This window comes from Rosa chinensis, chromosome 3 (assembly GCF_002994745.2).
Source record: "Rosa chinensis cultivar Old Blush chromosome 3, RchiOBHm-V2, whole genome shotgun sequence".
Classification (NCBI taxonomy): domain Eukaryota; kingdom Viridiplantae; phylum Streptophyta; class Magnoliopsida; order Rosales; family Rosaceae; genus Rosa; species Rosa chinensis.
In genome coordinates, this window is record NC_037090.1 from 14,059,049 (window position 1) to 14,331,851 (window position 272,803).

Consider the following 272,803-nt stretch of genomic DNA (forward strand, 5'->3'; position numbering starts at 1 on the left):
GTAATTGTCTACTTGTTCGGCCCGTCCAAGTATCACTTTCTAGTTCCACCAATGAAAGTACACCAAAAATGTAGCTAGCTCTCTTACAAAATTCTTCGTGTAGAATTGATAGAGATTAAAAAAAAAAACAACAACAAATTCTTGAAAATGCAATTTTAATTGTTCAAGGATATTTTGATAAAATTAAGGAGGTGTACTTAGTTTTTTTTTAGATTTAGAAAAGTGAATTAGAGATTTAATAAGTAGAAGAGGTCCAAATATCAAATTTAGAGGTCTAACTAGAATCACCCCATAACCCTTTTCAGTATATCTAATCACTCAAGTATTTTACACTTTGTACTTACAAACCTACATGGGTTCTTACCTAGAGTGTAAATACATAACATTGCATCTTTAACCAGACATGGTATGATTTTCGCGATGTCTGTCTTTTTGGTGGGAATCATTCAACCTTGTTCTAAAATCAAAAGGTACCAGTATGCATCATCCATTATATGCATTTGGTCTATTTTTCTTGCTGGTCAGCAGTGGTGTTTTCTTTGGCAGAAGCAGCAGTGGTGTTTTCCTTAGCAGGAGCAGCAGTGGTGCTTTCTTTGGCAGGAGCAGTGGTGATTTCTTGGGAAGGAGTAGTGGTGTTCTCTTTGGTAGGAGTAGCGGTGCTTTCTTTGGAAGGAGCAGTGGTGCTTTCTTGTGCTGGAGCAGCAGTGGCGTTATCCTTGGCAGGAGCAGCAATGGTGTTATCCTTGGCAGGAGCAGCAGTGGTGTTTTCTTTGGCAGGAGCAATGGTGACTTCTTGGGAATGAGTAGTGGTGTTCTCTTTGGAAGGAGTAGTGGTGCTTTCTTTGGAAGGAGCAGTGGTGTTTTCTTGTGCCGGAGCAGCAATGGCGTTTTCCTTGGCAGGAGCAGCAGTGGTGTTATCCTTGGCAGGAGCAGCAGTGGTGTTTTCCTTGGTAGGAGCGACAGTGGTGTTTTCTTTGGCAGGAGCAGTGGTGATTTTTTGGGAAGGGGTAGTAGTGTTTTCTTTGGAAGCAGTAGTGGTGCTTTCTTTGGAAGGAGCAGTGGTGTTTTCTTGTGCCGGAGTAGCAGTGGCGTTTTCCTTAGCAGGAGCAGCAGTGGTGTTTTCTTTGGTGGGAGCAGTAGTACCGGTGCTTTCTTTGGAAGGAGCAGTGGTGTTTTCTTGTACCTGAGTAGCAGTGGTGTTTTCCTTGGCAGGAGCAGCAGTGGTGTTTTCTTTGGCAGGAGTAGTGGTGATTTCTTTAAAAGGAGGAGCAGTGGTGATGTTTTTGGAAGGAGGAACAGTGGTGATGTCTTTGGAATGAGCAGTGGTGATTTCTTGGGCTGCATCAGCGGTGTTTTCTTTAGTAGAAGTAGTGGTGATTTCTTTGGCAGGAGCAAAGGTGTTTACTGACTTTTCAACTTCATCAAACACCCAATCAGTAATCTCTTCTGTTGAGCCTTCTCTGCTATCGGAATCAAATCCTGGATGTAACTTGGCCAATTCTTCCTTTGGGTTTGATTTCTTCTCCTCCTTATTCAAGGAAGACTTGGATACTGCATCTTGTTTGGAATTTGGAGAACTAGTTGCCAATGGTGGATCTTGGTTCACCGATTCTTCTTTTTGGTCTAGTTTCCTCTTCTTAATCAAGGAAAATTTGGTTGTATCGTCTCGTTTGAAAAATGAAGTCTTGATTGCCAATGGTGAGATAGAGGTTGGAGTTATACTTGCAAAAGGCCTATCACTAGATGGCGTGTCTGGTTTCCGTGGTGAAGCTTCAATTACCAATACAGGTCTTTCAATGGATTCAAATTCATCTTTAATGTTCTTCAGGTCATCAAAGAGCTCTTTGACCTTCTGGCCATCTTTCCTGCATGTGTGCATGTTAAGGCAGTTATGCTTGTGTTATAGACTAATGGCAGATAGAAAAATGAAAGCACAAATGAGTACCTGTAAATGCCTTCATTTTGAACATAAAATTGCTTTTTTATGGTTTCCACTACACTCAAGGTGGTCAATAACTGACAAAGACAAGAATCACAAGATTAAGAAGTTAAGGATTATTTTCTTATTCACCAAAAAAAGAAAAAGAAAAAGGACAAAAGACCTGATTTCCTTAAGAGTAGACAAGCACTTATACGGAAAAAGAAAAAAAAAACATTTATTATTGTCATATTTTGAATGACAATACTGCTCAGTAGAAAGCTTTAAAGCACAAACACCGAAGACAAAGCCATGCAGACTCGTAAGTGAGAAAACTATCAAATATAGCTCAACACTAAGACTACTAAAGACAAAAATAAATAAAAACCATATAAATGCAAAACAAGGGTAAGAAGACTTAAGCACACCTTGGCTTCCACATCCAAATATTCCTCTTCAATATTTTTCCTTGGGTTTGAACTTTCATCATCTTTAACGAGTGTTATATTTGAACTGGTGTAAATAAAATATTAGCGGCTTCATATAACTGTGTAACAAAAATTAAAAAAATTAAAAAACTGAGAAAATTACCCTTGACTTGAACTCAATCTCTCCACAAGATTCCTAATACAAGTGATGGATGAACGCAAGCTTTCCTAATTGTAACAGGCACACCAATAGGAAAGTCAAAAGGAGATCATAGTAATTGTTACACCAAGTGGATAAGATGATACTACAGAGAAACTCTCCAACTATAAGAAGAAAACTCAAAACTATTACCTTATAAGTAGAGAGAAGATGGATTACCAAATTCACAAAATAGCCTCCATATTTCTCCAGTTCCTCACTAGAACATGTACATAACCAAGTATCATTTGATAAGAATAACTTATCGTATTGTATATACAATATGGCTAGACACAAAAAACAAAATACAGTAAATTTATATGATATTAATTGAACTCCAAATTTTGAGAAGACATTTATCCAACATAAAACATTAGCATCATAGTAATTTGCTGATCAGTGTAAATCAGATAGAACTACATACTTGACCAGCTTCTCCTTTCTCTCTGTGTACGATGCCTGGAGAACCCAGGTATCTTCCAGAAAACAAATCCAAGTATTGACAACATCAACCTCTGCTCTACATGAATCAATGGATCGTGACAGCTCATCTTCCTGTGATTAAAAAACAGAAAACTGAAGAGTCAGTAGCAAGCAATAACAGCAGTAGAAAACTTTTCTTCACCAATGTTTCAAAATGTGACCAAGACAACTTAAAAATCGAGTAGTACCTTTGATTTTAAGTGTACAATAATCTGATTACTTGCTTCATCAAATTGTTCTCTTTCTTCTCTCGCATTGTGAAGGCGTCCACGAAGAGCATTCAATGAGATAATGACCTATAAAATGTTCAGCAGTTCCAGCGAAAGAAAATGAAAAAACAAAACGGAACTCATTATTCAGACTACAGAATTGACTTGAGTAACATTTGCAACTCACCTCTACTGATGTTCACAAAACACCCAAAAAACAACAACATGTGCATACACACATCAATGGACTTGTAGTTGTTTAAAGAGGTTCCCGCAAGGGGATCCTCCAATGATCAAAATTGACTTCTACACAAATAATAGAAAAACATAAAGAATATGCACTTCAGGCAATCATCAATGTGGATTTCACATATTACAGTTATTAGAAGCCTAGAAGTTAAGCTAAACTCAATTAATTAAATTAATCAGAAGTTACAGTGACCCCTATGTATATATAGTACTATAGCATGCAAGGACATTAAGGAATCGAGAGGGAACCTTCTTCAGTGCTTCTTGGAGTTCTTCTCTTTGCCTCTCCTGTTGTGCAATCTCTGCCACCAAATCCTGAAAAATGTTGACGTTCTATAATTTGTGTACCTCAACAGCAAAATGGATCATAACCACACAATAGCACCAAGTGGTAAAGAAAATGGGATTCAGTCATATTCAAAGTAACAGGCACCAAATAAAAAAACCACACACACACACACACACACATATATATATATATATATATATATATATATATATCAAGTGTGTAAAGTATTATCGCAGAAGATAGTAGAGCTTTTAACTTAAATTGTGTGCACTAGCAATATTTACTGCACATTAGCAATGGGGAGGAAAATTTCCCAGATATCATGAGATGGAACTGCACTGTGCAGTATTTACTTATGCATCAACAGATTGACACATGCCACCAACAATAAGATTAATTATCAAAAGTATGATGAAAATTTGAAATGTAAGGTGCAAAACTATCATGATTAAATTTAAAAAGAACATATTTCAACTGAATACACCAAATACTAAAGCAAGTATATATCATCTTATTAAATTTTGATTTACAGATATAACTATATAAGGGTACTCATGCGGTGCAACTTTTTATTTAAGATTTCCTTTAACTCATATAGCTTATCCATGACTTACAATGTATCTGTAAAAGAAAGAGTTCCTTAATTGGACAAATATCTTTAATTATAGGCATACCTTCTCAAGTTGGCTTACTTCATTAGCTTTAGCTACACGAAAGTTAAGTGCTTCTTCTTTCTGAAATCTGCTTGAAGTATTGAAGAAAAGAATAAAACCATATTTATCAAAGTCAAACAAAATCCAGACTCGGTGTTTTAGTATGGCCAAAATTTTCACATTACCCATACCAGAGAGCAACTAATCAAATATCTTATTGAAGATGCACATCCTCGCATGCACCAAAAAGTAATAAAAATTATGCTGACTCATTTGAACTTAATGCTCTTGGCAGACCAAAAACAAAAAAAACAAAAGAAAACCTAATACTCTTGGACACACATTTATCTTCTCAAAGACATGGAAACCTATACACATAAACTAGAGTCGATAGATATTGTCCCAAAAAAACAGAAAAAAGATCTAGACCAAATAGATACGGGCAATATGTTTTAAAAGGCTGTTTCAAACCTGTGGTCCAAAATGCGCTTTTCTGCTTGTGAGGTGGAATTAGCAAGAGATTCTGATAATACTTTCAATTTTTCGACCTGCAATTTAAAAGAGGAGAGTTCAATAGTAATATGGAAAAAGAAGATTGTTCATTATTAACTATGCACATGCAGTGCCCCTCAGAGGAATCACTCAGTTTCCAGATAAATGAATAAAGAACGGCGTTTAGATTAACTTTTATAGTATAATTCAAATTTTGTGTCTTAATATTTGCCTATTTGGTACTATTTTTATCCATTGCAACCAAGAAATGCTTGTTCTAGTGCCCTTTTACTGGATAGCTGAAATGACATCAAATTGGGACCTTTTCAGTGTGCAGCTCAGGTGAGTCCCCATTGTTCAAGGATTTCTTCTTTAGTAACAGAGACTCCAACCTGGAACATAGTTGAATTTCTACGAGTGCTGCTTTTAAATTCTGCAAGGAAATTAGAGCTTTCAGTTTTGATGAGTCACAACTTCTTTAGTTAAATAAGAAATAAATTTATATCAACACAACTGTATCAGGTACAAGTATCACTAATGGTCAGGTTCAACTGCCTGAACCGTACAGGTAGTTTAGCACAACTGAAACATACTGAAGCCAAAGACTCCATTAACTTTTTTTCCTTCCTTGAAAATTTAACTGAGACCATGTTTGAGAAAACTGATTGAACATGGTCCACTGTTCAAACAAAAGGACCAACAGAAGTGCTTAGTTGTGAATAAAGAGATAAAATACACCAAGCGAAAATGTATGTTGTGCCTTTTGATGTGATAAATGGGAGCACCTAATATTAAATGGTTATTACAGAGGCATAGAAAAATCGGAAGACAAATTAGAACAAGCATGCACACAGAAATCGGGTGCCTTACTAAAATGGAAATTCAGTTGGATCATGTATAAAAATTATCTTAAACAACATTTGTGCAGTACAGATCTGTTTATATGGATTTTATGCTCATTTGCCTATGCAGGAAAATCAAGTATACCTCTACCGTTGCATCTTTTGCTGTCTCCGATGAATTGTTACAACTTCCACTTAAAGGCTGCTGCAGTGTCATCAGTTTATCAAGTTCCTCCCTTATGCTGCAGGCTTCAGCATCTATTCTGAGGGCATAAGGTCATAAAACCACGAGCAAAAGATTAGGTGAAAGGTTGACCAGAGCATATACCGCACTCAAATATCAATGCAGACCGTTTAAGAATCAAAACATGTAGCTGGAAATGTCAAGCATTCATTAAAATGAGGTCAAATAGAGTATATCCAAACAAATTTATTGATATACAATATATTCCATACTGAAGAACATAATAGCTAAACAGAGAAAAAGGTAAACCAAGAAATTAGAGGTCTGGAAAGAGAATTGTGACTTATTATACTAAGAATTGATAATCTAAAACACGAATCAGTTACGTTCCTACACACAGTGCTGGGAGTTTCATTAATAGATTCCAAGTTGTTGTGAAAATCCTACTAAACTAGTTTGGACTTTCATATTCATAAGCCTGAATTCCCACATTCACCCACCAACACTACTTGGAGTTTCATCAATAAAACTTGGAGTTTCATTAATCAAGTCCAGAAAATTATGAAACCATACTTAACATCTTCAGAGTTTCCATCAGTCCAAAGCATGAACTCCCATGCATACCCATACAGAGAGCAGCATATATACATACTCATGAAAGTATAATGCTGGTTCATTAGAATCCAAACATATTTTAGTCACTTCAATATGTAAAAACTACCACTGCATATAGAGAAACAAATTTGACTTCTCTAGCCATAAACAAGATAACAGAGCAGTTATTTTCATTCAGAATATCATTTAGTGCACTAAACATTTAGCTACAAAAAGACGAAACAAATATCCTGGACAACCTTGTAAGATCAGCATTTAGTTTAAGCCCTGAAATTGCACTTTGAGCCAATTGGAGCAATTCTTCTCGCTTTATCTGAAAAGAAAAGTTCAAAAAAGGAGGAAAGAAAAGAGGAAGGATGCATGTGTTAGAAACTCAGAAATCTTAACTCGCAGCAACATTGCAAAAAAGTAGTACTGCTGTCTTAACTGATGGAGAAATGATGAAATATTTTCATCTGCTATAATGTAAAACTGAAAAATATAACAGTAATGCAGCAAAAGAAAGTTTTATGCCATATGGAAGATGGCAATTCAATCTACTGAGAAGGAAACAGAGTTTTTTTCTGGGGCCTGGGAACTTAAGCCTTCAAATGATGATATGAATACGTAACTCATGATCCTTGAATATATAGAATATAACTTCTGGATCGAGACTTGAAAATCTCAAGAACAAAATAGCCTGTAGCTCCATTACTAAAAGAACCAGACAATTGCATCACACTAGCAAACTTATTAGTCCCAACAGCTCGAGTACATGTCAGGTCTTGAGCTTTATAGAGCCCTGACTCAAAACTGAAAATATAGGGCACGCCCTCTTTAATATTGTTATGTATAGAGGCATAGTCTTTAATTGTCCTCATGTAAATGCATGCTGAACTGATCCAACCCTATCCTTACCAGTACTTCATCTTGGTAGAATGAAAGTGCTTTCGCCAAATTCTGTACACTGCTCATCACTACACCATGTACTTCCCTTCCTCCTGTAAGACAGAGCCTGTGTATAACCATACCATAAGGAAGTACACAAGATATTTAATACTCGAAATAGAAAAGCAATTTTATGCATGTATAGTCCTTTCTTTCTTAAGTAGTTGTGTGGGCAATCGAACACAATTATTTTTGTTCTTTTATGACCTAACTTATCCCAAAGAAGGTGTAATGAACCAATATGAGAAAATTAAAAGATTGAGGAAAATCACCCATATATCTCCAAAAGTAGCGAAACTTCTTCCTCAGTTGGTTCTTCAAGAATCTGAGTCATACAAAAGAGTTAACCTGCGGTTAAACTCCATGGATCAGCAAATTCAAAGCTTACCCAATGTATGCAGAATGAAAGTAAAACTGAATGGTAAGCTGAAAGGAATGTGTATGTCACATTCTAGAACTTTACTGATAACTTAAATCAATAAGAACCATTTCATTTTAATTTTAAGTCTACAGTTCAAGACTTCTCGCTACGCAACTTCAAATGCAACTATTATGCATGCCTTGGCGACAACTGAGTTCGTTCATTTATTAATACATGATCATGTTCCTATTCACTCGATCATCATATATGTGCTACGCATCAGCCTTGCATTTTATTGCTAAAGAAGCTAAACACATCCCTCTATGTGTCAACCATGGGTAAATACTAAATGTGATACAGACAATGATCCATCATCGGCATTCATCTATTGCAAACCATAGTATCATGAACACCAACACTTATTCTAAACTTTATTACCATGGACAATGTCATGCCTTCAAGAGCTTGGCTATGGAGAAAGACATCACGAAAAGTTTTCGGTTCATCTCCCATATCAGAGTCAACGTAATAAACCTGTCTCTCAACCAGTAACACACAAATGTTACAAACAGAGCTGTGCACTAACTACAAAAATACCAAAACAAAAAAATGCTGATTATCAGGGTCTAGAGTGCAAGGGGTTTACCCACCAGGGTAGGTCTTTTCGGGGAATCGGAGTTTTCATCGGAAATAAGATGATCTTCAGAATTCCTGTCCTCATTGTAAACGGCAGTCAATCTCTCAATTTCTTTAAGCGCAACCAACCACCTTCTCAATAGCTGAACTCTCTCTATCCCTCTACATGAAACAGACACTTCCTCCAATCTTTTCACAGTATGCCTAAAGCTCTGTAAATTCCTCGCACCCTGTTAAAATTCCAAAATGCAAAACAATGAAATTCAAGCAGCACATATATATATATATATATATATATATATATATATATAATCTACAAAATCTCAGACAAAGTGGTGAGAGTAAAGGTTACAATGCGGTCGGGGAGGAGGAACTTGGCTCCGCCGGCGACGGCATTGCCTGCGTGAAGGACGACGGAGTCGGCGTAGTTACGAACGGTCCGGGTGAGGGTTCTGCTAGCGCTTGCTTCCACGGCCAAGTTCACCGCATTTCTTATCCACGACATGTCATCCGCTGCGGAGTATGAATGAAGTTGCACAACTTTAACAGTTTCAATTTTCGAAGAAGCGGTGGTGTTTGCTACAGATGAGACATTGGAGGGAGAAGATGAAACACTTTTTTTTCTTGGGGTTTTCTTAAGTTTGTTCGGGCATTAGTGGGGTGAGCGCTTTACGGGCTTTTGTTTCGCGTCCCCTTCAGTTTTGTTTGCCTCCAAATTTTTACCAAACTGGGCGCGCAGGATTTCTCGGCGGATTAGGCGCTTACTTATTGGCACGATGTCGTTTCGGGAGGAATATTTAAACAAATCATTGTTTACTGATCACTTCATGGGGAAATTGAGACTGATTAATTAGGGTTTGAAGTCTACTCTTGGTTTTTTTTTTTTTTAACTAGTTTTGTATCTAGATTTTATAATTTTTTGTCTGGGCGAATTAATTGGATATTTATCTTTGATGGCTCGGAAAAATGGAGCTTATGAGAGCGGGTATTATGCGAGTCAAATCTAAAATCGTCTAACTCACCGCGTTTGAATTTGATTAGTTTGGGATATAGAAAATATGGGCTATATTCCTTATTTGTTATTTCATAACTAAAAAAAAGGGCCCTATTAGATCACAACTCTCAGGCTTTTCTGAGTCTAACCTAGGCCTATGACCCCAACTCATTGATTCCAAAAAACTTATTTGTTAAAAAGAGACATCTTATCGTTACTCATCGGTCGAAGCCTTCCATAAATAAAATGACACATTTATCGTAAAAGCCTCATCAAAAGAGTTCCTAAAGGCTAAAATCATACATATTTGTGCAACATGCATCATTTTGTCTGTAACTGATAACAAAAAATAAAAAGCGGATATCTTTTCCAACCAATTCTATTTGAGAAATTTTAAATACACACTCCTAATCACTTAATACGCATCTCTATTATTTTATATTTGAAATTATATTTTATAGGTAAATTAAATGGCCAAAACAAACAACTATGCATTAGAAGAAGAAAAAAATAGTCATTTTTTCCTTATATTATTCTATTTATGTATAAATAGTTGGATAAACACAACAAATTTCTATACATGGCCTTAGAATTTCAAAATCAATGGCATTAAATATTTTAAAAACATATCCCTTTACTCCCATTTTTTAGTTAATTTCCTTTTTTTTCTAAAATTTATGATTAATCAATTTTTTTTCTAATATAAAACATCACAGGTGATAAAAATTTGTAATTGTTAATTTATTTGACCCCTCTAATGACAACTTTTTAGTTCCGCCACTATGGAGAAACTACTGGTATAGTTTTGGTTGAATATTCAACTCATAATTGTATAATTGATTAACATGGTGTTTGGTGGATGAGCTAGAGTTCAAATAACACAAACCTATTTATATGCATCTATTTAAAGAGAACAATAATAAATCTTTATGGATTTCTCAATAACTAACACAAGTAATCAATATGGTCATTTACAAAACGTCAATATACTAGCATATACTAATCATATTAAATAGTAACCTTAATGTAGTCAAAAAGTAGGATATTTCATTATTTTTTAGATTAAGGGTATTTTAGGTACTTTGGGTTGTGTATTTAGTAAAATATTAGAATGAAAAATTAAATTGGTGGTGTATTAAGTAATTAGCAATGTGTATTTAAAACTTCTCAATCTATGTTTAAAAAAAAAAAAAACAAACAAACAAACAAACAAAATATGAGCAGATATATATACCTTTGCCCACAAACATTTCGAAGGCATACATCAACCATAAAAGATTTAAGGGAAAACGTCACAAACAGTAACTCAACTTAAAGTCATTCTACACTTTGGTACCTCATCTTCTAAATATATCACTTTGATACCTCAACTTATTGTTTATGCATAAGATTCATACACGCCGTTAATAACACCGTTAACTCCAGTGACATGTAGCTTTCTATCATGGGTGTTTTCATCAATTTATATTTTCCCACCAAAAATCTCATGTTATTTGCCATCTAATAAAAACTCACTCCATTAATTCATATTTATTTTTATTAAAAAACAAATACACAACAAAAACAATTGCTACATCTTTCTTCATTGCCAATGAAACCAAATAATCCTGGATCTATATTTAAAGAGTAAGCAAATAACTACAACAACCATAAATACTAAAAGTTTCAAGCAATTTCTACAACTCTACTGGAGACAATCTGCTATGATTGGTATTGAAATTGATTATGTATAATGAATTGAACAAGCATTTTTCCTTCTTTGTCTGAAGAGTTCTTCAATTAAAAGGGGAAAGACTCAAACCCTAAACTTGAAAGAAAACTAGTATCTACCCAACAAATTACATTTGAAGAGCTAAAATAAGATGACATAGAATCAACAATTAATAAAGCTAGTAGACAATTTGCTCTTATCCAAATCACTCTCTCTATTTGTGAATTAGCAGGCTGAAAACGATAAATCTCTCACCTCTTCTCATTTTAATTATTATGTTTCTTGGGATCATAACAATAAGTCAAAATTTCCAGTACAATAACCTAAATTGATCTTCCATAAACCCAAATATAATATTTTCCTTGATGACAAATTTATTTTCAGCAAAAAGAAAGGAGTTTTAGATCATCTCCCATGAAATTTTTGGTGGAAAAACATAAATTAACGAAATACTCATAGCAAAAAGCTACATAACACTTTTCTACCAAAAAAAGCTACATAACACTTGAGTTAACGGTGTTATTAACGGCGTGTATGAATCTTATGCATAAATAATAAGTTGAGGTATCAAAGTGATATATTTAGAAGATGAGGTACCAAAGTGTAGAATGACTTTAAATTGAGGTACTGTTTGTGACTTTTTCCCAAGATTTAAAAAGTGGACACACCTTTGCTAACACATTATTCGTCGTCAAAAGCATGCATCTCATAACAAGATAAAAGACAGCTTTACTGACAAGTTATTTGGCCACGAAGGGTGTCATATACGCATTACCTTCACTATTTCACTTTAGTTTTATGATTATGCGCTGGCTATTCTTGTACAGGGCATTGACCTGTACCTACATTGTGTTGTAATTCAGTTTTCGCATTCCATTATGGATTCTAGGGTTGCACTTTGGTGGGCAGTCGTTCTTGCAATCCTTGTTAAAAGAGAAATCCATGTTATCCGCTATTGCAATCTCACTAGAATCAAAAATTTTAAATTCAGGGGGTATCTAGACTAGGTACACCTACCAAATTGTCGCATTCCATTATTGATTATAAAGTTGCACTTTGGAGGGCAGGCGTTCTTGCAATCCTTGTTAAAAGAGCAACCCATGTTATCCGCTATTGCAATCTCACTGGAATCAAAATTAGTAGTATATTCAGGGAGTATCTGGACTACACCTGCCAAATTTGCACCTCAATGGATTGTGAAGGTAAACCGTTAACTTGCTTTGACCACATGTTATCCATCACAAACAAAACGTCAAAATTTTCTCCTCCTTAGCCATTTCGCAATGGAGATGAACCTAGACCTAGAAACTGATTGTATGTGTAAGCAAATACTCAAGGAAAAATGTATCTCTACGATTACAGCGATTCTTGCTCTGATTGCCTCAAAAGCTTCTGATCTATGAAGCACCACAATATCATTCTCTCTCTACTTGAAAATTGCAAAACCATGATTGAATTGAAACAATTACATGGGTTGGTGATCAATACCTCAGTCTTCAACGTACAATGTCATCCCATTGAGTATGCTCATTTATTTCTATGCAAACTACGAAGCTGGAGACCTTAACCATGCCAAGTTGGTTTTTCACCAAATCCATCACACGGCGACAAAGATGGTGTTGGTATGTGAAGTACGTTCTAATGTGGTGGAGCAGTTTTAAACTATACCACTCTATTGATATTCTCTAACCCAACACTGTCAACGAAAAAGTCTAATGCATCAACCTGTTTGAACCCAAAATTAATATTTGGGTTTTTGTCCATTTACCCCATTTTTAGAGATTTTTTTTCCACTTACTCCATTAAGTTTTTTTAATTCTTTCTTACCCAAAACACTCTAAGGAGGTCTTCCCTAATACCCCATTAAGATTTTTTTTTTTTTAATTTTTTTTTTAATACCATTTTACCCTCACCCCTTTATTACTTAGAGAGAGAGAGAGAGAGAGAGAGAAACCATAGGAGACTTCGCCGGAATATTCCGGTCACCGGCCGTCGCCCACCGAAATTTGCTGAAAATCTCACCAGAAATGTTTTGTTTACCCCCAATAGACACCTATTGCCCCCTAATAGAGGGGCAATAGACCTTTATTGCCCCCCAATAGACGTCTATTGCCCCAATAGTCTATTGTCCCCCAATAGACGTCTATTGCACCCCAATAGTCTATTGTCAGCCATGTATTGCCTCCCAATAGACACCTATTGCCCCCAATAGAACTTTCGGTCACCGGAATGAGAACTAATCTTCTTAAAATTAGACAAATAAAACTTTGATTAAAGAAAAAAAATGAAGAAATTATATCAATTCAAAACATCTATTATCCCCCAATAGACACCTATTGCCCCCCAATAGACCTTTAACAAACCTCCAATAAACTTTTGAAGTCTACGGAACAAGTTCACAAAAGAGTAGAAAAAGCTAGTAGCAATTAAATCACTAATGCTCCAAAATAAGAAACCTTCATAATATTATAGGAATAAAATTTTGCATTTTCCAACTTCTAGTTCACACATGTCAATGTGATAGCCTTCTTCTGTGTTATATATCAACAAGAGCACGTGATGGCCTTCCTTTCTATTTTATATATCAACAAGTGCATAAGGGTTTATCTCACCAAATAGTAAACTCACATTGGCCAGGCTGCTGGCTTGCTTCGTCTCTATTTCCATGGATGCTTTGTTCAGCTAATTAACCTCTTCAGAGCTACAGAGCATAGCTAATCTTTGATTTAATTTTGTATGAGGACTTCGTTATGGAGAGAAGAGAACCAAGTGAACTTCCAGTTCAAGACCCACAACCAAGGTAACGAAAACTCATAACCAATTGAACCTCCACGACAACGATGCAGAAGGGAACCAAGTGAACTAACCCGTGCTGGTTGCCAGAATTGAACCCTTTGACCCTGACGTCCTCAATTATGATTCCTGGATACCGCTCCGACTCGCCAAACGGTCTTCTACCTCTGGTACGACGACATCCGACGGTGAACTAGTTTGCTAGGTACGGAACCAGCTCCAATGTGGCAGGGTCGAACTTTACCCGGTACATCCCTCAATTATGATTCCTGGATACCGCTCCGACTCGCCAAACTGTCTTCTACCTCTAGTACGATGACATCCAACCGCGAACTCGTTCTCCAGCTACGGAACCAGCTCCAATGTGGTCGGGTCGAACTTTACCCGATACATCAAATCTGGTGAAGCAGCAAACGACTCAAATTGCCGAGATCCTTCACAGGGGGGGAAGAGAGAGAGAGAGAGAGAGGATAAGCTTATCGGAGATTTTCGACGACCGGCGACGAGCTGAGTGAGTCAGTGTGGGATAAGAGAGATTGATGTTGAGTGGCAATGGTTGTCATTTTTTAATTGGGTCGAGGGTAAAATAGTCATTTGACATTAAACTGTGTATGTGGGAACAAAAATCTATTGCTGGGGTAAGTGGGATAATTTTTGCTTATTTTGGTGCTTTGGGTAAAGGACCCTTAATATTTTTCCTAACAAGATGTAACTCGAAGAAAACCAGGCCAATATCCGTGGCCCAATCTATAAATTTTCAACAAATTCGAAATATATTGTTCAGAGGCTAATTAAGGCCTACGTGGAGGTATAGCAAACTTAAAACAAATCTTGATATTCATTAATCCACTATTAATTATCAAATATTTGATAATTAATACTGGTTGGTTTGCTTATGACTTATGAGTACTATGCAAGCTGGCGTAAGATTGCATATATCTATCTATACTATTATTAAGAGAAGAGAATATGCTCTCCAAAATTGAAATTTTTTTACCAATTTAACCTTTATATATTAAAAAACTCTGATATATAAATAATCAATAGAGATAATACAGTAAATTGCAAAATAGAAAATAAATGAATAAAATAAAATAAAACGGGTTAGTTATATGAAAATTTTTTCCACTACCTTTAACTTCTCTCCACACACATAGTGAGTGGGCCCTGCTAGTATTCTTATAATTGATTACAATGGACCAATTAAGGAAGGAATATTGGACGTGGGCTGCTGGTCTCCCATACAATTAATTAAGGAGTATATTGAACGTGCAACATATGGAAGGATATAATTATCCTTAATTGCAATAAACCAGGGATATATACGGTAGGTCAATCAAGTGTGCCGCAAAGCTACAGATTGCTCTCGAAGATATATATGCAATTAAGACGTGCATATCCAACACTTCGCATCCAAGAGACAATTAACCTTGCCTATATTCTAGCTACGTCAAGAGGCAGATAATTATTAATTATTGCCTACGTGATAGTTATCAAAACTAATACATGTTTTGATTGGATTCAAGGCCAATAACTATGGCCTAAAAAATAGTATATCCTTTGAAAGTATTTCACTCTTTTTAGGAAGGTGAATCTGCAGCAAGTAGCCTATACATATATATATATATATATACAGCGCTTCTCCGGTGCGGACGTCCGCACTTTTTGCTTAGGTGCGGATTTCCTGTTTTGACCCACTTTCCGATCACATTTTCACATCTTAGCCGTTCAGTTTTTAGGTCATAATGTATAGATCACCTCTACAAAATTTCAGCAAATTTGGTGATCGTTAAGGCATCTAAAACTGCAATTTACCATTATAAATACGAACGGTTCCGGTTCGACAGATTCTGTCCGTTCGTGTAAATTGCAATTTTGGATGCCTTAACGATCATCAAATTGGCTGAAATTTTGTAGAGGTGATCTATACATTATGACCTAAAAACTGAACGGCTAAGATGTGAAAATGTGATCGGAAAGTGGGTCAAAACCGGAAATCCGCACATTTTTCTTCGGTGCGGATAACCGCACCTGAGCAAACTTATATATATATATAAATTAAAAACGAAATACGTACAACACACAACTCTTTTTTTTTAGAAGATACAACACACAACTCTTTAATCAACTAATCTCTTGGATTATCCAAAGTATCTCCGGAGCAAACCTACCTTCAACCTAGTTGAAACCAGCGAAGTTAAAGTCATGCTTTAGCAAAACTTGTGCTTTCTCCTACTTCCCGATGATTACTCTGCTCAACCTACAACATTGAGTATCGACTCGGTGACCTAAGAGATCACACCCCAAGTCCTTATCCGTAAGGTGAAAGTCCTTATCCATAAGGCAAAGAAAAGAACCTTGTGATGAGTTTGGTGCTCTCCTCGTCCACAACGTTTGAGAAGAAGTCAGGTTTAGGGACGCCCCGACAACTACACCGCACGGTGTTGGCACACTCGAGCATTCAGAAGAGACTGTTTGCTAGCCAGACTGATTTTGGAGCCAAACACAACCCATAAAATTGATTTTTTGGATCAACTTTCACTATCTCAAAATATTAAATCAAGTTCAGCAAGAAAAAAAAATGTCTCTAATAATTTGATTATTCCAACTTTCATTGTAATTTTTAGCGGAGATAATAATTGTCATAAAGGTCATTGAGCTTGCTTGGGTTCGGGATTGAAAACATATTTGGTTGGAGGTTGATTCATCTCTAGTACTTGATTATATCAGTACATCTTCTCTTGTCCGTTCGTCTCTTGGAGTTCATTGGTTGAATTGCTCATACCAAATTTCTCATATGAACTTTAGAGCTGCTCATATTTTTCGAGAAGGAAATAAAATAGATGATGCTCTGGCAAATCATGATACATCTTGTTCTAATTTGATGTGGTGGGATGATCCTCCACCTTTTATAGTGTCGTATTGTAATAGCGACATTAGAGGTCTACCTCAATTTGTTTTAGTTAGTCTGTTGTTTTTTTTTTAAGAGGTATTGGTTTTGGTCCCCCTCCTTCCTATCCACAATCTTTTAGCAAAAAAAAAAAACTACAAAACAACATTTAAACATTTGATCCACAAATAATTGAGCTTCCGTCGTATTCAACCAACCGCTAATAGTCAATCAGTTCCCTAAACATTGCTAAAAGTCCAACCAACAGATTTTTGTAATGAGATATTTAACTCCAGGAATGAAAATGTTTAACAGATTGATGTAAGTTGAGGTATTCAAACAAAAGTATTTCGTACTTGGGAATGAAACTGAAAATGCCCCTATAGTTCGGGCGTAAAATGTAATTAATCCTGATTTTAGAGGCCAAAAACTTTATAATTGCTATAACATTCGACCAACATCTTTATGGGCTGCGGAGTATCATAGGATAAGGAGCAGGATAACGAGGAATTTTGGGAATTTCTTCATCAGCAAGTATAATGAGAGGACGGAGGGGTGCAAAATTGGAACTAGCTAGGCTGTAAGGACGCATTTTGATAACTGATCGATATTGTGTTAATTTATTAGTACTTCGAATGCTAGCTAAGTTATGAACTAGCTAGTCTAATTTGATTTCCAGGAGAACCAAGTAAGAGCATCTCCAATAGACTAGCTAAATTCAATTTTTAGCTATATATAACTATTTTTAAAGCAAAAATCAACTCCAACAAACTAGCTATACCCAAGTTAAATTTAGCTTTAGCAAAAATGGCTAGCTATATTTAGCTAGAGAATCTTGCATAGCTAGAGCAAAAGTTATATTTCTCTCTCCTCTTTTGTCCACATGTCAGTTTACGATTCGATAAAATTTATTATATTATTTACAAATACGTACTAATGCTGGAGCAACATTGTTAAATCAATAACTATATTTCATATCTCTAGCTAAATTTAACTAAAAAGTAATTCCTACAGTTAGAGATGCTCTAAAGTAGGAATCCACGAGTGGGGGACAATTTGTTTTTGGCTTGAAATTGAATACATATGTTTTTGGCTTGAATACAATTTGTTTATGGTTCCGACCTCTAGTTTACTAGTGTCACGATTGGCCATATGGTGAAAAAGTCGTTTTCTTATTAAAAGAAATTTTTTTTTTCTACTATCGAATTAGGGTTTCAGCTGAAAAGTCATGTCCATAGCAATGAAATACCTCCCTCAAGTTTCCAGATTGCCCCTCAAATCTCTAATCCGATTGAGTTGCGTTTCCAAACAGTGGCGTACCATCGTCCTTGAGCCACAATTTGCAACCCACCATTTGAGAGTCGCTTCCCAGCAGCACAGGCTCCTCATTTCCACCTCCTCTGAAATCAACTCCTTGGACTTTGGAGACGCCTTTTTTAGGTGCCAGTTCCCCGGTGAGAAACCTCGATTTCCGTTTCAAGAAACCGGGCCAAAACGTCTTTCTACTGGGCTCATGCAAAGGGCTGGTATGTGTAGCTCTTGATTTTCATGCAAACTTTTACATCTGGAACCCCTCCACTGGTTACGTCAAGCCATTACCTGACCGGGTTTCGAGCCACGAAGGATCGCAAGTCTTCGTTCTGGATTCGGTCATGTTTCGGCCACTGACGATTACAAACTCTTTGTAGCCGCTCGTTTTGATAACGACGATGACAGAAGCAAGGCCAAGATTTTCTCATTGAGAGCCAACATTTGGAGACCGCTTGAAGCAGCCCCCATAATCCCATATTCGACTCATTGGCTCCACGGCCCAAAATCGATCATTACTTTTGATTTGGAAAAGGAGGTTTTCCGGGACGTGCCGTTTGCTGTTTTGAACGACGTCGTCGCAGTGAGACGAGTTGGGGTTTTTTCAGGTGGATGCATGCCTGTTTGTCACGCTTCGTAGGAGGCCTGATTGGAAAAGCCATATTGAATTTTGAGTCATGAGAGAATATAACGTGCGTGAATGTTGGACTATGCTCTTTAAGTACAAACTACAAAGTGGTAGCTGGTTGCCCCGAACGACCTTGCCGATCATTGGCTGTGTGTTTTATCTACTTTACGGCGGAGAGTGGTACAATTGCCCAGACTCAATCTGGTATCAGGGAGGTGGCGTTAATAAGGTTTGATGAAGACAAGTTTGATATGGTTTGAGGTGGCCAATGTATGATTGAGTGGTCTGATGATGTCATTGAATATGTGGAGAGTCTACTTTCACTTGATGGTTTTTGAAGATGAGGAGACGTGATTGATCTGTGATGCCTTTCTTTTCAAGTTTTCCAGTAAGCATTAATAGTTGACTTCAGTTTGTTCTTATGCATGTTTATTGGGTTATTATGTCTAAATCCGATGAATTTGTTATTGATTACTCTTTTTGGAGGGTCGTTGAACCAGTGGCGGATCCAGGATCCGAGAGTTGTCTAGGCTAATTAGAATTACACTAATTTATTTATTTTTATTGAGGTTTGGAACCTAGTGGGAGGCTCATCCTCACCATTTATTATTTTCAATCAAAACATACAACGGAGGGGACATAAAACCAAACTCCGTAAATTAAAAACTACAAGCTAAAGAATATATATAAAGTTAGTTGAGTCCGAAAACGCTCAATAAGTCAACAGCAGTCAATTGAGTCCGAAAACGCTGCATTAGTTAGCCTCATAATATCAAATAGCTCCCCTTCTTTCTACAGTTAAGCCTCATATTATCTACAAAAGCAAGACAGATTTAAAAGAGATAGCCGAGTAGTCGACTAAGCCGAGTGAAACAAACCCAAAAGGCCAAAACCGACATCCCCTAATTCCTAAACAAATCCAACAATCCCAATCATTAACTTATACCCAAAACTCAAAATCCCAACTCACAATTCATGGAGCCATGGAGGGCCAGAAGTCCAAAATTCTTCCAGAAACCCAGGCATTAAGCAATCACTTGGTCATTCCAGTCTGCAACTCTGCAAGAAGCCAAGAATCTCCTCAAATATGCAAATCGAACAAGATACCCAGTGAAATGGAATATACCCAGTGAACCCACATTAAGAAAATTGAACAAGATACGAAATTGGCGTAAAGGAGACTAGGAGAGTGAGAGAAACCTTGGGCAGTTGGGCATTAGATCGAGCAATGGAAGGGAGAGGTGGAGATTGATGAAGAAAAGGCGGAGCCGCCGGCCGCGGAGGTTCTGATACTCTGATATTTCCGATGAGTGAAAAATAGGCGAGGACTGAGGAGGCGACTCTCTCGAAGCAGTCAACGTCTCGAAGCTGTGGCTGGGGGAGAACGCGGTTTTACCTCCCTATTCTTTTTTTTTTTCTTTTTTTCTTTGGGTATGGACTAAAATTATATATATATACACACACACACACACATACTTGGTCATTTTTTGCCCAAAAAACTGTCGAGGCTTGAGCCCATATAGCCCACCATGTAGATCCGGCCCTGCGTTGAACCCATGTATAGTTGATATCTGGTCTCTTCACACCTGACTATCGTGATTTTCCACTCGGTGAATTAAATTACAATTAATCACTTGTTCTTAATAAAATATACACTAATTTATACACCAAAAGTTCAAAGATGAAAAAGTAATCTATGTGCCATGCACAACCAAAATCAATACGCAATGGTTGGATATGCCTAAACAGATATAAACACATTTGCAATGTGTCCATATTTTTTAATGTGAGAGAAACACGCCACATTCTCACAAAGGACACCAACTTTTTTGAAAGGAGGACACCAACTTTACTTGATGAAGTTTGCAAAAACTTGTGAATTGTGATCGAATAATATAGGCCATTTTAGTTCCAAAATAGAATGTGTTGAAAAAATTTGATGAGAATAACGAGGCCAAAGTCTTGAGTACACTAGTGTGCTTCCTTCCCAAAAAGTACAAGAGAAATCCAATAATAAAGATGGAAAAATCTTTACAAAACTCTGTAGGGAATATTATTCCCGGATACAAAGGGAAAGGTCATACGAAAGCTAACCAATAAAAAAATATTTTTTTTAAAAAAAAAAAAGAGATTTTGGGCCTGTAAGTTATTATTAATTTGTGTGATTTTCCCTACTTGACAAGGAAAATGACATTTGTCGTTCAATCTGATTGGTCTAATTTCCTTTCCAGGAGACTCAAGGAAACTAGGAAAGTTACCTTGCTCGGTTACTTATAAATCATACCGGACTCACTTCCTTCACTCACATTATCACTCAGGTGATGATGACGATGAAACATGAAGAAGCTTGGAACCACAATGCCCAAATTGGAACCACAATGAAACCGAAACTGAAACTGAAACTGAAACTGAAACTGAAACAAAGATTGCAGACCGGCCAAGACGCCCACTTCATCTGCGCACAACAAGGCACCGAGAAAATCGAAGTGAGGTCGTCGCCAAAAGGTGATGGGGGTACCTCAGCCGGAGTTGGGGACCAGATTAAGAGGCAAGCTGATGCACCAGCTTCTGAAACTCCGATCAAGAACTTTGATCAGCTTCCACCTCTGCTCCTAACTCAATCGATGTTCAACGATTCTGGTGATGAAGAATGGTTCTTTGAGAAGCAGAATCAGCAAACTGGACATGAATCTGCATCTTCTAAAAGATTTAAAACTAACCTTTATGAGGCCATGCCCGGTTCTGCAAGTCGGACTTTGTGGCCACCAAAAGCACACTGGTTGCCTCAGGCTGGTATATATGCGTCACCCTTCACTGTTCCACTTTAGTTTGATTTTGCTGGTTATTCTTGCACAAGGCATTGATCTGTTGTAATTCAATTACTGCATTCCGTCATGGATTCTAAGACGTTATGAATAATGGTTTTTGCCTACCTTGAAGTATTTCCATCAAATCCTATAGTATATCATATACGGCTGGTTTGAAGGTTGAAACATGAAAAAGACTAAAATGAGGCTAAAATCTTGTTAAAAACGATATTGTACATTAAAGATAACATTACTTCTTACTAATCGATCATGTCATAGCATGAAAGAGAGAAATCTGTCTCCTTCAAAGCATTATGCCCACTTTGACCTCCTATCAAAGTATTTGGTGTCGTTTAGGTATTGAGCTTTCATTTACCGAGTTATTGCCTTCAAATTCTACGGATCCTTAGTGACTTCTTTGAGGAACTCATCTTGATAGTTTTCGGCTAAAACAGAGGATAGGACTAATGGAAGTAGTTGAGAATAACAATCCCAAGCCTCTATATATACTGTCGTTTCATTCCAAATTCAAGAGGAATTATAATGGAAGTAGCACTGTAACTATTGTTTCGAAACTCTTTTCTTAACATAAATAGATAAAGTGAAGGGGAAAGGTCAAAACAGAGCTTTGGTCTCAAAGATGTGGTGACACACATAACTCGGGGCGAGCCTTCAGGCAAAAACCCTAGTAATGGAATAGATTCGATCATATACATCTTCCATAACTAGAACCCTAACAACCTTGAGAGAAATGGAAAACTAAGAATATAGACAGCAAAAAGGAAATTCAATTCAATTCTCAGACCATTTTTACAATGTGGCTGGAATCCAATCCAGCTATATAATGCAGCATCGAGTTCTCAGGTTAAGCAGCTGATTGCGTATGACCAACTGCGTGTCAACATGACATAGGACAGACCAGCGGAATAAACGACATCGTTTACATATTTGGACCTAATATGGGCTTACACAGCCAAAAGAGCTATTATGGGCCTGGAGATACACTTAGACTTGATTGCTCACAGAATTGGGTCCTAACAATTACTAATTTGCAGATTGTTCTTGTACAACTCCGAGAGGCATCAGCTTGCTGCTATTGAATTATTCCATTCCCCTGGAGGTTTTCCATCAAAAGAGACTTTTTTGGATGACTAGTTGATAAAGGAAAGAACACACACACCCGCTCAATGCATCATGCTCATTCAATTTGCCTTGCACCTAAGATAAATCACTTGTTCATTCTTTAAGAGAGCTTTCTGATTATCAAAAATTCCATATTTCTATTACAAGTACAGCGTCAATGGACTGCAAATCTCGCTAATAAGTACAACTGACCAATTCTGTGCATAGATTTGAAGATCAGGAAGAATGCCAAGTGTGTGATTCTCTTATATTGTATACGCTCCTCGAAGCCACTAATGTTGGCCAAAAGGGAAATGTATGTTTTCTCTTGGTCAAAAACATTACTATAGGTCAACTTCTGGCAACGGCAGTCTCCAATAGTTCCATGAGTTAAAATCTTCCTGCAAATGTTTTGGAAACCAGGTTTGTATCAAACATGAAACATGGTAATGCTCGCCTCAAGACAGGAAAGAAGCATGTTACTGAGTCACTCATGTGGGCAAACTCAGAGCAAAGGAAGCATAGGGCAGAGTTGCACATCTCTCTACCCATTTTTTATAAGTTCATGTTGCGAGGAAAGGATGCGAAGGACTTTTAAGTTACCTGCTCAACCAATGACGTTGGAGGAAACATGTCATTGACAAGAGTATGTAAAGATGTATACGACTTCACATCACCAGCACGATGATGGCTGATGGCCACCTCACCCTGCCAATTAATGAGAAAGTTTAGCAACAGAAAATTTGTTTATTGCTCTCTTTAATTGTGGAAGACAACAGTGAAAGATAAAAACCTTGGGATTGATTATAAAAATCTTGCCCTTTGGAATCCCAATTTTTCTGTAGCTGAGCTCATCTGTGTCTCTATTTCCAAAACCTGCATAAAATGGATTGTAATCCTGGGGGAAGAGTTTTTTTATGTCCTGCAGTATATGATTAACACACGCAATAAGAAAATGATCCAATGCCAATTAACGGTGTGAATTTGAGCTTAAGTTGAACTTTCTTGTCATTTACCTCTAAACAGGCAATTTTGAACTCATGCGGTGCTCTTCTTACAACTGCCATCAGAAAATGGATGAATATAAACTAATCAACAACAGCAAACTTGACATTAATTTTTTTTTTTAATATATATGTATATATATTAAAGTAGGTAGCATTCCAATATTCAGGCAAATTGCAAGCCAGCTGATATCTGCTGATAGTGCTACGATGTATATATAACCTAGATACCACATGCTCTTTATTCAGGGATCAATGACACAACAAATGGTCAAGTTAGTACCGTAAAAACCAAAGGAAAAATCATCAAGAAAAGGTTTTCATATAGTTGAACCAGAGACCGAATAGAGAATGTTATAGGCTCATAATATCAACAGTGCCCCCCCCCCCCCCCCCCTCCCCCTCCCCTCCTCCTCCTCCTCCACTCTCCTACAGTTGCTCATTCAGCCTGGGCACCCCATTATGAAGGCCAGAATTTACTGATTTGACCGAAAGTAACCTACCAGCTCTAAATTATTCTTTTTTTTTTTTTGGTAAACTTCACACACTTAAAGAAACACATACCAGCAATATACTTGCTAAGTTGCTAATTTTATCTTTCTCCATTATTAGTTTCCCTTTTGGCTTTAATTTTCACACACTCATTGGAAAACAGAAAGAGCGATGACGGTACAATTACAATGTGGTTACCAAAAAGGCAAAAACACTATAGTACAGTTAGTGGCAAGCTGAAATAGTTCCGAACATGTTAGAGAGACAACCTCACCTTCACGAAATAATGACGGAAATAATCCATCAGGTGAGATAACGACAGGTCCACTGGGTAATGCTTTTCCATCCTGCAAGTGCAGAACTAACAATCTCAACACGCAACTAACAATCTCAACACTACAAGCCTGATATATCCCTTTGATCATAAAAGAAAGCAACCAAACTTGATGTATCAGACCAGGTTTTTAGGTTACCTGTTTTAGATTATTCAAAAAGCTTCTCGTTAGGTATGCCTGTATAATTGCACGTGCACTCAAAAACAGTAGCTGATATCCATTTTCCTGTAGTTAAAGCAGGCCTCAGTATTAGATATCAATTTACAAAAGAATACCAGATCATTTAATAATGATCTACAAAACTCTTAGTTGCAAGGGTCCAATGAATAAAACATGAAAGCTTTATTAAAAATCAAATTTATAGCCTTAAATTGCCAAAATGTTATGCAGTCCCACTAAATTCAGTTGGATCACTGGGATTTCCGAGTCTTTATTCAACAAAACATTAACATCATCAGTCTTAGAGATAAGCAAGAAATGTACCTTAATTGCTGAAAAAAGTCTAGCCACCCCAGATTGTGTCCAATCCTTTCCAACTAATGGCATAAACTGACCTAAAACATCAGACCTGGAAAAATGTATCCAGGTTAAAGTTGTTACCATTAAACTAAGAAATAATATCAGTGTAAAGTATTAAGTATTTTCTCCTTTATGGATTTTTGAAGTTTTTTTTTCCTTTTATTTTCAACAGGCATTGCTCACGTAATTCTACATTAACAAATAAAAACATATTACACAGACAGTAGCCTTACTTGGTAATAGTTCCATCAACATCAGAAATTACAATGCGTGCATTCCATTTCCACAAGTAAATATGTGCATCAACCTGGTAAACATAAGCATGGGTTATTAGGAATATCCAACCATGCATGCCATTGCTCGGATTTAAAAGAGCACCAGATATTGACCAACCTGTTGTGTTCCTAAAACTCTGGTAGAGAAACTGAAAGTTATCACATTTTGGCCTTCTTTGAGATTTAGAGATGCTATCTGCTCGGTGGTGGGAACATTTGTCCTTACAAGTTGCTTTTGAGGGGACTCAGGAGTTGCTTCAACTTGAGAGTTATGCAAACTGGATTCAGAATCAACAAATTCCTCCTCATTTGATGAATTACTGCTGGTGTGCTCAAGTGTTTTGACCCTTCGGAATGGAATAGGCCACAGCCTCCATATACGTCCAGGAGTCGACGGTTTTTCTGTGTCATCTTGTTCTACAGGAATTGCATCCTTGCTCTCAAGGGGTAAATCTAGACCAAATGCAGCCATTCCAAGAACAACAGGAGCTGCTTTCTCCCATGAAAAGTATCTATCTTTAAATCTGATGATCAGATTTTCATTTTTTATAATTGCTGTAGCAGAAGTTTTGAAATCCTCTGCAGAAACGCGACGGGCATCAAAGGCTTCAGCAGCAGCAGTCACGCCCATACCCGCCCGAAGTTCATTCCTACACAGTGAGATCTCAAACCCTGAAAATTGCATAATGGATAAACAAAAATAAGAGTCTAGAATCGAGCAGAAATAGGGAGATTCAAAAATGTTAGATAACAATGGAAACCAGTAAAAGGTACTTACTAATGCTTGAATTAACTTGTGTTACTTCACTGGGAGATGCTGTTCCAGGTTCTATTGACTCACTTTTACTGCATTCATCTCCGGTTGCAGGTCTTTCCTGACTAGTCTCTGTCCCATCAACTTCTGCCACTGCATTGCTGACAGAATGTACAGACACGCTGTCAATACTGATTTGTTCTTCCTTCCTTTCTAAACCATTGCTGACAGAATGTGCAGAAATGATATCAATACCGATTTGCTCATGCTTCCTTTCAAAATCAATGTTGATGGAATGAACATAACTGCTGTCAACACCCATTTGTTCATCCTTCCTTTCTAAATCATTGCTGACAGAATGCATTGAAATGCTATCAATACTAGCATAAGATGCAAGTCCTGATTCATTTCCAACTTGTAAATCTGGAGACATATTGTTGCCAGGTAAAACAGAACCACAGGAAGCAGACAACTCATCGTTCTCTTTTAATTCAACAATACCAGTATCTAGAGTCTGTTGAGACTTCTCTGTTGAAATTTGAGTCTCCAATGAGGAACCCTCATCTTCAACATTATTTTTACCAGCACGTTTGGCCAGCTCTGTTAGCTCCAAGCAGCTCCCGAAAACCTCTGCCTTCTTAGCAGATGCATCTTCTGAATCGCCATGCATCTGAAGATCTCTTTCCTGGTTTGAAGTCTTTTGAGTTTCTTGAGCTTGACAGGCCTGTTCTTCTTTTCCTTCAAAAACTTCAACCTGGAGTCCGGTATCCTTGTTATCATTCTGAATGCTGCGAACATTACCGGCTGCAACACTAGTTCTAGGCGCATCCAGCTTACTAATATAATCTGCCCAAGCATTCTCTCCCGAACACTCCTCACTTCCTTCACAAAAGTCAGTCTCTTCACCTGGGCCCAGATTAAACCTAGGCGTGTCTAATTGCAAATTCTCTGCATTATGTTCTGATGCTGAGATGGGGGCAGTCAATACATGACCATCCACACTCACCAATATAACTTCTGGGTTTAAATTCTGTGATTCCCCAAGAAGCTCAGTATCAAAATTATCATATCGAGACGACCCATACTCTGATAACTCAGCTGAACCTTCTAGAGAAGATTGATCATCTTGAAATTCATAAAACTTCCGATCAACATCAGATTCTGCTCTCTCTAACCGGTTTGCACGAAAGGAACCACATTCATCCAATTGGATTACTGCCGAATCAGAGACACTATGCTCAAGTCTATGAAGGTCAAGATTACTATTTTGGCCATCACCATCCTCTCGTTTTAAATTATCCAAATCAGCCCCATTCGCCTCACTTCCTTTTCCTTTACTAGCATCAACCTCCTTTATAAAGTAAGCCTCACCTGAGTTATCAAGATACATGTGGAAATTGGCATCGATCCCATTTACATTTATCCGGACAAACTTCTCTTGACCTTTCAGAACACCCTGGAATTTTCCAAACCGAACGTACCAAGGTGTGCTTCGGAACGTCCCATCTTGCTGCTGAACAACAATGACATCAACTGCCCCACCAAAAGGATGAAAGGGGGTGGCAACAGAGTAAACACCTTGGGAAATTAGGCTCCCAACTTTGCCAACCACATTCATCTGGTCAGGCTACTATCCCACCTCTCCAAATTTAGTGAAACCCCAACTAACATCTAAACTCAAATCCTCGACTACACGATTATGATTCCTCTTTCTGATCTGCATAACATAAAATGGAACCCAAAATCACACAAAATAAATTACCAATTGGAGGAAACTACATACAGAAGTGCAAGCAAGACCCATTTTGAAGTGTTATTCAAACCCTAACTCCCCTGTTTGATTGCCCAAGTGGGTAAACGACTTTTTTCTATTTCCCATCAGTCATTACCAAACCTTGAAATCACCGACAAATTTGAGCTGTGAGATTGCTCAAATTTTCAAACTTTACGAGTTCTCGGTAGCAAGAACCATGATTCTCCAATACAAAAATCGAAGAACAGAGCATATTCAATAATTAAGCCCAGAAATTGATAAAGAAAATGCATCCAAAGTTTCAATCTTTATGCAAAAAAAAATTAAACAAGGTAAAGAATTTGATGATTTGTGATGTTAAAACTTACGAGCTTGACTAGGCTGAGCAATCAAACTAGCTCAAAGACTCGAACTTTCTTCGAATTTTGATCTTGTTGGGTTTCTGCGAAATCGGGAATGCTCCTTCTTCCGTTGAACTCAGTGAAGGCTTTGAAGGCTTTGGAATTTTCCTTTGGGCCGATTATTTGGATAATAGGAAAAAACCAGGCACGGAAAACACCATGGCTAAACCATTAAATAGGTACTCCTGGAATGGAAGTACGGAACTGGGCCTACAGATCAGTGAAATTACGGGGATGCGCTTCCAGTGGGGACGTGTAATTGTGGCGGTTTGGGTAAGGGTATTATGGTAAATTTTTTGTTACGTTAGTTAATGTCGTGTCGCCATGTTTGAACGGGTTGAGTCGGACTCTTCCACCTCGACACCTCTCGTGGTGCTGCTCAAGCGTTTGTCTCGAAGAGAACAGAATATTAATACGGTCCAAATTTAAGTTTCCTATAATACCCTTACTAAACTACAAATCTGGTCATGATGAACTCATACCATAGGATTCGAGCCAAACCAAAGTTGGTGCCAAACCATTGTGAGCTTGTATAATGGAAGCCAAGCATAAGACCTTGTCATTGCCATCACGCGTTCTCAAATATTGGCTTCAAACAAACTGAAGGGTGAAGAGAAGGAAGGAGAGAGCCTCAATATACATCTAAAAGCTCATTTCTGTTGTTTTTATTTTTTTTCCTCTTAACCTTCTTTGAGTGACGATAAAATAAAATGTTTTGAGGAGTTATCTTTATTAGATGTGTAAGCAACAAACATCTTCGTAAAATTAGTGATAGTATAATGTTTAACCTTGTTTATATCACTGGCAATGATATTTCTACAATTTTTTACTTTTGTAACAAATTGTTTACTTTTTTTTGTTTGCTGATTGAATGAGGAGGGGGAGAGTTCGAATTTTATATACCAGCATGTTGTTGGAAAAAATCACCTAAAAGGCTTAAACCAAATGCTAGTTGACTAATATGGTCATATGAATGGCAAGAAGTGAAATTATGAAAATTCAACTAGTCGCACCCAAAAAACAAAGAGGATGTGGTTGTTTAGTTGTTTCCATCCATTATGTATCACAGCTATATTTGAATAAACTTTTGTCATATTCTATAGCAAAAAAGAAATATAAAATAGAATCTAAAAACTCACTATCACATAGCTAATAGCTTGGACTCTAGACCAGTTGCCAAAAAAGAAAAAAACTCAGAAAGTGACATCAAAGTTTACAAAACTTGTATTCATACAAGGCTTCATACAATCATGTTGGTTTCATTTTAGTATTTGACAAAAGAATTTTTGTAAAAACAAAAAGAACATTAATGTTGACATATGCAGTGCTGAATAAAGGGCATTTGTGAAATTTTGAGACAAAAGAATTAATGGAAAATGGGACTTCTGAGATATAAGAATATATCTTTGGGGTCCTCAATAATTTTTGCCAAGATTTGCAAGAAAGAAGCAAGATCAGCATCGTATTTATGATGATCAGCTGAAACATTCACTTGCATTTAGTTCTGCCTTTATCTGCCTAGTGCATTGGTTTTTTCTTTTTCATAGAATTGGCAAGAGAGTTTCTATTAGAACCTCCAAATTTACTCACTTGACCTCACTCTATTATGAATTATTAAATGACATATATAACCTACTATAAAATGACTATTAAGGACAATAATTATACCAAAAAAATTGTTATATTTATTTTTCTAGACTTTCCAATTCAATAATATTAGATTGCATTCTTTATTATTTTCCCTATCTATTTTCATTTTCCAATTTTACTTCATACTCATTAAAGCATTCATATATATATATATATATATATATATAAAATAAGAAATAAAACTATGATTAAGATAAAAATGTATGATATGCATATTGAACGCATATTGGTCAGGGAGAACAAATAAAATTGTATTATGACCTAAATCTAAATCTATCCATTATATTTGCAAAAAGAAGAAGAAAAAAAACAGAGCTAGCAAATAAAATTAAATAAAAAAATATTTAAATAATTAATCATGAGGTACAGAAAATAGAGAAACATTAAGAAAAAATGATTTTTTTTTTGTTGCACAGCTGAAAAAGAAAAAGTAAATTAAAAAAATCACATAATAGTTCATGTTCTTTTATTTTTATTAATTTTTAAAACTCAATACCTTGTGTTTGATTTTTTTTTATTGGATAAGAGATTTATGTTATTTGATTAAGGAATGGAGATGTAATTAATATTTATAGAGTAATTAAATCATTAAAATGACTAAGTTTTTTTTTATTATAAAGATCTTAGTTTGTTTGTAAATTATATGAATGAGGTTATTTGAGGAACTTTAGTGAGGTTTAATGAGTAAATTTAATATTTGAAAATTTGATAGGAGGTGTAAAAAATATAGAGGTCAAGTGAGTAAATTTGGAGGTTCCAATAGAAAAACTCAATTGGCAATTGACATCTATATAATATAAGTGCATTTGTTTTTACATTACTTACAAGTTACAAACCAGGTTACACACCAACAAATGTTATCCGAGCTTCCCCAGCTCTATGCTGTTGGGAAACTCGGCAAGGGTCTTACCACCTTCTTGATTATAATATTTGAGTCTTTAGAGTACTTTGGGATTATATTCCGCACCAAGAATGTTGAACCATGACGAACTCACATAATAAAATTTGAGCCAAATGAACATAGGTGCCAAACCCATTGAGCTGCTACAATGGAAGCCAAACACAAGACCTTGTCATCACCATCATGACTCGAGTTCAACTTGTTTTCAAAGATTGGTTTCAAACGAACGGAGAGGTGAAGAGAAAGAAGGAGAGAGCCTTGATATACATCTAAGAGCTTACTTTATTGTTTTCTTTCTTTCCTCTTAACGTTCGATGAGTGACGGTAAAATGAGATGGTTTGAGGAGTTATCTTTATTTGATGTGTAAACATCAAACATCTTCATAAAATTGGTGAAAGTATAATGCTTAACGTTGTTTATATTACGAGCGACGAAATTTGCACGACTTTTTATTTTTGAAGCAAATGATTTATTTTTTGTTTGTTGTTGATCAAATAGGGACGGGAGAGTTCGAATTTGATATACTAACATTTTGTTGGAAAAAAAATCACCTTAAAGGCTCAACCCAAATGCTTGTTGACTAAAATAGTGATATTTGGAACCCAAGAAAGTGAAATTATGAAAATTCAATTAATCGCTCTCAAAAAACAAAGAGTTTGTGGCGGTTTAAATGTTTCCACTCATTGTGTATCACACCTATTTTTGAATAAATTTTGTCATTTTCAATAACGGGAAAGAAATACATAATAGAATCTGAAAATTCACTTCATACCTTATACTCTAAACCAGTTGCCAAAAAGAGAAAAATATTCTGAAAGTGACATCGACGGTTTACAAAACTTGTATCGATATAATCATATCAGTTTCACTTTAGTGTTATTTATTTTTATCCATTTTTTGTAAAAATAAAAACAAAAACAAAAACAAAAAGAACATTGATGTAGACACCTACGGTGCTGAATAAAGGGCATTTGTGACTTTGTGAGACAAAAGAATTAATGGAAAATTGGACTTCTGAGATTATTCCGATTCCTCTACGGCTCTACCTACAATCAATTAGAGAACGATAGAGACCAGACTATGGGCTTTCCGGCCTTCTTAGTCCAAAGACAGTTAATTGGGCCTGAGGCATCAACCACGTCCAATTCAAGATATGTAAGCCCACTTTTCCTTGATTTTGCTTGCAGTAGTAGATCAGTGACTTCGAAATTTCCAACATTGGCACATGCAATGGCGGAGCTAGGATTTCAGAATGGAGTGGGCTAAAAAAAATTTAATAAAAGTTTACTAATTCTTTTAATTTTTTTTAATTTTTTTTTTTAAGTTTTACAAACCACATCTTAAACACATATCAAACAATCAAATAGTTAACTGATTAAAAGAAATCAACATTATAACATTTGATAGAAGTTTGATAACAAAAGTCTAAGACAAAATAATATACCTACTCAAATTGCACCCTACGCTCTTGAATAGAAGCAAAATTTTTAATTATTGAATCTGTATCATAATTCACGACCAACTCTCTTTCAATGTGGACAATTAAGTTATCAGCCAAAAAGTCATTCTCCATCTAGTTGCGCAATATTGTTTTGATACGTTTCATAGGTGAAAATGCTCTTTCTACTCATGATGTACCTCATCATGATTTGCTAAAGAATGTGCAAAAGATCATATAACCAAGAGGAATAGAAGATGAGCTTGTACCTGAAGGGTGAAGAGGTTAAGAGGGAGAACAGTGGTCGACAGATGGGACATAATACCACAAGTTTTTCGTCTAACATCTGGGAGACTGGGACTTACTGATTTTGGAGAAACCGAGAAACAGTGAAAGAAAAAAGATTAAAAAAATTGACCTAATTTACTTAAATAAAAGAGCTTTTTATGGGACTATATAGGCCCCGTTTGGGATTGCTTCGCTTTTAAAAAAAAAAATCAACTTTTGTTCAAAATTTTAGATTTTATTGTGTTTGGTAAATAAATAAAAAGCAGCTTTAACTGAAAGTTAGAGGTCACTGGCAGCAGATTTTAGAAGCAGTCTAGAGGTTGCTTTTAGAAGCTGTTGTGGATCAAAACGCACTCTGCAGTTATTTTATGTACTGAGAGCACTTTTAAAAATATTATTTACCAAACACGAAACTGTTTTAATTCACAGTTGATTATTCTCACAACACAGCATCAGCAGTTTTTTTTTTTTAAAAAAGTCACAACAATCCCAAACTAGCCCTATGTCTTTTAAAGCATAATAGAAAATAAAATCAAATCAAATACTTCAAGAAAAGAAATAATATATAATTTCTTAAAGATTATATTATATAATCTTAATATTGTTGTAGAGAAACTGAATTTGGGAGAAATTTGCTGTGTATTCTCATTGATAATAGGGGCCTCTTTATATAGAGGATTACAATGTATAGAATCTCAATCATACAAGGAAAGTAATTCTACATTGATTAGGATTCTAGATTCTTCTAATTAAATCTTATTACCACTAGGTCAAGTAACCTAGAGTTTGGGCTAAACACAAATTAAGTTTTCCTTCAACACTCCCCCTTGTGTTGCCCAAACGCGGTGCTTCTCTCGTTACCTCGTTAAAAACATTGCCGAGTAACAAAAACCCAGTGGGACAAAAATAACCTCGGTCGAAGGGGAAAAAGAGCACAACACACCCTTCACGATTCGAGACGAACATGTAGACATCTCCCCCTGATGTCTGCACCTCCCCCTGATGACTACGATCATGGGAGTTCAGATAATTTTCGCAAGTCAATTTTTGCCACATGTTTCTCGAACGTGGATTTGGGCAATGACTTAGTAAACAAGTCTGCCACATTGTCCTCAGATCGAACCTAGTTCACTTTGATCTCGAGGAGTGTCTGTTGTTGCTGATTATGCTTGGTGTTGTCGCTTTTGATGTAGCATTGCCTCATTTGTTCAAAACAAGTAGCATTATCCTAAATGCTCGTAGGCTCATCTGTGGTAGACTTCAAACCACAATTGTTCGAACATGCGTAATTATGGATCCAATCCATATACATTCACGAACCACTTCGTGAAGAGCAATGATCTCTGCATTGTTCGAAGATATAGCGACTACGGTCTGTTCTGTAGACCTCCAAGATATCACGGTCTTTTCCCATGGTGAACACTTAACCAGTTTGGGAGCGACCTTTATGTGGGTCAGAGAGATACCCAACATCAGCAAAACCTTCCAAAACACATGTCGTTTTGGGATGGGGATAGAGAACGCAGGCCAGCGTTGGCGGCGTACCTGGTGTGTGATGGGTCCGAATCCATCATCTCTTTGTAGGGATAGAACAAGCCTATATCATTCATACATCTCAAGTATCGAAAGATATCTTTTGCACCAATCCAATGGCGTCGCGTTGGCGCAGAGCTATATCTAGCTAGCAAGTTCATGGTAAATGAGATGTCCGGTCTTGTGCATTGAGCTAAGTACAATAATGCGCCTATTGTACTTAACTAGGGCATTTCTGCCCCTAGAGCATCTTCGTCGTCATCCTTCGAACGAAGATGATCCTTTTCAGGATCAAGACTACAGACGATCATGGGGGTGCTTGGAGGCTTGACCTTGTCAAAATGCCTAAGCATCTATCGACACGATGCTCAAGTTCCAAACCGAGACATAATCATGTTCTCCCAAAATCCTTCATCTCAAACTACAGATTTCAAGTGTTCAGCGGTTTCCCTTAACTCTTTAAAGGCTTCTAATCAAGATCATGTCCAACATGAACCGCGATAGAATCTGAAACTTATCATAGAAACGCGTGGGCATATCCCTTCCCAATCAAGTAGTCACTTTGGTGAGCGTTTCAACCTAATTGTAAACGCGCTCCGTGGTCTAGAACCTCTTGACTTGGGTAAATGAAGTTCGCCATGAACCTTCATGTATGTTCCGTATCTAGATCCCTATGGAGATACGTAGTGACCACATTTGTAAGCTGCATATTCAGTTATTCGGAAACTACCAAACTGACAGGGTAGTAGAGTGCAATGGCATCCATTACGAGAGAATATGTCTTATCGTAGTCGATTCCAGGGCGTTTTGTGAGAAGCCTTGCGCCATAAGGCGAGATTACCATCTCTTTTTCTCATCACGCTTTCTAACGAAGACCCATTAGTCAACAGGTTTTATATTAGGAGGTGTTGGCATCTCTAGCTCGAAAACCTTCCTCTTCGTTAGAGAATCCATCTTAACCTGGATTGCATCTTTCCATTTAGGCCAAATTTCTCTACGTTGGCATTCATTCATCAACGGAGCGTGGTTCGATATCATCTAACTCAAAAACTCATGTGCAACAAAATACGCAACTACATCATCAATTCTGATGGAGTTTCTATCCCACGTCTCATGTACACTAGTATAATTTTCATAGAGCTCTATATTCTCAGGAATAGGTTCTGACGTTGAGGCGTCCCCCAACAATAACCATAACCCGAAAGATACTCATGAGACGGATTTTGAGTCTTGATGATCAAAGGATTGGAATGTGCCAAAGTATCCTTCGAACCCACAGGCTTCTCCACGCATCCTAGCTGGGGCCATGGCCTGTAACGCCAAAGTGCCACTTTCTTTGGCATTGGCGCCATGCCTACCTCCGTGTAGGGTGGCGCTACATCCTCTCGTAGGGACGTCCTTCCTTGCAGGCATGTTTGCAGCATATTTGTGTGATCTCGTCACTTTAATAGGGATCAAGATGAGACATAGTGGGGACAGACTACGACAATTCATGTCGTTCCTGTTGAACATTCGTGTTCTTATCTCCCTCTAACGACGGGAAGACTGTCTCATCAAAGTGACATCCGCAAATCTAGCAGTAAGAAGATCGCCTAGCAAGGGCATTTAAGTGGCGGACGATTGTTGGAAGCTCAAATCCAACGTAGTTGCCCATTCGTCTGTAAGGACCCATCATAGAGCGCTGTGGCGGCGCAATTCGCACATAAATGGCTCACTCAAATGTGCGTAAGTACAAAAGACGTGCACCCAGTCACTAGTTGTAACGCATAGGTACATTGAGTGGCGGTAGGTCGTAGACGAATTAGCATGACTGCATGAGATATCGCATCACCCCAAGCGGATGTAAGAAGATTGGTGCGCATTACCAATGTTCGGACTACCATCGTAGTCGTTTCCGCGAGACCAATTGGGTGTGTACATGGGAATGTGATGTCCAACATCAAACCCATTGCAATATCCATCGAAAGTCTTCGATGTAAACTCACTAGCATAGTCAAATCCAATTGACTGAATAGGATGATTTGGGGAGTGAGCCCATTGTCATGTGATATGTGCTAGGAGTGTAGCGTAGGCAGCAGTTATATGTGGACAATGGCACAACACGTGACCAGCGTGTTTGCGTGTCAACCAACATCATAAAATATTTAAGCGTCCGCAAGTTGGTTGAATCAATCCACAAAATCCCTACGGATTCTTTGTAAGAACAGAATGAGTATTGTCATATCCTTTGCATAGGACGGTCTCAGTCCTAATTTCCCTAAGGAACGGGCTTAGTAAAACGAGCGAGAGGCTTTAGAAGCAACCAATTAGAATTTTGGTTAGGCCTGAGCGTCTGAAACGCTATTGTGAAGCAAGTTGGTGATTGCAGCATCACCTAGGGCGCCATCACCATGATGGACGCCATCCATAGAGTCATGGATATGGACTACGCCAGCCTTAGGCTGGTGGTGGACGGAGGCGGTGCCCTAGGCAGCAACGTCGGTCACAGTTAGTCTAAGAATCAACTTTTGATTCATGCTTCATTTCGCTCGAGAGAAAAGATGTCCGTGTGAAGTCTTTTGTAGACGGATCATCATATCATGACTAGGATGATCTATCCTGTCGTGACAAAGCCAATATGTGTCTAAATCCAAGAGATCTTCTCTCAAAACTTTATTGGATTTAATAGCTCGAATAGTGACATAAAGTCCACTAGAGAGACACATAAACATCTCTAAGATGCGTCTTTGTTCGCAATCATTAGAGGTAATGCAAAGAAACTCATTTCCGTTCTCTACATGCATTTTCGCATGGAATTCGTTGGCTATTCATAGGGTACTATTTGCCCTAAGAGCGTAGAGAGTTTCTGTGACAACTGTAATCAAGGTGCCATTTGGCAAGTGGAACTTGGGCTATTCCATGTCCTTGAATTAATATTGATGGCCCAGCCATCGTAGTCACAAAGTAATATGCTCAGAATCAAAATTGAGTCATAATGAAAAGCACTCGAAATTTTATTCATAAGCCAACGGAGTACATCATTGTTTCTATGATCAAAGAAAATCTAATCCAATAAAAAGTAATATGGCAATCGCCTACATCTCTTGGAAAATAAAGACTTAAACAGAATTGGCGATCTATTGATCCCAGCCAGATTTGTAGTCTTCAACCCTTCACTCTAGATCATCTTCTTGATCTTCTTGTTCCACATAGTGAGCTTCTCTTGCTTCACAATATGCTTTGTAGGCGGTGACAAGTTTTTTACGAGCTCTACAAATGTGTGCCCAATGATTGGATACTCCATATCGAGAACGTACATCTCTTTGCTCAGACTCCATTGATTGAGGCGCTTTGAAAGCGTCATTTAGATGGCTCTAAGTGTTGGTGGCGCCACCAACATGGCCAGAGGCGTTGCCTCCCTCTCTCTTTCCACGTTGACCTCTTCGGTTCCGTGTTCGCCTATTTTGGCGGTCACCTTCCCAAGTAGAGCGATTATATAGACCAGAACGTCCAGAAGTATCCCTAAGATTAGGGTTTCGCTCTTGGCGCCCTCTCTTAGAGGTGCGACTATAATTGGATTCCGGAATATGTTCTGTTTCCACGTATCGCGAATTATAGTTCTTCACAAGGATATTGTCATGCTTTTCAGCAACATTCATAGCTCCAATGAGCTCATGAAACCTTGTGATCCGTCTTGCATTTACATCCATTCGATAGTTCTTAGCAACCATCAATGCATAGACGGGGAAGGTAGAGAGAGTCTTCTCAATCAACATCGCATCTGTGATCTTTTTACCACAGAATTCTATTAAGGATTTAATGCGAAGTGCTTCCGAGTTATAATCAAGAACTGTCTTGAAATCACAGAAGCGGAGGCTATGCCATCTCACTTCTAGGTCAAGAAGCAAGGAGTCACGGACGTTGCCAAATCTTTCTTCGAGTGAGACCCACAACCTTCTGGGGTATTCTTCATTCATATACTCGTACTGGAGCGAATCATCCATATGACGAGTCATTAGGATGATGGCTTTAGCCTTATTTGCCTATAAGGCTGCTCTATTTGCTTCCAAAGCTCAACAGTTAGCACGTCCTGGTTAGGCTCGAGAATCGTATCCAAGATTTCATCGGCCTTGAGATGCTGGCAGACATCATGAACCCACCTGTGATATTCAGAGCCAGTTGTACCCAATGGAGCAAAGTCCAATTTGTTCAGGTTACTCATCCTGAAAGAGAACAAGAAATTAGGGTTAGTTTCGGAGCGAAAATAGCTACCATGAAAACAAATAAAATTTCTGAGCGTAGTCGCTTATAAGAAATTAGGAATTTCCAAGCGTAGTCGCTTCCAAGAAATTCGATTCCAAGAGGGGTTGGATTAGATCGAAACAATGATGTTTGTGGTCGATCGTTTCTTCTCAACAAACTCTAAGTTTGGAGGACTCTACAAGCTCCAAGCTTGGAGTGAGCACGAACCCCCACAGTTCGGCTTAATGAGGTCTCCCCTATGATGAAGAAAGGGGGAGTAGAAGAAGGGAGGTTGCAAGTCCCTGAGAAAAAGAAGCGAAAAAGAATAAAAAAACTTCAAAAACGGGAACTTTTAGTAAACCATACCTCTTAGGATTGCAAAGCGTATTTTCTCCTCGTTGTAGGATTGCAGAGCATATTCGATCCTCGTTGTAGGATTGCAGACGAGCTTCAGTCCTAGGCGAATCAAACTTGTTGAAATTCGGAGCAGATTCACTTCTGAACAGCTCCCACTCCGATTGGTGTACAGGTCACAAAACCACTCCGATTGGGCTTAAATTTGAAGGTCAGATAGAAGAGACATAGGTGAACAACTTTGATGAAGGAAGAATTTTTATCTGAAGTCCTGAACTAGACGTTTCGGGGCTTGCAAACTGACTGATATGCACAGGAACCAGCATGCTGAGCAGCTCCCACCTAGAATGGTGTACAGGTCTCAAAAAGACTCAAATATGTCTGAAATTTGGAGGTCAGATAGAAGAGACATAGATGAACAACTTTGATGAAGAAAGGATTTTGATCAGAGGTCCCGAACAAGATGTTTCGGAGTGTGCAAGCAGCCCGATCTGCACAGAAACGAGCGTGCTGCTGCGCTGCAGGGGGCAGCAGGCGTGCGGCAATGCTGCAGGGGCAGTAGGGGGCACACGGGTGCGCAAGGGCTGCAGGGGCAGCGTACGGCATGGCTAGCAAGGGCTAGGAGCTTGCGATAGTTTTGGTGAGAAGAGTTTTGGTTTTTAGGGCTAGGGTTAGGGCTCGTGCTGATAACGTGTTGTAGAGAAACTGAATTTGGGAGAAATTTGCTGTGTATTCTCATTGATAATAGGGGTCTCTTTATATAGAGGATTACAATGTATAGAATCTCAATCATACAAGGAAAGTAATTCTACATTGATTAGGATTCTAGATTCTTCTAATTAAATCCTATTACCACTAGGTCAAGTAACCTAGAGTTTGGGCTAAACACAAATTAAGTTTTCCTTCAACAAATATAATAAAATCGATATTATTTCTTTTCAAACTACCCCGTTATTTTAAAGATTACCCCGTTAATTTTAAAGACTACCCCGTTTCTTTTCTTATCGATTTAATATTATTTCTTAAAGATTATATTAAGATTATATTTTATTTTCTTATAAAATCGATTTGATAAGATTCTCGGCTTATGCATGCATTTATCCAACACTACCCCGTTATTTTAAGTATTTGGCTCATTTGATAGTTACTTTCAAACTAATGCCCGAGACATTGATCATTTCGATTGCTGACGCTCCAATGCAATATATGCAAATAGATAAAAGTATAACACTGTGAAAACAAAAAACCGCCCTAAACCGTATTGTTAATTTCCATTCGTTTCAATTAACTGTTAAGACTTCTTACGATATATACGAGAAAGAGATTCCGTCTCCCCCATCTCTTTACCGAAATCTAGTGGGTTATGCTGATCAGTCATTTAGTATATACTAAAGATGAGTTCACTGTTCCTAAGGCAACAGTATGGAACAGTAAAGTGACCATTTTGCCCCTGGCTTTTAACTGAAATTACAGTTCTGCCTTTTTTTTTTTTTTTTTTTTTTACAATTCAGCCATATATGATATATCTTTTAAATTTTTTTTTAAGGGAAATCGATTCTATTTTGTATTTGTAAATTTCTACAAATCATGGAAAAAGTTTGTTGTTTGCTGTATCCCATTTGTTGCTAATCTATTATTAACAAAAAAAACAAATTATATTCTAAGTAGCGCCGATGTTTTTTAGATTTCAAGTATTCATCTATTTATATTCATATATGAAATTTGGAAAAAAACAAACCAGCAGCATCGCGCGGCTCAATTTGCTAGTATGTTCTGTAATTCATATTATCATATATACAGTAGGGTTTATCATCGTATCTGTTAACCGATGTTGGCGGTTGGCCAAACCTACAGTTCCGAATTATAAGATTCACGTTTTGCAAATACATGAATATGATCTACCTAGATTCTCAATAAAGTGTGAAAAAGACCTTTTAGGCCTGCCGTCAGTCTGAGCCCACAAACAATGAATTGGACCTGAGGTACATCCATCCAGGCCCAGCTCAAACAAAGCCTAGCGGAGAGAAGGTCATTATCGTCAAACCGAAAGAAATCTTAAAATCCAAGCTAAAAGGACTTCGCTTCCTTCGTCCCCCAAAATCCCAATTCTTCTCTTCCGATCTCTCCTCCTTTTCTCCCCATTGACCCAGTGGGTTGCCCTCGGCTTCCGCGTCGTCGATGAAGAACAAAATGACGAAACTACCCCTCCTCGTCTTCGTCGCCGTCCTGGTGGCCCTGGTTTCCCCGGCCGCGGCGGAGATCAAGTCCCTGACCATCTCCTCCGACACCCGCCCCATGATCCTCTTCGAGAAATTCGGCTTCACCCACACGGGCCACGTCGCCATCCGCGTCTCCGCCGTCTCCGTCACCTCCAAGCTCCCCGACACCGACTCCTCCCGCCTCGGCTTCTTCCTCCTCTCCGAGGAGTCCCTCCTCCAGGTCCTCATCGAGATCCAGCAGAACCCTCAGCTCTGCGTCCTGGACTCCCGCTTCATCACCCCCCTCTTCAACTTCCGCTCCCTCTCTCCGCCGCCGAGCTCCACCTTCAACCACTCCTACCCCGTCTCCTCCCCTAACGAGTACAGCCTCTTCTTCGCCAATTGCGCGCCCGAGTCCACCGTCACCATGGACGTCCGCACCGAGGTCTACAATCTCGACCCCGACGACTCGCGCGACTACCTCTCCGCCGGCCTCACCCACCTCCCTTCTCTCTTCTCCGTCTTCTCCGTCGCCTATCTCGCCTTCCTAGGGTTCTGGATCTACATCTGCTACACCAACAAGCGCTCCACCCACCGGATCCACATCCTCATGGCCGGCCTCCTCCTCGTGAAGGCCTTGAATCTGATCTCCGCCGCCGAGGACAAGCACTACGTCAAGGTCACCGGCACCGCGCACGGCTGGGATGTGCTCTTCTACATTTTCCAGTTCCTGCGTGTGGTTCTCTTGTTCACGGTGATCGTTTTGATCGGGACCGGGTGGTCGTTCTTGAAGCCCTTTCTGCAAGAGAAGGAGAAGAAGGTGTTGATGATTGTGATCCCTCTCCAGGTTTTGGCCAATTTGGCTTCGGTTGTGATCGGCGAGACCGGGCCGTTTATCAAAGATTGGGTCACCTGGAACCAGGTGTTCTTGTTGGTTGATATCATTTGCTGCTGTGCTATCATTTTCCCCATTGTGTGGTCAATTAGGTCTCTGAGGGAGACATCCAAGACCGACGGCAAGGCGGCCAGGAACTTGGCCAAGTTGACTCTTTTCAGGCAATTCTACATTGTGGTTATTGGGTACTTGTACTTCACAAGGATTGTGGTCTTTGCCCTTAGGACAATCGCGGCTTATAAGTACCAGTGGGTGAGCAATGCCGCCGAGGAGACTGCTAGTCTAGCATTTTACATGGTCATGTTCTATATGTTCAGGCCGGTGGAGAGGAACGAGTACTTTGTTCTCGATGACGAGGAAGAAGAGGCTGCGGAGATGGCTCTAAGGGACGAAGAGTTTGAGCTTTGAGTTGGGAAGAATTGATTTTGTGCTCCCCCTTTATATTGACTATGATGCTGCCGATGTTTTGAGTTCCGCGAATCGGATATTTGGATAGAGTTGCTGGGTCAGGTCTGCTGCTACTACTGTTGCCTCTTCTGTTTACCTTTCAAATTGTAATATTTTTCAAATTACTTGTATAAGAAGTTTGATGCTTTAAGATACCATGCCTTGTAGTATTTGTTTGTTAGGATTTTTCATCTTTAAATGCTGCTAATGATTTCAATTCATAATTCTGATAATGATTTGTGCACAATAATGTCATGTCATTTACATTCTTATTTGTGCACAATAATGTGATCTGTAACACTATGCCAGTTGTAATTTATTTCATTCATATAGGTCTGCTAATAGAAAAGTAAATTATAATGCTGATGGTTTTGCACAACAGTATCAGAATTAAGCTTTTAATTAGAAGGTGTGATAAATTCACTCATACATTGCAAGATTGTTTATTATTTTGTCAAGATGGTGATAAACTTAATGCTATGTTCTTTGTGCAAATCTCCTCTGAAATATGGTAATCACTACAAGGTATGAGATAATTGCTCATACATTGCAAGATTGATTATGATTTTGTCATGATGGTGAACTTAGTGCTATGTTCTTTGAGCTAATCTCCTCTGAACTATGGTAATTAGAAATATGGTAATTATACCCTTGAAGATGCTTAAAATATTTTGGAGCTTCTATTTTATGTCAGAACAGTTTACAGGCTTGTATTCTTTTTTGGCCTGAACAGGCTTTGATTTCTGATATAGTCCAATAGCAACCTTTTTCATTAGCCTGATTAGGAAAATGAATAAGAAAGTAGCTAAGATTGTTAATAGTAAGCTTAGTTGAACACGCAAGATAAGATCATAAGGCACTGAGAAAATTAATAAGAGAGTATTTAAGACCGGTAATGGTAAGCTTAGTTGGAACTACCAAACACACAAAATAAGATCGCAAGGCACTAGGAAAGTTAATGAAAGAGAAGTTTAAACTGTTAATAACAAGCTTAGTTGGAAACTACCAGAGGCAAAAGATAAGTTCATAAGATTACCACTACCATATGTTTTAGAAGATTGAGAAAGTAGCAAATTCTGTTGACCTCTAAGACTTGCCTCAAGCTCAACCGGAACTAATCTGGAAGCATGCCATTTCAGAGAAGATAACTTACGACAGGCAGCAACTGGTCATTTAGGACATTTTTAATCTTTTTTTTTTTTTGCGACCTCTGAGTCATAATTCAGAGTCAGGAACCAGCTTCTGTTGTGTTCATCTTTATGCAACTTTGTACTCTATTCAGATAGAGTTGTTCAACAGATCTTACTATGTTCAAGTGTAGAGGTTCTGCTCTCTGGGCCTTTCTCTTCAATGGCTTCTGTTCACAGGCTATCTATATGTATTTTGCCAGGGTTTCCTTTTATATAATTTTTCTTTTTGTTAGAAAACTGCTTATATATATATATATATATATATATATATATTTTTTTTTTTTTTTTCAGAAAGGTTGATATGCTTGTACATTATTACTGTTTCTGTGCATCTTATTGCTCTGTCCTCTCCTTGAAAAGACTTACTGTTCTCAATCATGAGCAAAGAAATTTTAGAACAGATGCTAGAAAATATTTTTTGTTTAAGCTCCTGCTTTTCACCCTGCATACCTCAATTTCAAACTCAATGATTTGGTGTGTACGGTATTTTTTTTTTTTTTTTGGTGTTTACGGTCTATTGAGCTGCTGGCAGTTGTAACTTTTTATTGAATGCATTTGATGATCCTTTATAGTGAGTGAAAATTGGTACACACACAGGTGGTTGATTTGTTTTGTATGATAATGGTAGCATTGATATTTGACCTTTACACTAGCAGTAACTTCATTGTTCATTTTCTATTTGTGCTCATACAAATGCAAGCTAATATGAGTGAGTTCAGCTGGTGCATTAAAAGGTACATTCTATAATGGCTTTGTATTGAACCATGCCGTGAATATGAGACCTTTAAGAAAAGTTGTGCTTTGTATTGAACGGTCTATCTTGGTTAGCTTTGTCCCCCAAGTCTGTGGCACTCTGCGCCATAATTGGTAACCGCCTCCTACAATTCAAGCAAAGATTTTGATTCTCATTCATTTTGCATCTTTCTCTGGTTTTTATTTATTTCTGTTCAAATCAAGGAGAAGCAATGCAACCAAACAACCCACCAGGGCATGCAATCTATATGAAAGTAAGCTCCAAAGTGCCAGATCCTCCTAAGAACAAAGAGGAAACCTAATATTGCAATATTATGTGACAGATATGCGGCGTGGTACAACAATCAAATTTGTTTGGTGTGTTTCTCGATAATGGGTAGTCTAGGACAATGCCAAGCTAAACACTACTCGTCTACTCGAGTACTGTAGGAGGTGGAATACAGTTACCATATGTAAATGTGGTACTGGCATTGCTTAGTGAACTTTGTGCAATGTTACTGTGGAAGATTAATCAGTAAATGTAGTACAATAACATTACTCGCCGTGGTGGGTCAAACAAACATAAAACAGTTAGATCTGGAGCCTTGTGGGTACTGGGTAGGTTACTAAGCTTTTATGAAGCTTCAAGGTTGGGCTTCCTGGTCGTTGAACATAAACTAAAAGAAGGTACTTGTTTTTCCAGAGGGCCAGGGTTCTGAAAGGAAGCAAAAGGAAGAACAAGGCCCCAAGCCAACATGTGGCTCTAGGACGTTGTGCACTTGTATATAACTGAAATTCTAAAAGAAGGTGCTTGTTTTTCCAGAGGGTCAGGGTTCTTTCAAAGCTAGCAAAAGGAGGAACAAGGCCCCAAGCAAACTATGGCTTTCGTATATCTCTCAATAAACCCTAGCTTTTGCTAATGATTACAAGTTTCAGATGATACTGATGAGCCCTATTGGATTAATCAAGTTTTAGCAGCAGGCGTATTCATTAACTTCCTGGAAACTTAGAGTGCAAGTCTCCATTGCCAAAAGCCAATGCGTTTGGTGGCTATTATCATTACATTTTTCATTTCTTTGTCCCAGGGCCCGGAGTTGTCACTCTTAGCTATCATATGAAGCTGGGTTTCATCATATAATAAACCCTATTTGTTACAATTTCAGAATTATTCTTATAGATAGTCTGACACATTATCAATCACGTACACGAAGAAAACTCTATATTTTTGTTGCAAGTTGATGGTTGTTAATGTGCGGCTCTTCCTATTATTTGAAACGCAAAATTCCAATATTTGCAGCAGGAGGATGAGAATGAGAACAGTCATCAAGCCAAGATTGAATATTCTTGATACCAACCCAATTATTTTATTCACCAATGTCCATTGTTCATTTTAGTAACTTTGTTTTTTCTTCTATCTTGTAGTTGGCACCGAATCATTGGAGTTTTCACCCGTAACTACAGGCTTTTCCTATAAGACAGAACTATTCTACTATTTTTTGACCCAAAAGTGCTAGCAGTCCCTTTCAATTTTTCATATCTTCCCCTCCCAACAGAATCCAAAGCCAGAATTAGCAAATACTTTCTGCCTAAAATCTGTTTTACTGTATAGTTTTCAGGCGCAACAATTGGAGGCTTTCATATAAACCAATAAGCAATTTCTGTAAATGAGAATAACCCTCCAAAACTAGTCCTACTCTGCTATGAAAATGAAGGTTTGAAACATTCTGTGTTGACTGAAACTTTTAACCCTGTGCAGTTTAGCTATTTTCTACCAAAAATCAACAACCCTGCTAGTTAAGCTTTCATGGGTCAACTAGAAATTAGTTAAGCGCTACCTATATATGCTAAAACTAGTTTTTATTATTAGTCTATATCATGAACTAAACTATCAATTCAGATAAACCAAAAGCCAAAAGACAAATCACTATAATCAAATGCAAAGTACTCAAAAGCTAATATGAAGTAATAAAGAATACGTAGGTAAAACCCAACAACCAAATTACTGTTCTTTTGGCATCTGGGTACTTTTTCTTTTCTGCATCTACAAAGCATAGAAACAGAGGAAAATGGAAATTTTCTAAACTAAGAACATTCAAGTACAGAGATATTGCAGAACCAAATTTGACACATATTAGAGAAATTTAAAGCACAAACCAACCATCATCTCTGGCTTATAAATTAACAAAAGCACCACAAAAGAAAAAGAAAAAAATCTAGTTTATGACTTAATCTTGATCATGATTCACAACATCTACACTAGCAGAACAAGACAAAAGCCTCTGAAAGATTCTAAACAGAGCAGCAGTTGAAAACTCCTTCACTTTCCTCAGAACCAAACACTTACTCTTCTTACCCTTCTTCTTCTTCTTCCTCTTCCTCTCATCGTTGTTAGTTACCATTTTCTCCTTGACTCTGCCAAAGCACTTCTGGGTCTTCTCCGGCACGGTCTCTTTCCTCGTGAACGTGTAGCTCCTCAGGTACATTTGCCTGCATGATATGCTGTCCACCACTCTAGGGTGTTGGTGGTGCCAATGCGGCATCCCCGCCGCACTGGATCGCCGCCCTTTGGAGCTCACCGACCGCACGAACTCCGCGTCCGACTCAGGCCACTTGTACAGGTTGACGTAGGTGGCCCGGACCGGCACGCGGGGATCACGCGTGTCGTTGACACAGTTTGATATACAAACTGAGGTCATTTTCTGTGTTCTGCAGTAAAGGCTGAGAGAGACAGAGAGTGGTTGTGTGAGGAAGGTTTTAGGGTGGTGTTATAAACTGGGGGGATGATGAGTTGGACCAACAACAGAAGAGGAAAATAAAGTACAGTAAGACTTAGATTGCAAGAAAAGATAGATGATAGGCAAAAGAGTAAGAGAAGAGAGGGCCAGATGGGTTTTATGTGTGTGATTTTGGGGTTGGATGATTAGTTTTAATTTGTAGTGGGGGAATTAGGCATGAATGGGAGTGCGTATAGAATGATTTGGCATAATTGGTAATGACTGCTTCTTTTGATTGGTGGCATTGGTGTGTCATTGTGATATGGTGTTGTGGTGTTGGGCGTGAGAGGTAGATGGCCTAAAGAACCTCTACCTGCTTGACACCAGTGTGGACTAATTATGGGCTTCGATGTTTATCTAGAAAACCTTAATCTTTGTCAGCCACCACTTATTTCTCATACATTCTACAGATATTATAGCAAGGAAAGAACAGAAAGAAAAGTTCTCATCTTCCTAAGAATTTGCTCGTACATCCAACACTACCAAAAGAAAAATCCGGAGTTTCCGATTTTGCTCGTCAACATACACCGAATGAGAACCCATTTGGATTGAAGTTATTCCATTATTGGGAGATGTGTCATAGAGTTTTGAAGGAGGATGGGGAGCGTTTCATTTCTAGAAGCACAATAGACTCCCCACATTAAGTTGCTTGTCAAAAAAAGTCTCTTATCAAACTACAATTACATCGCAACAAGTAATCACACGAGTAAACTAATGAGAAACTAGTCAAAATATACATGGAAGCTAGAAATAAACTTCTCAAAAGCAATGATCCTAAAGAAGTACCGAAAAGGGGAAAATGTAGGATCCATAGGCGGCTGTGAATCCCAAAAGCCATTCGAAACCCGTAAACATATCCAAAAAGGCCTATCACACAAATAAATGCCAAAGATGTTCTTCATCGCAATTCTAGCCCACATTGACACATGTCAGCTCCAAGGCCCATTGCAACCAAAATAACCTAAGCCTCCAAAGCCATTTTGTCAACAAGAACAATATTAATGTAGCCCATTGCAACCGAATTTTCTCACTAACGGATGCTCCATCATAAGTGTTTTTTTTTTCTTTCTTTGTTTCTATTTTCCAATACTCAAGGGCCTTATATCGACTTCATTGAAAACTTTGCCTTGAAACAAGAATTCGACACTTAACTAGGACCGAAACAAGCCAAAGAGGCTCCATCTCTAACAAATAAATCAAAAATTACAAAGACAAAACAATTCATGATATGCTATGAACTACTTACAGATTTTAAAAAAATGTTTCTTTCTATGGAAAACAATCATAAGAATATGGATGTGAAAGACCAATGAGTAATGAGTTTCATTTTGACTAGTGCTTTGTTAGGGTTTTGAGAGATTATCTCTTTTGGGTTACTTTCTCTTGTACCTTCTCCGTTGATTTGTCAATGGTGGCCATAGCAAGCTTAGGCCTGTTTATCTTGTGTGCTTATGGAGCGATCGGTGGTTGTGATGATCTGGGCCATTTGGTCTCGAATGAAGGCATGGCCTATCTAGTGACTATGGGCGAGGGGAGTGCTTTTGGGGCTCAGGACGAGATGAGTGGTTTGGAGTGGTCGTTTCTAGATCCGTTTCCACTGGATCAGAAACCTGAAAGCACGGTTGGCGAGGGCTATCGGAGGACTAAGGGTGCGGCTATAGAACTCGGCGGCGCCATGGACAAGTCACGTCGACGATAAGAGGATTTCAGTTGGGGTTCTCCTCTCACTGTTGTTGGTGGCGTTGATCATGGATTCAGCTTCTTGATATGGATTCGTGTTCAGGGTGTTTGGGAGGGGACCGACGTTGCTCGTGGTAGGGGTGACACGTATTGTGGTGGTGGTCTGAAGCTGGTGTTGGAGGGATCGAGGAAGACCTAGTTCTTTGGTGGCGGCGGCAGTAGTCGACCACTCCAGCGGTCTGCTGTCATGTGGTTGCAGTGGGGTGCCCTTAGTAATCTTTGGGGTGCCTTACCTAATTGCTATGTAGGCTAGAGTTTGGTGGGCCGGTGTTCACTGGTGGCCCTACTGGGCTTGCATAATTTTGGAGGGGATGGAAAGTGACCTGTCATCTTCCATTCCTAGTTTTTAGTTTTTTATCAGGTCACAAAGATCATATCCTCTGAGGATTTATTTTACTATTTGCTTCGGAGGATTTTGATATTTGTTTGAAATAGAGATGCATTAATTTCCTAAAAGGTGGGTGTACTGGAGGTGTCTTGAGTCTTATTTTTGTTATAGAATAGGTGTTTAGGGTTCCCTGAGGAACGATTCTTTCTGTCGACCCTATAGGAGTGTTTCGTTTTTGTACTACTTGCTGAATATATATAATGGGCTTATCTCTTTTCATAAAAAAATAAAATTAAAATAAAAACTATTACAAATTCTAAAAGCATATTAGACTATATAAGGTTTCATGAACTGTAACTTTTATTTTAGGGAAAATGATCATTTACACAATTTTGAGGTGAATTAACCCCCACTTACCCAAATATTATAAGAGATTGCTCACTTACACAATATTTTATATATATTTTACCCTAATACCCAATTAAGTTTTTTTTTATTATTACTTTTTATTTATTTTTAGGACAGTTTTGCCCTCTCCTTCGTTGTCACTTAGAAAGAGAAGTCATAGGAGACCTTACCAGACTCCGGTAATGGAAATCCGGCAACTGGTGACCGGAATCCGGTCATCGGACCGGTGGCCGGATTCCAGCATCCGGCATCAGATTTTATTGCCCCTAGTAATACCCAATAATCATATTATTGCTTTCCCATAAATATATTATTGCCTCTAATAAACATATTATTGTCTCCCAATAATCATATTATTGTCTTCCAATAATCATATTATTACCTCATAATAATCATATTATTGTCTCAATAATCATGTTATTACCCTCCAGTGAATTTCATACTCTGAAAACCAAAATGAATACACTATAGACACAATTGATCAATTTATATGTTCAATTATACATGTTCATTTTTTTTTTCCTTCCCCATTCTCGGAGCTCACAGTATACAAAAAAAAAATGGTCACCCATAGTTTTCTCTGGGCACCAGATCAAAGACACCGGTGATTGGCGCGACTAGGATCGGTGATCAATGGAGGTCATGGTTTGATGAGGAACAATCGAACAAATTTCAGAAGCTTTGATCGTTTGTTCATAAGCTTTGACAGTGGGCTCGAGGACGACGAAGATGACGCGTGGGATGTGCTTGCCAACGCCGGTCTTGGAGTTGGAGAAGAAGGTGTTGAAGGCGTCGTCGCCGCTACCGACTGTCTTGTAGCTCGGCATCTAGCAGTCCGGCTGGAGAGAGAGAGAGAGAGAGAGAGAGAGAGAGAGAGAGAGAGAGAGAGAGAGAGAGAGAGAGAGAGAGAGAGAGAGAGAGAGAGAGAGCATAAACAGTATAGATTGGAGAGAGAATTCTGATTCTTCGCCGTGCCGAACTCGAGAATGACGTTAAGCAGGGGTTGAAGGTGGAGATTGATAGCAGGATTGATCGATGTTTGCGTCGGTGTCGAGCATTTGTTGGATCTTGTCGGAGTGGAGCAGAAACAGGGTTTCCGGCCGGCTGGGTTGTAGTCCGGTGAGCTAGCAACGTCGAGTTTTGGTCTGGAGTCTAATTTCCGTCGTAAGTCCAGCGACGGTGAGGGGAGAGAGAGAGAGAGAGAGAGAGAGTAGTAGTAGTTATTAATTAAAATGAATGCAATATTATCAATAGATATTAGATAGATCGGGTAAATGAAAGTAAAAAACTTTTAATGAAGTAAGTGGGTAATTTTTATGCTGAAATTAGATAAGTGGTCACGGCCCTTTTATTTTATGAAAACCATATCTTGTCAACTTTTATAAACAACGTTAAACTTATTTATTAAACAGCTCTTTAACTAATTAAGCCAACCAACTAATTTTCTTTGTTTGATTCCTTGAAAACTTGACTGCAGAAAGGATACGTGGCTGACCATCACTACTATTTTTGGTCTGAGACCATCACTACTATTTTTGGTCTGAGACCATCACTACTAAGCACCAACCAATCCTTATTCAAGTAAATCTAATATCCTAGTTCCTATTGTTTCCCAGTGACCAGAAACCAGGCTAAAAGCCAAAGCCCAATGGTTCTACCGTACTGCTAAAGTTTTGTGTTAACAGTTGGAATTTGTGCTGCATTGTTCGGCCCAGATTTGTTACCCAGTCTTTCCTTAAAATCCGATCCATGATTCTACACCTGAATTATTCAGCTATGTCTTCAGCATTTTTGCAGAAGAGGCCGAGCCTGCAAAAATGACGATCATAAATACACTTCTGAAATCAATCATCAACGTATGTATCTGAACCGAATTGAAAGAAGCAGAGGCAGATCGAAGCAGCATACGTGCTACTTTTTAGAGACAGCATCTATCATATGGCATATGTCAAATCCATGATCTATTATTTGACTCGATGCCATGTTAGGACACATGTTGGGGAGGACAAAAGGGCTTCCAGTGTCCCCCAGTAGACCCCCACATATATAGAATCGTCCAAGGTGAGATTTAATGGCTCCCGGCCTCTCCCACACTACTCTCATCCAAAGTAGAGTCTCCGGTTTACTGGTTTGACTGAACCATGACCATCCAAAGGTGACACAGAGTTTTAATTATTCTCAGTGGCCCTCCATTTCTGAGGTCCACTCATGGTGCTCCCTCCACTAGGACTAGTCAAACCCAGAATCAGATTCCATCTCTTTTAACTGCTACACAGTTTGTGTTTCAAGTCTTGTCTTCTGATTGAAGATTGTTGTTACAGTAAAAAATATTAACGGTTAATTTCATTTAACATCTCTGATCTTTATATCTTAAATTAGTTGTGTCATACACTTCTAATTTGATCAAACGTCTCATATACTCTCTATATTAATCAATCTTATCTAATTATTAGTTTTTTCATCAATTATTTTGTAAATTCAATGCATGACTCTAATGGCTTCTTTGTAGGATGATGATTCATTGAAGTGAGATGCAAAATTATATCATAAATGAAGAGATTCTAAAATATATTACAAAATAGGGAAAATCATAACATGGTCTCATACCGTAATACACGTGGTGGTTTTAGGTAATAACTGCTCATATGAATTGTAGTTATTTCTTATTAGTCTCTTAATCAATTTTTTTCTTCACCTCCCCACCAAATTCGAGTAATATTGTTGGTTGGAACCACCACGGTAGTGCCACATGGTACTCCGAGACCACAAAATTGGAAACAATTTATTGAAATTGGTAAGTATGGACATCCGTGATAAAAATTAGAAATATAGGGGCACAATTGATTTATGGTATAAAAATCAGGAAGGTAAAATGAAATTTTCCCTTAAAGTAAACTAACTTTTTATTACTAGACAAGCTCCTTATAGTTATAGACTAAATCAAAATTAGGCTAAACTAATCAACCGATGCATGAAGCTACTCTACATTTATCTCAAACTAATATACTTCATGTATATATACACAATGTACCGTAGACAAACTCTAGTTAGTATATGCAACTCCCACAACTTTTGAAGTTTGTTTTGAAATATGTGTGTATGGATGACTGAGTATATGCTTATATACATCAATAACTGGCAATCATCAGCGCTCGTTTTTCGTTTATATATGTTATAAAGAAATAAAGTTGAAAACCTAATACTCAATTTGATAAATACTTACTTACAAAATACCCATTAATTATGAGATTTTTTTTTTCACCATTCAAGAGGAGACTATCGACCTTTCAAGAGTAAGAAGCAAGCACCAACCTCTTATGACAATATCTACTTGTCTATATGGGTTTCATTTCTTTGCCAAAAAAGAGAGAGAAAAAAAAGGGTCTTTATTGGCTTTCAGCTTCAAGTCACCACCAACAACTCCACTACCAACAACCCTTAAGCTCTTCTTCCTTCCAAGTTCCAAGTCACTACTTTTGTTCTTTTCCTGGGTATTCCCCATCCTCAACTCCGATCCCTCAGTTGCAACCATTTCTAAATTCAACTTGTTTATTATAAGCCATTCCAATTGATTCTCATCTCATTCCTGTATATAAAAACAGAAACCCTAATTAATGTGTCATATGTTCCACCCAACAGTGATTTCTTGGGTCTCATCCTAACCTTTAAAGTATATGCTTGGAACTTTGGAATATATCTCAGTCTCCAAAACAACAACCGACAGCGACACGAGCATCCCTATATTAATCTATCTTATTTCGTTTAGCTTTGTTCCTACTCCATCCCAAATCCAGTATATATTTGCTTCCTGGTTACTTCCAGTACTCGATCACAGTTCTAATTTCTACTTATAAAGATTAAACAAAGAAAGGGAAAGCAGTACAAGGAAGGTACCTTCTCATCGAGCTGTGAGACTACTACTGATATGAAATGATTTTATATATTAGGGCTTGCATGGATCCAATCAGATTATCAGAACGAGTAGTAATTATAATTAATCTCTGCATGTATTTGATTAGTGTTTTTAGCGAAGGAATCACGTTTTGAATAGTATGAAAGAACGAACATGTGAAGAAGGGCGGGGAGTACTACATAACCTGCCAAATCTGTCATATATAATTGTAGCTGTTTCTGTGATCGATCTTGTTTTCTCAATCGGCATCATCATCGAAACCAAGAACGACATGCACAGCTGTGAAAACTGGGAAGCCAGCTTGTTGGAGATTCACGAGTGCTTTTTTTTTTGGTTGTTGACGATCTACGAGTGCTCGGTCTACTAATTTGTACATCAAGTATGTACAAATTGTTTTTTTTTTTTACTCTAGCTCTATCTCTTTTGAGCACACTACCTAATTTGTACATCAAATATGTACAAATTGTTTTTTACTCTGGCTCTATCTGTTTTGCATGTATGCATAGGAACGAAGATGCTTAGATTATCCCATCATCACACCTTGATATTATATTTATAATCAAAATAACCTCTTATTTAAAAATTTAAACTGACAGAGAATGAATCAACAATGTATATCAAACTAACAATATTTTTTTGCGCATAAATTTAACTTATACAATGTTGGTGTCGAAAAATTCCGTTGAGGAGTTTGACTCACCAATTAATGCGGACTGGAGCGGGAGCTGACCGGGAACAATCGAGAGGCTTCCTTCGAGCGTTGACCTGGAGTTTGACCGTCGGCCTAAGGAGAAGGGGGGGGTACCTGCAGAAAACCCTCCGATGCCTAAGTTAGTACATTTGTTAGTAGTGGAGTATTGAGAATCGAAATTCGATGGATTACCTGGACGTCGAGCCTCCGGAAACAAGCCTCCATTATTTCTGCTTTGATGGCTGCATTTATTTACACACTTATAATGACAATTATTACTGCACTAATAACAGTTAATCATTGCGTACTTAGTCATTCATTGCGTATTTATGATAGTCATTCATTGTGCACTTATAATCATAATCATTGTGCGTAGTTATTGTCGTAATAATCGCCGCATTCATGACAAAAATTTAACGTCATACTAACTACGCAATTAATCGTCTTAATTGCAGGCCCAGCGGAATTTTTCCACTCCCACAATGCCCCCAAATTTTCTTTTTGGACACTCATCCTAAGAGGAAATTTCCATTCTCTGGCTGATTCAAATATTGCTTTGAATATTTCCTCGAGCCCTGGCCGTCCCGATTCTTTCCTCGAGCCCTGGCCGCCCCGATTCTTTCCTCGAGCCCTGGCCGTCCCGATTCTTTCCTCGAGCCCTGGCCGCCCCGATTCTTTCCTCAGGCCCTGGCCTCCCCGAATCTTTCCTCGGTCCCTGGCCGCACTGAATCTTTCCTCAGGCCCTAGCCGCCTCAATTCTTTCCTCAGGCCCTAGCCTCCTCGATTCTTTCCTCAAGGCGAAGATTCATTTTCAGCATGAGACATGGAATTGCCCCCATTTCCCTTTGAATCTGATCAACAACATTTTATTCTCCTTGGCCACCGGCCTTGGGTATTTACTCTGACCACCAGCCTTACACATACATTTCAACAACACTGACCACAAATATATTTCAAATATAAAAGGAAAAAGTCAGAATGTGATTATTAAAGGAAAGAACACTAGCCTACGTTACCCAGACTTTTGTCACTTCGGGCTTGTATTCCATCACTCCCAGTCCTTAGTGACATAAATAGAATCCCGTCAGGGGTAGCTCCCGCCATCACTTTTTAAGGATAAGTGTTTCCCACAGACGGGCACTTGTTGGTGACGAAAAATTCCGTAGAAGAGTTTGACCCAACAATTAATGCGGACTGGAGCGGGAGCTGACCGGGAACAATCGAGAAGCTTCCCTCAAGCGTTGACCTGGAGTTTGACCGTCAGCTCGAGGAGAAGGGGGGTACCTGCAGAAAACCCTCCGATGCCTAAGTCAGTACGTTTCTTAGTAGTGGAGTTGAGATAATTGGAATTCGATGGATTACCTGGACGTCGAGCCTCCTTTCTATAGGTGATGACTTACTTCGGGAACAAGCTGCCATTATTTCTGCTTTGATGGCTGCATTTATTTAATTATTGTTGCACTAATAACAGTTAATCATTGCGTACTTACCGTTCATTGCGTATTTATGATAGTCATTCATTGCACATTTATAATCATAATCATTGTGCGTAGTTATTGTCGTAATAAATGCCGCATTCATGACTGAAATTTAATGTCATACTAACTACGGAGTTAATCGCCTTAATTGCAGACCCAGCAGAATTTGACCACTCCCACATACAATGATAGGTTGACAAATATAAACAAGAAAATTGAGAATGTGATTGGCGAAGTGCATAACTTTCTATAGATGGTCATACTAGATAGCATCATTTCAGAAACCCTAATTAGATACTTTACAACGCAAATATTGATGATTTTTTTGCTATGATAAAGATAAGGTCTTATTATGATGTTATTGATGAATTATGCACGGTCAGTAAATGATAGATAACACGCTTGTTTTAATTGCCAACTTTAATAACGTAACCTTCAATACAAGGATTGAATTGTACGAATTCTACTTGACTATATTTTCATTGTATGAGATGCTGGTAAAGATTACACAGGAAAAAATCTAAAAAAATGTTAAAAGTGCATGGCTGTTAACAAAATGGTTTTCTTTCTTTATGACTCATCTATATTTTCAACAAAAAATTAAAGTATGGCTCATCCTTAATGCTAGAATATGAAATTGGCCGCCTATGTGCAAGTACGTCTTGGCCCCTGCAATAGAACAAGGAGGCGTTTTGGTCCACCCTGTTAAATTCACGATTTGTGATGCATTGGGGAGCACGCATCGTCATTCAACTAACCACCTCAATTGGATAGACCGATAGTCACATTCAACCTAACGTGCACTGGAAAAAAAAATTAAAACCCTCTTTTCTTCTTTCCCTTTCACTTTGGTGATCTTCCTGGAAGTTTCCAGTTCAGAGTCCGATGTCAGCCTTTCGATTAAGTTTTCCAATTCCACTTACTTTATACCTTTAAAGGAAAGATCTGCCGCCATTGGAGTCAAGGTCTCAAGGTCTCAAGTCTAAAGTTAGTCATGGTCACCAGTCACGACTCTGTACGTCTTGATCAATGACTCGGAAAAAAGCTAGTTTGCGTGAACGATTCCTCCCCCACTAACATTATTGAAGATTTGAGATGGGGATGTTCAAAGAAAATTACAAGCTTGACGATGAGAAGTTTACTTGTTTGCAAAGCCAGAGTCAACTATAGAATTATGGCTTTTAAGCGCTGAGAATGATTATCAACAATTTTTTAATTTGATATCTATTCATGTAAAGCATATATCGAGTTTGAAGAATATTCATACGAGGTGGTATTTCTTTTGAAATATTACATCAAGTTTGATTGGGGTTCGAATGGGGTGGCATCTTTTTTGTCAACCTCCTAACTGGCCAACCTCTTGCAATTCTATGAATTGCAAGTGATTGCACGTATTTGAACATTATCTGTTTTTGAGTAATTTGCAAGTGACTGCATGCGTATTTGAACTTTATCTGTTTTTGAATGATTCTCACGTGATTGTGCGTATTTGATATTTACCTACTTCAAAATGTTTCTTAAATGATTGCATATATCTGAATCATAATTATACTTTAGTAATTGATGATAGAATACGCCCTTGTGCTGCTATTGTACTTAGAGTTATTCATGATCTCAATCTCTCTGAATACCATGTGACAAGTTAAATAGTGGTCTGGTCCAATAACATCTCACCATGTAGACAGAGTGAACATTTACATTAGGGTTTTTGTCCATTTACACCATTTTTAGAGATTTTTTTCCCACTTACCCCACTAAGTTTTTTTAATTCCCTCTTACCCAAAACACTCTAAGGAGATCTTCCCTAATACCCCATTAAGATTTTTTTTTTGTTTTTATTATTTTTTTAATACCATTTTACCCTCACCTTTGTTACTTAGAGAGAGAGAGAGAGAGAATGGAAGAGAGAGAAACCATAGGGGACTTCGCCGGAGTCCGATCACCGGCAGCCGGATTCCGGTCACCGGCAACCGGATTCCGGCCAAATTCACCGGAATCCGGCCAATTTTCGCCGGAATCCGATCACCGGCTACCACCCACCTGAAAGTTTTTTTGCCCCCTAATAGACGTCTATTGCCCCCCAATAGACGACTATCAGCCATGTATTGCCCCCCAATAGACGTCTATTGCCCCCCAATAAAGGGGTAATAGACGTCTATCAACCATGTATTGCCCCTCAATAGACGTCTATTAACCATGTATTGCCCTCCCAATAGACGACTATCAGCCATGTATTGCCCCCCAATAGACGTCTATTGCCCCCTAATAGACGTTTAAATTACCGAAATGGTAATTAATCTTCCTAAAACTACACAAATAAAACTTTGATTAAAGAAAAAAACTAGCAGATTACATCAATTCAAAACTTCTATTGCCCCCTAATAGATGTCTATTACCCCCCAATAGACGCTTTAACAAATGTCTATTGCCCCAATAGAGCTTTTTTTTCTTCATTTTTTCTTTCTATCCGGGCATTCTGCACCATTTTACCCAAAAAAAAAAAAAAACAGAGAAATTGATTGAGTCATCCAATGAAAAGCTCTGGGCTCCCATGTCCTCTTTTCCATTCCTCTTCTACTTTTTGCTTGCATAATTTTTCATTTGAGGAGACACTGCCAGAAATTGAAGCAAGATTCTGTGACAACAATGTCCTGATAAGAGTTCACTGTGAGAAAAGAAAAGGAGTTGTTGAAAAAACAATTGCTGAGGTTGAGAAGCTGCAACTAAAATTGATCAATAGCAGTGTCATGACCTTTGGTAGTTCTGTTCTTGATGAAACCTACAAGAAGTCGTCTTCAGGCGAGTGGCGTTAAGCCAAAATCCAACGGAAATTATGAAACCGAAGCGACAGAAGCGAGCAACACCGGGTTCACTTACCTTGCGGCTTCACGGCCATCATCGGCTCTAGCTGAGCCAACCACGAGGACGAAGAAGACGACGGAGCCAAGGGAGGAGAGAGGCGAAGGAGCCTGGTCAACATTCCCAATCTCCGATTCACTTCTTTTAGGTTCAGCATTCTTCCGATCTGGATTAGGACCAGCCAGTCGTCGAGGTCGACTCCGATCTGGACCGAGTCGTCGAGGTTGATTCCTCTGGTGACGACGCTGTGGTGGGCGGCCCGAGTCTGGAGGAGAGAGGTAGACTGCCTGGGTCGAGCGCCGGAGCTCGTGCGCCGGAGCTGGAGACGGCCTGGCTGGTGCGCCGGAGCCGGAGGTCAGTAGGAAGGGAGGGAGGGAGGGAGGGAGGGAGAGAGATATCGGCACTAGCTAGAGAGAGATTGATATTGAGTGGTAGTGGTTGTAATTATTTAATTGACCTGAGGGTAAAATGGTCATTTTGTGTGAAATTGTGTATGTGGGAAAAAAAATATGTTGCTGGGGTAAGTGGGAAAAGTTTGGCTCATTTTAGTGCTTTTGGGCAAGAACCCTTTACATTACAGATTAATAACAAATACTTCTACGCCTCGTTTGGTTCACGGAAAGGAAAGTAATTCCTTTGTCTTTCCCGTGGGAAGGGAAATGAAACTTCTCAACAACTTTCCATTCCAATGTTTTGTAACGTAAGGAAAATTATTAGGAAAGTTGTTAAAAAGTTTGTAAATAATGTAATAAAATAATATGTTGTGAGTAATAAATGCAAAGAAAGAATAAGGGAAAGTGATTCCTTTAGGGTTTGGAATGAACCACTTTCCCCCTTATTTTCCATTCTTTCAGGAAATGATTTCATTTCCTTTTGCATCATAAACGCAGGAAAGGAACAAGTTTTCTTTCCTGATGCTTACTTTCCCCGAACTAAATGTGGCCCTAATGCAAATACTGCATGTCTCTCTTCCTTCCCCATTCAAACCCAGAAACATAGCAAAGAGGAGATCTCAGTTTTGGGTTTCTATTTTGAGTAATGCAAATTCTTATAGCTGAGAGGAGATCTCAAATTTAATCCCTATCTAATTACCCATTTAATTGTTATAATAGTCATCGTCAACTATAGAATTATACCTTCCCTGAAATTCAACTAATCTCAAATTTAATCCCTAGCTAATTACCCATTTAATTCTTATAATAGTCATAGTTAACTATAAAATTATGGCTTTAAAGGGTTGAGAATGATTATCAACAATTTTCAATTTGATTTCTAATCTTATAAAGCATATATCGAGTTTGAAGAATATTTGAGAAATTTTAAATACACACCTCTAATCACTTAATACACATCCCTATTATTTTATATTTCAAATTAGATTTTGTAGGTAGGTTGAATGACCAAAACAGACATCTATGCATTAGAAAGAAAAAAAAAAGTCATATTTTCCTTATATAGAATAATTTAGGTATAAATAGTTAGATAAACACAACAAATTTCTATTCATGGCCTCCTAATTTAGTACAAGAATAAAGTTAGAAACTATCTAATTTAATTTTTTTCTCAAATAAATTATAATTAAATGAGGTTTTTTTTTTTAAAGGATGTAATTAAATGAGGTTAGAAGCCATAATATTTAGAATTGCAAAATCAATGGTATTAAATGTTTTTAAAACAGATCGTTTTACTCCCATTTTTTAGTTAATTTCTTTTTCTTCCTTTTTTCGAAGAGATACGATTAATCCATTTATTTTCTAATATAAAACATCAAGGGTGAAAAAACTTTGTAATTGTTAATTTGTTTGGCCCCTCTAATGAGAACTTTGTAGTTCCATCATTGGAGAGAAACTAGTGATATAGTTTTGGTTAAATGTTCAACCCATAATTTTATACTTGATCAACATGGTGTTTGGTGGATGAGAACTCAAATAATATATAACCTATTTATATGCATCTATTTAAAGAGAACAATAATAATTCTTTATGGATTTCTGACTAAGTAACACAAGTAATCAATATGGTCATTTAAAAATATCAATATAGATATTTCATGATTTTTTAGATTAAGGATATTTTAGGTACTTTGGGTTGTGTATTTAGTAGAATATTAGAATAAGAAATTAAATAGGTGGTGTATAAAGTATGGAGTGTGTATTAAGTAATTAGGGGTGTGTATTTAAAACTTCTCAGAATATTTATATGAGGTGGTACTTCTTTTGAAATATTATATTGAGTCTAAATGGTATTCATATGGGGTGGCGTCTTTCTTGTCAACACTCCCAACTGGCCAACCTCTTGCTCTTGTATGATTTGCAAGTGATTGCACGTATTTGAACATTATATGTTTTTGAGTAATTTACAAGTGGTTGCACCCGTATTTGAATTTTTTTTTTTAAAATGATTCTCACACGATTGTGCGTATTTAAAATTTACCTACTTCAAAATGTTTCTCAAGTAATTGCATGTATTTGAATCATAATTATACTTTAGTAGTTGATGATAGAATTCGCCCTTGTGCTATGGAGTATGGATCTTATGCTTTTGTACTTATTATTCATGACACATAGAAGTGCGGAAAAAAGAAAAAAAACAGAGCTGTTAAAGTAAGAGTAGAGTTGTTATTCATGATCTCAGTCTCTTTGAATACCATGTGACAAGTTAAGTAGTGGTCTTGTCCAATAACATCTCACCATGTAGGCAGAGTGAACATTTACATTACAGATTAATAACAAATACTTCTACTTTGGACAATTTATAATATCTCAAACTATAATTCAAGTATATCGTGACACAACGATTTTCCAAATGAAATTGAGAATTTGTTAGAATAGATGAGACAAAATTCTCATGATAAATATTTTCTTACAAAATAAGTAAAAGGTTAATTTTGTACACAAAAGTAAAAAATAAGTATTCCGCGATACAACGATTTTCCAAATAAAATTGAGAATTTACTAAAATAAACGAGGCAAAATTCCCGTGATACATATTTCTTAAAAAAAAAAAGTAATAGGTTTTTGAGAGGAAATAAGTAAAAGGTTAATTTGTACACAAAAGTAAAAAAAGGATGCGTGTGATCAATAGGGTCAACCCGAAAAAATCCACCTACTCGACGCCGCCTGATCAGCCGTACACAAAATGACAACTTATAATGATCCAGAGGATCTAAAATACCCCCAAACTTTAATTAATATAAAAAACTGCACCGCGCCCGCGAGAATAGGACACCCAGCCAATAGAAACCAGCCAGAACTTCACGGAGTCCAATAGAATCACGCCACGTACCGTTCCCCCGTCACATCCCACCTACGTCAAACCTCAAGCACAATCAAATATTTTAACTACCCAAACCCAGCTTCCCCGAAATTCAACTAATCTCAAATTTAATCCCCAGCTAATTACCCATTTAATTCTTATAATAGTCGCAGAGAAAGAGAGAGAGAGAGAGAGAGAGAGTGTGGAAGCGCAGTGATAGTGGGAGTTGGAGAGACGGCACAGCAGCCGATGCGGGCGAGAAGAACCGGCCGTTGAAAATTGAAAGCTTCCGCTTTCTCTGGTCTTATCTCTGCAAAATTGGACTAACAGCTACTTGGAAATTTCTTTTGTTTCCGGAGAGGAATTAGTTTTTGACTGGAGGTACTTTGAACTTTGAAGAGTCACAAAAACCCTTCATATTTGTTAGAATTTTACCTATTGTTCTCTACTGTTTGCTTTTTGTTCGCTTGGAGTTTCGGTTAATTCTTCCGAATTTGATTCCGATTCTCCGTTATTTCGGCTTGCGTCCGAATCCAGTTTCTTTTGGATGCCTTTGATCTATTGAGAGATTTGAAGTTTCGCTGAGAGGTTTCGTTTTTTTCTCTTTTGTCTTTCGGTGTGCTAGATCTGAATGGGGAAAGGAGGTGAGGATTTCGGTAAGCGAGAGAAGGCGGCGGGGCCTACGACGTCTGCCGATCGCGATGCGTTTCCGGCGTGGAGTAAGGAGATTCATGAGTGCGAGAAGCACTTCGGCGTGAGCCGGCAGTTAGGGCTGACGTCGGCGGAGGTGGCGAAGCGGCGGGAGGAGTACGGGTGGAACGAGTTGGAGAAGCACGAGGGGCAGTCGATTTGGAGTCTGGTGCTCGACCAGTTCAACGATACTCTGGTGCGGATCCTGCTCGTCGCGGCGGTCGTCTCGTTTGTGCTGGCGTGGTTGGACGGGGAGGAAGGCGGTGAGAAGGAGATCACGGCGTTTGTGGAGCCGTTGGTGATCTTTTTGATTCTGATTGTGAACGCGATTGTTGGGGTTTGGCAGGAGAGCAATGCCGAGAAGGCGCTGGAGGCGCTTAAGGAGATTCAGTCGGAGCAGGCGACTGTGATTCGGAATGGGATTAAGGTTCCGAATTTGCCGGCGAAGGAGCTTGTTCCCGGAGATATTGTGGAGCTTAAGGTTGGGGATAAGGTTCCGGCTGATATGCGTGTAGTGCAGTTGATTAGCTCGACCTTGAGGGTTGAGCAGGGTTCATTGACTGGAGAGAGTGAGGCTGTGAATAAGACTAACAAGCCGGTTCCGGAGGATGCTGATATTCAGGGGAAGTGGTCTATGGTGTTTGCCGGGACGACTATTGTGAATGGGAATTGCATTTGCTTGGTTGCCCAGACCGGAATGGCCACCGAGATTGGGAAGGTGCATATGCAAATTCATGTGGCTTCACAGAGTGAGGAAGACACTCCGTTGAAGAAGAAGCTTAATGAGTTTGGGGAGATGCTCACTATGATAATTGGAGTGATTTGTGCATTGGTGTGGCTCATCAATGTCAAGTACTTCCTCACTTGGGATTATGTTGATGGGATGCCGAGGAACTTCAAGTTTTCATTTGAGAAGTGCACTTATTACTTCGAGATTGCAGTGGCACTGGCTGTGGCTGCTATTCCTGAAGGTTTGCCGGCAGTCATCACTACCTGCTTGGCACTTGGTACCCGCAAAATGGCACAGAAGAATGCCTTGGTTAGAAAGCTTCCCAGTGTTGAAACTCTGGGTTGTACCACAGTCATTTGTTCTGACAAAACAGGGACCTTGACTACGAACCAAATGGCAGTTTCCAGGCTTGTAGCTTTGGGTCCTAGTCCAACTATAATACGGAAGTTTAAGGTGGATGGGACTACTTACAATCCAGCAGATGGCAAAATTTATGACTGGCCAAGTGGACGTATGGATACTAATCTTCAAACGATTGCAAAGGTAGCTGCTGTCTGTAATGATGCTGGTATTACCCAATCAGAACAGAAGTATGTTGCCCATGGAATGCCTACCGAGGCAGCTCTTAAGGTTAGTTTATATCCATATGCTGTATGTTTATGCTGATGGTTAAATGTGTTTGTTTCCGTGAATAAACATCATATGTTGGAAACCTAGCAAACGAGATTCTTGGTGAATGAAGTGTAGGAGGATCTGTTTGTCAAGTATTTCCATCCTGCGAAAGCAAGTCATTTTGTTAACTCTGGCTCACTGTCATTTCAGGTTTTAGTTGAGAAGATGGGGCTTCCTGAAGCATCTCGAGGTGTGGGATCAAGTAAAACTGATTTACTAGGTAAGCCATACTCTGGACTTGAAATGGTTCGTTTTATCTATGTGGTTACAACTTTTGAACATTTAGAATTGACTGCTGCCTCTTTGGTTACTTCTGCTCTTAAGGTTGTTGCAAGCACTGGAATGAATCTGAGCGCCGAGTTGCAACTCTTGAGTTTGATCGTGATAGGAAATCTATGGGTGTCATTGCCACCTCCCGTTCGGGGAAAAATTCTTTGCTAGTGAAGGTATGTACAAAAGTTATGATAACAAGTTTAGTAATTTATTATAAGTGTATGGATCAACCTATGGCATTTGATAATTTTTAGGAGTCTTTTTGTGTAATGATGAAATCTGAGATTTCGAGGAATATGTGAATTTATTTGTCAAGGAAATCAATTTTGTTCTGATATTACTTTTTCAATAAAATCGTGCTCCTATTGCAGTTTGCAATCTGCAACGTTATGTGCAATGGTTTCTGTTTGGTGGTATCTGGAATGGCATATTACCTTTGATATGTTAACCCCTGCTTGGAGATGAATTTTTTGTAGTTTCATTTTTGAAAATTTTTGGTTGTGCCTTTTTGGGAAAAAAATTGAAATTGGCAGAAGTCTGTTATCTCTCTGCCACTTTTTTTTTTACCTGATATCCCCTGGCCATTAGGAAAATGTATTTATGGTAAAAATTGTTTGTTTGATTTTAACTGAACCCATCTTTTTTGCTGCTTATTTGACTGGTGCTTCTCTTAGAGGTAGAAAGCATGAGACAGTAGTGCCTTAGTTGTTTTTGTTTCCTCATAATATATACTTGTTTGATTTTTTTTTTTGTTGAGAAGAATATACTTGTTTGATTGGTGGCAATTGTAAGACACATTATCCTGAGCGGTCATATTTTCTTGCCCTCTCCATTTTTCTTTTTCAATTTCCACAGAATGTTTAAGATTTCACTTCTGAAATGAGGTGCTACATTATGGCAGGGTGCTGTAGAAAATGTGTTGGAGAGAAGCACTCAGGTTCAGTTGCTTGATGGAACTGTTGTACCACTAGACAATAACTCAAAGAACTACATCTTACAAGCTCTTAATGAGATGTCATCTGATGCACTACGTTGTCTGGGATTTGCATATAAAGATGACTTGGCTGACTTTGAGTCCTATGATGGTGATGAGCATCCAGCTCACAAGCAATTACTTGATCCATCCAATTATTCATCAATAGAGAGCGAACTTGTTTTTGTTGGCTTGGTTGGACTGAGGGTGAGTAGTAACATGTTGATCTCTGTATCTTTTTGCTTATTATTCATCATAGAATTTTCACTTATTAAATAACTGTGTATTTTGTATCACAAGGATCCACCAAGAGAGGAGGTTTTTGATGCAATTGAAGATTGCCGTGCGGCAGGAATTCGTGTTATGGTAATTACTGGAGATAATAAGAACACAGCAGAAGCTATATGTCGTGAAATAGGTGTTTTTGGTACTCATGAAGACATAAGTGCAAGAAGCATAACAGGAAGAGAGTTTATGAATCTACCTGATCAGAAAGCCTTTCTGAGACAAGGTGGTGGGCTGCTCTTTTCAAGGGCTGAACCAAGGCACAAACAAGAGATTGTGAGGTTGCTGAAAGATGAAGGTGAGGTGGTTGCCATGACTGGTGATGGAGTAAATGATGCACCTGCGTTGAAACTTGCTGATATTGGAATTGCAATGGGCATTGCTGGAACCGAGGTAATTATTTTATAATTTATACTTGTTCAGTAATTTTCTGATGTCTGCTCTTAGGGCAACTGTTATGTACTGTTTTGTTGGCACACTGGAAATATAGTTTCTAGTCTTTTTAGTGTCATATGCAATAAGTAAATAGGTTTTACAGGGATTAGCTTGGTAATTGTGTGAATTGAATCCTTCAATATTACAGTGAGGAAGGCAAATTATCACTACAATATACATGTATATAGGCAGTTCATAGGTAGCAGTTTATACTCTTATGAGGTTTCATTTTATATATTTAAGTGGCATGCCTTGTTTCACCAATCAATGAGTATTAAGTATGGTAAATCATATTGATAGTGATGTCTTGTAACAAAAACGTCTTATAGATGTCTATTGCTCGGTATGTTTTCATATTATCGCCAACTCTTGTTTCCTGTCTTGTTCTACCAATTTTATATCATAAACCTCCCAATTCTCATCTTTTGCAGGTTGCAAAGGAAGCTTCCGACATGGTTTTGGCAGATGATAATTTCAGCACAATTGTTGCTGCTGTTGGTGAGGGCAGATCTATCTACAACAACATGAAGGCCTTTATCAGGTTTGTATTATATCTTCAATTTTTAACTTTGGAGAGTAGTGTCCCAATAATTAATAAAATCAATCTCGAGTGATATAAGAAGGTTATGGTTAGTGATATTGCTGCCATCTTATTAATCTCATGATACACACTTCTAGGAAAGAATTTATAACGCCTGGTGGTGTTTACTGTTGGTGGCTGTTGACTTCACCCTAATCTTGATTTCTCTGGAGTTTGGAAGCTGCTACATTGTTAAATCACCTAGTAATTTTGCAATTTTTTTTTATTGTCTAAACCCTGTTTCAGGTACATGATCTCCTCCAATATTGGTGAGGTTGCATCTATATTCCTTACAGCAGCATTGGGCATTCCTGAAGGGCTCATCCCTGTCCAGCTTTTGTGGGTCAATCTTGTCACTGATGGGCCACCTGCAACAGCATTAGGATTTAATCCTCCGGACCAGGACATAATGAAGAAACCCCCACGCAGAAGTGATGATTCACTGATCAGCGCGTGGATATTGTTCCGATATTTGGTAGATCACTTCATCTCTCAATTCTCTCTTCTTACTTTATATTTATATTAGACTCTGCATGATTTGACCTGCGATCATTGTCACTGATATTCACTTGATTGTGCTAAACAGGTAATTGGGTTGTATGTTGGAGTAGCAACAGTCGGCGTATTCATAATTTGGTATACTCATAGTTCCTTCATGGGTATCGACCTCAGTGGGGATGGCCACTCCCTTGTTACTTACTCCCAACTTGCCAACTGGGGACAGTGCACAACTTGGCAGAACTTTACTGCTTCACCTTTCACAGCTGGAAATGAGGTTATCTCGTTTGACAAAAACCCATGCGATTATTTCCATGGCGGCAAAGTTAAGGCTATGACCCTCTCCCTCTCTGTGTTGGTTGCCATAGAAATGTTCAACTCGCTCAATGCCCTTTCTGAGGATGGAAGCCTGTTGACAATGCCTCCATGGGTCAACCCTTGGCTCCTTGTGGCCATGTCTGTTTCATTTGGCCTTCATTTCTTGATCCTGTATGTGCCTTTCCTAGCTCAAATATTCGGCATTGTACCCCTGAGTCTAAACGAATGGCTGTTGGTTTTGGCCGTTTCGTTGCCGGTGATTCTCATTGATGAGATCCTCAAGTTAGTCGGCAGATGGACAAGCAAGTCTCATATATCCAGGAGGAGAAAACCATCAAAGCCCAAGGCAGAGTGAGGTGTGGATTTATTGTTTGTATACTTTGACAATGGGCTTCACTCGAACACAGCTAGTTTTTAGCATGGGGTCTCAACTTGACCCTCCTGATTTATTGAGGGATAAACAGTACTTTTCTTTGCCTGCTGTGTCCTCACTTAAATATCTTCTTTTTCTAGGTTTTTGTAAAGACTTGGATAACAACTTTCTCATAATTGTTAGGAAATGAAGCAAAAGAAGTATGCGAGTTATATTCTGGTGCCTTATGTTGATACTATGTTTATGATCAAACCGACGTAGCACCAAAAGCCTAATGCTGCGACGTTGATGAGATCGTTTTTGATCCTCAACTGTCTATTTAACGGAAAGCGATTGAAAACCTTCCTCCAAGAGACACAGAAGTAGACGTGATGAAAATGATTTTAGATTAACAACTAATGATTGGGTCTTTTTAAATGTATCCAACAGAAATCTAAATACACTTAATAAATTTTTTACACCCTATAAAATTATAAAATCTTTAATTACACCCAACAAGTTTTCTAATAATACCCTTATTATAGATTAAACCCAGTAAAACTTTATCAAGATGAAGAATAACAAACACCCAGCAAACTCCTTCATACTTCTTTTAGATGAAAATACCAAACCAATATCAACCTTCTTAATAATCTCGTAACACATATTTAATTTAATTAATGGGATCGATAAGTGCTTTCTTTCTCGATCAAGTTACAATACAGAGAATAGAGATAGACTGTTGGAGAGGAAAGATCCCACATTGGAAAAGTGACAAATAAAATATAACTTATAAGTGGGTGGATCTCACCCAATTGTACCGAGGCCTTTTGTGATTAAAACCCAACACCTATCGGGTGGTTAAGTTGGGACAATATCGGTACAATGGTGGGCCACGGGCCACGCTTGTCGCTGTTTAACATGGTATCAGAGCGGGTCTCTCTCCAATTGCGTCTCCAATTGTCATGAGCCCGAATTTGGGTTCCTTATATTGCCATCGGAAAATTCTGATTGGATTGTTACCAAGTGTCCGGTGTGGGCCTCGGATTGTTATATTGGCCAAGTCTCCAATATGAGACTTGTGTCCCAATTTCCAATGTGGGAATTGGATTGTTAATTAATTCCACGTGCTAACCTAGAGTTAGGTTGCACGTGAGGGGGCGTGTTGGAGAGGAAAGATCCCACATTGGAAAAGTGACAAATAAAATATAACTTATAAGTGGGTGGATCTCACCCAATTGTACCGAGGCCTTTTGTGATTAAAACCCAACACCTATCGGGTGGTTAAGTTGGGACAATATCGGTACAATGGTGGGCCACGGGCCACGCTTGTCGCTGTTTAACATAGACGATGATGGAGAATACTGCTTGAATGGTAATCCCATTCTCATTCACTTGGCTATCGTCGATCTATCCAACACTCAATTTGCTCGGATTACTTCACTTCCCCAACTCTCAGAGATTCCTTTCTCTGCCCTAAGTCTCAATTCAGAGGTTGATACTTTTTGGTTGATTGAGGAGGAGTGAGTGCGTGATGTAATTTTATATTGGTGTACGCTCATTACTTCATTCGAGTTTAGACGACGAGAAATATAGCTTGATAAAATACTGATGGTCCTTACTCGTTGTTGGGATTGAAAACTAATTTGAAATAATAGGAATTGGGGGATTGATGGAGGTGACCAGTTATAAAGAGTAGGGTAGGTTTTGTCAGTCAAATGAATTTCTTATTGCTGGGTATATCGTTTTCAAGGATGGGGATAATTTGGAGAAATCAATTAGATTAAATTAGAAGTATTTAAAAATAAATATATCATTGAGTTTACTTAAATTTTTACTGGGTACATTTAGAAAGACCCCTAACGAATTCATGTTGATCAACAATTCTCCAACTGCTCCGCATCACAATGTTGACTATGGGTAGAAGCTTTTTCTTGTAATGTTATTAGCTTTTTTTTTTTTTTTTTTGAAGTAATGGTATTAGCTTCTTAGCCGCGCAAGGGTTTTCGCGGTTTTACTGAGCTGGATCAACCAATTTCGGGTTTAGACAAGTCAACAGCCTTATGATTCCTTACATCAGCTTATGGAGATTGGAGGGTCATCATTGATCTCAACTTACAAGCTTTTAGAACGATTCAAGATTTCTTCTGACAACAAAAGATTTAACAGTCCATCGCCAGCATTTAGCAAGTGTTTGATGCTTCTCCTTCTCATTTCCAAATCTTCGGCATCGGGAACAATTTGTCCGTCTCGAGTTTAGGTTGTACAAATTGCATGTGATGAGTGAACTAGACATCAAATGCTTATCCTCTTGCTATAGTGTTTTTGCTTCGGCTTCTTTTTTCCTTTTGCATTAGGGAATATTCGGGGTGGAAAGACAACGGAACTCCAAGACACGAGAGGTGTCCCACATTGGGACTCAAGTGAGAGACTTATCGTTGCGAATAGGAGGGAACCAAACAAAATACGAACCAAACTGATAAGGGATCCCTAAATTGGCAAGACCAACTGCTACAAGCTTTTGCTCCCTTACACATGTGCTTGCCAGAACATCTATCATCCTCTTGCAACAAGGCATTATCCAAGGACGAAAGAGTTGGATACTGCACCAAAAAACTATAGATGTTCCTGTCAATTTATTGCTTACCTATATTCCTAATCTTAGCTTTAGAAGTATAAATGTTGATGAAGGCAAGAAGCAAGTTTGCAACAAAGATTCATAACGTACATAATTAGGGTTAGAATTTTTTTTTGGGGCTTGTGTTTTAGACTGAACTTTTGGTCTACTTGTTATTCATTCGGATTTCTTGTTTATTGAGTCTTCAATTATTTTCAAGTTTGTCGAGTCATGCCAAATTCACTTACAGTCATGCATGCAAGAGTTATATCTATTCAAGCCGGACATGCTATTGTGCTAAACGAAAAAGAATCAAAAGATGGGAAAACCTTTGCATGTGTGATTTTTATCGACAACTTAATAAAATTAGCATCATTGACTGAAATTGACAACGGCACAAAATTAAAATACGATCAAAACAGAAGTCAAAAATGATTTTAACCCACATTTTATGGAGGTCTCTCTAAGCCAAATCGATATTCCACTCTTTTTCAACTAGAAACAGTCTCAGCTCACAGTAGATGAACACTAGTCCATAGCAGATATAACATCCATACCTAATGTAGAGAGATCTATTACTAAATACTTGTAAAGAAAATGTTAGAGATAAATCAACTAGTTAGATAGGAAAAGGCGAAAAGTTACATACAATACATCACGCCATGTGTAGAAATGGGGGTTTCGTGGAAAAATGAAGGCGTGTAAAGAGTAGATTGACTAACAAGTCACCTTGCCTAGATGACAAACCAAACCGTAATCTAATAATACGGATTGCAAAGTCGAGTTAATAACTTAATATACAAAGAGGATTATTAATCCTTTTCACGTCACACATTTTGGTCTAATTACCATCGTTTGAATTGTTGTACCCAACTAGGACTATACATTTGTATATATCTCTTTCAGAGACCCTCTTTCAAAGACCACGTTTAGATAGGTTCATGAATTGCCCCTTTGAGTTAAACTTTTTGATAGAAAGTTAATCAAATAAATTAATAAACAAACCCTAAATTATCCAAGAAACGATTTGGTGATAGTTAGAAGAAACCATTGGATGAAGAATGAGGTTTTGTTCGATTTTGACAACCTACCAAGTTTGTCGAGCTGGGGACGGAGGGAAATGGGTGTCTTCTAGCTAGTAAATATCCAAACAAAACGTTAACCAATGTTTTCCATAGGGTTTCTGTAAGTTGTGTTCACTTCTTTCCTTGCAAAACACTTCAAACACTCACAACTGAGTGTTTGAACAAGGGTGTCTGAACAACACATATCATGGATGAATCTTGCATTAGAAAATTCTCACTGTATAGTTAACTGTTTTAATAAAATTGATATAATGCTAGTTAAACTTGTACACTAATCTAAATATAATATGCATGTATGTATCAAGAATGATAAATACGTAATTGTAAATAATAGTTAAGTGTTTTAATAAAATTGATATAATGCTAATTATAAACTCGTACACTGATCTAAATATAACATGCATGCATGCATATATCAAGAAGAACAATTCTTAGGTTCATTCCTTTTGGGTGAATGAGCATATTCACAATTTATTGCAATTAATGCATAATAACTTTATAATTTTCTAATCCAATCATTTTTGTTGTATAACGTAATACAAAGATTAGTTCTGTAAAAAATCAATCAAATTGAAGACCTTTTAGTTATTCATTTCTATGAAATACATTATAATAGTAGTAAACAAATGGATGGTTCTAACAACACTTACTACTATTATAATACATCTTTGTATTATAATAGTAGTAAGTGTTGTTAGAACCATCCATTTGTTTAATTCAATTGAATAGCTAAACGATTTGCGATTCGGTTGATTTTTTACAGAGATGATTTTTAAAGGCTAATTTAAAATATGGATCGTTGAATTATAAATTTATTAAATAAAAGTATGTTAATGGACAACGGGGTGAATATGCTTTTTCCTAAGAATTATCCTATCAAGAATGATAAACACATAATTGTAAACAGCCAATCGTTAATGAATTAAGAATCAAAACTCATCGAATACGTACTATTAACTCTTTTATGCTGCGTGAAAGCCTTCCGTGAATTAATAATTCTTAATTTACTACATAAGTGAAACCTTCTAATTGTCCCCTCAGACCTTTAGACTTGGTGAAGAGGAATAACCAGAAAGCTGCACAATTTCACGCAATGACGCAACCCTTGGAGTCACACTTAAGCTCACCAAACACAACCATCACCGCCTGCTACTACTACCTTTCTATAAATCATGCACCCAAACACGTAACTTCTCCTACTAAACCCCGATAAAACGACGCCACACTTCTCGTGTTGCACCTCCTCCAAAAACCACCACATGTCGTCGGTGGCGCCACCCACTCTGGAGCTCCGAGAATTCAACCCCACACGACCCCGCGTCAACCCTACTCTCGCCGAGCTTCTCCAGTGGGTCGAACAGTCCCAAACCCCCGACCGGAAAACAACGTCGTCAAACCACAACAATGTCCACCACGTCCTCGACCTCGGGTTTCCTTCCACCTCTTTATCTCAGTCGACCTACCCTTTCGTCCTCTCCTTCAACAATCTCACTTACAGCGTCAAGGTCCGGCGCAAAATGACATTACTGCCCTCATTCAGATCAGCAGAGGCTAAACTTGGGGGTAGCCCAGGCAGCAGCAGCACCAAGGTTTTGCTGAACGGCGTCTCCGGCGAGGCCAGAGAAGGCCAGATCATGGCGGTTCTCGGAGCGAGTGGCTCCGGCAAGTCGACGCTGATAGACGCATTGGCTGATCGGATCGCCAAGGACAGCTTGAAAGGGACGGTCACATTAAACAATGAGATTCTCAACTCGAGGATGCTGAAGGTGATATCGGCTTATGTCATGCAGGACGATCTCTTGTTTCCGATGCTGACGGTGGAGGAGACTCTCATGTTCTCCGCCGAGTTCCGGCTCCCCCGGACTCTGTCGAAATCCAAGAAGAAGTCTCGTGTTCAGGCCCTTATTGATCAATTAGGTCTCCGGAACGCCTCGAAGACGGTGATCGGAGATGAGGGCCACCGTGGCGTCTCCGGCGGAGAGAGGAGGAGAGTTTCTATTGGTATTGACATCATTCACGACCCGATAGTTTTGTTTCTGGACGAGCCGACCTCCGGGCTTGACTCGACAAGCGCTTTCATGGTGGTGAAGGTTTTGCAGAGAATAGCTCAGAGTGGTAGTATTGTGGTGATGTCCGTACATCAACCTAGTTACAGGATTTTGGGGTTGTTGGACCGGTTGGTACTTCTGTCACATGGACAGACTGTGTACAGTGGCTCGCCGGCGAATCTTCCAATCTTTTTCGGCGAATTCGGACACCCTATACCCGAAACGGAGAACAGGACCGAGTTCGCTCTGGACCTCATTCGAGAATTGGAGGAAACTCCAGGTACTATTTCAGGCCAACCTGACTGATTTAGGTTTAGTTTACATAAAATTAATTGTGTATTTGAATTTTGTATATATAGGTGGAACCAAGAGCTTGGTGGAGTTCAACAAGTCATGGCAAGTCACCAAGAGGCAAAAGCAGAAAGACGCAAATGGTTGCGACAACGGTTACTGCAGTATGCCGAAGCTCTCGCTCAAAGATGCCATAAGTGCAAGCATTTCAAAAGGAAAGCTAGTCTCGGGTGCTCCCACTGACACTAACCTCGCCTCTTCAGTCCCTACATTTGCCAACCCGATGTGGATCGAAATGTTGGTGATCTCGAAACGCTCGGTCACAAACTCGAGACGGATGCCGGAACTCTTCGGCATTCGATTGGGGGCGGTACTCGTCACCGGAATAATATTAGCCACTATGTTTTGGCACCTCGACGACTCCCCCATGGGTATTGAAGAGCGGCTTGGATTTTTTGCCTTTGCAATGTCTACGACCTTTTACACTTGCGCTGAAGCAATCCCTATTTTCCTCCAAGAACGATACATATTCATGAGAGAAACAGCCTACAATGCATACCGTCGGTCATCTTATGTTTTAGCTCACTCGATACTCTCCATTCCCTCCTTGCTCATCCTCTCTTTGGCCTTTGCCGCCACGACCTTTTGGGCCGTGGGGTTGGCCGGTGGTCTTCATGGGTTTCTCTTTTTCTTCTTGACAATATGCTCAGCATTTTGGGCAGGATCTTCGTTCGTAACGTTTTTATCTGGTGTTGTGACCCATGTCATGGTGGGGTTCACGGTTGTGGTGGCCATTTTAGCATACTTTCTCCTCTTCAGTGGGTTTTTCATTAGCAGAGATCGAATTCCGGCTTACTGGATTTGGTTCCATTACATTTCTCTGGTGAAATATCCATATGAAGCTGTTTTGCAGAACGAGTTTGATGACCCGTTGAAGTGTTTAGTGACCGGAATTCAAATGTTCGACAATACGCCATTGGGTGAGGTCCCCGTTGCATTGAAGATGAAGTTGTTAAAGAACATGAGCAACATTTTAGGGTTGAATATAACTGGGTCTAGTTGTGTGACCACTGGATCAGACATATTGAAGCAGCAGGGTATAACTGATATTAGTAAATGGAATTGCTTATGGGTAACAATTGCTTGGGGCTTTTTTTTTAGAATTTTGTTCTATTTTACTCTGTTGTTTGGGAGCAAAAACAAAAGGAGGTAGAAGAAATAGGGAGAATAGTTGGCAATGTTGTTTGTTGGTCTTTTGGCAATTCAGTGTATAATTGTAAGTTATCCTTTATGTATTTCATGTACTTAATTTGGTTGTTAATTATAAACCCATGGTTTATGAGAAATTGAAAGATTACATTGTGGATTTTATGTACTTTTGCTTGTTTAGCATTTTGATCTCAAGTTCTCAACATTATATATCTAGTCATATGTAATTCTAGAAAATATACGAATGGTAAAATAGAAGATGGAATTGCAAAAGGAGGCTAAACTAAACTTGTGATATCTGAAATTGACGCTTTTTCAAAATTATTGTTTCTATTTATTCTTCTTTTCTGGAAGGAATTTTTTTCTTTTTTGCTTTTCATCATGTGTTTCTAGCATAATGGAGGTTTAATTAAGGCTATCTTTTTGTTCCATGGTACAATTGGAGAGACCAACTAGACACCAAATAAACAAAACTACTTGAATTCAATTTTCTTCAAATCCTAATTATAATTCACTTATGTAAAGAGTTCCAAATTCATAAAGAGAAGTAAGATTATGAATGAGATAGATAATTGCTCTTAAAAGTTGAATGGCTAATAAATACGTATTTTGCTTGTACAAAATATGATTTTGACTTTTTGAGAGCTATTTTTCTCATGAAGGGAGGATTACTATAGAAATAGCCAACTATTGGACTCTACTTTACAAATCAGAATTCTTTTTGTAAATCTTGGTGTGATTAAATATACCAAAAAACGCTAGGTTCTAAGGACAGGCGGTGAGGCTAGACTTAGCGCCTATTCACTGGTACTACCATTTCTCCACACATGCTCTGCATGTGCAATTTTTTTTATTTTTTGCAGAAAATAATAAAGAAAACGGTTATTGCAGACATAAGATCATGGGAGAGAAAAGTGGATTGTGGCTTTTTTTTTGTTTATTTTTTAAATAAAAATATATTTTGTAAATGTCATAATTGTCTTTGTAATTTAACTCTAAAAAAATTTTAATATTTCAGAGTCATTTTGGTACATTTTTTTTATTTTAGCTAACAAAATCTTTTTTTTTAATAATAGTATAGATATACCGTAGAGGTTTATTTTATTTTATTATACAACATATGAATTAGTGCAATTAAAAGCAAAAAGAGTATAAACGCCACCCAAACTAATCGAAACGGCTGAGCACCATTTCGCTTGAGCTGTAGCCCAGAAATCCAGAATGTTCAGAATAGTGGATTGACTTAGCAAAACTTGTCGCGAAGTATACTGGTTTTTGGGCCAGGAGGCTTTTTAAGTTGAAGCCCATTTCACGGGGCCATTACCCAATATGGCGAGAGTACTCTCTTAATCTCTTATCACGTGCATGAGGCCTAATAGCCAATCAGGTGAAGTAACATGCCAACTCAGCCAATCTCCGAATCGTTGGATTAAACGAATCCTGGCCGTTCAACCTGTCGGCGCGCTCTATAAAATCAGAGAGAGAGAGAGAGATGGAGGGACCGAAATCATTCTTCTATTCTGTTCCGATTGAGTTTTAGGGCTAAATCGAATTGGGGATTTTTGTATTTCACCTGCCAAAGGTACGAACTTTCACCAATTATCTCGTCTATTACTACCTCGCATCAATAACCCTGTTACGAATTTTGATTTTTGTAACCTGCTGTTTGACTTAAATCGATTTCAATTCAATTAGATTTATCTATGTTCGAAGAGATTCAAAGATCTTTGTTTCATTAATTGTTGATTACAGAACGTAATTAGTGTTTTCTGGCCGTGATTCTTGAAAGAACAAGCAAGTTTATGTGCCCAAATTTTAATTGAGTTGGTTTTTGGATGCCAACGTTCAAGTCGAGTATATAGGAATTGGGTCTGAAATTTTTGCATTGGAATTTGATTAGAATTTGATTAGTGGGTATAAAGCCTGAAAGTGATAAGGTTCTTGTGTATGTTGGATGACTGAATTTTAAAAAGTTGTAAGGCTTCGTATCAATGTGTTTATATGTGCTTATTGCTTATTGATTTACTGCAGACTGAAGATGCCTCGCTACGATGATCGATATGGCAATTCGCGTCTGTATGTTGGTCGCCTGGCCTCACGCACCCGGACGCGTGATCTGGACCGGATTTTCAGCAGATATGGGAGGTAAGTTTATTTACTTTTTCAGTGTTTTGAGCGTAATCATCATCTATGCAATAATTGAGTTGGAATGTGAATAATTTTATGAATGTGCGTGTTTTGAATTTAGTGTAAAAGGATGAAACATTAAGTAGTTAATGAGGGCTGTTAGAAATTTCCACCAAAAATGTTGGGAGCGGTTTAGTTCCTTACCAAGCTTAATAATGTGCTTGGTTTAATATGACTTTTCATCATCTTGTGTGTGGGAGCACTTTGCCCCAAGATCTGGTGTTTTCTTAACTTGAATGATCTTGTTGAAGGTTTCCTGGGGTTTGGCCTTACTTGGAGGTCTATGACTCTATGGTGGGAGGGTGATGGCCTTGGTGGAATTGGTGGATATTCTTGCTGAGTATATAGGAGACTTTTGGCGATTCTTTCTGTAGTCTTATTGCGTGTTTTAATGCAAATGGCAACAAACTCAATCTGGTGTTTTGTTCGTCTGTGACGGGCGAAGTACCATACACTTGAAGTTCTTAAGTAATGATAGCCTTACTGTTTCTGGTTTCTGGCAACCGTTTACGCAGAGTACGAGATGTGGACATGAAGCGAGAGTTTGCATTTGTTGTAAGTTTTTCTTACCTTAAATTTTGTATCTTTTTTTCTGTTTACACTGTTTTGAGAACTTTTTGAGAACCTTGCTGGTTATCGATTCACATCCATATTGCCCTTCTTTCAAGGGTACATTGTTGGTTTGCGCTCTCACCTTTTGTTAACAGGAATTTTATGATCCGCGAGATGCTGATGATGCAAGATATAGCTTAGATGGTAGGGAAGTTGATGGTAGTCGTCTGATTGTGGAGTTCGCAAAGGGGGTGAGTTTCTAGATTTCTCAGCTCGTGTATAAGTTTATGTTACTTTTGTTGGAAACTGATATATTCCTGCTTCTGTTACTTTGAGTAGGCTCCACGTGGTTCCCGGGAATACATGGGCAGAGGTCCTCCACCTGGATCTGGGCGCTGCTTTAATTGTGGCATTGATGGCCACTGGGCTCGTGATTGTAAGGCTGGGGATTGGAAGAATAAATGCTATCGCTGTGGAGAAAGAGGCCATATAGAAAGGCAGTGCAAAAATAGCCCAAAAGAACTAAGGTGGCTGCTTACTTCCAAGACTTGTTTGCTTCTTTATTGTTCTTTGCCCCTCCTAGGTCAATCAATTTCTAACTTTTCCATGTAACATTGTATGAATTGCAGGCGTGAGCGGAGTCGTTCACGTTCTCCTCGCCGCAGAAGTCGTAGCCCAAGTTACAGCCGAAGCTACAGGTTTGTACACACATCCCTGATCCCTTTAATGATGTTACTTGATATATATTCAGATTCATATGCTTGATGTTTCTTATTGAATATAACTGGATCACTTTGTGTTTCTAGCCGATCAAGGTCCCCGGTCAGGAGAGGACGGAGCTTGGAAAGGGATGATAGATCTCGGAGCCCTTCTTACAGAAGCCGTGATGTGAGCATGAGTCCATTGCCCAGGAAGCGAAGCCTTACACCTGAGGATTATAGCCCCCGTGGAAGGGGTAGCCCTTCTCCCAGAAATGGTAGCAAAAGCCCGAGCCCTAAGAGCAGAAGTCCGATTAGCCCTGACCGTGAGATTGATAGCCCTGTTCGCCCTTCTGAAGCTAATGGTCGTAGCCCCAGTCCAAGGGAGGATAGGAGCCCTGTCGATGAGGATGATTATGACAACCGCCGCTCTCCTTGATGTTGATGGTATTAGTGTTATAAAGAATGTGGGCTGTTGGACAAACTTGGAGTCTGCTAGACATTGCAGTGGTTGTACTATGTTGTGCTTTGTTTTGAATGGATTTGACTAGCTTGTTCTGTGACGTATTTTAGAACTTCCAAAGTTTATTATTGTTATTGATTATCTCATGGCACCAATTTTTATTCCAGAACATTGTTCGAGGTCGGGGATTCGTTTTCAAAATTGTGATCATATATCGGAATTGGATAATGTTGATGTTATTGGTGTTCCTGAGACGCCTACCATGATTCAGCTACACTAAAATAGAACTTGAGCAACTATTATACGTATTGAGAACGTTATCCCCAGATTAGGGTTTGCTTTTGGTCGCTGAAACTTTACACTTGCCTAGGGCTTGCCGTTGGTTGGTTTCGGTTGGTTACCTGGGGGGATCAGGTACGGGCCCTTACCGGGGGGATCAGTTGCCCTTCCCTCCCAGAGCCGAGCGTAGACAAAATGAAAAAGGTGAACTCTTAATTTTATAAAATTAAGAGTTTATGATAGTAAAATTTTTATGAAATTTCAATTTTCTGTAAAATTTACTATCAAGTCTGCAAGTCTGCAACATGGTTGCAGCTTGATAATGTGGAAAGGTACAGGAATATATGGAAATTAAACATCCCACCCAAGGCCAAGATTTTTGGCTGGCTCTTACTTTGGGGCAGGTTGAAAATCAGAGACAGATTATCTCAACTGGGTTACATAGATGATAATTCCCGTCCTCTTTGTGATAATGATAATGATGTTGTAGTATATATGAAACATGTTGTATTGTTCATAGTATAAAATGTCTATGTCATGTATAAGATAGGTATTTTAGGTATAGTGACTTATGAGTCAAGCTTTATGCCAATGGGGAACAAGTGTGGCAATCATCATCATCACAACCACAATGTGAAGCTGCAAATGAAGAAGCCACAAGGTGAGGCTACAATTGAAGATGCCATCAAGTTGTATCATTAATTACTTCAAAATGTATCCCTATAAATACCTCCTTTGAATGAAATGAAAGACACACTTGAATCTCTGTTCTCTCTCTCTCTCTCTCTCTCTCTCTCTGTGTTAAATTTTGCTTGTCCTTAAACACGTTATCAGCACGAGCTCCTAGCCCTTGCTAGCCATACCGTGCGCTGCCCCTGCGCTCGTTCCTGTGCAGATCAGTCCGTTTGCACACCCCGAAACATCTTGATCGGGACCTCAGATCAAAATCCTTCCTTCATCAAAGTTGTTCGTCTCTGTCTTTTCTATTGGACCTCCAAATTTCAGCCTTATTGGAGTGTTTTTGAGACCTGTACATCATTTGAAGTGGGAGTTGTTCAGCCTGCTGGTTCCTGTGCAGATCAGCCTGCTTGCACGCCCCGAAACATCTTGATAGGGATCTCAGATCAAAATCTTTCCTTCATCAAAGTTGTTCATCTCTGTCTCTTCTATCTGACCTCCAAATTTCAGCCTCATCGAAGTTGTTTTGGGACCTGAGCTATTCCGTCAAAAAGCAAGCAGCACCTCCTGCCGAGTCCTTGCGCAGCAGCTGCCGAGCCACCTGCCATTCCGGCAACTTTCCGGACACTTTTCCGGCTACTTTTCCGGCGACTTTCCGACACTTTTCCGGTGACTTTTCCGGCAACTTTTCAGACACTTTTCCGGCGCTTTTTCCGGCGACTTTTGGGCAACTTTTTCGGTCATTTCCGACAACACTATTTCAAGGTATTATTTACTAAAAGTTCCCACTTTTGAGATTTTATTTATTTTTCTCCTCCTTTTTCTTTTGGGAACTTACAATTAAAAAGCGGAATTATAGAAATTCACGCTAAACGAACTAAGAGCGTTCGTAGTCAATGAACTAAGAGTGTTCATAATATTCGGACTAAGAGCGTCCGCAAGCATCGATTTATGACCCTATTAAACATCATTGTTTCGGTCTAATCCAAATATTCTTGGAAATTGATTTCTTAGTAGCATAGCTCGGAAATCTTATTATTTTAGTTTTTCGTGGAAGTTTTAAACTCCGAAACTAATACATCTTTTTCTTCTTATATTTCAAGGATGTCGAATGAACCTAGACTCGATTTTCAAATCCTTGACTCAACTGGTTCGGATTACCATAGTTGGAAAACCGACGTTGAAAACCATCTCACATCAAAAGGGATATTGCCCATAATCCAGGCACCAAATGCAGGCCTTGTGTTCCAACGAACACCCATAAAACATGCACAAGCAATTATCTTGATGCGACGCCATATGGACAAAGCACTCAGATTGGAGTATATGTCCATCAAAGATGCAAGGGACCTATGGGTAGCGCTAGAAGAGCGCTTTGATAATATCCAAGATTCCCTCCTCCCTGACTTGAAGGTTCAATGGAACAATTTACGCTTCTCCGACTTCAAGTCTGTTGCTGAATACAATTCAGAAGCTCTTCGGCTAAGTGCCATGCTGAAGTTCTGTGAAAAACCTCTCACAGAAGAAGAGCTAATTGAGAAGACTCTCTCCACCTTCCCCGTCGCAGCAATTATACTATCAAAGCAATATCGCACTGAATATAATGTTGGACGACTTACGAAGTTCAATGAGCTTATCAATATTTTGTCGGTAGATGAGAAGCACGACAATATCCTTGTAAAGAATTATAATTCAAGGCCCGTAGGAACCAAAAGCGTTCGTGAGGCGAATTATAATGCACCCAAGAAAGGGCGCAAGGAGCGGTACCCTACTAATAAGGGGCATGTATACCCTAACAAGGGACATGACGGACGCATGGGTCCATACAACCGCCCCAATAAGGAAGGAAACCGCAACTTTGGAGCGGGCACACGTGGTGGCAAATCCACACGTGGGAGAAGAGAATATAACAACACCATGGGCCGTAACACTGTGGGCCGTGGAGGTCGCATAATACGCCGTGGAAGTAGCAGCAACAACCCGCCTAGGGAATATCCACAACGTGCACCTCAAATAAAGAAAGTCAACCACAATGACGTGTGTCATAGGTGTGGATCAATCGAGCATTGGTTTAAGCAATGCTAAGCAAGTACACAACTAGCTGCACGCTACAAGGAGTACAGGGAAATGAGGGAGCAAGAAGCTCACCTTGCTGAAGAAGATGATGGTGAAGATGTTATTCTCACCATAAAAGACTTCAAAGCTGAAAATGAAGAGCACGAGGATGCCGCAGACTTTGATTAAAATAGTCTTTTCTATTTTCCAATAAAACAGCAAATGTGCCTTAGTCAAATAACAATTGTATTGACTCTTTCTTATGTGGCGTACTCAATGAAGTATGATGTCTAGGCAAGTATTTGAGATCGTGGTACTTAAGCGAGCCTCGCTCCACCAACATCTCTATACTTACCTGGTCATATTTTATTGAAATTACCAAACGGATTGAGCAATTACAATTTGTATAAAGTTTGATTTTATATTGGAATAAACTTTGGAAACTTTGATGTAATCATTGACTATTTTCCCTATTAATAAAGTATCGCATTATCAATGTCATTGACATGTGTTAATATTCCGAACTTTATTTTTCAGTATGTCTTCGGGAGAATTGGAATGCCTTCTTGATAGTGGCACCACACATACTATATTAAGACATAGGCAATTATTCTTATGGATGACACCTAGTCAATCTTCAATGACCACGATGGCAGGACCATCTAAATTGATTCATGGTCGTGGACCAGCTCAATTTCTATTGCCGAATGGCACAAATATTAATGTCGCCGAAGCTTTATATGCTCCAAGGGCTGGAAGAACCCTATTAAGTTTTAAAGATATAAGAGCCAATGATTTTCATGTGAAAACACATTGTGAGAATGGACAAGAGTTCATTTACATCACCTCTAATAACTACGGAAATACACGAGTATTAGAGAAACTCATGTGTCGCTCTAGTGGATTGTACGCAACCACTATTAGAGTCATTGAATCCAACCATGTCATGAATGAAAATTTATGGGATTCCGACACATACAGGCTTTGGCACGACCGTTTGGGACACCCAGGTCGTGATATGATGATCCGTATATTAAAAACTTCACACGGACATCCATTCTTTAAAACGAAAAGGAATACGAACCAAAAAGTGGTTCAAAGAATTACTTCTAAAGCATATCATTCGTTTTGCAAAGCTTGCTCTTTAGCAAAAGTAGGATCAAGACCATCCTATGCAAAAGACATTAAAGAAAATATACCATTCTTGTAAAGAATACAAGGTGATATCTGTGGACCTATCCATCCAACTTGCGGACCATTTAGATATTTTATGGTGTTGGTTGATGCATCGACACGTTGGTCACATGTCGTGCTCTTATCCACAAGAAATGCTGCATTTGCTAAACTCCTAGCACAAATCATTAAGTTAAGGGCTCACCACCCTGATCATCCTATTAAGTCAATTCGTCTTGACAATGCTGGGGAGTTTACATCAAAAACTTTTGATGATTATTGCATGTCCATTGGGATCGAGGTTGAACACCCTGTCCCTCATGTACATACCCAAAATGGTCTCGCAGAAGCTGCCATTAAAAGACTTCAAATGGTTGCTAGAGCATTGGTTATGCGCACCAATCTCCCTATTTCTGCTTGGGGCTATGCAATATTACATGCAGCTGTGCTTATTCGTCTAAGGCCCACTGCCACCCAACCTTTTTCTGCATCCCAGATGGTGACTGGGTATGAGCCTAATGTCTCACATTTACGCATATTTGGGTATGCAGTCTATGTGCCAATTGCGCCACCACAGCGCACTAAAATGGGTCCTCAAAGACGATTAGGCCTTTATGTTGGCTATGACTCTCCAACCATAATCCGCTACATAGAACCCTTGACAGGTGATCTATTTACCGCTAGATTTGCGGATTGTCACTTTGATGAGACAGTCTTCCCGTCTTTAGGGGGAGACATGAACATAACTAATGTTCAACAAAAAGGACAGGAATTGTCGTGGTTTGTCCCCACTTTGTCTCATCTTGATCCCCGAACCGCACAATCTGAAAAAGAAGTGCAAAGAATTCTCAATCTTCAGAACGTAGCAGAATCGATGCCTGATGCATTTTCTGATATCGCTAAAGTGACAAGATCACACATACCTGCTGCAAATATACCTGCAAGGATTGATGTCCCTAAAAGACATAATTCCATCTCAAGAATACATGAGAATGGCGCCAACGTTCCCTCTATGGGTAACACATTGGCTAGGCCCACGGCTCCTGCCAGGAAGCGCGGGAGACCTATAGGTTCGATGGATTCTCGCCCAAGAAAGAAGGCGAGTTTGGCACAAAATAATCCATTAATCATAGATATGAATAATCCATCCCACGAGAATATTCCGGATTATGGTTATGTCCAAGAGACACCATTGGGGGACGCTCCAATGTCAGAACCAACTCCAGAGAATAGAGAAATCTCCATAAATTACAATAGTGTACATGAGATGATGGATAGAAATTCTATGGCAATTGATGATGCGTTTGCATATCATGTTGCAAAAGGAATCATAGAATATGATGATATCGAACCTCGCTCTGTTGAAGAATGTCAACGAAGAGCGGATTGGCCTAAATGGAAAAATGTGATCCAGGCTGAATTGGATTCACTAACAAAGAGACAGGTATTTGGATCTATAATGCTGACACCACCAAATATAAAGCATGTTGGCCATAAATGGGTCTTTGTTAGAAAACGTAATGAGAAAAATGAGGTGATGAGATATAAAGCCCGCCTCGTGGCACAAGGTTTCTCACAACGCCCTGGAATCGACTACGAGGAGACATACTCTCCCGTAATGGACATTATAACGTTCCGCTACCTTGTCAGTTTGGTAGTTTCCGAAAAACTTGACATGCAGCTGATGGATGTAATTACAGCATATCTCTATGGGGATCTAGATTCAGAGATATATATGAAGGTTCCTGATGGACTTCAATTACCAAAATCAAGTGGCTCTAAACCACGGAGCGCGTTTTCAATAAAATTAAGACGCTCAATATATGGATTGAAACAATCCGGACGGATGTGGTATAACCGTCTAAGTGACTACTTGATTGGAAAGGGATATATTAACAATGAAATATGCCCTTGCGTGTTCATTAAAAGAACAAGTTCCGGATTTGCAATTGTAGCAGTTTATGTCGATGACATGAACCTAATTGGAACTCTAGATGAGTTAAAGGAAACTGCTAAATATTTGGAATCCGAGTTTGAGATGAAAGATCTTGGGAAAACACGGTTTTGCCTCGGAATAGAACTCGAGCACCGTAGTGATGGGATTATGATCCATCAGTCAGCATATACTCAAAAATTACTAAGGCGCTTTAATGAAGATAAAGCAAAGCCTGTAAGTACTCCCATGATCGGTCGAAGTCTTGAGCCCACAAAAGATCCGTTTCGTCCAAAGGATGAGGACGAAGAACTATTAGAGGCTGAAGTACCCTATCTAAGTGCGATAGGCGCATTATTGTATTTAGCACAATGCACAAGACCAGATATCTCATTCGCAGTGAACTTGTTAGCTCGACATAGTTCTGCCCCAACACGCCGCCATTGGATTGGCATAAAGACAATCTTTCGATACTTAAAAGGTACGATTGATATGGGCTTGTTTTATCCCTACAGAGAGAAAATGAAAGACGGAAGATTGGGATCAGACCCTATGAGGCAAAAAGCCACCTTCCGTAATACAGACGCCGGCAACACCATCCATGGTGACCGACGTTCTCCTCCTCCCCTCCATCAAAATAAAAATAATGTTTTGATGGGCTTTGCTGATGCAGGGTATCTCTCTGACCCTCATAAAGGTCGCTCCCAAACAGGTTATGTCTTTACCATGGGAAGCACGGCGATATCTTGGAGATCTACAAAACAGACACTTGTCGCTACTTCCTCAAATCATGCAGAGATTATTGCTCTACATGAAGCTGTGCGTGAATGCATATGGCTAAGGTCTATAAATAGACACATTCGAGGAACTTGTGGTTTGAAGTTTACCACAGATAAACCTACATGCATTTACGAAGATAATGCAGCTTGTATTGAGCAAATGAAATTAGGTTTTATCAAGGGTGACAATACTAAACATATATCACCGAAATTCTTCTACAATCAGCAACAGCAAACACTTCTAAACATTGAAGTAAATCAAATCCGATCAGAGGATAATGTAGCGGACTTATTTACTAAGTCGTTACCAAAAACCCCTTTCGAGAAACATGTGAAGAGTATCGGATTAAGAAGATTATCCGAACTCTCATGATCTTCAGGGGGAGTCTAAATCAGGGGGAGTATCTGGAAACAGACTCCACACTCAAAGCGCGTTGCACTCTTTTTCTCCTTCGACCAAGGTTGTTTTTTCCCACAGGGTTTTATTACTTGGCAAGGTTTTTAATGAGGCAATTTCGAAGCGCACGACTTAGACAAATACTATCAACATGAAATATCCAAGGGGGAGTGTTGTAGTATATATGAAACATGTTGTATTGTTCATAGTATAAAATGTCTATGTCATGTATAAGATAGGTATTTTAGGTATAGTGACTTATGAGTCAAGCTTTATGCCAATGGGGAACAAGTGTGGCAATCATCATCATCACAACCACAATGTGAAGCTGCAAATGAAGAAGCCACAAGGTGAGGCTACAATTGAAGATGTCATCAAGTTGTATCATTAATTACTTCAAAATGTATCCCTATAAATACCTCCTTTGAATGAAATGAAAGACACACTTGAATCTCTGTTCTCTCTCTCTCTCTCTCTCTCTGTTAAATTTTGCTTGTCCTTAAACAAATGAAACTGCAGCTCATCTGTTTGGCTACTGTGAACTTTGGAGATTGACAAACTTTCACAACCCCATAACCCCATTGATTGGCAGCATGGTTATTTCAAGGTCTTTGAAGAAATGTTCATTAATAGACCATACTGCAGCAATACTTTTGCAAAAGCTATTATCACTTGCTGGCAAATATGGAAGGCCAGGAATGAAACTATTTTTTGAGGGAAAGTTAGCTTTCCAAATGAAGTGGTGGCAGCATACTGAGTAAGACATGCTCTACTGTTGGTGGGGCTAGGATCAACCCAAACCATCCAGCCACCATTCCGTGGGATCCTCCTCCAAATTATGTCAAAATCAATTTTGATGATTCAAGATTGCAATGTTCTGCAGCAGGTGACAGCATCATCAGAGATCAAAGAGGAACCCCGCTTGTTGCAGCAACCAGAAGCTTTGGGACTACCAGTGTACCATTAGCTAGAAGCAATGGCTCTAAGGAACAGTCTTGTTCTTGCCAAATAACATGGATTCGCCAATATACAAGCAGAAGGAGACTCCTAGTCATCGACGCTGTGAAAGGAAGAATACAACCTCCTTGGAGAATCCGCAAAATTGTTCAGGATATTTGGTTTTTATCCTTTAGTTTCAATTCCATTTCGTTTAATCATGTATTGAAAGAGGTCAACTTTGCAGCCGATGCTGTAGCAAATTTAGGTCATAATTCTGTCGATGGTCTGCAATGGACCTCCTTTTTACCAAGGAGTGTTTCAGATGCACTCTGCGTCTCTGCTTGTAAATTCTGAATGCACTAGAAACTTCTACCTATAATCATAGTCTTTTCGCATAAAACATAAAACAAAAAACTCTTAATTTCACAAACAATAGTAAACTCGTAAAAATGAATGTAAGCATAGACAAAAAAAAAAAAAAAGTAAATTGCCTTCGGTTAGAAAATTAATTGATGTGTTATGTGGGATAAAATTAGAATGATATAGAGAAGATAACAGACTTATATACAAGGATGATGTGCATAAATCGAGAAATGGTCGCTTGCTTAAAACTAATCGAGTGGCAAAGCAAAAAACAAACCGAGTGGCAAAGCAACCCAAATAGTACAGTAGTTCAACTCTTATCCACAAATGTCTAACGCAGTGACTCTGCCGTGTCTCGGCATCGTCAGCATGGCGCGCCGCCCAAAACGGACGGCAAAGACTAACCAAATCCCACCGCCGACTAGCGTCGGCTTTGGAATGAGCAAGAGGAAGGAGCCGCTGTGGCAATGCGTGGAGGGTTGCGGAGCTTGCTGCAAACTCGAAAAGGGTCCCTCTTTCGCTACCCCTGAAGAAATCTTCACCGACCCTGCTGACGTTGAGGTTAGTGCCACTCCCGTAAGGTGTTCGACGAAATACCTCAATGAATTATCGTTGCTTTCGGAATTGATTTTGTTTCATGTTTCAGCTTTACAGAAGTATGGTGGGTTCGGATGGGTGGTGCGTGCACTTGGAGAAAAGCACACGCAAGTGCTCCGTTTACAATGGTGAGGCATTTCCTTGGTAGCGTTGCTGTGTTACTCTTGAAGACTTGAAGTCTTAGTTTAACACCGTTCGAGTTGTTTTTACAGAGCGTCCATATTTTTGTCGCGTGGAGGCAGACGTGTTTGACAAACTGTATGGGATTAGCAAGAAGAAATTCAATGTGGAAGCTTGCAGGTCTTCTTCTCCTCTTTCTTTTCGGTTAAACATTGTTCAAGTGAGGTGCATGATGGGTTTCTTGGTGTATTTTTCATGTACTAATCAGCTCATTGTGTTCCAACTTGGTTTAGGAGTTGCACGGACACCATCAAGTCTGTTTATGGTCCCTATTCCAAGGAACTGGGTAACTACAATAGCACAGTAATGAGCTCCAGTTCTAGTTAAACCATTGTAATTTCCACTGCTCGATCAGATAAGGTGAAGGTGCGAAGGTTTTCAAACGATCAGTAACCCCTTCAGCATCATCATAGTCGGTAACCTCTTGGGTCGTGCATTTCACTCCGGGAGGAAGCCTTTAGCGCCAGACATTTTCAGCAGCTGCAGGCTTAAATTTGGGACGAGCAATAGGCTGATGATGTTGGAGGTGACAAGCTAATGTATTTCACAAAGTGCTTCATTAATTCTTCAACATCTCTGTTATATAATGTTGAAGGCTTGAAGCCTCCATGGCTGTTTTGTTCTCTGCCATGCTAACTTGTAAGACATTCTACTAAAATCATATTGAAATTTGGTTATAGAAGGAACTTAACTTTCTTAAACTACTGCTCTGTTCATAAAATTTTCAATGGTTCAGTTGAGCCAGTTTAAACTTTACGGTCTTTACCTGCAAAATTAGTGTTCGATCCAGTTTCTTTGGTCGTAGGTCAAAAATCAAGACGCTAAACTATGGTAAAGAATGAACAACTAATGGTGGGATGTCCAGATGCATCAGGTGTGTGCTTGTTTACCCTCTTGTCCTAATGTTTTCTTTTGACACTCCCCCACAAATCATTGTTTTAGCATAAGCAAAAAAGATTTAGGCTTCTCGGAATTCCCCATCGAGTCTTCTGCTTAGTTACCCCAGGCATTTTATCAAATAAGAATCAAGCACTAAATAAGGAAGGAACCAAATCAAGTTACAAGGGGTTATTGATTGACCTAAATTGGCCCTGTAAGCCAGCAGTACTCTTATTATGTTATTAACAGAAGATTCAGTGTTTGTTACATACTCAGGGATTGTGGTTAAGACCCCCATAAACAAATATTACTGCCTCATATGATTCAAATTTTTTCTTTGGTCTGATCTCATATGACATAAGTTTCCCACTGAATGAAACCCCAAAATCTCACCACGACCAGATCTTGGGTGGCTGTTCGTTGAAGACCGGTCAAGAACCACTTGTGTTGAGGTTCACCAACCTGGAAATGAAAGAAAGAGCACCTTCTCATGCATTCGGAAGAGGCGATTGGTGAAGACAGTGAGCTGCATGCTTGAACATTAGCTTAGCCTGCATTGAAAAACCAATTTAACAACGGCCTGATTTAGTTTTTATACAAAAGGATAGGGAAGATGGAAGTAGTATCTTTTTTCTATCTGGCAAAGAGAGCAGTACCTTTAGGCTGGCAAGCCCAAAATTTTTTCATGCAACACCTCAGACTGCTTTGGAGGACACGCCGGAGGAACAAACAGAAAGCTTCTTTTGCTGAAGTAGAACATATGACATCTGAACTAGCTGATCAGGTTGGCTGACTCAATTACATGTGATCTGGTGTACAGAGGATGTGAAAATAATACCCGTCAATCTGAATGAAGCTGTAGTAATGTGGGAATAAAAAAAAAAAAAAAAACAAAACAAAGCAATATACTCCAAAAGACTTTCGAATTAGAATATTAATTTATTATATGAACTTTGTTATACATGTATGTATTTTCCTATCCTTTGAATCCTTGATATCCTCTTAACAGAGTTACAGAATCACTTTACTGTAGTATAGAGTTCACTCTTATAATAAGATGCACCACATTACATGAACTTTCTGTTTCGAACTCAATTCTCCACCACCTTTCCTTTTTCATCTTCTAAAGAACAAGTGAAAAAGTACAGGGAACTCCAATTAAAAGTCACAATGCAATCATTATTTCTTATCTTCATAGCAGAGTATAAACATAGAGGAAATCATACCTGTGCTAATTGAAGTTCCTTCTTTCGTACCTTCAGCCATAAACACCTTTACTTTTCTGTTAGAAGTTGAGAACTAGTCTTACAAAGCTGTGCAGCGGCAAGGGATTGGCTGAAGTTCCAGGAGTCAAATTACACTGGCAAAATATGCAGAAACAGCATAGCGTGTAAATTGACAAGGAAAAGATAGTACAGAGGAACAAAATAATTCAATGCAAAGGCTGGTTGATTCTAATCAAAGAGGAACAACAAAGGAGAAGATAAGGTGGTTGCAAAAAGCTTACCTTGCCTCAATAAAGATCTTGATGAAATTAAGAATTTCTGGTACACTATAACTGGATACTCCCATCAGCTAGTAAAAAAGAAAGTTTAATTAGTAAATGGACCTGGTCACAAATATAACTTGAATATATAGAAGGCTACACAACATTTGGTATCCTCCAACCATGAACTTTCATTTAAGATATTAAAGAAGATATCGGTCATCACATCAGTGTATCTGCATGTATAAATAAAAAGTTTAAAAATTATATTTTCAATTTGGTTATTCCAAATTTCCAACTAGTATTACAGAATGTAATGCAGTATTAAGTACAATGAGCCTAGAAGAGAAGGAAGTACAAAGAGTCAAAGAGCCACCAAAAATGTTGGGAACGGTCTAGTTCCTTACCAAGCTTAATAATGTGCTCTTGGTTTAATATGACTCTTCATCATCTTGTGTGTGGGAGCACTTTTTATTGTGCTTTACACTCCCACAACCTCTCCGCCGCCACAGCCACCCTACCCACCTGCTTCGTCTTCCCCGACTCCGCCTTCTTGGGCCGGCCTGTCTTCCCCAACACAGTCCGGGCTCACATCCTACCCTCCTTAGCCTTGCCTCTCGAATCCCTCCTCCTACTCCGACCCAACACCGCCCTCCCAACTCTCCGCCGCAACACCACATTGATTTCCGGCACCGACGGCAAAACGGTCTCGTTGAATAATGTTCTGATCACCGCCCCGAATCTCCACGTCGACGATTCTTTCGTCGTGCATGGCGTCGAAGGCCCGTTAATAGATGATGATGATGATGTGCTCAGAACAAAGATTAATGTGACATCTCCACGGCGTCGTTTTGCAGTGGTTGTCCGGTTCATTCGCCGAATGCGCCCTCCGGTTCTTGGTGATAAGAATCAAGATACCAAAAATCCTTGAGATATTGTCAAACAATTCTTTGAAATGTTGTATTGCGGTTTCTCGGTAGTAATTGTTAAAGATTTTTAGGGTGGATTTTTATTTCTTGAAATGTGACTCAATTCTATGTTAGAAATTTCCATTACTGGTTGAATTAGATACCCCAGTAGCACTGTAAATGTGAAAATGATGAATGAAGTGCCACGTTCTTTGTTTCTCAGCAAGTGGAAAAGTGCATGCATGTGTGACCTTTTTTCTCTGTGAACGAGGGATGGATAGAGATGCTGAGGCCACCAATTGTATAATGTCATCTTCAGTGCTTGTTTTTTCATGCAAAAAGAGATTCGATTAAGGATTTGTAGGCGACCAAATCCATGGCTTTTATCGAGAGAAATCAGAGACTGAAATCGAATATACAGTGTTGGCCTGCCTCTGATATGATCTTTTTTCTTTTTTCTTTATCAGCCTTTTTCTCACAGAATATAATATGCTTTAGCCTCCCTTGATTAATATTCCAACTCTAAAATGCTTCCTTCCCAGACCAGAATTGCAGAGAGAAGTAGAGAAAATTGAAGTCATGCACAACCAACTCAGTCTATATGATGTTGCTGGCGGTGATGAAAATCTTTCATCAGATGGGAGATGGCACCCTTGTCTTTTCTTCAGCCCCAATTACTCCCAGGAGGAATTTCTTCAGGGTTTATTATCTTCATCATGTGGGATGAATGAGGCAGATTTCTCGAGCATTCACTGGAATGAGGATGAACTTGTTGAGGAGACTTATGAGGGAGAAGAACAGTTGCCATATTATGGCTGTGGAAATTGGTTCAGCGAATACAAGCACTCTTTTTGTGACTCTTGGGGAGAAGGATACTTCTCCCTTGGGAATGGAATTCAGAAAAATGAAGAAGGCAGTGAGTTGAAGGAGGTAGAAGAAGACTCCAGGCAATGTGAGCAACAGTATGAATGTAATTCTGGGCAAGATGTCACACAAGAAGACTACCCTACTTCTGATTCGACTACTTGGTCTTGTGATTCTTGGTTTGCCCATGGAGGGGAAACTAATTCTGGCTACAATGATCAAGAGTCCAGAACTTCACATTCCTACCATCCGCTGGACATTGGGGTTTATGAAAGTATTTTTGGCTATTGGCCTTGCTTGTATCGATACTGAAGTTCTTTGAATCTTCAAGAACGTAGCAGACAATGCAGAGCACCCAACATCTCCACTTTAGTAAGAAGCTGGCTTATGGCTAGCTTATGGTTTTAACATTCCCAATGTACAAGCTACTTCTAATAGCTCCATGTATGGTTTCTACTATATGAACTTTGCTAATCTCTCACTTGTATCTGTCAATACCAATACAACTGCTAGTGCATCACATTTCTCGAAAAATATTCACAATATGTATGTAACTTTTTATTTGTTCCTTTTTCTTTCTTTCTTCACAAGAGCAAAAATTTGTGTAAGATCAACTTACTGTAAGGTAAACAAGTTAATGTAACTAGTCATTATCATATAACATGATCAAGCCCTAATTCATCCTCAATCTCATCACCATCTTCAAACAGCTTTAAGAACCGAGCCTGTTCTTGCTGTCGCTTCTTCTTTTGCCAGTGCTTGTATCCAGCTACTCCTCCAGCGATACACAGTGCTAACACGACAGCAACGATTAATAGAACTAGAGCAATATGCAATCCCTTTCCCTTTGCTTCTTCATGCGACTTGCTATTGGATTTGGATCCTACAAACAGTGGCAAAGAAAATACAAGTACAAGTTGGACATCAGAAATAAAGTAGCTTGAATTCAATTACATGTGCATGTTTTCAACTCTTTATTTGTACTGTTTTGATTTCATTCAACTGCTAGCGCAATTAGTAATTAAGTAATATCAAATCGTGGTAACAGCATCTAGAGAAAATGGAAATTCCCAAATTACAGAAAGACATCAGCTACAATTAAGAATTAAGAATCATGCACACCTCTGGCTCAAGCTATTTACACAAACCCCTAAAATTCTGTAGCTATTCATTTGATGACTTACAAATGGTATCAATCTGAGATGTAAGCAAAAGTGAATTTATAACTTCCCAAACAAGGCATGAAAGAGATGACCTCAAAAAACTCAACCGAGCTCATTTGGAAAGTGAATTTTAACTCTGACCTGTTTAAGTACATAACTCATTGTCATCCCAAAACAGGCATGAGGGCGATGAGCCAAAAAATTCAATTAAGCTCATCCCAGATGTGAAACAGTAACCAGTATAAGCAAAAAATCCTTATCATCCCAAACTAACGAGCTCAAAAAGTTCAATTGAGCTCCTCCCAAGTGTGAATTTAAATCTGACCATTTAAAGCACAAAATTTCTTGTCATCTTAAACTAGGCATGAGGGAGATGAGCTCAGAAACTCAACTGAGCTCATTCCGAAAAATGAATTTAACTCTAGCATGTGTAAGCACAAAACTCTTTGTCATCCCAAACTAGGCACGAGAGAAATAAGCTCAAAAACATCAATTGAACATACTCTCACTCACCAGTCGTATCACACTCCAAACACACAAACGTTGCATTGAATTCGTCTTTTGTGATTCGCCGGAATTTTCCATCAGGACCATCGAAATCAGAAGGACACAACTCCCACTCCTCAAATACGTCATCTGATTTGAATGTATCCTCCTCATAAAATCCACACCGCTTACACTTCTTACCTTCGAGCTTTGTCAAAGGCTGAAACCACAAAAATTCACAGTCCCATCAGAAAACTATCCAATTCATCCACTAACCAAGTCAATAAACTCCGAGTGCACAGTTCTAATTCACAATTTAACAACATAACATGGCACATATCCGGCGATAGAAAGTCATAAATTGCTACCATGCAAACTACGCACATAAAAACCACATGAATCACTGAGTAATGATGAAAATGCGAAAACATAATTTAGTCTCTGACCTGCCAAGACTCTTGGCCGTTGAATTTATACAAGACCTTCTTTTCCTTAACGTCCGGCAACACCGTCTTGTTCTGATCGCCTTTGCATTTGAAATAAACCGTCGGCCTTTTCAACAGCTCGTGCGTGCTGTATATCTCAATCGAATCAAGCGCCACAATCGCCGATAGTATGCATCCTGCAAAAACATACAGAACTTTCAATTTCACACCAAACGGCGTCGTTTCAGAAAACCTAGTGTTTGGCCTCTGTTTGTTTCCCGGGGAAATTTTACCTGGAAAGCAGCTGAGGAAGACGCAGAAGGCGAGGAACTTGACCGGAACCCTGGAATTCAGCTGATTCCGAATCGGCATAATCGCCGATTTATTATTCCGCTTGCGAAATTTCGGAGTGTCGGAGAGAATCAAACGTTTCGGATAAGATGATCGGAGACAGAGAGAAACGGCGGAGAGTGAGAACCACGCAAGTTTTGCTCGGAGACCACCGCGAGAGGGGCAATTTGGTCTTTGACGTGGCGGTGGCTTATCGGTTTTTGGTTTCGATTAGGAGTGGAGGAGTGGTTTGGAAGAAGGGAACCTGAAGAGAGAAAGCAAAGCGCGGGGTTGACCGTGGACCGGTTCAGGCTTCGCGCTATTATTCCAACTTGACCACCGCACCATTTGTATATAAACCGCCTCGTAGCTTAAGAAGCTATTTAATTCATCTTTTATTGGTCAAAAATAATTAATTGCTTTTCCTTTTTTGAACATCGATCTTTCAGTTTGAAAACATTCAGGTTCGAGTTTGTTTATAATTCTTTTTTATTGAGATGTAGAGCCAAAACTATTTTTGGCATTTTCATGGGTCTTGAACGTTTGGCCACCTCAACTAGATCATTTAACAACAGAAACTCATAACTCCATAGGATGAAATTGATTTAGATGCATCAATACATACCTAGTGTATGTTTTGACTTACTGGTTATTTGTAAAAATCCAACACCATAAACATTATGTGTTTAAATTTCACTAGTATCATACTCGCTAAGAATATTCATATCTTCCTGCATAAACTCAAAGCATTTTTCATTTGTGTATATATATATATATATATATATATATATATATATATATATCAAGCTGAGCAAAAATTGTTTCAGGATATATGTTTCGAAACTTTCGTATGAATGCATGCTCTTCACAAACTTTGTATGTGATCTCAACATTTTATTTTTCGTGGATGATGGATCATGAAACTCAATTGTTGGAAACTAACAAAACGAGGTTGGACCTCTGTATAACTTTTCTAGAAGGTCGATGGAAGGATGATGTTTCTGTATTTTAACAACACCTTGGACTCCCGTTACCACTAACTAACCAGTATGAGTTTTTCTACCAAAACAAAAACTCTAACCAACACGAGTTCGCAGGCATGCACCATATATGCTTACAAAGTGGTCTTCCCTTGAAAACAATATTTGACCATTCACCTCCATTAAAGACCTTCCCCAGCAAAATGCGGCAATCCATCACCCTCCTCCTTCCAACAATAGCTTCCCTGAATCAAAATAAAACACCTCCTCCCCCCTCCTCTCATCCGCTTCTCTAATCCCTGTTCTACCAGGAGCACACCCAAAAACAACACTAGCTAACTAACCAACCGCGGTGGTGAGGGTTACGGTTGCGGTTACGATCGATTACGGTTCTGGTTCAATGCCTACTCCGGGTCGAGCAGCCGTCGATGCAATCCTCATATTCTGTCTCCTCCTCCTCAACAATGTTTCCGCCACCGAGTACACCTACATTGCCTCGCAGCAGGTGACGGCGCAGGACTTCCTCCAGGCCCACAACGAGGTCAGGGCCATGTTCAACGAGCCGATGCTAACGTGGGATGATAAGCTGGCTGACTACGCCCACCAGTGGGCTGAGAAGACCAGCGCCCTAGGGAAATGCGAGGAGCGGTACCACTCGAACGGCCCCTATGGCGAGAACCTCTTTTGGGGGTGGTCGTGGAACGACTACTTTAGCCCTAGAGACGCCGTCATGATGTGGACCGAGGAGAAAAACGACTTCGACGTCAAGTCGTTGACGTGCATGCCGGGGAAAATGTGCGGCCACTTCACGCAGGTCGTGTGGAGGAACTCCAAGAGAGTAGGGTGCAGCCGCATCAAGTGCGCCCAAGGCGGAGTGTTGATGATTTGTAATTATGATCCTCCTGGGAATTGGATTGATTCGAAACTTGGAGGTCTCATGAATCCCTTCAGCGAGGATAAGACGACAGTGCCGCCTGATTCGGCTGAACAAGTGTCGCAAGCAGTACCGCATGTTGTTCAGCCGAAAGTGCCGCAACCGGTGCCGGTTGATGGTCATCTGACAGTGCTGCCCGTTTCGGCTGAACAAGTGTCACAAGCAGTACCGGATGTTGTTCAGCCGAAAGTGCCGCAACCGGTGCCGGTTGATGGTCATCCGACAGTGCTGCCCGTTTCGGCTGAACAAGTGTCACAAGCAGTACCGGATGTTGTTCAGCCGAAAGTGCCGCAACCGGTGCCGGTTGATGGTCATCCGACAGTGCCGCCTGTTTCGGCTGAACAAGTGTCACAAGCAGTACCGCATGTTGTTCAGCCGAAAGTGCCGCAACCGGTGCCGGTTGATGGTCATCCTATAGTGCAGCACCCGGTGCCGGCTGACGGTCATCTGAAAGTGCCGCACCCAGTGCAGGCTGACGGTCATCCGACAGTGCCGCACCCGGTGCCTATTGACGGTCATCCGACAGTGCCGCACCCGGTGCCGGTTGACGGTCATCCGACAGTGCCGCACCCGGTGCCGGTTGACGGTCATCGGACAGTGCCGCACCCGGTGCCTGTTGACGGTCATCCGACAGTGCCGCACCCGGTGCCGGTTGACGGTCATCCGACAGTGCCGCACCCGGTGCCGGTTGACGGTCATCGGACAGTGCCGCACCTGGTGCCTGTTGACGGTCATCCGACAGTGCAGCACCCGGTGCCAGTTGATGGTCATCGAACAGCGCCGCACCCTGTGCCGGCTGACAGGACAGTGCCGCTCCCGGTGCCTGTTGACGGTTATCGGACAATGCCGCACCATGTGCCGGCTGAAGGTCATCCGACAGTGCCTCACCCTGTGCCGGTTGACGGTCATCCGACAGTGCCTCACCCAGCTGAACATCAACCGGCATTCTCCCTACCGCCGCTGTCTGGCGGAGAGTTGCCAAAGAAAGGAAGAGGAAGAAACAGAAGGGTACATCCTGCACACCACCGTTGATTTTTTCTGTTTTTTGTTTTGTTTTTTTTTTGAGGATTTTAGGATCGTTTTGCTTCTCGGTAAATTGCAATATATGATATTTATTGCACTGCAAGTTTCTGATTCTTCTCCACTTGCTCCGCTAGGTGTATGAAATAATACAATATATATTAATTTTTTCCATGTGTCGGCGAATATTCTAATTTTAAATTGTTCATGGTTAAGAGAAAAAAATGTGGTGTAAATTTCTTTTCGTTTGACTATGGTGATCGATGTCATGATATTGTTTTGATCTGTTGCAACTTTTATAAATAGGGTCAAGGGAGAGGAGGTCATCATCCTGGTCGTGCTAAACCTAACCAGAACCGTAGTCATCGTAACCGTAACCGTAACCATCACCACCTTAGCCCCCGCCAGCGCTATCTTAATCGCATCAGACGACGTCGTCAACGTGATAATCGTAAACCGTAGTCGCAAGTCGCAACAACCTCTGCGGGGTGGCTAAATGAGCCATTGCCGGTTCCACTCCAATTATGTTCCGGTTAAATCTTTATGTTAACAAGATCTTAGCTGCAACTCTTTTATTATTCTATATCATCCATCCAATGAAGATCAAAGCTTGAACTTTGAACCAATTAATCTATAACTAAGGGATGCGAAAGTGTTCATGTTATTAACTTATTACAGAGGAGTACATCTTACAGCTAGATTTATCACTTCAAAACTGACTGGTACGTGATGATACAATAATATTGTACAATAATCCAACACTTGAAAGTTGAAATATAGCTACTGTATCCTCCGGTATTTGTTTCGAATGCATTCATAACTGAAATACTATTCTGTGGAGAAGACCTTGGTCTCTAACTGATAAGCTTTGGTAAAGAAGGCAGGCCAACACAGATATGTTGACAAGATGCTGCTAATTGTAGATGCACCAATTAGAAAGTTCATGACAACAATCTGTAGCTGAATGGCCTCTAGGGGAGAAGCTCCTCCCATTATGAGTCCAGTCATTGCTCCAGGAAGTGAGATGAGACCGACGGTTTTTGCGTTGTCTAGAACCGGAGACAGAGAAATCACCAAAGCTCTCTTCACCTGTTGAAGTGTTGCTTGGCGTGGTGTTGCTCCTAGAGCTAATGCCGTCTCCACCTGTAAATCAAAATCCGTTAATTCGACTTGATAGAAAATGTTCAAAATCAAAATAGCATTAGCTAAAGAGTTATACATGCTAATCTATGAGATTGTTAATCCACATTTAAGTGTTTTACAATTGATAACATAGAAAGTCTGAGGATATATATATATATATATATATATATATATATATATATAAAAAGCATACATTAGATATTGATACTATTTATATATCACTAAATTATTAACAACGCAATAATATAAAGAGATTCAAACTTATAACCACGTGTATATATTAATAAAGAGAATGCTATTAACAAATAAAGCTCTATGGCCCCGTTACCGAAAATAGCTTAAGATAACATTACTTTTATATGACAGAATTACAGAAAACGTACCAAGTTCATTTGAGTTCGGATATCATCTCGAAGTCTTTTCATTGTAACCCCGGTTACTGTCATTGCATTTCCGACCATCATTCCGGCAACAGGGATAATATATCTTGGAGTGAAGGGGAATACATTGAGCACAATAAGAAGGAACATTGTAATTGAAGTTCCAACCAATATTGATGCCCCTGCAACATACTTCCCTCTAGGAACATGTTTAGCCCTTTGACCTGCTGTGTAGCCAGCAACAGAGACCTGCAGGAGAGTAACAATCACATAAGGTCATAATTATCAAATACTGGAACAATCATGATGGTTAAATCAATTAGTTGAGATGTTCTCTGGTGTTTCGAATTCAGTTCTTTTTATAGGTTGGAGTAAAAATCGGAGACCCCCCAACCATGTTAAACAGAGTGACTTTCTCAGTTTTGATTTTCACCAAGGAGCAGAGCAAAAACAGAGACCTCTGAAAAAAACCAAAATTGAACCGGACAAGAAGCTACATAAGCTAAATCCATGAAGGGTATTGAGCTTCTATAGAAATCAAACACAGAGTGGACAAGAATAGAGACAGAGGGACGAATTACCATGAAAAGGTAAGCAAGAATGATCCAAATAGCATTATCCCTAGTGAAAATGAACTGCAAAACAAACCCAATAATCGAAAGCTGCACAAACGCCCTGGCAATAGAGTAAACCATCTCGCCACCCAAACCCAGCTTCTGTACATGCGACAGCGCCACCGCCAGCAGCACCACCACGGTGGCGGCCAGAGGCTTCACCATGCCCTTGAGAAAGTCCACCATCCATGAGAAGTCCATTTTCCCCAGAGCATCAAAAAACGAAAGAAAAAGAACCTGGTCAGCATACAGGGGTAATGCTGCGTGGTTTTGCGTGGTGGAGGAGAAAAGTGATGACGATGATGATGCCATTGATAATGAAATCAAATTCAGAGATGGTTCCTTTAGAAAAGTACCGGAGAAATTATTAGTTTAGAGAGAGACAGAAAGAAAGAGAGAGAGAGAGGAGAAGCGACCTTCCCCTGAGGGGGTGAGTTACTTGGGGGAGTTGACATCGTGGGATTTTCATGTGGAGGGGAGGGTTTTTGGAAGAGAGCTAATCAATTAGGGTGGGATTACAGTGATAAGCGTGGAATGGTTGATTATATAATTAGATTCCGCATTGTTGTTACGGTTGGGTTGTACGTACGACCGTAACGAAAGGACTGATTCGACTGGGAACGGTTTGTACTACAGTTTGGTGTTTTGCGAGGTCAACTTGGTGGTGCGTGGGGACACGTTGCGTGGGTTGACGTGGCAAGCATTTGGTGGTGGGTCCCAGTACGAAGAAAAATATTTGTGTGGGTTTAGCTTGATGGATGTTTTGTCAACTTGTGTGCGAACGTAACCTGGATTAAGCACAAAAATCAAAAGATCTGGACTAAGCACATTAATAATGTTATTATATAGGTGATTGGGAAATGAATTATGATACACTCCCCTAGAAATGCCAATATGCCATGTTTACGGTTGGAGAAAATTTGATCCAATATGTCGACTATTAATGGGTTCCGGGAGTACTTTTCTAGCATTTCTTACTGTTCTTCGTCGTAACTATATAGGTGCCATGAGTACTTTTCTAGCATTTCTTACTGTTCTTCGTCGTAACTAACTGTCTGAAATTTTTTGCACTTTTAAAAATTTTCTTTCGACTTAAAAATAGATGATTATGGCCTGTGAGGTTCAACTTCAAACTCCGTGACATGGCAAATTAGCTGATTGAATCTATTTGTGAAGCTAAGATATTATTGTTATACTCGTACAGAAAATGATCATTTACCCAATTTTAATTTAAAAATTGTCCACTTACCAAAACATTCTAAGAGATTGTCCACTTACCCAAATATTCTAAGAGATTATTTCCCTAATACCCAATTAAGTATTTTTTTATTCCTTTTTATTTATTTTTGGGACAATTTTGCCCTCTCCTTCTTTGTCATTTAGTGAGAGAAGTCATCGGAGACCTTGCTGGACTCCGGTGACCAATGGCCGGCCGCGGACTCCGGTGACCGGAATCCGGCGATCGGTGACAATAATTTGGCTACCGATGACCGGAATCCGGATACTGAACTGGTGACCGGATTCCGGCGTATGATTTTATTGCCCCATAGTAATACCTAATAATCATATTATTACTCCCCAATAAACATATTACTGCCTCCCAATAAACATATTATTGCCCCTCAATAACAAGTTTATTAGGGATCAATAATTAGTGAAAAATGAAGATGTTTTTAATTTTGAAAGTTTTAGTAGGTTTATCCAAATAAATAATCTTATTATTGCCCCTCAATAATTTTATTATTGCCCTGTAATAATCGTATTATTGCCCAATAAATATTTTATTGTCTCTTAATAATCTTTGTACTGCCCCTCAATAATCTCATTATTATCTTCCAATAACCATTTCCACACATTTAAGCAAACACCTTATGTGCATTACCCAACTCGCCAATTTCGCAATAACCATTCATCAAACAACACTCTATCAGCCTCATTGAGTCGCGGAGCGAGCAGAGCTGATCCATCAGACTGTTGTAATTAACCAAAGAGGCAACAAAATCAGACTTATGTGCACTCAAAACACGAAGAACACCCAACGTGCTGTGTGAGGTTTGGGAATCGAGTAGCCTAGCGATGATGACGTTGCAGGTGCGCTGGTCAGGGACGCAATCTGAGTCAATGGAGTGGGCAAAGCAGTGGTGGGCTTATTCGAGGCAGTTGGAGTCGCAGAGAGCATGGATGACACTGTTGAGGTTGAGTGGGTCGGTGCGGTAGCCACAGAGGTGGAGGTGGAGGGCTTGGTCGACATTGCGGTGGCAGGTGCAGAAGAAGAAGAAGATTGGGAGGACCTGATCGGCAGTGGGAGAAGAAAAATAAGGATCGGTGCGAGCAGGTTTGTAGGCAGAGCTAGAGACTAGCAGTGAGACGAGACGACGTTAGAGTCGGTGGTGAGAGAGAGAAGAGACGGAGAGAGAGGTGAGAGTGAGAGGAGGGAGGATCGGTGAGATCGTCCAGATCAGTCGGCGCCGGAAGTCGTTCGCTGTGGTGAACGAGTTGGGGGGAGGGGGAGAGAGAGAGAGAGAGATGAATATAATTTATTAATTAAAATGAGGGTAATACTGTCAATGGATGTTAGATTTGATAAATAGAGTTAAAAAACTCTTAGTGGAGTAAGTGGACAATTTTTAGACTAAAATTGGGTAAGTGGTCACGACCCCTTAAATTTATTCTAATATCTCACTCATTTATGTTTTAGGTTCCGTAAATGAAATTTACTTTGTATTTAGTTTTGATGGATGTTGACACCATACTAAATATGATGTATTTTAATAGATATTAACATGTTGGTATTCACACCAAATCTTCAAGCATGGATTATGCTTGATTCATTAACATCACAAGTATGTACATTGTGGTTCGTGTGAAATATAAAAATGTTAATTTCATCTCACCTAATATAGCATGATTCATTAACATCACAATTTATTATTATTATTTTTAAATAATGTGTGACATGTTTTAGGAAAAAGGCATGCATAGAGAACAACATAGAGAATTGACATAATGAGTTGTACTTTCATTGATAATAGGCGTATCTTTAAATAGAGGATTATAAGCAAAAAATCTACGTCTTATAAGGAAACTAAATCGTATAATGATTAGGATATCTCTGAGAATATCTGTAAAACTAACCCTATTACAACTCAGACAAGTAATTAGAGTTTGGGTCAGACACACAAACTAGGTGTCCTTAAGGAGGAGTTTGTGTCGCCCAAATGTGGTGCTCCTCTCGTTGCTTAGTCAAAAACTTTGCCGAGTAACAAAAACTCAATGGGACAAAAATAACCTCGATCGAAGGAGAAAAATAGTACAACACACCATTCATATTTTGAGACCAAACATGTAGACATCTCCCTTTGATGACTATGATCATGGGAGTTCGTAAAACTTCCGCAAATGATTCTACCAACATGTTTCTCGAAAGTGGATTTAGGCAATGACTTAGTGAACAAGTCTGTCACATCGTCCTCAAATCGAACCTAGTTCACTTTGATATTGAGGAGAGGCTGTTGTTGTTAATGATGTTTTGTGTTATCGCCTTTGATGTAGCCTTTCATTTGTTCAATGCAAGCGGTATTATCCTTATAAGTGCTCGTAGGCTCATCTCTGGTAAACTTCAAACCACAATAGCTTCAATCATGTGTAATTATTGAGCAAATCTATATACATTCACGAACTACTTCGTGAAGAGCAATAATCTCTGCATGGTTCAAAGATATAGCGACTAAGGTTTATTTTGTAGACCTCCAATATATAGCTGTCTTACCCATGGTGAACACATAACTAGTTTGGGAACGACCTTTGTGTGGGTCAGAGAGATACTCAGCATCAGCTAAACATTCCAAAACACTAATGTTGTTTTGGGATGGAGATAGATGACACATGCCAGTGTTAGTGGCGTTTCTGGTGTGCGATGGGTCCGAATCCATCATCTCTCTGTAGGGATAGAGCAAGCTCATATCAATCGTGCATCTCAAGTATCAAAAGATATCTTTTACACCAGTCTAATGACGTCGCGTTGGCGCAGAGCTATCCTTAGCTAACGAGTTAACTGCAAATTAAATGTCTAATCTTGTGCATTGAGCTAAGTACAATAATGCGCTTATTGTACTCAAGTAGGGCACTTCTGCCTTTAGCACGTCTTCGTCATCATCCTTCGGCGAAGAGGATATTTTTTATGATTAAGACTACAAACGATCATGGGTGTGCTTAAAGGTTTGACCTTGTTAAAACACCTAAACATCCATCAACACGATGCTCAAGTTTCAAACTGAGACATAATTGTGTTCTCCCAAGATCCTTCATCTCAAACTTGGATTTCAAGTTTTCAGAGGTTTCCTTTAACTCTTTAAGGGCTTCCAATGAAGATCATGTCACCAACATGAACCGCAATAGAATCCAAAACTTGTCATAGAAACGTGCGGGCATAGTTCATCATTGACACATCCCTTCCCAATCAAGTAGTCACTCAGTGAGCGTTTCAATCTATTTGCAAACGCGTTCCGTGGTTTACAGCCACTTGACTTGGGTAAATGAAATTCACTATGAACCTTTATATATATTCCATATCTAGATCCTCATAGAGATACGTAGTGACTACATTCATAAGCTGCATGTTCAGTTATTCGGAAACTACCAAACTGATAAGGTAGTGGAGCACAATGACATCCATCCCTTAGAGAATCAAATTTGTCATAAAGAATGTATCGAAATCCTTTAACACTATTTCCTTCAACCACATATTTGGAGAAGTAAATTTTACTGCTAATTGTTTGGCTACTTGGAATCATCTTCTAAGAAAGAGAGAGAGAGAGAACCAAGGAATCATATGAAGTTTAGTTCCCTAATCTGGGCCATTCCCTCACTCCTTTACAAAATGGGCCGATCTTCAGACCCAAAGTTGGTAGGGGCGAAACTCATAAATTTCATAAACATCATGGCCTCATGGGCGTCTTCTTCAATTTCTCATTTCCAAAACGAAAAGCACCGTCCTCCTCCAAATAAACCAGAGCCCGTTCTGCCACTTCCTCTCCAGTAGCACTCACACTGAAGCAGACACCTTGAAAATCCCCCAAATCGGAAAAATGTCAAAGCTGGGACTCCTCCGAACCTCAATCAGGTCAACCCTCGCCGCCCGTTCACAAAACCACCGCCTCCTCCCTTCCCTCCTCCGCGAGCCGCAGAGACGCTTCTCCACGGAAGCGGGGCAACCGCCTCAGGACTCGGCACCCGTACAACCACCGCCGTCTCTGGATGCAACGGTCGACCAATTTGTTCAAAACCCAAGCGGAGGTACAAATCTCGTTAGGGTTTTTAGGGTTTAGGATTTCAATTTCGTTGGTTAAAATGTGGTATCTAAATGAAATTACAGGTGTGGTGTATGGGAAATTGCTTGGGATTACAAGGAATACATTGAAGACCGACATTGTGAACTTGCTGGAAGGCTGTAATCTGAGGCTGGAAGATGTTAAAGTTCAGTACAATGGGCCTTTCGTGCCGTCGGGAATGTAAGTTTTCAATGGGGTTTTCATTTGTCTAGTTATTAGTAATGCATTTAGATGCAATGTATATGTTTGTTTGATGGTTGGGTATGTATGTTGTTGTGGTCTTAGGATGGTGCAATTTCCTTCGCAAAGAGCTTATGAGACTGCATTTAGGGCGATTAGCCGATTGGGCCAGGTGTTCAGATTGGAAAGGGTAATGCTGCCATGAGTACTTTGCTAGTATGTAACTGTTGCCTATCTTGTATTCGAGTACGTATGTATTTACTGCTGATGCTTGGTTAATGGATGACAGTCCGATCGACAGAGGTGGGATGCCGTAACTCATTATGATGGAAAAACTGTAAGTGAAGGGTTATGTTTTCTATGTTTTTTTTGGTGTATAGCTAAATGTTTGATTGCTTTTTCCTTTTAATTAGAGTAAAGTTTGTCTTTTGGGTGTTACTTAAAGCAACGAAAGAATCAGTTGTCGTTGAAATTAGGTGGACCAAGCAGTAGCACTAGGTTCATAATGCTGTGAGCACTGTTGATATATTGGTGTTTGAGTACACTTTATACTACCTGGCGGTGGAAGCCTAAATAATTTCAAAGCCTGGTGAGATATACATGCCACTGGCAGCTTGACATTTGTGTACAATTCATGTTGGTCTTTATGTGGATACATGAGAGTGAAGGCCTATACAGGTTCAAGGAAGAATCTTTGTGTCACTTAGTTATGAGGTAGTTAGCCTATTCCTTGAGCTCAAGTGAAAATAGAATCCCCTTAAAAAGAAAAAAGAGAGAGAACAAGTTACCCCACTGCTGTAGTCTGGCATGATAGAGGCATCTTCTGGTTTACTATGTTTGAGTATACCTATCTGAAAGATTTGATTGAATGTAAAATTTGGAGGTTTTGTTTTTCCTGTGTCAAATGTATGCCATGAATATATGATTTGTCGGCCATGTTCCGCAATCCTTTTATGCCCTTCCATGCTTTTATCAGGTTTTAATAGAGGGAATCCCTAGAATTGCAAATACGGAAGACGTGGAGCGCTTTCTGTCTGGGACTCCTTATGTGTCCTCCTCCGTTCAACTCTTTATGAAGTTAGTGCCTAGTTTATTGTGTATAATGTATTACATATATCTTTAATTGATCTTGACAAAAATTTTATTGAAAATTACGTTGCAGAGCAGCTTTCCCGGAACCCATTAGAATGGCCACTGTTCGCTTTCCCTCGCAAATCCAGGCGATGAATGCATACATCACAAAGAACAAAGGCTTCATTCAAAATAATCAAGTCTTGATGCGTGTTCTCCAGTAATGTGTTTTGGTTTCTTCATTCCCTGTCAGTGTAGCAAGGCTGGGAGACATAAGATGGAGGATAGGATATGTAGTTTTACTTTCTAATTGTCATGGACATGCAGTCTTTAAACATTAGATATTCTACCCTCTTATAGCATGCTGAAAATTTTCCCTTTATTGCAAATGTGCTTATGGTTTCTAAATTATCTCTCTTTTCAAGGGAGGAAAACTGTTGGTCTTTGTGAAAATGGGTTCTCCATTCAATTCTTAGGGAAGTGTTGGATATATCACAGAAAAATGTGATCGTATTGCCTATATTACACCGTTATTGGATTACATTTGCATAGTGTGGTAAGGGCACAATCTACAGGAATTTTCTATTCAACCTCCAATGGATGGTATACAAGTTAAAACTGGTATATATAAAGCATCATGGAGCATCCTCTTCCTCTTGCATTTGAAGCTCACAACCTGAAGTTTTGAGGCGGACCATGTGGTCTGCCAAACTATCCAAGACTCCAATTATTTGAATCATTCTGGGGTTTGAACTGTCTTCTGCTCTAAATCTGTGAACTTCGTTACTGATCTCAATCCAGCTGAACCCAGGACTTGTCTTGATTCCCTTGTCTTTCATCAGTTTTCTTACTCTTGCTGCTTCATCCCAACAACCCAAACTAGCGTACAGGTTTGCCAATTGCACATGGGTAGAAGCACACCCTGGCTCCATCAACAGCCTGCTCTCTGCAGCCTCAATGCCAATCCAGACGCCCCCATGAACCCTACAAGAAGAAAGAAGCGAGCCCCAAATAACGGCGTTGGGACGAATAGGCATCTTTTCAATAAAATCTCGAGCCTCGTCCAATAAACCTGCCCGACCAAGGAGATCCACAATGCACGAATAATGATCTAGTTCAGGCTGAATGCCATGTTCTTCGACCATCGAATTGAAGTAATGCCAGCCTTCTTTCACAAGACCCGCGTGGCGACACGAAGAGAGCACCCCGAGTAAAGTAATGGCGTCGGGTTTCACGCCTCGATTCTTCATTTCTTCAAAAAGATCAATGGCCTGCAGCACAAGGCCGTGCTGGGCATACCCTGCAATCATGGAGTTCCAAGACACATTGTCTTTGCCATCCAGACTTTCAAATATGTAAAGCGCATCCTTAACAGCGCCACATTTGCAGTACATAGACATCAAAGCATTAGCAATGTGAACATACGAATCGAAACCCATTCGAATCGTTTGGCCATGAGCACATCTCCCTTGCCCCAGAGCTCCACTGCCTGTGCAAGCACTCAGAACACTTGCATACGTAAAATCATTCGGCTTCGATCCGGAGCTTCTCATTTCACTGAAAAGCTCCAAGCACACATCAACCTGCCACTCTTGTGCAAACCCTGAAATAATCGCCGTCCATGACACCACATTTCTCACAGGCATTTCATCGAACACCTTATACGCATTCTCCAACGCACTGCATTTACCGTACAAATGTATCAAAGAGCTTCCTATATAAACATTGGCCCCAAACCCACTTCGTACTGCAGCGCAGTGATGCTGAACCCCACCACGAAGATCACGCTTAGACCCACAAGAGCTTATAGCATGTGAAATAACACTCGCATCAATTGTAAAGCTTTCTGGGTATGAATGAGAATCAACTGGGCTAGAATCGAATAGCTGATCAAACAAATTAGAGAACTGTATTGATGAATGAGAACCAGAGAAAGAAGAAGGGTTGCTGAGTTGATCGGAATCTGAGTGTAGAACGTCCTGAATGAGGCGAAGATGGCCTTGGCGACGAGATGCAGTGGAGGTTGGTTTTGGGGTGATGAGGTCAAGAACTCTCAGAGCGTTGGATTGGTTCTTGGATTTTTGTAATATTTGTGTGAGATTTCGAGAAGGTGAGAGCTTCAAGTGCCCAGAAATTGTGTGTAAAAAAGACTGAGATAGTTTCTTCCCCAATCTGAAAGAGAATTCCATTCATTCATTCCTCAGAACAATGCCAATGAAGCTTTAGAGCCAAACTATATATAGGTTTCTACCGCACACATTTGAAAAAAGAAAAAAAGAAAAAAAAAAGGGAAAAATGTGTGCTATTGTTTTATATTGTAAGCAACAATCTTTAGTTGCTATATCAGAATCAAATGAAAGACCTTGTAATGGCTTCATGTACAAAATCAGGATACATTGCGGCACCTATGACGAGAGTTCAAGTCGTCTTTGAACTAAAACAAAAGAGCTAGCTGCTTTCTATCATTTCCTAATCTGAATAATGTGCAAGTTTCTTCCATGAACAGATGCATCGCTCCATTACACTCCGCGGTACCTTCTTCTTACATAGGCAGATGATGTAGCATCGTCCTCAAAGTCGTCCTCCCCTCTATTTCGATGTAAATAAACCCACAACTTCCCATCATACCTGACGCAGGGATCAACTTCATAGTGCAGCCTGTCCAGTCCTTTGCTAGCAACTTGATTAAGTTGTTCATCGGAGGTGTCTTCTACTAGATACTGTGAGTCGCGCATGAGTGTACAAATATCTGCTCTGGTGCCCACACCTCCAGGCAATCTAGCAGCTGCATCCCGCACCAGACACAGGGTGTAAATATGACGCGGCCTATCAGGTTTGAGTATAACATGATATCGGGCAATCTTTTTCATCTTTGTTAGAGGAGCGACTGCAGACTTTCTACCATCCAGAGCAGTGTAACAAAATCCCCTATCCGAGACTAAATACCTCAATGCTTCCTCCTTGCGAAAGTGAGCTCTTACTTCTTCAGAGCTTGGGCTGATAGTGGCGATGTTCATCTTACGTTTCATACCCCTAAACCTCTCCCTTTTGTTTAATGTTGGTTCCATCAAAACCAGAGGTGGTGCAGCAGGATGGCTTCCAACATGATGATAGTGGCGATGAACATCCTCAGTTTCTCTACTAAAGCAGGATATTGCCACTGTTTTCCGCTTCTTTATCCTTGACATGCCTAATCTATCATGAGGATCCTCGAGACCAGCTTCAATTGATTTCTGGTTATTGTTTCCCCATCTACTAGTCAGCTCATCACCATCAAAAACTCCACACTCTTCAAACAAATTGTCATCCTTGTCCTCACTGACATTACAGTTCATATACTTTGGTCCAAGAGAAGATAGTTCCATACCGATGTTCATCTTTCTATGCTTTCTCCTTCCAGGACATGGCATTGCTGATAAAGCCAAGACTACACTATCTCCATCATTCATCTGACCTCCCAAGGCAGCTTGCTGGCCCTTTGCCAGAAACTTGGCCTTTCTCCCATCCACTTCAGAATGACCATCACCTGCCATTCTACCACCTCTCGTTTCCCACCTCATTCTCAGCATCCCTTTCATGCTATGCTTCACTCCATGCGAATTTAACCCGTGACGAAGCAAACCAGAATCTTCATTAGCCATCTGTACCAAAATATGTGCAGCATTTATTTCCCTTTGATGACATTTCCATCCAGTAGTCATTTGACATGATGATCCTTCCATTGAACTCTCCTCATGCTTCAATTGCTTGGCCAACATGCTTTCTGCTTCCAGGGCGTGACTTTGTTCAACCCTGCTCTCCGGTTTCCTTGCTTCTTCAATCACACAGAGTCAAAGGCCTCCATTGAGGAAAATCCTAGTTTTAGCTAACAGAGTGAAATAGCATCACCACTTCTTACAGAGGCATCCAGCAATTTCCTCCACTACATCATAATCCACCAAGGCACGACGACCTCCAAAATTGTATCCCTGGTATGTGTAAACATCGGGAAAATAAAATTCAAATTCTGTGTTAAATTATAATAGTGTAAGGATTAATAGCAAGTCAAACTGTGAAGTTTATTCTAAAGAGAACCTAAAAAATCAAACAACTACGTACAATAGTCATAATCACCATTGCAAACCTAAACCTATATTTCATTGTCAGTTGTCACTACCTAAAACGTACTCCATGAAATTCAGTTTCTACAAAATCGAGAATTCGAAATACCAGGCATAGAGAAAATGATACAACCATTTGGATTCATTGAGCAATAAACCGAAAAATTAACCGCAAAAGCCTCAATAGCAAGAAAGATAGAGTTGTCCAGTACCTAGATAGCCACTCCAAGAATCTTTGGGCTTTTGTAGTACGGAAACTCAAAGCCTATGTACGGAGCATTTGATTGATCGAAAACCCTAGAGAATTACAGAGAGTACGTCTTTCTTTTCATGTTTTTTTTTTTGGTCAGATTCTTTTCATTTCTTGCTGAGGAAAAAATGGGGGTTTATATATGACGTCTGAGGAAGACGAGGAAGCTTTATGTGGAACAGAATGATTGGTGACACGTTGGCAGTGAGGATGATGTTGACACTTGTGGAAATTAGGTCAAAGGACAAGACGGTAATATAGCAAGCAATTAGCAAGTTGTCAACTTTGATTAGATTAGTGGGCAGATAGTGATTAGATTAGGATCAAAGGAAGATTCTGACCTAGTTTTTGAGGCTTAGATTCCGATAGGGATTATATAGTCTTATTCTATAAAAAAAAAAAGGGATAATATTGTCTTATCTATATTTTGAACAATTACTTTTGTTGATGAATTTTTGTTAACGGTTACTACGGTAGACGATTTATTTGCGGCGAAAGTATGTATATAGAATAATAACTTTTGGTGACAAATGGTTTGTTGATAGAGGTATATATTAACAACAACTTTTGCCATTACAAAGGTACGGAGAGGATCGAGAGAAGACGTCCGCACTTTCGCTAAAGTGCGGACGACGGCGCTGCAGCCCAACTCAGGCCACGACGGTGCGGTGCTAGTTGTCGGAGGGAGGCCAGGGGTCGGACGGACCAGTCTGCAGTCGGGTGGAGTCACCGGCGACGAGGTTGCAGCGCTGCAGGTCAGGTTGTAGTTGCAGGTGAGATTGTTGCCCAGAAACCTGTAACCTCGACTTCCTCCAACCTCGATCGCCGTCCAGAAGCTGTCTGGGATGCTTCCGGCCTCCTTCCGGCCCTATTCGAGCCGTTAAGTCCTGAGTGGGGTTGCAGCGCCGTCGTCCGCACTTTAGCGAAAGTGCGGACATCCTCTCTTGATCGGGCCTGTACAAAGGTATATATAGTGAACATGGAGAGATTAATATGTAGTCTCAGACCACCACGTGGCCGTGATCTGGAACAACTTGATTAGGTCATATGACCTATAATTTGATATAAATTGGTTCATTTTTTCTCTTTCTTATTTTATTTTTGTCTATGTATACACGTGTTGTCGTCATAGTAGTCGGGATCAGGAATATGTGATAGTCATGGACCATACAATAGTTTTCACTTCAAGACCGTTGATGAAATGAAGCCGTAATTTGTGATCTTTTTAATTATCAATTTCACAACATAACATGATGACGACACACTATCTAACAAAGGCGCATTACTTATTATTTGTATTAGTAAATCCACATCTTCAAGGCAAAAAGACGTTCCTAAAAAATCTTCTATCTGGTTGTCCAATTTGAGAGTTACGTTGTAGGAAAGAGAAAGAGACTTGATAAGCAATTGAGCACCTACGTACTGACTAAAGTTTGTGTATTAGTACCACTTAGTTTTTATTGTCACAAATTTAAGCTGCAGATAAGAGAGTTCAATCCTACACCAAAACCTGAATAAATGCACAACCGAAAGTTACAACCACCAAAACTACCAAGCTACTCAAAGTCGGTTTACATAGTGTTCCCTGGTCGTGCCAAGTAGAGTCCTACAACATCAAGATCATGAAAAGTTTCTTCAGTCACATATGCCAGTTACAAACAGTACAAGATCCATCGAGTATGTTAATAGTCTTGTTGACATATTCAATATGCCTAACCAATACAATACTACAATGACCAATAACAAGGTATTTTGGTCTACACTTCACCTTAATCGGCAACCTTTTTGGAGTGTGGAAATGCTTTTTTCAAACTTCTGGCATGACCAATTTCAAATCATTTGTCTTTTTAGCAGACTGTTTTGCATCAGGAGACACCAATTTATGCCCTGAGACGTTCTCTCCCCAATTTATGAAATGTTTGGATTTCTGTTTTGGAGGTTGTGCCACAACACTGTTTGATTTTTCTGGAGAGATTTTAGACTGTAAGGAACAATCTTCACTTCCATTGTCAGAATCAAAATGAAAGACCTTATAACTTCATGTACAAAACCAGCATTTATTGCGGCACCTATGACGAGAGTTCAAGTCTTCTTCGAACCAAAACAAAAGAGCTAGCTTCTTTCTATCATTTCCTATTGTGAATAACGTGCAAGTTTCTTCCGTGAATTGCTCCAATAATACTTCTCATCACTTTCTCCTTAAGTAGATAGAACATAACGTAGCATCATCCTCAAAGTCCTCCTCCCCTCTATTTCGATGTAAATAAACCCACAACTTCCCATCATACTTGACGTAGGGATCAACTTCATAGTGCAGCCTGTCTAGTCCTTTGCTAGCAAAATGATGAAGTTGTTGATCAGTTCTTCGACTAGATACTGTGAGTCCCACATGAGAGTACATATATATGTTCTGCTATCCATACCTCCAGGCAATCTAGTAGCTGCATCCCGCACAAGACAGCAGACAGAAACAACATGCGGCCTATCAGCTTTAAGCATAACATGGTCTCGGTGTATGTTGGTCACCTTTCGTAGAGGAGCGACTGCAGACTTTATACCATCCAGTGCTGTGTAACAAAATCCCCTATCAGGGACTAAGTACCTCAAAGCTTCCTCGTTATGAAAGTAAGCTCTTACTTTTTCAGAGCTTGGGCTGATAGTTGCGATGCTCCTCCTACGGCCCACACCCCTAAACCTTTTCCTTTTGTTTAATGTTGGTCTCATCAAAACCAGAGGTGGTGCAGTAGGGCTTCCAACTGGATGAACTCTCTCAACAATAGGAACTGCTAATTTCAAGGGCATTTTCAATGGTATTTTCCCTGGTAGTGCAACATCCTCGGCATCTTTTTAAAAGTAGGATCCTGCCACTCTTTTCCTCTTCTTTATACTTAACATGCCTAATCTATCATGACGGTCCTCAAGACCAGATTCAACTGATTTCTAATAATTGTTTTCCCACCTCTCAGTCAGCTCATGACCATCGAAAAACTGCCGTGCCTCATACAAATTATCTTCCTCCTCCTCACTAACAGTATATTTCACATGTCTTGGTATGTTTACTGAGCCTGCAACATCCACATTTTTTTTCTCTCAACACACCTAATCTATCATGACAACCCTCAACACAAGCTTTAAATGACTTGCGATGATCGTTTCCCCATCTACTAGTTAGCTCATCACCATCCAAAACTCCACACGCTTCACATAAATTGTTATCCTTGTTATCACTGACACTAGTATTTATATAATTTGGTTGGATTGAAGACAGTTTCATACCGATGTTCATCTGTCTATTCTTTCTCCTTCCAGAACATAGCACTGCTGATAAAGCTAAGACTACACTATCTGCATCATTCGTCTGACCTCCAAACGCAGCTTGCTGACGCTTTGCAATAAACTTGGCCCCCTCTCCTAGCCCCTTTTGAATCATTATCACCCACTCCTATTCTATCACCTTTCGTTTCCCACCTCATTCTCGGTTTCCCTTTCATGCTACGCTTCACTCCAAGCAAACTTAATCTGTGATGAAGCAAAGCAGAATCTTCATTGGCCATCTGGACCAAATATTTGCAGCAACTATATCTCTCTGCTGACATTTCAATTCCATAGCCATTTGACATGATGATGCTTCCATTGATCTCTCCTCATGCTTCAATTGCTCTGCTGACATGATTTCTTCTTCCAGGCAATTACTTTTCTCTACCTTACTCTCCAATATCCTAGGTCCTAACAGCAAATCAGCACAGTAAACAATCGTCGAGTTGACACCATCACCAAGAGGCATTGAACTCCAGCATTTTTCCGCACTACATTGTAATCCACCAAGGCAAAGTCTCTATTTGTATCCCTGGTTAAGTGCAAACATATGAAAAATAAAAAATACAGAGGCTGTGTTAATCTAAGGAAATAAAATCCCTAATAACAATTAACAAGTCAAAATGTAGAAGTTCATTGCTAAAGTAATCAAACACCTAGAATAGGCATAACCGATTTAAACAGAATTGCGGTGTTAAATACTTCTATATATTTCTCAAACAAGATTACAAGACATATATATATACAACTACTGTTATTCTGATATCCTCACATCTAAGAGCTATTCTAGGTAAGCACAACAAAGATAATAACTACAAAAGATTATCTACTCAATACAAGATAATTATAGAATTAGTTGGGATCATTTCCTTCAATACTCCCCCTCAAGTTAGGAGTGCAGATGTTGATCACTACTAACTTGCGTAGCAACACAGTAAACTGATTCGAACTATTCCAACCAATCCCCTTTGCAGCTTCTCTCGTACAACATGGCAATCGATCTCAATGTGTTTGGTTCTTTCATGAAACACGGGATTAGATGCTATGTGTATGGCTGCCTTGTTGTCACAAAACAACTTGACCGGTTGCACCTGTTTAACATTCAGATCATTCAAGAGGTATAACAACCAAGTAATCTCACAACAAGTGGTGGCCATAGACCGATACTCGCGCGGCTTCCGCACTCGAACACGAAACCGTTGTTTTCTTCTTAGTCTTCCATGAAATGGGAGCATCTCCAAGAAAGATGCAGTAGCTTGTTGTCGACCTCCTTGTGTCCTTGCAACGCGCCCAATCCGCATCGCAATATGCCTTTAATTCCAATGGTCCTGTAGAAGGTAGAAAAATCCCCTGACCCGGGGTTTGCTTGAGATATCGCAGCACTTTGTATGCTGGGTCCAAATGAGACTGTCTTGGTTTGTCCATGAACATACTGAGAATATGGACTGCGTACACAAGGTCTGGCTGTGTGATGGTTAGATAAATGAGGAGTCCAACAAGCCTCATATACTGAGATGCATCTTCTATTAACTTCCCTTCTGCCTTCGTGAGAACGGTATTATGATCAACTAGAAACTTTGAGGGTTTCAAGCCAAGAAAACCCGTGTCTTCAAGTATCTCCAGTGCATATTTTCTTTGACTCAACACAATGCCTCGTTTAGACCTTGCTACTTCCAATCCGAGGAACTATTTCAGCTGCCCCATATCTTTTAACTTAAAATGACTTGATAAAAAATTCTTGGTTCTGGTGATGTCATCTAGACTATTGCCTGCTAGAATCACATCATCTACATAAACCAACAAAGCTGTAAAGATACCTTCATAGTTTCGGACGAACAAGGAATAGTCAGACCATGATTGTCGAAAACCAGCGAACTTGAGGGCTGAGGAGAGCTTCAAGAACCATTTTCTAGAGGCTTTCTTCAAGCCGTATAACGACTTGTGTAATTTACAGACCCTATACTCCCCCTTTCGTTCTAAACTAGGTGGAAGTTGCATGTACACATCTTCATGAAGGTCCCCATTAAGAAATGCATTGTTCACATCTAATTGGTGGAGATGCCAATTCTGTTGAGCTACAAGACTGAGTAATAACCGGACTGTGGTGAGTTTGGCAACCGGCGCAAATGTTTCCCGATAATCAAAACCTTTGACTTGGCTGTATCCTTTTGCAACTAACCGCGTTTTATACCGTTCAATGGTTCCATCAGGATTATACTTGATCTTGTACACCAATTGGTTGTTTGTGGGATGGATGAGGAACTAGACTCCACGTACGATTGGCTTGTAGCGCTTGAATCTCAAGTTGCATAGCTTCTCTCCATTTAGGATCTTTAACTGCCTGAGAAAAGGAAGTTGGTTCTGTTTGCAGAGAAAGATTAGTAGCAAAGGTTCTATGAGAAGAAGAAAGGTTGGCATAAGAAAGAACCTGAGAGAGACTATGAGCCGTACTAGGAGAGTGAACCTCATCCGAATAAGATGACGGAGCGGGTCGTGAGGGAAGGGCTGTTTCAATGTGGAAGTCTTGCAATGCCGTGGGGATTTTGGTTGCACGAGTGGACTTGCGGAGATGTGGTGTAGCTAGAGTTGGAGGAGAAGGTGAGGAACGGTGTTCCGAGAGAATGAGAGCAGCATGATCAGTGGCGGTTTTGGAAGGAGAAGAGAGGAGATCAGTTGTAGCGGAAGTTTGGGAATTTGGAAGAAGAGAATTATGTTCGGCGAAATTGGGAGAACTTGGAGGAGAAACTGACGTCAGAGACTCTTGTGTGGGATTCGAAGGAGAGATTGTAGGAGGTGGAGTGTGAAAAACATCATAATGAGGGGAATGAGTCAAAGAAGGAAACAAATTATTTTGAGGTGAAGAAGAAACAAAATTTGTTTGGAAAGGAAACTCTTGTTCAACGAAGACCACATCCCTTGAAACTAGGGATTGCTTGGTTGTCAAATCATACACCTTGTATCCCTTTTTCCCATTTGGATAGCCAACAAAAAAACATTCAGTTGACCTTGGATCAAATTTGGAAGGACGTGTAGGATGGTTGGACACAAAACATTTACAGCCAAAAACTTTTAAATGAGAATAATTAGGCTCCTTGTTAAAAAGCTTTTCAAATGGTGTCTTACCTTGAAGATTTGGAATTGGTGTCCTATTGATCAAGTAAGTCGTAGTGAGGATTGCATCCCCCCAAAAAGGTTTGGGCAAATGTGCTTGGAAAAGAAGAGCCCTAGCAACGTTTAACAGATGTCGATGTTTGCGCTCAGCCACACCATTTTGTTGAGGTGTGTTGACGCAACTAGTTTGGTGAATGATGCCTTTAGAAGAATAAAAATCAGGGATGTTGAATTCGGGACCATTATCACTTTTAACGACCTTAACAATTTTACCAAACTGAGTTTCAGCTAAATGGATGAAATGGATGAGCAAAGTGCGTGCTTCCGATTTTTGTGCCATCAAATACACCCAAGTGCTACATGAATGGTCATCAACAATTGTCAAAAAATACTTCACACCCGAATAAGTTGGAACACGATATCCACCCCAAATATCAACATGAATTAAATCAAAACAAGATGCACTACAATTGACACTCAAAGGAAAGGGTTGCCTAGTAAGTTTGGCTAAAGGACAAATAGAACAAGAGTTTGAATCAGAAGCTTTATTTGTAAGAAAAGAAAATAATGATGAAACTTTATTTGAAGGATGGCCAAGCCGTTGGTGCCACAAGGCATCCGAACTCGCATGAACCACATTGCATGTTCCTTCCCATTGCAGATTGAGGTGGTAGAGTCCCTCCTTCTCAGTTCCAGTCCCAATCATCCTCCTCGATCGTAGGTCTTGTATGAAACAGAGGTGTCTGAGAAAAATGGTAATATAGAAAGAATTGAATGCTAGCTTGCTCACTGAAATCAGATTAAGATAAAATAGCAGAACACAAAGAATGTTATGAAGAACAAAATGGGGAGAGAAAACAACGGTGCCAATATGAGTGACATGTATTGTGGTTCCATCAGGGAGTTTAATTTTTGATTAGGTACTAATTTAAATGAGGTAAGCAAACTAGGACTGCAAACAATATGATTGCTAGCCCCACTATCTAGGATCCAAATTGGCTCTTTACTGTTTTGTGCAAGATGGTAGATTATACTTAAAGTTCCTCATAGTTTGAGATGTTACCGACCAAATTGGCAGATGCAGGATTTGTTTGAGTTATGAGTTGGCTGAGAAGATGTTGACACTCCTCTTTTGTGAATGGAAAATTAACAGAAGCAGCTTCTTTGTCATCCTTTTGTGCCTCAACATGATTTGCCTTGGATAAAATTTGTCCACCTTCAGCAGCAGCATTATCCTTCTTCCTTCTGCAACAGTATGCGTAGGTGTGCCCTTTGCCCTTGCAGTATGTGCACTTCAAGTGTGCCCTGCAATACCGTGCAGTGTGATTATCCATCCCACACTTCTCACAAAATCTTGATGTTCCCGCACTAGGATTGAAGTTGCGGTTCTCTCCTTCTTTAGGATTGTAAGCTCTGTTCACTCGCTTGACCGCAAAGGCAGAAGATTCTGATGGAAGTGTGGATTTGTTCGCGGCAGTTTCCGCCTGCTTCTCTTGGCGTAACACCATTGCATAAGCTTTGTTGAGATTGGGAAGAGGATCCATTCCTATTATGGTGCTGCAGGTTTGTGCAAACTCTCATTTAGCCCCATAAGAAATTTCATGGTCTTTTGAGTTTCAATGAAAGTCTGACCTCCGTTGCAACCTCACAGGTACAAGGAGGAAAGGAACAAAGAGCATCCTTTTCATCCCAAAGACCTTTGAGTTTCGTGAAGAAGGAATTGACTGAGCTTGATCCTTCTTCACATCCATGTATAGCATTCTCTATATTGAACAACAAAACTGTATTGGTCTGAGAGAATCTCTCTTGCAATTCTAGCCACATACCTCAAGCATCCTTGTAGTGAACATGGCTGCCGGAAGCTAAGTTTTGACAAGAGTGTTACATCGATCCCATTTCATCGGCGTTGTGCGCCGGTCGTTTCAGGGTTCCATCAATGAAACCCTTCTTGTTCTTGATAATGAGCGCCATGTTCATTGATTGTGCCCACGTTGTGTAGTTATCTTCCATCAAAGGTTGTGAGACAAGAACTGCCTCTGGTTGATCTGAATGATGGAGAAAGAGTGGGTGATTGGAATTCTCCCATGGTTTTGCAGTCCTGGAAGTGTTTGAACCCCTATCTTTTTTGATGATCGAACGATCTTCATCACCGTTCATGAGGTAATGGTTGTATTATGTTCTAAGGTCTCAAGAGCGATGCTCTGATACCATAAACAGAATTGTGGTGTTGAATACTTCTACATATTTCTCAAACAAGATTACAAGGCATATATATACAACTACTGTTATTCTGATTCCTCACATCTAGGAGCTATTCTAGGTAAGCAAAACAAAGATAATAACTACAGAAGATTACAAAAGATTATCTACTTAATACAAGATAATTACAGAATTAGTTGGGATCCTTTCCTTCTGATGCAGAACGGATGGGACATGCCTTTCCTTCTGATCCCAACTCATAATTACAAAAGGAGGGTTATTTTTCTCTTATTCTTGCGGCTACAGAACCTATCTTTCAACTTTTAATCAATAAAATAGAGAATTTTCTCTTTTATCTCTGGTGGACTCCATAACCCTTTTGTTTAGTTTATTGCTGGTAAACCTAGTTATCAATCCGACTGCGTCACCTTCAATATAATTTTACAAAAACTCTTATGTATTCCAAACCTAAACTTGTTTTCAACTGTCAATTTGTCACCACATAAAAGTTCATGAAATCGAGAAATCGATATACAGCCACAGAGAAAATGATACAACATTTGAGTTTAGGAGGAAAACAAAAGCTCGTCAACGGTAAATCAAAGCCTCAATGACACAAAAACAGGAGGCATATAAATTCAATGAAACTCAGAGTTCATTTTCCGTTTCTCAATCGAACTCTGTTCTCTGTGCAAATGAATTCAAACTCAGGCTCTACTAAATCATTCTATAACAGCATAGATTCAGAAAACAGAAAATTGTGAGGAAATGAATGGATTTGGAGGGTAACTTGTTAGCCACTCCAAGAATCGTTCGGCTTTAGTAGTACAGACACTCAAGGCCTAAAGCAAATGAAGGAAGGACGAGTATTCGGAAAACCCTAGAGAATTAGAGCGAGAGTACTACGGAAGAGGAAACGTTTCTAAGGGAGAGGTTTTTGATTTCATTTCATTGCTTGGAAAATGAAAAAAAGGGGTTTATATATGTGTCGCGCTGAGGGAGATGAAGCTGACGTGGAACAGCGTGATAGGACGAGACGGAAATATAGTGGCAAAGAAATGAAAGGCGCTTCATTAGGGATTTGTCAAGTTGATTAGTGGGATGATAATGAGTAGTGTTAAGACTTAAGAAGCTGTCGGAAGAAGATTCTAAGTACAGTTGTGAAGGTTAACATCGAGTATCTGTTTCCATTATCAGAAAGAATTGTCTGTCAAGGCACTCTGATTTTCACTGTTTTCAACCAATTGAAATTGCTAGTTTGATACATAACATGAGATATTATCTTACAAAAGTACGAGGTAAGTAAATCCACAATATTAAGGTAAAAACCGAAAAAGGTAATACTAATAAGATGGTCCTTTAAATTTTGAAGTAGACAGAACTTTAAGCTGCAGATTGGTGAGCAATAAGAGAGTTCAATTCAGCACCAAAACCTAGCAACTAAAAGGATTCAATCGAAGCATAACCAAATGTTACAGTCACCAAAATTACCAAGGTAACAAATTCCGCTTCAATAGCTTTAACTCATCGTTCCAAGTTCAGTTCTACAAGAGCAAGTTCATGAGAAATTTCTGCATCAAATTTGCCAGATACAAACAGTACAATATCCATCAAGAATGTTACTAGTCTTGTTAACCTCATCTATGTAATGTACCTAACCAATACAACACTACAATGACTGATATCAGAGTATCCTTAATTAGTCTAAATTTCACCTTAATCCAGCACCTTTTTGAGGATAAGAACTGCTTTTTCGAATTTCTAGTACACAACCGACTTTCAAATTATTTGTCTTTTTTAGCAGACTGTTTCACACATTTACCGGACTGTTTTGCCTCAGGAGTCATCATTGGAACATCTTCAGGCACTGAGACCTTCTTTGCATAACTTCCCGAGCGTTTGGATTTCTGTTTTTGAGGTTGAGCCGCAGCACTCTTGGATTTCTGCACAGGCTTCTTGGTTTTCTTGAGAGTCTTCAGGGCTAACGATTTCAGTGGTACCATGATATCCAAGGGCTGAAGCACCTCTTCCAGCTCATTCCACTCAAGATCTTCAAGGTCACCATCTTCATACACAACCCTCCACCAGCCTGATTCTTCATCAAACTCAGTCACTGTACCGGAGTAGTATTGCTCACCGAACAACTTTCGTACTTCCCTTCCAACCAACCATACACCAAATCTTGTATTTCCAAGGGATGCTGCATCATTCATGGCATCAGAGAGTACAAAAGAGCCATTACTTGGGGGAACCACAAGCATTCCATCAATGACAACAGCCGGCTCCCCTGGTATTTCATAAACCGATGCTGTTGATGATGATGATGGCTCTACTTCCTGCACTTTGTTGGTGTTTTCCTCCTGCTCTTTGCAGCCGTTTTCCTCCTGCTCTTTACTGTTGTTTTCCATTTCTAAAACTCTTTCTCAGAAATGCAAAAGGCTGAAATGATTTGTAAGATCAAGACATCATTATCTGACATTCAAGAAAAGCATAATTCTTCAAATGAAAATGATGGAACGCAAGTAAATTAGCACTTCAAATGGTAGACGAAAAGTGATGGCAAGAACTGAGCAGGCAAGCATATGCAAGGGAAAGTAACCAAGAAAAGTACCAAAAATCAACTGTAAATACCAGACTGACATACTTTATAGTTTTTACTAGTCCCGTTTCAGACATAAAAAGCCACACAACATACAATTTCTCAGGCTCCATTTGATAATGTTCCCACTATTTCATTTAGTTATCCATTTGAAAACTTGTCAGGTATTCATATCTCGAATCTCTCTCCTTTCTCTTAAGGTGAACAACAGATCCAAACACTGAAAAACCCTAAATTGTTAACATTCTTCCACAATTATAAAGTAAAATCACACACAACTACGACAATAACAAGAACGATTAATTATCATTTCTACTCATAAAACAAATTTCCCACCGTGGCATTTCAATGATTGGTATGGTACACCCTAAAACCTCCAGAATTGAGATGTGTGCATTTAATTCAGACAAATTATCAAGACTGGTACATATAAACATACCATTAAATATAAAGCCAAATTTCATTAAGATCCCCCATAATTTCCAGTACTAAATGCATCCGAGGCCATAAAACCTCTCAAAATTTAAAAATTTCAAGTTAGCTCAAGCTCAGCTAGTGCAAGAAACCAAAACCAAAGCTAAACAAAACAGATAGTGAATAAATAGCATGAAGTATCGGAAACCGTTCCTTTTTCTTTGCGACTTACATTTGACGAGGAGGTGAGAACGAACCAAATCTCGGTTACCCAGGGCCAGATTATTGAGAGCAGAACATTTTAGATTGAGAGAAGAAGGAGGAGGCGGAGGTTGGGATTTCCGAGTGCTGTAATTTTGGTCTGAAAAACCATCAGCACAGCCCCGAACTGTCCCCGGCTGTCTGTATCAGGTGAATGTGATGGGATTTATCCCATTCCTCGTCTTCAGCCAGGGATAGGAAGGTAATTTGGAGGGGGAGACTCTTCTGCTGACTTTCATAATTTCTGTTTGATTTTTTATGCGATTCAAGAAAAGAAAAGGCTGAATTGTAAGGACAGTCCACTGCATGTCCTGATGTCCGTGTTATGTGGTGAATGATAAATAAATAAATGGGAGAGGATTTACGGCAGCAATCAAGTGTACTTGCATTAACACAAATAAATGGTTGGATGATATTAAGTACACTTTTTAGTTATTAAATAAAAATGTTGATTATAAATATCAAGGGTTAAGATTACTGAATAAGTGTTGGGAAATAATTTCCAAATAGCTACTCCGGGAGATTCAGAATTAAATTAAACGGTTGAAAATATGTTTAATGCTCCTATTCAAATATGTTGTTGAAAATCTCTCACGTAAATTATGCGGGTATACACATTTGACAATTCTTCAGTTCACCTTGTTTTGCGAGTAACGTATTTCTACATTCAATCAGTTCACGTGTTGAAACATAATACAAAAATCTTCTCTGCAACAATCAATAAAATTGAAAATATTTTAATCATCCAATTATATTAAATAATTACATAGATTGCTCATCTTGATGATTTTAAGACTATTCATTTTTTTTTTTTTAGAATGAGATAGATCTTTCATTCAATCAACCAAAACGCATACATTGGAGGGGGGGAGGGGGGGGACGCAGTTACAGATACCATCAGGCCAATGGGCCCAAACTCTACCCACAAAACACCCATTTCCAAGGCTACATGGGATCCCAAAAGTCCCAGTAACACCCCGTAGTCAACAACACAGAAGACGTCGTCCTCTTTAACACCGTGTCCAAAAAGTACCAGACCACGTGTAAAGGATCGCTCGTCGGCAAATTGACAACAAAAGTAAACCAGAGTTGAACCAACTCATCCACGGGAAAGACACCAAAACAATGGCATAACCATGAAACAAAGACAACCAAACTCTCGCTCAATTGAGGAGAGACTTATTAGAACTAACCAAAAGCCAAAACCTAAAACCCTAATAAACAAAGAATTAGGCCACCGCAACATGCTCCCAATTTCCTCTACGTCAGACCCCAACCACTAGCAAACCATTGCGCCAAGCCCAACCACACCGGCTCACCCCATTGTAGACCACCAAGCCTACCGTGTGGCCTTCCACTTCCGCTCTCTACATCGTTTCCGGCCAAAAACATGACCAAGCCTGAATCATTGACAATGCAAAAGATTGGAAAACATGAGAGAGAAAGCATTTTACATCGCCACCGTAGGCCTAGATATGCTAACCACCACCAACCTTTCTTCTCCTTTCCAGCCCTGCGGGAATTCAACCCATCCACCAACCCCCATTGTCTGAAGGTAAAGAGGAATCTATTGCTGCCGCCTAAATCCCCTCAAGCCAAAAGAACCAAATCGCTCCACCAAGGCAGAGCCGACCATCCCAGCGCCATGTCCGGCAATGCCCACCACACACCTACGCAAGCAAAAGCCGTCATCGACGTTGGGACGCTGCCGGACAAGCCACAACCTTGACCCTCTGTTTTCCAAACCCTACGTTTTGCTCCAAGTATTGCGGAGGAAAAGACTTGCAAAAATGCACCCTAAGACTGTCCATATTTGATATAATTAAGTATCTAAACAATCTTGAATTTTATTGTTTTTCCTCACAGGATCTAAAGGGCACTAAATATTGATGTAGTGTTATCCAATCCATAAGGGTTTGTAATGTGACTCATAACGACCATTGAGGTTGGTTTGGTAAATCAAAATTAAATTCGATTAAGAGTTGGCTCAAATGCTAAGAGTGGGATTTCTTGTACAACTTAAACTTTATTCTATCGTGTTCGGATCGTGTCGAGCCTTTTTTAAACGTGCCGGGTTGTGCTGTGTTAGTGCCTAGCGGCCCGTTTGTCACCTCTAGTCCATAACATAGGTCACACACAAGGATATCATATTTCAGACTTTGGAGGTACTACTATATGTGATACTTGAACACAAGACTTATCTTGCACAAGATTCCTTGGAACCCATTTAATAGAGTTACTCAATGTTTGTCAGTTTATCTTGAATATATTTTACTTTTTTATTTTTGATCTGATCAATTTTTAGAGCTAGGGATTGATTTTTTGTATTAGCCTTCATTGGGGTGCGATAAGAATAAAGATGGATATGCTTTAAAACGAAAAACACACACAGAAAACCTATATAAGACTAACCGCAGTCGAACTTGTAAGAACGACAAATGAATGTGGTTTACAAAGCCATTGAACATTCAAATCTCGGCCCCAACCAACGGCTACATCCAACGCGCCCTTCAAGGCCTTCACACCGACGGCCTCGACCTCGCCGCCTATGGCCGCCTCTTCCAGCACTTCACCGACCGCCGCCTCCCGCGTCAGGCCAAGCAGCTCCACTCCCGCCTCGTCCTCTTCTCCGTCAAGCCCGGCAACTTCCTCGCCTCAAAACTCATCAACTTCTACTCTAGAGCCAACCAGCTCAAACAAGCCCACAAGGTGTTCGACGAAATTCCCCAAAAGAACACTTTCGCTTGGAACGCCCTGCTCATTGGGTACTCCATCCGCAACATGCATACCGATACTCTGAGGGTGTTTTCGGCCATGGTGGAGTCCGGCTCGCCGGAAGTGAAGCCGGATAATTTCACTATAACGTGTGTGATGAAGGCGCTGGGGGGTTTGTTTTCCGGTTCGGATTTGGCTAAGGAGGTGCATTGCTTTGTTCTGCGATATGGGTTCGATTCGGATGTGTTTGTTGCTAATTGTTTGATGACTTTCTACTCGAGATGTGATGAGGTTGGGATGGCCAGGAGTTTGTTTGATAGAATGCCGGGGAAAGATATCGTGTCCTGGAATTCGATGATTGCTGGGTATTCTCAGGCTGGGTATTATGGAGAGTGTAAGGAGTTGTATAGGGAGATGGTGGAGTCTGTGGAGTTGAGGCCTGATGATGTGACTGCAGTTAGTGTGTTGCAGGCATGTGTACAGTCCAGTGATCTTAAATTTGGTATGGAGGTTCATCAGTTTTTGAATGAGAGTCACATTGAGATGAATGTCATGCTTTACAATGCTCTTATAGGGTTATATGCAAGATGTGGTAAGTTGGATTGTGCTCAGGAATTGTTTGATGGAATGAGCGAGAAGGATGATGTTACATATGGCTCTTTAGTTTCCGGGTACATGTTTCACGGATTTGTTGATAAAGCCATGGATATTTTCCGAGAATGTACCAACCGAAGCTTAAGTACTTGGAATGCTATGATTTCGGGTCTGGTTCAGAACAATCGGCATGAGGCTGCCATAGAATTAGTTCGTGAAATGCAGGCATGTGGTTTCAAACCAAATACCGTGACATTGTCAAGTGTTCTTCCTGCAATTTCATATTTCTCAAATTTAAAAGTAGGGAAAGAAATACATGCTCATTCAGTCAGAAACAATTTTGATTGGAATATCTATGTTGCAACTGCTATTATCGATACTTATGCAAAGTCGGGGTTTCTTCCTGGGGCACAACAGGTTTTTGATCAATCAAAATATAAGAGTTTGGTCATTTGGACAGCAATAATCTCAGCTTATGCTGCCCATGGAGATGCTTATGTGTCTATTGGTCTGTTTTACAAGATGCTTAGTACTGGGATACAGCCAGATGAAGTAACGTTTACAGCAGTATTAACAGCTTGTTCTCATTCTGGAGTGGTGGATGAAGCTTGGAAAATCTTTAAGGCCATGTTTCCGGTATATGGTATTCACCCTTCGGTTGAGCACTATGCATGCATGGTTGGTGTTCTTAGCCGGGCAGGGAGACTCACTGAAGCTGCAGAGTTAATACAAAACATGTCAATCGAGCCAAGTGCTAAAGTTTGGGGTGCATTACTTAATGGGGCTTCAGTTGCTTGTAATGTTGAATTGGGAAAGTTTGTTTGTGACCGTCTATTTCAGATGGAGCCTGAGAATACCGGGAACTATATCATTATGGCAAATTTATATTCACAAGCTGGGAGATGGGAAGAAGCTGATAAGGTCAGGGAAAGAATGAAAGAAGTTGGATTACAGAAAATTCCTGGTATTAGCTGGATTGAAACAATTGATGGATTGCACAGCTTCATAGCAAGGGATGCATCTAATGTAAGAACTGAAGCGATTTATGAAATACTTGAAGGATTGCTAGGATTGATGAAAGAGAAAGGGTATGTTTTGCAGGATGAATTAGATGAGGAGAGTGTCAATGGTTGAAGCCGAGATCAATTATTACAGGAAGAATGATCCAATACAGGAATTGGATGGATGAGGGTATTATCAGTGTTTGATGAGACCCAGAATCAGTAAGTCTATTGATTGGAATTTGGGTGTTTCTTTGTACACCCACTTTGCTGTTTATCGCACACATCTTTTAGTCTTTTACTAAAGAAGTTTGTCACCATTTTTTTATCATTATTGTGGTACTACACTTTGTCTGAGAATTTCTATTCTTTCACCTTTTGAGATCCAAATAGTTGTAAATAGCTTTCAGTATGTACCTGCCCATTACTTTTATAAAGCTAGCTGTAAATCTTAGCTTGGTCTCTAAGAATCCAATGGAAACTGGATAATACTTTTCCAGCCCTGAGTCCTGATCTATAAGATTATCATTGTGTCTCCTTTCGCAAAGGCATTGTGCCTACAAGGCTGGATTGTGGTGACCAAGGTACCCATTTGGGGATTTACCACCACAGCAATGTTCAAGTTCTTGTATGGCAGGAGACACAATAGTCATTAGGTTCATTGCTTAACCATTTGCTCAAGTTCCAAAGAAATTACAGGGAGTTGAAGGCGGTGAATGTAATGGTAAAGGGCGGCACAAAGCCTCGAGATAAGTGAAGAATATATGGCATAGTTGCTGAGTTCCACCAGCTTCGATCTGCATTATTGGTGTTATAGGGAACAAGAGGAATGAGCCATGGATGGGCCTATAGTTTCTTTTCTTCTTCTACTTGTTTTGCGTGTGGCAAATCAATAATGATAGTAGTTATAGAAATAATGAAGAGGTAATGACAAATGGGGTTGAACTGGACACGAACTTGTGGACAAAAAAACCTACATACCTAGCCATCTTAGTCAAATCCACCCTGCTGCAACCTTCCTAATGATCTTGTTTTTTTTTTTTTTTTTTTTTTTTTCATTTTCTAGAGTTGATGGACGTGGAACTAATGAAATCAACACAAAATCGACAAGACCAAGTGATCAACACATGGTCCATCGAAAAAGAAATGCCATGAACACATGTTATGACTGGGAGAATGACCCAACATATTGCTAAGAGTTCAGATCAATGTTAATGTAATTGGGATATATACAAGCATTTGCTCCATTTTTGCGAATATGTTTAAAAGCCTTTGCGACCCAATGCAGATTGTGTCGTGCTCCTAGAGTGATAGAGGTGAATTGGCATCCCCCATTGATTGGTTGGGTTAAGAATAATTTTGATGGAGCTTGGAAACATGATGAGGGGGTTGGAGGTTATGGAGCTGTGTTTAGGGATCATATGAGACGTTTTCTTAGAGCTTTTGCTTCTAATATTGAGATTCCTAGTTCCATTGCGACAGAGGTGATGGCTGTGATTAAGGCAATTGAGCTTACCTGGGTTCGTGATTGAAAGCACATATGGTTAGAAGTTGACTTTTCTCTTATTCTGAATTTTATCAAGTCTCCGTTGTTGGTCCCCTGGAAATTTCGTGTTAGCTGGCTCAATTGCTTGTATAAGATTTCTCAAATGACTTTTCGTGTGTCACATATTTTTCGTGAAGGTAACAAGGTAGTTGATGCTTTGGCGAATTATGGTACGACTTCTCTTAATATGGTGTGGTGGGATGCTCCACCATCTTTTATTTTATCGCAGTGTCAAAGTGACCAATTGGGTATTCCCCAATTTCGGTTAGAATAGCTTGTTTCTTTTTCGTTGCTTTTGTAGGGAGGTTTGGTTTGGTCCCCCTCCTAGTTCATTTTTTTTCTTTTTACTTTTTTAATAAATTCAAGTAAGGAGAATCCTTATTCGCTTCAGCTAATATATATATATATATATATATATTTATACATTTGTGAAAAAAATAATTTTTTATATGCATGAAATTTACATACATCAACTATTGACAATTATTTACACTCATCTTAAACTGTTAGAAACATTAATTTTTATTCATTTATTAATAATCGATTTACCACTATTTTATCCACAAGATTATGTCTCGACCAGTAGTTTATAAGAGCAAAATAAATTGATGTAATTTGTATCATATCTACATCATCATTCTTGATCACATAAAAGTAAGGGATAGAATAATTTACATATGCAAATGGATCTCAAATTTGTGAGCAATATAGTCAACAATTTGGCCCCCCTAAATACAATACAATGGGATCAAAAATTGAAGGGATCCAATGGTTGCCAAAATGAACATAAAAAGCCACAACATTCCTCAAAACTTTCCCCAAGCTACTCTATAAAGTGCATGCAAAGTGAAAGTTGATCCAAAGCATAAGCACACGATCCCATATGATGGAACTAGACACCACCACCACAACCATCATGGGCGCTCTGGCCACGCTCTCACCTCCCCAACTCTCCGATCTCACTCACACCCTCCTCTCCCTCTCCCACCACCACCGCCGCCGCATCTCCTCCCTCCTCTCCTCTCCCATCCTCTTTGCCCTCACCATCCGCCGCCTCAACTCCCTCTCCCTCCACCACAAGACCCTCCTCATCTCCCGCCACGTCATCTCCTCCCTCCACCACCTCGCCCTCCACTTCCAGCCCGCCGCCAAAGCCCCACCGCCACGCGTCAAGCTGAGAGACCTCGACGCTGTCCTCCTCCTCCTCTTGCTCTGCGAGGCCCACCAGCACGACCCTGACGCCCTCCAAGCCCCCACCGCGAAATGGCGGGAATTACTCGGCAAGTTCTACTGTGACACCATGTTAACGGTTTCCGGCATCGGGGCCCAAAACGCGTCGGTTTTGGTTTCGTACGTTGAAATGCTGACGAGGTGTTTGAGGTTCGTTAGTGCGATGGAGAGTTGTAGTTTTGGCGGGAAGGCTGGAAGGGAAGTGCCGGCGGCGAAAGCGGTGGTGGTGGCGCTGCCGTCGGTAGAGGTGAGAAGTGGTGGCGGCGGGCCCAAGGAGTGCGTGATATGTAAGGAGGAGATGGCGGAGAGCAGAGATGTGTGCGAGATGCCGTGCCGGCATTTGTTTCATTGGGTGTGTATTTTGCGGTGGCTGAGCAAGAGGAACACGTGTCCCTGCTGCCGCTTTGCGCTTCCGACGGATGATGTGTACGGTGAGATCCAGCGGCTGTGGAACGTTTTGGATAATGTGGCTTCGGAGAAGGGTTTAGTTTAAGGTAGTAATTAGTTAATTACAGACGAGGCAGTTGTGCACTATAAAATTTCTGCCTCCCGCATTTTGTACAAGTATACATTTGTTGACACTCTCAGCCGGTTGAAAAAATATAGTCCGATCGTCTCACCTGAAGCCTTTCGTAATCCTGAAAAACTGATACGAAGTGTACGTGTAGAGATCAGATGGGGTGTCGACTTTCTGGCTGTGAAGGGGTTTTGTATGGATGTGATGAATTGGATGTAGAGAATCACACAAGTTCTTGATTTTGACTCGTGTGGTCAAGAATGTAGTCTGTATTGTATGTAGCTAAATAAATTAATGGGGGACTATGAAATGGAAAAGCAGATATTTTAGGTAGCATTACAAGAGTAATGAATTCACCAAATTCGTTGTCATAATTTTATGTGTCATTAGTTTTGGGTAATAAATTTGCAATTGATGACGGGGTCTATGTTTATGGTTGCATACGTGTGTGGTTAATCAAAACCTAATAGATGTCTACAGTATCGCAACATGACATGATTAATCTCATCCATTTTTACTGGGATTAGATCTTATCATGAAATGAGCTCAATACCTGAAATTTTGTTGTTGTGATCATACGTAAAAGTTTGATTAATAGTTAACAGTATAAATGGTTTATATAGAGATCCACCACATTGTATAACTCGTATAAAAGAGTCAATTACTCTAAAGTATATATTCTCAAAAAAAAAAAATTACTCTAAAGTATACGCCGCAACGAATTGTAAACTATAACGTCTTTAAACTATAGAGTATAAATCCTACGGTATCTCTTAAGAAACAATCAAGAGAAGGACCAAAAGGTGAATTTAGAAATGGTCCAGATCATATTCCAAAAGCCTCTTTGATCCCAAGCCTATATTCAGAAAGTTTTGGAAACAAACTGAAAACCGACTCAAGCTCACTTTTAAAACCCAACAGAAAGCCCACAAGTAGTTGGGCCAGCTTCAAGATCAAATTAGAAGCCCACCAGCCAACGCATGCCGACTACCAAAGTTCATGTTTGATGAGACCAGTTCTTGTATTGCCTTTATTAACCTCAACATTACTACCCTCGCAAAACATCACTGCTATTTGTATGCCTGTGTTTTGCCTAACATAGCGACACCATTTTTCTGCTTTTTTTCCTATGCATGAACAACACTACTCATTAATGTATATCATCATTGTCTTCTAAGTCTGTAGCTTTATTACCCCTTACAGCAACATCTATCAATGAAAAATACATAGCAACGATATTTTATAATGTAAAGGATTGTGTCATTAAACAATTTACTGAATTATATGAATTAGTATCATAAAAACAAACACGTTTGATTGGAAATTCATATGGTTAGAAGTGGACTCTACACTTGTTCTCAATTTTCTACAATCTCCTCATCTTGTACCTTGGCAACTTCATGTGGAATGGGGTAACTGTTTGCATCGTATTTCTCAAATGCAATTTAGTTCTACTCATATATTTCGTGAAGGGAATCAAGCTGCAGACGCACTAGCAAATTTTGGAATTACGTCCTCAGGTTTAGTTTGGTGGGATTTGGCTCCGCCTATCATTCATAGTTTTTGTAACCGGGACCGAATGGGTTTTTCTAATTTCCGCTTCTGTTGATGTTGTCAAGAGGTTTGGTGTAGTTTCCCCTCTCTGTATTTATTTTTTATTCAATAAATTTTCCTTGTTTCGTCGAGGTTCATAAAAAAAAATATACACATTTGATTTTTGGGTGATTTAGCTTTGTGAGCAACAAGAATGATCTAAAACAAATTTAGCGTGTATATATGTATTGTTAATATTGACAGAGTTAGAATGTATATATGTATTGTTAATATTGACAGAGTTAGAATATTAGTAGTTTTAGAAATGTCCTCGCACATGCTAAAGATAGTACTTACAATGTTAGCATGATCTGTGAGTTAGTGTTTTGCAAGATGAGAAGTAATGCACTTTTATATGTTTTGGATTGTAATAGTCACCATTATTTGTCCTGATTTTACATCTAAAATAAATTAGTTTATGTACTTCAGGTTTAAAGTGTTTGGTGTTAAGGATGACATAGGAACAATCACATGACTTTTGTAGCACCAAATTGAAGGCAAGTTCCTCTAAAGATTGCGCCCTAAAGCCCCGATCTTTTAATGAATGTCTCATAGGGAGTCTTGATTCTTAATACTGTGGCTCTGAAGTGTACCCGATTTGAGTCAAATTCCTTGCTATAGCTCAATGTAAATCTTGAACATCTACTTTGTAATTTTTTTTTTTTTTGACCTTCTATGCATTGGTGCGTAGGAGCGTCGGAAACCTCAGAACTCTTAAACATCGTGGTGGACAAATGAAAAGTTCATCCTATTTAATATATTTGCATTGTCTTTTGGCCTTCAGCCAAGAGACAAAATTCAATCTAGCTTCCAACTATAGCAGATCAGCCTAAAGAATAGGTCTAACTAAACAATAAAGCAAGCTTCACAGTATCACAGCAGCGGAGAACAAGGCCTAACAGAATTAAGAACTGCATATATATCAACACAGAGGGAAGAAGCCCCATTAAGCAATTTAACAAAGCATATCTCACCCAGACAAAGTCGCAGAACTAACAGAAGGAGGAGCCTGGTAGGCTGGTACAGCAAAAAATAAGGTACTTATATTTATTGGAAGACCCTCTTTTTTTTCTTTTTTCAGTTAATCATAGATACTTTAATGGATTTTCAAATGGTTCTAGATAATGTTTAATTTGGATGCCTCAATTAGTCTTTTTATAACAGGTTTTTGTCACTTTTATAAAGCATGCTAAAAGGACAAAAGATTTCTGTCTTTGGAGAATGTTTCCAAACATATATTTGATTATTGACCCCTCTTAATTCTAAATTGGATTTTTGAATCATGAAAACCTTGGTGACAAACCCAGGCCCTACTCACAATAACAGAAGGGGTCCAATTGATGATAATGAGTTTGCTTAAAGCTCTGGCATGCTCATATTGCATATTCAATAGGGAATTGGAGCTTGGTAAGTACAAACATTGATGCCTCATGATCAAATAAGAGTTGCTTAGTCATTTCTCTCATGTGCAGAGCAAGCCAATTCTGAAACCATTGATTATAACAATACCTGTGTTCCATATCTATTGGTTTGGAGAGATAGAACGATTTTATTTCTTCACACAAAAGCATTCACAATTAGGGATGACATATAATGGCAACCTGCCCACACTGATTGAATTGTAGGACGGTGCTGCTTTAGGCCCTTAGCTGGCTGTATCCTACACCAAATTGAATGCTTTCTCAGTTTAGTAACATGCTGCATTAATTTTCAGGGTTTCACTTTCTTTGTTCTTCTTTTGCTCGAGAATACAATAATTTTCACATAAGCAAAATACTTTGGAATGTAGATCTGAAGAGCCACCAACCCCAGGAAAAAAAAAATCATGTTGCTGTCAACCTTTTATGGATAAATCCTATCTAGAAATCAGATTAATTGAGATTAGGATGTTCTTCAAAAGATCAATTGTTGATGCATGTGAGACTTTAATTGCGGATCCTCAAGGGTTATAAGGGTCAATTGAACCCACATATTTGATTATTTAAAAAAAAAAGCACTCATTATATAATTGTTGATTTAATTTGTTCTTTAAAATTAACTGATATATTCAACGTGAGCAAAAAAACACAGTGAAAATCAATCTCTTTTTTTTTTTCCTTTCTTTTTTTCTTTTTTCATCAAAAAAGAAGAAGAGTTTTTTCTTTTTCTTTTAAGGACATATAGAGTTATAGACAATAGCATAAGATATGTTCATCATCATTTGGAGCAATGCTTTCATTATGTTATTGAATAACTTGTGTGATACTCAAGAATCAGGCATGAAGATCAGAGAGGAAAATGCATTAAGAAATAAACACAATGAAACATTCATCTGCAGCAATTGTTTTGTTTTATATTCACCACTATACTCCAAATCATAATGCACCTATTTCTAAACCACATGCACACAGATTCAGTAGTACTTGTGCCATTGTTAAGTCAGAAACAGAAATACAATGACAGATGATATGAACAAAAGTGAACCACAAGACAATTCAAATAACATCACGTGACAGTAACAGCCAGAAGTGGCTGCATCAAACACTTCTCATAGTTCTCTGATGTAATCCCCTTAATTTCAAATTTTGAATTTTGAATCCTACTCCTATATTATTAATAATTTGCATGCAAATTAATAAATGCACTGAATCAAATGGTCCTCAGTCCTCACCACACAGGAGTCGAGTCCTCATTGTCTCCATTGATAAACCGTTCCAAATCAAATACCCGTGAAAACACTAATCTAACAGTTTTCAGATCCGGAATTTCAAACTACAAAACTTTCGGTAAAATCTTATATAGTTTTAATCTTTGCCTTACCAAAGAGTTCGAGCCAAATTTGGGGAAGTGTTCCATTGTATGAGTAAGGACCAAGAATGGGGTATAGTTTATGTACAACTTTATCTCTAAAGCAGTCAATTGCTTAATACCAAGAAGAGAAAACAAAGTAAAATGATTGCGTAGAAAATTAGCATAGGCTCTTCCTATGAATGATTGTCTACAGTCAAAACTTTTTCAGTAAAAAGAAACTAGACCACAGTTATTAATTTTCAAAAAAGAAGCTCATCACTGTTACCAACATTATTTTTAAGTACAGACAGACAGTGTTTCTGCTGTCAATGAATATTCATCCCCCACCTGGCGGTTAGCCAAGAGTCCAACCCTGTTCTTGGTTTTCTAAACATTGACAGTAGCAGCTTTACCTTTGCACAAGTATACATTGTCCAGAAAGAGGAAAATTTCCCATTTTCTCAATCCTTCTATGCAGCATTTTGTGAGTTTTATATGATCTGAAAAGGGTACTCAAGTTTAAGATCAAGAATTTGCTGGAGTGAAAGATCAAGAAGAAAGACAATGATTGCTACTAGCAAGGAAGATGGGAAATTGAGGTGGGTTCTTTCTCTTTCACCCACTCACTCTCACTTACACACATATATCATTGATGATTGTTCATAATGTGATATGGGTTTTGTTTCAGTGATAGGAAAATGGAAGGAGATGAGGGTATGAGGACATTGGAGTGCCTAAGAGGAAGACTACTGGCAGAGAGACAAGCTTCAAGGGTGGCAAAAGAGGATGCAGAATCCATGGCCAAGAAGGTAATTTTCAGTTTCAAGCTATTCTTCTCAATCCTACTTGCTAAGTTGAATCTAGATTCTAGAGTATATATAATTGATTCTTATTTTTAATGCTTTAAAAAAATGTTGGGGTGTGATGACAGTTGATAGAGCTACAGAACAGGCTGAAAGAAGAGACGAAATTGAAGAACAAAGCTGAAAAGAAGCTCAAATTCTTGAAGACAAAGCTTGAATCTTTGAAACCTTCTTCTGTACCAGTTGAATCAGAACAGTCAAGTTCCTCCGAATGTAGTGAAACATCTAGAAGGCAATCCACAAGTACTTCAAGCTCCAATAACCCAGAAGACAATGAGCCCAAGCCCACAGTCAAAGACTCAAACTTCTCAGGAACATCCAGTCAAAATCAAGTAGTGAAGTCCACCACATCTGAGAAAAGTCATGAGAGTGATCTTTTCACTGAAGAAAATTCAACTGCTCAAAGTACTAGTCCTGCTTCCAGTTCCACTTCTAGCTTAGAATTTCCTTCCCCAGAATACTCGGGTCATAAATCTGAAGATTCAAAGAGTGGTGATCATATTAGGTATGTAATTCCAATCAAGGCACCATTGCACCAGCTTTTAACCCAACTCTTAGTTACTAATTGATGTGTTACATGTCATTTTGTTACTCATTATATATAAATAAGGTCCTGATTGAGCCTAAGTAAATCACACCAATTGGGATTGAAAAGTTGGGATAAAAGTTGGTGCCTCCAGCCTTATCGAGTTTTTAATAATGCATGTATATAAAAGATCTTCATTTTCCATGATGGGTATGCTTAGTATAGCTAATAAGAATAAAATGGCAATTTTTCAGTTACTCAAACCAAAAGTCTACAATGGAAAAGATTGAGAATGAGAATGGGAACTTGGATTATGTTGATAACAAACTTGCATTAGTCCCTGTGATTATGCCTGCTACCTCTCACACCAGTACAACTGACCTGAAGCCAGTCAGTGCAAGTGTTAGAGAAGTTCTTGATGTTCTAAGGCATATCAGAGAAAATATTCAAAGTTCAATGGAGAAAAGGCACGTGACTAGAGTAACTGGCCCAACTGATCAAACTCAAACATGCAAATAGCAATAAACAATAATGTATTATAATCAAATTCTTTTTAGATGATCTAGTTGAATATGATACATTGTATACGAAAGAGCAGAGTGTTTGGATGGATTAATATTTGTCGATGAGTAATAAAGTTGCTTGGGCTGTGCACAATTCAGTCACAGAGAGCATGTGAACTGTGGGGTTTGTTTTGCAGATGATGCTTTTGTTTGGGTCCCAAGTTTGGCCACATTCTTTGTTTGCTTTTTTTTTTTCTGCCTTTGTAGCTTGCTTCGAGTGTAATTGAATTTTTAGGAGGTGGTTGGATATTATGGCTTGATCCCTGTGACCCTCAGATTTTATTGTTGAGATTTGGCTTTGGCCAGAGCTCTTTACTGTTTTTTTGGCTAAAAGATTGGTTTGATCTGATCTTTGACAGAGTTGGTTCTGCACTTGCTAATATATTTGTTAATCAAGGCTCTTCAATTTGGAGGTCAATTCATTGTGCTCAGAAGCCTTGGGAGTTTTACCATTTTGAAGCTATTCAACTAGGTTTAATTAATGTGTTAAGATTTGCCTATATAAGAAACACTAGAACTGATAAACACTAGAACTGAATCCTTCTGGTGTGGCTTGCAGTTGAGTCTGTGCTTAATTTGGATTTACATGCAGGACCATCACATGCTCCGGCGCACACATAAAATGCAATTTTGTATTCTCTCAAAGACTATGATAACTAGCATTTCAGAGCTACTCAACACTTAATCCAACAATTGGAGTTTGTTAAACGGTTGTTCACAATAAAAAAATGTATAGAGGAGCACAAACCTAATATAACATGGGAAAAAAATACAAACAGTACCTAACTTTTGGCCAATTAGTAACTTTAGTACATGACAAAAAAAAAATATCACTTAGTTCAGACCCCGACCCAACTTTAGTACCTAAAACACTGTTGGCCGTTACGGCGTTAGTCAACTGTCAAACAATGAGGGGTGTTCTCGTCCTTTCACTAAATTTCTTCTTCTTCCTCGAGCTCTTCGTCTTCTTCTTCTTCCACCCAACTCTCCCATCATCTTCTCCAGACCATTGCCTGAATGAAACCCGATTAGGCGTCCCCACCACATCCACATTTCCAAATGAATTCACCGCCAGAAAACAACATATGAGATTAACAACCAAATAGGTTGGAACAAAACCCAGAAAACAAAATGAGGAAACCAAAAAATTTTGAAGTTATATTGATTTTGTTTTTGATTTTGCATTTTCTTTCCCGATCTTCCAAATAGAAATGGAAAATCCCGATCAGATTTCACTTAGCAACCTACCTACCTACTTTGCAATTGGAACTCAACCTAGCTCTACTTCGCTCCTTTCTTCCGCTTCGGCACAATCGCCGTCACCATACCATGCTTAACCTCCACCCTAGCCTCACCGCTCTTACAACCCTCTGGCAGAGGAACCAGGGTTTCGCAGTCGTCGCCAGTCCCGAAGCTTGATGCTAACGGTGTTCTTCTCGACGTCCACGGCAACCTTAACGATTTCCTTCCCAAATCCTAGAAAGGCTCTTGTGACGATGAAGCTGTCGTCGGAGTCTTTGATCTGGACGGCGGGGAGGGGGCCTTTGATGTTGGGATCGTACCGATCGGCCATGAAGATGTGGTACCTCATGGTGGCAGAGGCGGTGGTGGAGATTGACGGTTGTGATGGGTGGTCACTAATAATGGTTAAGGGACGAGAGAGAGAGAGAGATCAGAGAGAGAGAGAGCTCTGGAAGAAGAGGTAAAATATATATATATATATATATATATAATGAATTATATATATATAAATAATAAATTAAATATGAAAGGACGAAATTACCCTTCAATATATGCCACCTGTCACACGCCGTAACGGCCAACAGTGTTTTAGGTACTAAAGTTAGGTCGGGGTCCGAACTTTAGGTACCAAAGTGATATTTTTTTTTTGTCAGGTACTAAAGTTACCAAAGGTCAGTTACTGTTTGCATTTTTTTCCCATATAACATATGAACTTGTCATTTTGTATCAGGAAGCAATCTTCTAATTCAATATAAACAACTCCTACATGAATCATTCTAAGCATGTATGAATCTATAAACCATGATCGTTTTCACTCTTGTTTATTAGTTGATTTCGAGTTGGATGCTTCAAGTTTAGCATGGTATCAAAATAGTGACGGATTGAAAGAGTGAGTAAAGACAGTTGTCAATCCTGCTACGGTGCTACCTCTAAATTTCATTGTTATATTTCACTTTTTTTTTATTTAAATAATGTAAAAGAAAAATGTTTAGTGAAATGCTTCAAATTAATTTAGGCAAGAAAAGACACGACAAGAAACTTTAAGTGAATACATAACATGAAACGTGCTCCTCACATCAAAATATTTGAAAACTTCTTCATCTTGCTCCACGAAGAAAAATTCATAGATTCGCCACAAATCAAAATGGACAAATTCATTCACGCCTCATGCCTAGTATAGTCATGTGCATTTCACAATTCCTACCTAATATGAATGATGATGTTTAGCTCAGTTTGATCACCTCTTCAAAAGTCATGTTAAATTCAATGCGTTCCACCTCTAACACCCCACACCTGTAAGAAAGAAATGTACCTCTTATACATAAAACTGGGCAAGCAATAACCAGAAAAGTTCTTGCTGGATCGATTAGTCAAGTCGATTTCTAATCAGACTTCTCTTTTAACAGTAAGAATTCCACGGTGTCTGGAAGAAGGCCATGGGAAAGTCATTTTCAATGGCCATGAGGTTTGCCCTAATTGAAGGGTCACACAAAGTAAAGCACTACTGTATATGACTAGTCACTGCTGATAAAACTTTGGGCTAATGCTTGCCATATATAGTTGAGCCACCATTATCAAACTCTGTGAAGCAAGAATTGAATTAGCGAAGAGACCCTGCCATTAATAAGTCGGTGCAAACATGCATTTCTAGATCTACCATTATTTGGTGGTATTGTAGCTCTTTCTTGTGAGCACAGCACGCACACACGAGCAGTCCTCTTTCTCGTGATGACGAGAAAAGGGAACATGCAGTGATCATTTTATGAAAATTTTGATCTAATCTTTTTGGTAGTTAATGATTATATTTCTTGCACATGTAAATTGCCTAATTAATTAATTCATGAATTAACTAATTTTTCAAAAAAAAAAAATTCCATTTTTCGAATTATATATTCTCAAAAATTCGGAAAAATTTGCGTTTTAATTTAGTCAGTCAAATTATTTTCAAACTATATGTATTCCTGAATTCTTCGATTGAAAAAAATGCAAAATTAAATTTTTTTATTTTAATCTTTTTAATAAAAAAGTCAACTTTAAGACTAACTTTGAATTTTAAACTTAAATAATTAAAATATTATACAATTAATGGTCTTAAACATTTTTAAAAAAATTATTATTTACAGTTTTCATTTATGATGTGTTGAAGTTTTATCTATCCAAATCGTAATATTTGAAAAAAGAATTGATTCACCCTAATCTTTTTTTTTCAAAATTTATGTTTTAGAAGTCATATTACCTACATATAAGTACTAAAAATTACGTAAATTGATATTTCTATATCCATATTTTTACGTCAGTATTTTTATTCGTTTTAAACACGTACACATCGAATTTTATAATTTTCCATTTCTATATTTTATGACTAAAATTTTGAAAGTATTTTTCACTAAAAGTTACTGAATTATTCATGTATGTATTTTTACATTTAATTCCTGTCTCAAATTTTACTAATTATGGTAAATTGAGATTTGGCACCATGTAAATGAGGTCAAGGGGTAACATAGAACATCTTAGCTTTTTTGTGTATTTATCTCGAGACTGTGTAAAATGATCGCTCATTGTATGCAATGACGGAGCTAGGATTTTAAAATATGGTGGGCTAAATTATTTTTTTTTTAGTTTGCTAATGCTTTAATTATATTATTATTTTTTATAAGTTTTACAAGTAACATGTTTTATTCTTTAAATTAAGAGAAAATTAGAATTAATTAAACAACTAAACCACATCATATATATATATATATATATATGGGAACGGATAAATTTCATTGATAAACATCATAATGACAATGCTAGGTCAAGTTAGAACGATCCGAGGATCCTTCGATTACATCCACTTCAATTTATTCGTTACTACAATCTAGGAAAGAAAACGCGTGCAAAACTGAAATCTAAACAACGAAACTACAGACCAAAGGAAACTAAACAACTATTGCTAAAGCATTACCCGAAATCAAAGCAACTAGAATGAAAAGTTTGAGGACTAGTGACCCTTATGGTGTACCCTCTACTTAACATCTAGTTGAAGCCTTGACTTAGAATAATGCATAGAAAATTGATTAAAAAAAAAAATCAACATTATAATGTTTGATAGAAACTCGGTAACAAAAGTTTAAGACAAAAGGATACACCTACTCAAATTGTATCATGTGCTCTTGAATATAGTAATACTCGACTAACTCTTTTTCTGACCTAATTTACCCAAAAAAAAAAAATATGCGAGTATGTATCTTAAAGCAGAATAGAAAATAAAATACAATAAAATACTTTAAATAAAGAAATAACAAATTAACATTTGGAGCTAAGTTTAAAAATTTGGGATGGGCTACTCTTTAATATTTAATTTTTAAAAATAAAATTAAGCTGTAAATTTATGTTTTTTTTTTCAAAATTTGAGGTGGGCTATAGCCCGTGTGTAGCTACGCATTGTTGTTACTAATAGTTCATTGCTTTTATGTGTGAAGGCATGACTCGTTGCGTGTTCTCTCATACGAATAATCATAATTATGATTATTCGTTTGAATTATAAATATAAATTCTAAACAAATGATAAACCATTTTTTTTCCTAAATGCTCTTGGCAATAAATGTTGCCTAGGTTTTTTAGTAACTGGTTTTATTTTTTTTGAAACGTAGTAAAACGTAGAAAATAATCAATGAGTAGAGTGGCCATGTTCTTTTTTTTTTTTTTTTTTTTTTTTGAAGCGGTGGCCATGTTCTTATTAAAATTTATTGTTATCAAGTTACAATTGTTTTTTGTCTAATAATTATTGCCACCGAAGAGAATGATAAACTCAATCTTTTTCAACTAAGAACATGAAAACAACTGTTGGAAATTAGGGACACATGTCAGCACCATACCTAACTTGAACATTCGGGCTCCGTTGATACTACTGAATTTGCATTATACTTCCATGCATATACGAAGCTCCTCCCATCACAAAACAGGGTGTATATTGTTGATGTGCCCACCAAGCTAATAGCTAAGAAGCATGGGCTGAGGACCACAAAGTTTCTTCTTCATTCTACTACAAGAATAACAACATTAAGCAACATTTATCATCTAGATACTTCGAGTCAAGTATGAAGATTAAGGTAGCAAGATCATTATCTTGTCAATCATCTCTATTTTGGTTTGGTGGGGAGCTACGTCCATTGTCGATAATTGTGTTTCTTGGTTTAGTTCATGTGTACTTGTATCAATATCATAGAATTTATTAATTAGATCCAATACTTGGATGGTCTTGCTATAAAAGGAATTTATTTTTAAAAACAAGTATAATTAATGTGCAAACTTTAGTTTTCTCCGATATCACATTTGATTCAAATGTTAATCATTTTAGAAGTTCTCTTATAAAATGATCATCGAAAAACTTATTCTATATATATGAAAAGGTCATCTTTACGTGCAAGATAAAATCATGAATCATGCAAACATATCCATTTTACAGTGTTTTTTCATGATCATTAACATAACTGTGTTTCTCTATCATAAACATAGATCAAGAGTGTATATATTCCCTACCTGCAAAATGTACACATAGAAACTGTGCTAACCAAGAAAGGATATCCATGAACCTCTGTTTTTTCATAAGTAGAAATTCATTTATTTCCAACCCACCAATCTCATAATAGTGAAAACTAGTGAGATTTAAACTTATAATCTCCACGATATCAATTATTTTAAATAACCAACACGTCATAATCACTGACATAATTCTAATAAACTTAATCGTGAACCCATACACTATATAATATATACATGATAACCATGTGTTATAAAATAACAGGCAATGATATCAATTGTGGGTAAAATAACACGCTTGTTTATCTTGTGAGTACACATAAGTTTATAGGCTTTAATGTAAAATAACATGTGTTGTTCTACTTCTTTTCACCTCCTCCAACTAAGTGATTGATGGGAGTGATGCAAGATCCACTATGGCCGGGGTGGAAGATAGACATCGAAGTTAGGTACTTCCACTAAACCTAAAATTAACAGCAAGTCCTTTCAAAAAAAAAAAAAAAAAAATTAACAGCAAGTCAAAATATGACATATTCATATTACATGTGAACGCGTTTAAAAGTGTTTACCTGAAGACTAGCTTCATACCTAAGGAGAAAGTGAAAAACCGTAAAATTTTTACCGCGTTGCTCAAAAAAAGGGTTTCCGCGTTGTTGAAAATAATAACAAGATTAAGATTAAGATGAGAAAATGGTGCCTAAACTGGTGGGTTTTTGCTAATAAAGGCCATGGAAACTCAAAATATCAACCAATGGAAAGGTAAGCTCTAACAAAACTACCATCTCCACAAACACAAACAAAAGCGAGGGAGAAGAACATTGTCAGACTCTGTAGCTCTGAGCTTTTTATTTTTTCCCATCTTGGATCTCATCTGACATAATTTCTGAAGATCTTGTTCCCCTAAAACTCCAAACCCTTTTCTTATCCAGTGTTTCCCTTGATCACTCTGATCTCAGACCAAGCTCTGCCATTTTCAAGTCTCTATGTGCTTTTACAGCTAACTCTGCTCCTAAATGAGATGGCAAGCATGGAAGAGCCAAACGTATTTAACCCTATTTCAAGATACGCAGAACCAGCAGGCCTCCATATTCTCTGAACTTCAATTTAAAATCTTGTTTTTTTGGTCCCTATCAATACACACATTTTGTGACTTGACTTTAGCCCATACCCTTTTGGTTTCTATCTGAGTTTTGTTCATATTAATGGTGTCTGGATTGTTCTATAAACTTGAACGTGGAGTTTTGGGTTTAAAACACAAGAAAGTGGAGCTGGGTTTGAGTACTACTCCTAATCCAATTCTCGCTCTTGATCACTTGATGAACTTTTTGATTGCCGGGTCGTTTGGATGATACACAAAGGTTTGCTTAAAATGGTTAAACCCTGTTGGAGGCCATCTGTAGAGGAAGATGGTGCTCGACGGGGTGGTGAAGCTAGCGGACGTGTTGAAGGGTTGTTGTGGTACAAGGACCTGGGCTACCATGCTTGGGGGCAATTTTCAATGGCTGTGATCCAAGCCAATAGTACTTTGGAGGATCAAAGCCAGCTCGAATCCGGGTTTCTGAGTGCAAACAGATTCGGTCCTCAGGGGACCTTCGTTGGAGTTTACGATGGACATGGAGGCCCCGAGGCTTCAAGATATGTGAACGACAATCTTTTCAGGAATCTCCAGAGTATGGTTCTTCTTTATCAAACTGTTTCGTTAGTTTAATGCTATAATTCTAATAAAGCTTAGGTCCTGTTCAGAACTTTGCATACAGTTTAGCAAAATATGTTTTCAAATTGTCTAGTTGAATGTATAATCTTAGGCTTGCAATCTCACAGCACATCTCATTGATATTTATGCTGATTGATATTTGTCTATTGACAGGAATTGCATCAGAGCATCGAAGCATATCGGAAAATGTTATTCGAAAGGCGTTTTTGGCCACGGAAGAAAACTTCCTCTCCTTTGTGAGGAAGCAATGGCTAAGTAAGCCAGAGATTGCTTCTGCAGGAACATGTTGTCTGGTGGGAGTAGTGTGTAATGGACTTCTATACACGGCAAATGTTGGGGACTCAAGGCTGGTTCTAGGGAAAGTAGAAAGGGCCACTAGGGAAGTCATAGCTATTCAGTTGTCTTCAGAGCACAATGCAAGTATGGAATCAGTAAGACACGAACTTAAGACTACTCATCCCCATGATCCACAGATTGTGGTGTTGAGACACAAAGTTTGGCGCGTCAAAGGCCTCATACAGGTACTGGCATGGTGCCATGGTCTGCATGCTTCTGCAAATTATATTTCATTGAACATGGTTGCATGTTTTGATCTAGCACTTGTTCTATTAACTCAAAACACTTCAAAATACTTTTATAACACTTAAAGATACGCTCTATCCGGCAAACAGGCCCCTTTGGTATCTCAAGCTTGTGCAATTCTTGAAAAATTCTATAGGAACTGCTACTTTACTAAAGCTTTGCTTATAAGTCGAAAACTTATTGTGGTTTTATGACTTAAAAGGATCTGAAAAATGTGAATTTGTTATACTGTGGCAGATAAGGGTCTTCAGAGTATGAATAAGTTGTGGATTTTCCTGCCAGATAATAAAGTAGAAGTGGCAATATAAGTATGTTTTTTCTAAACTAATATCAAATCTCTTCTGCAGGTTTCAAGATCCATTGGTGATGCATATCTAAAGAATGCAGAGTTCAACAGAGAACCTCTACTACCCAAGTTTAGGTTACCAGATTCTGAACCTTTCGTCAAGCCAATTCTAAGTCCAGATCCATCAATATCGGTACTCAAACTCCGACCAGAAGATCAGTTTCTCATATTTGCTACTGATGGTCTGTGGGAGCATCTTAGCAACCAGGAGGCTGTCGACATTGTCAACAATAACCCACGTAAAGTAAGAATCAGAAAGTCTAAAACTGACTTGCTGCATAGTTGGACCATTAAAGGAGACGCTAAGATTAATGAGCCTTTTCACACTTGTTCTGCAGGGAATTGCCAGGAAGCTTATTGAAGTTGCACTACAAGCAGCAGCAAAGAAAAGGGAAGTGAGGTACTCAGACTTGAAAAGAATCGAGCGAGGAGTGAGACGACATTTTCACGACGACATCAGTGTAGTGGTAGTGTTTCTAGATCACAATCAGTTGAAAAATGGAACCTCTCGCAAATCTAATATTTCAATAACACCCAACTTCTAGATCAGGCCTTAATTCATCTCCTGCATCCTCGTATTGTAGTGTAGAACTGTAGATTGTGGAAGTTGATGTACGAACCAACAGCAGTTGGTCAGTTGAAAAATGTCATACACAAACATCATTTGATCAGCTACTATAGCTAAAGAATGGTCTTCAAAGAAGATCAAATATGAAGTTTCAAGGATAGTAGCTTGCCAAGCCGAATGTCTTGCAAAATTGGGAGAGAAGACTTTACCCAAAATTGCATAGAACTTGGAGCTGTAGACATTGTATAATTGCTGTACCTTGTAATCTATTAATTCAAATGTGGGGTTTCATCTGGTAGTCATATCATACGAGAACATCGCCTTTCATTATCCAAAAGTACCCAATAATTTCAACACTAACCCCATCCTTTATTTGATAAAACATATGTATGACTTGGGGTACCCAAGTGCACTACAGTTCGAGATTGCAGTTATAAAAAAAATTGCTGCAAAATTCTCAATTTCTGATGCAATTTTCATCTATTTAGCACAAAGATGGCATGATTAAAAGAAAGGTAGAGAGAAAAAGAAAAGTCTTTTCTATGCTAGAAATGCCGCACTCTAATGCTAATCAAACCACCCCCCTCAAAAACCAATGTAAGAAGTGCCAAACTCATCAATGAATACAGAGATCAACCGGCAAATACACAAGGAAATAAACAATGGTATTTCAATGCATTCAAATATAGAATCTCAGAACCTTCAAACACTCATCATTATGTAAATGGGAAAAGAATAATAAAAATATGAACATGGATAAGACAAAGAGGAGAACATAAACCAACATTTTGTGATTCCCTTTTATAAAAAAGTCAAACAGGTCCTCCATCCACAATAAGCTAAAAGAAAAATAAATTTCGACATACAATGGACGTCTTTACATTTTTCCAGTGAAAGCTTCATATACAAAATATAAAAATTACAAAGCTAAAACTGAACAAAATTCAAAGAGTACAATCCTATCCCAAAACCCTACCTGAAGATTGCACTACTCACCCGGCAAAGCTTAAGAAAATCCACAACTACCCTCAAAGAGACCTTGAATCAACAACCAAGAATATCACAAATTCTAGTAATACAATCTAGGGAAGGCTTCCGGCTTTTGGATCCACTGTTCAGCAAATCTGACAAACTGATATGTAATAATTACCTTTAACTCTTGAACCCATCTCGGTCATACTTCTCATGACACAGTGTTGGACAATACTACTCAACAGTACATGGTTATACCTCTCATCTGAACACTCTCATGCTATTATCAAATACGAAACCAAAAAACTTTGAACCACAAGCAAAAGTAAAAAAGATAAAATAGCTAGCTCAGATACATAAAAATACTACATTACTTAACTGCAGATATGCCTCCCTCATAACTGATACTGTTGAAGCCATTCCCTATTATTCACTGCTTGACTCTTCTAATTTTTAGTTTATAGTTTTCCAAAATTCATCCTACCATTAGCAGTTTATAACGTTGATTACCATTCATCAGACTATATAGACTCACTCAGAAAACCAACTTGGTACTACTGTTCAACACTGCATCATGAGTATGCGACCATAAGCCAAAATGAGCAGTTGTCCTTGTGTCAATAGAGATATCGGAAGAGTAACCACCAAACGGTCGCCAAAAAATCCTGGTAGATTAATGATTTTCCCTAGGTTGTATTCTGAATTTAAGACATTCTTGGTAGATTTCAAGGTACGCTAACAATAAGCAGGTAGTTCTTCATTACCAAATCCAGTATGAAATAAAGCTCCTCCTTGCCACCGAATTTTGTTCACCAACTTGTAGAAGATATATATCTAAATGGAAAATGCATCGCCTGATAACCCATGCAATCAGAAGTAGGTATAGGTAGGAAGCCTCAAGGGAATCACAAAATGTTAGAACCCTAAACCTGCCAAAGAGATGACAGTATAAATTAAAACAGCATATGGAAAAGCATAATAACAAATTTAAATGGGAATAAAATAGCCCAAAGCAAGATTAACTTACGAAGAAAAATTAACGTACTACTAAGAGAGGAAGCTTCCTTTCATGCCTTTCCTACAGCACCGCCTGCAATCGCTGCCTTCTAATTTGGAAAAAATAAAAAAAGATCAGCAACCCAGTGGCAGAATTTGAAAAGGGAAGTATACTCATATTTTAGGTATTCAGAGTAACAAAGAAACAGTTTGAGGTCTTACCTGCTCAATATTTCCCTTGTCATTCACTTGAGAGAGAGAACCTGCAGAACCATTTGAAAACCTGAAAATAGAGAACATTTTAAAGAATTAGAAGTATACTTTCACAAATCATAAGAGAACAATATGCACATCACAACTTCAATAATTAGCTACAAGTGATAAACTGATCGAATAACAAAATATGTAGATGGCCTGCACTGACACCATACCTGAGTGACCTTGCCTTCCTTTTTTCTTCTTCCTGAGGGTCAGGTTTAGCAGTCTTAGAAACAGGTGCAAATCGGGCCAGTCGAGCTTTCTTCCTCGCATCCTCATCACTTGCCACAGGTGGAGCAGCAATCCCAAACCTGATAGAGAAAGAAGAGGTCAGTAACGCTTGCAACATGAAATAAACCAAAAAACTAAAAATTTGACCAATTCAGTTAGTGAAGTTCTATAAGCACTGGTTTGATAGAAGATACCTCTCTGCTCTAGCCTTTCTCTTCAGCTCCTCAGACTTTTTGGATGCTTCTGATCCATGTGATGTAGAAACAGTACCAAATCTGCCACAAGATCAGCCAATATGATCAGGAACTCAATTATCAGAAAGTAGAAATAAAGATGGAAAAACAGTAACATCAAGTCAAAACCTCATGAATTTCAAATAAACTATTCATCCCTAGCCCACTATCCATTTCAACCATGCCACTCCACTCCTCTCCAAACACCATAAATTTGACACACAAGTTTTTAGGCCCCTACACTAAATAATCAGTCTTTTGCAGTCTTGAGTCCACTCCCATACGGTGAGACTTCAGACCAATTCTATTCATAAGAACCTCCAGAACATGGAAATCTACTATTAGTTCAACATAGAAGCATCACTGTAAACTATTTGCAACCCGGTTGACAAAATCACAATCTGAGATAACTATTATTGACATGGCTCATGCTTATTTCTATGTTAATATGCACAGTTCACACACATCTATACGAATTAACCTACTCCCAATCCACCTATTAACAGTCAAAATCTATAGTAACTAGTATTAAGATCGCCTATGCCTTGTGCATGTTAATCCACACACATGTATATGAAATAAAACAAACAATTATTCGATTGCCTCACAGAATCCAATTGTAGAAGCCCCAAAAACCCTAACCCTAAAATTCACCAAAAAAAATCAAAGCAATCCATAGAATCCAATTGTATGAAACAAAACAAACAATTATTCGATTGCCTCATAGAATCCAATTGTAGAAGCCTCAGAAACCCTAACCCTAAAATTCACCCAAAAAAAAAATATTCAAAGAAATCCATACCTTTCAGCTCGAGAATTGCGCTTCTCTTCTTCAGTGAGCTGCACAGATATACCGAAGCGCTCGGCGCGGCGGATCTTCTTCTCAACAACAGAAGCCGGAGCAGCGCCATCCTCTGCGGCCGCAGCGGTCTTGGGGTCCTCGGAGTCCGCCTTGGACACGTTTTCAGCTGAGTCAACGGCGGAGGGTGGGGCTGTAGGGGCGGGAGTCTCGGTGGGAGGGTCTACGGGGAGATCTGGTTTAGGCGCGGCGGCTGGGGCCGGGGGGTCGACGGCTTTGGTAGGGTTTTCGACGGCGGGAGTGGTGTCGGTGGGTTTCTGGGTATCGATGCTGGCCATTGGATTAGGTTTACGGTGGGAATCGGAGAATGCGTAGATCGGTGTCAACGACGGAAAGAGAAAGAGAGAACAGATGTCGTTTGGTGTGGGTTAGGTTGTGATTTGTGAAGGTGAAGTATCAGGGATTATAGTATTTATAGGGATTAGGAAGTCACAACATTAACCGTGAGATATATTCGGAGATATTTCCTTGTTTACAGTTGATTGGTTTTTCTTCTGTATTTTCCAAAAGGAAAAAAGAAATAAAGAATTGTTTATTCTTTTTCTTTTCTTTTGTCTTTTCTTTGAAAGAATGAGAATAATACAGATTTTTATTATTCTTTTAAATAATTTTTTTGAAAGTTATTAAAAGATGTTTGTTTCACTATCGGAAGTCGAACTCGATTTGATCACTATTTAGCTAGTCATTTTTAGTTACAAAAATAGTGGCTGAGTGAGTTACTATTTCAGAGTCGGGAGCAACTTGGATATAACCTATCTCCAAGGGATGTTTTTCACAAGGTCACAAGTTGGGGTTCCTATTGCAGCCTTGCATGTTTTCACTAGACCAACCTCATTGGGTTATTCAGCTAGTTATTTTGTTGACTATAATTTCTCTAGTTTTTTTGTCATACGCGTAAGTTGGACTTAGTAAACAATATCTTATATCTTAAAACACCAAGGGCCAAAATAATATTGAAATGAATAAGTCATTTTCATAAAACAATTGTGGGATGAATTGTAAAACTCAGACACTAGCCGCTTAGGATCTCTACCAACTTTACGAGGCTTGACTAACACATTGCATAAATTCTACACTCAAAATCGCTGCAACGGAATTGTTGTTGGTAGTATTCGGCTAGTTATTTTAGTGACTGAAAATTCTCTGGTTATCTTATCATACGCGTAAATTGGACTTTGTCTTAGCAAGCAACGTCTTATATCTTAAAGCACTAAGGGCCAAAATAATATTGAAATGAATATGAAACTAGTGAAGTTTTGTTTATAAATCAATCGAGAGATAAATTGTAAAACTCAGGCACCAACCACTCGGAATTTTTGCCCATTCTTTTTAAATTTTTTGCACACCGGAAGTTTCCGGTGTGCAAAAAATTTACCATTGATATTCGGGAAAATATCACAAATGGTGTATGAACTTTAAGTCATTCTACATTTTAGTGTACCAACTTTCAAAACTATCATAATGGTGTATCAAGTTTGCTCCAATCTTTCATTTTGGTGTACGCCGTTAAATTTTCCGTTATCTTTACAAAAAAAAAAAAAAAAAAAAAAACTGACAAAGCTAAAGGAAAGATAGCGGAAAATTTTTTTTTTTGCAAAGATAACGGAAAATTTAACGGCATACACCAAAATGAAAGATTGGAGCAAACTTGATACACCATTCTGATAGTTTTGAAAGTTGGTACACCAAAATGTAGAATGGCCTAAAGTTCATACACCATTTGTGAAGATATCTCTTGATATTCAAAAGAAGTTCAGGGAAAAGTGTGGGAAGTAATTTACACAAGGCGAGGCCACAGCTGTAGCTGAGGCGTTGATACTGATAGCATGCGTGAAATAAAATGTTACCAGGTTTTGTTTTGTTTGTCCCTAGTTCAGATTCTGGATATGTCAATTTCTCTCTCAGCATGGCCAGTTATTCCGAAACAAAGAGGATAAGATAATACCACTCACATTATGCAACTCCTTTTCTCTTCTTCCCCACTCTTCCTCTTCCTCTTCCCCATTTGAATTTGCCACCAAATTCTCTCCCTCCCTCTTAGCCATGGGCGTGGCTTCCGTCATCCACAACGGCGTTCGCATTCCTCTCAAATTCAACTCCGACCTTCCTAGGGTTTCATCGCGATCCCCAGCCCCAAAATGGAGCAGACCTCACTCCATTCACCATCTTGTTCTTCGCCTCCGCACAGGTCCCTCTCTCCTCTATCCTTCAGTTTGCTGTTTCTAGCTGACTGTCTGATACTCATCGCCGATCGGTATTCGTTGAATTTGAATTGCAGGTGGTGGTCGTGGTCGACAGTCTGTGCCAATCGTGTGTTCTAGAGCAACTGAGCAGGACGATGATGTATTTACTTCAGGTAACTTTTATCATTCTCCATTCATGAACAAAATTTACCAGATCATGTGACTGAAAATCGTAAAATTTCACTCAAATTATGGATCTTTATGTGGTTTATATGAAAAGTCGTGTTGATTTTGCAGAAGGCGAGAGGATTGATCCTCAGTCATATGATGGCATTAGTAATGTGGACACTTCTCACACTTCCACTCCGGATAAATCTAAGGGAGCTGAAGCTTATGTTACTTCTGTAAGAACTGTAGCTTTTTGGGTGAGCATCTTTTAGCTTAATTGCAAAATTGTTGATGTCGAGGGTGCTGATCAATGTTGGTGTTAATTGTCTTTAGGTGTGTGCAGCGGTAGCATTTGGAGTTGGTGTGGGTTTTAAAGACGGTGTTGGCAAGGCAACCGAGTTTTTTGCCGGGTATGAAGAAATGTGTGGTTTATGATCTTGTTAGTAGCTGATAGAAAGTTGAGCTCTCTTTATTTTCTAAACAATTAGTCATTTGACTACCTTAGTAGGTGAAAACATATCTAGTGTTTAATTCAAAAGAATAGGGAACAAGCAGTTTGATCTGGTGATAGTTTTCATCTGACTGCATGGTTTGTGTATTGTGTTTGTCTGTGAGTCTACATGTTATTATCATTTGCTGCATCTACTGAGTGTTGGGACTTTTTCAGGTATTTACTGGAGCAAAGTTTGTCAGTGGATAACTTGTTTGTGTTTGTTCTGATTTTCAAGTACTTCAAAGTGCCACTTATGTATCAGGTCTTTTGTAATCCTTTTAGGATTCTAATTTGTGTTCCATATGTTCTCAAAATTTCTACGTAGGTGTTGTTTTTGAAGGAATTGTGAATAGTTTGCTCGTTTGACTACAGGGTCGTGTTCTTTCATATGGTATTGCTGGTGCAATCATCTTTCGGTTGACATTAATACTACTCGGAACAGTCACACTCCAGGTTAATATAACTCCTCTGTGTGAGTGTGTTTGCCTATCTGTGCTGGTTTCTGGTTTGTATTTCTCTTTCTGAAATGATCTGCTGTGTTGTTTTTCTAGAGGTTTGAGGCAGTAAATCTTTTCCTCGCTGCAATACTACTTTACTCATCCTTCAAGGTATATATTCTTTGCTCTGAAAATGGTGTGGTATTTGTTATCTGAGATTAGTTTTTGAGTTAGAGATCCACTTTTGCACTTAGAGACTAGGGTGTCTCTGAAGATTTGATTAAGAACCTGATAGTTGGCTAAGGTGGTTCCATGAATATGGTTCTGTAAACCTAGTTTCGTTTTTGATTTATCTTGAAAACCATTTCCACCTTGCACACAAAAATGAGGACAATGAGATAGGAACTTGATTCACAACATCTGATCTTTAGGTGCTTCAGTCTGTCACTATAGGACTATATCTTTGTAATATCCTTGCTCATTTTATTGCGAGTCCATTTTTCATCAAAGAAATGCAGATGTAGGTTCTCACGATGTTTATTTTGTTGTTCTAGTTATTTTCCAGTGAAGAAGATGACACTGATCTATCTGACAACTTTGTTGTGAAGACATGCCAGAAATTTATCCCTGTCACCGGTAATGATTTGGCTGCGTATATAATTCATTTATATAGTTGAATTGTTGTTTTCTGATTATGTGTACGCAATTAAAACTATATCACAATTAGATAGTTTTAAGATAATTGGGGGCCTTGGCCTTGGGGATAAGCCATATGTTGCTTAAGCTTATTTTGAACTCAATATGAGTATATAAGGTTCAGCACAACCATAAAATATAAGTCTAGGAGTTCATGCTTAGGATGAACACTTTTCTTTGTCAAGAATTTCCTCACTTGATTTTTCTTCTAAATAATAATAAGAAAGTGCAATTCACAGACTGATCCTCCTGCAAGTCTACATGTTGCTTTCTATCCCTTTGGTAGATTGTGATTAGAGCTAGCAATTTATTTGCATAGTTTGATCACACTTTGCATCAATCTCTCTTTCTGCTATATGACCTAAATTTTGATGTGTATGTATGTTTGAATTTTTGCAGCTGCTTATGATGGCAATCGATTTTTTACAATTCAAGAGGGTGTGTGGAAGGTAAGTTGATTAGGTATTATAATGGTACACTATTTTATTGCATAGACTAATTTACGAGTTTCTCTGGATGACTGGCTAAATATGCCGACATTGTCTGTCTCCAATACTGGCATCAGTTTATGTGTTAAATTAATGGGCACTTGATCTCTAACAGGTGTCAAACATTTTGGGCAGGCCACACCTTTACTTCTCACGGTAGCAGTTATTGAGCTCAGTGATATAGCATTCGCTGTATGTTCTCTCAACCGATAACTAAAGTTATGTATTATGCACATATCTAAAATGTGTATTGGCATTGTTACTTAATGTTATAATGTAAATGTTATTGATACTTCACTTTTCTGTAGGTCGACTCTATACCAGCAGTTTTTGGAATTACTCGGGATCCTTTCATAGTTTTCACTTCTAATCTATTTGCCATCGTAGGTAATTCTTGTCAAATGTAGGTTTAATCAACCATATTTCTGGAAAATATATATCTAAGCTTGTGTTGAATTATTAAATACTCTTATCTCAGGATGTGCATGTGCATGTGTAGAAGATGATACTGACCCTATTTCCTTCTAATTTAGGTTTAAGGTCGCTTTACACACTCATTTCTGAGGGTATGGCAGACTTGGAGTATTTACAGGTGCACACTGATTTCTAGTGCTTTCTAGTTTTTGCACACTGTGTGGCTAATGATCATCTATCTGTTGAAGACAATCATTACAGACCCTGTTTCCTCTCCTATGTGCTAGCTTGAAATGAGATAATATGAACACGTGGTCATTTCATTTGATCCAACTTATAGTTAATGTGGAATTGCATCTTACTTGAATTTCTTATTTCCTTTGAAAAATAATAAGGTTTGTTGCTTTTTTGATTCTTTCATTTCAGCCATCAATCGGTGTTGTTCTGGGCTTTATTGGGTGTAAAATGATCCTGGATTTTTTTGGTGGGTGTTTCAAGCACTATTGTTTTTATACATAATCTTCACTACATCCGAAGCTTAGTTTCTCAACTCTTTCACAGGGTTCCACATATCAACAGAGGTGTCTCTCGGTTTTGTAGCTACAAGTCTTAGCACTGGGGTGCTATTAAGTCTAATGAAGAAATCTGACTAGCTTATGAAGTAATTCAAGCTCAGAGCAGGTAACATATTTTTGTACTTTGCTATATTTGCCTGCATTTCTCTATTGAGAATAGCAATTGCAATTGCCGTTGTTAACTTCGAAAAACGGGATTTTAATAATGAATGCATTAGATAGGTAGAATCTAGAATTATATCATTTAATTCTGGAAAGTAATCTTGATCGAGTGTGCTTGTATTGGTCAAGAAAGAAAAGAGTTTTGTTGAGGGTTTCTCCCAAGGCGAGGGAAATAAATTCAAATTTCAGCCGTAAGATTCTGAAATTTTTACGTTACATGTAATGCTATTCTTTTTGTGATAGTGTAAGGAATACGCAGATGGGAAACATGTGAGGTTCAAGTTCGAAGGAAGTCTTGGAATGGGTTTGCCGTGGGTGATACGGAGACTGAAAATTCCTCTTCATCCAACAACGACAAACCAATAACGCTGTGTCATCAATTGATTAATTATATAAGCTGGGTGAATGAAGTCATTCAGTTTTGTAAATTTGGTTGTAATGAGAAACAGAGGAATGGTAGAAAATCTCTTAGATTGATGTACAGTAGCAAGTTATACAGTAATTCTTTTGACCAAATTATTCTTCGTTCTTTTTTGGCTGAAGCTGATTTGCTCTTGCCTCTTGTTCACTGGTTCAAAATCGACTCTTCTGGGTTTCCAATCACACCATCTTTCCTATTCTGATGATGGTGGAAGCTTCATTATACAACCCTCTATATAACAAAATTCCAATAAATCATATGATTATAAAACCACAAAAAATAAAAATAAAAATTATAATTTTTCAAGAGACATATGTGTGTCTATTGCCACTCTATTATTTTCTTTGTTCACTTAACTTTTTTTTTTTTTTAATAGAAATTGATATCATTAGAATCAATAGCCGGCATTCAGCCAATAGCTAGAGTCTAGCTGCACTTACAGAAAGATAGCCGGCAAGAAAATCCGGAAACCCTAATCTAAGTTACGCAAACTCATTACAAGTCAAAGATAAGCTTGCTATAATGAGCGAACTTATAAACAAAGAAACTCCATGTCTTCTAGGGCAAAATCATATTCTAGCATCCCATTAGCCAATCACGCAATTGTGGTACCAATAGAAAACCACATCCTAGCCAACAAATAGGAGCAAACTCCTTATCCATAAGCAGCTCGAAAGCCAATCTGATTTCAGATAATTACCAACTCCAGCAGAAGTTATGATCTGAAAACGATTGATCCTGGACTATATACTAACCCAGATGCCCAAGAAGGTCCAGCTCTTAGGCCAGACCCACCTTTATCACGAAGTGACAAGTGAGGGTGGCAAGACACCCTCCTTAAAAACCCAAGAATTAAGGCCCAACAACTCGGATCTGAGCCAAGGCCTAAAGACCCCACAGCCCAAATCCGACAAAATAGAGCAGAAGCCCAAGGCCGCTCTATTATCGCCTCCGTCACCATTCTGTCTGGCGGCCGGTCTTGCCAGTAGCCCATCAAGCGCCAAAAAGTAACTCTGCTGTCTTTGCAAACACAGATCAACAACGCAATCTAAGCCCAAAATTGGCCAGAGTTCAATCACCCGCAGACCCCACCGATCGGAATTGCTACGCCGTCTCCTGATTGGGATCGACCTCCGCAACAGATTGATGTCAACCCCAACCGATCGACGCTCCGATGTCGCTGCTTTGCCTGTCGCTGATACTCTGGAGAATCTTGCACCTCCCTTCGCAAAACCCACCTTACAACCACTGACAGTCTTGAAACCAGAGCCGCCGCAACTCGTCAACCACTGTGTGGCGACGCTGGACCCGGCGTGAATCCGCCGCAAGACTAGGGTGTCGCTCTCGCTCTCCCCCTCCACTTGACAAAAAAACTAATGATTGGACATGATTGATTAAATTTCTACGTCTATTTTGTTCACTTTACTTGCTCATTACATCATATATTTTAGTTTCAATTATTAAATTTATTTATCAAATCTATTTCTTTTAAAAAAAAATATTCTTATATGAATATTCAATTAAAAATGATTTTTTTTTAAACAAGAATCACTCATTTGATTATACCAATAAAAGAAATAGAATATATTAAACTTTTGTAATAAAATCACAATCTATTTTTTAGTTTTTTTATTTATTTCAGTTTCAATGTTCTATTTCAATCCATATAAAAAAATTAGTAAGTTAACAATTATGAAGAGATTGTTTTTTGTTTCATGTTTTAAATTTTTACTTTCGGCATTCACAAATGGATAGCAAAAATTTTGATTATTAGTCATTTTGCACCTTGATAATATCTTCAATAATTCAAATGTTTATAGAGTGAATTAAGAAAATAGTAAGATGGCAATAATCGCACCCATAAAATGTATACTAAGAGCATCTTTAGCAATGCTAGCCATTTTTTAGTCAAATTTTAGCCAAAGTAGCTAAAAAGTTATTTTGGCTAGCCACTTTAGAAATACGTTTGTATCAGTGCTCTCTATTTTAACTAGTTTTAAATTTATATTATATTTTAAGTGAATATTAAATAGTTTAAATGTATTTATCAATTACATAAAATAACTCAAAATGACTGTATTAAATTATAGAGAGCCTCATCTCGCTCTCTATATTTATGAGCGAGATAGCTAAAAGTTATAATGGAAAGTCACTTAGGAGTCTGGTGCAGCTGCTAAAATATATCAAAAGCTAAACATGCTCTATAAAATAGCTAAGAAGTTAAAATAAAGAGTCTGCTAAATATGCTCTTGCCAAGATATGTTATCACCATACAAGTAGCCAAGTTGTTTATGATGACCTAACTTGTTTTTTTTTTTAAGAGAAATACAGTTCTCTCTTAGTTTGAATATAGAATAACTCTTCGGCCACATTCACCCCCTTACGTCACAATAGAGTAGAAGCCTGGTTGACTACTAGTATTAAAACTCATTTTTGCTGAAAATGTAATGTAATAGACAATTATAATTCAGCTTTCTCTGTCCACCGTATGATCAATACAAAAATTCCAAATAAACGGCTTAAGATAAGAACCACACAACCTTATCATAAAATTGGAAACACGTAAGTACTTGCGCGCCGTTTCAGAACGTTACGTCAGTGCTCACTTCACACTGATCGTGTTAAATCCCAGTCCCCTATAAAAAGGATCACGCACTCCAAACATTCCCGACATTGGTCACCTAATTCCAATTTCAAAAGGAAAGCTTAACTCGACTCTCTGCAAAACCATCATCATCATCACTCATGGCTTACACGTACGATTTCTCACCTTTTGATTCATTTTAGCTTCTGGGTTTATCTGACGTTGTGTTATTTTTGTTGCTGACATTGCTTCTGGGGTTTTGGGTTTTACAGTCAGGAGGTTCTTCCCACACCCTTGGATGCCACTTCCAACCCACCCCCTCTCTTTGATGGCACTACAAGGTTTACCTTAATTCACTCAAATTTGAAATTTGGGTTCCCTCTCTGTTTTTTTTTGTTTTTTTTTGTTTTTGTTTTAATGCTTCAATTTCACTGTGTGATCTGCTATTCCATGTGTTTATGTATTTGTTTTGTTTTTTGAAGGTTGTATACATATTACTCATGCCCATTTGCACAGAGGGTGTGGATCACTAGGAATTATAAGGTTGGTTAATCTCTCTTTTTCACACTCTTATAGTTTGGGAATGTCGACAAGTAGCCGGATTCTATATTTGGCTTATTTTTCGTTTTGTGGAATTTGTGATGTGCAGGGTTTACAAGATCAGATTAAGTTGGTTCCTATAAATCTCCAAAACAGGCCTGCTTGGTACAAGGAAAAGGTCTACCCTGAGAATAAGGTAATGTGTTTGAACAATTTAGCTATGTTCTTGTTTGTCATTGAGTATATGTTGTTGCAGATTGGGTGAAGCTGTTTAAATTTCTTGAATGATTATCCGCAGGTGCCAGCGCTGGAGCACAATGGAAAGATCATAGGGGAGAGTCTTGATCTGATCAAATATGTAGATAGTAACTTTGAAGGGCCTTCACTTTTCCCCAAAGTAAGATATATGCCCAGTTTAACTATGCATTGATAACCTGTCTCTGGCTCTTAAAAAGTTGACCAAACTGATGCTGTGAAATCATTTTTAGGACCCTGAGAAAGCAAAGTTTGGTGAGGAATTAATATCACATGTCGGCACCTTCACCGGGGCTTTGTATACTGCATTCAAAGCAAATGAGACAGTTAAACAAGCTGGTAAGGATCCTAATGTTCTCCCATTAGGGACTGCTTTTCTTGATAAATTTACTCTGACCAAAAATGGTTCCCTGCATCAGATGCTCAGTTTGATTACCTGGAAAATGCTCTGAAAAAATTTGACGATGGGCCATTTTTCCTGGGTCAGTTCAGTTTGGTAAGTTGAATGTGCAATTATGTATTATGAAATTGTAGAATCTTTATGCCCTTTTAGCAATGTGGTGACCAATTCAGTGGTTAAGTGATGGTTTGAGTCTTCTGATAGAAATATGTTTTCTTTAGGCGGACATAGCCTATATCCCATTTGTTGAGAGATTCCAAAGCTTCTTATCGGAGGTGTGGAAATATGATATCGCAGCTGGCAGGCCTAAACTAGCGGCATGGTTGGAGGTACACTAAAACCCATAAGATATATATATATATATATATATATATATATATATATATTTATATTTATATTTATATAAAATAGAAAGTTATGAACTTTTGTAGCTATTTGTTATATAAGAAATTTGAATAGTTGCTTGAAGTAGCTTAGGACATTGCACTAAGTTACAGAATAATGGTCCTTTGTTGTAGTGTAAGTAGAGCAAAGATGCAGCAATTTCTCATGAAACCAAACAAGCTTCTTTTCTTTTTCCTGCAGCAATTTCAGTCATTTGTTATCTCAAACATGGAATTAATTAGAGAGACAAAACCTATCAATCGTACTTTTGGTTTCAGATTGTGGTTAATTTGATGTTTATATCCTTCTGCAGGAAATCAACAAGATTGATGCTTATAAGGTAACCAAAACTGATCCAAAAGAGCTAGTTGGATTCTACAAGAAGCGCTTCTTGGTACGATCCCTTTTGGCCAATCAAACTACCATGTTCATGATCTTTCTTTCTTTATATCACAGTGATGTAACAAGCCGTTTCTGACATCTCAAGAAAAATGTTTATTATTGCAGGAGCAACAGTGAATGTGAGAAGAAGTGCTTCATATATGGTATAAATAAGTGGGCTCAGAGCCTCAGATGCTATGGAGAATGTATGCCAGTCCAGATATATTATGTTTGTGTATGCATATGTTTAGGTAGGTATGGACTTGTCTGGATCTGAATGTGTAAGCTTGCCTTGGTTGTTAAAATAAAATTCAGGTCACTTAGTATTGTACTGTTGATACGTTCACAAAAATTATTATTTGTTTTCTGAAAATTAGTATTGATATCAAAAAAGTAAAAAGTAAGAGATAAAGGTACAATATGACCATAAAATATGAGAAGAATATTCAGTCTACACTTTCATTGTCAAAATTCAAAGCGAAAAATTCAATTTCATAGCTCAACAGAGTAACAACCATTACGCAAGGATGTTAGCTACCTTCCCAAACTGAAGTTTAGAGATTTCTAATGATCAGTAGAAGTACATCAGCTTCATCTGGTCCACACTATTGCTAGATCAAGAGACTTCATTAATCTTGCTATGGCAATTGTACATCCAGAAACCCCTACAACAGATTCAAGAAAAATTCATTCATTCCCTTTCTTCTGCCAAGTGATGAGATAGAATCATAGAATCAAGTACATGTAAAAACTAAACTTCATTTAACCATAGAGCGTATATAATTCTTGCCAGTTAAGACATTAATTCTTTATGACCAAAAAAAAAAAGACATTAATTATACGACGGCCTACGTTTGGAGAGGCTTGAATAAATTTGCGTTGCATCTAAATGGCCTCATAGCATCTTATATTACACACATCAACCATCAACCATCAACCATTTAAGCTCTAGCAAGTAACCTCATTAACAAAGGCATCAAATCAATCCCAGACTGATTTTCTGACAAATAAAGGGGATATTTAGAAAACTTTCCAACAAATCAATTGTCGTCCATGTTCAATGAACCAGCGCAAGCCTGAAGCAGAAACTAAACAAATAAATCATTTTTGAAGGCTCATATCAGAGCAGAGTGAGAACGAGGAGTCAAAACTGCACTTGGATGCACAAAAAGAGGTATATTCTTCTTCATCTTTCTGTTGGGTTTTGAATCTTTCGACCTTCTTTTCCATTCCATGATAGATAATCATCAAGCCAAACTTCAAAAAATTATAACTTAACCACAGAGCCCAAGCAATCAGAACCGAAACAGTTGATTCATTCTCTGTGCCAAACTAGACTCTCTTAAGAGCAAGATGAAGTATACCCTAGCAGGCCAAACAGTGAAAAGGTGATATAGAACTCCTACCTTAGCAGACAATACACTGGTCAAAAGGCCAGTCAAGCCTTAACATGCATATATGGCATAAGAAAAGGGTAAAAAGGAAGTCAATTTCTTCGTAAAGAAGATCGAAAGTAAAAGTGAGGAATACCTAACAAGCATGTGACTGCAAAGAGCAAATTAACATTCCTCTTCATTTCAGCTTTGTAAGGACTTGTGATGGGTTTTGAGTATCTTGACCTGCTGCTCTTTCTGTTCCACGCCATGGTAATCTTCAATCGAAAGTAGACTCTCTTCATATTGAATCATGTGAACGTGATCTTGCTCAATTATATACCTCCCATTTGCCTCTCCTTTATCATCAAACCTCATCAATATGGTGTTGTAGACACCCCAAACCTTGATAATTATACTAAGGGAAAATTTCGCAAACAGTACACCAAGTAAAGTTCTAAGGGCATAATGAACATTTTAGTGTCAAAAATCGACGTCGTGTACTGATAGTGGGTCGAGTTTCAGATTTCGTGTACTGAAATGTTTGTTTTGAAACTTTGTGCATAAGAATTATTAGTGGCCTTTACTTGGTGTACTATTTGCGAAATTTTCCCTTATACTATGTTCCCCAATAAATGGTGTTAGGTATGGCGCCCAGGGCCCAATCGGATTGGAGAACTTTAAGTAAAAGAGGTCAGTCCAGGAGTCACTCACATCATCCTCTCTCATGACCCATAATGTAATGCTGCCATAATATGATATTCGAGATACGTACAGACAGGCATCCTCCGAGAGACACCCCAAGATGGCTGGTGGTATAATTACAAACATCATCGAAATTAGGCAGTCGCATACTCCGGAACTCTTCCTTAACCAGATCAAAAGCAACTATTCCGCCTTTTCTGTATATCCAATGAAGTGCATGATTTGAAACAGTCCCCTGACCATCGAATAATTAATCGTATGATTGAGGTCGGGGTTCAATCCTTTTCCAAGCGTGAGCTTTTACTGAGAACATCTTGGCCTCAACCTCACTAAAGTGCTGATCATGACGGTGGTACACATTTTCGGAGGCTACGAAAACTTTGTAGTTGTCAGTAGCCGGCAGATAGCCAACACCATAGCAGGGTGGGAACCAGAAATCAGGATTTTTTGCGGTAAAACCAGGGTCTGGTAGTTCCTTCAGCATTCCGGTTGATGGGTTACAGATGTAAAATTTATCGGGAAATTTATCACATCCTGTTATAATAAATAGCAATCCATTGCAGGACCCCAGTAGGCTGACAAAACAGCCCTCTTTCTGGCAACGGAAATTCAGACTTCTAGACGAACAGGTGTCCCCAAATGACGGCTTTTCCAAGTCTAGAAATTCGATACGAGGGGTGGCGTGTGACGAGAGGAGGAGGAGTCTCTGAGTTAGGGATTTCTGCTCACAAGCTGCTTTGTATTGAGATTTGGCGAATATGGGGTCGGACAATATAATGAAACGGAAGCGTTTCGAAACGCAAGTGAATCGGATCAAGGATTTTACGGGAAGCCAAGAGAGGATAGTCACTATAATATCTTCGGGTAGGTCTGTTTCCGCCATTGCACTATGGATATGGAGACGAGATCGACGAAGATGTAGCTAGGGTTTTCATATATTTGAGAGAAGAGGGAGGACACGGAACGCTGCCGTCTGGGTCATTAAGATTGTGATGCTAGGTAATCAGTAGCTAGCTTGGATAACAAGTATGCAAGTGTGTAACAAGTTTGTTTCTTTCCGTTTAAATTTATTTTGATCCTCTCTTCTCGTCTTCTTTCCTAGTTCTTCACAATCTCAAATTCTTATTTGAGGCTTCTAACCTTGAGACACAAACAAGGCATATTCATCAACCTTACTAGAGTTTAATTCCATGGTCAGATTCATGTTTGCTTTGGTTAAGAGATTCAAAATCGAGTGATCAATGATACGTACATCACAGGACTAACTGAGCATAAAATAAACAAATAATTCTCAAATGCATGAGTGAACACACTGGCAGTTACAATTAGGCCTGGGCGCGGGTCGGTTCGGGCCTGAAATTCGATGAACCCGAGCCCGAACCAGAAGTATCGGTCTCGGTTCGGTCCACAGTTTTCAACATGCTAAGCCTGACAAAAACCCGAACCGAGAACAATCAATCCGGGCTATCGGTCTTTCGGTCCTAATACACAACTTTAGTCTTCCAGTGAGTTTCAGACCTTCAATATCAGCAATTCCAGAAGTGTAGCTGGAAGTCTGGAACTTTCAATTTTCCTGATTTGAAGCATCTACTCATGACATTTAGACAAGCATTTCCAGTCAAATCCTCAAATGCATACACAAATTAATACATTACAAATGGCAAATGCAGCAAATCAAATAGAGAAATACAACTTAAAGTCTGAAATCACTAACTCATTAGTCATTACAAATACAATGAAAAATTGCAAATCAAACACAACCTGCAGATCTAATAATCAAACACAAATTGCAGAACTATTTCAAAGTCCAATAGGCCAATGCAGCAAGGATAGACACAATCACACAAAGTCACAACTCATAAGAAGTTAAAAAAACAAAAAAATAAAAACAAATGCAGCAATGGTTCTGTCATTAACAAACTGAGAAACAAAGTAACCAACTGAATGAAAAAGAAACAAATGCAGAGGCTGCAGCTACACAGCTAATGTCCATTTCAACTCTCCAAGGTTCCATTTGCATCATTCAAAATTCCAATAGCAACCTGACTTCAAACAACCTGCAATTTGCAACAAATGAAGAGAAAACACTTACTGCAACATCATAATTATGACACAATCAGAAACCAATAGCAGCTAGTTCAAATTTTCATTAGTAACTTGTTAGAACCAATCAGTATATACGAACAGTAACCTTATATATATATACAATTGAATATATAATAATAATAATCAATTGAAATCAAATAACTTTAATTCAAAATTGAATCACTAACTTGATCAGATAGAGGCCTGCGATGCAGTGACCTAAGACAGAAATTCGCCCCTACTTGTGCTGTAGTTTCGGACGTCTATCTAGAGGATACAACTATCTGGTACAAGTTCTTGCACAAGAACTTGACCCTGACGAATTTTACTTTATGTTTCTCAGAATAACTTTTTTGGGGGGAGGAAGAAGAAGATCGATCGATGGATAATGACGACCGAAGGTCGTCCTTATATAAAAGCCAAGATGAACAGTTGCGTCGGCAGTTGTTTGACGTTGTTTGATTCCATCTATTGCAACTGTTGGATTTTATCCGAAAAATTGAACAGTTAAGCAAAAATAAAATCAGATTCAGTCAAACCGAGCCCAAGAGCCCCAAGGCCCAAGGCCCATCTTTGACTTATATATCTTTGCATAATCTAATGGGAAACCCACTAGAAAAGCCCACAAAGCCCACTTCTATACATGTCATCCATTTACTTCTTTACATGGGAAACTCCCTATAAAGGCCATTAGCCTTTAAAACTTCTTCCATGTGGGACTAAAGTCCCACAAGTTCCAACATAACTAACCTTAATTAAGTTGAAGTATTTGATTGCAGACTATGATCAATGTTGTTATACAACTTTGCTGTCTTTGACGGCTTTGAGGCATGAGTCTTTTGACTTGATGCAATATCCTCAAGTTGATGTTCTGTACAAGAAGTCCAAAAAAAAAAAACACACATACACTCACATATTTAGTTCAAACTTCTAAGTTTCTAACAATTCAACAATGCACAATTTAAAGAATAAATAACACAAGTAATAGAACAATCAAGCACATTTTTCAAGTTTTTTCATAGAACACCATATCTGTAGCAGTTGGGAAGTATTCTATCTCTGATATGCTCTGTGAGTTGATCCAATTTTGCATGCATATGAGGGCTTCCACAGTTCTTGGAGTCATTGAACTTCTAAAGGGATCAATGACCCTACCTCCAGTACTAAAAGAACTTTCAGAAGCCATTGTACTCACTTAGATTCCAAGCACATCTTCGGCCACACACTGGAGATTTGGGTACTTAACTCCATTAAGCTTCCACCACAACAAAATGTCAAATTCATCATCATCAAAGGCTCCATCAATTGGATCAAGACAGTACATGTCCACTTCATGTTGCACAACTACCTCCTCTGATTCCTCTAGTTCTTTTCTCCAATGATTCATCATATCTACCCTCTTGCCACTCATTGTCCTTGTACTAGATGTGCTACCACCAGTGATACCACTTTATTGGCAACTTTTGGCTTTCTGATTACCATTTGAAGATGCATACAAATCGGTAAGTGCCACCACCAACTCCTTGAGTTCTTCACTCTTCTTCTTAACTGTAACTTCATCTATTACAAGGTATCTCCTACATGTGCTGCTGAAATTCCTAAGTTTATACCTAGGATCAAGCACTAAAGCTACCAAAAGAAGTTGATTCAGGTCATCTACCTGTGCAAAGTATTTCTAGAACTTTTGTTTCATCTTCACATCCATCATTTGAAGAATTCTTTCTGCTTCATTCTCAAATTGATCTTCCTCTCTGTTAAACAGCTCCTCAATCTCAGATTGAATGGCAACAATGTCATGAAAAGCTCTATGTGAGGTAGGCCTTGTTGAAGCACTGACCCGCAAGGTTACTTCATAAAAAACCTTCAAAAACTGGACGAAAACCTTAGCTTTGTCCCAATCGGCTTGAACTGGTGGTCCAATCCTCTTTTTGACTTGAGATCAACCAATACAAATCCATCCTCATCCTGCTCAATATCATCAGGTTCATCAAAATAGCTTTCATACTTGGACTCATCATCGTCAGCCATTCAAAGGCCTTTTTAAGCCCTAGAGCAGTCTCTAACATAATAAATGTTGAATGCCACCTAGTTGGAACATCTAAGACACATATTTTTCTAGACTCCAGCTTCTCTTTCTCAACACAATTCTTGAAAGCATCAAGCCTTGCCGAACTGCTCCTCACATACTTAACTGCATTCCTAATTAAGCTCACAGATTTATCCAACATTGTGAGTCCTGATCTCACAATGAGATTGAGGATATGAGCCATACACCTCACATGCAAAAATTTGCCCCCCATAACCGGCTGCTTCACCCAATTTACCAGTTTCTTTCTCACAAAGTCAATTGCATGCTTATTAGTAGAAGCATTATCAACATTAATCGTCAAAACCCTCTCTGTACCCCATTGAATCAAACAACTTTCTATCAGCTTCCCTATGCTTATACCTTGGTGATTAGAGATCACACAAAAGTTTAGAATCCTTTTGTGCATTTTCCATCCAAAATCTATAAAGTGTGCAGTTAAGACCATGATAGTTTATGTTTTGCACTGATGTCTATGTATCAGTGGTTAAACATAAAGTACTTCCTCAACTCGAGTCTTTTTTCATCATACATATTCAAAAACAGCTTGACAATGGTTCTCCTAGATGGAATTTCCCACTTAGGACATGCCACTGAACAAAAGTGCCTAAACCCTTTCCTCTCAATTGCACTAAATGGCAATTCATCCATCACTATCATCTCAACTGCTGCTATCTTACAAGCATCTTGGGTCCAATTTTTCAAAGCTAAACTAGGTTCACCATTCAGACTCCCATCACTACCCAAAACCTGCTGCCCTTTTTCTATATCAGCTCTACCCGGATACTTCTTACACACATCGTTAATGTGTCTCCTAAGACTGCTAGTTCCATTATCATAAGGATCACATGCTAAATCAGTTGTGCAGTACTTACATTACAGTCCGGGTTTCCTGCATCTTCTCATCAACCATCTCGAAAAGAGGCTTCTCAGTTTTGTAGAAGTGCTCCCAAATCTTGGAAAGAAACTTTGTTGTCAGCTTCTCAGCCTTCTTCTTCTTCCCCTTCCTTGGGTCAACTGGTGGTCAAGATGCTGGACTTGGGGTGGAGTTACTTGCATATGCCGTGGAGCCTGCCAGAACAATAGCCTTTGGGTTTGCCGGCGCACTACCTGAAGCCATGCTTGTTGTAGTTGCACCATCTGGTAATGACTTATTTGAAGCTATTGGAGTTTTAGGGTTTTCACTTTTCAATTATGGGACAGATTGAAATAAGTTGAGAGCTCGAGTCAAAATCCTGGGTCTAGGGAAGGATATGATCGATGAATTGAAGAAATCGGACCAACTGATGCAAGAAATTATCCTAAATGGGATGATGTTAGGGTTTGGGGATGAAAATTGGGGAAGAACAGTTGAGAGCTCGAGTTGAATGATCGAGCAAATGAGAGAAAATGAGCTAAGGTTAGAGTTTTTGGTCGTCCACATGTATAAATTAAAGACCAATAAAATATTGCTACATGTATAAGTGAAAATATCAGTCCGGGTCGGTCTACCCGAACTCAGTATCATCCCAAACCGTGACCGACCCATTTGTTTACTATTGGGTTCGGTTTTGACCCGAACCGTGAAGAAAAATACAAAAACCCGAACCGGCCCGTCTGTCTATCGGTTATTTGGTTCGGTTCCTCAGTCTATTGGCCTCAAACACCCAGGCCTAGTTACAATGCACAACCATTCCTCTATGTTTCTGCTCTTTCTCCATATTGAATCATGCCGATACTATCAAACACAACACATTAACAATAAAAGAATGAAACACATTGATCCATTATAAAGTGTAATTGACAAGATGGTCAACAAGAGTTTCATTTCGAAAACCGATTTCACGACAAATATAACTATAGTTTCACCAACACAAAAAATCTCTCATTTGATTTATACCAATAAAAAAAAATTGAATACATTAAAGTTTCCTAATAAAATCACAATTTGATTTACTTCTTTTTTTTTTAATTTTTTATTTAAATTTCAATGTTTGTCGATCTATTTCAATCCATGTTAAAAGATTAATAAATTAACAACTGTGAGCAATGAATAAGAGAAAAAAAAAATTTCTCGTCTTTTACCCTGCGTTTAGATGAGAAAATTCAAAATTATAAAATCCGTAGGAATTTATAAATAACGGAATTTTTAACTCCATCAATTGCAATTTCTATTGTTTGGTTGTATCTATTTAAGATTTTAAATGTATAATAAATTAAGAAAGTTTAAAACAAATAAAAAAATAAAATAGAAAAAAGTCTTGTTTTGGAAATAAAAATTGAATACTACAAATGAATTCATAAATGACACCTATTTTGGCGGAAATTGAAGTGGGGAATTTAAATAATGAATTCCTTCGTTTTTTTTTTTCCACAGAGAAAATAAATATTCCAATCTAATAATGCCAAACGAGGGAATTGGCTTGTAGGAATTATGAAAGGGTGCGGCTATTGACATCCTACTATTTTCTTAGTTCACCCTACAAACATTTAAATTATTGAAAGATTATATTACCCAAGTGCAAAATAACTAATAAGTACATTAATTTTTGAAAATCCAAATATGTAAGAAAAAATAAATATATATAAGTAATTAATTAAATACAAAGACTACTTAATTTCTCATTGGATAACATTAATCTTTATCTTCTCCACCCAAATTTGAATTTATTACTATTTTTTTTTTGTTGTTGCCTCCTCATCGTTCATTCGTTATTCAATTCACAAAACCATTACCTTTAACTTCATCAAAATCTTTGCAATATTCTTTGTGAACACCGAAAGTAAAAATTTAAAACACGAAGAAGAAAAAAAATCAATCTCTTCTTCATTGATCATAGTTGTAAATTTACTAATCTTTCTACATAGATTGAAATAGAGAACATTGAAATTGAAAGAAAAAATTAAAAAAATAGGAGTAAATTGTTATAAAGTAGAGAGAATATGGAGAGAGAATAGTAGGGAGGAAGTAGAAGTATTTCATTCAGTCTCATTAGCCTCCTTTATATAGAGGTAGGGTTTACATCAAAGTACACAACTAATGAGTATTTACGTGGACAGCCATATAGATAATAATATTTACAACACTCCCCCTTGGATGTCCACCAATGAATGATGATATTGGACGCGCTTATTGTTGCCTCGTTAAAAACCTTGCCAGGTAACAAAAACCCAGTGGGACAAAAATAACCCTGGTCGAAGGACAAAAAGAGCACAACGCGCATATGTCCTAGGTAGCATGCTTCTGGATGCTCCCCCTGATGAGAATCTCCCTCTGATCGTTGCAAGCCTTAATTATGTGTGCGATAAGCTACATGTACTATGTATAGTGGTTTGATGTGTCTATCACTGATGTGAGACCACGTGTGCTTTGCATATAGGGGCTCATCACAAATTTTCATACCTGAAAAGGTTAAGCAATACCAACAAAGCTAGCTGATTGTCAATAAGCCTTACCTCATATGATAAGGTTAGAAATAATCTCATATGCTCAAATTCATACACAAAGTAATAGCTAAACAATATAAAGAAATTGACACATTTAACTTTGTATAGTTTAAAACATTGAAAAAATCATCATGGCATACCTAGCCATACACATCAATATCTTTGTGTATTGATATGTCTCATATAAGCTTCTTCAAGAGCTCTAAATAATTCATAACTTTGCGAAAGTTAGAATATGTTGCAACATTATATTCATAATTCGAATTCAATAGTAGTCTCTTCATAGTACTCATTAAGGCAATTTAGATCTCGTTGACTAGAACGAAATGAGTACATATGAGCTAGCTTTAGACTCTTTGATTCCATAAGTGAGCTTTAGGCTCTTTCAACCTTTCATGAACTTGAATTATTCATGTATTTGAATCCCTTAAGGATTTGATAAGCAATACGCTTATTATGACACTTTTCTTTTGAGATTATGCTTTTAACAATGTATCTTTAAGATCTTCATAATATACGATGACAACGTGCCATAAATCTCTCGTCAATATAACAGCTATATGTAACACTGTACTTATAGAAAATTGTCATTCGTATAAGGGAAGATATTCATAATCTCATGTCTCGATAAATAGACATTGTGTCATAGTGATTTATCTTCACTTTTGATAAATACCTTTTTGTACCATGTAGGGTTAAAGGTCCAAGAATTCCATCACGTTTCAAATATCCAATTTCATTGGAATTGCCTCTTTCCAATTTGGCCAATAATATACTTTGTCGACATTCATAATGAAACGTGGTATAGCGTCAATACAAGCCTTAATGATTTTTGGTAGCTTCCAAATGTAAATTATCATCGATGATCATTAATCATAGATCCCACACATTCTTATATGCATGCATTAACTATAATAAGCTTATTAATATTGGGTACCCATGCCACTTCTGGGGCATACATTGTCACTTCCAGAACAATCATCTCTCATAGATGAATTATGTAGAATGTGGATCTTTTTACGTATAATCTCATGTCGAGCACTATAGGGCTTGTATGATCTTCCCTTTTTTGGAGCTTAAAACTTTAGACCTGGTGGATATAATCCACACAAATTCACGCCATTCTTTTAATAACATTAGTTTTCTCTCCCCCTAATGGCGGGGATACTTTCTTATTTTGACCACTTGTAAACATGTTTTTGATAATATCACTTCCTTAGAGTGAAGAAATTTATTGGTTGGTGGCGAACCCATACCAAGTTTAGGTCAAAAACATTTAGTTTATGAGCATAAACTATACTGATAAATAGTCTCACCAAGACATCAGCGATTTTACAAGGGACCAACATTGGTCTATGTCATTCTTTTCAAAGGACCATATCATTTGGACCAACATGTCTGCTACCATGCATAGTTGGTCTAGATTGTCTATGCAATCATGTTATGCTTTAAGGATTTTAATCCAAGTAAATTCTTTTGCAAGGAATATCATTATCACTTTAGGTACAAAGCTCAAAATGAGACATGGTCGAAAAGTCTCACACCAATTCATATTGTTCTTCAGGAACAATATTTCTCCCCCTTATGGCAGGAGGATTGTCTCATTAAAGTGACAACTCGCAAATATGTGGTAAAGAAACAATTTGATTGTGAGTAAGGTTAGCAGTCATCAAAACTTGTAAGTGATTCCATGCAACATGGCCAACAAAGATGACATAACTGGTCAAGCCAAAATAGTGTATTTGGTTCAATGAACTTCTGGTTCATGACATTATATGTGTAATCGAAGCTTCAGGTTCGAATATTTTTCCTATGAACTGCAAGTTCTAAGATTTCGTAATTTGAACTTCGGGTTCAAATAAATTTGGTGCTCGAAACTTCAGGCTCGAGGTGACTAAAGTGAATCTTCAAGTTCACTTTTAACTAATTTATATTTTATACTCAAAGCTTCGGGTTTGAGTTTTATTGTTAGAACTTCAAGTTCTGCTATGAAATTTTGAACTTCTGGTTCAAAATTATTACACTCAAAATTCATATGGTCGAAGTATAGGACTGCTGGTCCGTATGAGTAAAAAAAATTAATTTAAAAGATAAGTACTGTAATGTAAGTACATAACAAAATAGGAAACTTGCAGGGAAACAGATAGATAATGGAATATATTTTACAGTTGAAACTTCTAGTTCCTTGAATGAAGAAAATACACAGAACTTCTGGTCTGCTTAACTTCACAAATATGATAATTTTTTTTTCTCTCCTCTAATCACACAAGAACATAATTTTATCTTGTGGAGAACGTAGCTTCTAGCTTTACATTCAAAATTGAACTCCAAATTCACATTGTCGTGCGGAGGAGGGAACCCCAATACCCAAACATTTTTGAGGAACTTCCGGCCCTCTTATAATTATTGGGGATAAAAAAAAATATGTGAGTTCATATACTCATTGTATAGCTCTGAGGATCTTCTGGCCCTCATAATTGCATAAATTCTGAAGAGCTTCATGTCACAATTTTCCAATTTACATTTCATGATCCTAGAGGAACTTCAGGTCCCCATATGATCAGGGATCAAGTAACATGCGATTTTGATCATTGTATAATTCTGAGGAACTTCTGTCCCTTCATTTCACAATTTGGAATATGTAACTCTTGAGGAACTTCAGGCCCTCTGTAATCGAATCAAGAGACTTCAGGTCTCGATCTATTTTGATTACAAAATTCACAAGTAGATATAGGTGTGAGTTCACCATATCAATTTTCCAGATTGAAAGAAAGAAGAAGGTGAATCAAAAGGTCAAAATAGATAAATACATACCTGAAGCTCTTTCAATTAAAAGACTAATATATGCCCAGATCATATATATGCATAGAATTGTGTAACTAGATAAGTTTTTCCCTTAAAAATTATACAAACTGGAGCATGCCAAAATGTTATGTCCTGCAAGACAATAATTAATCATAGTAATGACGTCCTCAGGACTAACAGTGCTATAAAGCCAATACTTTATATATTGAATAATACAAATCCATTAATTTGCTGTAAATCAAATTGAAAAACATCACCCAGTGGCCTTTCGTTATGAAAAATTTGGCATATAAAGAAAGGAAACATATAGGCAATTATCAAGGTTTAGCAAAAGAAGCATGCAGCAGATGAATTCAAACTATAAGATTAAGAAGCAACAGAGTAGTCAAAGTAAATAAATGGAGACCACCCATTCCATCACAAGTCCCAAACCAAGACCACCATGAATCTTTAACAAACCGATCAAGGCCAATTATTATTGGTAAATTTGAAAAATGCGCATCGATATGAAAACAGATTCAAAAAAGAAACGATGCAAGTGGTATGTGCAATAGAAATACGCGATCATGTCAAGAACAAAATTGGGAGATTAACTTCCACATCGCACAGTGAATGAAGATATTAAACTCATAGATCAAAGTTAAGGTCAAAAGCAACAAGGCTGCACCAAAAACTTTAAGATCATCATGGAGTCTAAAAAAAAATAGATCAAGGGCCCAAGACAGGTAGTTCTTGCCAGAGATGTCAAGGGTGACAAAATCCAATTTTGCCAAATTCGTCATCTTCCTGCCACAATGAAGATGAGGTATGTTAGGATCCATGTATAGTGTTAGAACTACAGGTTCTTAACAAATAAGTAATTAATATCGAAACTTCAGGTTCGAAAAAAAATGAACATTGGATCGCAATTATATACACGAAGCTTCAGGTTCGTGGTCTTATTATTAGAACTTCAGGTTCTAAAATTCCGTATTTTTGAACTTCGGGTTCAAACGGATATGTACTCGAAACTTCTTGCTCGAGTAGCAGTAGTGAAACTTCAAGTTCACTTGTATTATGAATATTAAGTATGTTTAATTGATAAAACATATAAGATAATTTTAATTAAATAAATATCAGATATGCTATAAGGAATGATACAGCAAAAATATATCCATTATGTTAACAACATATACCTCATATATATATATATATATATATATATATATATATATGTATATGTATACAGGAACTTGTGATTAGATAATCATATGAAACCATATATATATATATTAAAGTGCGATTATAGAATCATAGCTAGTAAACTATATATATATGCTTGCCAATAGTTTGCAACCAACTAGAGTACGATAAAGGAACATGTTTGTGAAGCAGGATATATTAAACTATATATATATATAGAATTGCAGAAGCACAAAAAAAATAAAACATTCCATAAACCCTACTGAAGCAACTGCAATAAGGCGCCGCCCACATTTTGTTTAATATGTTGCCGTATATAAAAAAAAAATAAGTCAAAAAATAAACAAAACGTTGATATGATGCCGTATATCTCCATAAACCCTAATATGCATAATTGATATAGATTATAAATAAACTCATAGATCATGAGTTATAGTTAAGAGCAACAACGTTGCACTATAAACTTGTAGATCATCATAGAGTTTTAAGAAAAATAGCAGAGCGTGCTGATAACGTGTTATAAAGTAGAGAGAATAGTAGGGAGGAAGTAGAAGTATTTCATTCAGTCTCATTAGCCTCCTTTATATAGAGGTAGGGTTTACATCAAAGTACACAACTAATGAGTATTTACGTGGACAGCCATATAGATAATAATATTTACAACATAAATCATATTATGATTTTTTTAGGAAACTTTAATAAATTTTAAATTTTTTTATGAGTATAAATTAAATGAGAGATTTTCTCTAAAAATATTTATTTTTTAATTGGATATGTCATATAAGGATATTATTGGAAAGAGAAATGGGTTAAATAAGTAAATTTAATAATTAAAATTAAAATTTAGGGTGTAATGAGCAAGTAGGGTGAACTAAGAAAATTGTAGGGTGGCAATAGCCGCACCCATTATGAAATCCTCACTTTCAATTAAATTCCATCATTTTTTCTTTCATCCAAACACACTTTTTACTTGCAGCAATGGAAAGCAAAGATTTTGATGAAACACTAATGATTTTGTGAATTGAATAATGAATAAGATATTTTGTTTTCATATTTTAAATTTTTAGTTGCAGTAAGGGATAGCAAAGATTTTGATAACACTAATGATTTTGTGAATTGAATAATGAATAAGAGATTTTTTTTTCCTTGAAATTTAATAACAAATTAACTATGAGGAGGCAACAAAAAGACAAAAATAGTAATAACTTCATGAGAAATTCTTAGGTAGGGCAAACGTATCAGCCACGTGATACGCCCGGTCAGTTATCGAATGAGAAATTAAATAGTCTTTGTATTTAATTAATTGAGTATGTATTTAGTTTTCCTTATAAATTTAGATTTAAAAAAATTAATTTAATTATTAGTCATTTTATACTTGAGTAAAATAGTCTTGCAATAATTCAAATGATATGTTATCACTATACAAGTAGTCGAACACCTGCATGTTCTTCATGAAGACCTAATTTTGTTGATAAAGAAATACACTTATTTTAAATTCAAAACTTAAATCACAAGTCGGATGAACGAGCTCATTCACCCGGATGAACGAAATCTTGCACGGGCTAGGATTTCTTGAACAAAATTGCACAGCAGAAAGAAGACCCACATTAGTGTATCACATTTAACTTTTAACCCACATCAATTAAACAATAAATTGCAGATTTGCAGAACAAGGAGATAATTGTTGGGAGAGTATGTTGCATACCAGTATACCACTATACCAGATAAGACTTGATCTCTGAGACTCTGAGAGAAGTGGAGAAGGGAGAGCGGCAGGCGTGTCCCAGTTGCATCCTGGCCTAGTCGTCAGAGGACCAGTACGGCGCCGCCACCTTCCAGAATCTCCGAAGCAGCATCTGCAAATCCAAACCCTCTCTTTGCTGCTACCACTGGCGGAGGAGGAGAGAGTGAGATTATGAGAGACGATTCTCCAATCTCCAGTTCGAAATGTCGAACTGGAATTTCGAAATTTGCTTGAATTTCGCTCACCGCTTGCGTTCTTTCTTCGATTTCGTTCTCCAAAGACCTTTCGATTCGATGTTGAAACCCTAGCTCTCCAATGACCTTTCGATTCGATTGGATTTGCTGAAACCCTAATTTGTTAGTTTCGAAATTTGCTTGCCCGTAGTCGATGAGTGGAAGCATGAACCAAAATTTGCTTGAATCAAGAGGTTGAAGAGGAAATTAAGAAACGGATGCTTGTCTGGAATGATTTCTGATGAGATTGTGGCTTGGGAGAATGGGAGATGAGTCATTCCTTCAGGAAATAGACATCGAGGCTGGATCTGAAATTGACGGACGGAGGCATTCTTCGAACTATCGGGAGTGCCGGAGTGGGGAGTTATAAGGAATACAAGGGCTGGGCTTCTGGAATATGGACAGGCTCAGGGCTACGCAATTTTAAAAAAAAAGTATGGATCTAATTTTTTTTTTTTTGGCTCAAAAATCTCGGACGGGCTTGAGCCCGTCCTAGTCTGTGCATAGATCTGGCCCAGTCCACCCCCTTATAATTAACTAATTATCGTCTTTTCTCGGTGGATCTCCAAAACGGCCAAACCAGAAGCGATGCAGTGTTAGATTGGCCTTGCGTCCTTCATGACCGACTAGTAGACTGGTTCAACGGATCATTACTAGTTCTAAAACTTTTCTTTGCTGAAAATGTGATAGACAATTATAATTCAGCTTTCTTTGTCTACCGTACGATCAATACAAAATTCCAAATATACGGTTTAAGATAAGAACCACACAACCTTATCATAGAATTGGGAACACGCAAGTACTTACGGACCGATTTCAAACATTACGTCACTGCTCACTTCACAGGATCGGTGTCAAATCCCAGTCGCCTATAAAACGTTCACCAACTACGAACATAGACCACATTACAAACCAAATTCCCATTTCAAAGGAAAGCTGAACTCAACTCTCTGCAAAACCCATCATCATCACTCATGGCTTATACGTACGAATTCTCACCTTTTGATTCATTTTAGCTTCTGGGTTTATGTGAATTTGTGTTCTTTAGTTGCTGACATTGCTTCTGGGGTGTTGGGTTTTACAGTCAGGAGGATCTTCCCACACCCTTGGATGCCACTTCCAACCCACCTCCTCTCTTTGATGGCACTACAAGGTTTACCTCAATTCACTCAAATTTGGGTTCTCTCTCTTTCGTTGGTTTGTGCTTCAGTTTCACTGTGATCTGCTATTCCATGTGTTTATGTATTTGTTTTGTTTTTTTGAAGGTTGTATACCTATTACTCTTGCCCATTTGCACAGAGGGTGTGGATCACCAGGAATTATAAGGTTGTTTAATCTCTCTTTTTCACACTCTTATACTTTGGGAATGTCGAACAAAAGACCCTTACTTTGTTTTATATTTTGGAATCAACAAGTACCCGGATTCTATATTTGACTTATTTTTCGTTTTTTGGAATTTCTGATGTGCAGGGTTTACAAGATCAGATTAAGTTAGTCCCTTTAAATCTCCAAAACAGGCCTGCTTGGTACAAGGAAAAGGTCTACCCTGAGAATAAGGTAATGTGTTTGAACAATTTAGCTATGTTCTTGTTTGTCATTGAGTATATGTTGTTGCAGATTGGGTGAAGCCGTTTAAATTTCTTGAATGATTATTCGCAGGTGCCAGCACTGGAGCACAATGGAAAGATCATAGGGGAGAGTCTTGATCTGATCAAATATGTGGATAGCAACTTTGAAGGGCCTTCACTTTTCCCCAAAGTAAGATATATGCCCAATTTAACTATGCATTGATAAACTGTCTCTGGCTCTTTATTAGTTGACCAAACTGATGCTGTGAAATCATTTTCAGGACCCTGAGAAAGCAAAGTTTGGTGAAGAATTAATATCACATGTCGGTACCTTCACCGGGGCTTTGTATACTGCATTCAAAGCAAATGACACGGTAAAACAAGCCGGTAAGGATCTTAATGTTCTCCCATTAGGGACTGCTTTTGTTGATGAATGTACTCTGACTAAAAATGGTTCCCTGCATCAGATGCTCAGTTTGATTACCTGGAAAATGCTCTGAAAAAATTTGACGATGGGCCATTTTTCCTGGGTCAGTTCAGTTTGGTAAGTTGAATGTGCAATTATGTATTATGAAATTGAGGAATCTTTAAGCCCTTAGCAATGTGATGACCAATTCAGTGGTTAAGTGATGGTTTGAGTCTTATGATAGAAATATGTTTTCTTTAGGCGGACATAGCCTATATCCCATTTGTTGAGAGATTCCAAAGCTTCTTATCAGAGGTGTGGAAGTATGATATCACAGCTGGCAGGCCTAAACTAGCAGCATGGTTGGAGGTACACTAAAACCCATAAGATATATATATATATATATATATATATATATATATATATAAAATAGAAAGTTTTGAACTTTTGTATCTATTCCATTCAAGATATTATTTCTCATTTGTTATATAAGAAATTTGAATAGTTGCTTGAAGTAGCTTAGGACATTGCACTAGGTTACAGAATAATGGTCCTTTGTTGTAGTGTAAGTAGAGCAAAGATGCAGCAATTTCTCATGAAACCAAACAAGCTTCTTTTCTTTTTCCTGCAGCAATTTCAGTCATTTGTTATCTCAAACATGGAATTTATTAGAGAGACAAAACCTATCAATCGTACTTTTGGTTTCAGATTGTGGTTAATTTGATGTTTATATCCTTCTGCAGGAAATCAACAAGATTGATGCTTATAAGGTAACCAAAACTGATCCAAAAGAGCTAGTTGGATTCTACAAGAAGCGCTTTTTGGTACGATCCCTTTTGGCCGATCAAACTATCTTGTTCATGATCTTTCTTTCTTTATATCACAGTGATGTAACAAGCCGTTTCTGACCTCTCAAGAAAAATGTTTATTATTGCAGGAGCAACAGTGAATGTGAGAAGAAGTGCTCCATATATGGTATAAATAAGTGGCTCAGTTGCTGTGGAGAATGTATGCCAGTCTAGATATATTATGTTTGTGGATGCATATGTTTAGGTATGGACTTGTCTGGATCTGAATGTGTATTGTGTAAGCTTGCCTTGGTTGTTTAAATAAAATTCAGGTCACTTAGTATTGTACTGTTGATACGTTCACAAAAATTATTATTTGTTTTCTGAAAATTAGTATTGATATCAAAAAAGTAAAAAGTAAGAGATAAAGGTACAATATGACCATAAAATATGAGAAGAATATTAGTCTACACTTTCATTGTCAAAATTCAAAGCGAAAAATTCAATTTCATAGCTCAACAGAGTAACAACCATTACGCAAGGATATTAGCTACCTTCCCAAACTGAAGTTTTGAGATATCTAATGATCAATAGAAGTACATCAGCTTCATCTGGTCCACACTATTGCTAGATCAAGAAGACTTCATTAATCTTGCTATCGCAATTGTATATCCAGAAACCCCTACAACAGATTCAAGATAAATTCATTCATTCCCTTTCTTCTGCCAAGCGATGAGATAGAATCATAGAATCAAGTACATGTAAAAACTAAACTTCATTTAATCATAGAACGTATATAATTCTTGCAGGTTAAGACATTAATTCTACGACGGCCTACGTTTGGAGAGGCTTGAATAAATTTGCGTTGCATCTAAATGGCATCTTATATTACACACATCAACCATCTAAGCTCTAGCTAGTAACCTCATTAACAAAGGCATCAAATCAATCCCAGACTGATTTTCTAACAAATAAAGGGGATATTTAGAAAACTTTCCAACAAATCAATTGTCGTCCATGTTCAATGAACCAGCGCAAGCCTAAAGCAGAAACTAAACAAATAAGTCATTTTTGAAGGCATGAGAGCAGAGTGAGAACGAAGAGTCAAAACTGCACTTGGATGCACAAAAAGAGCTATTCTTTTCTGTTGGGTTTTGAATCTTTTGACCTTCTTTTCCACTCCATGATAGATAATCATCAAGCCAAACTTCAAAAAATTATAACTTAACCACAGCCCAAGCAATCAGAGCCAAAACAGTTGATTCATTCTCTATGCCAAACTAGACTCTCTTAAGAGCAAGATGAAGTATACCCTAGCAGGCCAAGCAGCGAAAAGGTGACAGAACCTTACCTTAGCAGACAATACACAGGTCAAAAGGCCAGTCAAGCCTTAACGTGCATATATGGCATAAGAAAGGGTACAAAGGAAGTCAATTTTTTTTGTAAAGAAGATCGAAAGTAAAAGTGAGGAATACCTAACAAGCATATGACTGCAAAGAGCAAATTAACATTCCTCTTCATTTCAGCTTTTTAAGGACGTGTGATGGGTTTTGAGTCTCTTGACCTGCTGCTCTTTCTGTTCGACGCCATGGTAATCTTCAATCCAAAGTAGACTCTCTTCGTATTGAATTATGTTAACGTGATCGTGCTCAATTATATACCTGCCATTTGCCTCTCCTTTATCATCAAACCTCATCAATATGGTGTTGTAGACACCCGTACCGTTGACACCCCAAACCTTGATAATTATACTATTTTCCCCAATAAATGGTGTCAGGTATGGCGACCAGGGCTCAATCGGATTGGAGAACTTGAAGTAAAAGAGTTCAGTCCAGGAGTCACTCACATCATACTCTCTCATGACCCATAAATTAATGCTATCATAATTTGATATTAGAGATACAGACAGGCATCCTCCAAGACACACCCCAAGATGGCTGATGGTATAATTACTAACATCATCGAAATTAGGCAGTCGCATGCTCCGGAACTCCTCCTTAATCAGATCAAAAGCAACTATCTCGTCTTTTCTGTATATCCAATGAAGTGCATGATTTGAAACAGTCCCCTGACCATCGAATAATTGATCGTATGATTGAGGTCGGGGTTCAATCCTTTTCCAAACGTGATCTCTTACTGAGAACATCTTGGCCTCAACCTCACGAAAGTCCTGATCAGGACGGAGGTACACATTTTGGGAGGCTACGAAAACTTTGTAGTTGTCAGTAGCAGGCAGATAGCCAAGACCATAGTAGAGGGAGAACCAGAAATCACTGTAAAACCAGGGTCTGGTAGTTCCTTCAACATTCCAGTTGATGGGTTACAGATGTAAAATTTATCGGGAAATTTATCAAATCCTGTTAAAATGAATAGCAATCCACTGCAGGACCCCAGTAGCCTGACATAACCGCCCTCTTTCTGGCAACGGAAATTCAGACTTCTAGACGAACAGGTGTCCCCAAATGACGGCGTTTCCAAGTCTAGAAATTCGATACGAGAGGTGGCGTGTGACGAGAGGAGGAGGAGTCTGTGAGTTAGGGATTTCTGCTCACAAGCTGCTTTGTATTGAGATTTGGCGAATATGGGAACGCAGGTGAATCGGATCAAGGATTTCACGGGAAGCCAAGAGAGGATAGTCACTATAATATCTTCGGGTAGGTCTGTTTCCGCCATTGCACTATGGATATGGAGACGAGATCGACGAAGATGTAGCTAGGGTTATTCATATATTTGAGAGAAGAGGGAGGACACGGAACGCATGTGATCCTAGGTAATCAGTAGCTTGGCTAACACGCATGTTAAGTGTGTGTAAGAAGTTTCGTTCTTTTTCTTTCTTTCAGTTTAAATTTATGTTGACCCTTTCTTCTCCTCTTCTTCCCTATTTCTTCACAATCTTAAATTCTTATTTGAGGCTTCCAACCTTGACACACAAACGAGGCATATTCATCAACCTTACTAGAATTTAATTCCATGGTCAGATTCATGTTTGCTTTGGTGAAGAGATTCAAAATCGAGTGATCAATGATACATAACAGGGCTAACTGAGCATAAAATAAACAAATAATTCTTGAATGCATGAGCGAACACACTGGCAGTTAGAATGCACATAGAGGGTTGTTTCTGCTCTTTCTTCATATTGAATCGTGCCAATACTATCAAACACAACACATTAACAATAAAAGAACGAAACACATTGATCCATCATAAAGTGTAAATGACAAGATGGTCAACAAGAGTTTCATTTCGAAAACCGACTTCACCACAAATATAACTATAGTTTCTTCAACACATAAATTTCTTATAGCATAATACAGAAATTCCGACAAAGACAATCAAACAAGATAAATATAACAGTCAAAACTTAAAAAACAAACAACGAATATATACATCAAACCAGTTGCTACCATTACAAATATAGCTAGCTTTCAATTAAAACTGGTCCATACCACAGCTATAACAAAGAAACCTCCCATAAAGCTTGTTCCTGCAATCATACATCCAAAAGCCCCTACAAAATCAAAGAAAGAACACTTTTGTGAAAGCCAATGACTCAATGATCAACCAGGATGAATGGTCTTTCCCTTCTGCTTGCTCCTAATACCATGTATACTGAGATATATATGTATAAAGGATATATATATAAACAATGTGCATAGATAAATATAGCCAAAAGAGGATATCAGCTCTGTTAAGCATATAAAGAGTTGACAATTTTTGTTTCTGTGTGGTGTTTCTGAGATTATGCGCAAATTGGCAGCACAGAGTGATGATATAAAGAGAGGCTCATACCACCCTTGGAGACTCCAAGTTCATTAATATCAAAAATAGTACCCTTTCGACAGGATGAATTATGAAATAGAATGCTATTTCAGAAGCACTAAATGAAAACATTTCCCAGACAGTTGGGTCATTAAAAAAAAGATGGTCCAACCAACTTTGCATTAACAGAAACTCTTTACTAATATGAGACGTGTTAATGGAGAGAAAGTTGAGATTAAACTATCAAGCCAAGTACAGAGTTAACATATCTTTGACTTAGCATTAACAGAAACTCTTTGCGCAAAATGAGATGTGTTAAGGCAGAGCAAATTGAGATTAAACTATCAAGCCAAGTACAGGGTTAAAATATCTTTGAGTTACAGATTCAGAAGTCAGAACTCACATGCCCAGTTTGAGTTCTCAAAAGCATCTAAGCCTAGAAACTCAGTATTTCATTTGAATATTCAGTATTACAATAGCAATTATACAAACAAGGACTAATGCATTTGTAATTCACACCAATTACATATTCCATTTTTCTCTGTAATGATGTAAAGTCAAACAACTCCAGACCCATTGCTTGCACACATATATCTAATAGAGGGTTATCAATTTACTCAAAATCACAAATCCTCTATGGGTTTACAGCAATTTAAAGCACTTCAGTTAAGTTCCTTGGTATAAAGTAGAGTTGATATGGATTTGTGGCCACTTGAAGTGATAAAATAAAACTTACAAGAGGACGGTTTACTAAAGAGTAGATTTCATGATGACTCAAATTAATCGCTAATATGAACTGACAATTCCAATGTCTGTTGCCTACATCATCAAAAATTGATACTTGTATAAGATCACTCCTCTCAGCTGAGTGTCCTGACAGGCATCCTATTGCTACATGAAACCAACAAGTAAAACAGAACTCAAGAACAAAAAGGAAAGAAAAGGTTTACAACCTCTTTAGCAATAGTATAAAAAAGAAAGGTAACAGAACCCTCACTTTTCGAATCCACACACTGACACACATATCTTAAAACCAAGGGAAATGGTAACTTTGAATTCTATGCTGACCAAAAGAGATACTTTATATACATATAGTTAGGAAGACGCATAAACCAGACCCTTGGTTTAATCACATAAGATTGACTGCCTACATCAATGAAGAGGATAAGCAGAGTCAAAATGAGAGTAAGTAACCAGCACTGTTATGCAAAGAGCAATCGAGGACTAATCATCAATCCGAAGTAGACTTTCTTGATATTCAATCATGTAAATCCAATCGTCCTCAAACCCAATCATATAGATGCTACAGTTGTCTTTTTTTTTTTTGAAGAATCTTTACCAGTCCTTTCCAGTCTTCGTCAACAGATATCTCAGCAACCATACTAGTTTCCGTAACCAAGATACGATTGTAACTCCATTGCTCCTTAGGGGGGTCCGAAAGCTTCAAGTTAAAGAGCTTAGTCCACGAGTCACGCTCTCATGACCCACACATCAATTGAGTCAGCGGAAGCCCGCAGATAACGAGCTAGAGACAGGCATCCTCCAGTAGAAACTCCGAGATGGATGTCATGTTTGCGACCTCGTTCGTTATGGAAATTGGGCGGCAGCATTTTCCTCAACTTGTGCTCATCATCCTCTTGTGCCAAATCGAAAGCCACAATTTCATGCTCTTGATCATTAAGCCAATGAAGTGCCTCTTTCAAAAGAGTCCCCTGACCAGCAATTGAACCATCGAAATCGACCTCAAGTGTTTTCCAACCGTCAGCTCTGGACGAGAAAATGGCGGCCTCAACCTTGTCATCAACAGTAAAGCCAGCGGAGGCTACGACAACTTTATAGTCGTCGGTGGCCCGCAGATAGCCGACACCATAAACGAAGAGCTCATTTTCTTTTGGGGAAAAACCCGGGTCAGGTAATTTCTTGAAGAAACCAGTTGATGGGTTCCAGATATTAAATATTTTCTCGTTAAAAGCTAGAAATACAATACCATTGCAAGAGCCCAGAGGCAAGACTTCACCCGCTGGTGGGCGGAGAGGAAGTTTGAGCTTCCTAACAGAGGAACGGTCTCCAAACGACGGCGTCTCCAAGTCAAGGGATTCGACTCGAGGGGCGGTGGTGGAGCAGAGGAGTCTACAAGCTAGGGTTTTGCGCTCACAAGCTGCTTGAAATTGGGACTTGGCGAATTTTGGGTCTGAGAGAATGATGAAATGGAAACGTTTGGAAACGCAGGTGAACCGGAGTAACGATTTCACGGGAAGCCAGGAGAGGATAAGCACTATAATCTCTTCCGGTAGGTTTGCTTCCTCCATTGCACTCTCACTAGGGAACAGAAGACGAAACGATGAAGTAGGGTTTAAGAGCTAATATAGGGAGCAGTGACCAGTGACAGGACCCAATGACTGGGGGCAGGGTTTGCAGGTGGGTTCTGTAGTTCGTATTCAGTATTCACTGTTGTAAATTAGAGGTGGCAAACGGGTCGGTCCGGCCATTTTAAGCGAGCCTAGTCGTGCTTCGTGACGTGCTTGGGTCGGCCGATTTATTATAGTATCGGGCTCGTGCCGGCCCATTTACATAAACATTAAGCCCGGCCCGACACATGGCCAGAGCCCATATCGTGCCGGGCTGTGCTCGTGCCGGGTTAATAACGGGCCGTGCTCGTGCCTACCCACTGTAAAATACGATTTTACAATCTTAATTTGAACAAATAAAAATTAATTTTATTTAACTATTTAGAAAATTAAAATAAATTAAGTTCTACAACATTTTTCTTAATCTTAACTTTTTAAGATTTGATTTCTAATAATTTTTTATATTCCACTATAAGAAATAAAGAAAAAAACTCAAAATATATTGTTTTTAGTATATTATTGTGAGATTAATCTTTATTAATATAATGAATATTTAATATCTATTATTTTTTCCTTTATTCTATAGTTGTATTATTATGAGATTAGTCTTTATTAATAAACATATATTTAATATTTAGAAAAAAAATACTTATGTCAAAATAAGGATATAATGTTTTGTTTCATTATTTTGACAATATAAAAGAAAGCATTGGTGGAATTGTCATGAGATTTTAAATAAAAATGTCTCATATTCAAATCTCATCATTGTAGTTTTTTAATATTTTTAAAAACAAAATGAAATTTTGTGTTTGTAACGGGCCAGCCCACAATATCTCTTGCTCGGGCCGTGCCGGGCCAATATTCTTAGGCCCAACCCGATCCGTTATTCTAACGTGCTCGGGTCGTGCCGGGCCACTAACTGGCTTGGGCCGTGCCGGGCCGCTTTTAAGCGTGCCGTGCTCGTGCTTATTGGCCCGTTTGCCACCTCTATTGTAAATTGCAGTTTTGAATGCCTTAATAATTACTAATTTTGCTAAAATTTTGCAGAAATGATCTATATAATAGGACATAAAAACTGAACGATTAAAATGTAAATGCATGATCAGAAAGGGGGGAAAAATAGAAATACGTACCTTTTGCTTAGATACGTACGTCCGTAGCCAAGAAGCCCGGTGTATATATATATATATATATATATATACACACACACCGGGCTTCTTGGCTACGGAATGCATGATCAGAAAGGGGGAAAAATGGAAATCTGTACCTTTTGCTTAGATACGGACGTCCGGAGCCAAGAAGCCCGGTATATATATATATATATATATATATATATATATATATATATATATACATACACTTAGGAAGACGCATAAACCAAACCCTTAGTTCAATCACATAAGATTGACCGTCTACATTAATGAAGAGTAGTGCAGAGTATTTAGCAAACTTGCTGGGAATACAAATAATATCCAGATGCATGAAAGCAGAGTCAAAATGAGAGTAACTAACCAGCACTGTTATGAAAAGAGCAATCAAAGACTAATCACCTATCCGAAGTAGACTCTCTTGATATTCAATCATGTTAATCCAATCGCCCTCAACCCCAATCATATAGATGCTACACTTGTCTTCTTCTTTTTTAAGAATCTTTACCAGTCCTCTCCCGACGTCGCCAACAGATATCTCGGCAACCATACTAGTTTCCGCAACCAAGATACAATTGTAACTCCATTGCTCCTTGGGGGGTTCGAAAACTTCAAGTTAAAGAGCTTAGACAATCTCCAATGGAGTGGTTATTTGCCAGGTGGACAATAGAACGGTAACAAATGACTGATGACATCCTTTCCAACCCACAAGTCAAATCCACGTGGATAACAATTCTAAAATTTTCTGTCAAATTTGACAGACCAAACTCAACCTGTCTTTTCTTTTTTTATCATTATTTCTCTTTCTTCCTACTCCCCTCCCACAGAGGTTCTCTCTTTCTTTTTCTGGTGCTGCATCTTCTCAGGCAATAGATGGTGATCGATCTCCATCAATTGAACTGGAAAATTAATGCCCTGGCAAATGGAATGATTTATCATATCCCATCTCCGAACCCAGAACTCAAATCTAGAAAAACTGAGCCAAAAACCTCCCACCCAATTGAGATCAATCACAATGAACTAAACCCAAGTCTCAATTCCCAAAAAACGAAATGCCTCATATATGTGGAATAGTCATAGCATGTGTTGATTTGGCTTTTGCCTTTAGATGTACAGAATAAATGACTATGAGTCTACAATGAGTGACGAACTTGAAGATCTCCAATTCCAACTCCAGCCCCCAAATCTGAATTACTGAACAATAAATAAGCAGACAGTCCATAAAGTTTAAAGATTTCGCAACAGATCGATCCACAATTCCAACAACATCCTCTTCCTAATTTCTTGGTTTTCTGATATGAGCATTTTAATGTGATATTTTAATAGTTAATTCCTCACATTTTGCTTAGTTAATTCCTTAACTGAATCGATTTTAATTCAATTTCTATTTTTAGGTACATTGGAGTAAATGAAGGTGAAATGAGCGTTAGGTCCATAATTACCTAGAAATGATGGAGAAGAATGAAAATGCACTAAAAAGTCAACCTTGAATATTTTCTTACTCCGGCTAGGAGAATCAGAGCCAAGCAAGGAAGAAGGAGCGGCCGCCTGACCAAATGAACTTCAAATGAGCTGAAACCTTCCAGATCCATTCTAGACACCCAAAGGATCATTTCTGATGAAGAGTGCCAGAGAAAAATATGAGTGGAAGGCCTTCAAACAATCAGCCCAATTTTCTACAGAAGCAAAACCGGAAAACTGGACCTGTAAGAGGTCCAGCAGCATTTCCGGCCCAACCACATGGATTGAAGCTCTGAAAATTTGTCAGGATGATCTACACTCATAGTGGAACATTTCATATGAAGAAGTCAAAGGCATATAATGAAGTCTTGTTGGAGAAATAATTGAAGGAATAAAGGGGAAGAAACTGACATGAAAACAGCTCAACACCACATATTCATGTTTCCCACCCACATGAAGAAAGCTAGATGCTTTTCTCTTTTTCCTTGGATATATTTTTTCTACAATCTCTTTAATAGATCATCATCACTTCCATGTTGCTGCACCTTCATGCTTTGCTTTCATTCCATCATTTCTCTTTCTTTTCCATATTTTACAAATCACTTTCATACTCCACTTTCATTATTTTTCTTCCACTCATCATTTCACTCTTCTTTTTCTTCCCTATATAAACACCTTCTCCTCTCATTCTAAAACACATTCCTTCATCCATTCCATCTTCTTTGTCTCTCCATTTCCTTTCCATTTTCCAACCAATTCCTTCATCCATTCCATCTCCTTGTCTCTCCATTTCCTCTCCATATTTCTTTTCCATTCTCTAGTTTTCTTGTTCTTCATTTTCAAGCCAAGAGAAAGAGAAGCCATGCAATACATCAATTTCCCAACCGCCATCCACCCTTGTGTCGTCCCTAGAAGATTGCTTGCTTTCAAGGATCTTCAAGTTCTTCATCTCAAGGCTTTATCATTCATCTTTCAAGGTGTATTATATCCTTTCTCTTGTTTTCTTTGTTTGATTTTGTAAAACTATGAATTCTAGTTAACAAATAATGTTAAGGGCAAAGTTTAAAGCCCGTTTATATGTTTTGAGATAAAGTTGTGATTTCTATATGTTGATTTTTATGTTGCTTATGTGGGTTTGTTTAATTAAATTTGCATGATAGAAAACTTTTGTATTTTAATCTTATGTGGTTGCAAACACTTAGGGTTTTGATATAATTGGTGCTAGGTTTAAGAACATGAAATCGACTTTTCGTTTTGTGTAAACTTGAATCAAAGTAGTAAAGGTTTTGTGCAAAGACCGAATTTAATTAAAGAGGATTGCAATTAGGTGGACTTTTCCATACTAAGTTGTACACTTGAGTTGATAGCCTTTCTCTATGTCTAATGCGTTGAACATGTCATGATTGACTAGCTTTCTAGGGCTTGATTGCATGTTTGATAGGATTAATCTAGGTGCTTTCGCTTAGGTTAATTAGCATTGAAAAGTAAAATATGGGAAATCATTTGCTTTCGAATGTTTCACATGATCAACTCCTCTCTCATGACATTTAAAATCAACTATAGGAATTGTAATTGGATTTCTTGCATATGGATGTGGTTTTGATCTTTGTTCCTTGCGATCCACCCTTGTATATATGTTTTTACATTTTCTTTATTTTATTTATCTTAATTTTCAATTTTATAATTCTTAAACCCCCCTCCCTTTTTATTTTGTTACTTGTATATATTTCTATTCTTTATTTTATTTTTGTAAATAATACTTTATTATTTTAATTCTTTATTTGTTTATACAATTGTATATATTTATATTCTTTATTTTATTTTTGTAAATAATACTTTTCTTTATTTGTTTCACAATTACAAGTGTACCCTCAATCCCCGGATAGAACGATCCCTACTTACTTATACTACTAACGACATTTCAGGGTTAAATTGCGCGCTTGCTTTGAGCGCGTCATTTTCCAAGAACAACAAGAAAAACAGACAAGATCGAACAAGATTGAAGACAACTAAACCATGAACAAGAAGAGAAAAAATAAGAGAAGTAGAAAGAGGAGCTGTTTTTTTTTTTTGGTTATAAAATATTCTGAAAAATATTAAAATAATGTTCAAATTTAACATATTCACTGGAATTGAAATTTGTCAAAAATAACAATTGACACATCAGCTTTCAAATTTGAATTTGACACGAGTATTTTGAATACTCCATTGGAGATGCTCTTAGTCCACAAGTCACACACATCATATTCTCTCATGACCCATACATCAATGCAGTCAGTGGCATCCAGCAGATAACCAGCTAGAGACAGGCATCCTCCAACAAAAACTCCGAGATGGCTATAATGTTTGCCAAGTCTTTCATTATGGAAATTGGGTAGCAACATTTTCCTGAACTTGTGCTCCTCCTCCTAAGCCAAATCAAAAGCCACGATTTCATTATGATAATCGAGCCAATGAAGTGTCTCTTTCAAAAGAGTCCCCTGACCATTAAATAACGCATCGACATCGACCTCAAGTGTGTTGACATGAGCTGTATCAATTAACTTTATTATAATTTATCTTGTGTATTGATTAGATTTATTTTGTGTATCAATTAGCATTAGTGCTATGGTTAACTTAGATTAGCATTGATTACATTCCTTTGTGTACATGGATGTAACACTATATAAACCTCCTTCAGAGATGAATAGACATATGACATTATTCCCATATACTTTCTGACATGGTATCAGAGCGGGTCTCTCTCCAATTGCGTCTCCAAATGCCATAGGCCCAAATTTGGGTTCCTTATATTGCCATCAGAATATTCCGATTGGATTGTTACCAAGTGTCCAATGTGGGCCTTAAATTGTTATGTTGACCAAGTATCCAATATGAGACTTGTGTCCCAATTTCCAATATGGGAATTGGATTGTTAATTAATTTCACGTACAAACTTAGAGTTATGTTGCAGGTGAGGGGGCGTGTTGGAAAAGAAATATTCCACATTGGAAAAGTGATAAGTAAAATATAACTTATAAGTAGGGTGGATCACACCTAATTGTATCGAGGCCTTTTGTAATTAAAACTAAACACCTAACAGGTGGTTAAGTTGGGACAGTATCGACCATTGTATCGGTCACGGGCCGTGGTATTGAGAAGGGGGGATTGTACTACATGAAAATGACACATGCTGGTGACCTTCATGCAAGTGAAGTACACCATATTCAGAAGGATACTTCACCAGGAAAGGAGAGAGAAAATATATGGTTGTGGCACCAGAGATTGGGACATCCATCATTTGGTTACATGAGGTGTTTGCTTCCTACCTTGTTCAAAACATGCAAGGAGTCTGATTTCCAATGTGAGACATGCATCCAAGGAAAGAGCCGTTGTGCTAGCTACTCCTTCTGGTATGCAGTATTTTCTGTTATTTGTAGATGATTGTACAAGAATGTGTTGGGTTCACTTGTTGAAGCATAAAAGTGAAGTTTGTTCTGTGTTTCAAATCTTCCATACTATGATCCAAACCCAGTTCCAGACTCCCATCAAAGTCTTCCGCACAGATAATGGTGGTGAATATGTGAACCATGCCCTCCATCATTACCTAAACAACCATGGCATTATCCATCATACCACATGTCCCCAAACTCCTCAACAAAATGGTGTGACAGAGCAAAAAAACCAACATATCCTCCAAGTTGCCCGCTCCACGTTAATCGGAGCCTACATGCCTGAGTGTTTATGGGGTGATGCCATCCTTAGCACCGTTTATCTCCTAAATCGCCCACCTACACAAGCTCTTAAAGAACCAAATGAGGATGCACACATACGTCCAAAAACACCACTTGAAGCTCTTGGCCAGTTCTTTACCTTACCACCACTCCATACCCTCCCACCCAAGATCTTTGGTTGTGTGGCTTATAGACACATTCCATGTAGTCAGAGAACCAAGTTGGATGCTTGTGCTGAAAGGTATGTTTTTGTGGGATATGGTTCTACCCAGAAAGGATATAAGTGCTACAATCCCTCTACTCGAAAGTTATATGTTACCATGGATGTGACATTCTATGAGCAACAACTTTTCTTTGCCCCGAAGACTTCTCTTCAGGGGGAGAGCACATCTAGAGAAGTGCAGTCTTCATCAATATTGGAAGTACCAGAAATTGTTGTGGAAGAAAGAATTGTGGTACAAGAAAGAAATCAAATGGATTTAGAAGCACCAACAACAGGAATTGATGATCAAACTCAGTCAGTCTTGCCAAATTCAACTGAAGACCCCCCTACTCCTAAGTCCTACCACATCGGTCCCTATTTCTCATGAGGATGCTCCTGAGGTAAGTCTCAATCCTAAACTTGAGTCAGATATTGTTATAAATGATGAACATGTCCTTGATCATGAGTCTAATGTTATCATAGATAATGAGGCTAACCCTGAAACAGACCCCAACACTGAAACAAGTGTGCCCCCCAAATATCAATTGCCACATCGTACAACGAGAGGGAAGCCTAAAGCCCAATATGAGCCAAATCTTAAGGTTAAAGCCAAATACCCCATAACTAATTATGTGTCAACTCATAGGTTGTCCGAGTCATATGCATCATTTGTGTTTCAATTATCTACTATTGTCATTGCAAATAAAGTGCAAGAAGCATTAGCAGATCCCAAATGGACTGAGGCAATGAAGGTTGAAATGGAAGCTTTGGAGAAGAATGATACATGGGAACAAGTACCAAAACCTCAAGGAAAGAAAACAGTGCAGTGCAGGTGGATATATACCTTGAAATATGCTGCTGATGGGACACTGAACAGGTACAAAGCAAGGTTAGCTGCTAAAGGCTACACACAAACATATGTTGTTGATTATCAGGAAACATTTGCACCGGTAGCCAAGATTACTACTATCCGTGTACTACTATCTCTAACTGCGAACTTGGATTGGCCCCTGAAGCAGTTTGATGTGAAGAATGCATTCTTGCATGGAGATCTGAAAGAGGAAGTATACATGTATCTACCTCCAGGGTTCATTGCACATTCGCAGGAAGGAATGGTATGCAGATTGAAGAAGTCTCTATATAGGCTCAAGCAATCTCCGAGAGCATGGTTTGGAAGGTTCAGACAGTCTCTGAAGGCATTTGGCTACAAGCAGAGTAACTCATATCACACTCTCATCTTGAAGCGTAGAAGGAATAAGATAACTGCCTTGATTATCTATGTGGATGATATGATAGTGACAGGAGATGATCAGGAAGAAGTAAAGAAGTTGGAAGCTTATCTATCATATGAATTTGAGATGAAAGACCTTGGTGGATTAAAGTACTTCCTAGGCATTGAGGTGGCCAGATCAAAGGAAGGCATTTTCCTATCTCAAAGGAAATATGTCTTAGACCTACTCACTGAAACAGGCATGTTGGCTTGCAAACCTGCAGATACACCCATGGAGCAAAATCACAAGTTAGCAGAATATCCTGATCAAGTGCCTACTAACCGAGAGAGATATCAAAGACTAGTTGGCAGACTTATCTATCTCCCTCACACTCGTCCTGACATTGCATATGCTGTGAGTGCGGTGAGCCAATTCATGCATGCTCCAAGTGAAGACCATATGAATGCAGTATATCGTATTCTTAGTTATTTGAAGTCTGCTCCAGGCAAAGGGATTATGTTTGCTAAAAATAATCATTTGGAGGTGTTATACTAATGCAGATTGGGCTGGATGTATCACTAATAGAAGATCAACCTCAGCATACTTCACATTTGTGGGAGGTAACCTTGTGACATGGAGGAGCAAGAAACAGAAAGTAGTTGCTAAATCTAGTGCGGAGGCAGAATACAGAGGAATGGCCTAAGGTATTTGTGAAATGTTATGGCTACATACGTAACTTACTAAAGGACTTGGGGTTCAAACCCAAACAGGCTATAAATCTCTTTTGTGACAACAAGGCAGCCACAGACATTGCACATAATCCAGTTCAACATGACAGAACAAAACATGTTGAAGTGGATAGACACTTTATCAAGGACAAGCTAGAATCAAAGATTATTGATGTACCCCATGTGAAGATTGGAGATCAACTTGCAGATATTCTGACAAAAACTGTTTCTGGTAAGGTAGTCCACAACTCACTTGATAAGTTGGGCATTCAAGACATCTATGCACCAATTTGAGGGGGAGTGTTGACATGAGCTGTATCAATTAATTAAATTATAATTTATCTTGTATATCGATTAGATTTATTTTGTGTATCAATTAACATTAGTGCTATGGTTAACGTAGATTAGGATTGATTACATTCTTTTCTGTATATGGATGTATCACTATATAAACTTTCTTGAGAGATGAATAGCCATATGACATTATTCCCATATACTTTCTGACAAAGTGTTTTCCAAGCGTGATCTCTGCACGAGAAAATTACGCCCTCATTCTTGTCATCAACAAAGTCAGTGGAGCCTACGAAAACTATGTAGTCATCGGTGGCCGGCAAATAGCCAACACCATGAACGATGATCGCCTTGTTATTTGGGGAGAAACCCGGATCAGGTGATTTCTTGAAGAATCCGGTTGATGGGCTCCACATATAATATATTTGCTCATCAATTGCGAGAAATACAATACCATTGCAAGAGCCTAGTGGCATGACATCATTGGCTGGTGGGCGGAGAGGAAGTTTGAGCTTCCTAACAGAGGAACGGTCTCCAAACGATGGCGTCTCCAAGTCAAGGGATTCGAGTCGAGGGGTGGTGGTGGAGCAGAGGAGTCTACAAGTTAGGGTTTTGTGCTCACGAGCTGCTTGAAATTGGGACTCGGCGAATTTTGGGTCTGAGAGAATGATGAAATGGAAACGTTTGGAAACGCTGGTGAACTGGAGTAACAATTTCACGGGAAGCCAGGAGAGGATAAGCACTATCATCTCTTTGGGTAGGGTTGCTTCCGCCATTGCACTATCATCTCTTCAGGTAGGGTTGCTTCCGCCATTGCACTATCAATATTGAAACGAAACGATGAAGTATGGTTTGAGAGCTAATAGAGTAGTGAGTAGTGATAGGGAGACGACCGTAAATGAAGATTAAGGCCTCGTTTGGTTCGCGGAAAGTAAGCATCAGAAAAGGAAAGTTGTTCATTTCCTGTGTTTGGGATGCAAAAGGAAATGAAATATTTTCCTGAAGCAAAGGAAAATAGGCGGGAAAATAGTTTTTTCCATACTCCAAATGAATCACTTTCTCCCATTCTTTCCTTACATTTATTACTTATAACACATTATTTTATTCTATTAATTACATACTTTTTAACAACTTTCCAGATAACTTTCCTTACATCACCAAATATCGGAATGAAAAGTTCTTCGGAAATTTCATTTCCCTTCCTATGAAAAAGACAAAGAAACTACTTTTCTTTCTGCGAACCAAACAGGCTAAGGGCGGTCGTGGGTTTGCTATAGATGAAGGGAGGAGTGATATCAATGGAAAAAGGTTGAATTATTGATGTGAAGGCCAAATTTGCATAAATGAAGAATTTGAACCGAGGGCCAATTAATGTCAGCGTGATTGGACCGGCTAAAGGGGATGTGAGTGAGGTGACAAGTCGCTGCATGCGTCAGAGAAGCTTTGAACTTCAGAAGCAAGCTGAACTTTGTGATTTTCGAGGGAGTTGAGCACGGCAGCAGAGCATCGAAGCATGTGATTGAGAAAAGGATGCTTTGGCCTTTTGGCGGCAGGTACGCATTGGGAAGGAAACTCTTATGAAATGAAAGTGGGTTTTAAAAACGTGATAGTGGGGGGTTGGATAATCTTGGGTCGAGTATTTTTGATAAAAATAATGAATCAACTCATTAAGTTATCGAAAATTTTGAACAGGTTGAATGAAATTATGACTCGGGAGTCGGGACGTTACAAAACTATAACGAAATTATCAACATAAGTTGGTTCAGTTGATATGGGCATGGACTAATATATGGTGCTTCAGTCTACATCGTTCAGCAACAGAATGTTTCTCCTAAACTTCGATTTTGTTCTATGGTTAAATTTATGTTTCCATTGGTTAAGAGATTCAAAATTGATCGATCAATAATACACAACAATACAATTCAGCATAAAATAAACAAATAAATTCAAATGCATAAGCTAACGATTCAGCAACTAGATTGCGTTACCATTTCTCCATGTTTTCATATTGAATCATGTCAATACTGCCAAACACAACACATTATCTGTCATGGAAGAAAAACACAACACATTATCAGAAAAAAGAAGGTGACATATGATCCATCATTAAATGCAATTGACAAGCTAGTCAACAAGAGTTCGGGAATTTCACGACTACATAGTTTCACGAACACATAATTTTTTTTTTTGGTTACAAACACATAAATTCCTTATAGCATAATACAGAAATTTAGGCAAAGACAAACATATATCAACATAGTTGCAACCATTAGACAAATATATAGCTATCTTCCGATTAAAGCTGGTCCACATCACCACTAGATCAAAGAACCCTCCAACAAAGCTTGCTCTAGCATTTGTACATCCAAAATCCCCTACAGAATCAAAGAAAGAACACAATTGATCATCCCTCAAAACAACTTTATGAAAACCAATGAGTTAATGATCAACCAAGATGAATGGTCTTTCCCTTCTGTTTTTTGAAAACAATACGAAGAACCGAAGCGGAACTCAAGATTAAGAGGTGAAGTACAATTGTTTGCTTCCTCAAATCAGTATCATAAACAAAGGTACACAATGAAAATGTGTGCTAACAGGGCCAGTCCTGACATTTTAGATGCCTAAGGCACACAATGAAAATGTGGCTTCAAATGAAATTAACAACAAAAACAGGTCAGAATCCAAAATACACCAGCATGAATCAAACTTGAGAATTTTTGAGAGGCCGAAAAGCATGCCGACCACTAGGCCAGTGCCGCTATCATGATATATGAGTGGCCACTTGGTAGAAAGTAGAGTTTACAAGGATTTGTGGCCACTAGATGTGATCAACTAAACTTACAAGAGCTAGGAAATGGTTTATCAAGGGAAATGGTAACTTTTAATTCTCTGCTGACCAAAAGGTACATGTATATATTCACTTAGAAGACGCATAAACCAAACCCTTACTAGATTAATCCATACAATTGACTGTCTACATCAATGCAAAGAATTTAGCAAATTTTCTAAGAATACAAATAGTATTCAGAAGCAAGAAAGCAGAGTCAAAAAATGAGGAGTAACTAACCAGCACTGTTATACAGAGAGCAAATGAGGACTAATCATCTATCCGACATAAACTCTCTTGATATCGAATCATTTTAAGTTCAAAGCCTTCAATCACATACTCACCACACTTCTCCTCTTCTTTGTGAAGAATCTTTATCAACCCTTTCACGTCGGTAATACAATCATTGTCAACCTCCTTCATAGTGCATATGTGGGCAACAATACTAGTTTCCAAAACCAATACACGACTGAAAGACCACATCCCCTCTGGAGGATCCAAAAACCTGAAGTTATAGAGCTTAGTCCATGAGTCATGCACACCATATTCTTTCATGACCCACACTTGAATACAGTCATGAGCATCCCACAGAGAGAGAGCAAAAGAAAGGCATCCTTCAGCAGAAACCCCAAGATAGCCGAACTGATTTAAACTTCTTTCATCGAAATTAGGCATTGTCATTTTACTGAACTTCTCCTGGGCCAAATCAAAAGCCACGATACCGTTCTCTTGATTGAGCCAATGAAGTGCCTCGTTCAAAAGGGTCCCCCGAAAAGAAGGCGGTGATTCCGAATAGACCTCAAGTTTTTTCCAAGCTTGAGCTCTCGACGAGAAAATGGCGTACACATCGGTGGCTATGAAAATTTTGTAGTCGTCGGTGGCCGACAAATAGCCAACACCATAATTGAACAGAAATCTTTGATCACATAAAGAACCTGGATCAGGTAATTTCCTAAAGAATCCAGTCGATGGGTTCCAGATATAGAATACTCTCTCATCAAAGGCAAGAAATACAATACCATTGCAGGAGCCCAGTAGCGAGAGACGACCGACGGGTGGCTGGAAAGGAAACTGTAGCTTTCTGACGGAGGAACGGTCTCCAAAAGACGTCGTCTCCAAGTGTAGGGATTCGAGTCGAGGGGCGATTTTGGAGTAGAGGAGTCTGCGTTCGAGGTAGGAAGAGTCTCCAAATAACGGCAGCGTCTCCAAGTCTAGGGATTCGAGTGGAGGGACGGTTGTGTTGTAGAGGAGTCTCTGATCCAGGGTTTTGCGCTCACGAGCTGCTTGAAATTGGGATTTAGCAAATTTTGGGTTAGAGAGAATGATGAAATGAAAGCGTTTGGAAACGCAGGTGAATCGGAGTAAGGATTTCACGGGCAGCCAGGAGAGGATAAGCACTACAATCTCTTCGGGGAGGTTTGCTTCCTCCATTGCACTACTATGGAAACGAAACGATGAAGTAGGGTTTGAATGCTAAGTATATAGTGAGCAGTGATATGGAGAGGACCGAGTGATCAGGGGCAATCGTGGACTTGCTATGGTTGAAGGGAGGAGAGCTATATAGAGGTAGTTGGGTCGTTGGGTTTGATAATTAGGGGGGGGGGGGGGGGGGGGCTTGTATTCCTCTGGCGGGGATTGATGTGATTGGTCATAACTGAAGATTTGAAACAAGCAAAGTCCCTGTGTCCCTGCATGCATCATAGAAGCTTTGAAGCTAGCGAGAAGAACAAAAGGGTCAGCTTTTTTGGGGATGTTGACGTGACTTGGGCAGTGTGTTTAAGGCCCAGTTTGCCCCGAGGTCTAAGCAACTTAAGCTGCTTATTCAGTAATTTAAGTAGGATTAGGTGTTCGGTAAAACAACAAATTATTGATTATAATTCAATCTCCCACTTCCCAATGTTATATTCCACAAGTCGCAAAAGTGATGCTTCTAGATTAAGAGATTTCATAAGTGGAGATCATTTATTGATTTTACCTATATTGCTCTCATCTACTATCTCTGTATAAACAAACAGCTCATTTACATATTAGTTATCTTAATTGTTTGATTAGAAACAATATTTTTATGCGGATAGGGCATTAGACCAACTTTTCGATCATATTTTTGCATCTCAACTGTTCAATTTTTATGTCCTAATTTCGATCATATTTTTGCATCTCAACTGTTCAATTTTTAGGTCCTAATGTGTAGATTATTGATGCAAATTTTCGGCCAAATTGATTATTGTTAAGACATTCAAAATAGCAATTTAAAATTATAAGTATGAACAGTTTAAGTTTGACAGATTTGGTTCGTTCGTTGATTTAATCTAATTTGATACCTTAACGATCACCGATTTCGCCGAAAATTTGTAGAAATGAGCTAATACATTATGACCTAAAAGCTGAACGGTTGAGATGCCGAAATGTGATCTAAAAGTTAGTCTAATGTCATATCACTAGAAAAATAAAATAAAAGAATCTCTTAGTGGAAATGCACTATATATATATATATATATATGTATGAATGAGAATGTGTTTAGCATACTGAGTGCACAAAGTTGGTAGAGGAATGCTAGTAACCTTCTTTTTTCTACATTTTTCATTCATTACTCGCCATGTGTATTTCACTATCCATAAAAGTCAGATAAGAGCAAGTTCACCCGTAATCAAGAAATGTCAAGGTCGAGAAGTCAAGAATTCGACCAGTCAAGATAATGTTCACTGCCACTGGACATGGGTTTACACCCGTTGTTTTTCTTGACCTGTCAAGACTGTTCATTTTTCACCGTTCATCAATTTTAACTATTCATTTAGTGTTTTAACTGCTCATTTTTACTGTTCACTTATTATTAAAAAAAACATTTAAAATTAAAATATATTTGATGTAAATAGATGATAATAATGGAGATTTATGCAATTTACTATTTTGAATATAGGGTGTGTGCTTTAATAAGAAGAATTTTCAAACACAACTTTTATTTCATAAAATTTATGCTTACATAAATGAAAAACTAGGAATAAGTACGATACAATTAACAACATGCATAATCACCTAATTATTCAAATCATAATCATAATCCTCATCCTCTCTAGGAATCTAATTTGCGTTTGAAGGGTCATCACTAGGGTTAGGGTTGGTGGAATCACCCGTAGAGAAAGGTGAAAATTGTGGTTATGTAGGATATCCCCAGGGGTAAGGTGGTTGCGGATAGTATCCACCGGGGTAATGGGGTTGTGGGAATCCACCGGTGAAGGGAGGTGGTAGGAATCCACCGGTTAAGGGAGGTTGTGGGAATCCATCGGGGCAAGGTGGTTGTGGGTATGCACCGGGGTAAGGTACAGTCGTGGGTATGCACCGAGGTAAGGAGGTTGTGGGTATGCACCACCAAAATTTGGTTGTGGGAATGCACCACCAAAATTGAGTTGGGGATAATATCCACCCATAGAAGGTGGCGGTTGCTCGTCAAGATCTTCTTTCTTCGCTATCTTCTTTTGTTTTCTTGACCAATAACGCTTTTTATTTAGCATTATTTTACTTGTATCAATCTCCATAATACGCTCTTTCCTCTCTTTAATTCGATCTTGCCTTTCTTGAAATAGGAGTTGCTCTTTTCACATTTCTATTTGCAAGAGGATACATGCTCTTTTCTCTTCCTCTTAGAGACTTCGAGCGAATTCGTCATCGGGTTTTTTCTTACTCGCGGTTGCCTCTATTTGGTTGTTCGCTATTCTCTCGAGAGTGCTTGACAAAGGACTTTGATCTTTCGCTGCCTTCTTTCCTTTCGGTATTGCTTCTTTTCCAGCCTTCCTTCCTTGAGGCCTCACATTAGGATCTGCAGTTTCACCTGCAATTACCTCATCTACATCCATGTCCAAGTTGATGGGAGAATTTCCAAGAATTAGTTGTGTGCGCATATGTTGATTTCCTTCATTTGATGTTCCTCTGGATGTATGGCTAGGGATGTCTTTAAATTGTGTAAAGCCGTCCACAACTGCTTAACTATCAAAGCTCTTAAAATTGTGTCTTTTGGCCTTCCCAGTTTTTCTCTTCATCCCGGCATGCCACAATTTATGTGCTTCATCTTGCTATGTAAATAAATAAATAAACAATAAAAAATGCAATTAGTACAAATATAAACGCTATTATGAAGGGTCATTTATTATAAATGTCATAATTTTAATAAGAAATTATCTCACAATTTTGCGTTAAAAATCAATGAGTACAAATATAAACATCGTTGTAATTACATCATTATTTATCAACTAATTATTTTAATTGTAACGAAAAGCAATTACTACAATTAAAACGATATTATAATTACTGCATTATTTATCATGTAATATTTTACTATAATGTATCAACAAATTAAATGATTTATCAACAAATACATACCTCATCAACCGCATTCGAACTGCTCTTGCACCAATTTTTTGCTTGCCTTAATGCACAATGCCACTCAAAGAGTTCAACCTTCAAAATTTTCCACCTTCCCTGCAAAGATTGGGCTGATCGACTCTGCGGCCAATTTGCGTCAAAATGTCGCTTTACGCGCCTCCATAAGTCATTTTTTTTTTTCTGATTTGTGCCCACAACCGGACATTGGCTTACAACTTTCCAAGACTTGCACAATTGAACATCTTCCTCATCCGTCCATCTCCTTTTATCTTGGGTATCTTCACTTTGATTTCCCTCTTGTCCGGCCACTGGACGTGTGTTTTTTGGTTGTTCGGCCATATTGGATATAAACAAATTTGGAAAATCAGAGCTATATGAATAGGAGGAAGGTGTAACTATAAAATATAATTTTTTGGGCGTGAGATGTTACAAAAATTTGTAGGTATTTATAGGGAAATTTTTACATTTTTTTTCTTCCCGTTTCTTTCCACTGAATAACCCTTGTTTTTTCTTCCCGTTTCTTTCCGTTGAATCACCTTTTTTTTCACTATTCCTTCATTACCGTTGGATCACTGTTTCAATTGAAACCAACGGCCCAGATTAAAGGACCGTTGGAATCAAAATCACTTAAGAAGCCAACGGTTCAATGTCAAGTGTCCTCCCGCCCACTCAATGTCGCTACGCGATAAAATCCTGCTGCAGGTCGGCCACATGGTGCTTCTGGATTGGTCAGTGTCTTCCACCCTTCGATTAAGCTGCGTCTGTCTCTTTGCGTTTCTTCCTGATGTCACCCCCACGTTCTCCAATGGGTAGTGCTGGCAGCTCCATGACTTTGGGCAAGAAAAAAGTCACGACCTTGCCCTTTTTTTTGGCCTTGGTCATGCAAAGCCAACTCTTGGCTGGTGAAGCTTGGGCCGGTGGAAGGTGAAATTTTCTTCAGCTGGGCAACACCTCATCAAATCTGAGCTGGTGCCCCGTCAAAGAGCAACCGCTACACTTGCTCTAATTCATAGACTCAAAAGACAACTTTTCAATTTTCTTCAATACCCCTATTTATTTTCATATGCTTTAAAACACTTCACTTATTTCCACCTTTATCAATTTCTTCTTCTTCTTCTTTTTTTTCTATAAAAATATTTTTTCTTTTTTTCTTTTTATATACTCTCGCTCAACTTATTTTCATCTGTATTAAAACTCTCTAATTTCAAGTTTATAATTTTTTTTAATTAATTAGTATCACCTTATCATTTATCAATTAAGAACCAAACGTACTTTTGTACGTTTGGTTCTTAATCACAGGATTGCAAGATTTTTTTTTTTTTTTTTTAAATAAAGGGCTGGTTCGGCTGCCATCAAGTCATGATTAATAGAACTGCCGAATACAAGGAGGGACATAGAGCCTAAACCCATAACTGCAATAAGCATCTAGAGTATGTCCAGAAATGATTTCAGGAATATCTATAAAGTACGTGTATTCTAACAAGCATCAACTGCCAAAGAGTACTCTACTGAATACTCCATTTGCTTTAATATAACAGTGATATAACGGAAAAATAACTTGATATGTAACCCAATTACAATGTAGTATAATTACCAATTGTTTAATATAGCGGTGACATAACAGAAAGATAACTTTACTGACTAATAATTACTTTATAGTACTTAATATGACAACTTCTGCTTTTAAGGGACTGTGACAGCCTGCTCACCGAATGGACAGTTTTTAAGGGAGTGTGAGGGACAAGTGAATCTGATGGTTGAAAATAAATGCATAATTTTAAGTTGTTTTTATTTCTGTTTTTAAAATTAATATATGTGGTTGAGATGCATTTGTCCCTCACAGTTTCTTAAAACAATCGCTTAGGTGAGCAAATATGTAAATAATATTACACTCCCCAGGTTATTTCAAATAACTTGTTTGGGCGTATTTGTTTGAAAATATATATTTAATATATTACTAGCCTCTTAACACACGCTTGCGCGTGTGTCAATTGTTTTTTTTAAATGTTTTTTTGTTAAAAAAAAATAGTTTTATATAATTTATTTCTTCATCAAAATGCAATAAAAAGTATTCCTTATAGTTTCTGGACTTGTGGTAAATAACAACTGGTGATTCATTGCTCACACGTCTAGTAAAAGCCCTCCCACGTTAAGATTAACAATTTCTTCTCTCTCTTCTTTTCTTTTTCTCTTTTCTTGTCTTTCTTTTTCCTATTTTTAATTTATTGTTTTGTCCATTATCTATTAAAGTTTATAGTCTTAGAGTTTTAATTAATCAAGGGCAATTGTAGGATTATTGAAAATTTAACCTTAAACCTTATTGGCTTAATTAATACTGATACTAGCATTTCTCCACATATTTTCTACATGTGCAAGTTATTATTTTTTTTCCAGAAAATAAAAAAGAAAAAAGTTAGTTATTGCAGAGAAAAGAAAATGGGAGAGAGAAAAATGGGTTATGGGTATTTTTTTAAAAAAAAAATTTATAATAAAAATTTATTTTGTAAATATCGTAATTATCCTTATGATTTAATTAATTCTCAAAATTTATTAATTTTCTATGGTCATTTCTGTCAAAATTTTAGATTTTGACTAACAAAACTTCTTCTCTTAATAATAGTACTAGACTCCAAACACACCCTATGGGTGTGAATAATTACGTGGGAAATTATTTCACAGATTGTAGAGAAAATTGCTGCATATATTTTGTTTTTTATTTTTGATTTTTTTTGTTAAATTTCTTTTCTTTTTATTTTATTTGCAAATTGACCATTTTGTTTTTCTCAAATATTTCAGTTCAAATATTTTTTAATATTTGAGGGATATTTTGGTAAAATTTTTCTGTTTTGGCTGACAAACTCTCTTATCTTAATAATAGTATAGATATATTAAGCAAATTCTTAATTCCCATAGTTACATTTTTGAAACTCCTATTATGCCCTTTGTTAATTTTTTTTTTGATCAAAATGCCCTTTGTTAATTGAATTGTTTTGAAAATAAAAATTATATTAGAAGGCTAAAATAGAAATAAATAAAATCAGTTATTTTTCCAAGAAATGATAGACAAAAGATAAGGAAAAAACTCCCACGTTTGAAAGTTGAAACCATTAATAACGGTCCGTTATGCTGCCCTCAATCTTTTTTTTTCCCCTTAAAATTTCACTATTTTTTGTCACACAAAATTTCATTGCAAAAAAATTCCAAATATTAAAAATATTTTTTTTTACAAAAGCAAATTGACAAGCGCGAAGCGCATGTCAAGAGACTAGTAATTAATAATCTTTTATTTTTGTTTTTTGAATATCTATACTATTATTAAGAGAACCCACGTACTTTGTTAGCCAAAGTGGGTGTGAATTTACTTAAATATGCTTAAACTATAGGTTAATTTAAAATACTTTTTAATATATGAGAGGTGTTATGGTAAATAGTAAAATATAAATATAAATAAAAATTCAGAAGAAGAAAAAATGAAATTTATCCCACTTTCTACAGATATAACTTCTCACATTTTACCATTGTAACTTCCTACTCTTTTTTTTTCTCCAAAAAGTAAAATTAAGAATAAAAATAAAAATAAAATGGTTTAACACATGCATCGGAATAAAGACTAGTAGTAGTTAATAATTTCAGATATGTAAATGTAGAGGAATGACTGTGTTTGAAATGATGGTAAAAGAAAATAGTAGCCCTAAAATTATTCCACGCAAGGACAAACTGTCTAAGAGTCTAGGACCCAGGTCAATCAACCAACACTGCCCGCTAAAAATTCACGTGACCATCAAAACGGCAGTTTCAACGTCGAGAAATCTTTGAAACTTACACATGGCGGCCCTCAGAGGCAGAAAAAAACGCTTCAGTTTCAGAGAGGTTGGTCACAGATCACTACATATCTCTCTCTCCCTCCGAATCAAACGCCCCCGGACCCTCATCTCTCTCTCTTTTTCTGGGAGTTACGATGATGCCGGAAGAGCGCTTCAATGTCCGCCACGCTCATAAGCCCAGGAGGTAAAGAGTACGCTCTCACGCACTGTATACTTTCCTTTCTTCCTCGCAACGTGTCTGTGTAAACCTGAATCCTCGCATTTTCTGTAATGAGACTATATGTGTTAGTTAGAGTCACTCTGATCCTTCTTCTTCTTGCTGATACTTCGGAACAGAGAGTGACCGAGTCTTGTCACATCCAAAATCATCTGTTTCATTCGGATCGTAGCTACATCGATTCTCTATTGATCTTGGTTCTTGAAACTAAGCTATAGAATTCAAATTCGTTTTTGTTTTGCGTTTAGAATTTTGAGTTCTGCTTCAGGATTGGTTGGTCTTGGATTTGATGAGGTTCAGGATTGGCTAGTCTTGAATTTTGATGAGGTATTGTGGTAGCAGTCTATGGTTTTGAGGGTCAATTAGGGTTAGGGTTGGTTCCAATGGGTAATGTGGATGATTGATATTCGATTTTAAATGTAATGTGGCGCGAGGTTTAGAAGTCTGAGATTGATCGATACTAGAGAAAATGAGAGCTATGGGAAGTAGAGTTGAAACTCTTTGTGAAGCATGTTGTTGTCCTTCTTGAGTAAGCGCTCGTTGGAGGCTGATTCCAGGTCTGCAAAGCTCAGCGACTTATTTTCAGAGTTTGCATTTGATACCAGATAAAGCAAATCTTGGTTTTCGTTTTCTGTTCCTGTCCAGTTTATGCTTCTTTATTTCGAAGTTTGAACGTCGGTGAATTTGTTTTTTTATTTTTTTTATTTTTTTGGGCATTGATTTCATGTTCATGCTGCATTTGGTTGTTTTTTGTTGTTGAATTTTTTTCCAACATATATTGTGATAGTTATGCTTTGCATGACTAGAGAATCTGATGTCAACAGGGACGCCTATGGGTTTGCTTTGAGACCTCAATATGTACAAACATATCAAGAATACGCTCATATCTACAAGGTATATCATTTATAAACTGGTTTAATCCTGTTTCTCTGTCCTATTTAGAAGAATATACATAAGAGGCACATGTTATGACCATCTTCTCTGTTATTGAAAAGATTTTGAGATTGTTTTGGAATTACTTCAGCCTTTGTACCATATTATCAACTAGGCCTGAATTCAATGTGTAGGGGAGTACATAAAGCTCTTATTTCAACTATAAACTGATATTTTACATGTGACTGTTGTAGGAGGTATATACTGCTGAAACTTGTGTTTAATTTTGAAGCTAGACATTGAGCTTTATAGAAAACTAAAGTGACATGATAATAGGTTCCACTTTGTTATAGTTTCAAAATAAATGGAGGCTTTACAAATGTCTATGTTCTGGGAATATTTCTTCTGTTGAAACACACCCAATGGACTAAAGTAAGAAACATTTGACTGTTCAGTTTAGTGATAAATTTATGGTGTCAGGAGGAGGAAGATGAACGATCAGATAAATGGAAGAATTTCCTTGAACATATAGAAAAATCTTCTCAGTCGTGCTCTCTTGAGAAGGCACATACAGAGGAATTGCCAGCTGAAGCTACAGAGCAGAAGGCATATAGAGAGGAACTTCAAGCTGAACCTACTGAGCAGAAAGCAGAGATAGTTTCTGAGAGCGATGAGGAAGGGAATGACAAAAGTAGTCTGAAATCTATTTCTGAAGGTTCATCAGAAAGAGATCCCAAAAAGGAGGCTCAACTTCCAAAAGAAACAGGAAAAAGTAAGGTCCAAACATGGAGCTTCATTAGGTCATCCCTTAGTTCCATTGAAAATATGATGAGCATTCGTGTTAGGAAACAAAAGAATATGAAAGATGAGCATATAGTTGTGGATAAAGACCATCTTCCATCAATAGAAGAAGTTCCTTCACAAGATGCTTTTGAGGATGGTCAAGAGGAAGACATTTATCTTGATGCCTCCAGTGGAGCAACTTCTGTAAGTAACAGAGAATCTGACGGATTGAAAGCTTCTGGGGAAGATGAGGTTGTGGATGGTGGTGTCTGTAACAGTGTGCAAGCTGATCAGACAAAAGAAGATGTGGCTAATGGGATCCATCCAGAACCTCTCTTTCCCTGGAACCAGGAACTGGAGTCCCTTGTTCATGGAGGAGTTCCAAGAGATCTCAGGGGAGAGGTAAAACTGATAAGTTCAACTTGATTTCTTTTACAAAGATCAGTTGTTTGAGAGGAAATTCACTGTTTTCTAGCTTTCCTTGGCAGGTATGGCAAGCTTTTGTAGGTGTGAAGGCTCGTCGGGTGGAGAAATATTATTATGACCTCCTGGCTGAAGAAACAGATCCTGGCGAAAGCATGGATAATGATAATTCATGTGGTGCTTTCAGAAAATGGAGAAAGCAGATTGAGAAGGTCATTAGATGCATGTGCCTTGGACTTTATCGTTTCAATTCGTAGGTGCTACTTCTTTTGCTTCGTATTGCAATCTGGGTTTCTCCCTAAACTAAATTTTTGTATTCTAATGCAGGACATACCACGTACCTTTCCAGGACATCCTGCATTAGATGAGAACGGTCGGAATTCATTGAGGCGTTTGCTTTTGGCTTATGCTCGTCATAACCCCTCTGTTGGGTACTGCCAGGTAATCAGGGACATTCGACATTTTATTATGTATTTGTTTCAATGGACATTTCACTCCTTGCAAGGAAAATCGTTTTTTTTTTTCTGGCCAATCCATTCATTTATATCTTGGATGTATTACTGTTTTTGTCAATTTTATTATTACTCTGGTATGGAAATATATGCAGGCAATGAATTTCTTTGCAGGGTTATTGCTACTTCTGATGCCTGAGGAAAATGCTTTTTGGTAAGTTCTAAGACCTCATATCCATCTACCTCTCTTCTAATTGTAGTTATTTTTTATATCACAAAATGGATCCTCCGTAATTACTTCTGTAGAGAAATTGTTTAATAATACTTGTGAATTGTGCATCAGCTGTCCTTGGAGCATATATGTGTGATTTCTGCATAGATGTCACTCTTTTTCATGTGTGTGTGTGTGTTTCAGTAATTGATAGTTAGCTTTGAACATTAGAGCAGGTAAGTTTCACCAATTTGTACAGAAATGTTCTATAACAACCTGGCTACTGGTATAAATTAGTTTGTTTTTATGAATTTTCATATAGGACTTTGGTGGGTATCATGGACGACTATTTTGATGGCTACTATACTGAAGAAATGATAGAATCTCAGGTATGGTTTCAAAGTTTAGAGTTCTTGAGCAGTCATGAAGGTTTTGGCCTAGGCCATTAGGATCTGGGCCAACAATTATTTGGTCTCGCTTCACTATTAGATCCTAACATGTGAAATTAACGTATATTTGAACTAGATCTTCTGCTCTACTACCATGAGAAACTGCTGTTAGTTTACTGCTAGTTCCCTAATACTTGAGCCTAAGCTTTATCTTATACTCCTTAGGGAGGAATCCATTCTATGAAATTTTCATGAAAAAGTAGTTGTTCTGTTTATCAGGTGGACCAGCTTGTTTTTGAGGAACTAGTGCGAGAAAAGTTTCCAAAATTGGGTTTGTATGCTTTTAATTTCCGATTTTGAATCTCACTTTTCTGGTTCTTTATATTGCTTAGTCTGTGCTGCCTTTTTTCATTCTGAGTAGCATTTATTGCAGTGAATCATCTGGATTACTTGGGAGTCCAGGTGGGATGGATCATTGGACCCTGGTTTCTTTCCATTTTTGTAAATATGATTCCTTGGGAAAGCGGTGAGATTAATCTGGCATGTGCTTTTTGTTGTGTAAATAACTATTCACTTTAGTTGAATTTTGAGGTTAACTTTGAAGTCTTCTTGTTATATATTGTCTACCTTCTTGTTGCCTCCTTGATCTTCAGTTATTCGAGTTTGGGACGTGCTTCTGTTTGAAGGAAATCGTGTTATGCTATTTCGAACAGCACTTGCTTTATTGGAGTTATATGGTATGCTCCTGTAGTGTTACAAATTCATAAGTTTCATAAGAGATGATTTTGTTTTTTCAATAGCCAAAGCAATGTAATTTCATTATTTATATATGTGCCTGCAGGTCCTGCTATAGTCACCACTAAAGATGCAGGGGATGCTATTGTTTTGTTTCAGTCCCTTGTTGGCTCCACATTTGATAGCAGCCAGCTAGTTTTGACTGCATGCATGGGATTTTTAGCTATAACTGAAACTAGATTGAAAGAGTTGAGAGATAAGCATCGGCCAACTGTATTAGAAGTAGTTGAGGAAAGAGCTAGGGCTAAGAAATGGAAGGATTCAAAAGGGCTATCAGCTAAGCTGTACAGTTTTAAGCATGATCCTACTATAACAGAAGAAAAAAGTACTACTGAAGAAGAAAGCGCCAATGGAGATGTATCTCAATCGAAATCTGATTCCTGTAATCTAGATGAAATGCTTAAAGGCCTGTCTCTTTCTTCAGAACTAGATTCCTTATCGGATCCTCAGGACCAGGTTGCTTTCTTTCTCAATTTTTTTTTTCTCATCTATCTAATATGATGTGAAATTATTCATAATTCTCAGTAAATTTGGGCAATTTCATTTGACATACTGGGCAAGTCCGTGATGACTTTGATGTAGGTTTCTGTTTCTGTTTCTGTTGCTTTATTTTACCATCTTTCTACCGTAACGGAAGTATTTCTCATTTACCTAATTGGACTGAATTTTCTGACTATGGATAATAGTATTACTAAGGTATTCTACTTGTAATTAGCAACAATATGAGCAAACCCATGTGCAATTTCTTTTATGTTTCAGTCATTAGCTGCTTCTGTGCAGGTGGATTGGTTGAAGGTTGAGTTATGCAGGGTGCTGGAGGAGAAAAGATCTTCTGTACTCAGGTTATTTGCTACTTGAATTTAGTGGTTTAAAGTTCTATACTTCTGGTGACCTGTTTTGTTAGTTTCCCCAATAAAAGTTTATATGTCTTGAGATAAATTGACGTAATTGAGTTCCGGGCCTGGTTCCAATACAGTTGGAATCCTGCCATGCATTGTTTACTCTATCCACGCTGCATCCACTTTCCAGGTTAATATATGGCCATGAGTTTACCTCAACATTTTCATTTCTGGAAAGTACACATGAAACTTCCATGATCAGACTCTCTAACTCAACCTATTTAGTAATGGCCTCAATTAGGGATTTGACTGAAAGATCAAAAGGTGCATATAAATCCATAGAAGGCCATCTATTTTCATGCATGTAATCATCTTATGTATATGTTTGTGACTTCTGAAAACAATCACTGAAATTCTGTTTGCGATTTCTCTTCTTTTCCAGATCCGAGGAGTTGGAGACGGCACTTATGGAGATTGTCAGGCATGATAATCGACGAGAATTAAGTGCAAAGGTAATTCAATTATTGATATAGCTGACTGTTTTTATTGCTCTCTGTTGCCTCTTTCTATGTTAAATAGTGATGTTTCAGTGCAACCACCTCCCAGTAGCATGTCTAATTTATTGGATGCTTTATGTTTTTTGTGTACACTTCTGCAAAGGTAATTCATGAAAAGGCATTCAGGTTATGTCAGCAGAATATATCCCTGAAGTTATTGCATTGTCTTCAATGGATATAATTTCTGTGACATTAATGTTACTGTCTGAGTGTGCTGAATTGGTAGCGAATTGACGCATAAATTATATGGTTATCTAACTTATTTCAATCATATGATTTATCAAATCAAAACGGCAAGGATTACCCCCTTAAAAAAACACTATTTGGACACAAATTTGACCATTGGATATAATCTTTTCGGAACGGTTAAGATAAATAGTGACATTGATCCATTTTTGGTTAACAAGGCGAGACTCTTTTTTTTTTTTCCTCTCGTCTCAATTTTCAGAGACCATGCTTATGGTCCTGCAGGTTGAGCAGTTGGAGCATGAGGTGGCTGAGCTACACCAAGCCCTTGAGGACAAGACAGAGCAAGAAGCTGCAATGCTTAAGGTTTAAATTTACTACTTGTTTTCTCCTTTGTTTGGGGTCAGAAGAGAGGGAAGATGATCTCTCTTTTTTCCCCTCTATCTCTTTAGGTATTGATGTTGGTAGAGCAAGAACAAAAGGTAACTGAAGAAGCCAGAATAAGTGCCGAGCAAGAAGCGATAACACAGAAACATGCACTTTATGTGCTTCAGGTTCATCTCGATCTTTCTCTTATATACTGGTATATAGTGTTTCTGGAATGTGTCTTTCATATTTTGAAGCCATTTCCTAACATTTGGGAAGTAAATGAAGGCCCATTGAAAATAAAATTTTTATTGGGATGCACATATACTTGGTCAACATGTGAGTTTATGCATCTTTCAATAATTGATTTATATCCATTTATTAACTCAACAACACATGCAGGAAAAATATGACAAAGCTATGTCTTCACTTACTGAAATGGAAAAGAGGGTAAAAGTGGCAGAATCAATGCTGGAGGCTACATTGCAATATGAATCTGGCCAAGCTAAAGCTTTATCTCCACGGTACTTGAAAGTCTGCTAGCTGAGTTTTTAGAACCAGTTTTATGATGGTTTATGCAGTTACAATCAGTGAAAAAGTTGAAATAATAATCTCTCATCATTTTCAGTGGCAGACATATGCTTCTATACCTAATGAGATAGTATGCTATGTAGGTCTTTGCCAGGCTCAACGCAGGGAAATCCCACAAGGAAGATACCTCTTCTGTCATTTGGTCTTGGTTGGCGTGACAGAATGAAGGTACTGTGATACCTCTTCTACTGACACATATTCCGCGTTGATTGCATGCGTTTCAGATACAGTTTGAAGTGTATTTCCTGGTACTCCTAACACTTGGTGGTGTTAAATGTATATTCATGATTCGTTCTATATTACATCCTCAAATTAGGACAGCTGCTAGTTCATGCTAGTAGTTTGTCGTTGTCATTTTTAAAGCACTTACAGAAAGAGTGCCAGAAACTAACAGACAAGTGGCATTCACATTGCTCTAAACTATGAGAGTGTCCCTATGATCTTTTAGCCTTAACCAGCACATAACATTTTTCGGTCTTTGTTTGTAAATCTTTTCAGAGATCCAATGACAGTAAATCAACCAATGAACAAAGTGACCCACCAATTCCACAAGAGGAAACCACTCCCACTCCACAAGAGAAAACTTCTCCCACTCCACAGGAAAAAACTGGTGAGGAAGTGCAGGAACATGTAGAGGGGGGAAGTGATACCCAAGTATTTGACTAGATATATGTATGTTTTTGTTCTACACACTTTTTATCTTTGTATTTATGTACTCGTAGCTGAGGGAGCCATACATTTGTAAACTTGTCAATTTTTACAAGTGGGTTCATTAAATCCCCAAGACAGTCAAAATGTAAATCATGTTAGTTCTTTTGTTCTGTAGTCAATTATTGACACTCAGTCTAAGTGACTAGACAGTGCTCGGTTTTTATCCATACTCAGCAATTTAAAGATCAATTTTCCTGCAGTTTCTTGAGCAGACATAAGGATTAGAATTCCACTCGGTTTTATGTTTCATTTTTACATCCCTAATGACATGATTGAAACAGCATTTTTTTATGTTCTTGTGATATTTTAGTTTTCCATTCTACATCTTGGGATCACAAGATGAGGTTTTGTAGTTTTTAATGCTTGCTCCAGTTAATTTAGTAGTTTCTTTCAACAGGAATGAGATTTTGGAGAACCTCACTTCAATTTCCTAATTCATTTTTATAGACGCAGTACTAGAAAATTATTCTGGTTCTTTTTCCTCTTGTTAAAGAAATTGGTTCAAATTGTACTATCTTCCTCGGGTTTAACTTGACCAGACACTTACAAACCCAAGAGGAGTAGCCGACTAGGTGAAGCATTGAAATAATTAATAACTCAATCAAAATAAATAAAGCATATGGAAACTTGAATTCACTTGCAGCATAAACAAGTGGTATATAAAACACTACAACCCTGTCAAGGACAACTGCAATTGATAGATCCAACTAACTATGCAGAATACAAGAAGCAATACTGACAGGCTTTTTTATGGCACAAAAATGCAGATATTGACAGGATTTCAACTCACATTCACACAACTGTAATAAGTTGAATACAAACCAGAACTATACCTCGAATAGAAAAAGGTAAAAATGGTTGAAGGGAACCCCTTGGCTGTTTAATGAAAAACCAAGGTAAGGAGGCACACTAGGATAATACAGGCTCCTGCTCTATATGTATATTCAAGAAGATGAAAGAGGAGGTAAACATTCCTCCTTTCCTGATGCGACACAAGGAGATGGAATTTGGACTTTTTATCTGTGATGGTACACAACCTTATATATGACAACACATGAATTGCAGCTAACATGCTTTCAGAACTATGTAGGCGACGTATTATCCCATACCTTGTATCTATCAGAACAGTCGCCAGCATTCACAACCCGACAACTTGCAACCAAGAACCACGGTATCCATAATTCAATCTTCTAGGCTCATGTCCACTACCACCATTGAGCTTTCCTTTCGCTGTCCCGCTTGGTTCTAGGGGGAGTACAAGGGGCAAGACGGGAGCTTTGGGGAGGCTGTGTTTCAGGATCATACTTTTGTGCAGCAAGGTATGTCAAAGCTGTGACAACATCAGCTATAACCGGCCGCATATTAGGCTGCTCCTGAACACACATTGCCGCAACAGCCAGAGCTTGGTATAATCCTCTTGCGGGATACTGACCTTGTAACGATGGGTCTGCCATTTGTGAAAATTTTTTCCGGTCCTTGAACAAAGGTCTCGCCTGAAAACAAGAAGCCATACATTTGTTAAATACATGACCCAAGTACTTCACCTTTTGAAGAAAAGAACAATGAAACCAAGTAGATGTGTGCTAGCTTAAAAAGACTTCAACAAGAATTAAAAGGCTTGTGAAAACCAAACAGGATTTCTTACCCATGCAACCAAGTTCTGCTCTCCTGTAGCTCTAGAATTGTCAATTGCCTTTCTGCCAGTAATGATTTCCAAAAGTACTACCCCAAAGCTATAAACATCTGATTTAAGAGTCAATTGGCCTGTCATTGCATACTCTGGAGCACAATATCCGTAGGTTCCCATAACCCTTGTAGAAACGTGGGTGTTGTCCCCAACAGGCCCAAGTTTGGCTAAGCCAAAATCAGACAGTTTGGGATGATACCCTTCATTAAGCAATATGTTGGAGCATTTCAAATCTCTGTATATCACAGGAGGACTTGCTTTGTCATGTAAATACTCTAGTCCCTTTGCAGACCCAGCAGCTATCTTCATTCTTGTATTCCAATCAAGTCTTCTCTTACCAGGCGACATATCTGCAGAAAAGCTGATTAAACTAATGTCCCTGAAATATCTTACTATCTGAATATCAAAGAGAACAAGGCATGTGAAGCTAATGCAACATATACCATGTAAATGATCCTCCAAAGATCCTAAGGGCATGTACTCATAAACAAGGAGCCTTTGATCTCCATCAGCACAATAACCGAGAAGATTAACAAGGTTAGGGTGGTGAAGCAGACTTAACATCAACACTTCAACAAGAAATTCCCTGTTCCCTTGCAACCCATTACGATCAAGTTGTTTGATAGCTACTACCTACACCAAACACAACAAGAAGGAGCAAACTACATGACTAACTACATCAAACACATATTAGATGATCAATCCTGTTAATGCACATGTGATACTTTCCAAGATGCTTCAATTTTCTTCTGTTCAATGAAATGATAAAATAACAATGACTATACCTGATTTATACTTTCCAAATGTCCTTTATATACTCGACCAAAGCCACCCTCCCCCAAAAGACATTCTGCTCTGAAATTTCTAGTTGCAACTGCCAAATCACGGAACACAAAAGTCTGTGCTGCTATGTGTTCCCCATCTTTCGAAGACTCTTTGACACTCAAAGAGGAGTTTGAGTTTAATAATTCTAAAATCAGAAATGGACACAAAAGTAAGAATCTTTGGAACAGGAAGAGCATGTTTAGGATTTGGTTCACAATGGGGAAACAAAACAAAAATTATCAAGATCTCAGCAAGACAACAAAGAACAAAATAATAGTGCCTAGTATGGATCAACATGAGTAGAATTGTAGAATGCTGCATTTCTACCAAGAAGACAGCTATTAAAAGTATAAAGAGATGCTTCGAGTACTAGCACATGCCCAGAAAGTACTCCGAGATCATAAGTAATTCGGGACATGCCATCATAATTCACTTCCACCAATACGTTTTAGCAGAAACCAGTGAGTGGCGAGTGAATTTATACAAGTTTACCAACACAGTTCATACTCTATCGTATAGAAAATCTAAGTGCAAATGCAAAACCATAAACAGAATCACTTTCAAGCCAACTTATACAAATAAGTCCTCCCGAAACTAACTAATATGCATACTAAACACCAATTAAGATCAATAATTAAGCAATCAAAACCCCCAATTTTTTCCTCTGCACCTTCAAATATCAGACCAAATTACTCATTTTTGCTCCATCTAAACCAACCCAGATGAAGAACCAAGAAAACCCATTAACACTAACCAAACCCAGAAATTAGCAAAAGCAAAGATTGATCATTGTGCTGAAGTTGGATTAAAGCCAAAGAGCAAACTTTCATGTCATAAACATGTAACCAGTAAGCACCTGAAGTGGGTTTGATCTGATCAAATGGCCTCTCCTCTAACTCTGTTGAATTCTTCCTTTTCTTCTTGTTCTTCTTTGCTTTACTGTTGGAATTACCAGAACAGGGAATCCAACCCATGATTTTCACTTACTCCAATCACTCTTTCCAGAAGCCAAAAGACTCAAAAAGAGAAAGAAGCAATAGAGAGCAATATCCACAAAGACTAAAAAGATAGAGAATCAACCATTCCAAGCCTCGAATAAACCAAAAGCTACAGAACCCACCACGAGCAACACACACTGATAGCGAGAGCTTGCAGGCCTTGTAATAACTTGACTTCGTATATTCTCATCAGAAGTTTATAGAAGAAAACACACACACACACCTCTCTTTATTTTATTTTTCCATTTTTATAACGTTTGTCATTTTCTTTTTGGGATTTTATTTCTTCTTTCCGAATGAACGGACAAGATAATCAAATCTCAGAAACCCAATGCATGTACTTTTATTTTGCGACTTTTAGAAATTTTTTTGATGGTAGGGAGCACGTTCGAATATTATAAAAATTGTTTCAGAACTTAGAAGTAGGCACATTTTGGATTTGCACCCACTCTCATTTTTATTCTGTTTTGATGTGGTATATTTAAGACTTGGACCCCAAGTTTAGGTAAAAGATTCGACCACTCCATTGTTCCTATCCAAGAGATCACTACGTGTGTATATATTCTAGTGTTAATTCTTTGGTTGGGTACGTGGTTTAGGGTTTAGGTGGTGGTAATGTCGACTATGATTTGTCATTTCTGTGATCCTTCCTCGACTTGTAGAGCTATCCCAGTGAGGAACACAGAGAAGGGAGCTATTGTTTATGTTTAACAAATCATACTAGTCATTCCAAGCAAACACAACTATTTTTATTTTTTATCGAAAAGTGATTCATTCATCAAATAAGAGTATATAGTGGCCTCATTAAATCTACTACAACTAGTTGGGAAGAGTATCACACTTCAATTTTAACATCGATTACAAAGACTCATCAATTTAGAATGGGAAGAAGCCAATCCGGTGCCATTCTCCACCAATATGTAGGAGAAGGCAAACACAACTATTAAAGGGGTTGTTACGATTTAATTATTGGCATAAGAAACCACACAAAATATTGAAAAATAAATTAGAAGTGAACTATTTCTAAATATATTTGGATAAGTAATAAATCATCACTAAATTTAGAAATTCAACTCCTTTTAAGAACAACTCTCAAATCGAGTATTGAACATATATTAAGACAATTTGTCAAATTAATTACCATTGAAGAAAGACTTAAAAATTCTACATTTGAATTAGGGTAAATTTCGCAAACAGTACACTAAGTAAAGACCACTAATAATTTTTATACACAAAGTTTCAAACCAAACATTTCGGTACACGAAATCTGAAACTTGACCCACTATCAGTACACAACGTCAATTTTTGACACCAAAATGTCTATTATGCCCTCAGTTCTTTTTTTTTTAATAATTTTTTTTTCTGTTTTTTTTTCGTTCATTTTATCTCTTTCTTTGTCCTTCTTCCGGGCTCACTCCTTCGCTTCCAACCCCGCCTTCCTCACCTCGCATAACAGAAAAGAAAAAAATGACTCGAGTCATTTATAAACGAAGGAAAAAAAATAACAGAAAAAAAAATTATTAAAAAAAAAAGAACTGAGGGCATAATGGATATTTTGTTGTCAAAAATTGACGTCGTGTACTGATAGTGGGTCGAATTTCAGATTTCGTGTACCGAAATATTTAGTTTGAAACTTTGTGTATAAGAATTATTAGTGACTTTTACTTGGTGTACTGTTTGCGAAATTTTCCCTTTGAATTATGTAAAATGAAATAAGTATAGTTAGTTTGCATAATATGTATGTATAGACTACATTTCAGATATTTGAGCTATTCCTTGACTTTCTAGGTTCCTTCTATGGCAGCATATGGTGTGTTCCGCCAAAGTGGAAAAATTGATCCTATCAATGTAGTTTAAACCATAAACTCATCGTGTGTTAGACTTCGGTCGGTGCCTTCCCATACTCCACCCTCAAATCAAGCCTTTTCAACCGCCTGTAATTTTATGATGGGGAACCTCAACCTCTTATGATATGAATATGACAGCCTCTTAAAGACCACAAAGCTGTTTAATACTAAGCCTGAAATTAATCCAAGGTTCACAGAATCTCGACATCAAGCTTAATTAATTACAAAACTGAAAGGGATATATTGGAAGAGGAATGGAATTGGGAATTTGATACGAAACCTTAAGATACCAGCAACGGCAATGATGCGCAAGTTAGGGACAGGACAATAGGTACCTTCCAAACTATCTTGATATTAGGGCAAGATGGGATCAACAAATCAAACGTATCCAAGTCAATTCTGGGTCCAAATTTAATCATAAAAAAAAGGTCATTGTTCCCACAAACTTTTTTGGACCACGTTGATTTAGAGTTTTTTTTTTTGGAGAAAACATTGATTTAGAGTTTAGAGATACCATAATTCAGAGTTCAGATAAACTCTGTTTAGACTTTTTAGAGTGCTTTTGATGGAAAGCCTTTTTTTTTTTTTTGATGGAAAGCTTTTGAAAGAAGTGCAAAAGTGGATTTTGTATTAGGCTCTAAATGTAAGTACAGGTGTCCTCCTTAATTCACTGAGGTGTGTAGAATATTTATGTGCTCAAATTAAAATATAACTATAACTAGTTAGTTACGTATTAACTTCTACTTTAACAGAATTTCTAACTCTCAAGTTAAATTATTTATCTTCTTTAGTTTAAATAGTTAGATTTTTTTAGCTAAAGTTAAATTTAGTTTGTATTTATCTAGTCTTTTAAAGATCAAATTTAGCCTAAAATTAATTAAATTTAAATTTAAATTTTAAAATAAGTATTCTATTGGAGATGTCTTTATGAACCAAATTAACACAAATAATTTCTCTGGTGAGCGTTCCTTTGAGAGCGCTGTTGTTCTCCCCTACCTACCGTTCTGCTAGGGTTCGGGAGCGTCGTTGTTTTTCTGTCGTCAAGCCCCTGCACCTTCTCCATTTTCATGGAGCTAGCTCTTTTCAGGCCTTGGCCTTTTCTTGAAGAGCTCGTTCTTCTTGGAGGCATGGTTGTGTCGGCGTGCACCAGTTGTTTTGGGTTGGAGGACAGCGGATCGATGTACTTCAATGAGGGCGGTGATTGGTGAAGGTGGTTGTTGGTATGAATGGAATCCAAGTCGAGAGGTGGGTGTCACGCCCCTGATTTTTAACACAAATAAAAATCGATATATAATCTCATAATTATACATGTGTGATGGTTCAACAATCAATACAAAATACCTGGAAAACTTTTTCCCTTTAACCAAATATATATTGATGCCCTGAACCCACTATGTCAATATTGACCTGCTCCCTAGAGTCATAGATTACATATGCTTACGAATTAAATTGTCACCACAAAATAAAACGTAAATGCTCCTCAGAGCTTACTACACAATGGAAGTCTTTATCAACAGTAAAGTCACAAAAATGGCTTCCTACCTTAAAGCTGCAAAAATGCTACCTCAACTTCAGCCATGATTATCCTGACCTGCAGGATTAACTCTTACACCATTGAATAGTGCACCGGTTGCCACACAACAAACTCGGTAAACTTATGAAAACTCGTATGAGTAACTCAAAACAACCACAAATCAACTCACACTAAAACTAAGGAAAACAACTCACGCCTTGATCTCCTTACCAACACAAAATAAAGGAAAGCAACTCACTCTTTGATTCATTTCAAAACGTAAACAAAGAAAGCAACTCACTCCTTAGTTTCTATCAGTACGAAATAAAGAAAGCAACTCACACCGATTTCTTCTAAATCGTAAATAAGGAAAACAACTCACTCTTTGATTCCTTAAACACAAATTAAAGAAAGGAACTCACACCTTGATTTCTTTCAAATCATGAAATAAAGAAAGCAACTCACATATTGATTTCTTTCAAATCATATATAAGGAAAGCAACTCACTCCTTGTTTCCTTAAAACACAAACTCATGACTTAGATATAACCTCACTCCGTTACTCCATGAATTACACTGGCAGACAAACTAGAGCTCTAACTGAAATCGTAACCACTCGTCTGGCCAAAGACGTGATTACTCGATATACTGCCTAAGGTCACCATTCGACCTTAATTCCTCGGACCTCTCAGTACCTCGGAATAAAACATTAAAGAAGTCGCACAAGACTCAATATGTTACACAAATCTCAATACTTTTCAAAACAATAGAAATCAACATTTCCACAATCATTTGTTTTCCAAAAAGCCACAACCCAAAACAATAAAAAGCACCATTCATGCATATTGTTTTCATCAATCAACAAAATCCACAAATACATATATATTTCACGTAAATATATATACGTAGTCATTCACTCAGAACTACCTACTAATACCAACTATAGTTTGCAGTTAAATGAATAACTCCCAAAACAATAAAGGTAACTCCATTCGTAAATGAACATTGTGAGATTACTCACCTCGAAATTCTCGTTGCCTCTTCAATACAGAACAAAGCAGCTCAACCAAAAAATAACCGTCCAAGAATACTTCGTCAAGTACCTAATCACATACGGTCTCAATTAACTTAGTAACGAATCACAAAAGATTTAAGTTCGAAACCCCCGTTTTGAACTAAAATCCCCAAAAGTGACTCCAATCGAGGCGAAACCACATCTGAGACCACCCAATGTCTTCGGAATACTTCTATGATCGATATGTCAAAACCATAAGTCGATCAAACACTCAAATCCTCACGGATCGAATCATTGAACGGTCCAAAACCATAAAAATCACAACATATTCATACGATCTCCAAAAATTACGTATTATATATCGAAACGCTCGTATCGACGAGTAGATGATATATAAAACCACCTCAACCACCACAAGTGAAAACTCAAAATCAGATTAATTCAACCGTCCAAAATGTCAAGAACACCAAATAGAATAATTTTAAAACCCTTTAATACTTGGGGTTCAAGCCAACTCGGCCTAGATCGCATCCACAAGCTGTCGTGAACTGTTCACAGTGAGTTGATCTGATTCCAAAGTGAATCGATCAAAACTAACACCATGGATCCCTTGAGGAGGCTTCTACGAACTCAAAACAGGAAGCTTGAAGTCGTGACATCACTGGAGCTAAGATTTCCGACCGGGTCCTACTGCACTCGGGTTTGTAGTCTTCCAGCACCGTACACGTTGAAAATCAATGCTAAAGGATGCCATAGGGAGGAGCGCACGGTGGGGGCGAAGAAGTTGACCAAGTTTCACCGCCGGAGGTCGCCGAAAAAGCCGGGTCAGGTTGGCCGGGTCCGGGTCAGGTCATGCGGCTGATGAGAGAGAACGGAGAGTTTGAAAGCTTTCCAGTTTTGGAAACTTCCAAAAATAAAAATGGAAATTTCCGAAAACAGAAACCCGTATATATAGAATTTTCTAATTTTTCAAACGCTCATAACTTTCTCATACGAACTCCGATTTTCGCATTTCACATGTCCACTAACTCGTATTGACATGCTCTACGACTTTTGTGAAGGAAGTTTTTGGAGAATCTCAACGCATCAAAAGTCAACCTTGAACCCCCCCTAAATCCACACTTTTCGAATAATTGTTCGACCAAAATTAATTTCACTTCACAAACAACGTACCAATTAAGAAAAATACTTATAATTCTTACAACTGGTCCATTATTAATTATTAAAATTAAATAACGAAAATTCAGGTCATCACAATGAGCTCAGTGGTTCTCTTCTGCCGCATTCTGTGGCGGCCTATTGTGGGGAGCGGGTGGTAGATGAGTACAGTTGTGCCGGAGCCGATGAGGTTTTGGTTATGAGGTAATGGGATTTAGATTCCATGATTGCAGAGCCAGTGGCAGGGTTGGGATGTCCCCGCTGGCAATGGTCATAGGTGTTGTGACCTAGGTTTTTGATCTTGGTCTGGGTTTGTTACCGAATCTAAATTTGGGATCAATGTGGGCCTTGGGTCTAGGATCCGACCCAATCTTTATGTTGGGCTTCTTTTAAAAAAAGTTTGGTTTTGGGCCCTTGATCGTTATTAGTATTGAATTCGAGACCTGAATTTATGGTATTTGTTTGTAAAGGATCATCTTCCAACATGGCCACGTTCTGACACTCTTGCTAACTTCGATCTTTTGATAGAAGATTGCCCTCTGTTCCTCGCAAAATTGATTTTTGTCATCTTGTGCATTGGATATGCATGGATAGTCATACCAATCCATAGCTGTCTGGCAACAATCCGCAGTGATAAGTGAACAGTTGAGATGCCGATATGTGATCGAACAATGGGTTCAACAAAGGATCCCTTAAAATGACCAAAGAAACGGGACCCTTACGCCTCGTTTGGTCAGCGGAAATGAAAGTAATTTCATTGTCTTTCCCATGGGAAGGGAAATAAATTTTTGAAGAACTTTCCATTTCAATGTTTGTTAACATAAGAAAAATTATTCAAAAAGTTGTTAAAAAGTTTGTAATTAATGCAATAAAATAATGTGTTGTGAGTAATAAATGCAAGGAAAGAATAAGGGAAAGTGATTAGGAAATGAATCTTGTTTCTTTCTTGCATTTGGGATACAAAAGAAAATGAAATATTTTCCTGAATGAAGGGAAAATAAAAGGGCCCTTCCCCTTCCAAGGATCAAGATCCTCTCCTAAGCACCTTCTCCTCCTAACCTGCTTAAGTTTTTCACTAGATTTTGACACGTAGCTATAATGAATCTAATGGTCTGCGATTTTTAGTTTATCATTTTTTTTCTATCCCCTATTCTTCTCTTCCTTCTCGCGCAGTCCCTTTTTGTCCTTCCAATTCTTCTTCTTGATAGGAGCATTTTAATGTGATATTTTAATAGTTAATTCCTCACATTTTGCTTAGTTAATTCCTTAACTGAATCGATTTTTAATTCAATTTCTATTTTTAGGTACATTGGAGTAGATGAAGGTGAAATGAGCGTTAGGTCCATAATTACCTGGAAATGATGGAGAAAAATGGAAATGTACTAAAAGATCAATTTTACACATATTCCTACTCCGGCTAGGAGAAATCAAACCAAGCAAAGAAGAAGGAGCGGCCGCCTGACCAAATGAACTTCAAATGAGCTGAAACCTTCCAGATCCATTCTAGATACCCAAAGGATCATTTCTTATGAAGAGTGCCAGAGCAAAATATGAGTGGAAGGCCTTCAAACAATCAGCCCAATTTTCTACAGAAGCAAAACTGGAAAACTGGACCTGTAAGAGGTCCAGCAGCATTTCTGGCCCAACCACATGGATTGAAGCTCTAAAAATTGATCAGGATGATCTACACTCATAGAGGAACATTTGATATGAAGAAATCGGAGGCCCAATATGAAGTTTTGATGGAGAAATAATTGAAGAAATAAAAGGGCAGAAATTCACCTCCAAATCTGCTAACAACCTTTGTCAAACTTGGAGAGGAAAATCATTCCTAATTGAGAAAAAGATAAGCAAGTTGCAAGCAAGTGGAAAATCTTGAGGAGGAAAATCAAAGTTGCAAGCAAGTGGAAAATCTTGAGGAGGAAAATCAATTCAAGTTGAACAAGTGATAAACAAGTGAGAAGATTTTTTTTTACAAATTTGTCTAACATATCTAGCCCTTCATTTATGTTCATCTCCACCCTCCATTCATCATTTTTTGGGCTATAAATACACTTCTCCTCTCACTCTCAAAAACATCTTCCTTCATCCATCTCATCTTCTTTGTCTCTCCATTTCCTTTCCATTTTTCTCTCCATTCTCTAGTTTTAAGTTTCTGCATTTTTAAGCAAAGAGAAGAAGAGAAGAAGAAGTCATGAAGCCTCCTAGCCGTCATCATCCACCTTGTGCCGTGATAGTGAAGTCTTGCTTTAAAGATTCAAGATCAATGTCTCAAGCTCTTCATCATCCACTCCCTTCATGGTGTAATTCTATCTTTTTCCTTGTAATTTCTTTTGGTTTTCTTTATTTAGATTTGTAGAACTATGAATTCTAGTTAACAAATAATGTTAAGGGCAAAGTTTAAAACCCGTTTATATGTTTTGAGATAAAGTTGTGATTTCTATATGTTGATTCTTATGTTGCTTTATGATTAATTGAGAATTTTCAGATTCATATATTGTGATTCAAGAGTTGCTTATGTGAGTTTGTTTAATTAAATTTGCGTTATAGATAACTTTTGTATTTTAATCTTATGTGGTTGCAAACACGTAGGGTTTTGATATGAATGGTGGTAGGTTTAAGAACATGAAATCGACTTTTCGTTTTGTGTAAACTTGAATCAAAGTAGTAAAGGTTTTGTGCAAAGACCGAATTTAATTAAAGAGGATTGCAATTAGGTGGACTTTTCCATATTAAGTTGTACACTTGAGTTGATAGCCTTTCTCTATGTGTAATGCGTTAAACATGACATGATTGACTAGCTTTCTAGGGTTTGATTGCATGTTTAATAGGATTAATCTAGGTGTCTTCGCTTAGGTTAATTAGCATTGAAAAGTAAAAAAATGGGAATTCATTTGCTTTCGAATGATTCACATGATCAACTCCTCTCTCATGACTTAGATGAACAATATTAGGGTTTGAATCAATTTTAATCATATGTTTCGGTTTTTTATCTTTGTTCTCTCACTCCATTTGTATTTTTATGTTTTTGCATTTTAATTATTTTGTTAACTTAGTTTTATTTTCGAAAAAACCAAAAACAAAATCCCCCCCTTTTTCGTAAATAATGTTTATACTTGTGAATATCTTTGTGAATATTATACTTTGTTTTAATTTTAATTGTTTAATTGTTTGACAATGACAGGTGTACCCTCAATCCCCAGAATAGAACGATCCCTACTTACTTATACTACTAACGACATTTCAGGGTTAAATTATGCGCTTGCTTTGAGCGCGTCACTTCTTCACTCAGCCCTAATTACAAACAGCACCAATACAAGGTAAACCTATTTAATTTTCACAACCTCCCCATATTCTTTACTTTCCACCTCTACTTTCTACCTTCAAACCCTAGAAATAACACCTTTAAGATGCAATTGTCTCTCTCCCACAACCCCTGTAACTTAGATTTGGGAGAGTCGATGAAGAATGAATGCTGAGACTCTCTCTCCTTTGGTCCTTTCTTTTTTTTCTTCCCCAATTTCTATCACCTTTTCTCTTCCTCAATATCTATTACGAAAAGAATTTCATATTTGAATTGCAAGAAGATCTTGTTCTTATCCCTGAAAACTATACCAGGAAATCATTAAGAGGGCTTTTGATATTCAAATTGGCTTGATGTTTTCTTTATCCAGGAAGATAAGTTTTGAAGGATAAGGACTTTGAAACGTTGAAGGAAAAAAAAAAACTCAAATGGGGTAGATTCCTTTCGCTCATATAATGATGACTGCGATTTTGATTGAAATATATATGGAAAATGGCTAGAGAGCAAGGTAGATTGAGATTATCGTTACCTGAATGAAGTCCATGGACAGTTTCATTATGTGTATCTTCGTCTCCCCTCTCTGTTCATGCCCAGAAAGTAGTTGATTGAGAAAGGCAAATAATCATATTCAATATTTCCATTAAGAAGATTGACAAGATAAGATAAGAGAGAGAGTTCGGGCATAAGGTCTCATCTGATAGAGAAGTGAGAGTGGCGGATTGATGAGACATAAGAACGTAGAAGTGCAAAGGAAACCTGAGAGTTCAAGCCATTAGATGTAGATGTATACATGTGTTGTATTGTGATTAAAAGCTTAGGAGGGGAAGGTCTTCAGGAGAGGATCCGCTCACCGCTCACCACCCCCCCCCCCCCCCCCCCCCGAATTTTTTCTTCTTCTTTGCTTCAGGCATCCCAAATGTAAAAAAGAAACAAATTTCTTTTGTCGATATTTTCATCCGCAAACCAAACGAGACCTTAGTGGAAGGGCCCTATATGTTTGGCCTTACCGGGTAAGGCCAAACACTAACTAATGGCAAGGCATTTCATGTTAGAAATTGACATGCTTTAAACTAACTTTCTTCCCTTAACTTGATCACAAGAGTTTATTTACACTTTATGTTCTGTAATGAATAGTTGTGTACCATTATAGGGTTTGCCTACTTCTAGAACCTCTATGTATTAGTGTATATATTATTCTCGTTGTTGGTTGGTTTCATTAATACAATGACCAGTTCTATTTGTTAAAAATAAAAATAAATAAATAAATAAAGGAGTTTATTTGGGCACCTCCAACTCCAAGAGGGAATTTATATATTTCCAAGTGGGGGCAATTTCTTCACTTCACAATTATATCGAAAATTGCAAAATATATATATATATAATCAAATAAATATGGACTTTTGCAACGACAATTTCATTGGCAAAAGTGTGTCTATTTTTATATTTTATGGGCGACTTTTTTCTACAGAAATGTGTCTCTTTATTTTTTCATGAGAGCCCTTTTTTTACGAAATATTCGTCAATCAAAGATACATCATTTTTTATTTTATTTTTGTATGAAAAACTTTATTTTTTGGATAAATGGGGGGTCCACCGACCCAAAAAGAAATAGAAAACAAAAAAAAAACAACACAATCTTACCTTAATCAATGGTTGTTACAACTTTCCCGTATCTAAGAACCTCACACAAATCATCTAACATAAAACTAGTGATATGTGGAGGAGGTTGCTCAAAGTAGATGGCACCGAGCTCAGCAGATAAATTGCATCTTGATAGTGCATCAACAACTGTATAAACTTTTCAAAACACATGGCTGATAATACATTCAGAAAAACCAGCCTAAAGGTGAAGACAATAATCAATCACTGTCTTCAAAGGGTGCAGCTCATGCATCCACCGCATTATTCACCAAGTTAGCCAAGACCTTAGAATCACATTCCACAACCACTTTGTCCATGCCAATATCAGGTGCCAGTTTTAATCCAAGAAGCATACCTCATGCCTCAGCTTCCAAAGCTTCACCATGCCCAAAATGAGCAACAAAACATTTATCCAATTTCCAAACTGATCTCTAATTACCCCTCCAGCTCCAATATTTCCATGAAGATTGGGTCTACCACCATCCAGATTCAGTTTGACCCATCCATTAGCAGGTTTCTGGCCATTTAAGAGCCACATAAGCTTGTTCATTCACTACATTCTTCTTTTCTTGGGGAAGAAACCATTTAGTAGCACGTTCAATGATGATTTTAGTTGGATTAATAGGAAACCGGAATCCTTCTTCAAAGACATTTTTGTTCCTCTATTTCCAAATAGGGTCATCATGGGCCGGGCCGGGCCTAGTCAAAGTCAACAAAATTTAGGACCGGGTCGGGTCAGCCATCCAAATATGGCCAAATAGGGCCGAAATGGCCCTAAAAAGGCTTTAATTTGTTTAACAAAAAGAAATACATTATTCTTTTTTCCTTAAAATGTGGCTCCATGGTCATATATGCAATATAAGACTCATTGTTTTTTGTTGATCATATTTAATATATATATATATATATATATTGAGATTAACTTATAAGTTATAACATTTATAAATATTAGTTAATGAGGTTATATTTAATTAACTATCTCTCTAAATCTCTAAATTAATTTTTATTTAACAAAGGAAACAAGAATTAAAGAAAATAAAGCTTAGGAAATCAATTACCAAAAAAGAGATAAGTTGTATGCTATAGAAAAAAGAGAAATTTATTTTTAAAATAGAAAAAATAGAAAATATTAGGGCTTAAACAGGCAAGCCTAGAGGGCCGGGCCGGGCTTGGCCCTAACGGGCTCAAACGGGTAGGGCCGAAGGGCCGGGCCGGGTTTCAATTGCATGGCCCTTACCCTACCCTATTTGAGAAAGGGTCGGGCCGGCTCGCCCTACTGCAAGGGCTTAGGGCCGAAGGGCCAAATGATGACCTCTATTTCCAGATATACCAACATGTAAAAGTAAAGAGAACATTCCAGTTCATACCCTCATAACACTTCATAGAGCAGTGACCATTGGCAGCTAACTAGCCTGCCCAATCAAGCTGCATAGCGCTCTTGATCCTATTAGAACAGTTGAGATTCTGCCAAATTTCAGTAACTCTAGAACAATCTCTTAGCATATGAAGTAGAGATTCAGTATGGACATGACAAATAGGGCATAAATCATCACTTGTAAACCTTCTTTTCATCCTTTCAGCATTAGTGAGGAGCTGCCCTGAACAATCAGCCACAAGAAATTTTTTAGCTTAGGGGGCATACACAATCTCCACAAGAACTTCCAACAAAAGTCAGCATTCTCCTCATCAAAAAGGGATAAATAAGCCGATTTTACTGTAAAAATGCCGTTAGATGTTCCACTCCAGATAATCTAATCATCATCACCACCAGCAAAACCCACAGGCATACTCAATTTTATTAATAATATCTTCAAAAAAAAATTGTTCCTGGAAACTAATATTCCATCCTCCATTGGTCCAGCTATCCCTGATATTAAAATCAATGTTCTCAGTAGTTCTAGACTTCTAGCGAGGTTAATCAAGGGACCATTCTCCATTCGTATCAAAAACTTTGTCATTGAATAAGTTATCAGTAACAATGTGTTGCCTTCTTTTATATAAACCGTTGTTGGGCTCCTTGGGTCGGGGTCGGCCCTTCTAAACTACAGATTCAGTGTGTCATGTAGGCTTATTTACCTCTTCGGCGAGTTTGAGACTTTGAGTTGTTGCCTAAACAAACAACCTGGATCGTGCAGTATCTATAAAGAACCTATAGCACCAGTGAACCTGGATTTACTAAGGTACCCAAAATCTAAGATCCGCCAGAAAATCATACTCAAAGCCTTTATGGTACTAACTGTATTATACAATCTGTAAATTCTACTTTTTTGATAATAGTAACACAACCATTACCTCACTAAAAATTGAATCCTTAAACGTGTCCTTGTCGTTACAGTTTAGTGGGATGAGCGCTACCAAGTTATCAACCTAACTGCCATTAATGTGTAACTAAGGCATTTTTATTACATGAACTATGAAGTGGCTCGATTAATAACAATTAAAATAGAAAAAAAAAATTATGCTACTCTACTAATGAACTAAGGCAGCACCGGCAATAGGGAAAATTAAGCCAAAATATTTTCACCCATTTCTATGTTTCCAGAAACGCACATAAATAAATAACTCGATCAAGCAGCAACTTTCAAAGAGATTCCATTCCACCAAAGTATTTGCAGCAGGCCAATAAAAGTGGGCATCAGAATATCACTGCAACTTATTTGGTGTTTGACAAGTTTGTCAGATTAAAGATGGGGGTTCAACAGCTTGATCCCTGAGAGTGAATTTGACAGATTCATGGCTTTTCTTTACTTGTAGGGGGGGGCTGTGTATCCTTTTCTGATGATGCTCCTGGGTTTGCGGTCCTCAGCGGCATGTCATGGTTGTGCTTTCCCTCGTATGTTGTGATAAAGGCTTTCGGATCCTCTGAGACTCTTTCCACATGCTTACGCACACTGCATTTGACACTGGTGCATCTGTAGTAACTTCTGCAATATACATAAAGCCACAGTGTTGAGCACAATCCATGGCTACAAGTAATATGCTAAACCTACTACCAAAGAGAATCTTGGGTCATATTGAACATGTCACGAATGACTTGATGACTGTTAAGAGCAAGCATCTTTCAAACCATGTAGGATCGATATTGTCCCCAACTTAACCACATGGTGAAACTTTAAGAAATATCTCATTTGACAAACCCAATGTTGGACAGTCATTTAACTGATGCCAAATAAATGGTATTTGATCCATAATTCTTAGCAAACCACATGATGACATGCATGCTCTAGAAAGAACCAAAAAACTCCCCCCTTAAGGAACCAAAATTCTCAGCACTCGAAGCACTTCTTAATCAATTAAATGAACAGTCTTAACCTAATCCAAAGGGTTCAATGCTTTGTAGAATTGTAGCTTATTCTGAAAAATAGTGTCTTGACTTCAAATTAAGCAAAGTACTTTGGCCAACACCTAAGAGAATTATCTTGATAATAACCACAATACACCAACGTAATAGATAACAAAGAAGCCATTTCTAACCTGGGATATGGATTCCCCTTTACAACCTTCTGCCCATATTTCCTCCAGCGGAAGCCATCACCTGTAATCTCAGAATCTGCAGAACTCTGCACCACAACCCGAGGTTCTTGCATGACTTCCCCCGATATGCCTACTTCATTTGATTGATTCTCACTTTTTCTGAAGGAGAAAGCAATTTACACAGATCAATGACATTAACCTTGACTGGAAAGAATGACAAGAAAGAACTTGCTCACTAAGCATGAAAGAATCAACATTTTCAAAAGCATATGTAATATGCTTTCCATATGATCAAGTTTATCAAGCAAGGAGAAGGGAAGAGGAAAGAAAATGGAAATAAATAAGCATATAACCAGAACCATGATAAGAAATGGTGTTACCTTCTCTTACTTCTAGGCTCATAATCCTCTGCTTCAACTCCCTTGCTTGCTTCCTCGCATTCTCCGCTGACTCCACAAGAATTATCAGGAGTTGCACCTCCAGCATTTAATGCTCCAGTTGCAAGTGGATCATAATGTACTATGGATTTGCTTTGATAAGAATGCAAAGGTACTCCAACTTCATTCTGATCCTCTACTCTACCTTCAGAACCTTCATTCTTTTCATTAAGATGACTATTCCATAACCGGGTGTTGTTATCTTGACCAGTTGCATCAGATGCAAATCCTGACCCTTGCGTCCCAGAGGAGCTGCGCTTTGGAGGCTGAGGCTTTGAGTGGTTGTGTTCTCCCTTGTATACAATCTCAGCAATCTGCCCATCCAAAGATCTCTCAACCTTCTTTTTCACAGGACAATTTGGATGTGTGCACTTGTAATAACTTCGCGGATAGTCACTTCCTTTGACTTGCTTTTGTCCATATTTTCTCCAATTATATCCATCATAAGAAGGCCTATCACTATTGGCTGCAGCTGGTATATTTTTTGCATCCTCTTCCATATTTTGTGGTACTATCTTTACTGGTTCTGTACTCTGGCATGTCTCAGCACATGATGGACTTTTCTGGTAGAGGTTGGAGATAAGTTGGGTTTTAAAGCATTTTTCACGGTTTGGATGTAGAACCACTCCAACCCCAACTGATGATTGTGGTTGTTGCTGGCTAGTATTGAAGTTTCCCTGGTAAAAAAACAAAGGGTTATCTTCAGATTTTAGACAATTTCTAAGTCTATGTCTTTGCACATTTATTGAATAGACAATCATAGGTTCATAGGCAGATAGTTCTAAATGATAAGGAACACATTTATCTGGAAAAAGAGAGGACCATTTAAATTACAAATATGTAATAACTAGCTACTGACCAGATTAGCCAAGGCAGTAACAGTCGCCCTGGATACAACTTTTGCCAATGGTTTATATACCACAGTTGATTTATTATCTGATTTTGAAACCTTCTCTGCCGAATTACTAAGTGCAGCACCAGGGGTCTCTGCCTGAAATTTTGGATACCAACAATCAGAAGGAGAAGACTTACCAACAATCAGCAGGAGAAGACTTTTATAGAAGGGAAGATAATTTGTCATTTAGTAAACTTAAGATTACCGGGGGAGAAACCAATCCAACAACCGGATGAGTCGCTGTTGGCTTGAACCTTACAGTCTTTGGTCTGATGGCAGGAACAGCAGTTTCAGAAGATACATTAGAGGGTGATGCATCGATAGCACCTGTGAGAAGCTCCGTGAATGACTTAAAGCTGGAACAAGTAGGCCTTGAAGCAACAGGTTTAGCTATCACTACCCGCTCTGCCTCCTTAATGTCCATTTCCAACAATTGTGTTATGCTCCAATACGTTACATTTGTATTATGCCTGGAATAATCGGTGTATCTCTCTCCCTAGAGCAACCAAAAGTTACGCTGCGTGAAGCTTGATATGGATCGATAATTAACAGAAGCCTAAGGAGCTGCTATTGTCAATCTTGGGTCCAATTGAGCGAAGCACAACCTTCTTCAACCTGCAAATAGGAGTATTAGCATACACTAAATCACATTTCATAGATAAACTCACATTTTGGCTTATCAATCAAGATGAAGCAAACCTTAGGCAGCATTTGTAGAAAAAGAAGATGGTCTCAGAAAATATCATCAAAGTAATGCATTACATATTGCCATTATCTTAACAATTGTGTTCCTTAAATTGATGGAATATGGAATTCTTTCCATCAAAGTAATGAAATTACTGGTCAAGCTTGCATTCTAAATTCACTTCATAATCTTCAGAATGTTGAGACAACTCTAATCCTTTCTCTTCAAAAATCATAACATTCAAACACATTTCAAAATTTCATTAATGAAAAGAACCGGCACTAAACTTGGAGCCTAATCTCTATAGTTTCTTCCTTTTCTTTCCGAGATAAAAATTGGAAAAAAGAAAGAAAAAAGAGCAACTTGCAAGAACACAGAACCAGAAAAGCAACAATTTTGTTTCTAACAGACTCTAATTAACCCGAAAAAGAAGGAACTGGTTCGAAGAGAACAACATAGCAAATGATTAAAAACAAAAACGTCATACAAATCCCAGAAATTACTCATATCAAAACCAGAGATTACTTACTTAATTAGTAAACCAAACAAAGAGAGAACTCTAACTAACCCGGAATGGCTTCAAGTTTGAGCTCACAAAGTCACAAATCTGTTGGGTCCACAAATCTAATATGCAAAGCTCAGACCGCTCACCTTACCTCTGCATTACAAAACACCATCAACCCCATAAGAAACTAACATAAACACAAAACTAAAAAAACAAAACTCAAATTCCATGAATATGAATTAACCAAAGAAAACGTGCCATAAAACCAAGAGCTTTACCTCGGAGAATGGAGATGGAGAAAGAGAAACCTTAACCAGGTTTGAATATGAACAAGGAGGAGCAAAAGGGCACGTCTTTTTTTTTTTTTTTTTTTTAAAAACCAAGTACGCACAGCTCAAGAGCAGAAACCAAAACAAAAACGAGTCGCTTTTGGCTGGTCTAATTGAGAGTTCCTCAGAGTTTGAACAGTACCCTTTTAATGGAGTTTTCCAAGGAGTTTTCTGCAAACCAAATTCTGAGGTAAAAGACACAAGCAAAAGTTGCCAGGAAATGAAATAAAAATTGAAAATTGAGGGAACCCAACTATTTGCATTTACATAACCCTTTATTTTCTGTATTATAAAGTTTTCAGATTTCTCTTGGAATTTACCACTTTGCAACTAAGAAAAGTTGGAAAATTTGAGCAAACAATTGAAAAATGAAAAGTGGGTGTTATTTTGCTGGTCTCAAAAACTGGGATGAATGACTTGAACAATGAGCCCTGATGCTACGTCCAACTAACTGTCTCTCCATTTCTTTTGACTCTTCTGAACCTACAGCTACAGGTATTCCCGAATTCAATACAGGAATTTATAAACCGGGGACCCTTACAGTGGCGCGTGTATTGCACTCGCGAGCTGTCAGCTACTACTTGGGAAACTGTCATACGACATACGGCAAGTGGAGATTTGCTGCGTGTCAGTGCTCTATTTAAACTTTAGGTTTAAGTAGTAATTTGGGAAAGTTGATACTGTTTTTTATTGGACCATTACAACAAATTCACTCGTTGGATCATCAGATCACCTATTATTTACTGTTTTTTATATATTATTTCACCATCTGGGTCACGAGTACAGTGTATTTCGTGTCCTGAGTCACCATGTACAGTGTTCTAGGTCACTATGGTGACCTGCACAGTGTATTTCTTGCCCTGAATCATGGGCACAATGTATTTAGTGACCCATAGAATGAAAATATACACTAAAAATTAGTGAATAGTATGTGACCCGATGACCCAACGGGTGAACTTGCTCTTAGGGAGGAAATGTGATAGACAATTGCTATATAGGAATTATATTTGTCGATTAGAGATGATATGTCATGGTTAGATTCACTAGATTTTGCCTACATTTGAAGGGATGGGAATTGCGAAAAATGGTAGATGGGTTTGGGGGGTAGGAAAACGGAGGCAGAGATGGGATTAGGTGAGGCATGAATGGGTGTGAAGTTAGTGAAAAGTACTAAACTATTTTTTCCAAGAAAAAGAGAAAATATGGATGGTAGGTTTTAGTTTATTTTTTGAAATGACAACTAGGGTTTTTAATAGAACAATATCTCTATTCTATAAAGTGTCATCTAAAAAAAAATCAAGGAAAGCAAGTACCGAAACACTAGGTACCGCACACGTGTTAATATTTGAATGAAAGAATGGAATTATCATAAATATAGCAAATTGACTAGTTTTAGAAAACGCATAATACTAAATTATTGACTTAAAATAAAATTTACAGTAATAAATTGACACTGTACCTTAGTCCTTAGATAGCAAATTAGTTATATAGAATTTTTTTTGTTTGTCAGAAGGGATGGAGAGTATCCAAGAGGAAAAGAAAGGGATGGGGGCTCAACCAGATTCATTCTATAAATTAACAAATAATGAAATAAAAGTGTTATATATATATATTTTAAAAGGGTTTAGAACTCAGCCTAATTGAGAGGTTCAGCCCCACGCTCATTATTATTTTTATTATTAATATAAGAGGGATGATTGTACAAAAGTGTTATATTCAACCCCATGAATCCGTCATTGGAGCATGAACCATTTCGTTTCGCTTCGATCTTAGTTGGTGGAGTAGTTACTGAGCACTCAATAATTTTGGAGATAGGGGCACTTATGAGTTATGGTTATCATTATATTTTCTGGGACTGGGAGATGCTTATGATTTCCATATCCAAAATTGATCGAGCAGTGACCACACAGAACCGTCCAATTGATAAAATTACCTTTTCAGGGACAAAAAGTTTCCATCTTTACAACCATAATTTCATCAAGGAGACTAACATTGACCTGCCAATGATGTACATGCATGTGACTACTCGGCCTCTATATATAGTACAAAGGGAAAGCGTCGCATTATTCATATAATACAACTCTATGTTCATCCAAGAATTAAAAGGATTCATGAAGCTTTCCCCACCTCATATACAATGTTTGTTTTAACTTATCAATAATACAACCCTTGGTATCCGAGATGAGAAAAATGTAATCATAGGCCCTTAATAGAACAAATTGTTGAAATTAAGTTTTGTTGGGACTTGGGGGCAGATTTGGAAAATGAACATTAGGCTCTATCTTTTTTTTTTATAGAATAAAAAAAAAAAGATAGAGCCTATGTTTATTTTATCTTTATTTTGAGATCGATTATGAATCTTGATTTGATGAGAGTGAAACAACTATAGATGGAAAATTTATTCGCATTTTCTCAAAGTCTTAACACAAAAAATTGAAGGCTAAACAATGTCAAACAGATTTGCACTACCCCTTTACGCAATCAAACACCTATGGTGTATCTCAACTTTTAGTTGCCTAAAATTTGGTTAATCTTAAACTATATTAATAGTTTGGTAATGCTTTTTTCGTTTTTATTTTTTTAAAAGGTGTTGGTGTCATGTCTCCTCCTATATGTTCTCTTTTTTATTTAATAATTTTTCTTTATTCCATTAGAAAATGTAAATCATACTATCATTCTAAAAAAAAAAAAAATGTAGTCATACTATTGAAAAGGGGGTTAATCAAAATGATGAAAATATAGTTAAATTAAGCTACGTTAAAAAACATATTGCCTATCCGATTCGACAATTGATTATGGTATGCATTGAGATTTGAAGTTACGTCACCTAATGAGTAAACAAATACCTATTACAAATTGTAAGCTACTCAAGTTTCACTTCATTAGAATCATCATCATTATTTTTTGTCCAATATATCTATGTACTAAACAAACTGGCATAAAATACGGGGATGCGATCATTCTAACAATAAATCTCTATCAGAATAATTATAGTTTGAAGTCAAACATGCATGAGAAAGTGAAAACGAATGAATGATTTCTCGGGAAGTCCTCATGTTGTACCAAACTATACTTGCAGAAGAAGTAAAAAAATGGAAAAATCTAATGGATCTAGATTTGTTGAGCTGGACACTGTAATAAACCAGGTGACTTACTGCTGAAGAGAGAAACCTAGACCTATTGGTTGTAACAAACTTTGGAGGGTATGACTTGTTTAACTTAACTTTCATGTATAAATGCCAAGAGAAAAGAATATATTGGGTACATACATTTATTTTTAATTTTTAATAATTGGTTACCAATATTGGGAAGTACATTAGTTGTATAAACAGACCTTTTTTGAGTAGTAGTAGTACTACTGTAGTAGGGCTTTGGAAAATTGAATACAACCAACTGCCAAGTAGCATAGTTTGTAGGGTTTTTGGGAGATCCCAAACTTTGTCATGTAGCAATATAAACAGAGACCTTTTTTGAGGGTTTGGACTTTGGAAAGTTAGTTGGGGAGGGACACATGGGGGATGGACTGATGTGGTTCTCCTCTTCCCCTATTCCACTTGTATAGATAGAAAACTAAAATTCGTTCAAAGACTGGTAGTTGTGAAATGCACTGCACGTGCCAGTAGACTAGTTGTGGAGTTTTGGTGCCAAATCTTGTGGCTTTGTTCCTTGATTATTTCTCTATTTTTACATTACTGTTTTTCATTTCCAATAGTGACCTCAAAGGTGATTACAAATTTCTTTGCTGGAATATCTATGTCAGATAGTTGACATTTAGCGGTATTCAGTTCTACATGATGCTGCATTATGCCAACACTGTATGTTAAATCTAGGGATTTTGTCCATTTACCCTATTTTTAGGGATTTTTTTCCCACTTACCGTATTAAGTTTTTTTAATTCTCTTTTACCCAATACATTCTAAGGGAGTCTTCCCTAATACCCCATTAAGATTTTTTTTTTTTTAAAATTTTTTTTAATACAATTTTACCCCTCACCCCTTTGTTACTTAGAGAGAGAGAGAGAGAGAGAGAGAGAGAGAATGGAAGAGAGAGAAACTATTGGAGACTTCGCCGGAGCCCGTCACCGGCCTCCAGAATCCGGTCACCGGTAGCCGGATTCCGGCCAACTTTCACCAGAATCCGGCCAACTTTCGCCGGAATCCGGTCACCGGCTGCCGCCCACCGAAATTTGCTGAAAATGAATAGATTTTTTTGCCCCAATAGACGTCTATTGCCCCCTAATAGACGACTATCAGCCATGTATTGCCCCCCCCAATAGACGACTATCAGTCATGTATTGCCCCCCAATAGACGTTTATTGCCCCCTAATAGACGTTTTGATTACCGAAATGAGAACTAATCTCCCTAAATTTAGACAAATAAATTTTGATTAAAGAAAAAAATGAGAAGATTACGTCAATTTAAAACGTCTATTGCCCCCAATAGACGTTTCAGTTACCAAAATGAGAACTAATCTTCCTAAAATTAGACAAATAAAACTTTGATTAAAGAAAAAAAGAAGGGATTGCATCAATTTAAAAACGTTTATTGCCCTCCAATAGACATCTATTGCCCCCCAATAGACATCTATTATAGGAAAATCCCATCTTAATGCAGTAGCCATGAACACTCTCTCCTCTAAGGTAACTTCCCAACTCACCAATGGCTGATAAAAGATACAGAACAGTGATTACACTAGTTTCAAAACCACCAATGCACATTTCCTTAAACAAGTCCACAATCACACGAGGCTGCGAAACATGAAGGTAATCACCCATCAAAGTATTCCATGAAATCAAATCATTTCTCTGAGGAAATTCATCGAACAAGTGGTGAGCATCCTCAATTTTCCCACAAACACAGTAACAATGCAGAAGGGTATTCTTTACAGTGATAAATCTGCCATGCCCAGACCTCATAACAACCCCATGAATCCCCTGGCCTTCCTCCTCGACCTCGGCGGAACTCCGGTCGTCGCAATGGTTGCAGACCCGCACTCAGCACCGGAGTCGACTTCAAGCCGCCACACCGGAGCTGCACGACTCTGAGTTGGATGAAGTCGCCGCTGGCTGCACGATCCGTGGCGCCGCCTCATGATGATCGCCGACTTCTGGGCTGCAAACGAATTACCATCGACTGCCGGCGCCGACGACGTGCAGGCCATGGCCGTTGGAGGCGTGGTCCTGGACAAGCTGGCATGGAGAGAGAGAAAGAAGAGAGAGAATTCACATCGGAGGAGAGAGAGAGAGGGAGGGAGGGAGGAGAGAGAGTGCGTGTTGCAGATCGGAGAGAGAGAAGTGTGGCATACAATGTAAATTATTAATTAGTCTTAGGGCAAAATCGACATTTTATTTTAAATGGGGTTAGTGGGAATTAAAATCTATTGCTGAGGTAAGTAGGATAAGTTTTGCTCATTTTGGGGCTTTGGGTCAAGGACCCTTAAATCTATTCATTTTCTTTGTCACATGGATAGATTTTTTTTGAATTAGTATATACTATATAGCCAATTACCTTTTTCTCAACCAATTAAAAGAAACAAAACTCAACTAATTAAAAAAATATACAATTATTTGATCAAGAGTCAGAAGGGTTTTTTTTTTCCTTTGTAAGTAAGAGGTTATATGAGTTTGACTCGATAATAACTAATGTATTACTATATAATAAATAAATTAAAAAGTAAAAATTTCTCCTCTATTCATAAGAGATCAACGAGCGACTCAGATCTTAAGCATTTAAATAATTAGGCTGTATTGAGCTTATAGTTTCACTAGAATTTTCTTAACTTATGTTAGATATTACATCTCATGATGGAAACTTACAATGTGAAATAATTGAAGATTTTGTGTACTAAAAGTCAAAAATATTAGAAGAGATCAAACCCATACCCAAACATAATGCTAACCCTACAATAAAAAATCAAGTGAAGATTTTGTCTACTACAAGTCAAATCATTAGAGGAAGTTTTGCTAGCTCAATTTGTCTATATCCCTCACTACTTGAACTAATCTTAAAAGCAACAATGGTGTTGAGCGACATGCTCTAGTACGAATTGGGTACACAATTAATAACATATGAGCTCCGGGTCAAGGTAGCTTATGTACCTAACCCGTCATATTATTCATGCATGTGTATTACATATCAATTCTAACAATTCTAAATGCATAACAGCATAAGACCATTTTTCTTCTTGTGTTGAAAAACATGGCACCGGCCATATTCATTATCCATCTCCAATTTTCCATACTCCACAGCGTCGCCGTACCGGCCTTCATTGAAATGGTTAGCTATCGCCACCGCCTCCTATGTTGACAATTTCCATCTTTCCTGGTAATACACAGTAAAACGAACGAATTCTTCTTCAGTATACTTATTTGAATCAAAGAAAAAGTATGTGAAATAATTCCAAGTATCGTAAGAAAAATTGTGGATTATTCTATAACAGGGGATTAATAAATATTTTGGGGAATTCTGCTCTTCATTAACCTATGTTACTTGACTACTTGTCGTTTTTTTTTATTTTTTATATATTTGAGACAATTAGTGGACCCACTTTGTCTCTGTGTTTGCTACTTTGTTAACAATTCAGTCAATTCGTATCTCCCCCTCCCTTTAAGAGTTTAACAAATATCTAACGCCTTTAAAGATAAATATGATTGAAAACTTTGAAAGGAGGTCAGCAATGTCTTCATTGGCCTCCTGAATCCGCCGGTGTAATAATACATATTCTTAAGCTCTCACAAAATCAAACCATATCTATCTCGTGTTTAGGATAACATTGCACTTCCTTAACCTATTCATTTAGATGGTGAAACTTTTCCCATATGATAATAAAGTCGATGATGTACAGAAGATTTTAGGGGCAGCATTCACCCCAAAATCTATAAACTTTATATATGTTAGCTCATTGCCAAGTCAGATCCAATAATATGTTAGGTGACATCGCTGAATTCAAATGTGCTCACCATTTTTATTTTGTAGTGATATCACCACTTAATTAAAACTTGTCACGTCATGTAGAATTAATTTAATACTTATTTGTTTAATAAAGCATCATGATTAACTATAATTATATTTTATAACACATGACAGTTTTATATGGAGTGATGATATCACCACTAAAGTATTGGTGGTGAGCAAATTTGAATCCAAGATCTCTATAGTTGGTTAACAATGACTAGACTTCTAAAAACCACCTAGGATGCTACCTTAGCCACTTGGCCACTATAGAAAAAATCATAACAACTCATGCAAAGTTTTCATTGCACCAATTATGAACATGTTCCCAATTCTTCCACCGCCATCTAGATTTCATCAACTAAACTAGAAGCACTCAAAAAACAAAAACAAAAAAACTGATGCTGACCAAAGACAGCTACCCATCACACAGATTACATATATTAATTATAGGAGTTATATATGAGATATCAATGAAATCGTCACAACTGCACTTTTATATAGATATCAATAATGAAATGGTCACAGCTCCAGCAGCTACTTATTACGATCTGGAGAGTTGTTCCCTCCATATTTATGTTTGGTTCGAGTTTGGTAATTAAATGTCTCATTGTTTTGTTGAATACTACCATATACCCCTAGTATAGTATTGTTATTCGAAGGAGTGCAAACCAGTTCCCTCGAGGACTTCTCTTTATATGGAAGAAATGAATAAACGGAGAAGACTAATTAAGGAGTAAATGTCAATAACAAGATTTCTTTGTGGAAAGCAAAAACCATCCTTTTTTATGCTCCAGAGCAAGAACATAATTTACTATCCACAAGCATATATTGGTTCTGTGTCTCTTTCGATGTATTTTATTAGTTCAAATATAGTCAAGGGTGAGACGAGCATCCAAGCTTAGCCGTCTTTTCCGAAAAATAAAAATGGAAAACGAAAACCAAAAATTTGTCCCTCGGACCTATGAATACCTGCAAACATGTTTTTGGATCGAGTTAAAAGATTAATCATATGATAGTAATCAGGCTAATCTTGACCTGGTCAAGTCTTGGCACGCAAAGTCCAAGTTTTTTGCTGCATTAAATCTCGGACCGAGACAGTTAACAGGAATGTTCACGTTACTAAGAATAATTAAACAGAACTGATCAGATGCATAAAGACAATATATATTAAGACCAACTGTATCTGTAGCTGCTGGGTGCGTTCAGAAATTCTTATTGTTATATAATACCAAGTGGAGAAGCATGAGAGTTTCTGCTCTCGGTGCTTAAGTTTGTTCAATTTTGTGTGCAGTTTCATCCTTTTATTGTCTAACTTTGTTTCTTTAGCTGCCTCTGTTTGGTTTTGCTAGTTTGTTTGGTTCTGGGTGTTGGCTTGCAGTTTTTGCCCTAGAACTTGTTTTGGTGGGAAGTATATGTCTTTAAATATATAGTTGATTTGTTTGTTGATCTGAAAGATTCTTTTTTTAGTACTACCCTGTAATCTCTGGTCTCTCTCCTTATGGTATATCATGTGGCTCAGAAACTTTAGGGCAAAGCAAGGAACAGAAGCTTTAAAACATTCCTCAATACAAGGAAGAAAAGAACAAGGAAGAAAAGAAAAGAACGGATTCTCTCTGCTTCTTTACAACTTGAGTTTGTCATTTTACCCAAAACCCATATTTGGATTCTCTCACTTTGCCGTTCACGGGATTTTATCCACAAATATATTGGAACATTAACAGTAGACATTTTCCCTACAGCAATAGACGAACTCCCTACAATTGTAAGATAAAAGAACAATTTGATCCCAGTGGTCTATAGAAGATCAAAGCATTCTCTCCTCCATTTTAGTTTATGATGCCGACTTTCTGAAACCCCAAACACTAGCTAAAAGCAAATAATTTTGGCTCGGGCTTCAGGCCTGCAAGACGATTCTTCCTGATCAAATATTAGTTTTGTTACTCTATTGAGCGGACACCAGGAAACCATCAATTACGATAGGATCTTGTAACCCAGTACAAGTTTATGAAAATCACATCAAACCGATTGCTGTGATCGCATAGAGTTTATGGCTTTCTATGTCGAAAACAAGCAATTTAAATCCACAACTGTGGCAAATACACTTTTAAGGTGTCCGTTAGAGTTCTACAACTCCAATTCTCTACCTGAATATTTACGTATTACTCACTCACACGAGCTAAAAGAAATGTAATATATGTAATCAAATTTCCAAGCAATGTCAGCTATCTGTTGTCCTGGTAGTGTTCTCGCTCATTGTCTGCCGGACAAACTGTCCACGAACACGAGGTCGCTGTTCCGCCAGTCTTTTTCTGCTTTGATATCGAACCTGCAAAGCCAAATCAAGAAAGATATCTTCATTTCATTCTCATTTCTTCCTTTTCTTTGTTCATTTGATTAATGCCATTAAGAAAGAAATTCATGAAAATAATGCCAGTGAGGAGGCGTTTACAAGATTGAACTTCTGTACAGTTCATATATATCTCGCACATACAGAAGAAAACCTAATAACTTAATCTAACAAACCTTTTTATGGAAGAACCAAAGAGGGAAAATAAATGAGTAGAAGTTAACAAACAATATAAAAAAGGATTGCAATATCCATATAATTCTTCAACCAATTAGACCAAGAAGTCTAGTACTAGGGTTCAAACAACTGTATCAGTTACCTTTTTCCGGAAGCATCTCTCATTTCTTTTCAGACGGAACTTGGTCAAGGCAGCCTCTCTCTGGGAAAATTTGTTTTCATCTACTCTATTTCCACTCTGGTTTCCACTACCATCACCACTTCCACTTTTTCCAGCAACTCCATTATCACTTTCCATGTTTGTACCTCCAATATTGCTTCCATTTTGCCCATTGCTCCCATGGTTACTGCCAGAAGCACTTCTGTTGACACTGTAATTTCCAGGATTACCTTCAACAGGCCCACTCCTAACATTTGATGATCCGCAATGTGGAGCAGCTGCAGCCAATTTCTTTAAAGATAAATCACTATGGTCAGGAAGCTGCTGTTTTTGCATTGTGTGGGCAACAGGGTGATGGACCTGATGGTGATCATAATCCTGATGGAGGTTTTGAGTTTGAAATTGTGGCTTCTGGGCACATCTTGATTGAGCCAGTACTGTTGTTGCCCCATTGTTAGCATTATCTATTAAAACTAGCTGAGTAGCATTCATAGGGTCCTTTTTCACAGGATGAAAAGCAGATGATGGATGCAAACGTTGAATTGTGGATGCAGCTGCTGTCTTGTTTATAACAAGAGGCTCACGAGGATTATTATTAGTTGTGGAGCCCATGTCAATGTTATTGCTGCCTCCATTTGAGCATTGATTGGGAGGATTGTCACTTGAGTGAGATGGGATATCATTAAACAGATCCTTGTTCGTACTTTCTCCATTATTATCATGTGGAGAATTGCTTCCAACATGCCCAGAAGGAGCCTTGTTAGCATTTGAGGCTGCATTATACCTGCAGAGGCAATAGCATACTAAGGCAAACCATACAGAGAGCTCAAGAGAATGTAGAAAACAATTACGTCTGCTTCATATCCACATCTATACCTTGAAAATGCTGAAGAGTCCGAACGCCTCAAGACATTGCGGTCATCTTGTACTGTTGTCTCAGTGCCTTTAACTCCTCTAAGTCTTTTCAAACTGAGCTCTAGGGATGGTAGTTCATCAGTATCGTTATTAGGTGTACTGCTAATGTCCAAGGCCTTATAATGTCTGTTAGAAGCTTCAAATTTTGTGCTCTCCAACTGGGGATCAGAGGGATTGGTGACATCACCTGTTATAGAAGCACCATCATACTTTTGCTTGCTGGAAGGACTTTCATCATATTTACCAGAACCTATGTTGAGCAGATTATTCTGCCTTGGGCCTGCTAGTTTGGTTGGAAACTCAATAGGATGCTCACGCTGTATCTCTCTCTTGCTATTCATGCCAATCTCCAAATCTTTACCCATTGCAAAGTTGTCTGAAAATATGGAAAACACAGCCTCGTCACCATCCAAATAAAACAAGGATAAAAGTGCAAACGCGCACGCGCACACACATCAATATAAGAAAATTCACATAAAAACTTTTGCACAGAACCACAGGTTTAAATAATTGGGAATACCATATTCTTCTTTCTGTTGCTGGCAGTCCCTTGCTGCAGCACCAGTAACCAATTGCTTACCAAATGTTTCAGCGTTGGAGTGAACTACTTGGGCACAAGTACTATCAGGATGCCATGAAAACACCTGTCGTGGACTGTCAACTTCTACAGCTTGTTTTGTCCAAGAACTCTGCAAAATGACATACAGCAATCAACAAATTGTGCGCGTCTGTGAGTCCAGGTTTTACATGAACTTCATTTCTTGTTTCTAACAGGAGATGATCATTTGATTGCTATTTGGTGTACTGCAAAAAAATGTGTAGAAGTTTTATTTTTCCTTTTTATTTTTAATTTGTATTTATAGCAACCACTTCGTAACTAGGAGTGCAAGTAGTTTTTCAGCCTAGATTTGGATCAAGAAATGTGTAGAATTGATAATTTGACATTACCTCTGCACGACTATATAATGAAGTTTGGCAACAGCAAAGGTGAAAGAAAGAAAGGGAAAAAATAATTAACTCAAGATGGTTGGTGGTATTCATTCATTCTAATGGGCTTACCACACAGTTTAAACTATAATGCTTTTAGTTCTGCTATTCTGCATCTGTGTGTGGCTGGGGTGCCTTCTACAAACTAATGTGAAGTTTCAGTAATAGGGAAGTAACATCCAAGACCTTGCTAGCATATATTACTATACCTGAGTACCACTTCCATTGTCACTTCCATCTCCAACATTCAAACCCATACTCCCATTATCTTCCTCATCATTGCTTCCACTGTTGTTGTCAGACTTGTCAACACTATTTGATCTTACTGACTTCTGAGTCTGTGTGCCACTTTCGCTTCCGGTTCCACTACCACTAGACTGAGAGAGAAATTAGATAATAGTCATACAATACACCCAAAAACACACACACACACACACACTAACTGCAATCTGAACAGCATATTGCATTGATTAGTTAGGAACTAAAGCTCCTCATTGACATTTGTGCTGCCTGACACCAATCTCAATAGAACAAACAATACTAACACACCATGTTAGGTGCAAATTTTCATATATCAAACTAGGGACCCAAGAAAAAGGAAAAAAGAAAAAACTTCTCAGTATTTGACGCAAACTATTGCAAATAGAAAAAGTCTAACATCAGACGGAAAATTGTAATAACTCACACTATGGCATCTCCTCCAAACATGCTGCCAGAGGTTCTTAAGCTCATTCTTCCGAATGGGCTTCACCAAGAAGTCAACAGCACCCTTTGACAAACATTTAAAGACCAAACCCATAGAATCTTGAGATGACATCACTGCACACAGATTAGAAGGCATTATTAAACGATTCTACTTGCTAAGCTGTCAAAGCAGAGCATCACTAATCCATACAACTATTAATGGGATGAGGAGGTGAAAACACTTACTAATCACAGGAACATTCTTTCGGGACTTATGGCTCATAATCTTGGATAAAAGACTAATGCCTGATACACATGGCATAACTACCTCGGTTAAGATTAGATCAACATGATTGGTTAAATCTTCAAGAACCTTCCAGGCTTGTATTCCGTTTGCTGCTTCAATAACTGAAAATAAGAAGATTCATCTTATACTTATCAAGGACCAGTCATGGAATTAAAAAAAATATATAAAAAAGAAGCAAGGCTATAACAAGTCAAATGGGAGTGTAAGCTGTGAGAGTTACTTCTGGTTTTCAACACATCCTCTAAAAGTTGAGGTTTAGACGATTTCATTTGGTAATATGAGTACAGTCTTCATTTGTGTTATAAAACATGAGTTCATTGAAAAGAAAGCCTAGACTCAGTACACAAGCAGTCTACGGATAACATAATATCAAGCTTCCATTAAGGTTGCTATCCTCTTTTCACTTATCTCTCAGTATTTAATTTCTCGTTTTACATATCAGGCCAAAAAATTTAATAACAAGAATATAGAATTATGTTTCAATTATAAATGTGTTACATCTGTGCTTTTCGGCAAACAGTAATCTGATGATAGGATCTAGTTTAGTAATTAAGAGAAACAAAAATCGAATTATTGTAAACAATGAAAATAAACTTGACAAGTCACTCAACTTCTATACGCTGATAATGCATCCACTCACTCTTTAAGAAAGCAGTGCCTGGGAAAGGGCATGGGTACATATGAAGAATTAAGTGTCTCAGAAGCCAGGTCACTAACCTTCATAACTGCAATTGCGAAGAAGTGCAGCAACAATATGGCGAGTACAATCATCATATTCCACCAGCAAAACCTTCAGAGATCTCAGATGTAGAAACCTCTCCCAGCAAACAGTTGAACCCTGAGGCTGTTGTATAACAAACTGGGGTTGACCAACCCCTCCATTGCCAACTTTCACATCTTCAGCTCTCCCATTACTTTTCAAATCATCTCCCTTAACTAACCCCTGTTCCTCTTCCTTAACCCCCTTATTCCCATCCCATGAACGGCGATTCAGCTCCAGCAGCTGTTTTCCCTCATCATTCATCAGAACACTCCCTATGAATCACACACAATACTAAAAGTAAAGACCTCCCAAATTCAGAGCAAATAAAAATTCTCTTGAATCGGGAAAAAGAATTGCGCATAGCGTCTACTTCGAAGACCAAACCAAACTACAATTCCTTCTAAAACCTAATCAAAGTTTATTCACCGATTACAAACTGATGCTGAAAGCAATCCCGTAGCTGAATATATACAACTGATGTCAAATTAACAGAACTGATGTCAAATTAACCCCGAATATTCTCAGCTAGCTAAAAATGGCTTGAAACCCAACAAATTGCTCACACCCTGCACCACCATAGCATTATATCAGACAAACTATCCACCATAAAACCCTAACTTCCACTTTATTAGAGCAATTAATAACAGCTTTAGAATGAAAACACACCAGCATGAACAAAATTTAAACCCTAACTGAATATTGAAAACTCAATCCACAGGTAAGTAAAAACATCCAAAATCAATATTAACAATTAATTCTATACTAAACTCATCACCAATTATCATTTCTTCAACAAATAACAATTATCACACCAAAAAAAAAAATGACAATTACTTAAAATGAACTTCCAATTATCCAAATCACAGTAAACAATAATATTTCCAGATAAACAAAGCAGGAATAAAATCAACAAAAAACATGGAAGAAATCACCTGCAAAGCTTCATTAACCGCCATAACTAAGCTAGATCCAAACGGAAATTACAAACAAAAACATTGGCACTACTAAAAACAGTATCCCGCCGAAGAACAATTTTCGAAAAACCTCAATTTGGACCGTAAAAATAAAAACAAAAAAGTCTAAATCCAGATATTTTCAGAGAGCTTTTTGTTTTTTTTTTTTTTTTGGTTCAAGGGTTTCAGGTTTGGGAGAGACAAAGCTTGACTGAGGAGAAAGATAATCGCCGAGGGAAAGAAGGGGAAATGAGAAAAAGATATTGGGTACGACGAGACAGTGAATCTGGGGCAGCTGACGTGGACAAATCCACGGTGCAGATGTGGAGAGGTGGGGGACGGGTTCTGGAGTGGAAGGAGATATTTCCAGCTTGGCGGAAAATGGGGCCGAGGGTTGCTGACGTGGACGAAAATCAAAAGCTGGGCTGGCTTGGCATCTCAGAGATCTGGTTAGGACACGTGCCCGTGTTTGGCGACAAAGGAAAGGGCAGGTGTCGTTTTCGAGGACCTACTATTGGCTCGGTTATATCCACCATTTGGTTGGTACAGGTTGAAACGACGGTGGGAGCGGGTTAATTGTTTAATTAATTGGCAATAATATCCTTTCGTATGATGGTGGATTAGCTGGATTTGTTACTAGTGGCAGGGCTTTTAGGAGAAAACATCGTAAAATATCTAAATGAGGGCCAACATGCCAAGTTGGGGGTGAAAACACCAAACGTGAAGGTCTGGTTTAAGATTTGTCTTTGTTTCCTTTTTCTTTAAAAAGATACTCAAATTGAAAAATAAAATGCAATTTTTTTTTTGAAAAGAATGCAAAAATTAATTTTTATGAAAGGAAAGATTAAAACAGAACTTAATTTATATGGAAGTAAAGATTAAATTCTGAATTTTTCAAAGGTTAATGAACACGGCGTTCTGTTTTAATCTTTCCTTCCAGAATTTAATCTTTACTTCCATATAAACCTTTAAAACAGTTTTAAATTCTGATTTTTTCACAACTATCAATTTTTGTGGTGTGGAGTATATTTTGCTATAAAAAAAGGTCCAACCTTCGCTACTTGATATCATTCTTAAACGTTCAATCAAGATAATTGACCATCATTACATGGTATGTTTGAAGTTTAAAGGATCATTTTCTATTTGAAATTGAGAAAGTGACTTGCTTAATAATATAAATATACATAATAGAAATTTTACCTGCCTCCATTATTTTTAACTCTAATAATTTGAATAAATAAATTCTTCATTTCTCCGATGGTGGTGCCGTGATGTATGCTTTTGACAAAAGGACAACCAATACTAGTGGACCTTTCTGGATTGGCATGCCCCCATCATACCTTTAGTAGAATATTATCATATACCATTTTGGGAGCCGGCATTGCATTGAAATCCTATCCACAATGAAGATGCTAAAAGATAAAAAGAGAAAAGGAACAAGTATATGGCCAGATGAAAGTGGCCTGAGAGCTAGCTTGCTCAGTCTTCAGGAGCTGCTTTTCCGATTCCATGTATATACAGACTTTTGCTCCATACATTCCAGAAATACTATTGGTTTTGTAGGAATATGCATTCTCTGTTAAAATCGACCATCATTAACCTTTGAAACTGTTCTAAAGGACTTTTCGGAGAACAGTGAACGCCGTGTTCATTGTCATCTTTTTATTGGCTTTTTATCTATCGTCGTCATACCTAAACTTCTTAACCCGTCTTCAAGGCTTATGCAGGGGGGAGGATGGAGGTGGGGGAAGTAGGAAAGTAGATATGTAAAGCAAACTAGAAGAGGAAAAATGAAAGGAAAGTATAATTTCACTGAATTATCTATCAAATATATGAAGGTCGACAATGTCTGGGTCATAGTTTTCATCTAGCTTAAATGATAGTCAGAAAGATCCAAATCTAAAGCTTTAGTCATGAAAAATGATCAACAATCCCATCTGGTACACTTAAAGAACATGCATAGCTATAACAACATGATTACCAAGAGGGAGTAAGCCTGAAACAAAGAACAAAGAATTTAAACAAAAATACAGGAATAAATGAAACCGTGTAATGAATTTGATTATGTAACTGGTCACCATAGTTTGAGACAAAGACGACTTACGGACATGCATAGCTCTCACACACGTGGCTAGTCATAAGTATAGAAAGGCCAGAAAACCCAGAAAGTCAAAAAAAGCACCAAGAACTAAACACTATCTTCTGTACAGGCTTCAAATTATTTTCAAAGTTTCAGATATCATTAAAAGAGACAACACCTAACCCTTTTAACCACATAATTCTACTTGATTCCATACAATCTAAGTGAATCATACAATCTAAGCACATGGATCTACAATACAGTCACGATAATTTCACGTACAAGATCACAAAAGTGTAAAGAAGTTGATTAGGTACAATGTGCTGCACATTCTATCTTGCACCACTGGAACTTGTGCAGTCAAGAGCTGGTATTGTGCCACAATTCAATATCTGCAGCTGTTAACTTCCTGATTGGCAATACTAAAGCCAACCAGCTCGGCCAGCTGCAAGGAACTCTGATAAAGAATAGATTGACTGAATAAACCTATATATCCAAATCTAATCACTGAATAAAACTATATATCAAATTATACATACCATATCTTTGCTGACTGCTTCATCTTACATACAATAGATTAAATAGGAAGCTCAACATGAAAAGCTAATCTGGAAGAACAAGTTTCATCGAGGGGTAATTATCCCCACAAGATGCAATTTGATATATTGATCAACTATAAGTCTATAAGTTACAACAATACTGTATAACCATCCAGCCTCCATCACTGAGGCTTATTGCTGCCACAAAATTGTTAGTAAATAGATTGTCCCTCAACCAAACAAATACTCATGGAAATTCTCCAATACAGTAGAACAAAATTTTCTCTATGAGAAAACTGACCCAAAAATCAAGAGAGTCCAAAACCCCAGCACACACTTCATGCGCCCAGGGAATGGCATAATCACCTTTAAACGAGATAATTATCAGGCTGCAGCAGACTGCTGCTCCTTGTAGTCATCAAGATCAAGAATTTCAAGCAACTTTGGCCAAGACTCTGGAATCCCTCCAGGCAAATCAAACTCCAACAATTTCCCCCTACTACGGTAGAATTCTTCTACAGGCCGGCTCTGCAAGAACATCAGAGTACAAATCATCGCCAATGAAAATGGAACTTAACACACAAACAACCAATGCCAAAACGTAAACACAGGCACCTTCAGAATGAGCTTCTCTATATACAACAAATGTTATTCATATGTAAGGGAAAAGGAGATATACCTTCTCATTGTATATATCAATCCGATGTTTAATCACTTCCTCAGTATCATCCGCCCGAGTAACAAGCTTTGACATACAATGTTGAGGTGGAAGAAGCGGAGCCATGCTAATTGCAGGACTCCCATTCGAGCCCTTGACATTAATCGAGGCCACATTAAAATTTCCCCCACACTGACTACATGTTCGTCTACCTAGGCATTTCTCAAGCAACACATCTTCCCGGAGCTTCAGATTTAGCACCAAGTCAATATCCGTCACCCCTTCCAATATTTCCTACATCACATAACATATAAAACAATCACTCCCTGACCTCATTTTCACCAATTCTTCTACATTATACCTTCCAATATATATGAAATTTAGCAATTGAAGCTCGTAACTCAATTTTTATCACATTATACAATCTAGATCTAGCTAAAGACACTCACCGCTTGTCTAATGGTTCGTGGAAAACCATCAAGAATAAAACCTAACTCGCCTTTAGCTTCTCCAGCCTCCAATCTCTTGGACAACAAGTTTATTATAATCTCATCGGAAACCAGCTTCCCCTGGTTCACAATCTCCGATAACTGCAATAAACAACAAAATCAGACTCAAGCAAAAATTAACGGCACAGATCTGATTAGAAAAGTGAGTAATCAAAAGAAGCCAGACCTGTTGAGAGAGAGGACCAGAGGCAGCGAGTTCTTCGCGGACGAGATCTCCGGTGGCTATGTGAGGCACGCCGAGGAGATTAGATAAACGACTGGCGTACGTGCCTTTTCCGACTCCCGGCGAGCCCAAGAAGACCCACTGTACGTTCCGGTCCTTCGGATCCTTAACCGAGAGACTGGGCTTGGGCCCCAAGTGCGGGCTGTAAGACGCCGCGGCGTGAGAACTGGGCTCGGATCCTAGGCCGGAATACAAGCACCGGCTCAGGTAGGAGATAGGGGAGTGTGGTGCAAACGAGGGCTTTGCAAGGCGGGTTAAAGCCGCCATTGGAAACAGGTTACAGAGACGGGTGAGAGTTCGTTAGAGACTGAACCGTAGGTACCAACGTCTCCTCATTATTTATACCCGCGCCAACCCTAATGTCGTTTTTTTTTTGGGATAAAAAACGACTTGTCGTTTGATAGTTTTTGGTAAGCAGAATGCGCCACGTGTTGTATCTTTTCCCACAAATAAACCAACGGTCATGAACTCGCCACTGACTTCATTGCTTCTTCCTCTCAGAAGCGATGGCGGTTACTCTCTCCGCTGCAACTCTCTTCCCCAATAGACTCGGAGTTCACAGGACCTCCACCAATCAGACTTCGACGCGTGTAATCCCCAGCGCATCTCCGAACGCAAACGTTAGCTTCTGCAGCAGTAGAGTCAATTTCTCACGAAGGCGAAGCGACGTCGTAGCGTTCTCTGCGGTGTCGGGCTCACCAGGCAAGCTTTGCTCTTTGAATAATCTGTTTGGTTAAATTAGGAATGTTGTGTCTTGATTTGTTTTGATTTATTACCATCGAGAATAAACAGAGGGATGAATTTGCGGATGTGAACAGGAATCGAGTCTTCTTCGAATGCTGGAGATACAGCAAGTTTGTTGGACTCAGTGAAGGTGTTTGATCTGAACGGAAATGGGATTCCGATTTCGGATTTGTGGAAAGATAGGACAGCTGTTATTGCATTTGCGCGCCATTTCGGGTAATATTAATTTCTAATACTAATTCAACTTTGGGATACTTTCTTATAATTAAGTGCTGTGTTAAAACTCAAAATGGCCTAGTTTTAGGGTTTATGATTGAGCGTTTAGAAATTAGAAGGCTTGAAAGGATGTAGTTTTTTTTCTTCTATAATTAAGCTGAGAATCCCAATACATTCTTGGATATTCTTTCAATTTGTTGTTGTTTACTTTCAGATGTGTCTTTTGCCGCAAACGGGCTGACTATCTTGCCTCAAAGAAGGTACCTTATCGCTATTTACAACGAATTTGATATGTGATATTCCTGCCACGCCCACACTGCAAACTTCTATAATTTGATTGTGCATGTTGGACACACAATATTCATTAATTAAGGGCCTATTATTTATGTTTCCACTTAAACTCTGTCCATGCGTAGTTATCTATTACTGTCTCAACAAATTGTGGTGGATTCCACAATGCACACTTTGGAATTGAGAAAGATTAATACAAGGGACTGGCTCTCTAGCTTGCTAATATAAGGAGATTATTAAGCAGAGTCTCAAAGTCTTTTTGTGCTTAGCATCTCATTGGTAAACAAAGTCAAGTCTTAAACCTAGCTATGTTGCAGCCCCTTGCCATTACGAAGATTTTCTTGTAAATACCATATTTGGAGCATGATAGAATGATTCAAATTTTCTTATCTTGGTCCTGCAAATTGGACATACTTCGGTTCGGTTGCTTATGTTGAATAATAGAGCCTGTCGTTTATGTTTCCACGTTAATTCTGTCCCTCTATTTATTCTTAGTAATAGTTAGAAGAGATGTTGTAGGGTCATCAAGGCATGGAATTGAGTTAATAGTTAATACAAGGTTACTGGTTCTCTAGTTTGCCTCCTTTGGGAGATTGTTTGATGCATACTAGTTTTGATTACATACTTTTATGGTAACACAGTTCTAGCACATGTCATATGTTGACAGGATATAATGGATGAATCTGGTGTGGCTCTTGTTTTGATTGGACCCGGTAGTATTGATCAGGTTTGCCCTAAGAAGTTATACATATACAATTATTATATTTTGTGGTTTGAATAGTTCTGTGCATTAAGTTTTACCAAGGCTCATTAGTCTAGACTTTGCCAACGATTTCATATTTTGATATACTATTTTATGTAAATGCAATGAATCTTTGTTACAACTATAAGGAGTAATTTGGTGCAGGCAAAATCGTTCTCTGAGAAAACCAAATTCAAAGGAGGTAAAAGAGCTCTTACCAGGTGTAGTGTTTAATTTTCTCCTCCCTCTTAAGGCACCACAGTCACGAAACTATCTATTTTTGTTTTCAGAAGTTTATGCAGATCCCAGTCACTCGTCGTATGAAGCATTAAGATTTGTTTCTGGTGTCACAACCACATTCACTCCCAAAGTATGTATTAAATATTGTACATTTTTGTTTCAATGTAGCAAATTTATGGCTATCAGTGGTGCTTCGGGAGATCTGAGGATTTCCTTACAGAAAACAGGGTACTCATATAAGTTTCTTCCACCACATTCTAGGCAGGTCTCAAGATAATACAGTTGTACATGGAGGGTTATCGACAAGACTGGAAGCTTTCCTTTGAACAGGACACCGTGAGCAGAGGCGGCTGGTATATCAATATAAAAGTTTTGCAAGTTGTCACGTTGTGTTACCATTTTTAGTAGTAATTAGCACCAATTTGACTGAAGTGAAATTGTTTGTTTGGCAGGCAGCAGGGTGGAATTATAGTTGCAGGTCCTGGTAAAAGTAACATATTGTACATTCACAAGGTAAGTCTGTCTCCTATCCTGTCTCGTATGGGAAGTTATAACCTTGTTAATTGCATGAATCAGTTCAGAACATCCCATATAGGCATGTGTTTAAGCTTAAGACAGTATCTTCTTTAAAACACAAGAAATATTATTTTCATTTGGAGAACTCATAGACATGGTTTTTAAAGATACAATGACTCTATTGGTACAGCCGTACAGGTAAAGATTTCAGTCTCTGCACGTAGACATGAAGCTTGTGGCTAAGTTTTGATTTCATGTTATTCTTCTTCATAGGATAAAGAAGCCGGGGATGATCCAGATATCAAAGACATTCTGAAAGCATGTTGTGGGGTTTAAGTTCTGTGTAGTCCGACCTTTGCCAATTGTTTGTACCTATTTTTGGTAAACCGGCCCGTAAATCAATTGGCCGATAGATGAGGAAAATATAGTGCTTTTCTTGTTGATACTCGATAAATTTCATATTTATGAGATTTTATTAGATATTAACTTTTGGAGAAGAAATGAGAAGAGAAGGAAATAACGGCGATAATTATTCTTTGATATAATTAATGCCGAGATTTAATTGAGTTTGAAGGCATTGAAGACAATATTGCAGAAATTAAAACAAATCAAATATAATGACGCCGTAAGAAGGAAGTAGTAATAGTGCGGTTAAGGAATGAAGAAATATGGAGCATATCTTAATTTCGGTCATTAAGATCGAAATTCATTTAATTTAATTGTAATTTATTTCCTAAACCTTATGTATGTGATTGTATAAATACGACCCTCCTAGGTCATTGTAAAAGGTCCCTGACCAACACAACTCAAAATCAATACATCAAATTCTCTACAATATTAATCTTTTCATTCTTTCTCTAGCCTACTTTAATTTTTGTCGCTTTCTTTACCTTTCGCACTTTATCTTTACTGCAATTTACTCTTTAGTCTCTTTAAATTTCATGCAATTTAATTAATTCACATTTAGATTATTGCTCTTTCACTTTTCGCACTTTACTTTCTGCAACCCATATCAAAAAATAAAAAAGAGAAGTAGCATCGGTAGGGACGCCGAAAGTCCTTGCAACAAAGGCTAGAGAACCTAGCGGCCGAGACGGTTCCTTCCTCAGCCCACAGTCACTTGAAAGAAGTCAGATCAAGCGCAAATCTTATCAAAACCTCGCTCGGCGAATTGGCCGCGAGTTGGCACGCCTATGTATCAAAAAGGACAATTGGACCGCAAGTCTCTCGGCCTCTAATTTTAGCCGAGACGATTTTGAGGCAAACACCAATTCCCTATAATACGACACTGGGGGTGTAAGTTCTGGGTTTTTAGTTGTATCTAGTTATACCTTTGTAGGCTGTAAGCTCTGTGTAGTATGGCCTTTGCTGCCCTTTTAATTACCTAGAGAAGCTAGGAATATCTCATTATACGGATCTAATTCAATTTGAGATGTGGTACACGTTTCAGTGACATTGTAATAAACAGATATGCGAATATATGCCTCTTATCTCAACTTAGGAATTACCTATTGGCAAAGAAAAACAAATAGTCTAGAGTTCCCCATCATAATTAACAGAGACGAGAAAAAACAAAAAAAGGGAATAAAACCTGTTGATTCGAATACTAAGTACTACGGAATTCTAATTCTAAGCATAAATGGCCTAAAAAACTCTCTCCTAGGGTTTGCTCCAAATAACCCGGATTGCGACTTGGTTACTGAGATTCTCCTCTCGTCCGGTGGCGCTCGTCGGCGCTGCCATGCAGATTTGGGCTGTTGCCGGGCGGGAACTTGAATACTATTGCCTTGGTGGTTCCATGAGTGTATGGTTGGGCTCGGGCTTTTAGTCGGATTGGGTGACGGTGGAGTCCAGGCGGTAATTCTGACTCGAGGTCAGACTATACAGGGATGGCGGTTTTCGTCAAGGGCCTACGGCGGCGTCTTCGTCACTAGATTTCCAGGACTAGTGGCGGCGGTGGCTTTGGTGGATTCTGGTTTGATCGTTTTTGGAGGCACGGCGTTAGTGGTCTGGGCGGATTGCTATGGTGGCGTGGCTATGGAGGGTCGGGTCGGATTGTGGAGGCGACGTGGCTTGGTGGTTCTTGGCGGTCTTCGTGGGGGTAGGAGCGGCAGCTGGTTTCTTGATGGTGGTGGTTGGTGGCCGTGCGTGTGGCTCGGGAGTGGGATGATGTTGTTTTGGGCTCGGGTCACCCTGGTCCGCTGGCCCTCTTAGGCTTTAATTTGGGCTAGGGTACTTTTCCCTAAGCCCAGCCCTATGTTTTTAGCTCATCTATTTACAATAATTTCCTTGTATTAGGAAGCTATGCACTCTATGTATTTCTAGCGCCTCTAGAGTAGTACTAAATGAGGGTCTCCGCTACCTCTACGTATTTGATTGTATAATGAGTACATCATTCTCACTATCCGTAGTGATAAAGTTGCCAAAGTCGTGTTGACCCTTCTTAGGTGTGATTTGAAAAAACTATCAGATGATGAGTGTTGGCTTATATTGAAGGATAAAGCAATCCCAGCTGGCAGTGCTGCTACATCTGAATAGCAGGAGACAATCGGAAGAGAGATTAGTGAAAAATGTGGAGGTCTACCATTAGTGGCAAGGGTATGTTCTATCATCAATTTAAATATTTTATTTATTAATTTCTTTCTTGCTTTTCTTATTTGATCTTCGTCGATAAAAGCACAAATCATAAATTATTTAGAGTCTCAGTTTTTCTTTCTACGAAAAAAAACAAAAGGGAAAAATTGGGTAAAGGAGCTAGCATTTCTTTCATAAACAGAAAATTGATAAATCAACTAGCATTTGCTATAGTGCTAAGGTATTTCTCACTTTCCAAGTATATAAAAGTATAGACCACGTTTGAACCCTCTCCCATTCAATTCAAAGAAGGAAAAAATGAAAAATGAAACATTAATGTTAGATGTCTCATTAAGGCCTAATAATTTTGGGGGTGTAAATTTATCTATATATAAAACCGAAAAGTATGTTTGTCAAACTTTTAAAAATTCCAAAAAACTGCCCCTAGATTTTATACAACTAAAAAAAAAATAAAGAACTTAGTACCTTGTAGCTTACCCCCATATACAAACGAATGCCCTTTAGGTTCAAAAAACAAAAACCCTTCTAAGACCAAGAAGGTACCGGCGTAAGAAGTCTTAAATATGTTTTACTCTGGCAAACCTCCTAACCTTAGTATGAAGGGTAAGGAACTAATGTAATTTTCTCTTTTATTTGCCTATAACTATGTCCTAGTGTAACGCCCCAAACTGCACCTCACCAGCTTGAGTATGTTACAGTGCCGCGAGTCTCTAAAGCATAAACTGAAAAATTCAATTTACATTCTAGAAATTCGCTAGGCATTTATTCGAAATAAATTTTGACAAAAATTCGCAACAGAAGCTTTTAAATTCTTTTGAGGTGAAAACCTTTCTAAACTTTAAATTCAAATGTTCGTCCAGGACTTAACGTTGCAAACAACCAAGGAATAAAGGACTTAGCATTTAACAAACAAATTCTGACAAGTTCCGAAACTACAATTTTAAGGAACAGGAATAAGATTGGAACCCAGAACCTAACTTTCTATTGAAGTTTGCACACCCAACTCCGTCCTCTCCAATCCAGTTACTAGTGCACAGTACCTGCATCTACACTGTTGTAGGGTTGAGATTTCATCCTCGCTGCTCAATAGGGGCTTCACCCAACTAGGTTTGAAAACCAACACATAAGATAATAATTTGGGATTCCAGTATGAAAAGGTTCGACCATTTCTTTAAAGAACGACAAACTTTAAATATCTTTCAGACTCAAAATCCAATGCATGAAACTAAAAGAAATGCATAATACCTGATGGCAACTCCCATGGACCAACTACACGGCCTTACCTCAAATAAAATCATCACCAAGTAAGCGTAGTGAGAGTGTCCACTTACGCCATATTACTTAGAAATAGTGGCACACCTCAGAGGATGTCAGACACCATTCCGTCCATACGGCCCCTCCGGAGGTTTAGGGAATCGAAGCCCAAGGAATCGCAATGTTCCACTCACTCTCAAGCCATCAATAACCAAACCATGCAACTCAAATATGCATAAACATTTAATTCAAAATGAAAAACAACTAACCGAATGAGTCCCGAGTCCCCTACCTGGATTCCGATGCTTTAACCTTTTACTTTGTCCGAGATTCACAAACCTTCCGTTCCTCAGGTAACTGGAAATCGTAGATTCCGACATAATTAGCGTTAATAATCCGTTGAACAAATATTTAAAGCCAACCCTTACTGGTTTGACCAGTATTGACCATGCTTTGACTGAAGTTGACCAATCACTACAAGTTCGATAACTATTCCAACTACCGATCAAGGCTTGTTCTTTTCCTCAAATAGTGATCCTCGGCTATGAGCTTTTTGTGACTCAGATTGGGCAGGATGTCCACTTACAAGAAGGTCTACTACAGGGTATTGTGTGTTCCTAGGGCCTTCTTTAATTTCATGGAGGTCGAAACGTCAGAACACAGTCTCTCTTTCTTCAGCAGAAGCAGAGTATCGTGCTATGACAGGTGCTTGTTGTGAATTGACTTGGTTATGATATTTGCTTCAAGACCTGGGGATTTTACACCAGGAAACTGCATTGCTCTATTGTGACAACAAGGTTGCTTTACATATAGCAGCAAATCCAGTGTTCCATGAACGTACAAGGCATATAGAAATAGATTGTCACTATATCAGGGATAAAATCCAAGATGGTTCAGTGGAGACACAATTTGTGAGTTCTGGAAATCAACTGGCTGATGTTCTAACTAAAGCTCTTGGCATGGAGGACTTTGAGCTTATGATTCACAAGTTGGGTGTATAGGATATAAACTCTCTAACTTGAGGGGGAGTGTTGGAAAGTAGAGCAAAATTAGCTTGGTATAGTTGTCAACATTTAACACATTCACTCTGTATCATCGCATTGATTCTATATCATTAGACATTAATAAGGCTAGAATAGCTTTCCTTTTTGTATCCTAGAATCAAGCTGTATTCTTGTATATATGTTACACAGATCAATAGAGCAATGATCATCACGAGCAAATCTGTCTTTGCTGTTTTTCACCTTTCAACAACACAATCTTTTAATTTGTTCCTCTGACGTGTCCTCCAAGTCAAAATCATTGCTAGCTTGGAAGCTGTTTCGCGAAAAATTTCTAACACCTTGCAACGTACAGGTACTAGTTGAATGACCCTTGTTTTGTGTTGCTCTCTTTGTTGAAACTCTAGATTAAAGCTTATATGTAGACCAACTCTCCGCATCTTTTTGCAGCAAATTGTGGTTAGTTGCACAAGTACGTAGGTGCTCTGAAGTAGAAATCCTTTTCCATTTGTGATACATAACTCAAATAGTAAAATTTTCAAGATTTGGAATTTGAAAATGCAGATTACATACAGCTGTCATGCAACCATACACAGTCATTTGGTGCAGGCAAAACCATTCTCTGAACAAATAAAATTCAGAGGTGAGTTTCAAAAGAGCTTTTACAGCTCTCTATAAGTTATAAGTTTGTTCTCATTCTTAAGACATCCCAGTCACAAAGCTTCCATCTTCATTTTTAGAAGCTTATGCAGATCCCTACACAACATTTATCATCTGAGGCATTGATTTGTTCATTGACACACACAGGAGGGAAGGCTTTTCCCTGCAGAAGGTTACCGAATTGTGTTTGAGTCATAAGGACAAGCAATTCTGTAATTTCATGAAGTACAAGGTATGCTTTTCAAATTATTAGACTATCCTGTATTCTCTTTATAGCTTTATAAGACTGATTTTGATGGAGATATTAACATATGCGATAGAGAAAAATAAAACGTTGCTGGTTGTCAGTGTTGAAGGATATCGACATTGAGTGTGCCTCTTCAAACTAGAGTTTAGTTCTAGAGTTGTAATATGAGAGAATGTTCTAGATTTCCTAATTATATTCGTATTCTATTTCCTTGTATGACAAGATTATGTATTTTGTGAATACCTATATAAAGGGCTCCTATTATCAATAATAGAATACACACAATTCTCTTCTCAATCTCTTTGCAAATCATATTTTCCTTAAACACGTTATCAGCACGAGCCCTAACCCTGTAACAAATAACCAAAACCCTAAAACAAGTCGAAACCCTCAAACCCTAGTTGCCTCCGCCTCCCAACTAGTAGCCCCCGACCCAAGGAGTCTGAACCGGCAGCAACACAACCAAAACCGGCCTGAAACTTACCGAACCGGCCGCTGGAAGCCACAAACCATCCGTTGCGATCTCTCCACCGGTTCACCACCTTCCGGACACCCAATTGCCACCATATTTTGTCAGCAGCACCATCTCTGTCCTAGGATTCAGGAACCAGAAGAGAAACACCAAGAACTGGTCTAGAAGCCCCTAAACCAGCCGTCAAACCAACTGGTCCTCATGCAAAAAACCAACAGAAATGACTTTTTGCCCAGTTTTTCCTGTTTCGGCCAATACCAACTGCCGCAAGCTCCTAGCCCTAGCTAGCCATACCATATGCTGCCCCTGCAGCACTTGTGTGCTGCCTACTGCCCCTGCAGCACTTGTGTGCTGCCTACTGCCCCTGCAGCACAGCAACACGCTCGTTCATGTGCAAATCAGCCTGTTTACATGCCCCGAAACATCTTGATTAGAACCTCAGATCAAAATCCTTCCTTCATCAAAGTTGTTCGTCTCTGTCTCTTCTATCTGACTTCCAAATTTCAGCCCTATTGGAGTCGTTTTGAGACATGTACACTATTCAAAGTGGGAGTTGTTCAGAAGCAAATCTGCTCCAAATTTCAACAAGTTTTTGTGATTAAAGTTCCTGCTTTCCTGTCTTTTAAATTTCTTTATTTGATTCAGGATTTGCAATATACGAACATAGGTTGGATTATTTAATAAGCAAAATTGTGGGAATTCATGCTAAACGAACTAAGAGCATTCGTAATCAATGAACTAAGAGTGTTCTTAATCAATGAACTAAGAGTGTTCATAATCTTCGGACTAAGAGCGTCCGTAAGCATCTATTTTTGACCATATTAAACATCATTGTTTCGGTCTAATCCAAGTATTCTTGGAAATCGATTTCTTGGTAGCATAGCTTGGAAATTTTATTATTATTAGTTTTCGTGGAAGTTTAGCTCCAAAACTAATTCGTTCATATTTCACCCTGTTTCAGGATGTCAAACTCGAACATACTCGATTTTGTTCTATTGGATTATGTAGGCAAAATATACCTAATGTGGGCTCAGGATGTTGAGCTCTACCTTATTGCCCGTGACTTATTGCATACAATCCAAGAGCTTTGTCATAAAGGAACTGCTCCAAACCCTCAAACTAAGATCGACAATTCTAGGGTACTTGCCCTAATGATGCGTCACATGGATAGGGACCTTAGGTTTGAGTTCATGAATGAGGATAGCGCTATAAAGCTATGATAAGCGCTTCGTGAACGTTATGGCAACTTTCGTGACTCCATCCCTCCAAATTTAGAAGCAGAATGGAATGATCTTCACTTCTCTGACTTTGATACAGTCATACAATTTTATTTAGAAGTACTCCGCATCACAGGAATGATGCTCTTCTGTGGCAAGACGATCACATAAGAACAATTGATTGAGAAAACCCTCAATACCTTCCATGTGTATGCTATGAGGTCTTGTGATTTATTTCGGACTCATATAAATGCAAGACGGATCACAAGCTTTCAACAGCTTATTGAAGATATGGAAATTGCTGAAAGGCAAGGCAACGAGCTTGTGAGAAGAGAAATTGATAGGCTTCGAGATAGCTATCCAGAGTATCGTCCCATGGCTAGAGAAAGTCACCATAGACATCATGATCCATATGATCGAAATGCTCATGAAGGTAGTCGCTAAAGGCGACAATCACGCCACCGTGGGAGCCGTGACTTTAAGGGACGAAGGGTTGGAAACCATAGAGCCAATGTTGGCCATGGTAATAATTTTTCAACTCCTCCAGTCCTGGGGACCATGCACATTGCGCCAATGGGCCTCAATCAAGGGAGAATCCTCTTCATGGTGTCTATTTCTGATATAGAACGTCTGATTAATGGACCTGAGTTTGCAATGTACTTAAGAAGGTAGCAGCCTCATGGCAATAATGAAATCAAGTTCAAGAAGACTTTAAATCTGGTGATGAAGAAAAAAATGCCGCAGATTTTTATTTAGAATAGTCTTTTATTTCCAAGAATTATTTAATGCCAGTAATGACATTTTGTATTAACTCTTTCTCTCTAGGCTCACCTAATTAAGTATGATGTCTAGGAAAGTAATTAAGATTAGTTGTACTTAAGAGAGCCTCGCTCCACCGACATCTCTTCCTACTTTCCTGGTCATATTTGATTGGAGTAACCGAATGGATTGAGTGACTATAATATATCTAAGTTTGATTTCATTTTAGATTAGACTTTGGTTAAAGAAACTTTGATGTAATCATTGGCTATTAATAAAGTGTCGATTCTTTTACTTAATGTCCTAGACATACCTTAATTCAAACTTTATTATTTGAAAGACATAAGAGCCAATAGTTTTCATGTGGAAACGCATTGTGAGAATGAACAAGAGTTCCTTTGCATCACCTCTAATGACTACGGACATAAACTAGTATTAAAGAAACTTATGTGTCACTCTAGTAGGTTGTATGCATGCAACCACTATTCGAGTTATTGAATCCAACCATGTCATGAGAGACGACTTATGGGATTTTGACACATATAGGCTTTGGCATGACTTTTGGAACACTCAAGTCATGATATGATGATCCATGATACTAAAGACTTCACATGAACATCTCTTCTTCAGAACGAAGAGAAGTGAGAATCAAAAGTCAATTCAAAGAGATCATTGCACCACCTCCGCGCCTTGGGGCGCCGCCGCCATGCACCACCGGTCGGCCAACGCCGGCGCTGTGATCCCCCTGCGGCAAAATCATGGCTTTGACTCCATGTATGGAGACTCGGCTTCTCTCCCTACTTCTCAAAGTAAATTGTGACATTGTGGCTCAACCAAAACTTTCATTGGTTGATTATATGGCCAATCTTTCATTCTGTAAAGCCTGTTTTTTTAGGATCAAGACCATCATATGCAAATGACACTAAAGAAATAATTTCATTCTTACATAGAATCCAAGGGGATTTTGTGGATTGATTCAACCAACTTGCGGATTGCTTAGATGTTTTATGGTGTTGATTAATGTGCGGACGCTGGTCATGTGTCGCGCTATCATTCACTCGTAATGCTGCTTATGATGAACTTCTTGCCCAGAACATATGGCTACGGGCTCACTACCCAGATCATCCCATTCAGTCAATTTAACTTGATAATGCTAGAGAGTTTACATCGAAAAGAGAGTTTACATCGAAAATTTTAGATGACTATTGCATATCATTGGGTATTGATATCAAGTACCATATTCCCATGTACACACCCAATTGGTCTCGCGGAAAAGTGATAGGAGCATTTTAATGCGACGTTTTACTTGCTTTTCCCTACATTTCTTGCGTTATTTCCTTATTAAAACCCTGTTTAGGAAAGTTTTCATTCTTTGATTGGGAAAGTTCCTATTTGTAGAAAGTTTCTATTTTTATAGTTTCTATTTATTATTTTTAGTAAGTTTCCATTTTCGGTAGTTTCTATTTTTCAGTTTAGGAAAGTTTCTATTTTTCTTATTAGTTTCTATTTTCAGGACCTCCGAGCTAAAATATGGAAATGAACTCATAAATGGAAAGAGGAGCTTGCGAACACCAAGGGGAGCAAAGATGAAGGTACATTGGAGTAGAAAAATGGAAATGTACTAAAAGATCAATTTTACACATATTCCTACTCCGGCTAGGAGAAACCAAACCAAGCCAAGCAAAGAAGAAGGAGCGGCCGCCTGACCAAATGAACTTCAAATGAGCTTAAACCTTCCATATCCATTCTAGACACCCAAAGGATCATTTCTTATGAAGAGTGCCAGAGAAAAATATGAGTGGAAGACCTTCAAACAATCAGCCCAATTTTCTACAGAAGCAAAACTGGAAAACTGGACCTGTAAGAGGTCCAGCAGCATTTCCGACCCAAACACATGGCAATAAATTCTGAAATTTTACCACAGTAATCTACACTCATGGTGGATAATTTCATATGAAGAAGTCGAAGGCTAAAATTAAGTTCTTAGTGGAGATAAAAATTGAAGGAATAAAGGGGCAGAAATTCACCTCCAAATCTGCTAACAACCTTTGTCAAACTTGAAGTGGAAAATCTTGAGGAGGAAAATCAAAGTTGCAAGGAAGTGGAAAATCTTGAGGAGGAAAATCAATTCAAGTTGAACAAGTGATAAACAAGTGGGAAGATTTTTTTTACAAATTTGTCTAACATATCTAGCCCTTCATTTATGTTCATCTCCACCCTCCATTCATCATTTTTTGGGCTATAAATACACTTCTCCTCTCACTCTCAAAATACCAATTCCTTCATCCATTTCATCTTCTTTGTCTCTCCATTTCCTTTCCATTTTCCTTCTCCATTCTCTAGTTGCAAAGTTCTGCATTTTCAAGCAAGGAGAGGAAGAAGAAGAAGGAGCCGTGAAGATCATATCCTCCATCATCCACCTTGAAGGCTTGCTTCCAAGATTCAAGATCCAACCATCTAGCTCTCCATCTCCATCTCCCCTCACGGTGTAATTCATTCTTTTTCCTTGTAATGATCTTTTGTTTTCCTTGTTTGAATTCATATGAACTTGTTTCTAGTTAACAATAATGTTTAGGGCAAAGTTTAAGCCCAATTTCTATGTTTAAATAAAGTTTTCGAATTCTATAATTGTGATTCTAAGTCGCTTATGTGAGTTTGTTCGATTAAATTTGCTTTGCAGAAAACTTTTATATGTTTATCTTATTTGGGTCGACACTTATAGGATTTGCATGTAATTGGTGCTAGGTTTAAGAACATGAAATCGACTTTTCGTTTTGTGTAACTTGAATCAAAAGTAGTAAAGGCCTGGACAAGAATCGAATTTAATTGAAGAGGATTGCAATTAGGTGGACTTTTCCATAACTAAGTTGTACACTTGAGTTGATAGCCTTTCTCTATGTCTAATGCGTTGAACATGTCATGATTGACTAGCTTTCTAGGGCTTGATTGCATGTTTGATAGGATTAATCTAGGTGCTTTCGCTTAGGTTAATTAGCATTGAAAAGTAAAATATGAGAAATCATTTGCTTTCGAATGTTTCACATGATCAACTCCTCTCTCATGACTTGGAAGAACAATTATAGGGTTTGAATCGAATTTGATTACATGGAATTGATTTTGATCTTTGTTCCTTGCGTTCCACCCTTGTATATATGTTTTTACGTTTTATTTATTTTTATTTTTAATTTTAAGAATCCTAAACCCCCCTTATTTTTGTTCACTTGTATATATTTATTCTTTATTTTATTTTTGTAAATAATACTTTGTTATTTTAATTCTTTATTTGTTTATACAATTGTATATATTTATATTCTTTATTTTATTTTTGTAAATAATACTTTTCTTTATTTGTTACACAATTACAGGTGTACCCTCAATCCCCGGAATAGAACGATCCCTACTTACTTATACTACTAACTACATTTCAGGGTTAAATTATGCGCTTGCTCTGAGCGCATCAAAAAGCCATCATTAAAAGACTATGATGGTAGCCTGGACTTTGGTACTGCACACCAATATTTCCACTTGGGTTATGCAATATCGCATGCAGCTATGCTAATTCGTCTATGACTCATAGCAGCCACTCAACTTTTATTTGCTTTACAGTTAGTGACTGGGTTCGAGTCTAATATCTCGTACTTATGCATATTTGAGTGTGTGGTTTATGTGCCAATTGCGCCGCCACAGCGCATCAACATGAGTCATTGCAACGAATGCATATATACATACACCCACACACACACACAGATATATATATATATATATATATATATATATATTTATGTTGGACATAAGTCTCCAACCATAAGTTCGCTATGTAGAACCCTTGACAGGTGATCTCTTTTTCACTGGATTTGCGAATTGTCACTTTAATGAGACAGTCTTCCCGTCTTTAGGGAAAGATTAGAACGTCAATGTTCAACAGGAACGACAGGAATTATCGTGGTCTGTCCCCACTATCTCATCTTGATCCCCTAAAAGTGACGAGATTACATATGTCTGCTGCAAACATGTCTGCAAGGATTCATGTCCCCATAAGAGGACATGGTGCCACCCAGAGGAGATGGCTATGACACCACTACCATGGATGGTGGTATGGTGATGCCACAAAGGTAGCATAATGGCGTCGTAGGCCATGGGTTCCTCTAGAGAGCGTAGGAGACCCATAGGTTCGATGAATTCTCACCCTAGGAAGAAAGCGAGTTTGGCACAACTTGATTCATTAATCATTGATACTCAAAATCCGTCTCATGAGAATATTCTGGATTGTGGTTGTGTCCAAGAGACATCGTTGGGGGACGCCTCAATGTTAGAACCAATTCCTGAGAATACAGAGATCTCTACGAATTACATTAGTGTACATGAAAACATGGAATTATTGAGACCAATGACATCGAACCTTACTTCATTGAAGAATGCCAACGTTGAGAAAATTGGCCTAAATGGAAAGATACGATCCAGGTTGAATTGGATTCACTAACGAAGAGGAAGGATTTCGGGCCTGAGATGCCAACACCTCCTAACATAAAACCTGTTGACATTAATAGGTCTTCATTAGATAACATGATGAGAAAAAGAGATAATAATCTCGCCTTGTGGGGCAAGATTTCTCACAGGACGCCCTGGAATCGACTATGAGAAGACATATTCTCTCGTAATGGATGTCATTGCACTCCACTACCTTGTCAGTTTGGTAGTTTCCGAATAACTGAACATGCAGCTTACGAATGTGGTCACTACGTATCTCTATGGGGATCTAGATACAGAATATAATGAAGGGTCTTGTGTACTTCATTTACCCAAATCAAGTGTCTCTTGACCACGGAGTGCGTTTGCAATGAGGGTGAAACGCTCATCAAAGTGACTACTTGATTGAGAATGGATATAATGAACTATGCCCCTGCGTTTTCATGACAAGTTCTGGGTTTGCAATTGTCACGGTTTATGTTGATAAACATAATTGGAACCTTTGAGAGTTAAGGGAAACCGCTGAACACCTGAAATCCTAGTTTGAGATGAAAGACCTAGGGAGAACACGGTTTTGTCTAGATTTAGAACTTATATACCGTGTCAATAAATGCTTTGCATTTTGATAAAGTCAAAGATGCACTCCCATGGTCGTCCGTAGTCTTGACCCTAAGAGGGATACTTTTTGTCCTATGGATAATGACGAAGACGTGTTAATTGGAAGAAATGTCTTACCTAAGTGCAATAGGCGCATAATTGTACTTAACACAATACAAGACCGGACACCTCATTTGTTATAAACTTGTTGGCTAGATGTAGCCATGCGCCAACGCAACGCCATTGGACTAGTATAAAGACAATCTTTCGTTACTTAAAATGTACGATAGATATAAGCTTGTTCTATCCTTGCAGAGAGAAAAGAATGACGGAAGAATGAGAACGGATCTCATTAGCCCAAGTGGCACCTTCCAAGAAGCTGTGGTCGGCAAAAACCGCCGACCACCCATCCTCCTCCCTTACATCAAAACAATGACGATGTTTTGATGGATTTTGCTTATGTAAGGTATCTCTCTGACCCTCACAAATTTTGTTCCCAGACCGGTTATGTCTTTACCATGGGAAGCACCGTGATACCTTATAGGTCTATAAAGTAGACCCTAGTTGCTACTTCCTTAAATCATGCAGAGATTGCTCTACATAAAGCCGTGTGTGAATGCATATGGCTAAGGTCTGTAATTAGACACATTCGAGAAGTTTGAAGTCTACCACAGATGAACCTACATGCATTTATGAATTGAGCAAATGTAATTAGGTTTCATCAAGGGCAACAACACCAAGCATATATCGCCTAAGTTCTTTTACAATCAGCAACAACATTAATCATTTCTAAAGATTGAAGTGAATCAAATCCGATCAGAGGATAATGTAGCGGACTTATTCACTAAGTCGTTACCAAAATCCACCTTCGAGAAACATGTGAAGAGCCTCGGATTGAGAAAATTATCTGAACTCCTAGGATTGTAGCAATCAGGGGGAGATGTCGATATCAGGGGGAGGAATGATGTCTACATGATCGATCTCGAAGAGTGAAGGACGTGTTATGCTCTTTTTGTCCTTCGACCAATGTTATTTTTGTCCCACAGGGTTTTTGTTACATGGAGGTTTTTAACAAGGCAACTTTTAAAGCGTCATCACCAAGTTTGAGCGGCACAAGGGGGAGTGTTGAAGGATATCGAAATTAAGTGTGCCTCTTCAAACTAGCGTTTAGTTCTAGAGTTGTAATATGAGAGAAGGTTCTAGATTTCCTAATTATATTCGGATTCTATTTCCTTGTATGACAAGATTATGTACTTTGTAATTCCCTAATAAAGGGTTCCTATTATCAATAATAGAATATACACAGTTCTCTCCTCAATCTCTCTGCAAATCATATTTTCCTTAAACAGTCAGTGCTTTGTTGTACAATTGCTAAAGAGCATACAAATCTCTTTGTTTATACTTGAACCTAAATAAATACTAAAACCTACAACAAGATCCTGTCCGGGCATGTTTGCAGTGTCCGAGCAGCAAGATCTATTCAGTGGATTGCAATGTCTACATAATATTAGTTATCTATTAAATATATTTCAATATCGGTATTCCTTGCAATTTCCTAGCTACCAAAGTACTGATGAGTGCAGAGCAGTGATGACTTTTGATTTTCCAGCAAATTCTTGAGACGAATGTGAATTTAATTGAAGTTATGATTCAGTATAAGAATGAACTTCATCTTAACATTTTCAATAGAATTAATACCACATTGAAATGGTTCTATTCTGCAAAGGATATTAAGAACTGACAGACCAGGAAAATACACACAACAGTCATTTGGTGCAGTTTATTATTAGCTGATTTAAAAGCATTAGTTTTCTCCAAATTACTATAAGATCATTCACATTGTGACTGGTATGATTGGCAAGTTTTATGTAACTGAGGCAAGTCATTTATTTCAGGTGCATGGTGGTAGTTCTGGCTAGCTAGCTAGGACACACATTCGGATGTGACAGTTAGCTTAGGAATTTTGAGCTCAAAACTTTCAATTGGGTTTGCCGAGTTTCAGAGGTAAGAAGGAGAGGTTTTCTCGGAAATATTGAGAATTTATGACACGTTTACTTACTTGGAATGGAAAATAATCATGAATCGGAGACAAGTGGAATGAGAGAAGAAAGGAATCGGTATTGATTCCTGAGGAATGATTCCTAAACCCGTCTCCCCCCTTCGTAATCGAATTCCTGAGTATTCAGGAATAGATTCCTGATAAGGAGGTGTGACCTACATCCATTCTGATTCCTTCATGTGTTAGTAAACGCAGGAATTCTTTTACCCGGAATCATTCCGATTCCTTTATGTGTTAGTAAACGCATGAATATTTTTACCCCGTAATCATTCCCTCCCATTCCAAGTAAGTAAACATGCCCTTAGTTCTAGGGATTGATTTTGGCAGTCCATTATCACTTGCACTCTACTTTTGTTTACTTAAAAAGTAGAGTGCAATAATTAAGACGTGTCGAAAATTAAAGTGTCATCAAAATTACCAGTTGGGAAGCTATCCATCAAAACTAAGCAAGAATATGAATTATCTACCTTCCATCGAAGCAATGCAAGGCCTCACCAAATTAATGAGATATGTATTGGTAAATGTCCCCTTCTACAAGAAAGATGCACCAAGAAGAGCGGCCCAAAGTAGCCTAAGATTTGTCATATTCCACAAATCTAGGGTAAGAGTTTCTAGTTCTTTTCATTCTGTTTTCCTAAATGAATATGAGGATGAAATTTCTTATTGTTTATTCTATATTCTTCTCTCCATTTTCTTTTCCAAAATCATTCAAAGTACCCAAATGCGAACTAGATTGTGATTGTTGTGGTGGAAATCACATAACTTTAGTCAGTCACTTTTAAAGCCAAAACTTTTTATATCTGAAGCATCACGTATTAAACAGAATAAAACTTGTTCACAAGGATCCTTTTTTTCTTCTCTCCAGCATTTAACCAAATTGCTTTCTTATCAATTTAATGAGATGATAGTGTTAGGGACGTTGAAGCTATACACATGACCAAGCTACGAACACCGAAGCAATTCCTAATTTCTTCAAGTTTCTTAAAGCATGGTAAGCTTTATAAAGCTACTTGACAGAATTTTGAATGCATTTTTTACTTTTCTCTTGCCTCTTTTTCTCTATGGTCAGCTTTACACTAATAGAGTAGCTGAATTTGACTTTTAGCTAAATAAAATTATTTTTGAAGCAAAATTAAACTCCAACAGAATAATTAGTGCTAAGTTAAATTTAAGTTTTGCTAAAATGACTACCTTTATTTAGCTAGTGACTTATGAATAGCTAAAACAAAAGTTATATTTCTCTCACCTCTTTTTGTCCACATGTCAATTTATGATTCAATAAAACATATTACATCACTTACAAATAGCTTCTAACACCTTCATTCAAAATGTGATTGGTTTGATTCGCAGGCTTTCATAGTTTGTAAATTTGTTTGGATGCCATCTTCGAAAGTTTGCCTTTCAGCAACTAAATCTTTTTATTTGTTCCTCAGACGTGTCCTCAAAGTTGAAATCATTGCTAGCTTGGAAGGTGTTCCGCGGAACACTTTTAACAGCTTGCAGCATACAGGTACGAGTGGAATGACCCTTGTTTTTATATTGCTCTTGTGAGCCCCCGAAAAATTTCGTTTAAATTTTGAAGGTAATTTTTCGCCAATAAGATTTTCGCTAGGTGATTTAAGTGACGAAATCTATTTCAAAAATTATTTTGGTGTAGACCACCTATTAGGCCGAAATTTAAACTTTGGACCAATGTTCTTTCATTCGGGCCTAGGGCAATTGTAAATCTGGAACTTGTTCTTTTAATGAACACGCATGAGCATATTTCATTATTAATATATCCCTTCCCAATCAAGTAGTCACTTAGACGGTTATACCACATCCGTCTGGAATGTTTTAATCCATATAGTGAGCGTTTTAATCTTATTGAAAACGTGCTCCATGGTTTAGAGCCACTGGACTTGGGTAATTGAAGTTCATCTGGGACCTTCATACACACACAAACATGCACATATATATATATATATATATATATGAATCTAGATCCACATAGAGATATGTTGTAACCACATCCATAAACTGCATGTCAAGTTTTTCGAAAACTACCAAACTGACAAGGTAGCGCAACGTTATAACGTTCATTACGGGAGAATACGTCTCTTCGTAGTCGATTTCAGGGCATTGTGAGAAACCTTGCGCCAATAGGCCGGCTTTATATCTAAGCACCTCATTTTTCTCATTAGGCTTTCTAACAAAGACCCATTTATGACCAACAAGTTTTACATTTGGGGGTGCCTGGGTTATAGGCCCAAATACCTGTCTCTTTGCTAGTGAATCCAATTCAGCCTGGATCGCATCTTTCTATTTAGGCCAATTCGCTCTTCGTTGACATTCTTCGATAGAGCGAGGTTCGATATCATCATATTCTATGATTCCTTTTGCAACATGATATGCAAATGCATCGTCAATAGCCATATAATTTCTATCCATCATCTCATGTACAATAGTGTAATTCATGGAGATCTCTGTATTCTCTGGAATTGGTTTTGCCATTAGAGCATCCCCCAATGATGTCTCTTGGACATAACCATAATCCGGAATATTCTCATGAGATGGATTATTCACATCGATGATTAATGGATTATTTTGTGCCAAACTCGGTTTTTTTCTTGGGTGAGAGTCCATCAAACCTATAGGCCTCCCGCGCTTCCTAGCACGAGCTGTGGGCCTAGCCACAATGTCACCATCACTGTGAGAGGGGACGTTAGCGCCATGCTCAGTTTCCCTTGAGATGGCGTCATGTCCTCTAATTTTAGGGACATCAATCCTTGCAGGCACGTTTGCAGCAAGTATATGTGATCTCGTAACTTTAGCGATATCAGAAAATGCATCAGGCATCGATTCTGCTAAGTTCTAAGATTGAGAATTCTCCGCACTTCAATTTCGGACTCTGCGGTTCGGGGATCAAGATGAGACAGAGTAGGGACAGACCACGACAATTCATGTCGTTCCTGTTGAACAGTTATGTTCTTATCTCCCCCTAACGACGGGAATACTGTCTCATCAAAGTGACAATCCGCAAATCTAGCGATGAAGAGATCGCTTGTCAAGGGTTCCAAGTAGCGGACAATCATTGGAGAATCATATCCAACATAAATGCCTAATTGTCTTTGAGGACCCATTTTGGTGCGCTGTGGCGGTGCAATTGGTACATAAACTGCACACCCAAATATGCGTAAGTGTGAAGCATCAGGCTCATACCTAGTCACCATCTAGGATGCAGAAAAAGTTGAGTGGCAGTAGGCCTCAAAAGAATAAGCACAATTGCATGCAATATTGCATATCCCCAAGCAGAAATATGGAGACCAATGCTCTAGTGACCATTTGTAGTAGTTTAATGGCTGCTTATGTGAGACCATTTTGGGTGTGAACATGAGGAACAAGATGTTCAACTTCAATCTCAATGGACATGCAATAATCATAAAAAAAATTTGATGTAAACTCCCCAGCATTGTCTAATCTTATAGACTTAATAGAATGATCAGTGTGGTGAGCCCTTAACTTAATAATTTGGGCTAGAAGTTTAGAAAATGCAGCGTTCCTTATGGACAATAGCATGACATGTGACCAGCATGTTGATGCATCAACTAACACCATAAAATATCTAAATGGTCCGCATGGTGGTTGAATAGGTCCACAAATATCACCTTGGATTCTTTGCAAGAATGATATATTTTCTTTAGTGTCATTTACATAGGATGGTCTCGATCCTATTTTTGCTAAAGAGCAGGCTTTGTAGAACGAACGATGGGCTTGAGAATCACCCAATGAGGATTTTGGTTGAGCCATGAAGTCACAATTGACTTTAGAAGTAGAAGGAGGAGTCAAAGCCATGTTGTCACTGTAGGGGGTAGACGGCGTCAACCCTAAGTGACCGATCTTGCACAGTCTTGGCGCCATGAGGCACAGGTGCATCTCCTTGAACCAATTTTTGGTTTTTACTTCTCTTCGTTTTGAAAAATGGATGTCAGTGTGAACTCTTTAATATACGGATCATCATATCAAGACATGGGTGTCCCAAACGGTCATGCCAAAGCCTATATGTGTAGGAATCCCATAAATCATCTCTCATAACATGATTGGATTCAATTATTCGAATAGTGGTTGCATACAACCCACTAGAACGATACATAAGTTTCTCTAAGACTCTTTTATGTCTGTAGTCATTAGAGGTGATACAAAGGAACTCTTGTCCATTCTCACAACGTGTTTCCACATGAAAACCATTGACTCTTATATCTTTGAAGCTCAAAAGGGTTCTTTCAGCCCTAGGAGCGTAGAGAGCTTCAGTGACATTAATGATTGTGCCATATGGCAACAAGAATTGAGCTGGTCCTCGACCATGAATTAATTTAGATGACCCTGCCATCGTAGTCACTGAAGATCGAGTAGGCGTCATCTCAAGAAATAACTGCCTATTTCGAAGTATGGTGTGCGTAATAGCACTATCCACGAGTCATTCTAGCTCTCCGGGAAACATACTTGAATGAATAAAGTTTGAATCAAAATCGACACTTTATTTCAATGAAAGCCAATGATTACGTCAGAGTTTCTAAATTTAATCCAAAAAGGATAATCAAGCTTAGAAAAGAAGTAGTTACTCAATCCGTTTGGTAATTCCAATTTGGTTGTGACCAGGTAAGGTAAGGCGAGATTTTGGTGGAGTGTTGCTCACTTTTAAAACCGTTCTCTCAGTTCAAACTTTTCCTAGACATCACAATTACTCTTGAGTATGCCTAGTGAGAAAGAGTTATAACCACTGTCTTTGTTGATAGTTTCCAAATTTTTTGGATTTGGATTGAAACCAATGACACTTATATGGTCAAATTTTTATGCTTACGAACGCTCTTAGTCCGTAGCCTACGAACGCTCTTAGTTCGTAAGAATCGATGCTCACGGACGCTCTTAGTTAGAAGATTACGAACGCTCTTAGTTCGTATGTAGTGTGAATGTAATACCCCGAAAAATCCAAATTAAATTCCGTGGATTTTTAGAATTGATTTCGCGGTATTAGGAGCGAGTACGAAGCTTGGAGAAGTTGTGGAAGTAGTTTGAACGATTTTATTTTCGAAATCGAACGTTATTTAGGGGATCTCAAAAAGTGACTTTTTATAC

At 38.2% G+C, this 272,803-nt stretch overlaps 32 protein-coding genes and 1 long non-coding RNA gene across 50 annotated transcripts; 17 read left to right on the top strand and 16 right to left on the bottom strand.

Annotated features, from left to right (window-relative positions):
• Positions 1–235: 235 nt before the first annotated feature.
• Positions 236–9,154, bottom strand: LOC112194163. Of its 2 annotated transcripts, XM_024334415.2 has the most exons (18): positions 8,838–9,154; positions 8,500–8,715; positions 8,288–8,383; positions 7,761–7,813; positions 7,459–7,555; positions 6,801–6,874; positions 5,908–6,025; positions 5,243–5,353; positions 4,900–4,976; positions 4,450–4,516; positions 3,736–3,801; positions 3,217–3,324; positions 2,970–3,100; positions 2,699–2,765; positions 2,510–2,574; positions 2,347–2,431; positions 1,946–2,016; positions 237–1,865 (listed from the first exon to the last, which is right to left on the bottom strand). In XM_024334415.2, the coding sequence occupies exons 1-18, from the start codon at positions 8,988–8,990 to the stop codon at positions 506–508; spliced, it is 3,015 nt and encodes a 1,004-aa protein (XP_024190183.1). In that variant the 5' UTR covers positions 8,991–9,154; the 3' UTR covers positions 237–505. The 2 variants fall into 2 exon arrangements, with proteins under 2 accessions (XP_040372177.1, XP_024190183.1); XM_040516243.1 differs by lacking the exon at positions 8,838–9,154 and having other exon boundaries at positions 236–1,865; positions 7,761–7,836; positions 8,500–8,530.
• Positions 9,155–22,830: 13,676 nt separating this feature from the next.
• On the bottom strand, positions 22,831–28,435 carry LOC112191875 (phosphatidate phosphatase PAH1). Its single transcript, XM_024331347.2, has 11 exons — positions 28,239–28,435; positions 26,142–27,834; positions 25,482–26,035; positions 25,322–25,395; positions 25,053–25,137; positions 24,708–24,794; positions 24,509–24,581; positions 23,755–23,798; positions 23,532–23,660; positions 23,342–23,446; positions 22,831–23,139 (listed from the first exon to the last, which is right to left on the bottom strand). The coding sequence occupies exons 2-11, from the start codon at positions 27,733–27,735 to the stop codon at positions 23,083–23,085; spliced, it is 2,802 nt and encodes a 933-aa protein (XP_024187115.1). The 5' UTR covers positions 27,736–27,834; positions 28,239–28,435; the 3' UTR covers positions 22,831–23,082.
• Positions 28,436–40,741: 12,306 nt separating this feature from the next.
• On the top strand, positions 40,742–42,469 carry LOC112192491 (protein CANDIDATE G-PROTEIN COUPLED RECEPTOR 7). The gene has a single exon (XM_024332244.2). The coding sequence runs from the start codon at positions 40,836–40,838 to the stop codon at positions 42,156–42,158; it is 1,323 nt and encodes a 440-aa protein (XP_024188012.1). The 5' UTR covers positions 40,742–40,835; the 3' UTR covers positions 42,159–42,469.
• A 3,708-nt stretch (positions 42,470–46,177) lies between these two features.
• On the bottom strand, positions 46,178–47,020 carry LOC112193421. Its single transcript, XM_024333567.2, has one exon. The coding sequence runs from the start codon at positions 46,813–46,815 to the stop codon at positions 46,345–46,347; it is 471 nt and encodes a 156-aa protein (XP_024189335.1). The 5' UTR covers positions 46,816–47,020; the 3' UTR covers positions 46,178–46,344.
• A 14,691-nt stretch (positions 47,021–61,711) lies between these two features.
• On the top strand, positions 61,712–67,609 carry LOC112191640 (calcium-transporting ATPase 1, endoplasmic reticulum-type). The gene is made up of 9 exons (XM_024331023.2): positions 61,712–61,946; positions 62,191–63,615; positions 63,808–63,877; positions 63,982–64,103; positions 64,832–65,110; positions 65,204–65,581; positions 66,055–66,164; positions 66,450–66,678; positions 66,790–67,609. The coding sequence occupies exons 2-9, from the start codon at positions 62,197–62,199 to the stop codon at positions 67,372–67,374; spliced, it is 3,192 nt and encodes a 1,063-aa protein (XP_024186791.1). The 5' UTR covers positions 61,712–61,946; positions 62,191–62,196; the 3' UTR covers positions 67,375–67,609.
• A 4,616-nt stretch (positions 67,610–72,225) lies between these two features.
• LOC112191617 (ABC transporter G family member 20) lies at positions 72,226–74,787 on the top strand. The gene is made up of 2 exons (XM_024331000.2): positions 72,226–73,401; positions 73,481–74,787. The coding sequence occupies exons 1-2, from the start codon at positions 72,333–72,335 to the stop codon at positions 74,623–74,625; spliced, it is 2,214 nt and encodes a 737-aa protein (XP_024186768.1). The 5' UTR covers positions 72,226–72,332; the 3' UTR covers positions 74,626–74,787.
• A 1,290-nt stretch (positions 74,788–76,077) lies between these two features.
• On the top strand, positions 76,078–78,690 carry LOC112192870 (serine/arginine-rich splicing factor RS2Z33). Of its 2 annotated transcripts, none has more exons than XM_024332773.2 (7): positions 76,078–76,203; positions 76,653–76,766; positions 77,324–77,363; positions 77,516–77,611; positions 77,700–77,887; positions 77,990–78,058; positions 78,167–78,690. In XM_024332773.2, exons 2-7 carry the CDS (start codon positions 76,660–76,662, stop codon positions 78,495–78,497), a joined length of 831 nt encoding a protein of 276 aa, XP_024188541.1. In that variant the 5' UTR covers positions 76,078–76,203; positions 76,653–76,659; the 3' UTR covers positions 78,498–78,690. The 2 variants fall into 2 exon arrangements, with proteins under 2 accessions (XP_024188541.1, XP_024188544.1); XM_024332776.2 differs by having other exon boundaries at positions 76,185–76,203; positions 77,060–77,363.
• A 1,481-nt stretch (positions 78,691–80,171) lies between these two features.
• On the top strand, positions 80,172–81,796 carry LOC112192869. The gene is made up of 2 exons (XM_024332772.2): positions 80,172–80,243; positions 80,582–81,796. The coding sequence occupies exon 2, from the start codon at positions 80,583–80,585 to the stop codon at positions 81,561–81,563; it is 981 nt and encodes a 326-aa protein (XP_024188540.1). The 5' UTR covers positions 80,172–80,243; position 80,582; the 3' UTR covers positions 81,564–81,796.
• Positions 81,797–87,321: 5,525 nt separating this feature from the next.
• Positions 87,322–88,580, top strand: LOC112193576. Its single transcript, XM_024333764.2, has 4 exons — positions 87,322–87,678; positions 87,764–87,842; positions 87,927–88,014; positions 88,128–88,580. The coding sequence occupies exons 1-4, from the start codon at positions 87,445–87,447 to the stop codon at positions 88,219–88,221; spliced, it is 495 nt and encodes a 164-aa protein (XP_024189532.1). The 5' UTR covers positions 87,322–87,444; the 3' UTR covers positions 88,222–88,580.
• Positions 88,581–92,497: 3,917 nt separating this feature from the next.
• LOC112193575 lies at positions 92,498–94,791 on the bottom strand. The gene is made up of 4 exons (XM_024333763.2): positions 94,399–94,791; positions 94,127–94,302; positions 93,708–93,900; positions 92,498–92,914 (listed from the first exon to the last, which is right to left on the bottom strand). Exons 1-4 carry the CDS (start codon positions 94,475–94,477, stop codon positions 92,685–92,687), a joined length of 678 nt encoding a protein of 225 aa, XP_024189531.1. The 5' UTR covers positions 94,478–94,791; the 3' UTR covers positions 92,498–92,684.
• A 3,199-nt stretch (positions 94,792–97,990) lies between these two features.
• Positions 97,991–100,025, bottom strand: LOC112192861 (protein ALUMINUM SENSITIVE 3). The gene is made up of 3 exons (XM_040516716.1): positions 99,474–100,025; positions 98,896–99,141; positions 97,991–98,512 (listed from the first exon to the last, which is right to left on the bottom strand). The coding sequence occupies exons 1-3, from the start codon at positions 99,816–99,818 to the stop codon at positions 98,198–98,200; spliced, it is 906 nt and encodes a 301-aa protein (XP_040372650.1). The 5' UTR covers positions 99,819–100,025; the 3' UTR covers positions 97,991–98,197.
• A 4,431-nt stretch (positions 100,026–104,456) lies between these two features.
• Positions 104,457–106,560, top strand: LOC112193533. 2 transcript variants are annotated; one of them, XM_024333715.2, is made up of 6 exons: positions 104,457–104,801; positions 104,881–105,016; positions 105,122–105,206; positions 105,306–105,353; positions 105,993–106,093; positions 106,184–106,560. In XM_024333715.2, exons 1-6 carry the CDS (start codon positions 104,594–104,596, stop codon positions 106,200–106,202), a joined length of 597 nt encoding a protein of 198 aa, XP_024189483.1. In that variant the 5' UTR covers positions 104,457–104,593; the 3' UTR covers positions 106,203–106,560. The 2 variants fall into 2 exon arrangements, with proteins under 2 accessions (XP_024189483.1, XP_024189482.1); XM_024333714.2 differs by having other exon boundaries at positions 104,459–104,801; positions 106,179–106,560.
• A 22-nt stretch (positions 106,561–106,582) lies between these two features.
• LOC112193532 (pentatricopeptide repeat-containing protein At2g37320) lies at positions 106,583–110,541 on the bottom strand. The gene is made up of 2 exons (XM_024333713.2): positions 110,400–110,541; positions 106,583–110,055 (listed from the first exon to the last, which is right to left on the bottom strand). Exon 2 carries the CDS (start codon positions 108,274–108,276, stop codon positions 106,723–106,725), a length of 1,554 nt encoding a protein of 517 aa, XP_024189481.1. The 5' UTR covers positions 108,277–110,055; positions 110,400–110,541; the 3' UTR covers positions 106,583–106,722.
• A 6,754-nt stretch (positions 110,542–117,295) lies between these two features.
• Positions 117,296–118,459, bottom strand: LOC121052139. Its single transcript, XM_040516205.1, has 2 exons — positions 117,931–118,459; positions 117,296–117,606 (listed from the first exon to the last, which is right to left on the bottom strand). The coding sequence occupies exons 1-2, from the start codon at positions 118,405–118,407 to the stop codon at positions 117,550–117,552; spliced, it is 534 nt and encodes a 177-aa protein (XP_040372139.1). The 5' UTR covers positions 118,408–118,459; the 3' UTR covers positions 117,296–117,549.
• Positions 118,460–120,549: 2,090 nt separating this feature from the next.
• On the bottom strand, positions 120,550–122,567 carry LOC112192835 (dirigent protein 17). 2 transcript variants are annotated; one of them, XM_024332723.2, is made up of 2 exons: positions 122,308–122,567; positions 120,550–121,534 (listed from the first exon to the last, which is right to left on the bottom strand). In XM_024332723.2, the coding sequence occupies exon 2, from the start codon at positions 121,468–121,470 to the stop codon at positions 120,847–120,849; it is 624 nt and encodes a 207-aa protein (XP_024188491.1). In that variant the 5' UTR covers positions 121,471–121,534; positions 122,308–122,567; the 3' UTR covers positions 120,550–120,846. The 2 variants fall into 2 exon arrangements, with proteins under 2 accessions (XP_024188491.1, XP_024188490.1); XM_024332722.2 differs by having other exon boundaries at positions 120,550–121,501; positions 122,308–122,564.
• A 2,056-nt stretch (positions 122,568–124,623) lies between these two features.
• On the top strand, positions 124,624–127,158 carry LOC112191478 (pentatricopeptide repeat-containing protein At2g37310). The gene has a single exon (XM_024330827.2). The coding sequence runs from the start codon at positions 124,779–124,781 to the stop codon at positions 126,777–126,779; it is 2,001 nt and encodes a 666-aa protein (XP_024186595.1). The 5' UTR covers positions 124,624–124,778; the 3' UTR covers positions 126,780–127,158.
• A 1,637-nt stretch (positions 127,159–128,795) lies between these two features.
• On the top strand, positions 128,796–130,357 carry LOC112191267 (E3 ubiquitin-protein ligase SGR9, amyloplastic). The gene has a single exon (XM_024330600.2). The coding sequence runs from the start codon at positions 129,076–129,078 to the stop codon at positions 129,913–129,915; it is 840 nt and encodes a 279-aa protein (XP_024186368.1). The 5' UTR covers positions 128,796–129,075; the 3' UTR covers positions 129,916–130,357.
• Positions 130,358–132,419: 2,062 nt separating this feature from the next.
• LOC112193645 (serine-rich adhesin for platelets) lies at positions 132,420–136,370 on the top strand. 2 transcript variants are annotated; one of them, XM_040516091.1, is made up of 6 exons: positions 132,420–132,569; positions 132,840–132,939; positions 134,780–134,900; positions 134,990–135,110; positions 135,233–135,669; positions 135,945–136,370. In XM_040516091.1, the coding sequence occupies exons 3-6, from the start codon at positions 134,866–134,868 to the stop codon at positions 136,207–136,209; spliced, it is 858 nt and encodes a 285-aa protein (XP_040372025.1). In that variant the 5' UTR covers positions 132,420–132,569; positions 132,840–132,939; positions 134,780–134,865; the 3' UTR covers positions 136,210–136,370. The 2 variants fall into 2 exon arrangements, with proteins under 2 accessions (XP_040372025.1, XP_024189635.1); XM_024333867.2 differs by lacking the exon at positions 132,840–132,939 and having other exon boundaries at positions 132,421–132,569.
• Positions 136,371–142,757: 6,387 nt separating this feature from the next.
• LOC112192058 (probable protein phosphatase 2C 38) lies at positions 142,758–145,531 on the top strand. Its single transcript, XM_024331577.2, has 4 exons — positions 142,758–143,689; positions 143,887–144,254; positions 144,663–144,905; positions 145,000–145,531. The coding sequence occupies exons 1-4, from the start codon at positions 143,365–143,367 to the stop codon at positions 145,204–145,206; spliced, it is 1,143 nt and encodes a 380-aa protein (XP_024187345.1). The 5' UTR covers positions 142,758–143,364; the 3' UTR covers positions 145,207–145,531.
• Positions 145,532–145,999: 468 nt separating this feature from the next.
• On the bottom strand, positions 146,000–149,175 carry LOC112192059 (protein MODIFIER OF SNC1 11). 4 transcript variants are annotated; one of them, XM_024331581.2, is made up of 6 exons: positions 148,722–149,175; positions 147,881–147,961; positions 147,629–147,766; positions 147,420–147,480; positions 147,247–147,304; positions 146,000–147,130 (listed from the first exon to the last, which is right to left on the bottom strand). In XM_024331581.2, the coding sequence occupies exons 1-5, from the start codon at positions 149,054–149,056 to the stop codon at positions 147,269–147,271; spliced, it is 651 nt and encodes a 216-aa protein (XP_024187349.1). In that variant the 5' UTR covers positions 149,057–149,175; the 3' UTR covers positions 146,000–147,130; positions 147,247–147,268. The 4 variants fall into 4 exon arrangements, with proteins under 4 accessions (XP_024187349.1, XP_024187348.1, XP_024187347.1 ...); XM_024331580.2 differs by having other exon boundaries at positions 147,229–147,304; XM_024331579.2 differs by having other exon boundaries at positions 147,247–147,307.
• Positions 149,176–150,642: 1,467 nt separating this feature from the next.
• On the top strand, positions 150,643–154,936 carry LOC112192921 (thylakoid membrane protein TERC, chloroplastic). Of its 4 annotated transcripts, none has more exons than XM_024332861.2 (15): positions 150,644–150,966; positions 151,057–151,134; positions 151,259–151,386; positions 151,463–151,539; positions 151,797–151,884; positions 151,995–152,075; positions 152,174–152,230; positions 152,614–152,695; positions 153,155–153,204; positions 153,379–153,435; positions 153,552–153,630; positions 153,777–153,835; positions 154,084–154,141; positions 154,219–154,338; positions 154,638–154,936. In XM_024332861.2, exons 1-14 carry the CDS (start codon positions 150,822–150,824, stop codon positions 154,308–154,310), a joined length of 1,131 nt encoding a protein of 376 aa, XP_024188629.1. In that variant the 5' UTR covers positions 150,644–150,821; the 3' UTR covers positions 154,311–154,338; positions 154,638–154,936. The 4 variants fall into 4 exon arrangements, 2 of the variants coding, with proteins under 2 accessions (XP_024188629.1, XP_024188630.1); XM_024332862.2 differs by having other exon boundaries at positions 151,259–151,365; XR_005807778.1 differs by lacking the exon at positions 154,084–154,141.
• A 2,490-nt stretch (positions 154,937–157,426) lies between these two features.
• On the top strand, positions 157,427–178,108 carry LOC112192831 (glutathione S-transferase L3). Of its 2 annotated transcripts, none has more exons than XM_024332717.2 (10): positions 157,427–157,571; positions 157,672–157,740; positions 157,882–157,942; positions 158,049–158,135; positions 158,238–158,336; positions 158,428–158,533; positions 158,614–158,690; positions 158,816–158,923; positions 159,292–159,372; positions 177,910–178,108. In XM_024332717.2, the coding sequence occupies exons 1-10, from the start codon at positions 157,561–157,563 to the stop codon at positions 177,919–177,921; spliced, it is 711 nt and encodes a 236-aa protein (XP_024188485.1). In that variant the 5' UTR covers positions 157,427–157,560; the 3' UTR covers positions 177,922–178,108. The 2 variants fall into 2 exon arrangements, with proteins under 2 accessions (XP_024188485.1, XP_024188484.1); XM_024332716.2 differs by lacking the exon at positions 177,910–178,108 and adding an exon at positions 159,486–159,732.
• On the top strand, positions 175,842–178,108 carry LOC112192830 (glutathione S-transferase L3). Its single transcript, XM_024332714.2, has 10 exons — positions 175,842–175,983; positions 176,083–176,151; positions 176,264–176,324; positions 176,469–176,555; positions 176,658–176,756; positions 176,848–176,953; positions 177,034–177,110; positions 177,234–177,341; positions 177,716–177,796; positions 177,910–178,108. Exons 1-10 carry the CDS (start codon positions 175,973–175,975, stop codon positions 177,919–177,921), a joined length of 711 nt encoding a protein of 236 aa, XP_024188482.1. The 5' UTR covers positions 175,842–175,972; the 3' UTR covers positions 177,922–178,108.
• A 2,859-nt stretch (positions 178,109–180,967) lies between these two features.
• LOC112194708 (F-box/kelch-repeat protein At3g06240) lies at positions 180,968–183,828 on the bottom strand. The gene is made up of 2 exons (XM_024334924.2): positions 182,714–183,828; positions 180,968–181,268 (listed from the first exon to the last, which is right to left on the bottom strand). Exon 1 carries the CDS (start codon positions 183,826–183,828, stop codon positions 182,989–182,991), a length of 840 nt encoding a protein of 279 aa, XP_024190692.1. The 3' UTR covers positions 180,968–181,268; positions 182,714–182,988.
• Positions 183,829–192,734: 8,906 nt separating this feature from the next.
• LOC112194166 (putative F-box protein At3g16210) lies at positions 192,735–193,397 on the bottom strand. Its single transcript, XM_024334418.1, has one exon. The coding sequence runs from the start codon at positions 193,395–193,397 to the stop codon at positions 192,735–192,737; it is 663 nt and encodes a 220-aa protein (XP_024190186.1).
• A 1,421-nt stretch (positions 193,398–194,818) lies between these two features.
• On the bottom strand, positions 194,819–196,996 carry LOC112195059 (F-box/kelch-repeat protein At3g06240). The gene is made up of 2 exons (XM_024335405.2): positions 195,689–196,996; positions 194,819–194,996 (listed from the first exon to the last, which is right to left on the bottom strand). The coding sequence occupies exon 1, from the start codon at positions 196,877–196,879 to the stop codon at positions 195,719–195,721; it is 1,161 nt and encodes a 386-aa protein (XP_024191173.1). The 5' UTR covers positions 196,880–196,996; the 3' UTR covers positions 194,819–194,996; positions 195,689–195,718.
• A 6,676-nt stretch (positions 196,997–203,672) lies between these two features.
• Positions 203,673–211,181, top strand: LOC112192714 (TBC1 domain family member 8B). The gene is made up of 18 exons (XM_024332571.2): positions 203,673–203,834; positions 204,692–204,761; positions 205,221–205,925; positions 206,012–206,158; positions 206,274–206,387; positions 206,554–206,612; positions 206,932–206,998; positions 207,278–207,329; positions 207,432–207,524; positions 207,652–207,735; positions 207,840–208,249; positions 208,574–208,635; positions 209,075–209,144; positions 209,661–209,741; positions 209,828–209,929; positions 210,144–210,265; positions 210,416–210,500; positions 210,831–211,181. Exons 1-18 carry the CDS (start codon positions 203,785–203,787, stop codon positions 210,996–210,998), a joined length of 2,541 nt encoding a protein of 846 aa, XP_024188339.1. The 5' UTR covers positions 203,673–203,784; the 3' UTR covers positions 210,999–211,181.
• A 497-nt stretch (positions 211,182–211,678) lies between these two features.
• Positions 211,679–214,882, bottom strand: LOC112192715 (probable serine/threonine-protein kinase PBL7). 2 transcript variants are annotated; one of them, XM_024332573.2, is made up of 5 exons: positions 214,412–214,882; positions 213,516–213,664; positions 213,174–213,363; positions 212,689–213,080; positions 211,679–212,536 (listed from the first exon to the last, which is right to left on the bottom strand). In XM_024332573.2, the coding sequence occupies exons 1-5, from the start codon at positions 214,527–214,529 to the stop codon at positions 212,249–212,251; spliced, it is 1,137 nt and encodes a 378-aa protein (XP_024188341.1). In that variant the 5' UTR covers positions 214,530–214,882; the 3' UTR covers positions 211,679–212,248. The 2 variants fall into 2 exon arrangements, with proteins under 2 accessions (XP_024188341.1, XP_024188340.1); XM_024332572.2 differs by having other exon boundaries at positions 213,516–213,700; positions 214,412–214,870.
• Positions 214,883–227,307: 12,425 nt separating this feature from the next.
• LOC112192606 (WRKY transcription factor 44) lies at positions 227,308–231,921 on the bottom strand. Its single transcript, XM_024332407.2, has 7 exons — positions 231,305–231,921; positions 231,090–231,179; positions 230,042–230,451; positions 229,801–229,932; positions 228,885–229,618; positions 228,505–228,663; positions 227,308–227,954 (listed from the first exon to the last, which is right to left on the bottom strand). Exons 3-7 carry the CDS (start codon positions 230,258–230,260, stop codon positions 227,762–227,764), a joined length of 1,437 nt encoding a protein of 478 aa, XP_024188175.1. The 5' UTR covers positions 230,261–230,451; positions 231,090–231,179; positions 231,305–231,921; the 3' UTR covers positions 227,308–227,761.
• An 8,340-nt stretch (positions 231,922–240,261) lies between these two features.
• On the bottom strand, positions 240,262–245,831 carry LOC112192619 (two-component response regulator-like APRR7). 4 transcript variants are annotated; one of them, XM_040516492.1, is made up of 10 exons: positions 245,582–245,830; positions 245,076–245,215; positions 244,604–244,921; positions 243,826–243,987; positions 243,581–243,714; positions 243,105–243,272; positions 242,429–242,597; positions 241,870–242,284; positions 240,976–241,777; positions 240,262–240,635 (listed from the first exon to the last, which is right to left on the bottom strand). In XM_040516492.1, exons 3-10 carry the CDS (start codon positions 244,908–244,910, stop codon positions 240,528–240,530), a joined length of 2,265 nt encoding a protein of 754 aa, XP_040372426.1. In that variant the 5' UTR covers positions 244,911–244,921; positions 245,076–245,215; positions 245,582–245,830; the 3' UTR covers positions 240,262–240,527. The 4 variants fall into 4 exon arrangements, with proteins under 4 accessions (XP_040372426.1, XP_024188190.1, XP_024188189.1 ...); XM_024332422.2 differs by having other exon boundaries at positions 242,489–242,597; positions 244,604–245,215; positions 245,582–245,831; XM_024332421.2 differs by lacking the exon at positions 245,076–245,215.
• A 2,394-nt stretch (positions 245,832–248,225) lies between these two features.
• Positions 248,226–249,932, bottom strand: LOC112192620 (adenylate kinase 1, chloroplastic). The gene is made up of 4 exons (XM_024332423.2): positions 249,555–249,932; positions 249,329–249,469; positions 248,901–249,173; positions 248,226–248,749 (listed from the first exon to the last, which is right to left on the bottom strand). The coding sequence occupies exons 1-4, from the start codon at positions 249,876–249,878 to the stop codon at positions 248,606–248,608; spliced, it is 882 nt and encodes a 293-aa protein (XP_024188191.1). The 5' UTR covers positions 249,879–249,932; the 3' UTR covers positions 248,226–248,605.
• A 152-nt stretch (positions 249,933–250,084) lies between these two features.
• LOC112192622 (thioredoxin-like protein AAED1, chloroplastic) lies at positions 250,085–252,900 on the top strand. Of its 2 annotated transcripts, XM_040516493.1 has the most exons (10): positions 250,085–250,313; positions 250,430–250,571; positions 250,786–250,831; positions 251,530–251,589; positions 251,770–251,806; positions 251,895–251,974; positions 252,106–252,197; positions 252,297–252,357; positions 252,551–252,558; positions 252,634–252,900. In XM_040516493.1, exons 1-10 carry the CDS (start codon positions 250,118–250,120, stop codon positions 252,674–252,676), a joined length of 765 nt encoding a protein of 254 aa, XP_040372427.1. In that variant the 5' UTR covers positions 250,085–250,117; the 3' UTR covers positions 252,677–252,900. The 2 variants fall into 2 exon arrangements, with proteins under 2 accessions (XP_040372427.1, XP_024188192.1); XM_024332424.2 differs by lacking the exon at positions 252,551–252,558.
• Positions 252,901–253,954: 1,054 nt separating this feature from the next.
• LOC112192623 lies at positions 253,955–258,230 on the top strand. Its single transcript, XR_005808340.1, has 3 exons — positions 253,955–254,958; positions 257,775–257,853; positions 257,951–258,230. It is a non-coding gene; the product is annotated as an uncharacterized LOC112192623 (long non-coding RNA).
• Positions 258,231–272,803: the final 14,573 nt, after the last annotated feature.

Coding starts and splice junctions, on each gene's coding strand:
- LOC112194163 (XM_024334415.2), bottom strand. CDS start 8,990: ATGTCGTGGATAAGAAATGCGGTGAACTTGGCCGTGGAAGCAAGCGCT. Junction 4,517..4,899: donor AAGCGCATTTTGGACCACAG/GTTTGAAACAGC, acceptor TACTTCAAGCAG/ATTTCAGAAAGAAGAAGCAC. Junction 3,325..3,735: donor TCCAAGAAGCACTGAAGAAG/GTTCCCTCTCGA, acceptor AACATTTTATAG/GTCATTATCTCATTGAATGC.
- LOC112191875 (XM_024331347.2), bottom strand. CDS start 27,735: ATGAATGTGGTTGGCAAAGTTGGGAGCCTAATTTCCCAAGGTGTTTAC. Junction 26,036..26,141: donor ACAAGTTAATTCAAGCATTA/GTAAGTACCTTT, acceptor TGCAATTTTCAG/GGTTTGAGATCTCACTGTGT. Junction 25,138..25,321: donor GTTGATGGAACTATTACCAA/GTAAGGCTACTG, acceptor ACATTTTTCCAG/GTCTGATGTTTTAGGTCAGT.
- LOC112192491 (XM_024332244.2), top strand. CDS start 40,836: ATGAAGAACAAAATGACGAAACTACCCCTCCTCGTCTTCGTCGCCGTC.
- LOC112193421 (XM_024333567.2), bottom strand. CDS start 46,815: ATGACCTCAGTTTGTATATCAAACTGTGTCAACGACACGCGTGATCCC.
- LOC112191640 (XM_024331023.2), top strand. CDS start 62,197: ATGGGGAAAGGAGGTGAGGATTTCGGTAAGCGAGAGAAGGCGGCGGGG. Junction 65,111..65,203: donor TTGGCTTGGTTGGACTGAGG/GTGAGTAGTAAC, acceptor TTGTATCACAAG/GATCCACCAAGAGAGGAGGT. Junction 65,582..66,054: donor TGGGCATTGCTGGAACCGAG/GTAATTATTTTA, acceptor CATCTTTTGCAG/GTTGCAAAGGAAGCTTCCGA.
- LOC112191617 (XM_024331000.2), top strand. CDS start 72,333: ATGTCGTCGGTGGCGCCACCCACTCTGGAGCTCCGAGAATTCAACCCC. Junction 73,402..73,480: donor AGAATTGGAGGAAACTCCAG/GTACTATTTCAG, acceptor TTGTATATATAG/GTGGAACCAAGAGCTTGGTG.
- LOC112192870 (XM_024332773.2), top strand. CDS start 76,660: ATGCCTCGCTACGATGATCGATATGGCAATTCGCGTCTGTATGTTGGT. Junction 76,767..77,323: donor ATTTTCAGCAGATATGGGAG/GTAAGTTTATTT, acceptor CCGTTTACGCAG/AGTACGAGATGTGGACATGA. Junction 78,059..78,166: donor AGTTACAGCCGAAGCTACAG/GTTTGTACACAC, acceptor TTGTGTTTCTAG/CCGATCAAGGTCCCCGGTCA.
- LOC112192869 (XM_024332772.2), top strand. CDS start 80,583: ATGTCGAATGAACCTAGACTCGATTTTCAAATCCTTGACTCAACTGGT.
- LOC112193576 (XM_024333764.2), top strand. CDS start 87,445: ATGTCTAACGCAGTGACTCTGCCGTGTCTCGGCATCGTCAGCATGGCG. Junction 87,843..87,926: donor CAAGTGCTCCGTTTACAATG/GTGAGGCATTTC, acceptor TTGTTTTTACAG/AGCGTCCATATTTTTGTCGC. Junction 88,015..88,127: donor TTCAATGTGGAAGCTTGCAG/GTCTTCTTCTCC, acceptor AACTTGGTTTAG/GAGTTGCACGGACACCATCA.
- LOC112193575 (XM_024333763.2), bottom strand. CDS start 94,477: ATGCCGATTCGGAATCAGCTGAATTCCAGGGTTCCGGTCAAGTTCCTC. Junction 94,303..94,398: donor CTTCCTCAGCTGCTTTCCAG/GTAAAATTTCCC, acceptor ATGTTTTTGCAG/GATGCATACTATCGGCGATT. Junction 92,915..93,707: donor TTTGGAGTGTGATACGACTG/GTGAGTGAGAGT, acceptor CACTGTTTGTAG/GATCCAAATCCAATAGCAAG.
- LOC112192861 (XM_040516716.1), bottom strand. CDS start 99,818: ATGGCATCATCATCGTCATCACTTTTCTCCTCCACCACGCAAAACCAC. Junction 99,142..99,473: donor TTCTTGCTTACCTTTTCATG/GTAATTCGTCCC, acceptor ACTCTCCTGCAG/GTCTCTGTTGCTGGCTACAC. Junction 98,513..98,895: donor TCCGAACTCAAATGAACTTG/GTACGTTTTCTG, acceptor TTTGATTTACAG/GTGGAGACGGCATTAGCTCT.
- LOC112193533 (XM_024333714.2), top strand. CDS start 104,594: ATGTCAAAGCTGGGACTCCTCCGAACCTCAATCAGGTCAACCCTCGCC. Junction 104,802..104,880: donor TGTTCAAAACCCAAGCGGAG/GTACAAATCTCG, acceptor ATGAAATTACAG/GTGTGGTGTATGGGAAATTG. Junction 105,207..105,305: donor AGGTGTTCAGATTGGAAAGG/GTAATGCTGCCA, acceptor AATGGATGACAG/TCCGATCGACAGAGGTGGGA.
- LOC112193532 (XM_024333713.2), bottom strand. CDS start 108,276: ATGGAATTCTCTTTCAGATTGGGGAAGAAACTATCTCAGTCTTTTTTA.
- LOC121052139 (XM_040516205.1), bottom strand. CDS start 118,407: ATGGATCCTCTTCCCAATCTCAACAAAGCTTATGCAATGGTGTTACGC. Junction 117,607..117,930: donor ATCCTGCATCTGCCAATTTG/GTCGGTAACATC, acceptor CATTTTTCTCAG/ACACCTCTGTTTCATACAAG.
- LOC112192835 (XM_024332723.2), bottom strand. CDS start 121,470: ATGGAAAACAACAGTAAAGAGCAGGAGGAAAACGGCTGCAAAGAGCAG.
- LOC112191478 (XM_024330827.2), top strand. CDS start 124,779: ATGTGGTTTACAAAGCCATTGAACATTCAAATCTCGGCCCCAACCAAC.
- LOC112191267 (XM_024330600.2), top strand. CDS start 129,076: ATGATGGAACTAGACACCACCACCACAACCATCATGGGCGCTCTGGCC.
- LOC112193645 (XM_040516091.1), top strand. CDS start 134,866: ATGATTGCTACTAGCAAGGAAGATGGGAAATTGAG. Junction 135,111..135,232: donor CAGAATCCATGGCCAAGAAG/GTAATTTTCAGT, acceptor GTGTGATGACAG/TTGATAGAGCTACAGAACAG. Junction 135,670..135,944: donor AAGAGTGGTGATCATATTAG/GTATGTAATTCC, acceptor GCAATTTTTCAG/TTACTCAAACCAAAAGTCTA.
- LOC112192058 (XM_024331577.2), top strand. CDS start 143,365: ATGATACACAAAGGTTTGCTTAAAATGGTTAAACCCTGTTGGAGGCCA. Junction 143,690..143,886: donor TCTTTTCAGGAATCTCCAGA/GTATGGTTCTTC, acceptor GTCTATTGACAG/GAATTGCATCAGAGCATCGA. Junction 144,906..144,999: donor TCAACAATAACCCACGTAAA/GTAAGAATCAGA, acceptor CTTGTTCTGCAG/GGAATTGCCAGGAAGCTTAT.
- LOC112192059 (XM_024331579.2), bottom strand. CDS start 149,056: ATGGCCAGCATCGATACCCAGAAACCCACCGACACCACTCCCGCCGTC. Junction 147,481..147,628: donor AGGAAGGCAAGGTCACTCAG/GTATGGTGTCAG, acceptor CTCTATTTTCAG/GTTTTCAAATGGTTCTGCAG. Junction 147,308..147,419: donor ACAAGGGAAATATTGAGCAG/GTAAGACCTCAA, acceptor TTTCCAAATTAG/AAGGCAGCGATTGCAGGCGG.
- LOC112192921 (XM_024332861.2), top strand. CDS start 150,822: ATGGGCGTGGCTTCCGTCATCCACAACGGCGTTCGCATTCCTCTCAAA. Junction 151,387..151,462: donor TAAGAACTGTAGCTTTTTGG/GTGAGCATCTTT, acceptor AATTGTCTTTAG/GTGTGTGCAGCGGTAGCATT. Junction 153,205..153,378: donor TTCAAGAGGGTGTGTGGAAG/GTAAGTTGATTA, acceptor CATTTTGGGCAG/GCCACACCTTTACTTCTCAC.
- LOC112192831 (XM_024332717.2), top strand. Junction 157,943..158,048: donor GGATCACTAGGAATTATAAG/GTTGGTTAATCT, acceptor TGTGATGTGCAG/GGTTTACAAGATCAGATTAA. Junction 158,337..158,427: donor GGCCTTCACTTTTCCCCAAA/GTAAGATATATG, acceptor AATCATTTTTAG/GACCCTGAGAAAGCAAAGTT.
- LOC112192830 (XM_024332714.2), top strand. Junction 176,757..176,847: donor GGCCTTCACTTTTCCCCAAA/GTAAGATATATG, acceptor AATCATTTTCAG/GACCCTGAGAAAGCAAAGTT. Junction 176,954..177,033: donor TGACACGGTAAAACAAGCCG/GTAAGGATCTTA, acceptor TCCCTGCATCAG/ATGCTCAGTTTGATTACCTG.
- LOC112194708 (XM_024334924.2), bottom strand. CDS start 183,828: ATGGAGGAAGCAAACCTACCGGAAGAGATTATAGTGCTTATCCTCTCC.
- LOC112194166 (XM_024334418.1), bottom strand. CDS start 193,397: ATGGCGGAAGCAACCCTACCCAAAGAGATGATAGTGCTTATCCTCTCC.
- LOC112195059 (XM_024335405.2), bottom strand. CDS start 196,879: ATGGAGGAAGCAAACCTCCCCGAAGAGATTGTAGTGCTTATCCTCTCC.
- LOC112192714 (XM_024332571.2), top strand. CDS start 203,785: ATGATGCCGGAAGAGCGCTTCAATGTCCGCCACGCTCATAAGCCCAGG. Junction 204,762..205,220: donor AATACGCTCATATCTACAAG/GTATATCATTTA, acceptor TTATGGTGTCAG/GAGGAGGAAGATGAACGATC. Junction 210,501..210,830: donor GTTGGCGTGACAGAATGAAG/GTACTGTGATAC, acceptor AAATCTTTTCAG/AGATCCAATGACAGTAAATC.
- LOC112192715 (XM_024332572.2), bottom strand. CDS start 214,529: ATGGGTTGGATTCCCTGTTCTGGTAATTCCAACAGTAAAGCAAAGAAG. Junction 213,081..213,173: donor TTTGGAGGATCATTTACATG/GTATATGTTGCA, acceptor GCTTTTCTGCAG/ATATGTCGCCTGGTAAGAGA. Junction 212,537..212,688: donor AGCAGAACTTGGTTGCATGG/GTAAGAAATCCT, acceptor TCTTGTTTTCAG/GCGAGACCTTTGTTCAAGGA.
- LOC112192606 (XM_024332407.2), bottom strand. CDS start 230,260: ATGGACATTAAGGAGGCAGAGCGGGTAGTGATAGCTAAACCTGTTGCT. Junction 229,933..230,041: donor TTGGATTGGTTTCTCCCCCG/GTAATCTTAAGT, acceptor CCAAAATTTCAG/GCAGAGACCCCTGGTGCTGC. Junction 227,955..228,504: donor AAGGGGAATCCATATCCCAG/GTTAGAAATGGC, acceptor TGTATATTGCAG/AAGTTACTACAGATGCACCA.
- LOC112192619 (XM_024332421.2), bottom strand. CDS start 244,910: ATGAATGATGAGGGAAAACAGCTGCTGGAGCTGAATCGCCGTTCATGG. Junction 242,285..242,428: donor GCAACAGAAAGAAGAATATG/GTATTCCCAATT, acceptor CCATATTTTCAG/ACAACTTTGCAATGGGTAAA. Junction 241,778..241,869: donor GACTCTTCAGCATTTTCAAG/GTATAGATGTGG, acceptor TTGCCTCTGCAG/GTATAATGCAGCCTCAAATG.
- LOC112192620 (XM_024332423.2), bottom strand. CDS start 249,878: ATGGCGGCTTTAACCCGCCTTGCAAAGCCCTCGTTTGCACCACACTCC. Junction 249,470..249,554: donor CTGGTCCTCTCTCTCAACAG/GTCTGGCTTCTT, acceptor TGTTTATTGCAG/TTATCGGAGATTGTGAACCA. Junction 248,750..248,900: donor TTGATATATACAATGAGAAG/GTATATCTCCTT, acceptor ATGTTCTTGCAG/AGCCGGCCTGTAGAAGAATT.
- LOC112192622 (XM_024332424.2), top strand. CDS start 250,118: ATGGCGGTTACTCTCTCCGCTGCAACTCTCTTCCCCAATAGACTCGGA. Junction 251,590..251,769: donor GACCCGGTAGTATTGATCAG/GTTTGCCCTAAG, acceptor AATTTGGTGCAG/GCAAAATCGTTCTCTGAGAA. Junction 251,975..252,105: donor CAACCACATTCACTCCCAAA/GTATGTATTAAA, acceptor ACCACATTCTAG/GCAGGTCTCAAGATAATACA.